At 47.8% G+C, this 266100-nt stretch overlaps 74 protein-coding genes across 74 annotated transcripts in view; 41 read left to right on the top strand and 33 right to left on the bottom strand.

Annotated features, from left to right (window-relative positions):
* F5Y00DRAFT_79517 (uncharacterized protein) overlaps window positions 1-154 on the top strand; it is a 922-nt gene extending 768 nt beyond the window's left edge. Inside the window, exon 2 of the mRNA XM_048014155.1 lies at window positions 1-154. This exon is cut by the window's left edge and continues 416 nt beyond it. The gene's annotated coding sequence lies outside the window, so the exon portion shown is untranslated.
* Window positions 155-4679: 4525 nt separating this feature from the next.
* On the bottom strand, window positions 4680-7175 carry F5Y00DRAFT_79540 (Cullin repeat-like-containing domain protein). The gene is made up of 2 exons (XM_048014156.1): window positions 6568-7175; window positions 4680-6490 (listed from the first exon to the last, which is right to left on the bottom strand). The coding sequence occupies exons 1-2, from the start codon at window positions 6776-6778 to the stop codon at window positions 4815-4817; spliced, it is 1887 nt and encodes a 628-aa protein (XP_047864913.1). The 5' UTR covers window positions 6779-7175; the 3' UTR covers window positions 4680-4814.
* Window positions 7176-7467: 292 nt separating this feature from the next.
* F5Y00DRAFT_237304 (MCM-domain-containing protein) lies at window positions 7468-10797 on the top strand. The gene is made up of 3 exons (XM_048007791.1): window positions 7468-7734; window positions 7797-10377; window positions 10434-10797. Exons 1-3 carry the CDS (start codon window positions 7662-7664, stop codon window positions 10465-10467), a joined length of 2688 nt encoding a protein of 895 aa, XP_047864912.1. The 5' UTR covers window positions 7468-7661; the 3' UTR covers window positions 10468-10797.
* Window positions 10798-11601: 804 nt separating this feature from the next.
* On the bottom strand, window positions 11602-13418 carry F5Y00DRAFT_79471 (Bromodomain-containing protein). The gene is made up of 3 exons (XM_048014154.1): window positions 13031-13418; window positions 12109-12971; window positions 11602-12039 (listed from the first exon to the last, which is right to left on the bottom strand). Exons 1-3 carry the CDS (start codon window positions 13144-13146, stop codon window positions 11726-11728), a joined length of 1293 nt encoding a protein of 430 aa, XP_047864911.1. The 5' UTR covers window positions 13147-13418; the 3' UTR covers window positions 11602-11725.
* Window positions 13419-17217: 3799 nt separating this feature from the next.
* Window positions 17218-18762, bottom strand: F5Y00DRAFT_262139 (P-loop containing nucleoside triphosphate hydrolase protein; the record flags this gene model as incomplete). The annotated part of the gene is made up of 6 exons (XM_048011334.1): window positions 17218-17544; window positions 17594-17916; window positions 17977-18228; window positions 18328-18380; window positions 18442-18652; window positions 18705-18762. 6 exons carry the CDS (start codon window positions 18760-18762, stop codon window positions 17218-17220), a joined length of 1224 nt encoding a protein of 407 aa, XP_047864910.1.
* Window positions 18763-25796: 7034 nt separating this feature from the next.
* On the top strand, window positions 25797-27282 carry F5Y00DRAFT_79286 (uncharacterized protein). Its single transcript, XM_048014153.1, has one exon. It carries the CDS (start codon window positions 25904-25906, stop codon window positions 27164-27166), a length of 1263 nt encoding a protein of 420 aa, XP_047864909.1. The 5' UTR covers window positions 25797-25903; the 3' UTR covers window positions 27167-27282.
* A 10097-nt stretch (window positions 27283-37379) lies between these two features.
* Window positions 37380-41298, bottom strand: F5Y00DRAFT_237253 (DUF676-domain-containing protein). Its single transcript, XM_048007790.1, has one exon. The coding sequence runs from the start codon at window positions 40952-40954 to the stop codon at window positions 37634-37636; it is 3321 nt and encodes a 1106-aa protein (XP_047864908.1). The 5' UTR covers window positions 40955-41298; the 3' UTR covers window positions 37380-37633.
* Window positions 41299-44108: 2810 nt separating this feature from the next.
* F5Y00DRAFT_79140 (uncharacterized protein) lies at window positions 44109-47213 on the top strand. Its single transcript, XM_048014152.1, has 4 exons — window positions 44109-45246; window positions 45301-45492; window positions 45569-46081; window positions 46139-47213. The coding sequence occupies exons 1-4, from the start codon at window positions 44366-44368 to the stop codon at window positions 47115-47117; spliced, it is 2565 nt and encodes an 854-aa protein (XP_047864907.1). The 5' UTR covers window positions 44109-44365; the 3' UTR covers window positions 47118-47213.
* On the top strand, window positions 47214-47688 carry F5Y00DRAFT_79073 (uncharacterized protein). The gene has a single exon (XM_048014150.1). It carries the CDS (start codon window positions 47309-47311, stop codon window positions 47576-47578), a length of 270 nt encoding a protein of 89 aa, XP_047864906.1. The 5' UTR covers window positions 47214-47308; the 3' UTR covers window positions 47579-47688.
* Window positions 47486-48953, bottom strand: F5Y00DRAFT_79108 (uncharacterized protein). Its single transcript, XM_048014151.1, has one exon. The coding sequence runs from the start codon at window positions 48710-48712 to the stop codon at window positions 47798-47800; it is 915 nt and encodes a 304-aa protein (XP_047864905.1). The 5' UTR covers window positions 48713-48953; the 3' UTR covers window positions 47486-47797.
* Window positions 48954-51796: 2843 nt separating this feature from the next.
* Window positions 51797-53127, bottom strand: F5Y00DRAFT_237243 (uncharacterized protein). Its single transcript, XM_048007789.1, has 4 exons — window positions 52725-53127; window positions 52614-52662; window positions 52033-52542; window positions 51797-51976 (listed from the first exon to the last, which is right to left on the bottom strand). The coding sequence occupies exons 3-4, from the start codon at window positions 52484-52486 to the stop codon at window positions 51951-51953; spliced, it is 480 nt and encodes a 159-aa protein (XP_047864904.1). The 5' UTR covers window positions 52487-52542; window positions 52614-52662; window positions 52725-53127; the 3' UTR covers window positions 51797-51950.
* Window positions 53128-54692: 1565 nt separating this feature from the next.
* On the bottom strand, window positions 54693-55427 carry F5Y00DRAFT_262132 (uncharacterized protein; the record flags this gene model as incomplete). The annotated part of the gene is made up of 2 exons (XM_048011333.1): window positions 54693-54799; window positions 54857-55427. 2 exons carry the CDS (start codon window positions 55425-55427, stop codon window positions 54693-54695), a joined length of 678 nt encoding a protein of 225 aa, XP_047864903.1.
* A 992-nt stretch (window positions 55428-56419) lies between these two features.
* F5Y00DRAFT_269901 (uncharacterized protein) lies at window positions 56420-58947 on the bottom strand (the record flags this gene model as incomplete). Its single annotated transcript, XM_048012518.1, has 4 exons — window positions 56420-56592; window positions 56718-56980; window positions 57027-57392; window positions 57446-58947. 4 exons carry the CDS (start codon window positions 58945-58947, stop codon window positions 56420-56422), a joined length of 2304 nt encoding a protein of 767 aa, XP_047864902.1.
* Window positions 58948-59409: 462 nt separating this feature from the next.
* F5Y00DRAFT_262130 (uncharacterized protein) lies at window positions 59410-60308 on the top strand (the record flags this gene model as incomplete). The annotated part of the gene is made up of 3 exons (XM_048011332.1): window positions 59410-59712; window positions 59775-60025; window positions 60083-60308. 3 exons carry the CDS (start codon window positions 59410-59412, stop codon window positions 60306-60308), a joined length of 780 nt encoding a protein of 259 aa, XP_047864901.1.
* Window positions 60309-61250: 942 nt separating this feature from the next.
* F5Y00DRAFT_262129 (Cullin-domain-containing protein) lies at window positions 61251-63834 on the bottom strand (the record flags this gene model as incomplete). Its single annotated transcript, XM_048011331.1, has 5 exons — window positions 61251-61439; window positions 61555-63443; window positions 63495-63574; window positions 63635-63651; window positions 63703-63834. The coding sequence occupies 5 exons, from the start codon at window positions 63832-63834 to the stop codon at window positions 61251-61253; spliced, it is 2307 nt and encodes a 768-aa protein (XP_047864900.1).
* Window positions 63835-64911: 1077 nt separating this feature from the next.
* On the bottom strand, window positions 64912-65952 carry F5Y00DRAFT_262128 (uncharacterized protein; the record flags this gene model as incomplete). The annotated part of the gene is made up of 1 exon (XM_048011330.1): window positions 64912-65952. One exon carries the CDS (start codon window positions 65950-65952, stop codon window positions 64912-64914), a length of 1041 nt encoding a protein of 346 aa, XP_047864899.1.
* A 953-nt stretch (window positions 65953-66905) lies between these two features.
* Window positions 66906-68439, top strand: F5Y00DRAFT_78989 (mitochondrial K+-H+ exchange-related-domain-containing protein). Its single transcript, XM_048014149.1, has 2 exons — window positions 66906-67860; window positions 67928-68439. Exons 1-2 carry the CDS (start codon window positions 67424-67426, stop codon window positions 68331-68333), a joined length of 843 nt encoding a protein of 280 aa, XP_047864898.1. The 5' UTR covers window positions 66906-67423; the 3' UTR covers window positions 68334-68439.
* A 105-nt stretch (window positions 68440-68544) lies between these two features.
* F5Y00DRAFT_262126 (uncharacterized protein) lies at window positions 68545-69084 on the bottom strand (the record flags this gene model as incomplete). The annotated part of the gene is made up of 1 exon (XM_048011329.1): window positions 68545-69084. One exon carries the CDS (start codon window positions 69082-69084, stop codon window positions 68545-68547), a length of 540 nt encoding a protein of 179 aa, XP_047864897.1.
* Window positions 69085-70310: 1226 nt separating this feature from the next.
* Window positions 70311-70625, bottom strand: F5Y00DRAFT_262125 (uncharacterized protein; the record flags this gene model as incomplete). Its single annotated transcript, XM_048011328.1, has 1 exon — window positions 70311-70625. The coding sequence occupies one exon, from the start codon at window positions 70623-70625 to the stop codon at window positions 70311-70313; it is 315 nt and encodes a 104-aa protein (XP_047864896.1).
* A 1003-nt stretch (window positions 70626-71628) lies between these two features.
* F5Y00DRAFT_253168 (uncharacterized protein) lies at window positions 71629-73107 on the bottom strand (the record flags this gene model as incomplete). Its single annotated transcript, XM_048010022.1, has 2 exons — window positions 71629-72873; window positions 72940-73107. The coding sequence occupies 2 exons, from the start codon at window positions 73105-73107 to the stop codon at window positions 71629-71631; spliced, it is 1413 nt and encodes a 470-aa protein (XP_047864895.1).
* Window positions 73108-74013: 906 nt separating this feature from the next.
* On the top strand, window positions 74014-75674 carry F5Y00DRAFT_253167 (aldehyde dehydrogenase; the record flags this gene model as incomplete). Its single annotated transcript, XM_048010021.1, has 3 exons — window positions 74014-74141; window positions 74204-74570; window positions 74670-75674. The coding sequence occupies 3 exons, from the start codon at window positions 74014-74016 to the stop codon at window positions 75672-75674; spliced, it is 1500 nt and encodes a 499-aa protein (XP_047864894.1).
* A 2147-nt stretch (window positions 75675-77821) lies between these two features.
* On the top strand, window positions 77822-82730 carry F5Y00DRAFT_253166 (glycoside hydrolase family 20 protein; the record flags this gene model as incomplete). Its single annotated transcript, XM_048010020.1, has 7 exons — window positions 77822-77965; window positions 78126-79214; window positions 79272-79681; window positions 79993-79996; window positions 80978-81182; window positions 81242-81752; window positions 81818-82730. 7 exons carry the CDS (start codon window positions 77822-77824, stop codon window positions 82728-82730), a joined length of 3276 nt encoding a protein of 1091 aa, XP_047864893.1.
* A 1063-nt stretch (window positions 82731-83793) lies between these two features.
* Window positions 83794-84977, bottom strand: F5Y00DRAFT_78907 (uncharacterized protein). The gene is made up of 2 exons (XM_048014148.1): window positions 84528-84977; window positions 83794-84461 (listed from the first exon to the last, which is right to left on the bottom strand). The coding sequence occupies exons 1-2, from the start codon at window positions 84720-84722 to the stop codon at window positions 84087-84089; spliced, it is 570 nt and encodes a 189-aa protein (XP_047864892.1). The 5' UTR covers window positions 84723-84977; the 3' UTR covers window positions 83794-84086.
* Window positions 84978-85641: 664 nt separating this feature from the next.
* Window positions 85642-86444, top strand: F5Y00DRAFT_262119 (uncharacterized protein; the record flags this gene model as incomplete). The annotated part of the gene is made up of 3 exons (XM_048011327.1): window positions 85642-85775; window positions 85823-86029; window positions 86099-86444. 3 exons carry the CDS (start codon window positions 85642-85644, stop codon window positions 86442-86444), a joined length of 687 nt encoding a protein of 228 aa, XP_047864891.1.
* A 1332-nt stretch (window positions 86445-87776) lies between these two features.
* F5Y00DRAFT_78881 (glycoside hydrolase family 16 protein) lies at window positions 87777-89548 on the top strand. Its single transcript, XM_048014147.1, has 3 exons — window positions 87777-88062; window positions 88119-89024; window positions 89083-89548. Exons 1-3 carry the CDS (start codon window positions 87945-87947, stop codon window positions 89154-89156), a joined length of 1098 nt encoding a protein of 365 aa, XP_047864890.1. The 5' UTR covers window positions 87777-87944; the 3' UTR covers window positions 89157-89548.
* A 720-nt stretch (window positions 89549-90268) lies between these two features.
* F5Y00DRAFT_78815 (PLP-dependent transferase) lies at window positions 90269-92812 on the top strand. The gene is made up of 4 exons (XM_048014146.1): window positions 90269-90713; window positions 90787-90823; window positions 90889-92051; window positions 92184-92812. The coding sequence occupies exons 1-4, from the start codon at window positions 90393-90395 to the stop codon at window positions 92454-92456; spliced, it is 1794 nt and encodes a 597-aa protein (XP_047864889.1). The 5' UTR covers window positions 90269-90392; the 3' UTR covers window positions 92457-92812.
* A 16-nt stretch (window positions 92813-92828) lies between these two features.
* Window positions 92829-97196, bottom strand: F5Y00DRAFT_237214 (uncharacterized protein). Its single transcript, XM_048007788.1, has 4 exons — window positions 96408-97196; window positions 96021-96223; window positions 93623-95950; window positions 92829-93567 (listed from the first exon to the last, which is right to left on the bottom strand). The coding sequence occupies exons 1-4, from the start codon at window positions 96454-96456 to the stop codon at window positions 93427-93429; spliced, it is 2721 nt and encodes a 906-aa protein (XP_047864888.1). The 5' UTR covers window positions 96457-97196; the 3' UTR covers window positions 92829-93426.
* F5Y00DRAFT_237212 (ATP synthase F1 gamma) lies at window positions 97197-99192 on the top strand. The gene is made up of 3 exons (XM_048007787.1): window positions 97197-97587; window positions 97736-98453; window positions 98522-99192. The coding sequence occupies exons 1-3, from the start codon at window positions 97529-97531 to the stop codon at window positions 98648-98650; spliced, it is 906 nt and encodes a 301-aa protein (XP_047864887.1). The 5' UTR covers window positions 97197-97528; the 3' UTR covers window positions 98651-99192.
* A 1061-nt stretch (window positions 99193-100253) lies between these two features.
* Window positions 100254-107108, bottom strand: F5Y00DRAFT_253161 (vacuolar protein sorting 33A-like protein; the record flags this gene model as incomplete). Its single annotated transcript, XM_048010019.1, has 9 exons — window positions 100254-102022; window positions 102113-103230; window positions 103323-103500; window positions 103863-103866; window positions 104531-104534; window positions 104762-104888; window positions 104948-106549; window positions 106769-106964; window positions 107031-107108. 9 exons carry the CDS (start codon window positions 107106-107108, stop codon window positions 100254-100256), a joined length of 5076 nt encoding a protein of 1691 aa, XP_047864886.1.
* Window positions 107109-107454: 346 nt separating this feature from the next.
* Window positions 107455-109233, bottom strand: F5Y00DRAFT_237204 (ubiquitin conjugating enzyme). The gene is made up of 4 exons (XM_048007786.1): window positions 108893-109233; window positions 108589-108829; window positions 108364-108514; window positions 107455-108306 (listed from the first exon to the last, which is right to left on the bottom strand). The coding sequence occupies exons 2-4, from the start codon at window positions 108631-108633 to the stop codon at window positions 108038-108040; spliced, it is 465 nt and encodes a 154-aa protein (XP_047864885.1). The 5' UTR covers window positions 108634-108829; window positions 108893-109233; the 3' UTR covers window positions 107455-108037.
* A 2033-nt stretch (window positions 109234-111266) lies between these two features.
* Window positions 111267-112639, top strand: F5Y00DRAFT_253159 (calcium/calmodulin-dependent protein kinase 1; the record flags this gene model as incomplete). The annotated part of the gene is made up of 4 exons (XM_048010018.1): window positions 111267-111518; window positions 111584-111740; window positions 111803-112188; window positions 112247-112639. 4 exons carry the CDS (start codon window positions 111267-111269, stop codon window positions 112637-112639), a joined length of 1188 nt encoding a protein of 395 aa, XP_047864884.1.
* A 1178-nt stretch (window positions 112640-113817) lies between these two features.
* Window positions 113818-115770, bottom strand: F5Y00DRAFT_78759 (uncharacterized protein). The gene has a single exon (XM_048014144.1). It carries the CDS (start codon window positions 115391-115393, stop codon window positions 113918-113920), a length of 1476 nt encoding a protein of 491 aa, XP_047864883.1. The 5' UTR covers window positions 115394-115770; the 3' UTR covers window positions 113818-113917.
* Window positions 115771-116353: 583 nt separating this feature from the next.
* On the bottom strand, window positions 116354-116873 carry F5Y00DRAFT_78765 (uncharacterized protein). Its single transcript, XM_048014145.1, has 2 exons — window positions 116526-116873; window positions 116354-116458 (listed from the first exon to the last, which is right to left on the bottom strand). Exons 1-2 carry the CDS (start codon window positions 116743-116745, stop codon window positions 116394-116396), a joined length of 285 nt encoding a protein of 94 aa, XP_047864882.1. The 5' UTR covers window positions 116746-116873; the 3' UTR covers window positions 116354-116393.
* Window positions 116874-121498: 4625 nt separating this feature from the next.
* On the bottom strand, window positions 121499-122944 carry F5Y00DRAFT_78643 (uncharacterized protein). The gene is made up of 2 exons (XM_048014143.1): window positions 122814-122944; window positions 121499-122515 (listed from the first exon to the last, which is right to left on the bottom strand). Exons 1-2 carry the CDS (start codon window positions 122818-122820, stop codon window positions 121896-121898), a joined length of 627 nt encoding a protein of 208 aa, XP_047864881.1. The 5' UTR covers window positions 122821-122944; the 3' UTR covers window positions 121499-121895.
* A 398-nt stretch (window positions 122945-123342) lies between these two features.
* On the bottom strand, window positions 123343-127653 carry F5Y00DRAFT_237186 (MED14-domain-containing protein). Its single transcript, XM_048007785.1, has 2 exons — window positions 125133-127653; window positions 123343-125077 (listed from the first exon to the last, which is right to left on the bottom strand). Exons 1-2 carry the CDS (start codon window positions 127061-127063, stop codon window positions 123646-123648), a joined length of 3363 nt encoding a protein of 1120 aa, XP_047864880.1. The 5' UTR covers window positions 127064-127653; the 3' UTR covers window positions 123343-123645.
* A 1329-nt stretch (window positions 127654-128982) lies between these two features.
* F5Y00DRAFT_237183 (aldo-keto reductase family 1 member E1) lies at window positions 128983-130478 on the top strand. Its single transcript, XM_048007784.1, has 5 exons — window positions 128983-129163; window positions 129241-129681; window positions 129767-129987; window positions 130051-130197; window positions 130255-130478. The coding sequence occupies exons 1-5, from the start codon at window positions 129125-129127 to the stop codon at window positions 130274-130276; spliced, it is 870 nt and encodes a 289-aa protein (XP_047864879.1). The 5' UTR covers window positions 128983-129124; the 3' UTR covers window positions 130277-130478.
* Window positions 130479-131337: 859 nt separating this feature from the next.
* On the bottom strand, window positions 131338-135506 carry F5Y00DRAFT_237181 (calcium-transporting ATPase type 2C member 1). The gene is made up of 3 exons (XM_048007783.1): window positions 135004-135506; window positions 132375-134898; window positions 131338-132321 (listed from the first exon to the last, which is right to left on the bottom strand). The coding sequence occupies exons 1-3, from the start codon at window positions 135178-135180 to the stop codon at window positions 131789-131791; spliced, it is 3234 nt and encodes a 1077-aa protein (XP_047864878.1). The 5' UTR covers window positions 135181-135506; the 3' UTR covers window positions 131338-131788.
* Window positions 135507-136404: 898 nt separating this feature from the next.
* Window positions 136405-139367, top strand: F5Y00DRAFT_237180 (Rec8 like protein-domain-containing protein). Its single transcript, XM_048007782.1, has 2 exons — window positions 136405-137270; window positions 137324-139367. The coding sequence occupies exons 1-2, from the start codon at window positions 137007-137009 to the stop codon at window positions 138992-138994; spliced, it is 1935 nt and encodes a 644-aa protein (XP_047864877.1). The 5' UTR covers window positions 136405-137006; the 3' UTR covers window positions 138995-139367.
* An 896-nt stretch (window positions 139368-140263) lies between these two features.
* F5Y00DRAFT_237178 (RNA polymerase II transcription factor SIII subunit A-domain-containing protein) lies at window positions 140264-142984 on the top strand. Its single transcript, XM_048007781.1, has 2 exons — window positions 140264-140947; window positions 141148-142984. The coding sequence occupies exons 1-2, from the start codon at window positions 140893-140895 to the stop codon at window positions 142431-142433; spliced, it is 1341 nt and encodes a 446-aa protein (XP_047864876.1). The 5' UTR covers window positions 140264-140892; the 3' UTR covers window positions 142434-142984.
* Window positions 142974-144584, bottom strand: F5Y00DRAFT_237177 (uncharacterized protein). Its single transcript, XM_048007780.1, has 4 exons — window positions 144129-144584; window positions 144000-144054; window positions 143749-143831; window positions 142974-143668 (listed from the first exon to the last, which is right to left on the bottom strand). Exons 1-4 carry the CDS (start codon window positions 144137-144139, stop codon window positions 143569-143571), a joined length of 249 nt encoding a protein of 82 aa, XP_047864875.1. The 5' UTR covers window positions 144140-144584; the 3' UTR covers window positions 142974-143568.
* Window positions 144585-144645: 61 nt separating this feature from the next.
* On the bottom strand, window positions 144646-146062 carry F5Y00DRAFT_237174 (band 7 family-domain-containing protein). Its single transcript, XM_048007779.1, has 3 exons — window positions 145690-146062; window positions 145251-145606; window positions 144646-145191 (listed from the first exon to the last, which is right to left on the bottom strand). Exons 1-3 carry the CDS (start codon window positions 145925-145927, stop codon window positions 144865-144867), a joined length of 921 nt encoding a protein of 306 aa, XP_047864874.1. The 5' UTR covers window positions 145928-146062; the 3' UTR covers window positions 144646-144864.
* Window positions 146063-146219: 157 nt separating this feature from the next.
* F5Y00DRAFT_237173 (hinge domain of cleavage stimulation factor subunit 2-domain-containing protein) lies at window positions 146220-147815 on the top strand. Its single transcript, XM_048007778.1, has 2 exons — window positions 146220-146582; window positions 146645-147815. The coding sequence occupies exons 1-2, from the start codon at window positions 146405-146407 to the stop codon at window positions 147376-147378; spliced, it is 912 nt and encodes a 303-aa protein (XP_047864873.1). The 5' UTR covers window positions 146220-146404; the 3' UTR covers window positions 147379-147815.
* A 448-nt stretch (window positions 147816-148263) lies between these two features.
* Window positions 148264-151393, top strand: F5Y00DRAFT_78533 (cora-domain-containing protein). Its single transcript, XM_048014142.1, has 3 exons — window positions 148264-148717; window positions 148775-150646; window positions 150699-151393. The coding sequence occupies exons 1-3, from the start codon at window positions 148431-148433 to the stop codon at window positions 150973-150975; spliced, it is 2436 nt and encodes an 811-aa protein (XP_047864872.1). The 5' UTR covers window positions 148264-148430; the 3' UTR covers window positions 150976-151393.
* A 1302-nt stretch (window positions 151394-152695) lies between these two features.
* On the top strand, window positions 152696-153979 carry F5Y00DRAFT_237169 (uncharacterized protein). Its single transcript, XM_048007777.1, has 2 exons — window positions 152696-153169; window positions 153242-153979. The coding sequence occupies exon 2, from the start codon at window positions 153311-153313 to the stop codon at window positions 153710-153712; it is 402 nt and encodes a 133-aa protein (XP_047864871.1). The 5' UTR covers window positions 152696-153169; window positions 153242-153310; the 3' UTR covers window positions 153713-153979.
* Window positions 153980-154659: 680 nt separating this feature from the next.
* F5Y00DRAFT_78507 (MFS general substrate transporter) lies at window positions 154660-156681 on the top strand. Its single transcript, XM_048014141.1, has 2 exons — window positions 154660-154899; window positions 154957-156681. The coding sequence occupies exons 1-2, from the start codon at window positions 154741-154743 to the stop codon at window positions 156475-156477; spliced, it is 1680 nt and encodes a 559-aa protein (XP_047864870.1). The 5' UTR covers window positions 154660-154740; the 3' UTR covers window positions 156478-156681.
* A 3522-nt stretch (window positions 156682-160203) lies between these two features.
* F5Y00DRAFT_237162 (tricalbin) lies at window positions 160204-164945 on the top strand. The gene is made up of 2 exons (XM_048007776.1): window positions 160204-163324; window positions 163375-164945. Exons 1-2 carry the CDS (start codon window positions 160739-160741, stop codon window positions 164713-164715), a joined length of 3927 nt encoding a protein of 1308 aa, XP_047864869.1. The 5' UTR covers window positions 160204-160738; the 3' UTR covers window positions 164716-164945.
* A 59-nt stretch (window positions 164946-165004) lies between these two features.
* Window positions 165005-166629, top strand: F5Y00DRAFT_78472 (uncharacterized protein). The gene has a single exon (XM_048014140.1). The coding sequence runs from the start codon at window positions 165414-165416 to the stop codon at window positions 166563-166565; it is 1152 nt and encodes a 383-aa protein (XP_047864868.1). The 5' UTR covers window positions 165005-165413; the 3' UTR covers window positions 166566-166629.
* A 503-nt stretch (window positions 166630-167132) lies between these two features.
* F5Y00DRAFT_78467 (uncharacterized protein) lies at window positions 167133-168202 on the top strand. Its single transcript, XM_048014139.1, has 2 exons — window positions 167133-167488; window positions 167625-168202. The coding sequence occupies exons 1-2, from the start codon at window positions 167371-167373 to the stop codon at window positions 168170-168172; spliced, it is 666 nt and encodes a 221-aa protein (XP_047864867.1). The 5' UTR covers window positions 167133-167370; the 3' UTR covers window positions 168173-168202.
* Window positions 168203-168935: 733 nt separating this feature from the next.
* F5Y00DRAFT_262094 (uncharacterized protein) lies at window positions 168936-171315 on the bottom strand (the record flags this gene model as incomplete). Its single annotated transcript, XM_048011326.1, has 6 exons — window positions 168936-169760; window positions 169816-169902; window positions 169954-170279; window positions 170334-170712; window positions 170781-171148; window positions 171198-171315. 6 exons carry the CDS (start codon window positions 171313-171315, stop codon window positions 168936-168938), a joined length of 2103 nt encoding a protein of 700 aa, XP_047864866.1.
* A 4205-nt stretch (window positions 171316-175520) lies between these two features.
* F5Y00DRAFT_262093 (uncharacterized protein) lies at window positions 175521-176035 on the top strand (the record flags this gene model as incomplete). The annotated part of the gene is made up of 2 exons (XM_048011325.1): window positions 175521-175614; window positions 175743-176035. The coding sequence occupies 2 exons, from the start codon at window positions 175521-175523 to the stop codon at window positions 176033-176035; spliced, it is 387 nt and encodes a 128-aa protein (XP_047864865.1).
* A 434-nt stretch (window positions 176036-176469) lies between these two features.
* F5Y00DRAFT_78323 (family 10 xylanase) lies at window positions 176470-178060 on the bottom strand. The gene is made up of 4 exons (XM_048014137.1): window positions 177380-178060; window positions 177153-177316; window positions 176717-176993; window positions 176470-176656 (listed from the first exon to the last, which is right to left on the bottom strand). The coding sequence occupies exons 1-4, from the start codon at window positions 177827-177829 to the stop codon at window positions 176564-176566; spliced, it is 984 nt and encodes a 327-aa protein (XP_047864864.1). The 5' UTR covers window positions 177830-178060; the 3' UTR covers window positions 176470-176563.
* Window positions 178061-180538: 2478 nt separating this feature from the next.
* On the top strand, window positions 180539-182524 carry F5Y00DRAFT_253147 (MFS general substrate transporter; the record flags this gene model as incomplete). Its single annotated transcript, XM_048010017.1, has 2 exons — window positions 180539-180674; window positions 180852-182524. The coding sequence occupies 2 exons, from the start codon at window positions 180539-180541 to the stop codon at window positions 182522-182524; spliced, it is 1809 nt and encodes a 602-aa protein (XP_047864863.1).
* Window positions 182525-183375: 851 nt separating this feature from the next.
* Window positions 183376-185516, top strand: F5Y00DRAFT_78374 (uncharacterized protein). The gene is made up of 4 exons (XM_048014138.1): window positions 183376-184182; window positions 184235-184522; window positions 184575-184705; window positions 184757-185516. The coding sequence occupies exons 1-4, from the start codon at window positions 183906-183908 to the stop codon at window positions 185327-185329; spliced, it is 1269 nt and encodes a 422-aa protein (XP_047864862.1). The 5' UTR covers window positions 183376-183905; the 3' UTR covers window positions 185330-185516.
* Window positions 185517-186103: 587 nt separating this feature from the next.
* Window positions 186104-187462, top strand: F5Y00DRAFT_253146 (F-actin capping protein, beta subunit; the record flags this gene model as incomplete). Its single annotated transcript, XM_048010016.1, has 3 exons — window positions 186104-186129; window positions 186304-186698; window positions 187071-187462. The coding sequence occupies 3 exons, from the start codon at window positions 186104-186106 to the stop codon at window positions 187460-187462; spliced, it is 813 nt and encodes a 270-aa protein (XP_047864861.1).
* A 6208-nt stretch (window positions 187463-193670) lies between these two features.
* On the top strand, window positions 193671-195399 carry F5Y00DRAFT_77915 (uncharacterized protein). The gene is made up of 3 exons (XM_048014136.1): window positions 193671-194294; window positions 194367-194667; window positions 194737-195399. Exons 1-3 carry the CDS (start codon window positions 194090-194092, stop codon window positions 195359-195361), a joined length of 1131 nt encoding a protein of 376 aa, XP_047864860.1. The 5' UTR covers window positions 193671-194089; the 3' UTR covers window positions 195362-195399.
* A 1428-nt stretch (window positions 195400-196827) lies between these two features.
* Window positions 196828-198190, top strand: F5Y00DRAFT_77696 (uncharacterized protein). Its single transcript, XM_048014133.1, has 2 exons — window positions 196828-197014; window positions 197110-198190. The coding sequence occupies exons 1-2, from the start codon at window positions 196961-196963 to the stop codon at window positions 197695-197697; spliced, it is 642 nt and encodes a 213-aa protein (XP_047864859.1). The 5' UTR covers window positions 196828-196960; the 3' UTR covers window positions 197698-198190.
* Window positions 197724-199413, bottom strand: F5Y00DRAFT_77710 (uncharacterized protein). Its single transcript, XM_048014135.1, has 2 exons — window positions 198693-199413; window positions 197724-198593 (listed from the first exon to the last, which is right to left on the bottom strand). The coding sequence occupies exons 1-2, from the start codon at window positions 198783-198785 to the stop codon at window positions 198168-198170; spliced, it is 519 nt and encodes a 172-aa protein (XP_047864858.1). The 5' UTR covers window positions 198786-199413; the 3' UTR covers window positions 197724-198167.
* A 482-nt stretch (window positions 199414-199895) lies between these two features.
* F5Y00DRAFT_77699 (mitochondrial phosphate carrier protein) lies at window positions 199896-201823 on the top strand. Its single transcript, XM_048014134.1, has 4 exons — window positions 199896-200321; window positions 200381-201169; window positions 201248-201366; window positions 201490-201823. The coding sequence occupies exons 1-3, from the start codon at window positions 200028-200030 to the stop codon at window positions 201311-201313; spliced, it is 1149 nt and encodes a 382-aa protein (XP_047864857.1). The 5' UTR covers window positions 199896-200027; the 3' UTR covers window positions 201314-201366; window positions 201490-201823.
* Window positions 201824-204974: 3151 nt separating this feature from the next.
* Window positions 204975-207448, top strand: F5Y00DRAFT_262084 (cysteine proteinase; the record flags this gene model as incomplete). Its single annotated transcript, XM_048011324.1, has 4 exons — window positions 204975-205013; window positions 205130-205270; window positions 205341-205354; window positions 205411-207448. The coding sequence occupies 4 exons, from the start codon at window positions 204975-204977 to the stop codon at window positions 207446-207448; spliced, it is 2232 nt and encodes a 743-aa protein (XP_047864856.1).
* Window positions 207449-207721: 273 nt separating this feature from the next.
* Window positions 207722-208726, bottom strand: F5Y00DRAFT_77618 (Yos1-like protein). Its single transcript, XM_048014132.1, has 4 exons — window positions 208439-208726; window positions 208318-208377; window positions 208128-208238; window positions 207722-208050 (listed from the first exon to the last, which is right to left on the bottom strand). The coding sequence occupies exons 1-4, from the start codon at window positions 208464-208466 to the stop codon at window positions 207995-207997; spliced, it is 255 nt and encodes an 84-aa protein (XP_047864855.1). The 5' UTR covers window positions 208467-208726; the 3' UTR covers window positions 207722-207994.
* Window positions 208727-208986: 260 nt separating this feature from the next.
* F5Y00DRAFT_262082 (glycosyltransferase family 22 protein) lies at window positions 208987-210713 on the top strand (the record flags this gene model as incomplete). Its single annotated transcript, XM_048011323.1, has 2 exons — window positions 208987-209446; window positions 209497-210713. 2 exons carry the CDS (start codon window positions 208987-208989, stop codon window positions 210711-210713), a joined length of 1677 nt encoding a protein of 558 aa, XP_047864854.1.
* Window positions 210714-212757: 2044 nt separating this feature from the next.
* On the top strand, window positions 212758-216672 carry F5Y00DRAFT_77590 (uncharacterized protein). The gene is made up of 2 exons (XM_048014131.1): window positions 212758-216497; window positions 216557-216672. Exons 1-2 carry the CDS (start codon window positions 212903-212905, stop codon window positions 216622-216624), a joined length of 3663 nt encoding a protein of 1220 aa, XP_047864853.1. The 5' UTR covers window positions 212758-212902; the 3' UTR covers window positions 216625-216672.
* A 1235-nt stretch (window positions 216673-217907) lies between these two features.
* On the top strand, window positions 217908-219837 carry F5Y00DRAFT_262080 (uncharacterized protein; the record flags this gene model as incomplete). Its single annotated transcript, XM_048011322.1, has 7 exons — window positions 217908-217995; window positions 218059-218164; window positions 218249-218359; window positions 218419-218697; window positions 218752-219001; window positions 219051-219364; window positions 219426-219837. 7 exons carry the CDS (start codon window positions 217908-217910, stop codon window positions 219835-219837), a joined length of 1560 nt encoding a protein of 519 aa, XP_047864852.1.
* Window positions 219838-220239: 402 nt separating this feature from the next.
* Window positions 220240-221635, bottom strand: F5Y00DRAFT_77545 (putative splicing factor U2AF 23 kDa subunit). Its single transcript, XM_048014130.1, has 2 exons — window positions 220452-221635; window positions 220240-220380 (listed from the first exon to the last, which is right to left on the bottom strand). The coding sequence occupies exon 1, from the start codon at window positions 221341-221343 to the stop codon at window positions 220714-220716; it is 630 nt and encodes a 209-aa protein (XP_047864851.1). The 5' UTR covers window positions 221344-221635; the 3' UTR covers window positions 220240-220380; window positions 220452-220713.
* Window positions 221636-223081: 1446 nt separating this feature from the next.
* F5Y00DRAFT_269881 (heterokaryon incompatibility protein-domain-containing protein) lies at window positions 223082-226186 on the top strand (the record flags this gene model as incomplete). Its single annotated transcript, XM_048012517.1, has 3 exons — window positions 223082-223513; window positions 223810-224734; window positions 224831-226186. 3 exons carry the CDS (start codon window positions 223082-223084, stop codon window positions 226072-226074), a joined length of 2601 nt encoding a protein of 866 aa, XP_047864850.1. The 3' UTR covers window positions 226075-226186.
* A 952-nt stretch (window positions 226187-227138) lies between these two features.
* F5Y00DRAFT_269880 (uncharacterized protein) lies at window positions 227139-228145 on the top strand (the record flags this gene model as incomplete). Its single annotated transcript, XM_048012516.1, has 2 exons — window positions 227139-227625; window positions 227685-228145. 2 exons carry the CDS (start codon window positions 227139-227141, stop codon window positions 228143-228145), a joined length of 948 nt encoding a protein of 315 aa, XP_047864849.1.
* A 2895-nt stretch (window positions 228146-231040) lies between these two features.
* Window positions 231041-231385, top strand: F5Y00DRAFT_269879 (uncharacterized protein; the record flags this gene model as incomplete). Its single annotated transcript, XM_048012515.1, has 1 exon — window positions 231041-231385. One exon carries the CDS (start codon window positions 231041-231043, stop codon window positions 231383-231385), a length of 345 nt encoding a protein of 114 aa, XP_047864848.1.
* A 1562-nt stretch (window positions 231386-232947) lies between these two features.
* F5Y00DRAFT_262074 (uncharacterized protein) lies at window positions 232948-233328 on the top strand (the record flags this gene model as incomplete). The annotated part of the gene is made up of 1 exon (XM_048011321.1): window positions 232948-233328. The coding sequence occupies one exon, from the start codon at window positions 232948-232950 to the stop codon at window positions 233326-233328; it is 381 nt and encodes a 126-aa protein (XP_047864847.1).
* Window positions 233329-233889: 561 nt separating this feature from the next.
* F5Y00DRAFT_77348 (catalase-like domain-containing protein) lies at window positions 233890-235297 on the bottom strand. Its single transcript, XM_048014129.1, has 3 exons — window positions 234407-235297; window positions 234192-234249; window positions 233890-234132 (listed from the first exon to the last, which is right to left on the bottom strand). The coding sequence occupies exons 1-3, from the start codon at window positions 235001-235003 to the stop codon at window positions 234047-234049; spliced, it is 741 nt and encodes a 246-aa protein (XP_047864846.1). The 5' UTR covers window positions 235004-235297; the 3' UTR covers window positions 233890-234046.
* A 6489-nt stretch (window positions 235298-241786) lies between these two features.
* Window positions 241787-242286, top strand: F5Y00DRAFT_262072 (uncharacterized protein; the record flags this gene model as incomplete). The annotated part of the gene is made up of 2 exons (XM_048011320.1): window positions 241787-242067; window positions 242121-242286. 2 exons carry the CDS (start codon window positions 241787-241789, stop codon window positions 242284-242286), a joined length of 447 nt encoding a protein of 148 aa, XP_047864845.1.
* Window positions 242287-247326: 5040 nt separating this feature from the next.
* Window positions 247327-249817, bottom strand: F5Y00DRAFT_77028 (FYVE-domain-containing protein). The gene is made up of 3 exons (XM_048014128.1): window positions 248891-249817; window positions 248440-248821; window positions 247327-248389 (listed from the first exon to the last, which is right to left on the bottom strand). Exons 1-3 carry the CDS (start codon window positions 249694-249696, stop codon window positions 247778-247780), a joined length of 1800 nt encoding a protein of 599 aa, XP_047864844.1. The 5' UTR covers window positions 249697-249817; the 3' UTR covers window positions 247327-247777.
* Window positions 249818-250806: 989 nt separating this feature from the next.
* F5Y00DRAFT_237047 (uncharacterized protein) lies at window positions 250807-252919 on the bottom strand. The gene is made up of 2 exons (XM_048007775.1): window positions 251730-252919; window positions 250807-251680 (listed from the first exon to the last, which is right to left on the bottom strand). Exons 1-2 carry the CDS (start codon window positions 252681-252683, stop codon window positions 250883-250885), a joined length of 1752 nt encoding a protein of 583 aa, XP_047864843.1. The 5' UTR covers window positions 252684-252919; the 3' UTR covers window positions 250807-250882.
* A 2322-nt stretch (window positions 252920-255241) lies between these two features.
* F5Y00DRAFT_269872 (uncharacterized protein) lies at window positions 255242-256367 on the top strand (the record flags this gene model as incomplete). The annotated part of the gene is made up of 3 exons (XM_048012514.1): window positions 255242-255409; window positions 255492-255702; window positions 255811-256367. The coding sequence occupies 3 exons, from the start codon at window positions 255242-255244 to the stop codon at window positions 256365-256367; spliced, it is 936 nt and encodes a 311-aa protein (XP_047864842.1).
* Window positions 256368-258955: 2588 nt separating this feature from the next.
* On the bottom strand, window positions 258956-259958 carry F5Y00DRAFT_262068 (uncharacterized protein; the record flags this gene model as incomplete). Its single annotated transcript, XM_048011319.1, has 2 exons — window positions 258956-259710; window positions 259802-259958. 2 exons carry the CDS (start codon window positions 259956-259958, stop codon window positions 258956-258958), a joined length of 912 nt encoding a protein of 303 aa, XP_047864841.1.
* Window positions 259959-266100: the final 6142 nt, after the last annotated feature.

Here is a 266100-nt window from a genome sequence, read left to right as displayed (position 1 = left end):
CACGTTTTTGCTTCAGCGTTTTTATTTTTTTTCTCTCTCACTCTTTTCGGCCAAGCCTTTGGGTTATCAACCGTATAGGATGCGGATAGGGAAGAACCGCTTATGAAGGGAAAAAAAAACCCCTGATAAAACATTCAAAGCAACAACCTACTACTACCACTACTACTACGCCAGCATCGCACGCAAACTGGGTCAACTCACTTACACTAGTGACTCAAACTTGCTCTACTATCTTTACATATCTGCATACATATCCACATATCATATACAGAGTACCGACAACTCCTTCACCTGGGCGCCCCCCGCATGCAAGGCTGACGATGAGACGGCGCCTAGTCTGGATGTGTGCGACACCCTGTCTCGACGGTACCTCTCTTCTACGGTTGTCGTCCTGTGCTGGGATATGAGAGAAGAGGGCCTGCTTTGGTTGTATTACGTATGCTGCATACTGCAAAATGCACTGTAACTCCTCGTTACCATGCGTTCGACCATCCCCCCTCCTACTCCTCCCACGCACCTTGTCCATCATGGCTCACCTCGACTCCATGCACCCTGACCACCCCCCTCATGTACTACTCTCGTTGTTGCATGGCTATGCGTTCTTGTGTTGGTTGTCCTTTTTACCATTGCTTTTTTCTTCTTTTTCTTACACGCATCCTGATTTAGCATTCCTTTCTTTGTTGTTGGCTTGGGATGGGGTCCGGATGCGAACTGGAGTTCGTATGGAGCAACACGCAGGGATTCCAGGTATTGCTTTTTGTCTGGGGTGACATTTGGGCGCTGCAAAGAGTTTTAGGAACAGAATATCATGTGTTAGGGCGTAGGGTCTATGGGCATTTTTTCTCCATTATTCTAGGTATACAGTACTGATGGAGCTGTGGTGTTTCTTTTTTTTCTTTTTTATTCCCCCCGCCGTTTCTTTCCTCCCTTCCACCATTCCCTGAAAGCTGGCGGGTAGATCCCGGATGGACCCGCAAAGCGTAGCGGGATTTCTCCTGCTGGCCTCTGGTCTCTTAGTCAGGACGATGATATACCCCCTGGTTATACCCACATTGGATATGAGATCTAAAAGCAGACGGCCGCAGGCTGGGGAATGAGTGGTGTTTTCCAGCCTTATTCGAGATGAGAATTGTCTATTGGTTGGTACAATTTTTTGCGGAAGAATTGGACAACGGCCAAGGGGAAAACGACTACTACCGCCCACCGGAGTGTCTCAACTTGCATTGGAGGTAAATGTCTAGGAAGGGAAATTGTTTTTTCTTCTGCGGAGAAATTACATCGAAAACATGTGGTTCCTCTCTATATTTTCTTGTATCGATACCTCGTCACGCGGGCAATTTGGGATGATTATGCTTACTCTCGATGATACCAAGGCATGCTATGAGAATCAGATCAATCAATAAAATGCATTTAGTTATGATACAATCTATCATACCCCAGAATCCCATCTTTTCTCCCTGTTCTTCCGTAATCTATCCTTGCGATTCAAGCCTTAGGATCCCCGTCCGTCTGCATGCCTAAGGCCTCGCCTCCCAAATATAGTCCTGACGGCCCCCATCGACCATCGGTGCCGTAGCGCTTCGGTCCCTTCGGCGACCGTCGTACCGGGAGTGGTATGAAAATCCTTAGGCGGAGTCCATGCTACCGTAGCAAGGATGAATCACGTTGTCGACGCTGATTACTTCTAACATTGACATTGGGGTCTATCTGACACGCGTCTCGGGTTTCGTCTACGACTATCACCGCTCCCGAGATCATGTTCTTGCTTACGGGGCTTCTATGCCATGTACGTGTGTGTAACGCGCTTTAAGCTACGCCGCACCGAAGCTTGCTATTCAACGGGCCACCGTAGCTAATGAGGGACTCTAGCCCGTGCTAGACGGCGGCAAGGGGCTGACAAAGGACAGTCCCATGCTTCATTTTATTTTCCCGTTTGGGTTATATTTTCATGGTATTAAACATTACGAGACATAAGATGACATCTATATCATACGTCTCGCGATAGACAAAACCATTATACTTGGGTAAACATGGGCCACGTATGTAGCTTCCTTTACTTCAGGATTCTACATACATGAGCATACGTGCGCGCATCGTCATATACATGAGCTATTAACCCACGAACCGGGATGGGTCATGGGAGCAACGAGCCACAGTAACAACCTATCGCCATTCCTCCTATATATCTCGGCATAACGAACCAGGAGGAAGTCAAAAGTTACGTGAGGGACAAGGGTATATAAGCAATGTTTAGGTAGGCGAACAAATGCGGACGGCTCGGGACTGATCAACAGAAAGGCCATGTAGGCCCGTCCATCCCGGAGAATAACTACATGAGTAGCATCGATAGGGTGCCCTGCTGTCCTGCTGCCCACCCTCCTGATGCTGCTGCTGCCGCCACTCACTCACGAAGGACGAACCCGTCATCCCATCATCGACCGAGATCCAATCATCCAGGCCACGGAGGTGAACCCGAATAGATCACTGTTCGGGTCAGCGGGGACCATATCAAATCATCGATGTGCATTCTGATATCTGATATATTCTTACTTGATGGTAATGAAACCCCAGTGGCGAGAAACATCATCGTCGTCATCGCCATCTCGCAAAAGCTTGGGTGGGCAAGCCTAACCTATCTAGCTAGCCTCCTACGGCAAGGGTCGGAAGAAGAGGCACATTGCTTTTGAGCTCCTGTTATCGTGGAAGTGTCGGGGTTTGCTTGTCATCATTGATTATTATAGTCTCTTTCGTTTTCTGATGATAAGATTGGTTGGTCAAACAGCGGGTACTCAGGGTTCATACATAAACATGTAGGTACATACATGCTTGTGCCGCAAACAGATTCCAACCAAATCATGTCCGCATCACCCAAGAGGTGAATAGAACAACGGGAGAAGCAGAGCCTGCCGCAAACTAGATAGTCCCAGCCCTGTAGGAAGGATGCTGACGGCCTCTCTGCAGCATGCATATCAGCTAAGGAGCAGACTTGGCGATGCCGTGTTGGAAGAGGAGTTTGGGTGGTGGGCGAGGGTCCAGGTCGGTTCAGTGGGGCACAAACGAGCAGGGTGTGCAGTCAGTGCAGCGTGAATCGTTCCTGTCCTGTCCGGTCCTGCATGGCGGGTTGCAGGAGGGCATAACGCAGCACCGTCTCTCATTCGCCGCAAGTGCGGTTTGTTCCTAGCTATCAGCGAACTGGCTGCAATACCTACATACTAGGCTACGGTCTTCCCCCATGGGGGGATAGGATTAGCAGTCCGTGCTCCTAAACACCCTTCATACGCCTCCTGTCGGCGCAACGGGCAAAGCGAGAGCGGCGACAGGTACGAGACGTATGTATGTGAATAAGTGCGCGTACGCGTGTGCCTGTAAGGATGTAGCCAACCAGGCAGGGCCATCCTGGGTAGATAGCTAACCGGCTCCCAGCAATCTCGTCAGTGTCTCCTAAGTTAGAGGAATCGACGGATCTTGTGGAGCCCAAAAGAGTCGAATTGGGCATCGCTGTGCTGCGCTGTCGCTGTTGTGTAACGGGGAAATCGCCCGGGATGTGAGCGACTGGGACTGACTGACTAGCCCACGGGCTGATTAGCCAGATATTCTTGTGTGGGTTGTGTGGCATGGGGCATACCTAGGTCAAAGTTCGCGGAGGACCGTAGACGACGATTTGAAAGCAATTCCTAAAGCAATATACCTAAATCGGCATGCCTTATTTGAAAGAGGGGTACATTTTGTCCAGCAGACGTGGAGGAACTAGGGGGAGAAAGCCACATTGCTACTTGGTGGTCCACTTTGACTAGGGATGAGTTACGAACATCGAACATGGTAATGGGCGGATTAATCAACTACACCAAGGCCCCGGATCCCATATTGCGGGAATGGACCGGACTGAGTACGCGAATGACGACGGCTTCTGGCGGTTGCCGCTGTTTCCTGACTCTGGAGAAGACCCAGAAATTCACCGACCTCACCTTGAGGGGCCAGGGCCCTGCTATGTAGGAAGCGTCGATTCCCTGCATGCAGGTCGACCGAGAAGGGAAGACATTACTTAAGCAATAAACGCCAAGGGATAGCAATGCAGATAGCCTGGCCCACAAGAATTCCTAGTCTTTGGATTATCTGGGTGTAAGAAGCTTCTGCTGCTGAAGGGCGTTACTCTGGGATGGGGTTCTCCATGACCTTGATGTTCCTTTGATCGTCGCTGCAGGCACGTATTTCTTGGTCCAACCCAGCATCCATTAGTCACATATCACATTTTGATATCTCATCTTCCCTCTGGGGATTCAGCCTAGTGGAGCTGGTCCCCACGGCCCCGACGACAGCAACATCGTCTTACATCGGATACAACTCATCAGGCCATTCTCGATAAAAGGGTACTTGAACATGACCAGGTCCGGCAGATGATCCCCCTGCAACAATCCCTCCTCTGAAACTCCAAGGTAGGCCAAAAGGGTATCATTTTCTAAACAACAAACAGGATGCCCTTCGCAGCGCGCATTTTGCGTATTTCCAAATTCTTGGTACCGCGACGGAAATTCCTGGTGAATCATTCCTGGTTCGGTCACCTTGGCCCGGTGACCCCCACTCCCATCCAAGCTTCACACTCAAAATTTAGCTACCGCTTATATTGAAAGCCTGCCCGGGAATAATTAGATATTAACTTACAGCTGCGACCCTGCCTGCCATGCTGTAGCATCGCGAACAAATCATATGACGATCGCCACATACCAACCTGGTGTAAGGCCTGTTTGGCATATTTCGCGACGCTCAAACGGCTCGGCTGGCTTTAAGCTGGTCGGCAGATGGCTCGGCATTCTTTATCAATAGAGGCTCAGGAAGACAGCGGCGATCGACGATTTATCATACTTGACGTACTTGCCCTTGCCCTTGTCTATCTCGTGGTACCGGTCCCAGAAGCGATTGTAGAGAGGCTCAAGCATCTGCTGCATGTCCTTGGCCAACATTTGTCTTACTTCCCGTTCCATACTGTAGGTCTTGTGCCGAGCTACTAGTTCATCAAAAGATGCGTTGAAAATCTGAAACTTTGCCTTGATACTGTCCTTGTCTTTGCTGCTAAGCCCCTTAAGAATCGATGCTGATTCAGACGAGCCAGAAGGCGGCCGTTGGGTCCGATTCGTGTGGATTACGTCAAATAGGTGCATCGATACGTCTTTGCACGCCTCGGCGTAGTAGGCCTTCCCTTTCTTGCGCCAGCCCTCTAAGGCGCCGAGCTTGCCTTCTAAGAGTGGTTTGAGGTCAGAGTCCCGAATCATGCGTTCAATGATAGTGACACTGTTCGCTAAAAGCACACCCCAAATGGACTTTCCTTTTAGCAATACCCTCGCTTTCTGCTCGAGCGCCGACATTAGCGCATCTATCGTATCAGTACAATAGTGCGCAAAAATCTCCTTCCCGTCGGCGCCAACATCGAACGATGCCAGGCTAGGAATTACGTCCATACTAGTGTTCGCGGCGGCAGCCGATCTCCAACCACCGTCTCCTAGCGAGATCATAATGCTAGATATTGGCCGAAGGAAGTCAACCATGGTTTGCAAGCGTTGCATCGTCTCTGATACGACAGGCACCGGCGAACCATCCGAGGGGAGGGTTTGCATTGCCCCCACTCTCCGCTTCGTCTCCTCAAGCAGCTCGGCAAGTGAAGACTTGCCCGTCTCGCGTACTGGTTTCAATGCGGCGGCCAGTGTAGATCTAAGTTCGCCTGTGCGCTCTTCGATATTGTTGGACAGATTTGACATTATCTCAATGACTTCATATGCAAGATAACAGTCGGTGTTGAGATGGGCCTTGATGTGATTGTTGAGTTCTCGAATCGTTCGAGCCAACTCAGCCAGCGGGGCTTGACATGTCATTTGAAAAGCTGGTCCCCAGTCTTGTCGCATAAATATGTTGCAGATATTGTCGTATTCGGCAACGAATAAACCTTCCATTGCCTGCGCGTACATACCAATTCCATTAGTACCAGCTCGGTAAATGGCGTCTGGACTCTTTTTCTTTGCCGTATTCACGCTTGCATATGCCAGGTTCACTAAGGTCTGTTGTAGATATTGTCCTCTTACTTCCGCATAGATTTTGATTAGCGGGTTCTCCGACGATGAGTTGCCAGATACATAAGAGTTCATTAAGCTCAGGCGCGAGATCTTATCCTGAGCTAATAGGGGGAACGGTGTATTTTTGGTCGTATATTGCAGTGGTTCAATGGAGCGGGGTGTCTCTGCCCGCAACATCTTGTCAAACGAGTTCTCGAGTTGGGTATTTCCAGATTTGATTAAACGTTGGAGATCAGTCATGGTTTGCTGGTTTGCGCGCAGATTTGAGGTCTTCATGTCTGACAATGCCTTGTTCAACCGTTTAATGGAGTTCAGGTAGTTGGATAGGCCAGCCTTCTCGGGTCCCTGGCGGATAATCGCTTCTTCATCATTCTTTGAATCGGCGGGCTGGCGAAGTCTCTCTATAGCTGCGATGACGGCATCGATGTCTATGGGGATTTACGAATTTAGTACAAGGCATACGATACAAAGTCGTGGAGTGGTATATAAAAAGGGACGAGCTCACTATTCCCCAAGACCTGAAGCTTTTTTGTTTCGCCAGTGAGGGGACCTGACACATCTCGCACACTCTTGCCGGTAGCCTCCAATCTCCCTAGACATGCCTGGATCTTTTTGGTTAATTGGGTTGTCTTCTCTAGTCGCGAGTTAAGCACATCGACTTCGGCACGAGCTTCTTCATCAGCGGCATGGCGACTGTTAGACAATCCTACGGCCATGGTCCGCTTCTATTTTGCGACAAACAACACAAAACGCGATATTCGAAAGCGACGCCGGTAATTCGAAGGTCAATGAGCGTATCGTATTGGTGGATGCGAACGTTGATGTTTAGTTTAGGTTTATGGTGTCGGAAACTGGTGCGGCAGGAAATAGGGAAGTACCTAAGTAATAGTAGGGATGACGGCAATCTCACTACCTAATAGATGGTACCTAGGAGGTAGGTCTTGTGGCTGAATCTAGGGGCTGTTTAGACCGTTAAGACATGCTATCGGCTGATTCCGCTAGGCTTATTCCTTGACCGGTGTCTCGTCACGCCAATCATTTATTCTCCAAGATGTGCTAAATGCGCTTAGGTTTCCTGACCGAATGCATGAAACCTTCTATATTAAATTAACTTGTTCTTTTTATTTAAAAATTCGTGAACTTGCAAAACAGGTAAATTCCTTTTTATATATGAATATCTGCCTACTAAGGTAACCTTAAGTTAGTACTTATGTAAATACACGGGTAGTTGCTTATACATAAACGTTACTTGCAAGCACTGAAACCGGAGGTAATCGGAGAACTTATATTACTAGATTAGGACTTTAATTGATGTGGGGCGTCTGCAACCACTTTACCTAAAGACGCGCTCTACGCGAAAAGCGCGTTTACAGACGCGACATGGATTTTTTTACTTCCCCTCTACCCCTTATCCTAAACAACCTGAACTACATAGCAACTCAACCTAGATCTTCAACCTTTCCCCCCCACCTATGCCACATCGCTCCATACTCAACCACTAAAAACCAAGAACCATCGTGGCATCAGGCTATATTTATAATTGCTGTAATTTACTATACTTTCCCGCTAAGTCAGAAGATACGAAAAAGTTAAGGCATCATGGATAGTTTCATGCTTCGAGATGAAGCGGCCAAGGAGCGTATTCGCTTGGCCGAGGAGTTTCTCGATCCTCGTAAGTTAGCTGCCAAATAACGCCAGCATTAGCATAGTACTAACGAATATTTTCGTCGACAGATGACCAGCATGCGAGGAGTTACAGATCCGATATCATTTTAATGCTTCAGAAGAACCAGAGGCGGTTAGTCGTCAATTTAGACCACGTTCGTGACCACAACACAGAACTAGCAGACGGCTTATTATTCGATCCTTTTGACTACACCCTGGCCTTTAATCATGCGCTTAAGGAGATCGTAAAAACTATCCCTCAAGCACGACCCGATCAGACCGACCCAGATGTCTTATACTACTGCGCTTGGGCAGGCAGCTTTGGTCTAAATGCTTGCAATCCGAGAACGCTATCATCAAACCACCTAAACCATATGGTATCGATCGAAGGCATCGTCACAAGATGCTCGCTCATCAGACCAAAGGTTGTGAAGAGTGTGCATTACAATGAGAAGAAGAATATTTTCCACTTCCGTGAATATCGTGACCAGACTATGACCAATGGTGTGACTACATCAAGTGTCTATCCCCAGGAAGATGAGGAGGGTAACCCACTCCTAACAGAGTACGGATTCTGCACATATAGGGATCATCAGACAATTTCCATACAGGAAATGCCCGAGAGAGCTCCCGCCGGCCAACTCCCCCGTGGCGTGGACGTCATTTTAGATGATGACCTGGTTGACAAGGCGAAACCCGGTGACAGGGTCCAACTTGTCGGTATTTTCCGGACACTGGGAAACCGAAACACAAATCACAATAGTGCACTCTTCAAGACAATAATCCTAGCAAATAACATTGTCCTCCTCTCGTCCAAAGCAAGCGGCGGTGTCGCGACAGCAACAATTACCGACACCGACATCCGTAATATCAACAAGGTTGCCAAGAAAAAGAATCTTTTTGAGCTTCTATCGCAGTCACTAGCGCCCAGTATCTTCGGTCATGACTATATCAAGAAAGCGATATTGCTCATGTTACTAGGTGGTATGGAGAAGAATTTGGAGAATGGTACGCATCTGAGAGGTGACATCAACATTCTCATGGTCGGTGACCCTTCAACGGCCAAGTCTCAACTTTTGCGCTTCGTGCTCAATACTGCGCCGTTGGCCATCGCAACAACCGGTCGTGGTTCGTCGGGCGTCGGTCTAACGGCGGCTGTCACATCTGACAAGGAAACCGGTGAAAGGAGACTGGAAGCCGGTGCTATGGTTATGGCAGACAGAGGTGTTGTTTGTATTGATGAGTTTGACAAGATGTCAGATATCGATCGAGTTGCTATCCACGAAGTTATGGAACAGCAAACGGTCACCATTGCCAAAGCCGGTATTCATACATCGCTCAATGCCCGCTGTAGTGTCATTGCAGCCGCGAATCCTATATTCGGTCAATACGATACTCACAAAGATCCCCACAAGAACATCGCTCTCCCGGATTCCCTGCTATCGCGTTTCGATCTCCTGTTCGTCGTTACGGATGATATCGAAGACACCCGAGATCGCCAAGTTTCCGAGCACGTCTTACGTATGCATCGCTATCGGCAGCCTGGTACTGATGAGGGTGCTCCTGTTCGCGAAAATGCCCAACAAGCCCTTAGTGTTGCACTACAAAGTCAAGACGCCACTCAAAAGCCTACAGAAGTATATGAGAAATACGACGCGATGCTGCACGCGGGTGTTACTCTTACTACCGGTCGTGGCGCCAATAAGAAGCGAGAAGTTCTCAGCATTCCGTTCATGAAGAAGTATATCCAGTACGCAAAAACGAGAGTCAAGCCTGTACTAACGCAGGACGCTTCGGAGCGTATCGCGGAAATATATGTCGGACTACGCAACGACGAGATGGAGGGCAACCAAAGGAGGACATCTCCTCTGACCGTCCGTACATTAGAGACGCTGATCCGTTTGGCAACCGCGCACGCCAAGTCACGACTCTCGAACCGAGTAGAAGAACGAGATGCGTTGGCAGCCGAGGCTATCCTTCGTTTTGCCCTATTCAAGGAGGTGGTTGAGGATGAGTCGAAACGAAAGCGCAGACGTACTCAACGGCTTGAGTCAGACTCGTCAGACGAGGACAGCGACGATGATGACGGTGATCGTGATACCAGCTATAAGGGATCGACGGCTCGCAGTAGGACTACCCCGTCAACCCGCACGACTGGCCGTAGTCAACCGTCTACCAACGGCAGCCGCCGCCCTAACGGCACGAATGCCAGTAAGACTCCAGGTACTCCTGCACGAGTAAACGATGACGACGACGAAGACGAAGATCTTTATAACGCCACGCCACGACGTTCTAACAGAACCGGTCCCGCATCCTCCTCAAACGCACCCGCAACATCCCAAGTCTCATTCGCCTCCTCCGTACCGGCGTCGCAACTCGAGACGCAGGAAGAAGACACGCAAGAAGATGCAGAGCTAGCCGCCGGTGCAGCCGAGCTCAATATCGAAGTGCCGATCACCCCCGAGAGGCTAGCGACGTTCCGGACGGCGCTTGGACAGCTTCTCAACACGGACCTATTCGAAGACGACTCGGCCAACGTAGCTCAGGTCATCGAAGCTGTCAACAAACGCATCGGAGGGAAAGAAGCCGCTTTCTCAAGAGAGGAGGCTGTTAAGGCGCTTAAGAAGATGGATGATGCGAATCAAATCATGTAAGTGACTTCTCCTTTCGGAGTCGGGGTGTATCAATACTAACGTAAGGGCATAGGTACACGGACGGTGATTTGGTATACAAGATCTAAGGTACGACGAATACGGCGCGAGAGACATGGTTACGACCTTGAAATGGTTGATTTATGGGGTTTGATGAGTTATGAAGGCCGACGAGTTTGGTGGTCACCATGATGTATCACGATCTTAGCATCCCCCATTGTTACATCCTTGCTGGCGGATGAAGCCTGCCATGGTATTCCAATACGAGCACAGGCTAGGTAATCCACTTATTAAATGGATAGTTATAGAGTATTACGAAGAGACTTAAAAGAGGGTTATGTAATTTGATGAGCCACGCTGTTAATGGATATTAATTCGGACTGTTCGAATATGTTATACCAATAAATACCTAGGCTCGATATTAGGTTCTAAATGAAAGGGCATTTTATGGTGATTCTTTATACTAGTTATGGTATCCGAATCGTCGGGAAATCGACCCATTAAATGCTTTGAAGGCAGCAGTTTTGAGGTTTCAGTCCGTATCTTGGCTAAGAGCCGTATTACGGACAAAGTTTATAGCTACCTACCTAACCTAAGGTACCCAATACACTAACTAACAGGCAGCTTACAATCAGGAACCTTTACACATTTAGGGATGACTTCTGGTTTAACCAATACTACCTTAGGTACCAAAGCACCTAGGTCCTTAAATTCAACCTCTCCCAACACCCCTTATAAAGAGTCATAACTTGGAGATATACCTTATACAGTGTTGGTAACAGCTTAACCTAAACGATTAACAATCACACGTTATACGGTCTAGCATCCATAAGACAAACACAATCACAGGTGAAAACGACCTACATCTCAAAGAAATCAAATCAAATCCATTTCGCAAGGAACCAGTCCGATATCAAGAATCCCCGAGATTACTGCCGTGCTATCTATCCCTGAAACAAAGGGGGGCAAGTATGGTTCTCTCCCTCTTCCCCGTAGAGACGCCAGGCAAACGAAAAAATGACAACAAATGTACTAGTGCTAAGACCGCATCTAGCCCGCAAATGCATATGCGTCGCAATGCCTCTATAACAGGCCATTAAGAGATCGACTAAACGATCCAGGACTCAGGGTGCTTCATCTCACGCCTGGTTGCACGAATATGTGCCGATTATGCTATAACAATGTAACCTTTCTGCATAGACTCCAAACCCGTCCATCCAAGTAAACTGGTCCATCCGTGCGTAAAGGTCAAGTCGTACGAGTGTATCTGGGCAATAGCCAAACTACCACGTAACGGAAAAAAAAGAAACTCCCCACCAGACGGCGGACGCACTAAGAGGCTTCGCACTAAGAGGCTTTATCGCCCAGCATCTTCGCAATCTCCTTGGGCATATCCGCAAACTTCTCCTCGAACGTCTTCTCAAACTTCTCACAGTTAGCCCACATTGGAGAGCCTCGTTCGTGGTAGGCGTAGCAATTGATGAAGATCTGACGGATGTCTGCTGCGAACTGCTGCTCGTCCTGGTACTCTTTGCGGTCCATCTTGCTTTTGATCGTGGTAAGATCCATAGGCACCTTGATCTTTGTCAGATAATCCGGTACGCCATCTTCGACAGGGCGGACGGGTTCACGGAAAGGACCGACCAGGCGAGTCCAGAAGCCTATTGAGTCTATGTTAATATGAAATGACCAATGTCGGATGTGAGTGATTTATGAGGTAGATAACTTACCAGGTCCAGATAACATCTTACCCAAGAGTCGCTCGCAGAACCATAGCTTATCTTCCGTTGAGTATTGCGAAAGGTCAGCACTCAGGCTAGATCGCTTAAACTTAACAGGCTTGGGCGTAGGGAGTGATGCTCTCGAGGCGGGTTTCTTAGACCCGACCTTTCTTTCACCAGATGTCAGTCTGTTCGAGGCCACATCCGAGTGACGATGTTTCTGTGGTTTGGTGTATATATCGTCTTCACTATCTTCTGGGTCTAGATAGTGGACATTCTTCTTCTGGGCCTGGCTGGCAGGGGGCAGGACGGGATTAACCTGTATGACTGGCGAAGAATTTAGATGGCTCATTGCGATTACGAGCTCACTGAGTACCTCTTGAGGCAAAGACTTAGTAAATTCTTGCCTAGATTCTGAGGATCTTATGTACTCTGCAGCCCAGTTAAGAAGGAGCGTACGAATAGAGGAGCCCTCTGGAGCGTCTTTCCACGCCTTGACAAGGAGAGGTGTAGCGGGAATGTGCTGCGTGACACGTCTGCATTCGGCCATAGCTTCGAGGGCTTCGTCGCAGAGACCTTCAATACCTAGTTCGTTTCCCAGCCCCCAAGAAGCAATCAGAATTTCATATCCAGGGAGAGAATCGGGGTCGGGGAAGAGACTTCCGGTGTATAAGAAGTTCTGGACGAAGCCAAAGACTTCAGGGGTAGCTTGGGGAAGTTTGACGATATGCTCAAGCCCAGCGTCTTCCCCTCGTTTGTTGGCAAAGTGGATGCGAAAGTAGGAGGACTTAGCGCAAAGGAAGTCCTTCTGGATTCCAAAGGGGACCTCATCTTCACCAACGAGGATGACCACGAAGATGACATGGGGTTGCCTTGATGATACAGAGGTGAGTAATGACAGTAAATATATTGGATAAGAGTATTGACTTACAACCAAGAGAATTTGGTAGGGAGGACAACATTTACTGCAGTATCGACTACAGCGTCCGCTCCTCCACTTACAACCTCGCTTACAACCTCTGCCATTGGTTCAGGTTCCGACGCCATGATTTCACCCCTATGTCAACTAGAGGTTAGATGGGAAATGGTTTTAATGATCGAATAAGTTCCTCAGAAGTGATGGTTTCTGTTGATGCCGATGAAGGAAAGACACCGGAAAGGTGTAATAGGTTAGACGTAAAATGCGAGACAATTAAAAGTTCTGATGAAGAATGAAGCTTCAAGACCGATGCAATAGTTGCATTAGGAATAAATTAATTCGTCAAGTTCAAGTTCAAGTTCGGGTTGAAGGTGCGACGCGGGGTTCTTTAATAAGATGCAAAACGACAATTGCAGAAGGAACGTACCTATAATAAGTGAGTCAGTTGTCAGTTGAAACCCGGATATCCATAATTAATCATTGATCATCTATTTCCTTGGGCAGGTACTCACTCGGACTTCTAATATTCACTTCATGAGATTCATCAGATTCATCAGATCCGGAGCAGACAAGTGCCAAGCCACAGCTTCACTCAAGCGCTAAAACTTTACGCCACAGCTAATCGCGCTTTGGTCGCGACTTCTTCTTCGCTGTATGTAGACTTTTACAGTACAGCAATGCTGTTTTTAAGAAACTTTACGGGGAGTAAATTGATTTAAAGATTGTACACATTCAATTTCAATTCCCCATAGCATTGTTAAAATGGAAGGCGGAAACGGATTGACCGAGTCTTGTTGATGATGAGTTCCGGCGTGATGTTAAGCTTCGCAGCTGCCGTCAAGAAAAATGCAGATGGGAAACTCCAAGTCAGTGTGTCAGGGGTGACACCAGGTGCGGGTACGTATTGTACCTAACAATACAAATGAGCCTCCACCTAGCCACAGAAACCTTAAGCTCTAATACATGCTTATGTAACCAACCATACGCTGCACAGTTATCAGTTACTGCTACTACGCGTACAGCGGTTATCTACCAATTCACACACATATTACTACAACATACACTTCAATCATAGTTACACCAGATGATCTCAACTTTATTGTCGTACTAAGCGTTGAATTATCATTGACGCGTCTTCAGATATTGAAACATACATATATTATACCTACCTTCTTATATGTACGTAACAGTCGACTTAAACTTATATAATTCATTACGTTCAATTGTCTCTTTTCCTATAGCCTACTGTTGTGAATGTAATCAATATGTTATATGAAGTTGACAATGCTATAACTCATGTTTTATATATATATATATAACGGTTGACTCCTTGATATTCATTTAGCTTAATCAACTCAAAAGACTACCTTATTTATTTGAATCTAAACATGTAACTACCTAACAACTATGTCAGCAACTTATGCTGTCGGACCTTCCAACGTTTAGCTAAGACCAACTTCTTTCAACCACTTAGATACCTACCTACGTATGTTGCACAAAGCATTCACTAATATTAGTAAGAATTTAGGACTCAAGCTTGGGCCATATAACATCAACTCCGCAAATATATGCTTCCTACATAGTGAATTAATCATAGTAGCCAATATCTAGCTTACGTTTAGTCTCCAGAGCTTTTCATACACTCATACATAGTGATATCATCCTCTCTTTTCAACCCTTCCCAAAAGCATCAGGGAATCGTGAATCATATCGGGTGTTCGCGAGGCTTGACAGGAAAACACAGCTGGAGGGTGCATCCGTTCACCCATGGGTTCCCACTCCAATCTCTATGAAGTTCGCGGACTATCGGTTATCCATTGACCAACGAGCGTCCGCGTTTTGATCCGTGACAACATGCTGTCCAGTCGCTCTTCATAAGGTTCCCATGTGAAGACCTGCCTAATCTCATTCGCCTCGATAGGTAAACAAACCCAAGAGGTTCTGTCCCTTGCGTATCCCCTTGTTATTCACTCTCCGGGATTGGCTCAGATCATGCGATTGCATTTATCGGGTTGCTGTGGAACAAGAGCTACCGAACTGGATCAGATGTTGGTGTGGCCATACGAGTGAGCTATCATTTTGTTCTTTATATGTTTGCGAAGCATGTCAAGTTAAAAGAAGCAGGACGCTGTGGGTCGGTTGCATCCCGTCCGTTGGAGCGAATGTAACCACCGTAGCGGTAGTTGCACAGTATACAGTCGTTCTCATTCAGGCGCTTACAGGTCGCATATTTGCCGGACCTTACATATTATGTATGTACCTGGAAGATAACTCTCTTAAATGAGCTTTGATGAAGCTGCCTACACCTACTCATCTCGGAAGCTTACTACACCGCGTAAATAAAGAGGACGCGATGATGCCCCGAATCGTATCACAATCGAATCAAACCATCAAGATATGTACATCGAGACTCCTTGCTCATCTCCTGCAAGGAGGGTTCGCTCCAACGTAATCTTCATATGCTGGCTTATACTCAGCAATGATTAATTTCTTACCTATGAACTTCTCGTAAATGAGGCTATATCATACCGGTCATCATATTTACGGCATCTCAGGCAGACAAAGTTTCTAACCAGAGTTGAGTTTTGCGTGCTGATTATGGGCGGGTATGGATACGGTAACAGGTTAGACCCCTACAACTCTCATCGTGATGATTGCCTCTTACTATAGCGCAGCAGACAGACTAGAGTCCTAGGAGTAACGGCACAACATTCCGAGATATTGTGGAAGGTCCTCCCGAACTCTCACACCGGTGAGTCTAAAGTCAGGCCGGCTGCAGGCGGTGCATACCCGGTTGCATTCCCGCTGCAAGTTATTCTCATGGAACCAGGTTCGCTGATGAAGAGCACCGCGGCATGCATATCCAGTGGTCCTTTCTCCGCACTCGACCCCAACATCTGAAATCTGATAATCTCGCCAAGGCCCCTCGAACAGTCTATAAGCCTTGCCGAAAGTAAGAATACTAGGTCGCAAGCGTTCGGTAGAGTCGATCCGTATAGCAGGGAATATAGTTATACCTTACTACTCTAATATAATCGCTTGTTAAGTATATTTCGCGAAATTCAATGGTGTGAAATGAACCGCTTCGGTTAGCTTATGCCCTGCAGGAACTTGCTCATCTATCAAGACACAGCTTTGTCGTACTCGCTAGCTGCCTTCGCGGATGCATGTCAGCAATAGACATTTGCGGCTGAATACTTATTCGCACGACTATCTCTTAGGTCAATGGAACCATCGATCGGGCGGGTTACAGTTACATGCTTACCTTCTCACGGGTATAAAGCCAGGAATCTGGGAGTGATATTGAGACAGATTGTATGCGGTAGCGTTTAATATAACAACTGGAAAAGCAAGCTTGGGGGCCAGAAACACGTCCCAAATTATCAACACTTCTGTTCATAGCGGATCACGGCGGTCATTCTATGGGACCCCCGTTGGTAGGACCACTGGATCGTGTTGCGATAGTGCAATGTAACGGTCTTTGGCCTTCTCTACTGCAACCTAGTGCCGCGACCGGCTAAAAAATCAGCTACAGCAGGACCCTGATGAATTGGAACGCCGCCCACACTTCGTTGTAATGGACATGGCTCCATGATCGTTTCATCTCTGACGCCATTCATGCCAGAATAATGAATCGAATAAATATGGTAAATATGGTTAGCTGGATATTATATGGTGTTGAAGTAGTTCGACACGATACTGACACTGACAGGCGTGTTCCTATCAATAAAAATTTCTCCATTGGTGTCGGATATCATGTAACTCGTAAGTATGTACCATTTGGCCAGTTCCACGTCCCACCACGAGAAGGTAACGTTAGCATGTGAAAAGATTTAGGTACCATGGCGTCAGTTTGTACAATTTTTCTACTTCTTTCCGATAAGGGTAGTCCGGCAGCTCCGAAATCAATGAGAATGGCCGACAGGATGGAATTGGGCCGTGAAAGACCGAGGTGTGGAGTGGCGGTGGCCGACTGTCGAGGCTAGAGCATTAAGGAGCCGACATTTGGCCGACGTTTCATGGTGAGTTCTTTACTGATGTTGAGCCGCAGTGGAGTTCGCAAAGGGGGTACGCTGATGTTACCCATGGTGTTTTTAGAGGGATTTATCGACTGTATCGTGAACGTGACTGGCTCACACTTATACTTCACATTCATAACAGACCAGACCCAGGCCATTAAGGGCCCATAAATATGGATATTAGCTGGAGCCGTTCCCCTCATCCCCGGCAAGATCCGAACCCAAATGGAGCGTAGTCTCTTCTAAATCTCCGGGTTGGTGTTCTGATCCGTCTTCAGTCTGGCCATCATCGTCTTCTGCCTGTCCAAGAAGAATGTCCTCACTTCCCTGCCATTGAGGGGGCATGCTTGGCATTTCTAATTCATCGTCGTCTTCCCAGCCATAATCTTCGCCTTCACTATCTGCAACCTCGAAATCGGTTTGACCTAATTTTCGCTTATGTCGCGAAGTTGGGGACAGAGGCAAGGATGCCTGGCTCTCATCCAGGCCGATACCAACAAGCCCGTCCTAGGCGGGTCAATATTTCAAGCTAGTTGTGGGGCATGAGTTGACTTACGCTCTGGACACGAAAGCCAAAAACCTGACTGAGGCCCCCCGGGGTCGTCTTGCCATTCAATTTCTGAATACCAACAAAGTGGACGTCATGGACCGCGTTATTCTCCATTATCCAATCCCTAAATAGAACTAGCCGAGTAGCAATTCCCTGCTCCCAAGTACCAGCATTAATAGCGGGGATGAGAGTAGCGCCGCGCTCAAATTGCATTCGAGTAGCGCACTGGGACAAAATTACGATGCAAATATCCCTCGTGGCGGAAAGTTTCTGAAGTGTCGAAATCAAGAACTGAAGGAGCTGCAACCTTCTGGCCGAAGGTCCTGGTCCTGTGCATTATGTGAGCAAGCAACCCGAGATAAGGTTATGATATTTCTGCGTAGCATTACCTTTTTGAGCCTGTCGGATCTCGGAGTTTTTAGGGAACGCGTAGTTCACCAGGCTTGACAGGGTATCGATTACGACGAGGGACGTGTTGTTAGGAATCGCATTTGCTGTAGGTTTGCATAGTAGGCCGATAAGATGTGCCAGAGTCGGTACTTGGAAATGAACAAAATTATCCAATTGATCTGCTGTTAATGATGTCGAAACAGAAGTGATCATATCATGAAGTCTACGGGAGGATACCGGATGAAATCCATCTGTGAGATGAATTAACGACTCCGGAAAACATAACCCATATTAAACGACAATTAATGTATAATAGAGGGCTGAACGAATATGGATAAAGCAACACGAACCTACCCAAACAACCTTCTCGCCCTGTCGTAAGACATTTGCAGCGAGCTGGGTTCTATATCTGACGTTTAGAGAAGATGCGACAACAGTTATATCATTTTGAGAGGCGCTCATACCCGAGGGAAGTCTTTCCAGATCCTGGAGGGCCCCATATCTCTATGACTTGGCCTTTCTGCAGGCCGCCAGGACGAGGAACGACGCTGCTACTCTCACTGATGACATCATTGAGGGCTTGGTCAAGAGGCTCAATATTTGTCGGTAAGAATCGTTGAGGATCAGTCCCCAGATCCTCTAGTGCCTGGGCCGCAGAAACAGTTGGCAACCGATCTAGGTCCGGTTAGCACAAGTATAAAGACATATGATGGCATACTATTCTTACGAGTCGAAGTTAGATCGAAACTAGATATATCTTGGCCGTGGATGGACGGATAGTCCATTTTAGACTCTGGGGGTAAGCGAAAGAAGGGGTAAATTAATGGGTCGCTGCATAGAATAATTTAAATTAGGCAAGTCAATATATTTCTTTGACCTTTTTCAAGAATCAGGCGGTAAGAAGTTTGTTACTGGGGTTGGAGATTGGAGATTGGAGATTGGGGTTGAGTTTCCAAATCTTAGCAGGGTTTGAGCCTCACTGTGACGAGCAGCCGCGACCTGCAGATCAACCGCTGATCATCTTAACGTCCCTGAAGGAACTGTCGGCATTGGTGCACGTGACGTGGGGTCCATTAATTACTGATTGTACTTACGTACCTACGTACCTACTTCATTAAATGTGCGTATAAATTCCGATATTCTAGGCACCAATTTATACCTAATTCTTGAGAGATGCATTGTCCAGTTGTGTATTGCTTAGTTGGATTCGTCATGCATTGTTTTGATCAAGGAAACCCGAGTCCACCAGCAGTGTCGATCAGCCACATGACGGTAGCGGTGTTGATTAGTTCGAAGCTAACAAGCTTGAAGAGGGAGTTCTATTCACAAATGGATATAAGCTATAAATGCGCGGAAATTATCTCAACCCTAATAGCATACCTGGCTGACTTGGATCGGTCCTACATATCGAACCACATAGGTAGTTGGTGCTTGGTGCTTGAGGCTACTTTCTTAACAATATCAGCAATGAGGCATTCCTAGCGCATCTTATACCATAGCTTAGGTACCCAGGTAGTTCTAGCCCAATCCTGAACGAGTCCTAGGCTACCTACAATTATTAATTACCTAAATTACCCCCCACGAAAAGCCATCTACTATTAACAACTTAAGAGATTTAGCTACCGTGACTACTTCAAATAATACTTTTGTACAATTCACTATAATCGTGGAACAATCCGAGTCGCAACAATAACTACCCCTTAGGTAGCTGACGGGTAAGGAGGGCATAAGCCTATGTATCACTACCTATCTACGGATTAAAGGAAGTTGAGACGATATATGTGGCTCGTCTCGACCTTGTTTGCTTCGCGCAACCGAATAGAGAAGTCAAGTAAACCTAGACACTGAAAACGAAAGAGATAACCTAAACCGGTCTCGAGTAGGAGGTGACTTTCTTTCTTTTCTTTTCGCATTGATGAAGCTAGTCGATCCTCAATGCGGAGAGCGCACAACGGATCTCTATTGGTTCGCGTACCTAACCTTCATGGTTACGCTATCAAGGCTATCTCCAGATCGCAGGCAGGGGATTGATGCAGGTACGTGTCGTGTCGGGGAAAAGTTTCAACTCGGACCGGTTCCTGGAGTCTGGGCCTATTGAACGCCACAGTCCGGGGTCCCAGGAAGTCAGCTTCCTTCGGAAACATGGAACGGCACTCCTATCTCTCCTGAGCCGGTAGTGTATGATAAGGCGAATAAAATGCCTCTCGAAGCAAGACAATAGTCACCCCGTAATGATCGTACCTTTTTCTCTCAGAAAGCCACATAAAGCTACAGGTAGTATCCGAATAATCTATGCTGTATGCTGTATGCTGTCGTAACCGAATTTAGGGGATATACTGGACTTTATGATGTACCCGAATACACGAGTCAAAGGGGCTCATCTCGGCTTAATGGCTAGCGGAGCATGCCATAGCGTATATCGGACTAGTTCGGAGCGACCGAGAGCAGAAGAAAAAACCGGGGAACGATTTACCCGCGGGTAATCCCAGTCCACGATCAAGAAAAAGATGGATCTAAGGAGGTGAAACCCCCACCGAAAACCCGCACAAGCCTCATGATACCACTGCCGCCCCACGCGAGTTGTAAGAATTCCGCAAATCTGGTTTGGCACAAGTGGCCTTTTGAAATGCCTCCGCTAGCATCTAATTATGTATTATCTAATCGATGAACTGAGGTATTGTGGTGGGGTACATATCCATCGTCAAGCAAGGTCGTATTATTGCTTGCTTTAAGGATTGGGAATCCTGGCTAGCTCGTTGATAAGACATTCAAGACGAGACGATTCTGTGTCGGTATTCTCGGTTACTACATACGTAAGCATCACGCACCATCAGGTTCGCATTGAGGCACAGTGTACTGGATGCTACCGGCCTGACTCGTAGGTTACTTGGTGTTCTCGTATGTATGCATATATGTTGGCTGGTGATACATATTCAACGAGTCGAGGACGAGTCTTTCTCCGCCCCACGATATAGCTAAGGGCCGACTCAAACATCAGAGGGTGGCCCGATTGACAGGAAACTCGTTCGGCGGTTGATTAATCTTGCCTTGCCAAGACATCGCGGGACCCTATGTGCGTTTGCTACCATTCACTTTATATTCTATTCTAGAATGTACTCCGGAATATGCAACGGGAATTAAGCTGCGGAGAGAGTTGTTGCGGAGAAGCGCCGCTCTCCGCCTTTCTATATTACGTATGCGTAGATGAGTCTTCTGTGGGAAAGGCAGGGAGCTCTGTTATCACTTATGAAGCAAGCTCTACGTAGGAAGAGAATCTCTAAGAATCCCCTCTTACGCCTAAATGAGCTGTTTGTACATAGGTAGTAGGTTAGGTAGTTGACCATGGCATCCATTGTTATGCATTGGTATGGTTACATACCTAGTATTACTGTATTTATCATTTGAGCTGCTATACCTGTGGGAATGTTGGCCTATGATGCGATCATGCTATTTGATTGCTAGAATTCCTTTGGACGGGTCCCTGCGTTAAACATTTAAGGACCTGATCTTCACTTTAAAATGCTGTTTACTCCTTGCAGCATAGATGATATGATGTCTGTGTGTAGGAGGTATATAACTGTTTGCTAACCCTTAGTTAATTAATTATCTCCTAGTTATGTATAGGTATAATAAACATGTTAATTATTATCGTGATGTCTGTTCCAGATTTCAAATTAACTTGGCAACAGCAAGGCTCGTTTGCGCAATTAAGATGGACAAAGAGGTGCTTTTCGGTATGCTTTTCTGGGAAATGAGAACATTGTCTAGACCTTAAAGCCTTAAGCCTAATAAAGTATCTACTTAGTTTATCTGTGGATCTACAACCCCGGATCAGTGGAAAGTTTAAGTATTAAGTATCTTTGTGGGGAAACACGCCTGTGTAACGAATTAAGTATTTATACTGTGCGTATCTTGCGTATCTTGATGGTTTACGTGCATGTGAGTTGCTCATTTTAGTACATGAGATGGTTTGTCTCATACGTAACTCCTCATGTTTACAATGTCAATATCAGGCCCCTTGGAATTTACGAGCAAAGCCATAGTCATTAAATTAATTATTGGAAGTTGAAGCTACTGTATATTCCCCAGGATAAAGTGGGTTTGACCTCGACGCTACTCTCGCCTTTCCCCGGACTTACTCCTATGTCTACGCATTATTACGTATAGCTGCATACAAACTTAATGGGTTGTTGGGACCACATGAGAATAATAAAAAGCTTCACTAACATTTGCCAGTCTTGGTGTAATACACTAATCTTGGGTGGGCTGAAAGAAGACGTAGCAATCGGTCTGTCGTTAGAGATAAATGACATGTCGAGTGACAATTAGACGCGAACCCGCCCATGAGCAAAGGACGGTAATGAATCTTTCGATATTAATATACGCGTAAGGCGACCAACTGATGAGCTATGTTCTATTTTATACCTCTTTCAGACGTATTCTACGACGCATAGCACACATCCAATTTTATGCCTTGTTTAAGGTGGAATCGACTCATCACATGATACACAGTAAAAGGTGTAGAAAGCCTTGCTGCCTTCTTCTTTATTCATACGGACCCCCACGTTTCGAGAAAAGCTTGGCATAGGCTGGGCTTTCGGTAAACTGGCACGAGGATTCAAACTTCAATTACATCAATATTCTGCTCCTTACCGAGAGATGCCGTAGGAGAAAACCTGCTTCCTTCATCGACATCTTTCTTCCATGCCAGTAGTATTACCGAGACTTGGGGATTATTAACTGTGCGATCACGTTCATATTACCTAGTTGTCGTCAGCACGTGTAAGACCTTATCATAAGCCACTCTCAAGGGAGCATGTGCAAACCGTGGATCTGGTGATAACAGGTCCCGGCCTACGTATTCGATAATACAAGCTATACTACTTATTGAATTTTAGTGGAATGTTGACCTTGTGAAATGGCAGCGTACCTGATAAGAAGCAAGGCCAACCCCAGGAAAAAAGTAGTATCTGGAACAAGGCAAAACTTGAATTACGCGCTATCTATGTATCATACAAGTTACACTTGGCATGAATGTCTTACAATAGAATAAGTATATACAGATCTTACTAGGGTAGATAGATAGCCTGTGGGGAGAAGCTCTGGGGTACGGTAGGTCCAGTTGTCCAATGCAATGTAAATGTATGGTGACTTTCCTAACCCCTAACCCCAGATTTAGGACGAGTCAGGAACCCAGAAGAGAGAAAGATTGCGAAGATCAAACCCCGAGTCGCCTATCTGCTATCTTGAGAGCCTCTGTTTCGCATGAATATATTAAGAAAGCTACGCAGTGCTCTCGTAATCGAGCCTGTACATTCCGAGTTGGTTGGCTGACTTGCGTTCAGGGCTCAGGGGCTAGCTGGGCTTGTTTCGTTGTTTTGTTTTTTTTTTTTGTGGTCATCTACAAGTTGTCCAGGTGTCGTGTCTGCACGTCTTCTTATGTCAGCCAGCATCTTGCGTTCCGTTAAGAATTCTAGTGCGCTTCTTGATCCACTTGTCGGAGTCCATCTGTACTAAACTTCTCAATTGTACTGCCGAGTCGACCATGGTAAGATAGCTCTTATCTATCACGCACTAAGAAGCATAACCCGTCGAATGCGGCCGAGCTCGGCCCCACGTTCTCCATATCTTTTTATCGCGGGCCTTTGCGATAATTTTTTCCCCTTCTTTTCTCGTAGCCTCCGGAGAAGGTGTCATTGTAGTCAGCTCCCACTTACACTAGATAATAGGGAGAAAGACAACATAAGTTAATGGTTTGCTTATTTTGAATGACGAAGATCCTTTGTTAATCTAATCACTTATTAGTTTTTTATTTTATTTTTTGCCCCCTTTCCCTCGCCTTGACGAAAAAAAGAAACCAAGGCAGTTTTCGGGGCGCGAGAGAATTATCAAAAGCAGCTAGTCGTTGCCGCACAGCCAGCCGCCTTGCCTTTTATTCCCCACACATCTCGGTCGTACTATGCCACTACCCAGGCCATCCAGGTGGATGACTTACATTGAGGCTAGTAAGATGAGAATGAATAGTACGAGCTTGGTACGATGGGCTCCTGATCCATTCAGGTGGGAATCGCGTGCGGCATATGCGGTTATTAAGTAATCCAAATAATGCATGCCGGTTACCTTCCATCTCAACAAGCCTCAAGTCTTCTTATTAGTAGCAGTTAATGATAAGACGAACAGGACGAAAAGGTCGACACTAGACATAATACTAAAATGAGATGGAAAAGACGAATCTGGACAATTCAATGTGTAGATCTAGATATGGATATGGAAGATGCCGCTGGAGGTGGACTGCGGATTATTATGCCATAGTAGTTAGGATGAAGATAGGAAGATAGAAGTGAGGGAAGACCATGTGTTGTGTTCATTAAGGGCTATTCGTGGCTTGATTGTCCTTTTGTTACGTTTGCTAGACATACCCCCTGTTACTTACATACCTGTCTATGCAGTAATCTGTGGGCTTTTCTGGGTTGTCTGGGCTCCTTTTTATTTTTATTTTTTATTTTTTTTATTACATAGGAACTGCTTTTCCGTGCCCTTAAGAGCCGGGGGACTCTAAGTGACAGAACTCCTAACCACATGTCCACACGTCCACACGTTCACACATGAAATCCTCTGACCTTGACACGCGGAATAATCTCACACACCATCTCTATCTTTGCATACACCCCGTCCTATGAAAGATGCATACACTGCATATATGACAGAGACGACAGGTGGGAGGACGCTCGCGAAAGAAGATAGGCTAAGATTAGAGTATTCGAGGCTTGGTCCAGACCACCCAGCTACTAGGTAGAGTAGGTAGAAATAACAACAACAATTTCAATACCGATAATACCGATGCATAACATGCAAAGTACCTAAGCCAGCCAGGAGGTAGCACATTGATAATGATTTGACTTATTCTCTTTTTACCCCCTTGTGCAAATCTTTCCAGTAGGTTCAGCGGCCTCCACGTTTCTCCTCCCCCTTCCCCAATTACCTCAAAATCCAAATACGTACTTCCAAATACGTACTATGCTATGTAGGGTACGTATATATTATCGTATCGTGCGCAACTATGGCGAAGTAACGTGCGATGTACAATACTCCAGGGGGGGCCCCTCTTCAGGACTTGCCCACTGCCCACTGCCCAACCGACTAACCAACAGGTAGCCTGAAAACTGACCAATCATATAATACATGTGCGCCTCCTTCAGAATGGAGCTTTCAGGGTTCCAACTCCCCCAGGCCATATTCGTTCGTCTACTGGCTCCCCCCACACTAAGGGAGATTCTGTAAGGCAGGGCCCCGGAGGGGTGAAATGGGTGAGATGGATTAAAATTGTTACAAGTCTATAGGTACCTACAGTTCCAACAATTACACTGTACAGTATTGTACAGTACCCTAGGTACTCGCATTTTTATTTTACTCGACTCGCCCACTCACCCACTCACCCACCGCCCCAGTGTAGCACGTTTTGGCACCTTGCAACTTTTCCGACCCGCCCGCTCTCGTAGTTCATTTAAAATCATACCAGTGCCCCCATCCCCCCAAAACGGCCTTCCCTTCGAAATTCTACCGCACCAGTACCACACCCGCAACCTACACCCGGCTTACTTCGACTTAAAAAAAAGGTTGTTATGAACTTTGCTGTTGTACGTCCTCGAAATACCACAACACAACAAACTACAACAAAAACAACAGCCTGAACCTTAACCTTAACCTGCATCACTGCCACTAACAAAGACAAAGACTGACGACTTAATAATTTTCAAAGGAGGCATCAAGGAAAGAATAGGAAAAAAAGAAAAAAAAAAAGAAGAGAAGACTTGAATTTGTGTCAAGCTGGCTATTACGACATCCAGCTTGCCAGAGTATACGCTGCACTTCCTTGAAAAACAATTATAGCAAGGAAGAGGCAGTGCCCACTTGGCTGGCGATCACATGCAACGCTCACAGTCAGCGGTGGATTTTTCCAACCTGCTGAATCCTGAGTCTACCACCACAACCAACGACAGTAACTCGACTGGACATAAAGTGAATCCGGACGGAGACGTTGATATGGCTACCGTTACTGTTATACGACCGAACGGCCCTCTGCCCGGTGGTCAACCCGCCGAAAACACAAACGAATTGCCACGACCGTATAAGTGTCCTTTATGTGATAAGGCTTTCCACCGACTGGAACACCAAACCAGACATATCAGGACACATACTGGTGAGAAGCCGCATGCATGCCAATACCCTGGATGCAGCAAGAAGTTCTCCCGCTCGGACGAACTCACCCGTCACTCGAGGATACATAACAATCCTAACTCGAGAAGAGGAAACAAGTCGGGACAAGCTGCGCATCATGGATTAGGTCACGCATTAACGCCAGACTCCATGATGCCTCCCCCCTCCAACCCAAGATCTATCAAATCGGCTCCTAACTCTACGCTTGTTTCCCCAAACGTCTCGCCGCCTCACTCTTACTCCACATACACCATTCCGCATCCGGGGCCTCTTCATCACTACAACCGACATATGAGTGGCAACGGCCTGCATCATGGCCATAGCATGGACATCGGCATATTAGCTAATGCCACAAACCAGATCGAGCGCGAACATATGAGTGTTCATCACCACTCGGCAAGATCTCACCCCTATTACTCTAATAGTCTCCACAGTTCGCGTGGCCATCTGCCTTCGCTCTCTGCCTACCATATGTCGAGGTCTCAGTCGCACGATGACCACGACGACCATTACCACGCTCTTCGGCATGCTAAGCGGTCGAGACCAAACTCGCCGAACTCTACCGCACCATCATCGCCAACTTTCTCCCATGATTCTCTCTCCCCTACCCCGGACCACACGCCACTAGCAACCCCGGCTCATTCGCCGCGCCTTCGGCCGTACGCTGGTATTGAGCTACCAACGCTACGTAATTTGACCTTGGGGCATACGCCGGCGCTAGCACCGATGGAACCTCACCTCGAAGGATCCACTTACCCACCTACCTCGCAACCGACTAGCATAGGTCCTCGGCCCAGCGGCTTGTCCCTAACGGATATCATCAGCCGGCCCGATAGCAGTAGAAAGCTTCCTGTTCCTCAGGTACCAAAAGTCGCAGTTCACGATCTCCTATCCAACGATGGATATAATACTAGCGGCCGAAGTTCAGCAAGCGGTAGTTTGGCAGGTGGCGACCTGATAGATCGGATGTAGGCCTGTCAATTCAAAACACTGTTACTATCATTGCGGCATGAATCACGACTTAATTATAGAGGTTAACATAGACAAGAGGTGGCGTTCCAGTGGCGACATGTTTTTTATTTGGAGAATAGCGGTTACTATTCGGCTTGTTTAATTACACTACCTTCACGGTAGTAATTCAAGCAGTTTCACAATGGACGGACGGCGGATTTACATTTGGGCTTCCCGTGTTTTCAGGCGGATTCACGAACTTATAGAATTGAGACCCTCATCGGCGGTTAGATCTCGTGTCATCAGTTGGTTTTGGAATGAAGCTTCCCCACTCCTAGGTTTCCGTTCATCGATCAGAATCGTCGGAAGAGGAACTACAAAGATTAACCACGTCTCTTTTTGTTTTCTCATATTTCCTCTCAGTTTCACAGCGTTGGCATATCGGGGTTGATTTTCGTTCCTCATAGACGATGGGTTAGGCGAACACAGCGAGTTGCGTGTTTGGAGCATTGCGGCGCTTAGCTGGATCGGCAATCAAAAACCTCGGGCGATCTACTTCCTCTCTTCTCAACTACGCGCGTTCAAGGGGTTCAAAAGAGCTATTTGCTGGTGTGCGCGTTTCAACTCAATTTCGGGCCAATATCTTGGTACAGGCTTGGCGGTTACTTGGTCACAAAAAGACAGGCAGCATGTTACAATATTGGTAGTTGATAATGGTAAATGACATAAAGCACAGACAATAAGATTTGGTCAAGACCTTTGAACACCCAAGAAACATTGTTCTCACACCACTTTGTTGACTTCGTAAACCTGCGATATGCTTGATGATTGTGACAAATCCCCAAGTTTTCGGGTTCAAAAATTACCCCGTAGTAGCAAATCCCGTGTGTCCCAAGCCCAGGTCCAGGAGATATATGAGAGCGGGTATCGACATGCATTGCCCGTTATGTACAAGCTCTAAAAGATTCTGAAAAAGAGTGACCAGGATTTCAAAGTCTCACCTCCACTGATACAACCCAAGCAAGTTATTTTCTATGTTTTTGTTACACAAGTAGGAGTCACCTATAATTATCGAGGGATACCTACCTACACAAGTGACTAATAAGCCTACCGTCGCCCGTATCTCAGATTACTACGCGCAGCAGAGCCCCCCTGTAGTCACTCATTGGAACACCCCGCATACCGGAAGCAAATAAGGGGACCAGGCTTAAAGACATGGGGAAATTAAGGGAGAGAGTGATAACCTAGGGGGAGTCTCGGCTCGGGGCGGGCTACTAGAATTTTTGCCAAGGCTCTTTCTCCAGATCGCCTCTAAAGGTACGGCTTATTACAGCGAGACGGCAAGGCGGACAAGCATTATATGTACAAATTCCTCAGATGTACACGTAGTAGTAATATTTTCGATATGAAAAGGGCGCCCGCATATAATGACTGACACACTAGATAGAGGGTGAAAAGAAATTTAAAGAAAATTTTCATCTCTTGTTTAAGTTACTTACGTTATTATTAATATATCCATGCTCACCGCCGAATAAATATACGCAAAAAGGAAGCTATTACAATAGTTAATGTGTTTAGCGTATAAGGATGGGATGGGGGAGAAGAGGCGTCCCCCCCACAAAAATAATCTTGGTAGACCTTTTACATTTTTTCTCTCTCGTAACAACCAGATATAGTATGCATAGTTGCAGAGGCTAGAGAAGATTTTAGCTGCCAAGTGGGACGCCGGGAATGACAAGCAGGAGGCACAGCGGCAGTGCGTCACCGTCAGCCCTGCGAGCAAGTTGGTACATTATGTACAATACATAGAAGGGGAAAGAAAAAAAAATTATTACCGGACGTCCCCGAAAAGCTGTGGTCCAATCCTGGGGTTGCGCTGAAGAAGCGGTGGGAGGAGGCATCATCTCTCTCCTATGCAACCTGCCAACGGTAGATGCGCAAGCTCCAATGACAACGACGGCCGCGGGCCGCTATTATTCTTCGTAGGGTAAGCAGAAGAGTTTAGCGTAGCGTAGCCTCTTCCTACCTTTGTATACCTTCCTATTTACCGGTTTCTTACTACTAGTATGTACTGTATATCGTGAGAGTGGGAAATAGGGGGGGCAGTCAGCCTATTGGGGGGCGTCTACGTGTAATTGCTCAGCCTCGAATCCTAAACAAGGCGACCTGAATTCGAAAATACGCTTCTACTTGATTCCGCTGACGTGATACTTTCCATTGTAGGCTAAGTTAAGAGTAGGTCGTCTCGTCTTACATACTGCGCGCATAACCTCAGGCGCTGAACTAATAGACAGCTGGTACATACATACGGCTGAATGTATGTAAGTTTAGGGTTCCTGATAGGGTAAAATTATGACGTGAGGAACATTCATTGTATTGTACATGTTCTTATTATGCATAAAATATAGGTTAAGTATTTTGTTGGGCCATGTCTCCGGTTCCTGGAATTCCCGAGTATTATTATCCGCATGTGAAAAAAAGGTGTAAGGTGAGGGATAAGTGAGCTCAGAGATATGTCATAAATGGATTAACCATAACTTCACAACCCCAGACTTTTCTTTTTCATTACGCGTACGATAACCTTAAGTCTTGCGGGGTCCCGGTTTATCATTAGAGACTGAAACTTTAAGACTTAACCTAGGTACAATACCTAAATTTGGATAAACTTACAACTGTTCATCCCTTCTGATAATGCACAACTACGTGTATCTACCTTGTACGTAACTACGTACGTATTTTCGACCATAGTTCGCCTACGAGAGGTTTCCGAAGCCCAATAGAACGTAGGTTCTATCCCGGATGTTTAAAGGGGTAATACAGCTGGTGTAAATGACTGGCCCCCGCGCGCCCCGGGTTACGTTATCGCTAGCCTTAGGTGACCAACCTCGTTACAAGGGCCATTTTTCTATTTCGTCTCGTGTTTGCCTTCCTAATGTATACCTACCTACCTATCTACCTACCTAACTTACCTTAGGTAGGTATATTAAGGATATTAAGTGAGATCTTACCTTGGCCCTAACGAGGACATCTCATGCAGGGACGGGCGATTACAGGAGTCGGATTTCGATACGTGCGAAGGGATGCAACCCGGCTGCAGGCCTGATATTACACAAGACTGGCGCCTATCCTCGAGCAGTCTGTGAGCAGGTTTCTACAGTACACTAGGCGGAAGCCGATCAGCTGATTTACATACAATTGTGTTGCCTGATGATGGTAAGAGTGAATTCGCCTGCCGACTGAGGCCGTGAACGCCGGTCGGCGCCGAGAAGGGTGAAGAGGAACAAAAAAAACCCCCCCATCTCTAGGGAGAATCGGAAAATCAACGGGGTAATGCAGCAACATGTGAAAAGCGCGAAGCGCGAATCGGATCGAATATGATCGACCGGGCGCATTGTCCGTCAACGGCTTCGAGGGGTCCAAGAAAGAGAAAGGGAAAAAGAGGGACAGAAAGTCGACGAATAGTCATTCATTCCAAGGGTTACAATTGCAACGGTATCGCGAGCCTTGTGCTCGATGCCTCTCCTACACCGCAACTTCTACGAATATGACGATATGACGATGTGGTATGGTTAAGAGGGCGATAGGGAAAAGGCTGAACGAATAAAATGGTGTAAGTCGTGCTCTTGCGCAACCCGGTCTGGTGATTGAATAATAAACCACCGAGAGATTACTGAGATACTGAGATGGATGATGTGCACTGCCTAATTCGGCCTTTGGGGGCTAAGACCAAGGACCCTAAGCGTCACTTTCGAGTGTGACAACTCTCCACGATACTGTCCTGTCTATTTCGTCCTGTGTGGAGGGGGACTGTGTGGGGTGCGGACAGGAGAACCCTTGCTCATACACTATCTCCGCCTTAGCAGTACGTACGTACATATCGAGTTATTATTACTTTGAAACCCAAGCTGGCCTTTATTCGCGCCTTATGGGCTGTCCTTATGGGCTGTTTGCTTAGAAGTTGACCATTAGCATCCTGATATGGCGATATATTTATTGGACAAGGTAACCCCAGCGGCGCGACCCTTTCAAGTTCAGTTTCGGCGTGTGATGGACGTGAGAAACCTCTAGTGTAGAGTTGTTCATACGTTCCATTGGATGTTAGGCAAACCAGTCTAGCCATGTGTTACGGTGCCCTCGATAATGAAACTGTAAGCCCAATAGCATAACTATACGTGCTTGATATGAATGAGACGCGTGGGGTGGAGTAGATCCTTGCATTAGCTGATCCAACCAAAATAGCAACTAATACGTAGGGTCGGAATCGCGATTTGAGAAACGCCCTTTATTTAACACCTATCGTTAATAAAGGGGGGGCCAAAGTGGATGACTGGATGAGAAGAGTCATTTGCCACACGTTGCTAATCGCCTACCCAAACACTACCATGCTCAAGAGCCCGCAGACGTGGTAAGCTGCCAGATCTTTTTTTATGCCTGTGATACGAACCTACGTGTTGAAAATTGTAACTTCGGCTGATTCTCAACCAACAGAGAGGGCTACCATGTCGGAAATAAAAGGAGATATGTATGTATATTACATACATACATACATGCCTCATAGGTACCTAACGTATGTAATGCTACAGGGTCGTCGAGATTCAAGAGGGAAATACCTAGGTCCCAGAGTTACAAGATCATGTGTTGTGTTCCACGCAAGAGTCTTAGACTTGTGTCTCTCACCTGTCGGTATTAATGACTCTAAGTTCTTAAACAGCAGGTCCTAGACTCCGTATGTATTATATATCGTACGTCCAGACGTGGGGGTTGCTCAGCCGGTCCACTCCACGGGGTTGAATCCCTGCTTTCATGTACCCCAAATCCCCACAGAAACCTTTTCTCAAGTTCGTCTGTATGTATGTAGGTAGTATGTACATTACGGGGAGAGATGCCGATGATTATCCAGGGGCTACTGGGCAGCTGGGCTGACACCATCGCGCTAAGGGGAAGGGAAGTGTAAGGGGGTGGAGTGTCTCGGTGTGCAAAGAGCCGACTTCTCGAAGATCGATACCACCTACTGTAACTGTGGTTGGACGGGGATTTACATATACTAAGCGCGCATATGAGGGACGTAGACGCCTTCGTCTAGGGCGTGTAACGTTTAGTTCAAGATTCCTCTTTATGAAGCTCGCTCCTTAGTTCAAGGTACGCTTCTGAAGCGGTACAGAGATCCGTGTTCGAGAGACACGAGTTTCATAATAGCTACGGCAAATGAGCAGCTCGACTTTGCTGCCATCCAACAAGTTCGAACGAGATATCATATCTCATTATGGCCCCTAAACCGGCATTTTCGGGTGAACGCCCCGGATCGCCAGGACTTTCAAAGTTTGATAGTCAACCTTTACAGATTAGACAGCCCACGCTCCGTTATTGCTGGTAGCAACAGGATCCCATCCTATTGGTTCTCCGCATTGTGGCGTATGCAGGAGTAGCGAAGATACTGGGACTCCGCCTATGTACTAGACTCCCAGCCCGGTCGGAACTTCATTCACAATGAAGCAACGGTAGACGGCGCGCCGTCGTGGCTTTTATGTGTGAGATAGATTGGCGAGGTGACGAGATCGCAAGGATCTGGACTAGCCAGTTACCCTCGCAGATCCTCCTCGATTAAGGAAGACCTGGCGATTTCCCCGGGATATCGCTACTATTTCGAGCTCGGGGATCGCCTACCCACCATGAACGTGTACCTAACAGCGTCGTCTTATGTGACAATTTATTAGCGATCCGTGCCCCAGGGATGCCGTCGTAGTGGTGTAAATCCACCCTATCTCGAATCTCGATGCTACGCAAGTATATGGGGGTCGAATTGGGGGTCGAAGATCTCGACTAGTCCATCGAAAAGCTGTGGGGGAATTATGCAACCTATCAGTGGTTCGGCACCGTCGAGATATTAATTATTTAATTGACTACGTATCTGAGAGGAGATCTTGCTGCCAACCGCTTTATGCGGTTGGTATGCATAAACGATATACCTTCGGGAGCAGAATCAAGTAATGTTTAGAAAGAAGAGAGCAGTAACAAGTCCAAGCGATGCCGAGAGAAATGGCCGCGCAAGCAGGAGGTTTCTACCATGAACAACATGGCCGTGTTCTCAGGTACGGTGTATAGCCTATGAAGGATCTTGCTCGGAACGAAAGAAGCGAGATTGCTCCAGTCGAGGCGGTACATACCATTCCTCCGGGGCCATAAAGAGCCTATCGGAATAGAGAAACTTGCGCGGACCTCCTTTGGCCCAAACCACATAGTATTCTGGTACTTGTCATCATAGTCATCGTGAATGTTGCCGTCATCCTTACGAAAGGTTAGACAAGACAAAGTATTCTGGTGGCTACTTGTTATATTGGATTACCTCCTACACTAAGTAAGGGAGCCCCCCTTACATTACCGTCCACAGTAGCCGGAGCTAAATGTAATTCTCCGGAGCTGGACGCCGTTGATGAACATGTCGCCATTTTCTTTCTTATCCGCCAATCCCAGGAGGAAATAAAACTCCTGCCATTCTGAGGTATACTTGGACTAGGTAGTCTCAGTAGGTACTTATGCTGTCGCCAAGATATCTATCCATAGATCGATCCACTTCACTACCATGCTACCTAGATTCAGCCCTTATCAACGCCAAGTCTATTCTAATAACGTCCCCAGCCGGCGGGCGAAGGGCTAGAGCAAGATCCAATTCTAGATCAAGGAATCTTTTAAGACTTTATGGCATCAAGATTCGTAATGCGTAGCCTCGTCATCAAGCCAGACCTTTGATGCTAAGAGATAATATCCCCCGGTAATCAAGAGACGATGCAGGTAAAATTGGTTCGGAACAGGTACATGATATCATATCTCAGGTTCCTTTAGCTTAGCCTGGCCTTGGCTGCATTGCTTGGGAATCTGGATCGGCGTGAACCATTTAATCATGGCTCCCCAGTTCAGCTGCCATTCCTGTCCTCCGGATAGACGTACCGGTGCCGGGACTTGGAGATCAAAGGGGTGGAGGCTCTTCGTTCTCCGCTTTGTATAGATGAGGGTGAACTTGTTCTAAATTGGAGTGTTGAATGAAGCAACTCCATTCGACTTCGCAACGTCAGAAGCCAGCTGAAAACGACCTAATCCGTCGGCATGCATTCGGTCAATGCAAAGGCCGTATGGGTATTATCTGATCTTATCCCCCTACTTCGCCTCCTTACTTCTCCCATCCCACCCCATCTCTGCAGCATCGTCGGCGCCGGACGACACGGTTTTGCCGATTTGTGCGGTCGTAAACTAGTGTGCGGCTACGGGCGTTACGGGGTGCATGTAATCATGCAGTTAATCCCCAGATAAATAAATATCTTGCTCAAGACGAGCCGCAATCTATTCCACATGTCGGCCCCGAGACGGGAGCCTACCACAGATCTATCTCCGCAACGGCTGATTCGGACTTTCCAGTTTGCCTGAGGGGAAGCCTGTCGATGTGGTGGTATTTGTACCCCTTCTCCTCACCCTGTATTCCGGGCGCACTTATCACTGTTGCCACCGGATGTTCGTCTACATATATAACTTTTGGTCACCCTCTGCCGTGTAACCTCCACGATACTATACTGCCTGCCGTACATCCATGTATTACTACTACTCGTCAATCAGGGGCCAGCACGTCTCGCTTGGGGATTACAGAGCAGCCGTCCCGGATCTAAGGAGAAACATACGCTCCAGTGGGCTGCCTTGACGACACTATGTGTCGCTACAGTGGGATGTTGAAACCGGCGAAGGGACTCGATTCTGAAGACAGATGTTGTGGCAACTTCAAAGGGGGCCTATTTCATCTCGGCAGCCGGTATTCTAAGTTGCACGGCGTGTGCAGCCTATGCAAACCATATAGCATTTCGGTTCGTACCGAAGTGTGGCGCTAGCAGAACGCCAATCCCGTGTTAGGATCGAGACCCTTTACATCTTGGCCGAGTCTGGCCGCCGCAGCCAGAAAAGCTTTTCTTCGGTACAGTAAGTCGAGTTGCTTTGATTCCTTGGCTTTAATTACACGGATGCCGTGCTACAGCTGGAACACCGGTCCGGTAAAAAGCTTCGATGACGCTGTCGCGGTTTTCTCCATAACCTTGAAGCTTCAACCCGACTTAACTTAGCAACCATACCTACTCCTATTTCATAAGCGCCTGCCTGCGGGTGGCTACGGCTACAGATACCCTATCGGTCCTGACGGTTCGACGTACGGCATCCGGTCCTCTAGGAACGGCGCCAAGGTGTCATCTCTATAAACCGCTACACGAGGTTGCTCACATAGTCTCGCCGCGGAATAGGGGTTCATAGTGCAGGAACGAACAGTCGCTAATGAGTGTTAGGATATCTAAGCGAGAAAGACATGCAGATATAGACTTCGGTGGGCGTTCGAATACGCAAGCCGAGGCGGGAAATCAGGCCCGGAGATGTACGACTTCGTTCGAAGTTCATGATGCTAAGAAGACGTTCGTATGACGACTCTACTGTGCGAACAGTGATCTCGACTAAGTAGTCGATACAAGTCCAAGATGCTAGCGACATCAACATCTTAGCATAAGGCATTACGGATGTTTTTGTTGAGATGTATGGTTAGGGGGCATCCATTGCTGGGTGAGGGTGAGGGTGAGGACGAGGGTGTGGTTAGAATAACAGAACTTAACGTACTATTGTAAGCAATATGAGGGTACCGGACAATCAGTCGAAGATAGTCTGAGCCGGATAGGCTTTAAGGAGATAGGTCTTCCTTTTTCCTTGAGTCCGCGGAAGACTTATCCTGCTTAATGTGTAGGCTATAGCGGAGAGCATGAACTACTTTAGGTACCTAATGCAATGATATGCAGCTACGAAGGCCGATTGTGAATTATTTGCATAAAATCGGACGTCTACAATTCTCATTACAGCATATATGAGAAACGCAAAAGGACCAAAACGATGGAAGGAGACCTAGTTAGGCTTAAGAATAGGGAGTTTTACTGGTTCGATATTTAACCATCGTTATAGGTTAGGTGCCTAGTATAAAGCCTCGACATTAAATGTATTCATATCCATGGTTTCTTAAGATACTAACCTAAAGATAACCAACTGAACTCCATGTATCCATGATTTATAGAAATAATTCAAGGCCATAAATATGAGTCTATGATCCCGGTGAATAAAAGCTATATGAGAGACAAGCCCTAAGAATTTGGCAATAGTTCGCAACATATTATGCGAACCGTGATCATCTTACCTCTACTTGACACTAACCTGAAGCTTAGTGATAGGAAAATGAAGGGACACGAGTTTGTTTCCCGAGGTACATTTTAAGATGAAGCCTAGTTCATAGTCGGTGGTTATCTATATGCCTGTGATGTATCATACGAATCGGTCCTATATGAGTTTGTCCAGATATCTGGCCAGCTTGGCCTAAGGGAGCCGGGACACTCATGTATTAATGCATGCACGGCGGTGTAGATTGATCAACTGCTTTGTATATTATGTGCTGTCGAACAAACCGCTATACCACTAAAAGGTTATTTGGTAATAGATTTTATTCTATTATGTTTTATATCGGACAGATAGAATATCTGAAATGTGCCAATGAAGAATATTGCAAACTAAATCGTCGCTATAGATAAACAATAGCGTATGTATGATCCATATTGAAACTGTGAATGATATATGGGAGATATCTTGTAGCCGAGCTTAGGACTATGTCTTGCTGATTCACAATTAATTTTAAATATCCTCTCCAAAGTGCTATACGGCTCATAAGCAATAGTAGCAGTAAAACTACTGACACATTGAAACCCTGAGCTTAGAAAAGGACAACGGGGTAACAAATGGCCCTCATTCTTAGATGGCTATGGTGTAAACAGGTCGAAAGACAATGAGATGCTCATGGGTAGGATCGTGGCAGCTGTAGCCGCGTTTGTTTGTACGGTTAAAAGCGAACATTTTATTGTGGAAGACATCTTAGACTTTGTTGATATTTCTCATCTTTAGTTGGACCTGGGTTTCCGTTGGAAGGTACTAATATATCTACGGTTCGGTTGCAACGTATCTATTCTTAATTCATATCAACTAATGGTGTCTTTGGAATGAATATAATATTATTGTTAACTTGGGATTTCGAACATGATCCTGGTGTTGATACATGTAGGCTAGGCTGGCCAACGACGGTTCAGGTCGCGGGTGTCATACCTATAATACCTACTGATGTGAGACCCATTTTGGGCTCGAAATATTGAAAATAAAGGCTAGTCACGTATATATCGATATGTCGTAGTTAATAGAATAATATTTAGTATGTATTATAAATAATATATATATATAAAGTCGTTCGGTTCATATAGCTCACCAATGTCAAAACAATATAGTATGGTATCTCAAAATAGGCCTAGTCCTGTCATTCCAAACTGATGAATCAAAGATCTAACATGCTATGCTCAATTGTCCATGCTCCTCTATCGAGACTCCCACGCTAAGTTGGTAACCCTATTCCCAAGTTTCAAAAAAACACTTCCTAAAGATGATCTATTGCTTTATGTCTGAATCGTTAGGCGCATTTCCGCTTCCGCTGCCCGGCTTTGGGCTTGTGGGGCTCTGGGGGCTCTTAGGACTCTTTACTCTCTTTCCGGCGCCTTTACCCACAATCTTTTCTGTCCAATTCCAGCTCGGGCTGGTAGCTCTTTGCTTGTCGTTGTCTTCGTGCCCCTGAGATGTCTGGATCTTAGGCCTACCATAAGCCATATCCATATCAATTTCGCTATCATCCCCACTGTCCGCAAACTCGCGATCGCTCCATGTTGCGGAGTCGACCCTTTCATACGATGGACGAGGCGGCGGATCTCTTGAACTGTAACGAGTCGACCTCCTTTCCTGTGCCAGGGATGGTAGATCTGGAACAGCATCCGTGGCCTCGATAGCTTCACTTCTAGTATGCTTGTGGGTCATCGCACCGTCTTTGCCTTTCCGAGGTTGGGCGTCTTCTTGTGTGTAGGTCTCAGCGCCAGTCTCGTCAGGTCGTTGGTCCATAGGTTTTGCACGGTCACCAGTCTGCTCAGATTCGTCTTGCATGCGAGCGGCTGCACTGTCGCTAAAGTGAGCATCAACCAAGTGTTTAACAACAGGCCAACCAAAAGCGTTGGCGAACTTGCGACGCACAATGATATTATTGTGCGCATCCGGCTCTAGTTTGACCAGGACTTTCCGCCAACTCAAACCGCGGTGGTATGCCCGAGCGATCTTTTCCTCAACCTTCATGTTGGAGCTGTCAACAACATCATCAGCATCTCTGCTGGGGTCAGTATGCGCAAGATCATCATAGTCGTGAGTTGAAAGTTCAGAGTCTGCATGCTCAACCCCGGTTTTCGGCGAAGGGATATTCACATTCTCATCTTTAGAAGATGAAGAGGCGCCGTTACTGTTTGACTTGTGTCGGAAGCTAAGTGTCTTGACCGTACGTTTCTTAAGCGGTGGTGGTGGAATATCAGACGGATGATAGACTCGATCATGAAATATGGTCCGTGGACGCTTTGAAGGGTCAATCAAGTAGTCCACCGTTGGTAACTTGGGATTAAGAATATCGCCCGCGGACTCAAAGAATGTCGTTCTCGGAGGAGCAGATACGTCATTCGCCGGGTCTTCACTAAGCTCATGGCCGGAAGATACCTTCGACTTACTTGACGACGCCGAGTCCGTGGCTGCGTCTATCTTCAATGTTTGACTGCGCTGATAAATTTTGTTCTCCCGTGGAGACGGTGGAGGCGTTTTACGAGTTGCTGCTTTCTGAGACTCGCTGGATTTGAAAAAGTTGAAAAAGCCCGAGAACGCAAAGTCGTTGTTTGTCTGTGAATTTTGATTTGCCGCACCCGTCTCCGACAGGGGAGTGGTTATGTTAAGACTGCGCCTATCATCTTCTACAATTGCGTTAGTTGATGGCTGAGGTACTTCGTGAGAGTCGCCATGAGAAGACTCAGACTCGACGCCGGATTGTGACAACGACGGTGTCTCTTCAGTTGTCGGTGACCAGGGACCTCTTCGTGACGACACATTAGCACCTGTCAATTCCGCCCATCCGAACCCGACGACGGTTTCAACCAAGCCGGCTTCACGTCGAGCCTTTTCCACCCGACCAAGTCCTTGCCAGTCTAGAAATAACAGGCAGCTTGTGCGCAGCGGTACAATTCCATCGTTTACCACATTTGAATATACGGTCCGGTTGCGAAACTTCTTCAACGCAGTATGTGCTGGGCCGGTTGGCAGAATACGCAGCAGCGGTTTTGACTCTGGCTGTACCTCTCCTATTACCTTCTTGTGGGCACTCTCCCCGAGGGTACCTACTAATGCGCCCCAGCCGCTTCTGGCGATAGTTGGTGCCCGCCAAGTAAGACCTAGATCTTGCCCAGTTCTCCCGACGAGGCCAAAGTCCAGAGCGAATTTGACATATAAGGGGTTCTCGTTACTAAGGCCTAATAACGGAGATGCAAGGGCAATGAAGTTGATCGGTCGTATCAAGTCAAAAAACTGGGGTGAGTGCTTCTGGATATACGCTATAGCATACACCTGGATAACGCCCCCTAGCGAGTGCCCAATAAAGCTGATGCTGGTAAACTGGAACTTGCGGCTTTCCTCGTGATGCTGGCCCTTATGTACGGTGCTATTTTTATGTGCAGGTTTTCCCGACGCATCATCACTCCCACCGTCACTTTTGAAGGCATGACTAATACTCTCAGTCGCCGCCTTTTTCCTCGATGGTAGGAAAGGTTGGTCTGGGTAGGTCATGGAGAGGACCCAACGTGCCAAACGTTTGCCAAGAAACTTAATGCCCCTTTCTGTTCGAGTAGCATTTCCAGAAAAGCCTCTTACTACGACTTCTTCTTCGTCGTATTCGTCGTCATCAGCGTCAGGAACGCCACCTTTTTCGGCCCTTTCCCGTGCTTTCCTGGCTCTCGCATCGGCCTTCGCTTGTTTCGCAGCTATATCGATACTCTCCTTCATATATAGCATATCAGCTCCAAGGTTACTATGCAACCCATGCGTTACAACAACTAGATGGATTTTCTTTGGAGGTTGCCTTTTTGTGTTATCATCTTCCGTCTCCGTCGGCTCCACAACACTACCGGTTGCCTTGCTCACACCCGATGCTTTGTGGTTTCCATGGTCCCCATCGTCCCAACCAGGAAGCGGTGGTGTATTCCAAAGACTTGCCGTATCCTCAACCTTTAAGGCAATAGCCTTCGAAAAGACACCCTTCGGCTGGGCGGGGTGATGGCCATCTTTTGCGCCTATACTTTGTTGAAAATCGGTAACCTTGCCTGGTTGTGGGACCTGAGCTTGACCGCCTATGACTGGCACGCCACCGAGACTTAAACTCTTTTCGTCGCGGGCGAGTAATACCTCGTAGCCCACGGCCGCACTGTTAGAGAAGATAACCTGGCTCGTAACCTCAATGATCCAGCTCGCAGTTTTGGGAGCCTCTTCCTTCGTAGTATCATAGCCAAAATCACCCCTCGCAGCTCCTGTTCCGGCGCTCTCGCGGATGTTGTCTGGTACGATCAACTGGCATGACCACGTACCTCCAGCCTTGAGCATAGGCTCAAATTCAGGGACTCCATAACGTTGGGGGTTCTCGAACTTGCTATTCGGATCGTAATGGGCGGGACAGGCGGAAACGTCCAGAGTATATGGACCGTGGATAAAAGCGGCTCGTAGGGGAATAGGGGAAGTATTGCGGATTCGTAGGTATAGAACGTCGGGCGAGGGTAGTATTCGGTCGTGCGACGGCGCATAAGTTACGGTGTAGCGGATGACTTCACCAATTTTGACGCTGCCAACCTGGTGCAGGAGAAGCATGTTTCAGAAGGGTTCCCCACGAGAACCAATCATCGACCTGGAGACACTAGGTACGGTCAACGGTATATGACGAAATGTAAACGAATGGTTAACATGAGAATGAGAGCTCTAGATGGTAGAACTAAGAGGATCGGCAGGGCATATTGGAGAATGAGGTATCGACATATTACAGGTTCGTTTTTACTAGTACGTAGGGAGATGAGCGGAAATGAAAACTTAAAAGATAATCGGAGTGATCATTGCGTTGTTTTAGTGGGAGTGAGCGTCGATCGTATGAGATCGTGAATGTATGTATGTACTAATGTTAAAAAAAAAATAGAGGTAGGGTCTAAGAAAGAAGCACGCGGACAAAGTTGAACAAAGATCCATGGATCCGCAGAGTCGGGCATGGGCAGCTGTTGCTACCGATAATGTCGCTACCGATAACAATGTGCAGCGCCAGCTAGTGTAATGCAGTACCGACGTCACAGATACTAAAATAGCGCCGCCACGCTTAAGTCACCGCTTCTATGTACCCAAAGCTACCCCCCATACCACTTCTACACTTCCCCTTTTAGCAACATTTAAGACCTACAGCATGGCGTTCACTACACATCCTCACTCTTATCATCCGAATTAACTCTTAAGCTGAAGGATCATCCTTGCATCTTAGCGAATATAATATTTTCATCGTGTACCTCACGTCTTATTTCTTCCTCTGTTACGATAAGTTGTTTGTTTAAGTGCCCGGTTAATTTGTTTCAATTACACAATTAGGAACTTATGAGTTAAACAATAAATAACTCAAACGCTACCTACCTATATGGTATGATACAGACCAAGGGGAAATAGCGCGTTCTAAGAATTGCTACTGGAAGTTCTCTAATAAAATATAACTCTGGTATAATATATGCCAAAGCCTTGTCAACCAGGTTTAATAGCTCTTGTATTTTCGTTCGTGGGTATTAAACCTCACTTTAAACTTCTCTCTTTGACTATTATTCATTTCTTATCAAGTAGGGTTAGTAATCGCGTATTGGTAGTTATGTTATGTTCTCTATAATAGCTGTCTATACGTTGCCTAACAGTTTATTGACACTCTTCACCTATAGAGCCACTCACTCCCTTGAGCAACCCCCTTTACTAGTTTAAAGCGAAGTTAAGCTTGGCTTATCTTAATGCTTTGATGTATCCTAAGTTTAATGGCTATATTAAGTGTTTACTAAGAGCGCTGTAGTAGAACTTGAACTTAATATCCGTCTGGTAAACTAGAAGCAGAGACAAGTTGAGGAATCAACCCTTGAGATAACCCGCGTATAAGGCATACCCGAGAGTGAATCCCTTATTGTTTTATTGTCTCGGGGGACACGCTTATTGGAAATGATCCTAAAGGCGACGGCCCGAATATTAATATATGGTTGTAGGGCTATGAAATATCTTATATCGAGAAGAGCACCCAAGCCGTCCTAAGCGGAATTCTAATGTTACGTAATTTTCCTGAAAAGCTTATATATCAAATAAGACATACGAAGCAAATGGAAAGATCAAAATTTCAAGCTTGCTGTTTTCCGAGGAAGTTTAAGGTTGTGTAGAACACTTGTTGAGTAACCCATACTTGTATCTTAACGTTAAGGCATAGTCTCTTAAATTTCCAAAGATAAGAGATTTGGGGACAACTACCCTCGAATAACTTATGAGATGTCTAATTGTAATTATTCTTCATTGTGCATAGAAATATTGACGGAGCGGCAATGATGTCGCCGTGTCTTATTTGGGCTTAGTATCGATTGATCAGTCTCATCGTACGGCCGACGCCGAAGGGCGATGGAGCTTGTTTATATATCTGATTTGCATCCAGTTACTTGGGAAGGATAGAACTTCCTAATTGATCAATCTACTGCCAATATTCTAAAATTAACCAAAAAAATATTAACTTGAACCAGGGAACGACAACTTGGGGTTACCAGTACCAGGTTGGTATGGTGTTGACAAGCTACCAAAGCTGAAGTACAATACATAGGTTAGGTAGGCTAGGGAGTAATACTACTATCAACACAGCGAAGCGGGCTTTGAGGAATGCATTCTCTCCAGCATAACTTTCGGTAAAGATTCACGGGATGGGCCGTTGGGCCTGAGGCTGCACAGGGCTGGTTGGTCCGGCCAGCTTTACATATGTAGTTGGGACTTTCGAAACTTACTGTTGTTGTACAGCAGCATTCTTCTGCTGCCTGATGTAGTAGTACTGGCCTGCCGAATAGGCAATGTTGTGTCAGATACGTGGGTAGGTATCCAACTTAGTAACACTAGCACAGTAATCGAGGCAGGCTACACGGCTAAACGCCCTACCACCTGGATCATACTTCAGGAACCATGGTAATCATTAATATATAGGAGCGAGTAGCCGAACTGTGAACAGTGATCTATCGTAGGATACGGTTCTCTTGTGTAACTTACTACCTGCCTGCGTGCCTGATGACTGATCATCCAACCACCCCTTTTTAATGCATTGGAAGGATGAAATCTTGGAATATTGGAATAGATGACGACGATCAGGAGGAGCTAACGCACTCGTGACGAAGGATTCTCTGTTTTCAATGGCATTTACTCCGAGTCACTTGATAGGAATTGTTCACCACAGGAAGTTGTCCCTTCTTCTAAACCTGTGTGCGACTGGAAAGGTTAGAGCTCTAATATTTTTTTTTTCTCAACGTGACGAACGGGCTGGAACTGACATGTGTGAGGGGCATCTGGCATGGAGGGGACCAGTCAGGAGCCAGGTTTTTAGTCGCGCTTGTGCCGCCAGAATCACTGTCCAACCAACGAATGGTCGTTTTCCAGGGGGTTCCCGGCCACTTAGGTCCACTCAAACAACCATTCGGGCCATTCCCCAAGGACCCCCAGGTGAAGATCGTAGGTGAGGGTCAGAACAGAGGGGCAGGGGGATAGCCAGCGAAGGCGGAGACAGTGGGAGACACCTAGTAATAGTTATTCCTTACATACCGTACTGTATCAGTATCATTCATGTACGGGTTAGAACCGATATTTGCCCTGACCATCTGTTCTCCCTTGTCTCACCTCCACAGCTTTTCCATACCTCACCTCTCGTATCTCTCCCCACGACAGCGCGATCCAGTTATCGTGTATGATCCCGTAGACGATTAAATCGTAATTAGGTGCCATCACACATCATTGTCCTACGACTTTGACGTCTATTGGGGATGTTTTCGCCCGATACTGCACATCCCACTCCTAATGCAGACTGCAACCATACAGCCCAATCAGCACTGAATTAAGTGCATGCAACTAGCCATTCAGGAGTAACCAGCTGTTCATTTCCCACGATACCGGCAGGATTCCTCAACCAACCGAAGGAGTAGAGCAAAGACGGTCTCCTCTACGAATCCGTAGGTACGGGGCTGATACAACGGACGAATGGCACAATCACAGCATGTCGCAGCCAAGCAGCGGGCCAGACGTCGACACCAGACACGCAGTCCCTCCCCATCTCGCCACCATGATTGGGACTCACGACATGATCCCAACCCCCATTCGCTGCCTTACCGACCCCGAGGACCTGAAATACACAGGTTTGCCGGTAGAAATTTAAAAATTTATTCTCAACAAGGTGCACCGCTGTCCGAAGACGACGACTCAGATGCTACCGACCCAATGCCTCATCCACAGCAGCAACTGACCCGTCCCCGGTCGGCCACCGTCGGATCTCGGAACGGGAAAGGTCGGGCAGTGTATCTCGAAGTAGAGGATGGCGATGACGATGACGAACAGGCCAAGATGATTTCGAGGCTTAGGTCTAGATCCAGACCCAGGACGCAATCGAGACACAGGACTAGGAGCATGACCAGGAGCGTGACCAGTAGCAGCGGAGACGATGAGACCTATGAACTTTCGACACCCCCGAGATCTACCCCCTTGTATCGATCTAGGCCTACCTCGAGGATTCCATCGCCGTCTTCATCGAGAAGTTCGAGTGTTGACACTGAGTCATCGGATTCTACAGAGGATGAAAGGCTTAAGCGCCGAGCCCGCAAAAGACCAGTCCAAGTCCCAGTAACCCCGCCTCCACCCCCGGTCGACCGGGTCTCCCGCCGACGACAACGATCAAAACATCGAGAAAGACCTGCCTATGAAGAAGACAGCGACGAAGAACCCGAATACGAAACTACGCTCCGTCGTTTGCGAGAAAGGTCCAAATCCGTGCCGCGATCAGGACACATCGAGTCACGAAGCACGTCCCGGATTCGTCCTCGTCATCGAGATCATTACGATGAACCAGAGGCTAGTTCATCAAGACGGTAAGCAATACAAATCATTTAATGGTTGGGAGATAATTCTAACGACCCCATTAGACCTCATCGGAGGAGGTATTACGAGTCTGATGCGGGATACCCTGCGAAGCCCTCTCTTCCACGGGCGCATACTGCTCCCAGTTCACATGTAGCGTCCCAGAGTATGAGTTCCTCCTCAATATCTTCTCCTGCTTTTCTGAATAGGTTTGTGGATTCAGGACTCCAGTCGCCGCCCGAGAAGCACTCCAAGATGTAAGTTTCAAAGCAAATCTAGCAATAACTCGCCGGTAAACGAACGATGCAAGCCTAACTAATCGTCTTGAAACAGAGTGGAGTGTGTTGTGTGCCTCGACGACCTACCGTCTTCGAAGACGGCCAAGCTCAAGTGCGGGCATCGGATGTGCAAGTCATGCCTAAAGCGCAGCTTCAAGCTCTCCGTCAAAGATCCGGCTCAGATGCCTCCAAAATGTTGCACGTCGGATTGCATCCCGCTAAAACATGTCGATAACCTGTTCGACATCGAATTCAAGAAGACCTGGAACCGGAAGTTCCACGAATTTTCTACTCGCAACCGTGTATACTGTCCGGGTAAGAGATGCGGCCGGTGGATTAGACCTGACCAGATCCAGCAACACCGTAATGGCCGCAAGGTAGGTAGATGCGGTAGCTGTCATACTCGCGTATGCTGCGACTGCAACAACAAATGGCACGGCTCCGGCCCGTGCCCTGCTGACGAAGAGACGAACCAGATTCTACAGCAGGCTAAGGAAGAGGGATGGCAGCGTTGCTTCAACTGCAGAAATATGGTAGAGTTAAAAGAAGGCTGTAATCACATGACATGGTAAGACATCTTTCTTTATGACTAGGACTTTGTCGGGGGGTCTAACGAGGAACTTAGTCGTTGCGGTGCCGAATTTTGCATGATCTGTGGGCTGAAATGGAAGACGTGCGAATGCCCGTGGTTCAACTATGATGGAGCCGACGCCGACGGGCTCGACCACATGCAAATTCCGGAACCGATGATAGACCGCGAGAGGTTAGGCCTCAGAAACGCTCCACCTGCTCAGGGCTTTGCTCAGCCTTTTGATGCTAGACGCTCTCCTGGCAATGGACTGCGAACTCGACCAAGTCCCTACGATGACGAGCTTATGCGCAGGCGTCTTCAAGAACAGCGAGATGAAGAATTGGCGCGGCGACTTCAGTTTGAGGACAGTGAAGATGAATATATGGATCCTGCCGATGACATTATGGGCCTCGGCAACAACACCGCCACCAACACGGCGCACTTCAACATGAATAACCCCTATAGACGTCGAGCACAGACCGTAGTCGCGCCGCCAGCACCTGCGCCGCCACCAGTAGGACCGTTCGAAAGGACAGCGGGTTCGGTTGCAGACTATGTCACCGGAGTGAACAGGGCACGCGGCCTTCGTGCCAGCTCGATGGAACGCCGTCTCGCCGACCGGTTCGAACAGCGTCAAAACCCCAGCCCGGCTCCCCAAGGCTTCGGACAGGCCATACCGCCTCCCCCGGCCCCTCCCCGAGCTATGGGCCCACCGCCACTACCGCCCCAAGCCCCCTTAACGACACCTCCAATGATGCGTAGACACACCGTGGATGACGAAGACTTATACGAGATTCCACGGGCCAGTCGGGTTCCCGAACGGATGCTCCCCAGACGAGCCGCGACGCGCGGCTACATGGACGACTCGGCTCTATACGAGCCCGGACCTCGGGTGCGGCACCGCCAGCGAGCCGCGTCGACATCGCCCAAGGACTCCGTTCTCGCCGGCCTCACCGGGCCGGGACGCGGCATGCACCGCGTATACGAATGGGTCGAGCACGTCGAGCAGGACCCGCACGCACTCGCTACGTAGAGATTCGATCATGATAACGATGTTAGGGCGATGGATGATTTATTGAGAGGAACGTTTTCCCGTACTAGGGCACATGTGTGTTTTGACGATTTGTTCATGAAGATGCATGGAATGATAATATGGTTTGCTAGGATTTTCTACGGATCTCCTTTTTTGTGGCAAGTTGTATCACCATCTACATCAATACGTTCATGCAGCAGCAGCAGCATTATTTACACGAGTTAATTCGAGTGGGCTCTGCATTAATATTACTGGGTATGGTATTGAAAGTCTCAGGACGCTTTTGTAACTGCACTCGGGTCAGGTCTAGGATCAATCAATCAGGAGTTGCGGAACGACATTATCCATCGCTATTATTATTATGTTTTTTTCTTCAGGGGATTTATTTATTTATTTTACAGGCATTTTTTATAAGGAGAATCAGAACTATCGCTTTTTCTCTCTCCTTTCTACAGATATAGAAAAACCCAAAAAATAAGTATCGATTCTTCTGTGCCACTCGCTCCTGAGCAATGCCCATATCCTTTCCTAATACGAGTACATAGTAGTAAAGACAGTGGAACTTCTGAATATTAGGGGATATCCACAGTGAAATTTCAGAACTAGAACACCTTGCCTGCGGAAATGACAGATAACCTCGCCTCGACGCTTCACATTCTCCCATCATACAATTATTCTTCTCAGTATCGGGGAAGAGGTTCCCCTTTTATATCCATAATAGCGGGCCTCGGTGCTTCAGTTAGATGGTACATGGGCGGTTCTAACGGCATGGGAGTTTGGCCCATCTGGTATGCGCTCGCTTCGGGTTGCGGCTCGGAAGACTGGAGGGCTGCTACCGCTGCGTATGCGGGAGGCTTATCGCTTAATCCGTGTGCCGGTACTGGGGACAATGGAGATACGGCGCTGGATGTGACCGATGGAGAATATGTAAGTGCCGGAGTTGGCAAAGCCAAACCAGACATAGACGAATTTGTCATTGACGGAGATGGGGCATTTCCCGGATATGGTGTACGTTGGAACCTGACATTATGCTCAGACGGATCCTGGCTTCCGGGCATGGATCGGGTTGGCGGAGTTGGCAAATGTGCGCCCGGGGGAGAGAATTGATAGTTGCTCTCGAGCTCATCCTGCTTCCTGCGCTGCTCTAGTATACGCTGTCTCCTCCTAGGTCGGATACGGAGGAAGTACCACACGGCCAGAAGAAATAAGAGTGCAATGAAAGCGCCTATTACAGCTCCTGCTATCATCCCACTGCTGTGACGGTTCTCGTCATTGTCATCGTCATCGTCACCGGGCCCCTTCCCTTTTTCCTCATTCTCCTCTTTCTCCTGTTGCTCCTTTATATGTTCGAGAAGCTTGTCACAGAAGGGAAGATCGGGGTCGTCGCTATCAGGATCACATCCTGGATCCCTAGAGACAACTACTCCTTTATGATTTATGTCGACTGAAGCTAGCCTTGCCGCAAGTGCCTGGGTAATTTCAAGGGGTCTTCTTGATTTAAGTGCCAGCTCCCTTTCATCAGACCATTTTGTTTGCGCTGTATTGTCCGCGGTGACGCTGGCTACGAGCGCCAGTAACATGTAAGGGAAACGCATAGCGAGTGACGGGACGGTGCACGTCAAAATCGATGTCTGCAACCTAAAACTGACCACAAGGTAGATGAAGACTATAACACGACTAGATTCATAAAGCTAAAGACTAGCCTATTACAAACGAAAGAGAATGTGAAGAGGGTAGTTGGCTAGCTAAGTGGGAAGAAAGGATAGCGGTCTATCTTGGACATCCGAGCGCCGAAGGACTTTGCCAAGGGGTGTTTGTTCCAGCCACTAAAAGCCCCAAGAACCGCAGCTCGTTGCAGCACCTTCACGAGGTTTACTTCATACTAGCTTAACATTTGTATTGAAAGGATTCATTGATAGGGCGTACATATAGCCAATTACGAGGGAACAGAAGCTGCACTGCCCCGATGGTGGAGGATGCTCGAATCAGCTCGTTCTAGTGACACGTCTTACACGGGGCTCCACATGAGAAATCGAAAGAATATGTATAGCCCATAGCCCATAGTCGCCCCGAAGGATGGGGGAACTGCTGGCACGAGCATTGCTTACGGCATGCTGGGTATGGCAAGTCAGCAAGTCTGGTAAAACAATTCTCCTATTGTTTCTCCCGGACGTGGGGCGGCGAAGGCCGGGATTGATGCCGAGACTCGCACTGGATCGTGCGTATCGAGGACCGAGAACTTACGTCAATATATAAATTGGTCTTCAAGTCCAAGTCTACACTTTTTGAGTATGGCCCTAGTAAACCACACATGACTCTTTTAACCTAATGGGCAGGCCTGGGAGGTTAGATTTTGCGCTCTTTATGCAAGCGGACGGCATTCCCTAGCCGACTTAGAGAGCTAAACGCGTGCACACCGTGGCTGAGACCTCGCACCGCAGCATCCGTAAGAAAAGGAGTTATTATCTAATCCGTCGATAATCAATAACCGTCTACGGTTTAGATGTTGCGATGGTCTCTTCCCTCGCGTTCAGGGAGGGTAGGATCCTTTTAGGGCGGTTAGGATGCAGCAATAACAAGATACTCTTATGACATTTCAGATTGGTTTCTTCTTTAGCACTGTAGATCGTTTCCTCTTGACGTCGACCATCTGGCTTCCTTTAGGGCCAATAGCCCCCACATCCAAATAAAAGCCAAGAATGGCTAACAGTTTCCACCTTTTAGATGCCATGCTATGCCATGCTATGTACCTAATGTATGCACAAACATGCAGAACGATGTTCGTGAAAGGCAGTTTTTTTTTTCTTGTTTTCATGACGTTCGCCCGCTTTGATTACTCCGGATGAGAGTTTCTACTGGGCGCCGAGCACCGAATCAGGGCTTCGGTCTAAGTGCTGACGGCGCAGCTAAATCGATAGCGTGCGTTGGGCATCTAGAGAAATGGCAGGCCCATTAGGCATAGTGATAAACAATGCAGCCATGGTAAGAAATCGGCCCCGACGAGACCGCCTCTTTTTTCATCAATAGCTTGAGTGCTACGGGAACGTTATAAGGGCTTTATTTTAATTAATTAAACCACGAGGCTGGCCCGACACTAGACCTAACGTCGTACCAAGCCACTCCATGACGAGCGAGGGAATATATAGCGATACCTACATCAAGCAGGCTTTAAGTGAGACCGGACATACGAACTCGCTACATTTTGAAACATCGTTCGGCCTCCCACATTTTTAATATGCAATATACTATCCCGATTATTGACCTTCTGGTGGGTTAGAAGTTCAGCCTTAGACCGCACGGCCGGCGGCCTCATCAACGCCGCCCGAAGTCCTTAACAACCTCCAAGCGAAATATATTCAAGCATAACGACTCAACTGGATAGATAAACATATATGAAAATCTCGAGAATAGTCGATAAGGCTGTATGCAACAAGGTATAGGTACCTATAGATAAGATGCCGGTACTTCAACAGACGTGCATATGAGCGAAGATCGCTGCGACATCCGGCATCGAGACAATGTAAACACGTGATTGGTTCTCGCACGGCAGTGGCTTGATAGCCGTGTTTACCAATTTATACTTATTTTTCCTGTTCGCCGTCTTCATTTTAACATGGATATACGTATATGCACCAAGAATATCACACTTATGGAACGCCGCCATAGTGACACGATATCGGGGTTGACATCTGCCGTACCCCTGAGATGAGACAATTACTGTCATGAGAACTACCCTTATTTACCGAGCGGTATCTTCATTCAGGAAGGCATCTATCGACTAACCTCGTGTCCTTGAACCCCTTACTATTTTTTTTTTTGTTAGTAGCAAACGGCCAAACGTATGAAGGATGAGCCGCTGGATATACAGCCAGCTTAGCTACCTGGCGTCACCGCGTTTCTGGCAATCATTTTCACTCACGCTTAGCCAATTAATATAAAAGAATCAACCCAGCGATGAAAATATTGTAAGTAGAGTAGAAACATTCATCGTAGATACCTTAACTTTGATGGTTGTTGACGTGAGCGAAGTTGCTCGCTTGTCAGCTATAAAGACTCTTTCCAGTCTTTTAAGGGATAGAAATAAAATGAGAGGTGGAACTGAACTGTATTTCCATCTATTCTCAGGCACTCAATACTATATATCCAGCTAAGCTAAGACCACTACTGGTTGCAGATGAACGGACTAAGTAATATGCCCCTATCCTAAATGACTGTTAAGAATTTAAGCTTCCTTTTGTTTCCGTGACTGAACTGGCCACCAAGTCCACTATCGATTCCATCTAGAGCTTGAAGACTACCTAGGTGGATATTCTTATTAATAAAATTCTCTGAGACTGTGTGGTTTATAGACAGGTCAACCAGGTTGATGATGTAAAATTGTTTATTTATGTCCGATAAAACATTATTTAATATTAGAACCGTGAGAATTATCTTAAACTCTTATAGTGCCGAGAAAGACCTCATTAACATCACTGAAAAAGTTCACACTGGTTCATTGCAGATGAACTATCATTGAGGTGAACTTGATGAGAATCATCTTTCAAAATCCTAATAAATCCCATTCTCATTCTCCAACCATCTTTTCGTGCAGCATACCTACCCTAAAGCTGCAGGTACCTAAACAATGAAGGCCAAACCCCAGTGATCCATGATATTATCGAGTTGGTGAGAAGCAACGGTAATTGACATAAAATGAAGCCATCCCAAGGTATTACCCCCTCGTCTCCTTTCTTACTTATCCCGCCCTATATATCCTAAGCTTCATAATACAGATCCTCTATTAATTATAGCAACGCCATGGGGTATATTCACCAGGGTCTGGCGGCGTATCTATTAATTGATGACAACAGCGGTTATTTCTTCATAATAGTAGTTAGCACCACATGAATCATCAAATTATTTTCAAGTTACTCACCTGTCTGCTGGATGATAGCCTGGATTTGAGGAACAAGGGACTGGTCGACGAGGGAAGAGATATCAAAGCCGCCAATACCGCCGATGAGACCAAGGTTGAAAACATTGAGTTGGAGAGAGCTAAGATCGAAGTTGCCGAAGAGACCGAGGCCGCCAAGCTGAGACAGGAGAGCAATCTGTTGCAGCTGGAGAAGCGAGTTGATATCAAAGTTGTTGTTGACGAATAGCCCCTGGAAGTCACCAATGTTCAGTTTGTTGAAGGCAGCCAACTGAGCAAACGACTGCAAGTCGAATTTGTTAAGGGCGAGCAGGTATTGGAGATCCTGGTTGGCAAAGTTGAAGTTATTGAAGGCACCAAGGTCGACAACAGCTCGCTTCTCAGGGGTAGTAATAGCAGTAGGAGCGGCGGTAGCAACAGCGGCGAGAGCGCTGGCAAGGATAGTGGTGGCCTTCATATTGGATAGGTATAGTGAGTGTAGAGAGATTAAAATATTAGTTAATATGAGCACAGCTGTGTGTATTAGTTAGCCTTATTACTAGTAGAAGGGTCCAGTTAAGATCACTGAATATTATCTGGCTTACCTCGAAAGTTCTAATGAGTGTATGTAAAGAATGAAGCGAACGAGCACAGCTATCGAATGTTAGTTAAAGTTGTCGAACCGGTTAATACCTAGAGGAATACTCAAGACTTACCTCTGAAAGAATGAATGAGAGAATGGATCAAGAGGTATGAAGATTGGTGAGTGGATGGCTGGAAAAAAGAAATAGATCTGAATGAGATGAACATCATCTTATATATCAAGTGGCATGTCATTGTTGATCGGATGGCATGAGGGCTAGAAACAACGCCAAGCTTTTGAGGGGACAATAATAATTCGGAATGCCGTCGAAGGAGGGTTCCGGTGCGTGTCAAGATGTAGAAAGCGTTAGGCGGATGTGCGAGTAGTAAAACAAGCCGAGCCGAGGGAACATATCCGGAACGGAGACATTCAACAGCTCGTGGGAATGTCTTGGCAGAAATAGCCATGATACCTCAGTGACTGTATCCTCGCATGGACGCAAACTTCGATAGCCGGCAGTCCCTGTCGCTCATTACGTGATAGCCTCTACGAAAAAGGAGGCTGTCTAACGGGGGAGCTGTAGGTGTCATTGATCATTCACGGAAGGCTTTTGGCCGGAAGCCAAAGCGTAGATCAGAGGTATATCTCAAGGGTAATAGTAGTCTAATTGATCTTAGCTGGAACAAGATCTGACTATGCTAATCGTCTTTCATGTACTATACCATGAGGTGTACTTTTCTTACTACAGGATTTCCCCGCATGAACTGGTGTCTCTTTGACGCCGTTACATTAAGCTAGTTTAACAACTCGCTTGATCGTCGTCAGGGGTTGGAGATATTGCTTCCCGCAATTCTTGCTATCAAAAAAGCATATCACGGTTAGTATAGTATTTTAATAATACGGTAGAGAAAGAAGTTTGCTTAGAGTTATCACTCCCAGTTTATTTTCGTGTGTGCAAAAATTCGACGTGGTTTGTATAACTAGCGGATGAGTTGAAGTTGAAAGACTGCCATCGCCCAAGCGCTGTCAAGTTCTTGGCAAAGTCTTAACTAGGACAGGGGTTAAATGCAGGGTCTGCTTTCACTTTGGAAGTGCCGACTAGCCGGCAACGCAGACCTGGGTTCGGGTTCTCAAGAAGGTATGTACTTCTCGGACCTGCTATTCACTCTTCCGGATGGTGTATTGATAGGTGAAAATCTCATCATGATCAGGGTCATCCTATGTAGTGACAGGGTTATCAGCCAACCATAGAGTCATGTCACCCATTTTGACGTCTTGAAGTGTCCACTGGACCCCAGATCCACAGGGGTCTCTGTCACTTCCAAGGGATCTCCCAGCACGGCACTAAGGGAGCCTAGACCAAGTCTGTCCATCTATCATTCTAGGGTCTCGACGCTACCCCGAGATCCCGTTCCTGGATATCGGATGTGTTACAGATACGACACACAGACCTAAGGCATGAATGTATACTTACATATGTCATGTAACTATACACCTGGGTCACAGCTACACTGGGACTTGACATATCCGAACTTGGTACGGAACACATGGTAGTGTTTCGGGCACAACATGTGTGTTCATCTGATGATATTGAGCCTAAACAAACTTGTTTCTTTGACTTGCCTTACCCTTGGGTTTTCGTGCTATTATATCAAGTCCCATTGAGGCGGATAGCTCCATATTCGATTTCGAGGATACTCAAAAACATATTAAATGGAGTACGTATATGGAATGGAACGTTTCCTCCGAGGGTAGCTGGACTTATGTATAGGTAGAAAATCCCTAGTTGTGTTTCCTTAGGTAGTTTATTCAGGGTTAACCACGGGTAGTCCGCCCAAAAGCCCATTCTAGACCATCTGATAGATAACTGACGAACAGAAAAAGGCCACTGCGACTATATGTCTTAACTAATTAATATTTTCCTCTCAAGCCACTCATCATACATAGTTGCAAAACGCCTTTAGGTAGGGGTACGGATAAAATTGATCGTTCAGTAGATTCCAATTTACAATTCTATATAGTCTCATGACTCTGACCATAGCCGGACATAGTTTGGCCTCGGACTTAGAACGATTGAGCCTTTTCTTCCAGTCATATGCTCTTAGTTATCATTGTTCTTGTTCTGACACTGCTTTCTAGCCACAATAGCACGCTTGTTCTCACGGCTAGCCTGTTTGACGGATGCACTAACAGTACGTTTGATAATTTCTAGACGTCATTAGTAAATCGTTTTCAAACAAGTCAACTTTATGAGGAAGAGCTTACTAAGGTTAAAGTTGTTAAGGAGAATTTCCTGTCGAATGAGCTGCTCAATGGAGAATGAATTGACGAGTCCAAGTTGTTGAAGCTGTGCAAGTTGCTGGAGTTGCAGAAGAAGCTGGATCTGGCTCCCGACACCGATGCCGCTAATGCTACCGATGTCAAAGTTGCAGACTCCCAGCGAGAGCATGAGATTTCCGATATTCTGCTGAAGGTTGCCCTTGATATCATTCTCCTCAAGGTCCTGATCATTATTCTGGTTGTCTTTTTCGTTATCCTGATTTTTGTTCTCTTCGTCGTCATTTTGCTGATCATTAGTGTCCTCTTCCTCGTTCTCATTATTGTTCTCGTCGTCATTATCTTCGGCATCATTCCCGGCGTCATCCTTGTTGTCTTCGCCTTGGTTAGGATTAACCACTTCGGCGCCGTTTCCAACGGCGGTACCATTATTTGCCAGCCCATAACTCAGCACGGCAACTGAACCCTGATTTGCGGTGGGTCTTGCTACGGCAAGGATGCCGGGCAAGTAGGCAATAAATGCCAACGTGGTGAAAAGGGGGCCGGTCGTAAACTTCATCTTATCGTTAGGCACGTACAAGTATTACAATAAATATACCGCTATAATTTTTTATGTCAGCAGATGTTCTGGTACTATAGGTAGAGCTATAGAACGTACTTTCAAACGGAGTTAAAGATAGAAGAGAATCGAAAGAGAGCGCAGCTACTATTCGTCAGTTACGGGCCAAAGGGTTCATGATCCGTAAATACTATACCTCTAAAATATATGGTATCAAGAAGTGTAATGTTTATTATTTTTCTTGGGCGATGAGATAGTAAATTTCCTCTGGGTTGGGGGGTGCGTGGATTATATCTTCACTCTCAAATACCAATCGCTCCTACGTATACCTACTCTTAAGACTCCCCTGCGTCTTCTTATGAGAAGGCTTATAGAAACTTAGCTTTGATGCCATGAACGAAACTTCATTTAGCTTGGCAGCAAATATTCTATCATCCCAAGTCAGTTAACATCAGTTGCTACTTAATCAATGAAGGGTGAGAGCACCACCGTGATCTCAAGATAAGGACGCCAAGCCTCCTGATCTACTCGGAAGACAGATATTGCCAGTATTTTCAGACCATGCTATATGCACACATAGAAACGCAGACTTCGGATGATGCTATCCGGGGAAGGTTCTTAGAATGAGCTAATCTTGCAGGATCTCTTGATAATTGTTTCATATTATACCAATTCAATGGTAGAAAGCATGATTCGGATGACTGACAGGCCATCCCCACGCCAAGAACTATTCCTAGCCGGGCGCTATGATTTCCGAGCTGTTGCCTCCTGTCTTAGGGTACCGCATGATCGGCATTCCGAAGTATGACCCAATAGTAGGCCAAGGCGACTAGACCTTTCACTTCGAAATCTAACTATTAATCATATACAGGTACCTAGTTCACACCTACTAAATCAGCTCGATACTCTCGTTTGTCTATTTGCACCTTGCATTATATACCTTATATAGATATGCCGTGTCTTGATGCATTCAGGCCCGAATGGTAGATAAATTACACATACCATTCCCCTTCTTCAGGACATCTAACCTTAGACGATTCACCCCCGAAGCCAAGGTGCATTACCATATTTCCACTCTCCTCGCTCATAGCTTCGGCAACGTCGCTTGGTAGAGATGTGGCACCCCATTTCAATTTCGATTGAGACAATTCCCGCAACATCTCTTCTTCTCGGCCATCGAAATCATCTGTTGCTAACCTCGTAGTATCATCTTCAGGGTCTTGGGCGTTCACGACCACTAAACTCATTAGTCATAGCTACCATCACTATATTAACATACGTTTAACTTGCCTTCGTCGTTTGAGGGTGAACATGCTTGACTTTGTACTTCAGTCGGGGATGATATGAAACAGTGACAAGCCGCTGACATAACCAACGAGTTCGAGCCCCCTGCCACCATCTTCCCTTTGGGTCTCCGCAGGCTGAAAAGCAGTGGTAAGGGTACTATGGCACAGCCAATGACAAGTAATGCCAGTATAGCAGGGGTTGAGTAGCCCAAGGAGACCAAAGAGGTTTCGGAGAGATGAAAATACGCTTGGGTACTAGGATTAGGGCTTCTGCTCGAAAAGTCTACAGCTTCCTTAGTATTTTCTAATTCACTTTACACCATATGTTAGAAGGTACGTACCGCCTTCGATACCAAAGAAAAAGAACGCATCTGACAGAAGCCAGTGACATACTACACTTATGATTATGAGTGGTATGCTATACTTGTACGGCAGCTGTAGTCTATAGCTTGAGATCTGCCCGCCCTTGGGATAAGAAACTCGAAGGGGCTGATATCGTAGGCTATACGAGTTCCATTCCTGTTCGACCAGGAGTCGGGTAAAGAACGCGTTGTAAGAGAAATAACACGCTGATAGTAGGAGCTGAGGCGTGTTAGCAACAATAAGTGTGCTCATAAACCCGGAATCTCTCATAATATTAGTCACTCGAACTTCGTCTGAATGACCAAAGGGACCTCCACTACATATAGTTAACGCCGAGTCGGGGATGTTTTTGGCCGCAGGGTAACTCACAATGTATGATCGTTACTTTGGTAAGAGAACCCTAAACCCACGCAAAGTATTATTATTGAAAATATTAAGAGCACATATGTGCGAAATCGCACGGTCCGAGGTATGATGGATAAATAACGCCGCTTTACAGCCACCCACTGTCGAGGCTTTGTCGTTGGCACTAGCATATGTTCGTCATATGGAGACCAGAACTGACGTTGCTTAGACTCGAGTCTAGAGCTGTCAAGGATATCTAGGGTCCCAAGCCCGATGGTATAGGGGTCAGGGTTAGTGATAAAGGATGCTATAGCATCTCCTGGAGTAACGAGCGAGTAGTGTGGCAATTTCCAGACGATGATGCCGCACTGAACACTTTTGATGAATGTGCAAATAATGACAAGTAGTAGCAATGCGTTAGATATACCAACCTTACAGACCCTTGAATAGGGTTCAGCAAGACAATATTTAATAGTCATGAAAATAAGCTTGTCGTTAACGCGGTACGCGGGGTCTCGTTCCTGATAGGAGGGAAAAACTGTCCAATGTGACGGTGAGGTTTTATTGACATTGTATAGATTGAATTGTGTTAAAGGGGGGATTATGGAATAATCACACCTAGTATGGCAACTTCGATCTTCCGGTTCTGCCTGTTCTATCAATGCGCACTGGGAAGTGTGCCACAGAGAATTGGTTTCATTCCGAGGGACGTATTTGTCCCACCAAAGAGATGTATTCAGAGGAAACTTGAAGGCCTCTCCTCGAGTCCAACCCTTTGTGTTGTTGGTACCGCTGTCGACAACCATCACCACATCGCGGTATTGATTCCTTGGTTTGCAAGTCGTATACTCGGCGTAACAAGTGGGAGGATCCATGGGTTTCCAGCTGCTACCGTCTGTTGCTGCCTTTTTGATTTCTTGTAGAGCTTCTGGTGACACAATTTCGTCAGGTTTAATATCAGGTTGGCGATTGTATCTAGGGGGCATGATGAATTCCAGGCTTGCTCCAGGAGGAAAGTAATGTTCGCCTCGAGTAAAGGCCTCGGTTGCAACAGTTGAATACCAATCTGAGCCTTGATATCTCGTTTCAAAGATAGTACCATTGAAAAAGAGGTGTATTGGGAGGGATGACAACAGTAAAACAACCCAGCAGGTTTTTTTGAAACGAGATATGAATTGAATATTCTTATTAGATGGTATTCCGATATCCAGGGAAAAGAGAAACATGTGCGCTTTGTCGATTTCGTCCCGTGATGGAGAACTGACGATTTGCATAAAGTAGTTCGACGATGCTAAAATACCAGTTGAGAGTAGATTAAGAACCAGGTGCAACGCAATATTGATGTTGGAAGAGTCGTTACACGATCCCTCGAATATAATGGTAGACGTATTCAACGAGGACCCTGGCCGCTTGAGGCTTATGATAAGACATACTAGGAGCGAAATTCCACAAGTTGATGCCAAAGCGATATTGACAAAACCGGTTCGTCGCCAAGCATCCTGACTGGATTTTTTAGGTAGTGCCATGCTTATTGCAGTGTTTCGAAGTTGTAAGTAATAAAAAGGTTAATTGAAACATAGAACTGGTGTTAAGGAGGCCGAAGGCGAAGGCAGAGCAACAAGATATATTTCCCCTAGGATAGTGAGTGTATCACCTCGGCATGATATTGTAATCAATCTGCCTTGCCGCGTATCCTTGGCCACTAAATTAAGATATCGACGTTTCCGATAAACTGGTGGCTTGTCTAGCCACCTAGATACAGCATATAAGTTACCTAGGACAAGGGGCGACTTGTACTACAACAATCCTGTTTGAGGGCGACATATATAAAAGGTCTTTAGCTGATAGATAACCCCCAGCCAAGGCCATTACCTAATTAAAACAGGCGTAAAGGTGCGCAACTTCATTACGAAACATTCATTTTTTCCCAATCTTTTTCATACGATAGCACGATCTATCAAATTTACCTATCGCTCTCTCGTGGGAACATGAGGCTAGGCTTTAGTAATGCAGATATACTCTGCTCGCCAGGGCAACAAGACTATAATGGATGCGAAACTTGGACACCCGAAGGCCAGCATGCCGGGTTTGGAGTTTTTGAAAGAGTAAGAGAGAGTACGGAAGCCCAGGATTTTGGCGACGTACAATCCTTCCCGGCGCCTAAATGGAGCTCTATTCGGACTATTCGTCTTTTGTTCGATGGAACCCGACTCCTCTTCGACTTTGCTCAATTAATCCTTAACCTATTATATGATAATATTACCGATGATTTCATAGCCGATATTTCCGTCGTAGGTTCCTTATCCACCATTGTTTCTTACATTAAAGGAAAATCCATGTTAACGAAGATTAGGCTGGCATTCTCATACTATGGGACTTGTCGGAAAAGTTTTATCTAAAGAGCGACAGCCCTTGCATCATAGTGTCCAAAACATCCATCTTTATAGAGGTGGCTATACCGGTTGGAATAGTTGTTTTGATGTACTTTTCTATTTTGGATATAAAAGTAGAATATGATCGGTCACTCGAATGGTTTTATGATGGTTCCTCGGATCCTAGTATCCTTTTTCAAATCCCAGTCGTTCTTCTATGGGCCCCTATCTTGTAAGGCATCTCTTGTAGAGATTTACCTATATGTACTAATACATTATCATTTTCTAGAATTATGAGCGGAGTGTTGCTTTATCACCTGGTGATAAGTTACATACAGGCACGACGGCGTCATAAGCTTCGGCCTATTATAGTCTTCACTAGCACGGGGGATCCAGTTGCTGTTATACCTCGACCTCGACCTCGGCCATCTAACGATTCAGCATCGAGGATTTCCATCGACTCTTTGATACAAACCTCTGAAGAGTCCGGTCTACAGGAAGTCCGGGTCCTCTAACGTCTTTTGGGGGGATGCTGTGGGGGAAACACCAAAGAATGTATGGTTACTAGTTAGATTGATACTACGAGAGCGTTTACTTTTGTTCAATATATTTCAATACAGTATTACGAATGTAACCAATTAATGGCCATGGAAAAGTATATGTAGGTACCTATTCAGGTAGACTTGAAACTTGAAGAATATCCGACCGCAATTTTATTATACGTAGACTTATTTGACCTTGAATACTACCTGGGCGCCGGAAGGCTATTTGTAGGGAGTAAAGCAAACAAGTATACCGAAGTAAAGTAGACATCATTTTCACAACACAAACACTAACGCACGTAGATGTAGAGTATTTATTCGTATCTATGGGGTTTGCGGTTCCACCTAGACACATACCCAGATGGTATAGCAGGGGCTGCTCGGGGCACCCGAGGTATCATCACCAACTCTCGTCACGACGACCCGGGTTCGGCCTAGCTACATAAGCCTAGGTATATGTAGGAAAACAGGAGGAGGATGGGGCAAGCAAGGAGTAGCTAGCCAACCGCGGTGCTATAAGCGGGGCGTTCCCGTTCTGTACACGACACAACTCTCGTTTCCTCGTGCCAAATCTGGTCTCTCCGTCAAACGTATTGTGGGGAGCGCCCAGCTCGTCGTCGCATTCTGTAGTAACTCGGGGCCTCGTTAAACGCGTAATAAAAGTCTAGTTGATTGTTCCGAAAACCGTCTCGCGTTAGATAGTCCGCCAACCAAGAACCAGGACGAAAAATAAAAAGCGCCTTCCGAGTGTCCGTTTGGAGAGCCAACCTCCGGGCTTTCATTATTACACCACCGTCGCAATGTGTCATGAGGAATGTGACCGCCGCCGCCGTCGGCGGATGCTAAGAGAAAGAATATGGGGAATATGCCTGAGTATAATGCAATTCTGCTACAGACCAAGGGTTCATGTCTGTCTTAAGCGAGATAACCGAGATCATCATCTTCCAGACGCTCCAGGTATTCCTTGTCAAGAAGGATCTCGATGCACTTCTTGATGTCACCAACTTTAGGCACGAAGCGCGACCGGATCTGAGTAATACACTCGGTAATTAGTAGGTTGTGCTTCATCTTCTTTCGTGCCTTCATTATTCGGACAATAGCAGACTATAATATTGATTAGCACCTTCATTATAAATCGACAACCCAGATAGTAGTATTATCGCTGGAGAACTCGGAGGATTTAAAAGGGGTACGGGGGAAAAGTTATGTAAATACTTACCTGTAGAACCATTTGACGGTCATCCTCAATCGTCTTATTGGTGTCGGCCTCCTCCTGCTTCTGCTCCGTCTTGGTGCCAACATTAAGGTTAACACGGATCTTCTTGCTCTTGAAATCGTAGTTAAGGTGGAACATCTTTCCGGGGCCAGGCTTCTCGCCGTCAGGCTTCATAAGAAGAACTTTGGCCTTGAGAAGGATACCGAGGGCAGGATCCAAAACCTCGTTAGTCAGCTGAGTAACCGATGCGATATCATCGTATGAATGGACATCCTTTGAATTGAATTGTAGAAGGATAGCCATCTGATAAACGCTCACTTGAAAAGTATAGGGCGTCTTTGATTGCCTGCAGTAGCCAGTCTTGAGCTCTCCTTTGCAGAGTTGCCATAACCAGCTTAGCTTACGGCCTTCGTGTTTGTTCTTGTAGAAGAGTGTGAACCGATCAATGTCGGTTTGAATCTCAGCTGGCGGATTGAACGTTGTATTAGGGGGCGTCAGAGGCCAAAAGCTGGTTCCTAGGATCGAGTATGAGGAGTCAAGTGGCTGCTTCTCTGATTGCAGGCCCTTGGTATGCTCTCGGAATCCGGTGTTGAGATCCTTGGAGATTTGCATGTCCTGGAACATGCGCTGCAATTTGTTTGTATATTCGAAACCGCACGCTTCCTTGAGCTTACTTATCATGCTCGTTTCAGCGTCATCCGATGACGAATTGCTGTGCACCAGACGTCTGGCTAACATTCTCGAGTAGAACTTCTGGAATACATCCTTGTCCTCAATGTACTTGAAAACGGTCATGATTTGCGTTAGAGTAGCATCGAGTTCAGCCTCTTCCACGCCAGCCCCACTCTTTCTTAGCAACACATCGGTATACTTGGCGAGAAGTTCGGGAGACTTGCTGCTTCCTGCTTTGCAAATCTCATTGCGGTTCACGAACTCTCTGCAGGCATTATCCAAAGACCTTGTGAATTCCGGCTCATCGGCAAATGCACGCTTAACCAAACCTTGATATCGGGTATGCGTCTCAAGTAAAGCTTCCACGTAGACCTTGGGCTCAAGTTTCTCGGCATCCGAAGCAACCTTTGCAACCGCGTTAAGACCAGCGTTGCGGACGTGAGCCTCGAACTTCTGCCGTAGTGGCTCTAGCCCATCCGGAATCCTGGAGAGAAGATTGTACATACGGGCCATATCTTCCTCTCGGTCATTGTCGAGGAGAACTTGGAATTCATCCCTCAGCATTGCGGAGTGGTCAGCGATCAAGGCCTTGTTGCATGTCTTCTTCAACGGCAGCGCTATGTCGTTGTGAAGGTACATGCGGACACGCTCTTCCTCTTCAGCTAGTCTAGTCTCAGCCTTCTTCATGTATTCCACGACGCTGTTCTCAGCGACAAATTGCTTAGATTCAGCCTTGTAAAACTCCTCCGTTGCTGCAAGGAACGGCTTCTCGAAATGATATCTGTAGGTATCGAGAGTCGACTTGGTCGCATCGTGCTCATCAAGACCGAGGGATACGAAGGAATCGACAACTTGCTTGATCTGCCTATGCTCAATGGTCTCGCCATTTCTCTGCTTCTCTACCAGCATGAGTACCGCATCCATAACCTTCTTATTAACAAGTGTAAAGAATTCAGTACGCCATTGGTATAGATGTAGGGTGTAAACGTCGTACGTATTCTTCTTTCCTTCGTCCATCTCTCGCTTGACCCAGTGTCGGTTGAGATATCGAAAGAGGTGGTGGATGTACTTGGCGGCGACCGTATATCTGTTCCATTCTCTGATATAGAATGCCAGTAAGGCCTCGTCAGCATGTCCCTTTGATTGTTCGTAGAGTCCATTGAGGTGGTTGTTAAGGTATTCCTTTAATTTCTTGTAGAGGTCCTCGCCAAGGAGATGCGCTTTGTGTAAATTAGTAAGATATTGTTGATTTTGAGATAGGTTGTCGTTACCTCCTCTGTGAGCCTGTCCTACTGCGTTGGAGCTGCCTAACCCGACAGCTTTTTGTGATGTACAGAAGTTATGAACCGCCCTGTTTCGCGTTAGTACACTTGCAATTAGATAACTTAGATAACAAGGCTGAAAGACTCACGTATAAATGCCCATGTACTAATGAATATGTTAGCAAAGAAAACCATGCGAACAGTATCTAAGACTTACAGTGGTCATATCCATTCCTTCCTGCAGATTAATCATGATCTTGGAAATACCACTCTGAAGGTACTCCCATGTCTGGCTGATGTCCTCTCGGTTCGGCGCCGAGGGCATAGGTCGTGACGCAGCTAGGGACATTGTGGTAAGATGTCGGAAGAGATATCCCCCAAGGAGGGTGCCAGACGGGGACTATGGACAGACAGGGAGATGGCTTTCGGGTACGAAGATCGGAGTCGGATCTCTAGAAGGGCGAATGTCAAAACTCAGTCAGCAATAGACAAGACAATTAAAGTGATGTGGGTAATCAGTTGTGTAAAAGGCAGGCAGATCTTCTATAGAGAATGGCGATGCGAGTTCAGTGTAAGAGTCTGAAGTCTTATATGTTGTAGATGCTAGGGAAACAGAGGAACACCAAGACAAACAATGCACATACATTGTCTTTGAGATGGTGAATCTTCCAGACTCGTGACCTTAGTCTAGGAAGGGTCACTGTTCGGTGGACAATTAGCGACGCAATGATTTTGAAAAATAAAACAATGTGTTAAAAGAGACTGACGGTTAAAAAAAGGTGAATCGAAACGTAAATCAAAAGAAGTTGAAAATCGATGTCACAGCTGCTACGGGTAAGAATTAACAGATGGAGTTGATTTCAGGTTGCCGCATCACTAATTGTAAAGGTAAGGCAGATACCGCAAATGACCCGGTCCCCCAAGGCTGCCAACCGACCCGCATCGACCAGAAACCGTTTAGCGCCGACTGGTTTGCCAGTCTCCGCCCCCACCTCGATTTTACCTAGGGTAGGTATTGTACGTAGATAGGTCCTACCCCTCCACGTTACCTTAGCCTTCCTCAAGTCCTTTTAAGTACAGAAGGTAAATAATGGCGCACATAAATACCTTAGAGGTACATAACATATTACTGTTTTGCAGGATATTACTTTCATTGTGTTCTACGTGCCTGCCATCTGTAGCATCAATATAAGGAACGACGCCTGAACATTTGGTCGAGGACAATTTACATTTAAAGGTCTATACCTTGAAGTGTACCTAGGTACCTACCTCCTTACCTAAGGTCAAGCATTGCGAAGCATTGCGAATAAAGCTGATCACATTCCGCTAATGTTCTGTAGGGCTCCTAGGTAAATACTATTAACGTTATCTTTGGGTATATTCATCTTCTTACATATACGCTATCTTTATAAGCTATTTACCTAACTCATTTTTCATGTACGTTATCTATCCCGCCCAGTTTCTCTGCCAGTCTGAAAACATTAATAGTGAAATTCAGAATCCAGGCGATCAACCCTACCAGCGTCAACGCCGCAAGACCCCTAGCCAGATGCAAAGACATTCTCTCCATTGCTGCCCATTCAGGAACTGTCGATAGACCATCCCCACTATGATACACCAACGCTTCGAAAGCCAGTGCCGTGCTAGCAGATTTCAACACGATAAAAACGAGGTCCAAGAGAGTTAGCGATATCTTCTGTGCTGGTGCTCTAAGTCCTAAAGGTTTCCCTGTATATTCGTCCCAAATCATGTATAAAATGTAAGGAATAGCTATCGCGTCAATGACTATAGCTACAATCGCTTGCGAAGTCTCTGGGAGATTGTCGTTGGGGGTTTCTGGGCTCTTCTCTTTTTGGAAGATATTTGTTGCTACAGCAAGAGCTGCGATGGTAGTGATTAAAACGATTAGACGGAATATAAGAGGCGCTATTGGATGCCGCAGTACAAAGTCCGAGATCTTCATCCCCCATGTATCCTTTCTAGATATTCTCTTGGTCTTGGGATCCAATGGATGAAGCGGGCTTCGTACGGGCTTATCGAGGCCTGGCATCTGTTGTGCGAGGACATCATAGGGTACCACTTCGTACTCATCATTGGGATTTCTTCCGTAGGAAGACGAACGGATAAAATCCCGCCATCTCTGGTAAGGATCTTCATTAGGTGCTCGATAGCCGAGTCCCATAATAACTGGCTCTGCCGTGCGCAAATGATCCCATCGTCGCCCTGGCCTGTCGGCTCGTTTCCTCAAAAATACGGGGAGTTTGGATACATGATCGTGTTTTTCTTCGACCCAGTCAACGTAGCCATCCTTCGATACCCTTCGAATTAATTGATTTCCTTTATTCTGTTCCGGGCGGACACTCGGCGGAGGATGTTTAATGTGTTCGTCCTTTCTCGGCCCATGAACGTGCTCGTCATACAATTCCACCCAAGCGGGCACGGTGGTCCGCAAAGGATTTCGGGTCATCGCAATGCTCGGTGTGGTAGAGGCATAGGGATGTAAGAATCTAATGATAAAGGCGAAGTAGGGCGGCGATAGTCGGATGGGCAGACGAAATGGCTAGTCATCCTCTCATATACATAGGCAGCTTATGTCGTCAAGGCGCGAAAGAGGTGGGGTGCCTAATTAGCGTGTTGAGTAGAAAAAGAATCGCTCCAAAGATATAGATATAGCGCCGGGCGTGTGTATGTATAGGTATATGTATGAGTTTCTGTAGGCGCTAGCTTTTACCAAACTTTCAACACAAGGTATGTATGGGCGCCAATGACGGGAGTGGAGCAAAGCGCAAAGCGCATACCTAACACCATAAGACGAGCGAGGACAAAGCAAAGGAAGCTTCGGTTTAACGCGAGTAGGTTAGAAGGTAGATAAAGTACCTAAGTAAGGAGGTTGGTATGCAAGATGTATAACTTAAAACAGATAGTTCCAAAAACCATTCCATAAACAACAGACAATTGTCAATTCGTCGTTACATACATCGAACACGGGAAGAAGGGGAAAAAAAAAGGAAAAATGAGATAGTTACACGGCAAACGCGGTCTTTTGCGTGCGGATGAGATAAGGAGCAGCGGAGAGGCCAAATGACAAAAAGTTGCGATAGCTTTTTAATAAATTAAGTCAGCTCCGGGTACAACAGCAAGGGACCGCGTTGTCCGGGGAGACTTTCCAGGGATGTACAAGAGAATAGGTATCATATGAGGTAGGTATGGACCATGGGGCCATAGCTTTTGAACTCTAAGTGTTAGGTATGTATGTAATCGCAAGGATGGATCGGTTTCGTCTCACTGTGGAGTACATACGATTTACAATATTAGATACCGTGGGGCTATATTGTCCTAGCCACAGGTACATATATTTTACCTAGATCATGAAGTTTACATACAACAGGGAGTATTCTATTATTCTTTTCTCCCTTTTCATCTAAATTTTACATCACTGTATATTCAATATTGAATCTCACGCAACTCTTATAAGATACACCATCGCACTATTATAAATTACATACATCTTATTATATCTTATTATATCTAGCTTTATAAAATGTCTATAGTGTACCTATATGTGTGTAGGTATTGTACTATAAGTACCTAATCGGCTACCTCCTACGTACATCATGCAAGCCACAAAGCCTATCCCTGCCCACATGCGTCACCAGAGAATCTTCATTTGCTACATGCTATGTAGTAGCTACCCTAAAAACACTAGAAACTTGCTCCGAATTCGACCAGGGTCTATTAAAATCTATACCTTCAGCGTCAATGCCAGCCTGCTTGCAAACCTCATTGACGTGACCACGATGATTTTCACAAAGGCTACAGAGAGATGAAGTAAACGAGGCTTCATTGCGACCCCTTTATTATAGTTTATTTCGCCACCATCCTCATCCGTTTCTGTCGCAAGCCCGTCGCAATACAACCTTCTCCCCTCGCCCGCTATAATGAGATTTTTTCTTCTCCCTATCTCAACCCGGCGAACTCTGCTCTATTGCCAGAAGGTTCAAGTCTTACCGACGAATAAGCAAACCTTAGTAGATAAGGCTGCGGTTCGTGCTGCACAGCTTTGGTCTGGCTGGGAGCAAAAAGAGAGCGGTTGGCAGAAGAAAGTTGTGCTCTATGGCAACTCCCTTTTGAAAAGAATCCCCTTCGAGGAATGGGGCCTTAAATCGGTACCTCCTCTATCTACCAGACGTAGGGCAGAAGAAGTGCTAGGAAAAGACAAGAACTATCTTATTTACCCAGAAACACTAATACCTACAACAAAAGCGGTAAACGTCCTTCAAACCCTTGGGACAGAACGGGAAGCGTTACATAGGACTAGGTTAATGTGGTGCTGCGTTGGAATGCCCATAAGTGCGCCGTTTGCTCTTGTGCCAGTGTAAGTGTATTATCCTGTCTCAATGGCACATCGTACCTTTGCAGTCTTCTAACCAACATACCATTAGGATCCCTAACCTGCCTTTCTTTTACCTATTGTATCGAGCTTGGTCGCATTGGCGAGCCCTCGCAGGCGGCAAACACATCCAGTTCCTCTGCGACAAGAATCTGTTATCTTTAACTCCATCGCCAGTACTCGGTTCGATCTACACTCCACTACACCCTGGCCCTCTTACTTCGAAAGAACAAATAGCAGACACAGATAAAGCGAGCAAATCAACCGCCGGTAATTCCAAAGAGTCCGTGGAGGAGCGAATGCTACTTTCGCAAGAGAATGGGCGTCAGCTCGTAAAGGCGCTGGAAATACCGGAGCTCGAAGTTGAACTTGAGCGGGCGATTTGGCAAGTCGAGACAGCGATGCAAAGAAAACAGGAAGAGAAGTCTAAACCGCCCGATACGGAAAAGCCAAAATGACGTGGTACCGGAATTAAAGCAAATAGATCTTGTGGAAGCTGGTGACGAGAGGGTATTTCATGATAATAAGATCAAGAACTCATAGGTAATGATACCCGGATTTGGTTGGGGGAGATAAATAAACCGGCCTCGTTCCTCATTACGATAGTATCCGAGCAGCAAACAAACAGGAGTCCTCAAAACGAGTACTTATGAGCAATAGATATGACTGTCACGTTCGCCAAGCCTGGGTTATACCGACCACGCGGATTGCCAAGAGAACTCCAGCAATGCACAAGACCCCCATCGTCGCTATTGACCGCCACGTCGTTAACATGTGCAAAAGCTGATACGCTTCTGGTAGCGAGCCGCCTTGGTAGTCGCCGGTAGCAAATGCTTGCTTCTCCATATCCATCCTCCGCATGCCCACATTCAGGCCAAAGTCGTGGCATTCCAAATCGGTTCGTAAATAGTACTCTGCAACAGTTCCGATGGGATAATAGTTGTCCTGTGGCTTGGTCGCCGTGAAATTCGTGCCATTGGGTATCGTTTGGGGGCGATTCGTGATGCTATAGTCCCTCGGAGACATTAACCTCCACGCTACTTTCGCCTTTCGGCGCAGTAATATCTGTGTCGGACTCTGCTCGCGTCTAGCGACTTGGGTGTAGTATATCCGCCTGCGTCGCTTCGATGTCTCAGGCCTTGACGGATTCAAGGGCGAGGAGATTATCGGTGCATATTGTTCTCTCAAGGGTACGCTCCAGGAAGCCATTTCCATATTCTGAGATTGAGTGAGCGTGGAGAGGCCAGGTTGGAAGACGGATGAAGTCGAAACCACCAATCCACCGGACAAAGAAGGTAAAGGCCGAGCACCCCGATAGCGATATTGTCGTTTGTGGTACCGGCGGGCTAGACTGCTCTGTTCTCAGAGAATCATGTATTACCTCCTTTGCTTGCACATTTGAGTTTAGGCAAAATCATAATTAGGTATCTTCTATCTACGCGTGGAGTCGCCCTCGAAGAAGATATCGAGGGTTTGTATTGCTGCACGGGTCTCTTTTAAGGACAATATTCGATAACTAACCGGTTCTAATCATAACAAGGGAGGTCTCTTTGAATTACGTGGGGTTAGAGTGGCTCGAGTGGACTATGTAAGAGTAATTGGGATTGGCTTTAACCCTTTGATGTCCCACACTCACAGTACAGTACCATGGTTACGTTCAATCAACGGCAAAGATAAGCCAAGGCCAGTTAACCTACTATGCCGAGAACTTACTAAACCACTATTTTCGATGTAAAGCTTTGAGATTTAAAGGCTTGAAAGACTCGGGACTTACTATGCATGACCCAGCTGACAGCTAGACCGGAGGAGACCTTCCCATGTGATGTTCTTATAAACGGGATCTTAAATGCACACAATACGGTACCAAATTGTTATCGACCTTAAGCCGATGTCCAAGTTCCTACCCTGTAAGGGCCAGATAGATAAAGGACATCCCGACTCCGCCAACATTAAATAACACTAATACCCGATAGCGACGCAACTCCGTATAAGGGGTACATTCTACCACCGGCGCATGCATATGCCGCCACCTTGTACGCCGCCCTTGGTTTAGTAGTCTAAGGGATATGCTATTCCGGAGGCCGTTCATTATCAATACGTAGCGATACGAAACCTATTAGAGCTCACCCCGACGGAACATGATGCTATTGGTAATTACTCCAGGATATTGCCCATTGACGACTACTTCGAGATGATTCATGGTATAGGTACCTCAGGATATGTTTCTTATCATAGGGTAGGTCCTTTCGCACGCAAGGTGTCATCATATCCTCCAGCTAGCCACGGCCGGGTTCCATGTTAACCTCTGCACGGCCCTCGGCCGGCCGCGGCGACGGAGACTAAGCCCTTAACACTTACTCTAGCTTAGTCGTTCCCCAGGGTGAAGACATCCCAGATAAACCCAGATAATAATCAAAAAGATGCCATTAGTATCACTATTTCTGGCGAGTATTAGCTACAGCTATGGTTGCGTTCTCAGTTTTGCCCTTGTTAGTTAATTCCAACGGAGGTTCTACGTTTTCCCCATCCAAGATAGCTGCAACATCTTCCAAATTCGTCTTTCCCGTTGTTTCTACAAAGAGGAAGAAGACACCAATCAACTCAATAAAGATCCAGACATTGTAGATAATGTAGAACTTCCAACCCAAAACTTGGGCGCCGACCAGGTTCGCGTATTGGTTGAAGATTAGTGCTAATACACAGAAGATATTATATAGGACTAAGCCGCGTGCTCGGAGGTTGAAAGGCATTATTTCAAGAGGACACGTTATTTGAAGTGTTCCTCAGCCAATACTATAAAAGAAGTTAAAAATTAGTACCAGGGCTAAAACACATCGTGCAGCATTTTGATTCCCTCCATTGCCGTCTGCGTCTACAGACTCCTCGTATGTCGCCTCTAGACCCGTCCAGATCGCATAACATATCCAAAACATCCCGCAGTAGAGACGAGGAAGAGCGTACGACGTCAAAAAGCGATTTATCACCAAGGCAAATCCGACGCCTAGAATTAAGCTCCAAAGTGTCGCCATCGCATTGACTAAGGCTTGGATGTCCTGAGTCTTGTAGCCGATACTATGTAGAGTCGAGGATTAACGTGAGGTAGTATGGGATGATACCGTTTCCGCTCCGCTGGCTAAAAAAGCTGACTGCTAAGACGATGAAAAAGCACCGCCGATTTCCACGAGTTCGGAAAAAAAAAACTCCCCCTATTATGGCCCATGTTACTGGCACTTAACTAAGAGATGTGAGTTATTACGTACCTTACAATCATTCGCCCCTTTTCTCTCCGTACAGAGCATGTCGTATGCATACCTAAGTTGTCTTAGTTGACGGAATATCCTGTACTTACCTAGGAGGTAGGTATACTACCTGCGTCTGCCTTGTTTTCTCGGGTGAATATCCGAAATTTATACTAAGTCAAGTTCGCCAAATATATGTAAAAGTTGCCCAGACTTATCATTATAATCACTCTATAAGCAATGATAAGATTTCAACGTCGAAGCATTACTCATCTGATTGCTGAGTTGGTTACCGCTCTATCACTTTTATTGCTTCCATCATGTTAGCGATATGCACCCTCCTGCTTTTGATGAGTGACTTTGCTGTTTCGGCTAGGAAATCTGCCCGTGCCATAATACCGATTTCAGATTGGGGGGAAAATCTAACTGACCTAGAATTATATGCTTATTGGTGTCTCTCTAGATAGGAGGCTAAGGGCTCAGGGCTATAGTTACAGGACATAGGCCACGCACTCTACGTATTTCTCTGCAATAAAATTTGTAATAATTCGTCTTCCTCCCATCTAACCAATGCTTTGGCCCTCCACTCCTCCCATTCTTCCTCTCCGGAGTTGAAGGCTCGTTTAAGACCCATGAAAAGATCAATCATTGTTGTTCGATCATTATGAGACCCACTACCAGCGCCGAGAGCAAAGAAGAATCGCTGCACTTTCCTTCCCTCGAGAATGTATTTGGCTATATCTTCACGGCCTCTTTCACGGAAGATCATAGCCAGCCGCAATTCTTCCTCAGCAAGCTCGTTGGAACCAGCGTAAAACTTCGCAACAGGCCACATCATACATGGCGAGGAAAATGCATTATCCTTCGAAACTATCTGGCACCACTCCCAGTCTATCATCCCAACGATGTCGAAATCTTCGTTTACAAGGATGTGGTCGCCCTTATCGTCGGGGTGCTTCAGGAAAAAGGGCCCCCCTGATGGAGCATGTTTTCCGATATCGTTTAGAAGATCCAAGCGAAAGCGATGCATGAGGAAAACATCTATCGGGTAAGTAGCCTCGATCTCGCCGCTTGCTATCATAGCGAGGTACAATCCAATAAGGGCATCGGCTCCCTCTAGCGAAGAGTGGAAAGGGCCTAGGGGGCCTGTAGTTCCTACACAATACACTTCGTGGTGAGCGATGCCCTGTATCTCATACCTTGTTAGATCGTTATTCAGGACTATTGACCCCATCGTATCGAATGGGTGCTTCTCGATCTCAAGAAATATATCAACTAATTGCTGCATGACTTTTTCTTTCTGCGACGGGTTTGCCCCTTGCCAATCCAAGGGGTTTCCTTCCATCTTTTCCATCAAAATGTAACTCACCCGTCCCAATGGGTTACTTGGATCTGATTCGCATGCCCAATCGAAAATTTTCGGGGAGGGGATGTGTGTGCGTTTCTGTAAAAAGTCCATTGTGGCTGCTTCACTCCGAAGGATGTAATCGCGGCATTCCAGCGGAGGCGATGAGATGTTTGACAGACGGAATCGAGCGAGCCACTTCACGTTGTCGCCAAAGGTAATCTCGGCGTGACAGTTTTGGCCACCCATCATAGACGACAAGTTGTTTGCTGACAAGTTGACGGTACAAGGAATCCCTCCTCTACACAGCGACGCGCGTGCGCACAGTTTAGCACCGTCTATCCTACGGCATAGCTCATCCATTTGGTGAGTTTCCGCAGCTACATATTGAGAAGCGTACATGCTCCAATTTTCCTAGAAATGTTAGCGATGGTGCGACTGACTGACTAGGTACATATCCCGCAGCAATAATATACGTGCCTCTGGCTTGGGACATTCGTGCCATTTATCCCGCAGATGAGTTCGACATAGATGCTTATTGCAGAGGGAACAGTTTCCAGCTCTTTGAACAGCTGGTCGTTTGCAGTCATCCCAGTCACAAGACCATAGAGATAGTTTCAGAGGCCGGTTGATAGAAGGCCCCTCCATATTAAATAAGGGGCGAGAAAGAAATTACGAATGAGCGTACCGATGTTTTGGATTACGATGAGTTGTTACGCCCGCCTCTAGAAAAGTGGTTGGTGTCAAATTATTCTCTAATCATATCCATCTCTATATATCCATCTCTATACGTGTTTGCTAGGGATATACTTAAGGCGTATGCAAGGAGGTATCATGATAGCTTTCTAATAGTGCACATGTGGTTACTAGAAGTCACATCCTAACGTACCAAGTTTCCTTACCCTCCCATAGTCTCGCTATTATGAGTATGGTAATATATGGTGTCTTGTTCACTAGTAACTAGCCTCACTCTCTATACCTACAAATTAGAAATCAGAATCAGAATCATAACGGACAATAGATTACAAGTTGACTTCTATTTTATATTTGAATTAGAATATCATTGGTACCTAAGGTTAGGTAATCTTTTACATTTAGCGGGGCTATGCGTCATACATGTTTTTCAACGTAATAGAGTTTTCCCATATCGCAGTCTACACTAGGAGATAAGCGCAACCGGGACAAGTACCTAGACTTACTAGCAGCACACTTACTACAACCCCCGCCGACGAAGGCGCCTACCTGCGGCATCATATCTATAGGCTTAGAGACCTGACGTATCTATATTTGTAGCATGATTGCTGTGAAACCCGTAGTTGCTGATAACTGTTGATGCGGGGAAGCTCTTGCCACAAAAAATACCAAGGTGCCATTTGTCCGCCCGTCTGATAGGGAGATAGATAGCGATATATGTAGGTAGGTATAAAACGTGTGTAGCTGGAAACCGCCACCCCTCCGGTCATGCTTCAATCTATTGCCAGAGCTACTATTCGCTCTAGTTGGACATCTCGCCGTCTAAATAAAAGCAACAACTTATCTAAGCTATTATCCACCATGGCAGACTTAAAGGTTGATCTTACTGCCCCAAACGGCAAGAAGTTCACTCTCCCTACCGGTCTCTTTATTAATAACGAGTTCGTCAAATCGAGCTCGGGGGCTAAGATTACCAGCATCAACCCGACGTCAGTAGAACCCCTTCTTAGAATGCAGCCCATTAACTTGAGATTAATCGATTCAACTTTAGAAACGAGCAAGAAATATGCTCAGTTGAAGCAGCTAGCGTCGAAGACATCGACAAAGCCGTAGCTGCTGCGAGAGCTGCATTAAACCACGAGTCGTGGCGAGATATCTCTCCGACTGATCGCGGTAGGCTGATGTATAAATTGGCGGATATAGTCGAACAAGAAGAGGATATCCTAGCTACTATCGAGACTTGGGATAATGGCAAACCACTCGGCGACTCCCACGGGGACGTAGCAGAGGTCATCAATACCATTCGATACTACGCTGGCTATGCTGACAAGATCCACGGCGAAACTATTCCCACCACAAGCCAGAAGTTTGCATATACACTGAAGCAGCCTATCGGAGTCTGCGCTCAGATTATTCCCGTAAGTGTGTCGCCTCATGACATCCTTCACTCACCCCCTAGTAGGATCTGACATGTGATCTAACATGTGCGATTAAGTGCTAATATCTGGAAAATATAGTGGAACTACCCAATGGCGATGGCGGCATGGAAGTTAGGACCTGCGCTTGCCTGTGGAAACACAGTTGTACTGAAGCCTGCCGAACAAACTCCTCTATCCATCCTATACCTAGCGAGTCTCATATCCAAAGCTGGCTTCCCTCCCGGAGTTGTCAATATTACCAACGGCTATGGTAAAGAGGCTGGTCATGCACTCGCAAGCCACCTGGACATCGACAAGGTTGCATTCACCGGCTCGACTGCGACGGGAAAGCAGATTATGAAGACAGCCAGCGTCAACATGAAGAACATCACTCTCGAAACTGGTGGCAAATCTCCTCTGCTAGTCTTCCAAGACGCTGATATCGAGCAAGCAGCAAAATGGGCTCATGCCGGAATCATGAGCAACATGGGCCAGATCTGCACAGCGACCTCGCGTATCCTCGTCCAGGAGACCATCTACGATAAATTCGTAGACAAGTTCCGGGAGGAGGTCAAGAATACGAGCAAGGTCGGCGACCCCTTCGAGGAGGGCACATTCCAAGGCCCTCAAGTTACCAAAGCGCAGTACGAGAGGATCCTAAGCTTTGTGGAAGCAGGTAAGTCTGAAGGGGCCACGCTGACGGACGGAGGTATCCCCTGTCCGCTCAATGGAAAGGGTTACTTCGTCGCGCCTACCGTCTTCACCAACGTAAAGAATAGCATGAAGATTTACCGAGAGGAGGTGTTCGGGCCTTTCGTTGTCATCGTGCCGTTCAAGACTGAAGATGAAGCAATCACGATGGCGAACGACACCACCTATGGGCTGGGCTCGGCTATTTTTACCCAAAACCTCGAGCTTGCTCATCGCGTCGCTGCGCGCATCGAGGCGGGTATGGTCTGGATTAACTCTTCCAACGATTCGGATTTCAGAGTCCCGTTCGGAGGCGTGAAGCAGAGCGGTATCGGCCGAGAGCTAGGAGAAGCTGGTCTCGCCGGGTATATGCAAACCAAAGCCATTCATGTGAATCTAGGTCAGAAATTGTAAGAACACCAACGTCCGTCGGCCTCGGAGAACAAAAGTACGGCAGATCAATGTATTGCATTCCAATTTGCGTTATACCGATCTTACATATTTCCTCTCATGGGATGAGGTGAGAGCCCTATTGCTAGGTGGGGATTTAAGCTGAAGGATTGCGGCATTGGGAGCTTAAAGTTGCATTGTTTGGTTCGGCTCCACACGACGACGGAAGCAGGATGGAAGGAATATATATGCGAATATGAGCTGCCTGTGCCTCAAAAGTATGCCGTTCCTGACATGACAGCATGATAAACATGTCATCGTCTGAATTTCTTGAACTGGGATTGTTTGGCTCCATTATTGAATCCTGGTCTCGGATGTCGCTCGTGATTCGTCAATATTACCGTCGTCTCCTTTTCGTAGGGCTCAGCTAATATATGTATGTACTGCAAGTCAGCAATTATATATGATCGCCTTGTTACGGTCGTTATTAGAAGTTCAAAGTATCGATATGTGTGCTCGGCCTTAGAGCTAACTCTGTAGGTTAGTGGGTTTCCCGGCACGATCCCACGGGCTAGAAAGCTGTCAGGTATCGCCACGGCCCACGCGGCTGCACGCGTAAAACTAACCACGAAGGGGGCTAGGCTAGACAGGTAGTGTACACTATTTAGCAAGGTACGGTACGTTTGTTGATGGTCTTCCCGTCTGACAGGGCGCTTTTCCCTATTTTCCTAAACTCTCTTCGGCACTTACTTAGACTATGGCTGCGACGTCAACGCTAAAGTGCCTAACTACCGGCGAACGGACGTCGACGATGCCGTTCGTGGAATACCCGGCGCCCCGTCTATGGGCTAATTCGCCTGGTCGAGTCTTGGGCCGTTACACTAAGATATATATAGATAGGTATATATATCGATATTTTCCCCAGATGATGATGCTACCTCATACCGGTACTGGGCATGGCGTAACAGTGACAGGCTGACAGGTTCAACTTTGGTGGGCGTTGGTAGGTATTGTACCTATGTATGTATGTGCCTGATGCTACCCTTTCGGCCCTTGGACCCAATCGGTTTAGTCCACATAGGGTAAATCTTGGGGTGAAGATCCCTTCCGCATTCTCTTAGACACAATCCAACACGAGAAGAAGAAGAATGGGTAACTAACCTACCTGGTACGCTTAGAATAACATGGCAGCACCTTCACTCAACTGCCAGGGTTGCTCTGCGTACATAGGATCTTTTTTTAATTTTTATGAGCTGTCCTGAAAAAAAGAGCATTGCCCCTGGCACCTTTTTTTATGTGCCATCGCGACCCGTAGGAAGCAAAGATTAGCCGAATAAGCAATCAATCAATTATTCTCGATCCTTTAGATGAGAGAAGAGGACCTGCATTGATTGATTAACGAGCCAATCAATCATGCCAATCTCGTTAGGCACGTACCGCATTGGAGATCTACTTGCCCATTCCCGTGTATGTAGATGAGCAGTACATAAAAGTATAAAATAAAATGTAATGTCTACCTCATAGAAATAAAAAAAGAAAATAATAAAACCTTCTTCCCCGCCACCTACCTACCTAGGTAGCTTCTCTCCAGGCCCAACAACGTTCGTTCAACTCGTATCTCAAACCAGGTACCCGCCCAAGCGGCTGTCAGTGCATACCTACCTATCCGATAGCCTTATCACGCATTCGCCGCCGCAAAACCGACACGACGGCACCGTCTAACAAAGTAACGTTGCGACGCGTGCTAGCGGGAGAGATAGCGAAGAACGAATCCCGGGACCTTGGGGGGGAGTGTCCAGCTTTCCCGACCTATTCGACCTGGACCTCCATCCATCGCCTCTCGGCCGGATTGCCTATAATTGCAGGAGTAGCTGCGCCCTAGTCTGGATAGGAAGCCGGCTCCAAAAACCCGGCTCGCGACGCTGAGAGGTTACTTCGTACAGCTGTCGTAGGGACACCTCGTAGTTGGAGTTGTTTGTTGGAACAACAAACGGACCCCGGCTTCGAAATCAGCTTATCGTCGTAACCGTTGGACGCGCCTAGCTGGGGGGAGAAGCATTGGATAAAGATCTGAATTAAAGATCGATATCCACTCCTAAACATTCATTAATTCCATCAACCCTCTGTCTTTTCTTGGTTTTCGTGTTCTACAACCTTCTACCACCGGCGCCATGTGCTCGAAAGCCGTCCTCTCGTTATTATTGCTTACCGTCACGTCGGTCCAGGCTATCTGGCCGATTCCGGAGTCCATCAGCACGGGCAACTCCACGCTTTGGATAGGAGACGTTCTGTTAGTTACTTACAATGGAGATAAAGTATGCTAGTTTTTCTTTTAGACATCTAAGCCACGCCGCAAATGTTGACATAAACTGACCAATTTGGTAGATTCCTTGGATCAGGAATTATGTCCCGTTCGGCGGCCCCAAGTTCTCCAGCAAGGAGATCGTCAAGGGAGGAGTCTCACGTACGGTGAAGAATATCCTGGATAACAGTTTTGTCCCGTGGAAGCTATACCCGCGAATGGCGCTCGAGCAGACGGAACCAAGTATCTGGCAGCACAAGACTTACATAACTTGGCTCGAGATTGTTCAGACTGGAAAAGACACGGCAAAGACGTTTAAGCCTCTCGCAGGTGAGGTTGACGAGTCGTACAACCTGACTCTCAACGCCAACGGCAAGGCTAGAATCACAGCCGTCTCCTCTACGGGTGTTCTTCGAGCTCTAGAGACTTTCTCGCAGCTATTTTTCAAGCATTCCAATGGCCCTATTTACACCAAGCTAGCCCCGGTCAAGATTAGCGACGCGCCTCAATATGACCACCGAGGTGTCCTTCTAGATGTTTCCAGAAGCTACCTTCCCCTCGAGACCATCTACCGAACTATCGATGCCTTATCGTGGAACAAGTTGAACCGAATCCATATCCACGCCACGGACTCGCAGTCCTGGCCGCTTGAGATCCCCTCACTCCCGGAACTCCACCAGAAAGGCGCATATGCTCGCGGAAAGACATACTCGCCTATCGACGTGACAGCTATCCAGACATACGCGATCCAGCGCGGTGTACAAGCTATTATCGAAGTCGACACTCCCGGACACTTCGGTATAGCGGCACTGTCATATCCGGAATTGATTACGGGCTGGGGCGCGTCTCCGTGGTCGGCTTATTGTGCTGAGCCTCCTTGTGGTCAACTTAAATTGAACGAGTCCAAGGTGGACCCCTTCCTCGACACTCTAATGGATGATCTCCTACCGAGACTCGCGCCGTACTCGGCTTACTTCCATACGGGTGGCGACGAGGTCAACTTCAACGAGTACAGCCTCGACCCTACGGTCGGTACGAACGACTCGTCGGTGATCGTGCCGCTCCTGCAAAAGTTCATCGACAAGCACCACGCGCGAGTACGCAAGGCCGGCTTGGTACCTATGGTTTGGGAAGAGATCCCCGCGAGCTACAACGTTACTATCGGGGACGACGTTGTGGTGCAGTCTTGGCTCGGAGACGAAGCTATTAAGAGCCTCACGGCTAAGGGCCACAAGGTCATTTCTAGCAACTACAACTACTGGGTAAGTAGATTTAGCACTCCCAATCCGTTTCTAGACCTTTGCTAACAACTATCCCAGTATCTCGACTGCGGCCGCGGCGCATGGCTCAACTTTGCCGAGGGCGAGTCGTTCGAGGAGAACTGGCCATTCAACGACTGGTGCGGGCCGGCCAAGGGTTGGCGCCTGGCCTACTCGTACGACCCGCGCGCGGGCCTAACCGACGAGGAGGCCAAACTAGTTATCGGCGGCGAAGTCGCCAGCTGGGCAGAATCTATCGACGAGGTTAATATCGACAGCATCCTATGGCCGCGCGCTAGTGCCGCAGGCGAAGTGCTCTGGTCGGGCCGCCTTGACGCCGCGGGCAATAACCGAACGCAGCTCGACGCGGCGCCGCGTCTAGCTGAGTTCCGCGAGCGCATATTGGCGCGTGGGGTTAGGGCCGATCCGGTCCATATGGTGTTCTGCACGCAGGGTATGGATGCCAATACGTGTCTCTTCCAATGAGAGACTATATATACCATCGCGCCTCAGGAAATATAGGGGTCGCTCTCGTCGCGTCAACGGCGATTTTCTTGTATATACTTAGAATACTTTTGCGTATCTAATCTAACCTACCCAAGCTAAAAAGGGGCTAAATAGGGAGGACATATATGGATTGGTGTACATCCGGACTAATAATATGACAATTTGATCCTCGAATTGGTGTTTGGTACTGATTGTGTTTAAGTCTGTCTTGCTAAGATAAAGGTATTAATTATAAATTATGAATTTGGCGCAAGTCTACCTAGGTCCTATATAGGTACGTAAGGTTGTCATTGAGAAGTAACGTCCAGGAGGCGCAACCCCCATATTCGTAGGATTTATACTTTAGCCTCGGCTGTAGCGCCAGACAGGTAGGTACTATATCATGAGGTAAGAACCTTGTGCCTATCCTTTCCTGTACCTTCCGCATATTCAGATCCATATTACATATACAGATACCTTGGACTCTAAAGTTTAATATCCTTATGTCAGCAGCTCATTATCCACCTCAGTACATAATTCGTGCTTTACTTCAACGGACATACTTCACAAATCCACAACAAATCTTCCTCGGGTTTAAGAAGAAGATGAGACAATACATTGATAACCACTCAAGCGGCCAAACATGTTTTTGAATCGGTGCAATGAATTCATCCGAACACTAGCTACACCCAGGTCCCATGTCGTATTCAACTCAGAGTCTCAGTAATTATGGGGTCATCGCTTCGCCAAGCTGCGATGACCGGCTCGGCAACTTTCCTCTAGCGAGCTATCTGGCTATGTAGACTGACGAAATACAGAAGATATCTTCTTGCGCGTTATACGACGATAGGTATTTACGGTACCTTGGATCACCCCGCACCCGGTTTCTGAGACGCCTCGGTATTACTATATTCGCACACCTACCACGTCGATCTTCAACGTCCAAGTCTCCAAGTGGATATACCCCATGAACGCTACGAACTGGCGAACGCGATACCGAATGTATCTGTACCACATTACTCATGTCGACCGCTGTTTGTCGCCCAGAAGCTTGTCATCGTAATGAGTTGATTTCTACCCCTGGGGTTTCCTCGCCCACGGACCCCGCGGGACCGTATCGCTTCGAAGTTTTCCGTCTAACAAAACAAAATACTCACTCTCGACGAACCCAACGTGACACAATGTAAAGTAACCGTAGATGACTGATCTCGTACTCTTCTTATGTTCGCTTAAATATAAAGATCAACATAAGAAGTCAAAGGCTAGGCTAGATTCAACAGCTAGCCCAAGCCTTCGTTCATTTCGTTTTACTTGTCATTATGGGGTTGATCGAAACGGCGCTGGACCATGTGTCCTTCAAATCCGCCTTCATAGTCCTCGGCGCCGTCTATGTCTTGTGGACTATATATATTAAAATCGACGAAACGGTTCGACTACGACGGCTCGGCGTCCAGGGTCCACGGATCAAAAGTAATGCACCCTTCGGTAAGTGTCAATGAAAAATAAAGGTAATCCGGGAGTTAGTGCCCTAATAAGTAGAACAGGTATAGATATTGTCAAGAGACAGATCATCGGTTCCATCACCCACACAAGCTATGAGGTATTCCTCCAGTTTGTGGCCGATAAACCCTACTATACCGCCCAGTCCGTCCTTCTCGGAAACCGTGTAGTTACGACTGCCGATCCCGAGAACATTAAGGCGGTCCTCGCTACCCAGTTCGCGGATTTCGGTAAGGGTGAGCAGTTCCACAAGGAGTGGAGCGAGTTCCTCGGCGACAGCATCTTTGCTACCGACGGCCACCAGTGGCATGCCAGCAGACACCTCCTCCGCCCTCAGTTCTCAAGGGAACGTATCAGTGACTTAAACTGCTTCGAGTCTCATCTTGAAACCTTGTTCAAAGCCATAGCGAATGGCGGTGTTCTGGATGGCGAGGAGCAAAAAGTCGATATCGAGGCCGGTAACGGTAAACCATTCGATATTTGCGATCTCCTATACAGATATACCCTCGATGTTGCTACCGACTTTCTGCTAGGACTGGACGTACAGTCCCTCACGTAAGAATGCCCTGCGTCCCCCATCTACACTCCATCAGGGGACGGAAATGACTTACACGTAATAGCAAACCACGCGAGCCTTTCGCCGACGCCTTCAACGAGGTACAGAGAGTCCAGAATATCCGCGCGCGTGCTGGCACGCTCGATCCGTTCGTGCCTAAGAAGACCTTCCGTCAAGGCCTTAAAGTAGTCAACGAGCTCTGCAATATCTACATCGACCGCGCACTGCGCCTCAGCCCCGAAGAACTAGCGTCCAAGACCAAGTCCGATCAGGATTACACCTTCCTGCACGAACTTGCCTCTTTTACCCGCGACAGGAAAGTCCTCCGTGATCAACTCGTCGCTGTACTTCTCGCCGGCCGCGACACTACCGCCTCCACACTATCATTCACCTTCTACGAGCTCGGCCGCCACCCCGAAGTCGTACGCAAAATCCGGCAGGAGATCATCGAGCAAGTTGGCCTAGACCGCACGCCTACGTACGCCGACCTGAAGAGCATGAAGTACCTGCAGAACGTGATCAACGAGACGCTCCGCCTATACCCCGCGGTGCCGTACAACGTACGCACCGCGCTCAAAGACACGACGCTCCCGCGCGGCGGCGGTCCAGACGGCTCCCTGCCGCTGGCGGTGCTAAAGGGCACGGCGATCGGATACTCGACGCTAGTGATGCAGCGCCGACCCGACCTGTACCCGGCCGGATCGAACCCGGATGTGTTTTGTCCAGAAAGATGGTTCTCATGGCAGCCCAAGCCGTGGTGCTACATCCCGTTCAACGGGGGCCCGCGCATCTGCATCGGCCAGCAGTTCGCGCTGACGGAGATGGCGTACGTGCTCACGCGCGTGTTCCAGCGGTTTGAGCGCGTGGAGAGTTTTATGCACGAGGTTGATGGGGGCAAGCCGAAGCTTAAGTCCGAGGTTGTGATTAAACCGGGCGATGGCGTTAGGGTTGCGCTGTGGGAGGCGAAGAAGGTGTGAGATGGTAGCAGAGGAAAAGGAAAAATGAAATATTAAAACATTGAAAGAATGAAGTAGAGGCTTCGTGGGGGAAGCTGTTTAATGGAACTCTCAAGTCTCCGTGACTTCTCGTATATATCATACTGTACCTTTTGGCATCAGGTCAATTCCGCTATCGCGCGGAATACCTATGAGAAACGAATCTACGACAGGTAAATAAATTCCTGTGTGTATATAGGCACGTATAACTCAAATCGACGATGGTTTAAAACAGTTTTAGTTGGTTGCGTCCGGGCGGTCATTCCTTTATAAAGTATTCCAGCTTCGCCCGGTTTATTTCGGCCGAGCTGACCTAGTCGTGCGCCGGAAGGATTGAGGTGCTTACATACCTAATGCGGGGGGTCTACAGCGTTTTCTATCGAATGACACCTTTACCCTGGGTAGGTTAGGTATATAAAAGCATCGAGTTGAAGTGTGGGCGTTTCCAAGTTAAGGCGGAGGAAACGTTTACGAGGCCATGTGTTGTTGCGTCTTTATTTCTACCCGACGTTGTCTTTACCCTTTGGGTCTCCGTACGATGTAGGCCCTAGGGGAGAGGCTGCTATATAAGTGTGTAGTAAATACATGGATGCTCGTTATTCTGTCTCGGCATGCGATTTTATCTTAGGCGCAATATCACACGTTTATTTTACCTCGCTGGTATTTATACTGTTATATAGATACGAGCACAGGCACTGGCTAAGCAGTAAGTACACTATCACTATTCTAAAGAGCCATTTCAATAGTATTATAGCCCAAGTGTATGTATGTTGACAATCTGCCTCCGACTCTCTATACCATTGTATTGTTAGATTTAATTTAATTTGTGAAAACAAGATAGCATAATAAATTAGTTAGTAGCAGTCCACTTCCGCTTTGCTGAAGAACTTGACTTCGCCTGCATTGGTCCTATTTAACTGGTATATTATTATAAAGCGAGTGTTAATGGCACAACGCCGTCGGATGGTATATTCTATAATATGGCTGAATTCACATGTCTTCCTTCCCTTAAAACCCTCCCCCATCCCCATCCCCATCCCCCGTGAAATCAAATTACCTCCTTCTATTAATTTCTCGTAGGTATCTCTAGTCATTAGCAGCTATAGGCGAACCTGCCGCTAAATGTGTGAAGAAAGTCGGAACCTCGAGTGCCGAAAAAAGAAAAAGGAGAAAAAAGGGGATAACACACAGATATCGAAAAAGATATGCGCCAGCCGCACTAACAGTACGGTAACTGCTGTCAAAGCGTCTTTTAATGTCTCCGCGTAGAAGCGATCAAGAGCCAGCCACCGAATAGCGGCTCTTAACCTCGTGGTAGATAGAAACAACAGCCGGAAATCACGTATCGAAGAATATTGCCTTCTCGTTCATTACGCTCATAGTATAGACGCCTTGACACCTCTCTCTGTTTGAGACCCATCGCGCTCCTACGTGTCCGATGAAGCTGCTAAGCATCGCGGCGCACGAGGCCCACGGCACGATGCCTAGCGTGACCACGTTGGCGCTGATGCCCGTTCCCCAGCCGATACACACGGCCCAGACGATCCAGACCGCGAACACGACGGGTTGGTACGGATCCCGATCTCGCCGGCGGTGGGTATACGACGACAGACAACACCCCAACACCAGGCAGGAGCCGAGCGCCAGTCCCGGTGGCACGTTTTTAAGCAGCAGATCGAGCCTAACTGCGCGGAGGAGACTTTGACTGTGGGACTAGAGTCGGAATGGTTGCTTTCAGCGGGAGGGTATCAAAAAAGGGGGGATAGGCTAATAACGCACGTCGATATTTACAAGGAAATCCTCTCGCGCCGATTCTGCGCGAACGATATAACACGTCGTAAAGAAACTACAAGTCAGGGCGGGAACAAGCTCAGCGAGTTCTGACAGCGAAGGTTTTCGCCGTGACGGTAATATGTATTGTTGGTGATAGACCTGGTTTCCAGGGAGCCCGAAAGAACGACATGTTGCGTACATCTGAAGAATGTGCGAAAGAAAGATCGGTATATTCAATTCAGACACATTGGAGGATACGATGTGGGCGCGCTGGTTGAAGTTGTCGATGATGAAAATACTATTCTACCCGGCGACCCTTATACTTTGTCCCGAGATACCTGAGGTCGACTTTCGTGCTTACGCGCTGGCCAATGACCTTGTCGAGCTTCGCCGGCTCGCATGGTTACAGAAATTGGAGTCTAGTTGATGTAGGCTGGGTTAGCTGACACTCTGACGATCTTGGTCTCACATCATGGCGCATTTCACAGGGCGTTATGTTACTCTGCATAGGACTAATTAGGCACCAAGGGGCGCAGCAAGTTACATATCCGTGAGCTGCAGCCTTTGATACTAGGCTGACTGTGAGGCTATATGACGGCGTCTTCCAATAAGATGTCTGCGATGATATATTGGATTTTCGGTGAGTATTCCTTCGGTGTATATCTGTTGGTTTAACTGTAGTTAGGCAAACTGCTAACGAGAAAACTCCTGCTTATACGCCATTCCAGAATGACTCAGGCAACCCCCCGCGTCGCACGGCGGCGGAAATAGGTGTATAGACATTGGGCTGCGACGTGAGAGCCTCTATTCGACTCGGATAGGACGGGTTACCTCTTTCAGTTGATTGTATTAGTATGCGAACGAGTGTCATCCCAAACCCGCCTGCTCGTTAAATAGAGAGGCCTCTGGCTAGACAAATAGACAGCCGTCGTTTCCTCCAGCCACACTCAGTACCTAAGGTAATAATCCCCTTCCTCCGCACTTGTAGAGATCCCTTATTGCGTCCACTCATTCAGCTGTTTATCAAAATTTATATAATATATGCTATACGGGCGGCTTTTGATTCGCACCATCCATCTCCTTGATTTTTAATATGACTAGCCGCCCCGGTCGGTTGGTAATGTCTGTTTATTCTGAGGCACGTATGGCCAACGCCAGGTTCGACCGTGTCAGGATGCTGTCTGGAGGCATCATGGTTGGTGCTGCCATGCTCCTACCAGCTTTCCAGCACGAAGAGGCCTTTTACCGATACCTGTGAGGTACCTAGCTCATCGTTGATCGAGTCGTGCTGACACTGTAAGCATTTTATGGCTCTTCGGGATCTCTACATTCGTCCATAATGCTCTTATTTGGGAGGCCGTCGTCAATTACTTTTTCCTGGCCCTGGTTATGATCGTTGCGGTTATCTTCATCATGATACCACATTCCGACGTCTCGGCATCTTTCCTGCTCGGCCGTGTTCCCCTTCTGATATCTTTAATGAGCTTATTTGTTGAGGATTGTTCAAGGTCAGTAGATCCTATCGAGCAATTTTTCAACGCACTGGGATGGACCATATACTAAACCACGTAACCTAGGCGCTTCAACCAAAATAATCGCCACAGGAAAAAAGCACAGGACCCCAAACTGGTACCTCCTGGCGCTGATAGTGATATGGATGGACGCTCATTCTTCATGCTTGGCCACCGTGACGAGCTATTTTCTCACATGAATGGCGGTGAGATACGACAGTATAATGCGTCGAGCCAACACTCATCAGACATATCTCTCTCAAATCTTGGACCCGGACGACTACCGTCATCGTGCGATACTATGATACGTGATTTCTGGCGGGATGAATCTGGGAGCCTCAATGAGTGTGAAAAGGGGGAAGGGCAAGGTGAAGAAAGCCCAGATCTTAACAAGGTTGTTTCGTTTTGGTGACATGTAGTCCGCCTCAAAAGCAGACTAGAACAGCCTGAGAGTTCGTCCCGTTTCGTTTCATTTCCTTGTGTTCTCATTCGGATAGTCGATTACAGATTCTAGTAGTCATAGGTACTACCTATTAGAGAATACTGACCAACACTGTGGAGCTCGGAGTTCTGCGGTGATTTTGCTGATACCAAGAACAGTGTTTTGAAGCCAGTATCAAGGGAAGACATCTATACGTTAGTTGACATTCTCATATTACAGAGCGACATTCAGTTTTATTTCCTCGTGCTTATCCGAGAGGCGAATGCAGAGTATCAATATTATTTTCGTTCCTGGACGGGCGAGAATTGTTAAATAGCTGCGGGATTGCTTAACGCCTGCATACCTATCATAGTCCACTTAACAGTATTGAATTGCTTTTCCACTTGGACTGTGACTACGGATGATTGGTTGGAACATGGAAGTAATTGTAGAAAAGAAAAATTGACTATTGGTAGGTTTGACGTCAGTTGATTGATGGAGAATAAAGTGACTATGTAATCCGTAATGTTCCTTCCCGACGGAAAGATACTGATTCCATTACATAAATCGTCCTAAGCGCCTTGGTTTCCAGCCACCTTTAAAAAAGTCATCTATGATCTCCAGCCTCATGGATTTATCCCGGCACAGCTGTTCCGGGTAACGCCGGGTCCACCTGCTAAGGCCAAACCAGCTTAAACCAGCTTTTACGAGCAGACGAGCCACTTGGCTTGGCGCTATTCGGGTCAACTAAACTCAATTCAACTTTAGCGTGGGACACCGTTGGTCGCATCTTAACGTCGCAACGCCAGCGGTCAAGTAATCAACCTACCATATTCCATATCGTAGTGTAGGTATGCCCATGCTGCCATGAAAGAATCATCTCACCTTGGTCCTTGGCCAACTCACATGCACATACATACATACCTACATAATGTACAATTCATATTCGTATTCAGGGTCTGGACCCTGCTGTTTCCACTGTCTTCCATTTCCTGGCAGGTGTTGTTCACATCTGTCTGTCGTATGTATCTCTTTTAAGTCGGGGATGACGATGATGTATCGGCATAGTGCTACCCATGCCGCCATGCCGCCATCTGCCATGATCTTTCGTGGACCATGAATATATTGGGTGGTTGGACCTTTCTTCTTCTTCATCGCTCTCCAAACTTCCCTTGCTTCCCATTCCTATTCTTACCCATACGCCCATACGAATTGAGTTACTTGCATATTTTCTGCAATCTGTAGAAACCCTTCTTTTTACCCTTTCGGCAAAAGATAGTCTTCCTTTTGCGCATAACGTCGTACAATACCTACTGTACTGGACGTACGCTGTTGCCATTGAGGGATCATTCCGAGGATCACTGTACAGCACCACCCATGATCTGCTTTCTATACCAGTGTAACCAATAACTCGAGAGTGTTGAGAGTGTTGACTCGGAGTTCTGACATTCTGTTTCTACTCCCGAATACACCATCCCCGTATCCTTGTAGATGCATGCCCCAGCTATCATGACTTCTTCTATCTGGAGATGCGCCATACTGGCCTCTGCGCTGTTCTCATGCCCGAGTATAGCCCAGACATATACATCATGCAACCCTCTGACCTCAAGTAAGTTAATCCTCCTAGTCTCCCAGGTTGGCACCCCAATGGCTTACACCCCTTAGCCTGCCCCGCGGATACCGCCCTCGGCATGGCCATAGACGTCGACTTTACGCAAGGAGAGGTGAACTCGTTCACCGCTTCAGGCGGCACACCCTCATACGGCTCCGACGGCGTAACGTTTACGGTTAGGCAGACCGGCGATGCGCCGCAGCTTTCTTCTGTCTTCTACATCATGTTCGGTCGAGTCGAGCTTAGCTTGAAGGCTGCTCCCGGCGCCGGCATCGTGTCTTCCCTCGTATTACAATCCGACTGTCTCGACGAAATCGACTGGGAATGGCTGGGCGCTGACTCGACCGAAGTACAATCCAACTATTTTGGAAAGGGGATAACTACTTCCTACAACCGCGGGCAGTTTCATGAAATGGGAAACAACCAAGATGGTTTTGTTACCTACGTGATAGATTGGACAAGCGATCGAATCGTCTGGACCGTGGATGGAACCGCGGTGCGGACACTCCAAGCTTCAGAAGCCGAAGAGGGCCAGTACCCTCAAACGCCAATGCAGGTTAAATTCGGCGCATGGTCTGGAGGCGACTCTAGCAACGCCCAAGGCACGATCGACTGGGCGCGTGGCCCTACCGACTACTCCCAGGGGCCGTTTAGCATGAGCGTAAAGAGTATCAAGGTGACAGATTACAGCACAGGTTCTTCTTATACTTACAGCGACACTTCCGGCTCGTGGCAGTCCATTCAGGCGGATGGCGGCCAGGTCAATGGCAACTTGGGTGGTGCTGGCACTCTTACTACCACAGCGGTTGCGAGCGGCTCCACCGCGACTGGGTCGGCTAACGTTCCCGCCGGGGGCATAGGCGGTTCAGACCAGGGTTCGACCTCATCTAATAACTTACCCGAGGGCTGGGTTATGACTCCGGAGGGGAAGATAGTACCATCAAGTTCGACTATCTTACGTATGTTCATAAGTTCTCCCTTTTGCTTAGATATGAGACTAACATATATACTCCTTAGGCCCTGCTTACCACTTCATCTTCGTCTTCACCCTCTGCGCTATCTTTGCGAGCAGCCGAAGATTTTGGCCTTGAAGCACCGCAGTATGATAAATATGCTGAGGTAGAGAGCGGAGTAAGAAACGAAAATGACTTCTTATGAGTAGATGATTTTACGTTTTACGACTGAGCGTGTTACAAATTGACCTCGATCGGAGGCTGCAAATGAGTAGGCACGCTCTAGTCATCGGACTAGGGGACGTGTCCGCGCAGGTCTACGGTTCCGTCTATCAGCAAATCAACTGGAAGTCGACACGAGCACATTAACCCCGGTCCGACGCACCTAGGGCTCCTAATTCCGACGGTCATCGCAGGAAGTACGTACAAAACGGGATTCCACTCGAAGACTATCGCGGCGACCAGGGTGGAAGGGCCGTGCATATGCAAAGACAACTACCTCTCTGGGATTTGCTCTTTAAAGAGCGTAATCGTAGTGTCGGCCGAAGCAATCGAAGATTCACCGCCTCATCACCGGGCCTTTCGATACCTTACCGCCGGGATATGGACCGTCGTCGTAAAGACTAAACCAATCTCTGTTAACTTATCTAAGAGGGGTTCTTCTCAACGTACCATTTATTCCGGATTTTCGACATTTAAGAGGATGTTTTTCTTGCTCGTCTACAGTTTACTACGAGTAATTTGTAATATTATAGATATAACCCCCTATGGAGACAAAATAGACATGGACTCGGGTCACGGGATAGGGAAACACTGGCGTTGGCATCTGCAAGCAAAGGGCGTATGATGGAGCAAACAACAAGCAAGAGTCTAGACTTGATACGGAGGATTATTGTAGATAAGATATGACAAGGCATCATAGCTAGGGCGCCAAAAGGATTACGAGCTTCATAGATAACGTAATGGATGATGGATGATTATATATTTTGCAGTCCCGAGATGAATTAGCGTAGTACGTGGTGTATTGGCATTGGCATTTGGAGATAGTTACGAGATAAAAATACTATAGTAGTTACGTATGACCTGGTACCTATGACCTAAAGCGTCAATGGATGGTATAAACCGGGGAATGGTATTGGCTACCTTCGGCCGGTTGAGGCCGGCTACAATCGGCCGGGGTCCCACTATCGTCCCCCGTTATCGCTACCGAGGCCCGTGTGATTCGGTGAACAAAGGGAAAGCCGCGACATGACAACAACTCTTGGACCACAAGTCTACGTCTTTCGGGTCTCTTATGTAATCATAATCATTAATTTGGAAGCCCGTAAATTGTAATATATCTTGTACTTCTTATAACGCTTGACCCGGGACGTGATGGCGAGGCTTCCGCTTAGTCGCAATCCGTATCGCACCACCCTCTCGTCGTTGGTACTTGTTCGTTCGGCTCGACGCTTTGTACCGGCTTCTTCTGGAAAGCACTTGTTGTTGTTCTCGACTACTAGTTCCCGGCACCGTCAGTCTTCACGTATTGCAAGCAGCGAGATGCCGGTGGAGAAGGACCCTGTTGTTGCTGCTGGACAGCAGGCCCACGAGCGGCTGCTGACGATCGATGGCATCAAGGAGCGGAGGGCAAGGGCAGGCAAGCTATTTGCTCCTACGGCGTCTTATTCCGATAGTGACATGTTCAAGTCTCCTGTGAGAAGTTCGCTCTCTAGCTTTAGTAGAACAACGACCTCACTAACATGTGTTTATGTATGCTATAATATAGCAAGCACGCGATAAGCCCAAAGCAAAACGATGGGATCGTGAGTATTAGCAGCAGTAACAACAATAACAATGTCTTAGACTCTTAGTACTAACCCCCCACCAGACCGTCTCAGCCAAGAGTCCATCGCCCGGGAAGCCTGCGTGCTCAAGCTAGCAGCCAAGCACCTCAAGAAGCCCGGGCTCATCTCCCTCGGCGGCGGCCTGCCGTCGGCGGAGAACTTCCCCATCGACTCCCTGAGCATGCGCGTGCCCACGCCGCCTCGCTTCACCGAAGCGGAGACGGCGTCGTCGGGCCAGGAAGTCAGGATAGGCAAGTACGACGTTGCGAAGGACGAAAACGGCGGCGTGCACGACTTGTCCATCGCCATGAACTACGGCCAGTCCATCGGCTCCGCCCAGCTGCTGCGCTGGGTCACCGAGCACACGGAGCTCGTCCACCGCGGCCTGCCGTACGCGGACTGGCGCTGCGCCCTGACCATCGGCAGCACGGGCGCCCTCGAGCAGGCGCTGCGCATGTTCTGCGACCGCGCGAGGCGCGACTCCCTGCTCACCGAAGAATACAGCTTCTCCACCGCCCTCGAGACCACGGCCCCCTTGGGCATCAAGGTATTCGGCGTGCGTCTGGACGCGCAGGGCCTGCTGCCCGAGAGCATGGACGAGATGCTGTCGTCCTGGGACGAGGCGTCCCGAGGCGCTAGGAAGCCCGCCTTGTTATACACGGTGCCCTCGGGGCAGAACCCCACCGGCGCGACGCAGAGCGAGCAGCGGCGCCGGGATATCTACGCCGTGTGCCAGAAGCACGACGTGTACATCCTCGAGGACGAGCCGTACTACTTCCTGCAGATGCAGCCGTACACCGCCGGGCCCGACGCGCCCGCGGTCCCGCCCCCGGCTACCGTGGAGGAGTTCCTCGACAGCCTGGTGCCTAGCCTGCTCAGCATGGACGTGGACGGGCGAGTGATGCGCCTGGACTCGTTCAGCAAGGTTGTCGTGCCGGGGTCGCGGGTCGGCTGGATTACGGCCAGCGAGCAGATCGTCGAGCGGTACATCCGGCACGCCGAGTGCTGCAGCCAGGGCCCCAGCGGGCTCGCCCAGATCCTCATGTACAAGCTCGTGGACGAGACGTGGGGGCACGAGGGGTATCTGAGGTGGCTGATGCACCTGCGGCTCGAGTACACGCGGCGAAGAGACACGATCCTCGCCGCGTGCGAGAAGCATCTACCTCGCGACATCGTGAGCTGGGTCCCGCCGGCCGCGGGAATGTTCGTAAGTTACATCCCCTCTTCCCTTTCCCCCTTTCCTCTTTTATCCTTCTTCCCCCTTTACACCGCTCGAACATCATTCCACCACCACTACCACCACCACCACCCTTTCTAACCAGCACACACCCCCCCACAGCTCTGGCTCAAAGTCGACCACACGCAACACCCGCAAGCCTCGACGAAATCCGTCCTCGAGATCGAAGAAGACATCTTCAACTCGTGCATCGACAAGGGCGTCCTCGCCATCCGCGGGTCCTGGTTCCGCGCCGAGCGCGACCAGCCTCCCAGCGGCCTCTTCTTCCGCACCACGTTCGCCGCCGCCTCCGAGGCCGCTATGGACGCTGCCATCGAGCGTTTCGGCGCCGCTGTGCGCGAGAGCTTTTCTACTACTACCGCCAACGGTTATTAAGTTGAAAGAAAGAAAGAAGGAAGGAAGGAAAGAAAATTCGCATATGTGCTTAGGACGATTACTACCTACTTACCTATACTTACTTACTAGCTGCCGTTGGAGTTGGAGTTGGAGTTGGAGCCGTGATACTTACTTTACCCCCCTTGGTCGTGTAATTAAATATACATACATACAACTCGCATACATAGGACATAGATGGATGGACGGGAACGGAAGACCTCTACATACATAGCTGGCTCTAGCTCATGCACCATCTACCGGCGAATCAGACACAGGTGGCTTGTATGACGTGTGGGCTGCTGCAGTGTGAAATATCCAATATATCGAATTAATCTGTATGGTCAGACGCTTGGCCGATGCCTAGCTGATGTGTAACGAGTAAGCGCATATATTGATTCTTGTCATGTTCTATGTTCTACCTAGTCGTGAAGAAGGCTACCTAGGTAGATAGGCTATTACCTGCGTAGATGCTACTACCCAGTCATATTGGCCTACCATTATTTCACAACGCATCCCTTCCGAATAGCCTCTAAGCACCTATGTAACAACTAGGCAGGTAGATTTGTATAACCACTACTTCGCAAAATCAGTCCAAGATGAGAAAATTAATAATGCATCGAATTCTTGTCCGTCTAGAATGACTCTCTAGAAGCGAAACAAATCGAATTATCCATGAACCGACCCCGACACTCGCACCCCCCGGAATGCACCGCGCCATGCTAAAGTACCTGGCTCGTCCGATCATGCTCGTCGATCGTAGCTGGTCATGCTGTAGAAGTGTTTTTATGCCTCCTCTCAAGCCCTTACGCCTTCTTCCTTTCCCCGGTCCACTTCTGAGACCTCCATCCCCCGCCTCTCATCTCTTTTCTAGGTCTCTCTAACCATAGAACGCCATTAGCGGGATGTGTACTATACAATAAATATACTGATGATGCGCTAGTAATAATAATAGAATAGGTAGCTCATGGCTTTAAAATTCCCAGTGATCGTCGTCCTCTATCGACTTGATAGCCCAGTTGAACTTCTCACGCAGAGTCTTAGAGAAGAACTTCTCAATAGGAACGTCAAACTTCTTGGCAAAGACAACGGTGAGACGGGGATCGATGTAGTTCTAGACACCAAGTTAGCATCCGCTTTAATGAAAGCACGTTTCCAATATAACTTACGATCTTGGAAGTGCCGAGAGCAACCTCTTTGTTTCCGTCGCGGTCGGCAGCTTGAAGCTCCAGGGTTCTAATGCGTTCTTCTATCTTCTGGATGTTGCCTTCAATCTTCTCGACGGTCGGGCCTCTTCCTTCGGCTTCGACCTTCTTAGTCTTGTTTTCTTTCTTGAATTTCTTCGCTAGTTCATCTGCAGCCTGGAGACGCTCCTTGAGCTCCTTATCAGGGAACGGCTTCTCGCCATCCTCCTGGCGCTTCTGGTTGTCTTTCTCAAACTTCTTTTGAATCTTGGTTCGCTGCTCTTCGACCAGAAAGTTTTGATGCTCTAGGATCCAAGCTTCGTTCAGATCTGGGTCCATTTCGAAGAAATCGGCCCCTTTCTTCTTCTTTTGCTTGGGGTCCACATCTAGGAGCATCTGCTTGTTTCGCCACTTCTGATACTTAAGGCCCTTGATGCGATCACTAAGCTTTTCCATCTGTGCTTCATGGCTTGCACCGACGGTCCGCTTATGGTTACAAAGAATAGCGACCTCCCGGTTGCAATCGTTGTATAGTTTGATCTTCTCCGCCATGGTAGCATCTGAGACCTTTAAGTCCCTGAGTAGGTTAGACATGGTGTAAGAAGCATTATATGTACGGAAGACCTTCGCGGTCAGACCTGCCATATAAGAGGAAAGGTGTTTGTTCAGCTGCGTAGTTGTTAGGCGATCAAAGATATCATCGCCCTCCTTCTTCGGCGGCTTCTTGAATACTCGAAGATTCTTAAACACCTGTCGATCAACAGTAACCTCATCGTAGAATCTGATACTGTCTTTACCTAAGAAATCGAAGATAACGGTATTGGGCTCTTGAAGGGTGACATGTTCGTATTTGAGCGAACAGCAACCCACGGTCTCGGCCTCGTTCTCGGTATCCTTTTCGTTACCAGCTCTCAGAGCAAACTTGTCAATTAGGTAGACAGCCGTGGCTCGTTGACGGTCAGCCATGGCTTCTGCCTTCAGATCCTTCGTATAGTCCTTGCGGATCCTTGCGATGTGTTTCTTCAACTCTCGAGCTTTCTCGAATTTCTTGAAGTCGCTCTGGCCCTTGACAGCACTGGTCGCACCAAGCATAACGTACTTGTATGAACCATTGATGTTCTCTTGCCACATTGCCAACCATGTGGCTTTGTTGTCGTGCTGAACAGCTTTCCATTTGTGGCCCTCAGGAGGGACCGGGACCTTGGCGTCCTTGCCAATGTTGATGGTAATCTGTTCAGGCATGACTCGTTTCTTGACTTTACCAGTCTTAGGGTGCTCGCCACGACCACGGAATAGCCCGGGAGGTTCGACTCGGAAGTTGCCGACCTTTTCTTTGCGACCATCCCATTTGCAGTACATATACGGGGCTTCAGCCTTATCCCTCTCCGCCTTCTCCGCCTTCTTTTCGGCAGCCGGGCGGGCCTTCTTCGCTTCGTTCTTGGCATGATAATATTCGAAGATGGGTTTGAAGTCTAGCTTGGAAAACTCTTTGATGTTGACCTTGTTGCCTTTTCGATCCGTCGCTCCACCTGTCTTGTCAAGTATCTCCTTGAAATCGCTAAAGAAATTCTTTTGGAAAGTAGGATTCTCAACGTTGTGAGTTGAGTTGAGCATCGATCCGAAAAAACCAGCAACTTCCTCAGCTTCGACATGGAGATTTACCGGAGTACCGTCGTAGATGAGCTTCACGTCTTTCGGAAGGGGTTCGTAGGCCGGAGGGAAGAGAACACCATTGTGCTCAAGAGTAGTCCACTTGACACTATCGTCCTCTTTCTTGGGGGCGTCCCACCAACGGTACTCTTCTTCCTCATCTTCACCTTCACCTTCGCCTGGCTCTTCGCTCACCTCCTTCTTGGCTTTCTTGGCGGGGGCTTTCTTAGCTGGGGTAGACTTCTCAGCCTTCACGCTAGCCTTGCTAGGAGCGGTCTTTGCCTTCTTGCGAATAGGCAAGTCGGAGTCAGACTCTTCCTTCTTGACGCCGTTGGCCTTCCCTTTTCCATTGACGCCGTTGGATGGTCGCTTTCTCCCCTTGGCACCTGCCAAGGGTACGTCGTCATCAGACTCATCCTTGGCAGCCTTCTTTGGAGTAGGTTTCTTCGATTTGGAAGCGCTCGCATTGATGGCCTTTGCTTCCTTCTCGGCATTCTTCTCGATAGCCTTCCTCTTAGAAGCAAGTTTGGCATTCAACGGCTTGTCGTCGTCCGAATCTTCTATCATAGAAGTCTCATCAGCAGCAGGTGGTAGCTTAGTCTTTCTCTTGCTGAGAATCTCATCATCGGAGTCGTCGGAAACAACTTTTCTTTGACGCTTCGCCTGATTTATGGGTTAGTATAGATGTTTTTACATTGCGGCACGGTTCCGGTGTAAACAAATCCGAACATACCAATCGCCCATCTTCGGACTCCGACGCGTCCTTGTAGCTCACGTTGTTGGTAGAAGCCCTCGACTTGCGCTTTCCATTCCCGTTTGTCTGCGGTGAAGCATCGTTGACTGGCCCGTTGCGAATGGACACAGGAGCAGGCTTCGGTTTGGTAGCGCTGTGGTTCATGGCTTTACCTTCGGTCTTGGATCTACTCGAGGTCGAGACTAAAACATTGGAAGGCGCGTTAGTAAAAGAGAGGCCGAGGAAAACTAAAGAGGTAGATATATAGGTCTAAGCTTGACGAGTGAATGAAGGAGTATGAATTTGGTAGGATGGGATGGCGCAAGGCAAGTGACACCAGTATGATAGACTATCTAGATAAGTCACAAGTAAAGAGAGTCAACTTACGATGACCGTTGGTGCGAGCCAGAGGCATGTCGTCGTCAGAGTCGGACATGTTGGGCGCGTAACGTCGGGAAGAACGTCGGGAAGTCGCGAGTGCGAAGTGTTGACTTAGCAGGGGATTCGGGTAAGAATTTAGGATTCGAGAGGTAAAGGTGCGAATAAAGAGAGCGCGAAAGACGGGTTTAAAGTGAATTTTGGGTATGGTGAATAGTAGGAGGGTGGACCACACCGTAGTGCACCACCCTGTTCTATAAGATAAAGAGGACAGACAAGTAACGAGAGTGAAGAAGGGGGAGAAAAAGTGAGATTGGGAAGGGGAGAAAAGTCAGAGACGACGAGTGTGAGGACTTGGAAAAGAAGGCTTCATTGGAAAGTCTAGCCCGTTAGCCACAGGTAGAGTCCGCTACGGATCCTATTGGCCAGGTGTTGTCCTTATGAGTGGAGAAGAGATGAGTAGGGACTGGGTAGGAAGAATCCAAGAATGCCCTGCTGCTGCGGCCGGGCTGGTCTGTTGCTACGTGCTGGACTGCTGGCTGCTGGCTGCTGGCTGCTGGGCTGGTAGAAAGTAAAGGAAAAAAAAAATGTTAGTGAACCAGGTCAAGACCAGGTAAAGAAGAACCCAAAATGGCTTAGAGTGGGTATAAGAATGATTAGATAATATACGACTGTATCTGTATGAGATGACGGGAGTCGCTTCCATCCGAATTAGTATGTACATAGGTACAACTTGTACAATACTGTGCGCAAGGATCACCAGCTAGCCTACCTGCCTGCTTAAGTGAAAGTTGAGAGAAACGAAAAAGGTACAGAGTACGGATGGATGTACGTGTAACTTAATTTGCTTTGCTTGGCTTAGTAGAAAGCGGTTCGTCTGGGCCGAGAAATTTCCGGGCGTGGGTGGGTTAGGAGGGAGAGAAAGCCGCAAGTGTGGAAAGTAAAGTGTGGCTCGGTCGGGAACTGAAGGAAAGAAGCTTTTGGTGGAAAAGTGATCAAATCGAACCTCCATCAAAATAATTGATTGATCCCCAGAGTCACCAATTGATTGCGCCTCCCCACCCCATCGCATCGCAATCAATCCTTTATCCAAGGGCTCAGGATACGACTCACCCTCCAGTTCTTCAAAGATGCTTTCAAGGGTAGCACGACCGGCTCTGAGAGCTGGAGCTGCGGCTATTCCTGCTCGGTACGTCGGATCCTCTTCGAAGTGGGATGGGATGGATTATGAGGCAATTCGCGGTGCACCCTCAAAATACACCCCGATCACGTCTAAGAATACCAATTACCAATTTTTAGAAAAGAGGGACCGCTACTAATAGTTGAATTGGCAATAGTGTCGCCAACAATGGAGCAGCTGGCTACGCTACTCTGCGAGAAATCGAAGGTCGTCTAAAGTCTATCAAGAATATCGAGAAGATCACCAACACCATGAAGATCGTGGCCTCCACCAAGTTGACCCGTGCCCAACGTGCCATGAACGACTCGAGAAAGTACGGCCAGACCTCCAACCAAGTCTTCGAATCCGCCGAGACTAAGCCCCTCGAGGGTGAGGGCAAGAAGACCTTGTACATCGTATGCAGCTCCGACAAGGGTCTTTGCGGTGGTGTTCACTCCGGCCTCTCGCGTTATATGCGCCGAGAACTGGCTACCAAGGACCAGCCCGCCGACCTGGTCCTCATTGGAGAGAAGTCCAGGGCCCAACTCAGCCGTACGAACGCAAAGAGCATCGTCCTCAGCTTCGCCGGTGTTGGAAAGGATATCCCGTCCTTCGCCGACGCCCAGGCCATCGCCGACCAGGTTACGCAGCTCCCTACCGACTACAGCGACATCAAGATCGTGCACAACAAGTTCATCAACGCTACTAGCTACGAGCCCACAGTCATCGAAGCTTTCTCGGAGGAGGCCATTGCCAACTCCCCCAACTTCTCCGCCTTCGAGGTCGACGAGGAGCTTCTGTCTAACCTCCGGGAATACGCCTTAGCTAACTCTCTCTACTGGGCTCTTGCCGAGGGACACGCCTGCGAGATCTCTGCCCGACAACAGGCTATGGACGTAAGTTTAACCCGTCAACCATAACATTATCAAACTGTCAAGCCCCCCGCCTCTAACCTTCTTCATAGAACGCCTCCAAGAACGCCGGTGAGATGATCAGCAAGTACCAGATTCTTTTCAACCGAACTCGTCAAGCCGTCATTACAGGCGAACTGGTCGAAATCATCACTGGTGCCACCGCCTCGGAGGACATGTAGAGCGGGTGATAGAAAAATAGATGGGGTGGTGAATAATCCAATCGCATCTTCCCTTTGTATCAAAGTACCCTAAGCAAAACCTCGGCGCTGTCGCCTTGGATGTATCAATTCAATGAACTAGTTCCTCAGCCCTACTTGCCCTCTTTGTCCTCTTTGTTTTATGTGACGCAGTTCTGCATCCGACTTAAAACATCAACCTACCCCTAAAGCAGTGCTTGCGGACTTTCTGCGTGCGTTTAAACTATATCGACCACATCCATTCATAAGCTGAGGGGGACAGACTATTTCGCTACCCGTATCATTTTCGACTACTCATGCTTTGGCGTTTGTATATCCGCTTAACTAGTTGATATAATACGAGATAGATAGACAGGTTTGTCCCTATGCCTTCAACAAACAAACATCACTATATCCTTAGAGTATATCCACCAGCTGAGATGTGTCTTGACTGACACGTCGCATAGAAGCCCCTAACCTAGGCCCTTTTGCCAGCATCAATTTAGATAGATACTCAGACAAACCATGACAGATTCAGAAGCACCCTCCCGCTACATTACGGGTATGTATAGATAAGTACCTAGTTCATAGCAAAGATGCTACCTGCCTACCTACCTAGGTAAGTAACTAGCCCTATGAAATTACTTAGGAACATGTAGCAAGGTCTATGACGTTATTCCAACATGTTTACCCTGTAGTCTACAAGAATACCAGGGCTTTTGCTAACTACCTACCTACCTAGTAGGCAGTATATTAGATAGTTACCTACATAACCTAATACCGTATGTAGGTACATAAGTTTCCTAAACCCCAACATCCATCCACCCTGTTTGTCGCCTACTAGGTCAGACAGACTGCAAGGATTTCTCAAGATGATAGCATACGGCTACACGCAGCAAAGGGCATGGGCGCATTCTCAGACCATTTGCTTCTACTACGTAGAAGGGGTTCGCGCTGTCTGTCGCTTGCCCGTCGGTATATCCGACGACCTCCTAGCCTACCTAGGGCAGCATCACGAGCCAGGTTACCAACTTCTCAGATTCCTAGTCCTTAAGGTCAATAAGTAGTCAAGTGATCTAGCGAATCACGAATTCATAGCCATATTCACTTCCGTTGAGAAATATGAGAGTAGAAAAAAAGCCCTAGGGGAAAACGCTTGGGTATAATAATCTAACTAGCTCAAGTCACCAACGTCACTACCTAGGTACTTACGTCAAAGACACAAATCACAATCACATCCAAGCAAAAAGAAACATATATGATAAAACGCATCGCAATAAACGTATTTCAGAGGCCCCGTGTTAGGCTTCAAGCAGAGAGCCCTTGGACCTCAGCAGCTATGTACTTCAGGAACCATCATCACACGCCGTCCCCAACGCCTCCTATGACTACTTCCGATGCAAAGCCTGTACGCCAACGACAACGTAAATGTGCCTAACCCCCTATACGCGCCAGCCGGTGGGCCGGCGCCTCGTAGTAAATCTTTTTGTACAACTCCTACCCCTCTAAATCGAGGTATCATCCCAGAGTTTTGGTTATGTATAGGTACTTTAACGTATGTATGTAATCGAAAAGGGAGCGGGCGTATTGCCCTAGCTCCAGAGTTTTACTCCATGTCGATATCACTTCCCTCGCTCTCAGCATAGTTGCTGACCTTAGCGCGTCTCCGTTCCCTTCCGCTCTCACTAGCAGGGCTTCCCTCGTCCTGGAGCACGAGCTTATGGTCTTTTTCATATTCGCCCCTTACTACGGGGTAACGCTGATCCCACTCCTTGACCTTCGCTTCCCAGGCCTTTAATGCTTCGTTATACTTCTGCTTTTGATCGGACGCTTGATCTTCAAACGGCTTTCGATCCTCAGGAGTCGCCTCCTTCCACATTTTACTTGTCATGACTCGTACTTCGTTTGGGCCCGGCTTGCCCTTACCAGCTCGCCGGCCCTCTGCACACCGCTTGCGTGCCGTCTCGAAGAATGCCTTACTATATAGGAGATAGGCATTTCCCGCAACTTTCTGAGGTCGCCAAGGCCGTTCCCCGATTTGCGCTATGACATGTCGCCAAGCGGCAGCTTCGTACTCATCAATACGAGCCTGTTTGTTGGATTTGGGGGAGACAACCGACGCACCATCGCCAGGCTCCTTACGCTTCAACCCCTGAGGAGAGAAGGCGGACTCTTTCCGTAGTATCAGCGGAGTGGGGACCTCAATTTGGCCGATCATAGCATCGATTACTTCCGATGCGACACGTAGTCCAGATAGGTATGCGCCATGTACTGTAGCGGGGTGAGTCTCGGTTGTGTGCTCGCCTGCGAAGAATAGGTTGCCCACTGGTTTAGCCATCGTTTGATAGTCGTCCGGACGCATCGAAGGGCCGGCAGAGGAATAAGACCCTCGCGCAAATTTGTCAGAACCCCAGCGTGTGACGATCGAATGGACTGGTTGGGGAACTTTAGCACCATATACGCTCCGTAGGACCTCGGTGGCTTCAGCCACGAGCTCATCATTATTAGTATGTTCAGTATCAAAGCCAGCGTCCCCAGCCATCAGCCCAATAAGTACTGGGATGCCGCTTGTATTTGATGTGTTAAACCACTGGAAGCAACGCCCACGCTGTGAAGTGTACTCAGACTGCTTAAGGCTGTGGCGAGAATTTGGAGTTCGTAGGCAACCGAATATGTCTCTGCTCGTATCCCAAAAAGCCTCTGCGTAGACTAGAATAATCTTGTTAAGGATGCCGTAACCCAAGCGAGTAATAGCGCCTGCTTTGGAAGGCGGCAGAGGAGGATTAAATTCAACATTGCCATGCTTGAGAACTCCGAGAGGAATTGTAGACACCACATAGTCTGCCTCAAAGGTCGAGCCATCTTCGCATTCGACGCGTGCAGCTCTTAGTCCATCGGGATCGTAGAATATTTGTTTGACGCTGGTGTTCTTCCGAACGTCTAGTCGAGAAGGCATATTTGCCAGACCCCATGCGACATCTTGGTAGCCACCGATTACCATTGTGTGTTTGCCTTCCCACTCATTACCAGCATCGATATCCCAGCCTCCGATACTCAGCTGATTGTAATTGGCCGCGTTGCTATACTCGAGATTGGCTATGTGCCAATTCATAAGTCGAAAATCTTGGGGTGTAAGATCAACGATATTCTTGTACTGCGCAATTGCCTCGTCCATGACAGAACCAAGAGTGGCATCAGGAGCTTTGGCTGCTGCCTCAAGGTCTAGATCGTAGTCCTCGGTCACATGTTCCTTGAGCGCCCAACCCATCAAACGTGCTTTGAAGGCTGCCTTGAGGGTAGCTGGGGTACCCGGCTCAACGTGAGTCCTACCGGTTGCTCGGTCCGTAGAGACGGGGACGAGACTAATTTGGGGCCCTAAACTCTGCTCCGAGACAGGTGGTGCTTGCGGGAGAGCGGCTGTTGCCTCTTCGACCTGAGCGATAGTCTTTTGGCCTTCGGCTGAACTATCTCGGCCTTCATCCATTAGGTCCTTGTTGCCTTCAATGAGTTTGGACGGCGGGTTCTTAAACTTATAGTCGCTTACTCGTTCAAGACAATCGTTGTAGAGCTTTTCGACAAGACGATCCCGTATATCGTCGACGGCCTTGCCATTGGCATCATAGAGGGTAGTGTCAGGTCGTAAAGCATAATAAGGCAAGGCCATCTGCCCTCTCACAAGAATATTTAGCGGATTGCCTCGCTCAAATCCAGTGATAATCATGCCTCCACACTCTACACTATGCCGCCGGCCCTGAAATCCTATCAGATGTTGACTCTTGCTACCATCTAGTGCACGTGAGTACACACGACCGCCTAGGCGATTTCGACCCTCGAGGACAATTACCCTCGGAGCTTCCTCTCCCAAATGCTGAAACCGTTTATCATATTGGCCAAATAAGCTCTCTAATTGCCTCGCACAACCTAGGCCAGCCATTCCGGCACCAATGACAACTACCGTCTTTCTCTTCTTGCTCGTTTTGGTATTTACCGGCCGCTTCTGAGCTGAGGAAGCTTCTGCGCAGCCGAAGTTGATATATCCTGATCGGACGAGCCAGTCGTAGCATACGCTTGCAGCGTCAAACCACCTTAGATCTTTGGCACATCCGATAGCTTCTTCACGAGAAACCCCGATTCGAGGGTTATTCAACCATAATCGTAGGATCCCGTTTCGAATGTTCAGATAGGTAGTTACCTGGGCATGACTGAGATGGTTTCTCAACATCAAGTACTCATCCTGATGTAGAGCATAAGGATTTAGTCGAGAAGACTCGGCTGCGGCTATGCATTGGTTGGCATACTCATGCGGAGAGATGTCTGTCGGGATAGATACTCGTGGTCGAACATCGAACGGGCGTCTCTTTGTCTTAATGGTGGTTTTATTGTCGATGTGGGTCCTCGGCGGCTCTTGTAATGAATCCATATCAATCGGCGTCGTCGCTTTACTTGAATGCGACGATGACGGTGGAGATGTCAATTCTGACTGATCTGACATAGCCGAAGTTGATGACCCGAATGAATTTCCAGAGTTCTCGTGAGCCTTCGAAGACTTGGAATTTATTGACGGTGATTGACTATGATGAGACCTATTATCTGTTTAGGATATGGAAACATGATACTAGAGTTTTGAGACTATGATGGAAGTTATTATTACGGATATATCACATGAGAGACTTACGAGGGATCTTGTCGTGATACAGGCGCAGAGGCCATATTGTCCGGAGACACGTCCATACCGCCAATTCGAACAACTATTTCAGATTCTGTTTTCGGGGTGTCTCTTGAGGCAGATAGCCCAGGGTTATATGATTTGAACGAGCCCGCAAGGAGAGCTGCCGGAAGAGTTCTCGTGATATCTGCCGGAGAGGCAAGTATTGATTCTAGATGATGGTCCAATTCCTCTAAATCCATCAGAGGGCCCGACCCTATAAAATTACCCTCCTCCAACAAGACCTCCTGAGTGCTGCTCATAGCTGACGGGCTCAGATTCCGTGTTGGCCGGAGACATACACATGCATCGATATATGGGTATGAGCGAGGTCGTCCGGGATTCGTGTATGGGGAGTTTGGCCAAGACTCCCATTGAATAATTAAGTATCTCGTTTTAGAATGGTTGTAGGAAATTGACACTTAAATGTCATGCTGACTACCGCAAGTTTGTCGGCAACTTGGTCTCTGGACTCTTGCGGCCTCTAGAGAGTCTTGTTAGTCGACATACAAGACTTGCCTCATCAGATTTGAGATTTGGAGGTTTATTAAAGTATCGAATGATCACGCACAGTTAAAATAAGCGGGCCTCGGTACTGTACACTTATGAAATATAGATCTCGACTCGATTATAATCGGTTGTTGGTTTTAGGTCTCGAAAAGATTGAAGAATTGGAACGTATTGCAATGATTCGAGAGGAATTATTATTTTTTCTTTTTGCATTAATGCATTAATAGAGGTTGGAAAGATTCCCTCGGATTTTAATAACCCAATCTCGAAGGGGGAGGAGAGGGTAAGATTGATATGGACATTGGCGTATTAAGACAATGTACATACACACACATTTCAGATCTGCATAAGTAATGCCCATCTGCCCATATACTGAAAGCTCCTCCTAATCTTGCGCTAGCCCGCTAAACCCACCCTTGCCCACTTCAATTTTTGGTCTTTTAGAGCGGGTGCTCCGTGCTCCCCGCCGCTAAACTGCACGTGATCCCCTAGAGTCTTCTATGTACATACATAGTATGTATCAACGCAAAATCATCGTCTAATTGTTGATCTACAGATTCACTCATCTTCAACAATTGACCTTTGATATTCGTAGTCACTTGGTATCGTTACCTAGTGTCGTGTCGCGTCTATCAGCCGGCGATGCGCATAATGATTAGAATAAGTACAATGCTAGATATGTCCTCAATTCGCATCCGCTAATATCCCTTGGGTCTAGATCTTAATAAACCTCATTCACCTTGCCAAGCATAGGTACCATTCATTATGCCCCTACTCGCTGGACCCAGCTATTATATACCTATACATAAATCAAAAAGCCGTACTTCCCACATCATCGTACGCCGGACGCGGCTACTATCATCTTGGCGAATTTGGCACACGGGAAATAGTTGCATTACTAGGTCGTAGATGAAGCAGCAGCCGGCTTGGGTGGCTCTTTCGCAAATGATTTCTTCTCTACCGCAGCATCCATCATCTTATTCCCGCTAATGATCGAAGTCGTGCAGATTACAATATTCCTCCTACCTAAAAACATTGTTAGTTGATTTGAAAGAACATATCATAGGGGTAAACACGGTACCGACCTTCTTCCTTTTTTGCGATAAATCGCAGCGCAGCGATCTCGGTAAATGTTATTCCTCCCACGAATACAACAAACACCGTCTTCTTGTCGCCTCCTCCAGATAATAGGGCTCGAGCTTTGACTGCTTTGTCTTCGCCCTTTTGTAGCTCGTCAAACGTCTGGCCTCGCGCATGTTTCACAGCCTCCTCGAAACCTCGCCACCCTTGCGCACCGCTACTAGCGGCTGTGCTTGCGCCAGTCGTCCCGTTGCCACGTGTAATGGAAAGGAGATATTGCTTCTGCAGTATACATTGTACGAGACGGATCGAAAGGGGCGCATAGCCACTATAAACGTATGCGATATCATTGGGGTCGTGCTCATTAACTTCGTCGACGATTAAACGGAGCTGCTTTCGTAAGTAGGCGTAGTTCGTCTTCGTTTCGGTTGTCGTCCCTGAGCTGGCCATAGGGATCATGCTTGCCATAGGCGAAGCGCGAGATAAGAATAGCTGCAGCTTTTCTAAGTTAACTAAGGTTAAGAAATGTTGGTACCCGTAGCCTTCTAATATCAAGCGTCTGAAATGATCAAAGTCTTTTGCTTTGATACCACCGGATATGCATGAATATACGCATAAAAGCCTCAGTATTTCCTGCAACGGCACATGTCTTGCGATTAATTCTTCGATAGCCTCGAATTGAGAACTAGGATCGGCACCCGCAGCGAGGTTCTGTTGGACCTCTAGCATGCGACTGAATTCGTCAGTTCGTGTATGTTTCATAATCTCCTCAGCAAGCCCAGTATGTATTTTCAAGCTCTGGTGCTCTGTTTGATAGCCGGGTAACTTTTTCACAAAATCTTTAAGCTCCGCGGTCGTCCTAGATGAATGGCGACTATCATAGTCGCTTTGCAACCTTCGCGCAACCTTGTTGAGTTGTGTACCAACAATTGCGAAATTTGCATCGCGGAGTCCGTCGTAAAGTTTATCTGAAGAGTCTAATTGTATTTTACGCTTCCTCGAAGGGGCATTAGCTGTCGGAGTAGGCGCGCTCTGAGATGCGGGCTGTGGCGGAGCTCCCACGATAGTAGAATCAATATCAGCTTGATTATTCTGAATCCCCCAGATCTCATCAATCAGTCCTTCGTACGTCAGTTGTGTGAGCAAGGGCGTGACGAAATCGACTTCGCGGTCAATCAATATAACACTTTCTATCGTGTTGCTTGGTGTAAGCCCGGACCGGGTATTTTCACTCGCATCCTCCCCAGCCAGTATCTCCTGCCGCATTCTAGTGAGTAGTTCCGCCACGCGCTTCGCATTGTTGCCCTTGCCAATGACGCGCGGAAAGAATCCGTGTTTAGATTGAATTCCCATTAAGGCTCTCGCCATCAGAAACGTTGGTGTTGTATCTTTGAACAGAAAAAGGTCCCGAAAAGAGTCGTCGAGCCCTAGGGTTAGGACGTCTCGCTCAAGCGGGAAGAAATATAACGGGAGCTCTGCAATGTTGACATCGCCCAACACGCCGGCTTCCTCTAAGAGTTTATCGGATACCAGAGTACGGCGGGGTACCCAGAAGATGTGGAATTCGTGACCGGTCTGGCTTTCGCGTTGTAGCCGCTTGATATGTTCTGTACTAAATATCAGTATTTCATGAAGGTGCCTTGCTCGTCGACTCTAGCGAAGACACTACAGGTCGTGCTCATAAGATCTTCGTCTTAGGGCAATATTGACTCGTATCGTGAATTGGAAAATAATTCCATGATGCCTACTAAGAGCCCGTGGTTCTTCGGCATTGAGGGGGGTGCCGGAGGATGAGAGCGAGAGTGAGTGTGAGGGAGACGACTAACCTGCTATGGATTGAGCGTGGCGGGCAGACTCCCCTCGCGCCATAAACACGACATTGCGTTGGCTCGTGTCGGCATTCTTATTTTCGAGAATGAAGAACTTGTCTACGCCATAATCTTGAAGGGTTGATACCTTGACTACGACACCGATTGGGCCAGCCAAGCTACGCTCGATGACGAGATTCTTCTTCCCGCGAACCTAAGTAGTGGTGTTATTCCCGACTGTCCAAACAAGAAGACAGAGGTTTAAGGCAGCCTTACTTACGCCTTCGAGAAGATAAAGAAGGTCCTTTCGAGCCTTGTCTCTGATCTGTTCGGAGTCGAACCCCACATGAGGAGCCATTATGAGCTCTTCATGGGGGTGGTGCTTGTGAGCGAAAGAGACGATGTATAGAATTGGCAAGTTGTGAACTGAAAGTTGGAATTGCAACTGGAGCTTTCTGGAGGAATTACAAATTGAACTGGGGGGTAGCTTGTCAGCTTGTCAAGCTTGGGGAACTTTGGGTTAACTTGGGTAAGGTTAGGTGGGTTTGACGAGCTTATCGCTTAGTCCAATTTTAGTTAGCCCCACGGCTATGTAGATAGAGATCCGATTGTACAAGCAGGAGGGACACGACGTCACAGCTCCGCTCTATATAAAGTATGTACATGCATACTATATGTAGGTCCCTACTGTAAGTTAAATAAATGCCATACTTGAGCCATCACTGCTAGGATCTGTCTTATTGTCGTATGCATCTATCATTGTCTTGTGAATAGCTGCGTGGTCGTAAGATATTAATTTGGCTGAAAAAGGCAATATTGTTTGAATTCTACAAAGAAGCGACATCTAGCTACACCCTTATGCTAGGAAGACTATCGAAATGTTATGCATGGACCTCGGCGTCACGATTTGCTCAAGTAATAATCGGAATCGCAAAGCCAAGGTATAATCACTCAGAACGAATGACCATTATTGTAGTCGTAAAATGCCAATTGTAAAGGAATCTTTGCTCCTATGTATAATGTAGATGTCTCATATGGACGATCGCATGCTACCTATCCACGCAATACCTATCAGCTTCATGCTGCTAATATCATCAGAGGATTCGGCCTGACTGGATGAATCTCCTATACCTTTAGGTGTCCAATAAAGAGGTACCTAACGCTTCGCGAATCTAGTCCAGGCAACAGTTATGCAAGTGAAACGATGTATTTCGAGTGTCAGAGAACCGCCAAGCCGTGAAACCGCCACTGGTATCCTACCAGGAAATATAGATAGACACAATGCTTTTATACGGTGTTATCGTGATAATAGAAATCGATGTCTCGAGGTCGCAAGCGGTTTCCGCGTACAAATTCTTCGTCGCCGGGTGGACGCTCGTTCTTGGTGTTTCCTGTCAACATGCTCTGGATGCTCATGCATACGCTCTCCACGTTCTGGACAGGGCTCCATCCTTGCGACCCAAGTAAGTCGAGACATATGATTCCATTGGAGTAGATGTGAGGGTGCATGGGTATCGGGCGGGTTTCTAGCTTCACAAAGGTCACCTCGGGGGGTTCTATTACGTTCGCATTAGTTCTCCGTCTCTAGTAGAATAGATAGCGGGAGCGCCTACCAATGGGATACGAGGTGCTGAACTTGAACTTGAGACGGTATGTCTGGCCTGCATAGATAGGATTCTGGTCCAGAACTTGGATGTCGAGAAACCACTCTTCAAGGTTATCTGCAGAGACTAACGCAATACCGGGAGGCAAGCTATTCGAGATCTGAAGGCCAGAATCTTGTTAGCAATCAATGTCATATGCTGAGAACAACTATTCCTTATAAGAACCAATAATACCTTAGCTAGCTCCTTTGTCAGCCTCCTAGGACCCAAGTTGGCCATTTTGGCACGGGGAACAGGCACGCGAAGAGGCGCAAGTAGGTTGATGTTCAACGTTGAGTGGCGTTGTTCGACTTTACCGCTTATTAGGTTAACCCCCGCGATTTGAGTTGTTCACCAAACTTAAGCGGACTTCGAAGCAACCCGAAAGGGCATTAAGCGATCGGGGGCAGTTAGGGAGACAGCAGTAAAGGAAATTCTTTTCGGATATGTTAGACGGTGCACAAGGCGGTTTGGAGAGTTTAAGCTTAGGTCAAGGTACCTTGTGGATTGGAGTAGCTAACGTCAAATTGAAGTGCACATTGTCTGTCTAACCTAAGCTCCTCCGAGACCAAAGACGGCAGGTCCAAGGGAAGAAATTGACCGATCTGTTTGATATTGTATGATTTTATTGCAGGAAACAGCAAGTGAAGGTCCCCTAAAGCTCGAAATTAAAGTTGCCCCGCAAAGTCAAGTTTCAACAAAGCTACCTGAAGTAGGCGCGTAGTATTCGGCCTGACTGCCAGGTGACGTTGGTATTTATACCGACCTACCTACATGAGCATCCTATGGATCCTGGTTATCGATAAATAAGCGCCTCGCAGATGACTCCTTCCGTTAGCGTTAGCGTATAAGGCAGGAGGGAAACATCTGTATGTAAATCATAAAAATATTACTCGGGTAAGTCGAATACCTTTAACATGATGAATCTCACAACGTTATATACCTACCTTATGATCGCCTAAAGCCCAATGCATTGGAACACCTCAGTCATATACACACCTGCAACTGTTTTTCAAGTTAATATAACTAGGTATCTATGTTCTATAGGTTCCTTGCATGTGATTACACTACACCAGTTACTCATAAGCCCATTATTCTCAAAGGTGCTTACAACTTACATACATGGATATCCAAATCCAAACAAATACACACGCAGGCAAAGGATTATTTATATCCTCTTTCCTTCGAACTTCGGAAGGATCACCACGCTCAGCCACAACCATTTGTATCTTCTACATACACTAGGGAGGCAACCCAGGGATGACTTGCTGCTCGAGTATGCTGGCGAAAGCTGGTCGTGGCCGGCATTCCGGATTCCGAAGACGCGCGTGAACCAGGTTATCTAATTACACACTCAAGCCATCCATTGAATTCAATTCTTGGATGATGAGTTATTGGAGTTATCGGGTTGGGACTGCCCCAGTATTGCGGCTGAGCCGTCCTAACACATGCGCTATTGAGGGTTACTTAATAATTAATGGAATACATACACAAGCTGCCTCTCGATAGGCGCAATGCAATACGCAGTATTCACAACCCCACCTGGTTGGGCAAGGTATCCGGCAAGGCTTTTTCCGAATCTATCATATCACATCATAGGTATCGCATAGGACATATGTCAGGTATTGTACAACTAACTGTAAGGTAAGGAAGCCAAGGTAGACAGAGAGACGACTAACACAAAAACACAAAAAGGTTACCTCCAAACTCAGCCTACCTTAGGTAGCTAGGGCGTTACCTGCAAAACACATGGGATCGTAGGGTCATACCTTTGTGGACCTAACATCTAGTGTAAGGTATTGTACAGCTGGTACAGATGGACAGATATATTTCTCTCCCGTCTCTCAACTCATCATTCCATGTCCACAAATTACACAAACTACCTCATCTTCCACGTCAAGTGATTATTTATTAGTACAAGTAATTATTAAATTAAGACGGCAAACATCGGCAACTACCTTATATAAAGCAGAAAGCCCCTCGATCCAGTTTTATAAGAGTCGATCGAAATTCAGCTGTTCCTACCCTAATAATTGCAAGGACTACTAATAATTAAGAGGAGGGGTCCATCAAACGGAACCATCAGGAGGGGGGAGCCACTTCTACATACCACTTACAGATTTACCCCATAGTACAACATTTATTATCACAACAAGTACGAGTACAAGTTTCACATACGCGTATTATATGGTATTTTACTTCAAATCCTCGTACCCGTACCCAAATCAGCACCATATCCTGCTACCTAAGGTACCTAACCTACCTACATACCTATCTGACAACCCACCTGCGGCTTGCGATTCATTCATTTATTCATTCAATTTTCAAGCCCAATACATACATACATACATACATACGTCTTTACCGTATGGTACCTAACATACCATACATATCTCTGACCTGCATACATTACAGAAGGTTATCCAGAGCAGCTGAAGCCTTGTTGTCTTTTTTTAACGGCCTGTGCTTTCGTTCTCTGTAACTTGGCTCCTTTCTACTTAACTTCCTATTCTCCTTTCCCTTCTTTAAGAGGGGATCGTTCCTTTCGACTCCACGAACCTATCGGCCAAAAAAAAAGGCATACAACCAACCTAGGAAGCCCCTCACTATTCATCGATTCTCCTTATTCGCTTTACCCCACGTCGCAATGAGTTGTGAGTTCTCTCTACCATCCTCACTTGTCATCTTAGCCCCCAATGCCTAATCCAGTGTGCCTCCCCTCTCTATTTCAGGGAAAACCAACAAAGTGGTCTCGGCTATGTCCTCGTCGATTCGCTCGTTGCTGGTCTCAATCCCTTCGTCGAAGCGTTGAGTGTATAATGCCAATATAACAACCACTATTTACTAATCACGACACTCCTATAGTTAACGCGATGTTCAGCAGCCTTCGAGGCCAGCCGGAAAGTTACGAACGAAAAGCGAAGTACAGATTTGGTCGAACTCTTGGTGCGGGCACATATGGTATCGTGCGCGAAGCAGATGGCCCCAATGGCAAGGTCGCTATCAAGATCATCCTCAAGAAAAATGTCAAGGGGAACGAGCAAATGGTCTGGGACGAGCTAGATATGCTCCAGCGTCTCAAACACCCTCACATTGTTCGTTTCGTGGATTGGTTTGAGTCAAGGGTACGTCCTACCAATCCAAGTATAAGTGCTCTCGAGCGGACTTCAATTGACCCGGTTACGTATAGGATAAATGGTACATCGTCACTGAGCTCGCAACCGGCGGCGAGCTTTTCGATCGCATCTGCGAACAGGGCAAGTTCACGGAGAAGGACGCTTCACAGACCATCAGGCAGGTCCTCGACGCCGTCAGCTACCTCCACGACAGGAACGTAGTACACCGAGGTACGTAGCAAAAACAGCACCGCTAGTAGCTATATAATGGTTATCTAACTGTATGCAACTAGATCTTAAGCCCGAGAATCTCCTCTACCTCAGCAAGCACCCCGACTCCGACTTAGTCTTGGCGGATTTCGGAATTGCAAAGATGCTCGATACCATGGACGAGGTCCTCACTACAATGGCGGGGTCTTTCGGTTACGCAGCACCGGAAGTCATGCTGAAGAAAGGCCACGGCAAGCCTGTGGATATGTGGTCGTTGGGCGTCATTACTTACACTCTTCTCTGTGGTTACTCTCCCTTCCGCTCCGAAAACCTGCAGGATTTGATCGACGAATGCAGTAATGGGAAAGTGGTCTTCCACGAGCGCTACTGGAGAGATGTAAGTGACGATGCGAAGGATTTTATTATGCGCCTCTTGCAACCGAATCCGGAAGACAGGTGGTCTAGCAAGGTACGTCACGCTTATCTTCCACACCAGTTTCTACGCCCTCGTATTAATATCTCTATAGCAAGCACTTAAGCACCCCTGGCTCAGCGGCGAAAACGCCTCTGACCACAACTTGCTTCCTGAGATCAAGGCCTACATGGCCAAGGCAAGACTCCGTCGTGGTATCGAACTTGTCAAACTGGCAAACCGTATCGAGGCGCTCAAGCTTCAAGAGGACGACCCAGAGCACCCCGACTTTGCCGATGATTCAGTAGCTCCAGCCGGCCAAGGATCAGACAAGCCCCCGTCACCGAAGCAGGAGACCGGCAAGGGCAAGCTCACACGCGCGATGAAGGGTGCCATCTTCCGCGAGGTGGTCCTAGCTAAAGTCCGCGAGATGAAGGAGCAGGAGCAGACCCTAAAGGTCACGGAAGAAGCAGAAAAGGAGGCGAAGCGGAAGAGTTTCCAGGGTTGAGCAAATAACCCGAGTTTGTGCTAGACGCATCTTAGCGATATAATAGATACCCCCTTTCGTACTTGGAAGGGCAATGGGAATGGAAAGATATCAAGGACGGCATGATGAAAATCGTTTGTCACAACTGAGACATTACAGTGCAGTGCATAACAGGGCTGGCGAGATGGAAGGAAGTAGTTGGCTATTCGTTCGGGGAAGCAGTGATTCCTCGTTGTTCTTTTCTATTCCTGTTTACTCCTGATATCCGTTTCGCGTTCGGTTAGGGCTTGTCGAGCTTGGCTTTTATCCAATACTACGTTCCTCTTCGTTTCGTATAGTTCCTCCTGCGGTTGCTGATGGTTTATTATTAATGCGCCACATACGTGTGTTAATTATTTCATTCTATATCCGAGGAGGGATACTACATAAGTAGTGAGTACCTGAATAGATTGTGTAGTTGAAAGAGACCAGACCAGTTCTGTCCCATCCCAGTCCTTAGGTTTGGCCATGGTATGGTATAATTCGCATCTACGCTTCAGTTGGTTGATTCTTCACGGGTATAAGAACGGTAGGTAGGTTTGGCAGGATTATTTTACAATTAACTTAGGTCTGTATGTACGTATACGTGTGTGTAATAACGTAAATCATCAAATGTAATGTTCTCCTCCCCTCTCCCTTCTCGTTCGGTCCAGCTCCTAGGAACAGAGAGGAAGGAATATCACGGGAATCGTAATCCCGTAACGACGACAACAGACAGACATACACGTACAAATACATTTCCTCGTGCCAACTTCATCATGTCTCCGCAAGGACAGCTTCTCCTTACAGGCAGGCAGGCGGGTATATTCTACTTCCGCCTCTCGTCCTCCTTGATTTTGGCTGATTGTGCCCGTCCCGTTGGTTGGTTTGCTTTGGGCGGCCTCATAGCCGGGTATAATGATTACCGGGTGAATGATAGAAAAACAACAACAGCAACAACAACAACATGCTTCCCCCGTCGACTTTCGTGGCATGCAGCTTTGACTCCTGACTCCTATTCCCGTGCCACTTCTTTGCCCTCCCTCCCTTCCGCCCCCCCTTGCTTGAAACAAATGATATAAATGTACTAACGGCGGTGCAATATACAAAGCAAGAATCGAATCAAGTATAATCCTTCCCCTTTCCTATACATGACTGGGTAAAGAGTTCGGCGTCTGAGCTAACTAGGCATAGTCAAGGTCATATGAAACTAACAATGCCTATTCAGTGTCTAAGCCCGGATTTGCGCTGTCGGATAAGGTACTTAGTGCGAAGAGCATCCTATGCAAGTTCACCAAGGACCTGTTCTCGCAGGGCTTCGTACCGTCTGCTATCGAATCGCTTTCTTTGCCAGCCGTTGGCGCGCAGGCGCTCTATACGTTGCTTTAGAGCTTCGTCGGTGCAGCGTATGGCTGAGGCCGCGGACGCCGGTCGACTGATCACTCTAGGACTATCTGGACCTGGCGAGTCGGTGAAACGGTCTCGCTGACCAGGGGCTGTCCACGGTGGCGAGTCCGATCCGACCTCAACGGGCAGGGTATTCGCACGAGTTAATCGCATCGCACCAAGGGGCGACGAAGGTATAGGGGAAACGTCTCCTGATGATGCTGACGCAGGTATCTCCGGTGTATCGTTAGGTTCAGCAAGTAAAGCCTGAACTCCGTCGCGATGCCATGAGATTTGCGAACGTAAGGCCGAAAGCTGTGCGCACATCCTATTCATTGAACGTGTCTGCAAGAATGCGTCGAGATCGAATTTGTCGTCCACGATGCTCAACTCCTCCGCGGATTGGGAATCACGAGGTATGGGGCGCTCTGGTATTGTAGGTTGTGGTTCGAAAGATGGTTCTGGTTCTTGTTCTTTGGACTCGGATTTCGATAAAGGTGCCGACTTCAACTTATTTGCTGAGAATAGGGGAAGAGAGCTATCCGAGTGGTGAGGAAAGATGTCATCCTCCCATCCCAAGGTAGGGCTGTCTGGGCGAATATATGGTTCGGGTTGGAACTCGATTAGATCGGTTAGTCCGGAAAAAGAGACCTTCTTCTTAGCCTTGACCACTGGTTTCGGGCTTGGCTTTATCACGGCCTCGTCTCCCGTTGAACATACCGAGGTCCTAGGTGATGAGAATGTCGTGCTTGAGCCTGATGATCGTACACTAGGCGACAATCCCGGGGAGTGTAGACTGGAAGTAGTAGAGCATGACGAGGCAGACCTTGTCTTTCGAGTTATGTTTTCCTCCGTGTTCTGGATCAACGTCTCGGCCTTACTATAGTGAATCTCGGCATCGCTAAGTAACCTGGTGCGGTAAGTGGATGAGCACGATAGTGGCCTGGCGCAAAGCTCGAAAGAGGACGCGGCATAGAAGTGTAAATAAATTAGGTATAGAGGCTCCACGTTAGATGTGTCTTTGAGGTTATCTATAATCTCGCAGCATCTTGTTGAGCATGCCCGGTACTTGTGGTTAAGATACTTTCGCTTGACCTCATCTATAGTATTCTTCCATTCTGATGAGGTGGATGGAATAATGGGCAAGGCAGGTGGTGGGATAAGAGAACCTCGCCTTGCTGTCCTAATAGCTGGTAGAGACTGCTGCCGGCGATGAATTAGGGATGATGGTGGGGATGAAAACGAAGATGAAGATGAAGATGGAGCCGGTGACGTTCTTCGGTTTATCTCTGTAGTAGAACCAATAGTTGAACCAATTGTTGATTTACACCCCGCAGAAGTTGGTAGTAGCAGCGGTATTAGCCCACTCATGATTCCTATTGCTTATTGCTGAAGCAAGCGTGATTGCAACGGTGCTGTGATAATGATGGAGTCTTGGATTCGGCGAATGTCCACGTGAATATACTCGTTCAGTTATCCGAATCCGATGTTGAACCAAGAGTGAGACAGCAGCTGAGAAGTGAAGTCGATCGACAATGCAGGCTGCCGAGAATTGAGGCAGCACGACTAGATTTTCATCGGAGAATCACACAACAGTGGCGAAGTGCGTGAGTCTGTATATCGGGCAAACTGGAAATCTGTGAGACCAATGCTTGATGGTGGATATTCGAGTATGACAGGCGATGATCGAGTCTTCGGACTAAAAATGACAGCTGTAATTCGAAAATACCGGAGTAGTCTTTAAGTTATTTTCCATACAACTCCCGAGGTCACTGACGCGTCAACCGTCCCTGTGGCAACTCCGAGCAAACCCGTATCGACGACAACACTCAAACTGATCGAGTCACAAGAGATGTATCCCGAGAAACTGGTATTGAGTCAGGATATTTCCGCTTTTTTAATCAACCCCTAATCCAACAATGGAATCCAGAATCCTTCAATGCTGATTAAAAAAAAAAGTTAACCCGTTTTACTGAAATGCCTTTTTGGATTTTTGAACCCCTTCGTGCCGTTCCGAGGCGGCTGGAAAATACAAAAGTCGATAATCGCAGGCTGGCAGGCTGGGGATCTGACAGCAAAGTCCGAGAGTTTAAGATGACACAAACGAAAGCCAACGAGGCCAGGTTTACGTACTGTACGAAAGTATATCTAACAATAAACTCGAAGAAAAGAAGCAAAGTTGCTGCAGACGCGGAACAGGGGGGGTTGTCCCTATTGACGCAGATACCTGTCAGAAACTTTCAGAAGCAAAAGAATGTAGTTATTTTTTTATTTGAACAATGTTTCAAGTAAGAAAAAAAAGGACGGACGGCATCAACCAAACCAAAGAGTAGAGATAGAGATATTCAAAGGAGATATCCGGGTGGGATCTCTATATTAATCTGACAATTTCCGAGTACCCACGAATTGGATATTGGTGCCCTATCCCATTTAAGTCTGGGGTACAATGTGTAAATTTACTTTGATGAGGTCCAAGCATCCGCCCGCAGGACTGGAGACTGACCTTGGATTGGTTGTAGGTTCGTGTGAGGAAAGTGATCGACACCGGCATGGAATAAGAGAACCCTCAAAAGGTCAGGGATTATGAGATGCCAGATGCCAGAGTCTAGTGTGTCTGTGTGTGTGTAGAGGGCTACATAGAGGCTGGAGCACGATGCCACTACAACGTAATACCCAGTAAGACCTGCAAGACCTAGCAAGCAAGCAAAATGTATGACAACCATGGAAGTTCAGGATGAAGTCAAACATTGAATCCATTCCGTTTCCGTCGACTCGATTTCTTCTTCGACTGCTTTTGCTCTTAGGTAGGTACTCGTACTCTCACCTACTGTTTGCTGCAATGTGTCGTACATAACGGACTAAGCTATAAGCCTCTTCTCTTTGCAGACTAGACTGATACGAACGGAGCTGATAACGGACCGGAAAGGGTCAAGATCCGAGCGCTAGAAGAAAATGAAATGGCGTAGAAAAGGGATAGAATTCATACATAGAATTCGTGGCGGGTGAAAAGTGTCAAAAACCTAAGTGTGAAACAGTCAGGCAGTAAAAAAGGGCAGGGCAAGTTGAAGCAACAGAGCAAGAAGTTGGCGGGCCGCGCGGTGGCAGGTGGCAGCCACTACACTAGGCAGACTACTATGTACCTCCTAAGGTTAGCAGCAATCGCGCCAGCCATAACCATGGCGCCCATGGGCAGGGTACCTACCTAATGACAACCGGGTGGCATTAGCGTTACTTTAGAGTCCGTTCCATCCTTGTTTAACTGGCCGAGATGCGTGGCTATCGGTACGGTTCAAGGTTCATGATATCCATTTTCCCCTTGCAGAAAATCCCAGGAAACGAAGCTAGAGAAGTGCCCCCTTCTTCACATCCCTGTCGCGTACTCCTTATGTACACCATAAACGGCAACGCTACAGCAAATTTTAAGATGATACTCTCGGATACTTTACTATGCCTTATACCACGCAAATATTCCACATCTACAAACATTTCTCCTGTTTTCTTATCCCCAACCTTGAGTTAATACTACCATCCTTCTACTTTACAACGTATGCACATTTACTTTCGCTTTTACACTCGCCTTATACATAGCAGCAGTGCACGGACACACAGACAAGCAAAGCCAATAAGAGCGTAACATCGTGGCATATCGGGCTGCACACTGACCGCTATATGATCCAAGGTTCGCCGATAAGAAAATCCGTATGTAAAATCTCCCCCCTGACCAGACGTTAGGAACGGGAAGAGGACAATGTCCAAACTCGTGCTACAGTGAGTGAGTGAGTGATACGCTGCTGCAGGAACATTTCGTCGATAAACAGCGCTTGTTGCTGCGATGCAACTTGAAGTGCATATATTATTAATTACGTCGTAATGACTACATTAACTAGCTAGGTAGACTATGTATCTGCCGCTGCGCGCTTGTACATACATAAGTCCGGCATCCACGAGCGGGCAGGGGAATTTCTCGCGTGGTCTGTTCGCTACGCCAACGGAACAATCCCCTAATGGTCCAATAATGGTCCAAATCTTCAACACCTGCCTCGTCTCCTGCACCGTCGACACGGCTTGGTCTTCATGAGACTCAAAGTACGTAACGGCGATGAGGGGCCCTTCGCGAATCTTTCTCAAAACGATATGCGGGGTGGAATCTCTCGTTCTTGGCGACATCGTGATGGCCTCATCTAGAGTACAGATCGCGCACGTCCTATGATTCCCACTCCTATCACGACAATATCCTAGTTAGAGTCTTGTTTACCTTGCTCGTCGTAATCAACACCACGGCGGACATTGCTGCGCGTTTACTCTTGTTGTGGTTGCATTCTGAACGCTACATAGTACTCTAGAGCACCTTGATGAGAGATGCCAAGAATCTAACTTCACGTCAGAGCCCTTTGCAGAAAGATCGACAAGCAGAATACTCGCCTTTTTTTACCGGTTATCTCGCATGTAAACGCTGCCGTCCCGTTGCTGCATTGCAGGACGAAAACGAGTTAGTCAAAAGCAGACGGCGATCTATTCCCATTGCACATACGGCCCATACATACGGCACAGCTAGCAAACGATATTATTCTCGTAGAATATGGATCTCGCTTCATGTAAGATTACCTACACTATCTACTACCGCCCGATGAGTTCGGTCGCAGTTCTGGCGTCCAGTCCGTCTCTAGATTTTCATAATACCGGTGCAAGACCGCTTTAAGCCAGAGCTATTCCCCGTTTTGCCATGGCGAGTGGAGCGTCGGAATATTTATATGCAATATTTCCACGCGAACCGCTCGGAAGCGGATATTAGACCGCTAGTACCTGACCGCTTTGACAGAGTGAGGCTTCGAAACATAGTCGCGAGTGGATTTCTACCGGGCCGGTAGAACCTATTTACATGCTTTATTTTCCGTAGTTCTAGACTTGAAATATCTCTTACGAAATCGACCGAGCCGGAAGTTGATACCTGAAATTGATACCCGAAGTTGGTGCCTGAAGCATCGTCTGGCCTAGGTATCTCGGAAAAGAACAACACCGGCACTACCGTTTCAACCGCTGCCGCAGTCTCGCCAAGTCATGTGTCGTAGCCTTATGCCGGTTTAGACATCTAGTTGGTGCTAGGTATTTGAACCCTACGAAGAAAAGCACGAAGATCAACCCTTGCTCTTTCTTTTTCGAGGGGGTAATCCCGATAGCGAACCTCGTCAATCCTCACGTAGTATCTATCTTCCTCGCTCGGAATAACGGCGAGCGAGATATCATAAGTCTCATGGTTCTTTGCGGCAATCTAGTAGCCTTACATAGTTTGACTTCATAGCTGTTCTCAAACCTACCTACTATGTATCGCCATACTGCTGCTAATGGCCAGTGCCTCGCATATGCCAGCCCGCTTTGATCTCTCCCTACATGCAGAACCCCTGATACCGGCTTCCTTCCGTCGCCGTACAATACCTGCACAACCCTACATGGATCTTCCTGATCTAAGCAATTGAGATGGGTGATGTTGAAACTTGACGTGCATATACCTACTAGATCCGCGGGATAGACATGCTGCGAGTTTTCGTCCGATTGCTCCTTTGCCCTCTGCAAAAACCGGTTACGACCCCTGGATCTTACTAAGAAATATACCTACGAACTCGTCGTAACCGTCCCGACAGCGACAGGTCGTTCGATATCGACGAACTCGGCCGGAGCTCGCGGCCGCTTCTGCTTCCGTGGCTGTAGGTGCGGATTTCAGCGGTCGAGGGGGTCCACGCCAGGACATGACTTTCATTAGCAGTTGAGGTCGGGATACTGCGTTACGATTGGTTCCGCTCCGGGCCCTTTGCCTAGGAACTCTTAACTGCCCTCGATATATACATACAATGGAGCTCGAAGGACTCCCTAACCATGCTCCCAAAAAGGACGACTCCTATTCAGTACTCGCCAAATACCCTGCTAAAGCTTGGTGGTCTGGTAGCGCTGTACCTATATGTCTCGTTATATTTTAGATGGAGCAACGTGAGTAGAAAGCTGCGAGCTATCCCCGAGTGCATAAATTCATTTACTTAGACGAGCGCTCGCTTTTAGGAACGCTGTCTGACCTCACGGCCATATCGCCGTACGAAATGTTCTCCCCGAGATTTTCAACGTTTTACACTTCTCCTAGCAACTTCCCAAATAGTTATGTACGATTAAAGTAAGGGACATAAGTCACGATTTACGATATGTATTTCTGGCGACTTATTACCGGAGCAAGAGGCTAGAGTTACTAACGGCAGCTAACTTTGCTACCTAAATAACCGAATACACAAGTAACGCGTAAATACACCGAGTTCGTGTGACGACCCTAGAAATTACAAGCCGGCAACGTCTTATCAAATCGTATCTGACGAAGAGACGATATTTTAGTTGCCCGAAGCTGCCTAGGCGAGACGTGGGAATATAGTGAATACATGTCATAGATTCTAACCGTGTTACCTAGATTGGATTACTTGTGTTCGCATAGGCCTTGTCGAAGTACCGCGATCTCTCCCCAGAGCTTCTGATGGAAACTTGAGAGGCAAATAGCTCATGCTAGGGCTCCGAGGACATTCAAAACGACTTGGAGTAGATACCCGGCGTAGAGTGTCGAACTGGACTATTGATAGGGATCAACCGTGGCTACGAACTTGCGTCGAGCGGTAAAGATTCTAAATCATATTCAAATATCCTAAAGTACGGATTGATACCTACACATCAACTTGCTTCGGTAGAATATTCAGTCATATTAATCCTACCCTCTCAGCATTTCCTCCCGTCACTCCCAATAGTCCTCGAAATATAGGTACTATCGTAATCAGACTTAACTATATGCAATTACTATCAAGAAATATCGGCCCGAGTAAGCACAGACTACAGTAGTGTCTTTACGTCCCTGGATGTTCTATGAATGCCAAACTTAACCTCTCGAGTACCTACCTCCTCGGCCACCCTTATTTTGGACTTGGTTACATACCTTACATACCTTATTTAGCATTCGAGACCCCCGATATCCATGGCTATGTTATTTGGGTTCTTATATAATGTATCGGTTACTTTTGGTCGGGCAGCGAAAACGTACGATACGATACGATACGATACATAAATTCGGCATGATATCCTGCGTCCTATTCTTACGCACGAGCGACGAATTATAAATTAACAGATACACTAAAGCGAATAAACCTAGGCAAGATACATATATAGGTTAGGTACCTAGCTATCATCAACCGGTGCTGGTGTGTATGTACATAGTCAAATAACTCACTCAACACCTCATCGAAAAGGGGGATACATAAATCTCGTGCGGATGTACCCAAGTACCTACCTGATAAAAGGGGAGTGTTTGTTGATTGGTCGGTCGCAAATGCCTACCTACACTTAAGGCGTAATAAGAACGTAAAGCAATTACTGCAATCAAGCCAGTTTGGCCGAGGTAAGTTTTTACCAGAACTTCTACAAAAAAAGAAATCACGCACTAACAAATCCCGTAATAGTGGTCTAAGGCGGTGGTTTTAAGTCTTCAGGATCTTGAACACCATTATCGAGAGATGCGCAGGTTCGAACCCTGCAGCTGGCAACTTTACTTTTTTCACTTTTTACCTTTTTCCTTTCCTTCCATTCTTTTACCTCCCGCTGTTTGCTTTTGTTTTAGTAATGCACAGTCTATTTTTTTCACCTTCACTTTTATATACGGCCAAGTCTAACACTCTGATTACCTACCTAGTAACTCTAGGTCAAGTAAAATATTTATATAAACCCAACCCATTCTAGCTGTAACATAGCCGTCGTAACTATGAAGTAATCAAGACATATATATATGAAATATGTACGCCCTTAAACCAATCTACATCCTCTCCTCATCGCCTATCCACCACCACCCTCATCTTCCTCACTCCTTCACCTCCCCCTTCTTCGCATCCTCAACCAACCTCGCAGCGATCTTCCTATGTATCTCCCTCCAATTACTCTCCACCTGGCCCTTCACAAGACCCATCAGTAATTTCGAGCAACTAATCATAACATCCTCCACCAACTCCAGCCCCCCTTCTTCTTCTTCCCCCTTTCCCTCTCCCTCTTCCTGCCCCGTAGTACCCTTCCCCTTCCTCTCCCTCACCGTCCACCTAGTCTCCATAACCACCGCCAACGGGCTGCGGATCCTAACCCACAAGCCGTCCCTAAAATCCACAAACTCCTCGCTGCTCACGACGCTCGAGCTCCACACCGGGTTCGGCACGTGGTCCACCACCTCGTACAGCTTGACCGCGGGCTCGCCCAGCGGCTCCAGGTCCCGCGGCAGCTGGTACGCGGCTTTGGCCTTGGCGGCGTCGGCGCTGGAGGGCGTGGGGGGGAGGGCGCGGTGCGAGACGTAGTGCGGCTCGCACTTGAGGTAGAAGACGTGGTCGTGCAGGAGCGAGACGGCCGCGGCTTTGGTGATGCGGGGGGCGTGGTGGTGGCCCGGGGAGGAGGGGATCGGCGAGGTGTTGACGAGCTTGGTTGTTCCTGTGAAGACTACATGAGTCCGGAGGGTTAGTTGTTTGAGTACCTAGTTATTCTACATAGCCGGGCACCTAGATAACTAATATATATATGTGTGTGTGTGTGTGTGTGTGTGTGTGTGTGTCCGCAGTGATCTACGAGTGTGATGTAGAAAGGCAATGAGGATATATAGGGTATAGCACCAATGCAGCCAGCTGAAGATGCGATAGCAATATCTCGCGGGTGGCCGCGCTGCGGGGGAATAGGAACAGAAATAGGAATGAGAAGGGCAAATCGGAGGTTAGGCTCGTATATACGGCATAAAACTTACACGACATTATTTCTTAGATCTACTCTGTACTGCCCTATCTCGTAGGGTATATTCAAACTGCGTCTAGGAGAGAATTTAGATATCTTCGAGTCGATCCGTCAATTATTATTTAGAACGTAAATATCAGCAGCAGTCGTACCAACCAGTCGACGATATTTACATACCTACATGTACCATACCTAACCTACCTAAGCCTTAGCTAACAGGAGCTCGTATAGGTACCCTGACATCATGAATCATAAACGGCTAAAGGGCCCCTATCGTATGGCTGTCGTGTTCCCAAGGTTGCATCTGTAGCGCCTGGATTAGGTATAACTTATACTGGTAACTGATCCTGAGCTACAGGGCCCTAACAGCACGGTCCGTCGCCGCGAAACCGCTATTCAAAACTCGGTTCCGGTTTCAACCCGAAAGGAGAATAAATGCCGTCAACTTTGCATGTTCCTATCATGTATAACTATCATGTTTTTATTAGTAGTTTCGGTTATCCTCCCCATCTTCGTAAACCGAAGGGGATAGACAAATTGAATACATTAACTCAGGTACTTATTGCCATACTACCTATCTGTTATAGGAACATACATTCGTCAAAGTCATCGCATTGCTACTCAGAAACAAAAGCGTCCCGAGAATGTAAATCATTACTAATAATTTCATTTGTGACTTTCGGACGATGGAGGCAATTCTCCTGTCGCCTCGTGCCTCTGTTTCCTAAGGGTATCTCAAGTATGGCCGGCATCCCCGATTCACATCGCAGTCTCTCTCTAACACTTTTTGGTCGTATACCTGCTTGCTCCCTACGCCATCACTGATTTATTTCCTCTTCCGCTGCCTAGTCATCCAATACCACCACTTGGTCCGTCTGCATTCGAACCCTACCGGCTGCCATCGCCTTATGATACATAGCCTGGGTCTGGTTCTTAGCCGGCACCTGGGCTTTGGGATGGTTTTGTTTTAAAAGCGTTGGTGAGCGCGTCAAGAGCCGCCTAACGCTTTCGTCTACGGCTCTGATCAAATCTCCCACGCTGTGGTCCGTCTTGCACGCGGCCGCGTCAACCAAAGAACGCCACACCTTATTATCTGCATTCCAGACCTTTTCAAGTGCCTGCTTAAACTCATCATCGGGTTTCTTTACCGTGATGGATTCCTCGCGAGACATTACCCATTCGACACCATCGCGACGTTTTTTGAGTCGAATCTGTAGCGTTAAACGGCGCGGGACGTGTGAATTCCTGCTAGGTGGAAGGTAGTAGCGTATATCGAACCAATCCAGATGCGCTACAAACACTTCAACGCGACCTTGGTTATTTATCTCGAGAGGAGCCCAAGCATCCTCGACTGAATCCAAAGCGCGGTGGATTGGCAACGTGCTCGATAAGAAAAATGGTAACTTTTCGCAGCGAAGGTCCGAATTAACAAGTTGTCGGAACAGATCCAGGGCGCGTAGCTGAGGGTTGCCCTTGTCGAACAGTAGCCTAGTTCCGTTCGGACCCAACTCTAATGTCGCCTTCCAACGGTGACCATGTAGCTGCGCTGCCGTACCGGCCTCCGATTTTAGTCGGTCTGTATAATTAACCACGATCTTTGTAAGCGTAATCTCCTCGCACTGGATGTCCCTGTCGCTTTGGCGTATCGCATCGATGCAGTCGGCTAGCTTGTCAATAGCCTGTAGACGTTGAGCAAGTGTATCCAACATCGTGCCTCCAATTTTCTCCTCTAAACGAAGCGCAAATACCCCTAACCGTCTGCTAAATGCCACATCCCGTTCAACGTGCCCCTTAAGGAGGCCAAACCTGGACGGTTTGGAAACCTGAATCCGAGCTTCTAGGAATATATGCAACGACTCTTTTTGTACCGACGCATTTTCCCCGGTACCCTCGACGGTCATCAAATGACGGTCTGAAATCTGCGGTTTAGTAGACGGGCCACTTGCGCCCCTGAACGTAATTTGCACGTAGTCGTGCGCCCAAGATGCAACTTGCCGACCGGGTTCGTTCGGTTGGGATGGCCTCAATATATCCGTAAGCCTTACAAATATGGCTGGAACCCTCAAGCTAGGGGGGAGGGTGTAGTTGATTCCGGCGTAAGTGGAGTGTTTGATTCGTCGATGATGGAGGGTCCTCATGTCCGTTATATGAGAGATTATAGCGGCAGTGAATATGGTCAAGTTGGAGAAGAACTTGTCTTTGAGGTTTAGCATGTAAGAGCTGAACGGCAACTTGGTAAATGATGAGATTCGCGGGTCTCCAGTAGGAGGATTATAGCTGCGCAATATTTCATTAGCTGTGGGCTCAGAGAGGGATGGTCTTCAAAACTTACACTTCCGTCAAGCACCATACATCCCCGCTTAAGCTCATATTTACCATCAAATACCACCGATCTGTCCAACCACGTCGTCTGAGCCACACAAGCTGGCCGACTTCCCGCGACTTTAATGCCTCCTTAACAGCCTCCGTTTTCACGGGCGCTTTACAGACGAACCAGCCCGTACTCTTCCCGCGTCGGATAATTTCGTCGACGACGTAGTGACATCTTACACCTTCTACACAGACAGCCCCGTCTTGAATAGGATCTTTCGATAGCCAGTTTAACCTGTGCTCCCCTTTCCAAGACATGCTCGACTGCGGCTTCATCGTGAACAATCCGGTGATGGGGCTGATTCTAACGGTCAGATAGTGGTCGTAACCTATTTGCACCCTGAGCGACGATTGTGACGGGTCGTCCTCTCGTACGTCTAGAGCAAGACCGGCTTCTCGCTTGGTGAAACGTCCGCTCGGTTTTAACTTGGAGTATATTGAGCCAAGGATATATCCGATATGCCTTCCGATGACACGGTTTAAGAGATCCTCCGTCGAGATAACCGCATCGTCAAGTGGAACCTCTACGTCCTTCACCTCCTTATTATCCCTAAACCAACGTAAGGTAAGATGACTCGTCGATTTAGGGTCCTCGGGTGCATCTGCTTTCTTGCCGGTGCTAACGCCTAAGATGATCCAACTCTTCGGGCCTTCCGGCGGGTAGCGGCCGACCCAATATTGAATAGCCAAAGCCCGGTTAAGCCGCTCGACCTTGAGGGTATCCACCCAACGATCCCTGTTCAGCTCGGCAGCCTGGCGCAGGTATTCCGTAATCTTGTGAGTTAGTACTAGCTCGTGTAGGAATTTATAACATCCCTTAAGGCCTTCTTTTTCTAGCACTTCGTTGACTTTGCCTTCCAAATGCATTCTCATCGAGTCGGATAATTCAGAGGGTGCTGGGGTAAAATCGAACCGGAAGTCGATGAACCAGAACTGCTTCTCGAAGTCCTCGTCGGCTATCGTGAGGTCTACCTCGAACTCACCAGGGACTTTGAAGGTGACGCGTCCAGAATCGATGGTGTAGTCTCGAAAATGGTAAGGGATATTATCATAGTCCTCTAAATTAAGTCGAATCGAAAGTAGCGTGTTCAGGTTTTCGATCCATTGCAGCTGCTCTTTTTGAGTCAGAGGAGGAGGGTCGATGTAATTAAGATCCGGCATCCAGGGGGCGGTTCCGGTGGAAAGTACGTGGAGAGCAGTTCGCAGGTCGGGGTTTGGAAGTCGTGCGAAGGCCAGGGACCATCGATGATCTGCCATAATAGCTATAATATCAAAGTACCTCTTCTGCTCCATTCTGATAAGAGAATGCAAGTCGATCAGACTGCTGACAGATGAGGCGTTCCTGCTCCATCTCGCAATTACCGTCGCTTTTACCCATTCGGCGTGTTTATCCTGGATGAAGTTTAGAATTCTAGTCTTTTTGCTGAGATTTTCGGGTGAAGTATCGTCTGTTACGGCGGGACCATGTGAGGAATTGCCGTTAAGAACAGAGGTCGGCGCCGGCATCTTGGCCAAAGCAACGATCTCATCAGCTAGCTGGTTGTGGGTTTTCTGCGCGAGTCGCGATAGCAACACACTCAAGGGAATAAATCCATCTGTAATATGCTTTATCTCATCTGGGAGGTCGTTCATACGCGACGGGTTAGAGCTCGTCCGCTGTACCTGCGCTGCATTCGCGGCATCGCCGTGTTCCTTCTTGTTCGCCATGGAGCTTGCTCCGTTGTTGCTACCAGCCCCGGCCCCGGTAGGAATGCCATTGTGTCGGTCAGGAGCGGATTGAGGTGCGTGGTTCCCGTTGCCGTTGCCGTTAACAAATTGGCCGTGGTCTCTGTCATGATTTGTGGGTAGCGACGCCCGAACGCCGTTCTCCATCATGACGACACCAGGCATCATATGCCTCGAACCCCCTTCCGCCGGCGCGGCGCGAGACTGAAGTTGGGCTCACCAGGGCTTTAGCAGTATCGATCGGAAAACAAGCGGGAGATATCGATGCGGCGATGCTCTGAGGCATGTGTATATATCGTCGGCGAGAGGGGTGCGAGGTCTCCTTTCGATGCAGTCTGGTTTTTCTAGTGTTTTTGTCCTGTTCGCATGGGACCTCTTCTCGTAAAAATTAAAAAAAAGTCGAAGGATACGAGGTACAGAATTAATAATGCCTCTTTAGTCTCTCTAGGAAATGAATGGTAGGTACTCGGTAGTGGGTGTGTTTGGGTGTATATGCGCAAAGCGACGGTGAGGATTGTATGTAGCGTAAAGGGAATGGCGGAGACGCGATGCTTAGCAAAATGTTCGTTGGTACAAAGAATGGCGAGAGGTGGAATGAGTTCATGCGTAAAGGAAATCGTCGAGGCGAGGCGAGGCAAGGCAAAGGCGGGTACGGATGACGGACAGAACAACAGCGACCAGCGACCAGTGCGTTCTTGCCTGAATGAGTCTTGGCGTGATTTGAACCTTCCTGCTACCTGCTACCTGCTACCTGTACAACGTACAACGTACAACGTACAACGCCTACGAATACAAGGTCATTAGGTTGCTGTGGTACACACTATACTAGGTAGAGGTAAGATCCCAATTTTAGTATTGTACTAGCCACGTTTAGTAGAACCTATCACAGCGCGACAGCCACACATACTTTTTACCGATAGCGATAAAGAGACCTAAAGAAACCTAAGGTCCATCCCACCTAAAGTCTATCCCCATCAATCATGCCCAAAGAGTCATCCTTTTTCTATGGGGAGCTCATGTGTGTTACTATTTTGGTTCTTGATCTCCGCAAGGTTGAATAGAAACATACATATATACAGGCTGACAGGACGGTGGTGAATTATTTAAAACATTCACCGGAGCTAGGTCCAGGAACCAAGACTTTTCTCCTCATCTATTCTATGTCATATCATGTCATGACATGTCGTGTCTTGCATTTGACAGTATTACATGTACCTACTTACCTATTTAATTCCCTGCGTACCTTTGTCAGGTTTGCCTTTTATACTCCCATACATTAGCTCCCTACTGTTGTGCTACGCAGAATCATGGCCGAAATAGTTAAGCCGAGAGTAGCGGAGATGGCTTTTAGGTGGCCTATAGGAATCATCCCGCGACCGGGTGTCGCTATTGAAGCATTCTCACATTCTCACACCATTACCTACTACTACTGTACATGTATTAGACAACGGACCGACGAAACTGTCAACTGATCCTTAGTATCCTTTGAAAATAATAACTACCTAGTTAATAATAATCAAAGTTACTACTCAAGTAGTTTTATCCTTACATATATAAATAATTCAATATAATATTATATTAGGATTCAATAGCCGTTTGGAGACTACGACATGCGACCCTTGACGTGTCCGCCTACCAACTATAATTGTAGCGTAATCCGAGTACGAGAATGGAAGAAGCATTAAGAGGTAGGTAGTATCACACCATCATCGTAAATATGCTTACTCATAAAGGGAGGTATTTAGCAGAGAAGGTTGCATACCTCTCTTACGCCTTGATTAAGAAAAAGATATGACAGGCGGGACGTTTAAAGGTTGAAATACTACAGAACCTTGTGATGTTATTGAATTTTGATTGGTAGCAATGAGACCGAAACAAATAGTATCGTGGAAACATACATACTAACTAGGTAGGCTTTAACTATGCCATCAATCTTAACAAAGAAATATCTAGATACTATAAGTGAGCTAAGCATAAAATGAGCGGGAGGATCTACCACTCGGCGTCCTCCGGGCGGGGCCGCTCTCGGCATAGGTTAGGTGTAGGTACCGTAGGTGTGATGTCGACGTTGACGAAGTATGAGGTAAGGGAAATAGAACTACGTATATATAACACCCGGCACCTTAGATATCTATCTAGATTGACTTCAATAATTCCGAACCATACAATAAACCTCCACATTATATAGAAATCCTCCAAATCTCGTATCTAATAACCCAGAGGCTCATTATGTCGGCAAGCAACTTCTCGGTAGCCAGTAAAATCAAGGTAAGTGATATATATCATCTCTATAAAATACGTACATCGCAAGCCCCATCTCACTCAGCTGACGTTGACTTGGTCAGCTGCCGAACGGCAAGCTCATGCCCCAGATCCAGCTGGGCTTATACAAGATGAGTCCTCAGGAAGCCAAGGCATCCGTGCAGTCGGCGTTGGCTGTGGGCTACCGGGGCTTCGACTGTGCTCAGATGTACAACAACGAAAGGGAAGCTGGAGAAGCTATCCGTGATTACCTTCCCGGCTATCACGGCAGGGAAGGAGACCCCACGCGCCTCGACGTATTTTACACCTCGAAATTAGCTAGCAATAGTAAATCTTACGATACCGTGCGCCGGTCTATACGGCAGTCTGTTGACGCCTGCGGGCTCGGCTATATCGATCTATTTCTCCTTCACAGCCCGTATGGCGGTCGCGAGGCTCGACTGGCGAGTTGGAGGGCCGTTGAGGATGCGATCGATGAGGGGGAGGTCAAGTCGGGTGGAATTAGCAACTACGGAACCCGCCACGTTAGTCGTCATCTTTTTAAGTACCTAACCTAGAAGACGCTGTCTAGGAAGAGCTTTGTTTAACTAACCACTCAGCTGAGTTTAGCTAGAAGAGCTCATTCTGGCAAAGCCAAGGCACCCCCCGCAAGTCAACCAAATCGAAGTCCATCCTTTCAACACGCAGACTGAGATTAGGGCTACATGCGCCAGGTTTACTATCGTCGTGGAGGCCTACGCTCCGCTAGCTCATGGGATGCGTATGAAACATCCGACCATCGTAGAATTATCGAAGAAGTACTCGTGTACGCCTGCGCAGCTAATGATTCGGTGAGTCGAGTCTATAATGACGAGGGAATTTCTACGCCGCGCATCGATATTGACGCTCGATAGGTGGTCGCTTCAGCACGGACTCGTTCCTTTGCCAAAGAGCACAAAACGCGAGCGTCAGATTGAAAACGGCCAGGTAGGCGGCTTTGAGATCTCCGCGGAAGATATGGAGAGAATGGACGGACTCGATGAGAAACTGGTTACGGATTGGTAAGTCACGCGTAATAGATGCCACGAACTATGATCTATATTGACAACGAGCCATAGGGATCCTACCGATGCGCCTTGAAGCGATGATGGAACTCTGAGCCATCGGTGTTGAACTATATTCTTCTATAGGGCGGGTCTATTGAGTTGCACGTTTCTTACAACTAAAAGTAAAGGGGGATTCACTGTCACTTTATTGCCTATGTATACTAAAATCTTCTCTAATAGTCACGGGCAAATCTGTATATAAGGACTAGGTAGGAACTCAATCGGCGCATAATTATACATGTAATCTCTGAGTAGCTCGACTTTGAGAGAAAAGACTTACCCCTTCTAGTGGCAGAAAAGTGTCTACGTAATACATTTGCTAGAACTCAGTAGCCATTATGAGAAACAGACAGCACATATCCTATGGTTACCAGCAAGACAAAATTATAATGAAAGACATTCGAACAGAAGCTCAACCGAAGCCAACGAACACGACACAAAGACCGTGCTACGTATATCATAAGAACTCCCATTGTCTCCTGAACAGCTCCTAGGTTAACTGTTTCCACCCACTTATACCAACACAGTTCCTTAACCTAGTTGTCACAGCCTATTAAGAGAACGTTTACACAGAACGATTATCCAATGACATGGCATACCGCATTTAGTGGTACGGCCGTCGACACAAGTTCTTGAGCCTAGAATCTACTCGTCAAAGAAATATGGAGATACTTTTCTATATGAACTACTTGTTCCCTTGCCTCGTACTCTAAAGTACCTATACATAGTTTCCTGGAGAGATTTTGGGAAAAGAAGGTTACGAATAGCTACCCATCTAACCGACTCAATGCATCACGCTGCTAGCGGCGTGGGAAAACCTCTAGAGGAACAGTCCTTAAAATATTCACATTATCATATTATTATCACGTTACAAGTGTCGTATCTACTAGGCTCTGAACTGGCACCTTCGTCGTTGAGCAAAACATATTAGTTTACAGCTAGCTACCTCTACCTAATTACCAAGACCAACAACCGTGTCCGGCACGGTAGCTTAAGCAATAGAAATTTCCTCGTGCTACTACATATAATTCATAACCGGAGGTAGTTGCAGCGCAACATAGCTCCTTGACTCTGCTGCGAATGGCTGAGACAACCGCACCCACGAAGTCTGGAAGCGAAGCGGAACGTATTGCAAAGCCGAGGGCAGACATCACTAAAGAGCAAACCGCAACTAAGACCAATAAGAGTACCGATAGCACTAAGAGCACCAAGAGAACCAAGAGCACCAAGAGCACTGAGAGCCAGACCATCCTCGACAGGAGAAAAGGCGAGGTAATCTACGAGGCTCGAGGCATCAACGGGTCCGGATGCAACGGCACTCTGAACGATGGGCTGCAGAAGCCCGATTATCAGAAGAGGCGGAACATGCGAAGGTGGCTTTTGGCACAGATGAGAGGACCGCAGGACGAGGCGCAATATCGACGACTTACGTCTTCCACGAGGCGTACTACACGTAGGTAGATATACTCATAAATAGATTTACATGTTTTGTATAATCCAACATAGGCCCCCCGTATAATGTATGTAACGTCGTCGCCTAGAATTACTAAACCGCCTGGCTGTATCCGCCCAACCGCCTCCGTCCGTATTTGTACCATTTCCTAGCCTCGTCTGCCCAGAACACCGAGCTCGCCAGCACGACCAACCTGATGAGATCAAATAGCCCCAAGGCTTCCGTCTGGAACACCTCCTGGAGCCACGGGAAGTAAATAACAAGTAGCTGACCCGCTATGCTCAATGACACTGCCCAATTGAATAATTTGTTGGAAAATAAGCCCACTTCACCCCTGAAAACAGATTTGCTCTCTGACCGGCACGTTAACGCGTTGAACATATCGAACAGCACAAAGCACGTGAATGTCATTGTCGTATCCCGTCGTGAGACTTCGCCATCTAGCATTTCGTGAGTATATACGACCATGGTACCCACCATAATAATGGCAGCTGAGGTCAAAACACGTTGAAGTAGGGCCTTCGTAAGCACCGGCTCACTTCGGGATCGTGGTGGTCGGGACATGACATCGGGATCTACTCGTTCCACACCTAGAGACTGGGCTGGCGGGCCATCCATAATGATATCTTTGAATTTAATGTTAGTTGTAGGATAAATATAAGGGGGCATGGTTACTTACTGATCCAGAGAATCTGCATAGCATTCAAGGGGGTCTTGAACCCCATGCAGGTGCAGATGAAGACCAAAGCTAAACTAGCTACGCTGGTACTAAGCTGGAATGTGATAAAATTTTGGATGTTGTTGAATATGCCCTTGCCTTCTTCAATGGCGCGAAGGATCGTAGAGAAATCATCGTCCGTTAGAATCATATCGGAAGCCTCCTTTGCCACGTCTGTCCCATGCAAACCCATAGAAATACCAATGTCAGCCTTCTTTAATGCTGGCGCATCATTAACTCCGTCCCCAGTCATGGCAACGATATCGCCGCGTGATTGGAGGGCTCGAATGATTTTTAATTTGTGATCCGGGTTTGTACGTGCAAATATAGTCGTGTTCTGGATCGCGGCCGCAAGGTCGTCATCACTCATTGCGTCAAGTTCGTCACCCGTGAGTACGGGCTTCACCGCGATTTGGTTTGACGAGTGTTCACGAGGCATAGCAATTTGCATGCCGAGCTCCTTTCCGATGGCCAACGCCGTAGTCGCAGAATCGCCGGTGATCATCATGACCTTGACTCCGCCTCGCATTAATTTTCGAATGGAACGAGAGACTCCAGGCCGCGGCGGATCGCTCATCCCTACCAATCCAGCGAAAGTCAAACCCCTGTACAATTCTTCGTGAGACGGTAGCCCTGGGCTTTGACTCTCATCTCGACTAAGTGGCGTGGTACTTCGTGTGGAAACACCATGTCCGGATTTGCTTCGGAAGGATTTGGTGACCGGGCCGCTCGCGAACGCCAAGATTCTGAGTCCCTTTTCCGCCATTTTTTCGGCTGCTTGTAATGCCTCTTCGCGCCGGACGGAGTCCATGACAATCTCGCGGCCGTCGGCAGTAAGAAACGTGTCGCAAGCGTCGAGGACTTTATCTATGGCGCCCTTCATGTAGGCATATTCCTTGTCGCTGTTCCCAGGTTGCGCGCCGATTACCACACCCATCCACTTCCTTTCGGAGCTAAAAGGAGTCTCAGCCGTTCGGGGACCAATCGAGTCCCTCACATCATGCTCCTTGAATCGGTCGAGCAAATCGAGCATGGCAACATCAGTTGGCTGCCCAACCCATCGCGTGTAAGGGGCAAATTCTCTACCTTGAGAATCTGGTAATACAGTCTTAGCGGATTGAGTAAGGCGCGCATTGTTTGCGATGTTGCCGATTCGTAGGATCCCCCGCACCGCGGTATTAGGCGTCCTTTCTGCTGCTTCGTCATCCGAATCAACATCAATCGGATCCCTCGTGCCAAAATACCACATCTTTGCTGTTGTCATATGGTTCATGGTTAGTGTCCCCGTCTTGTCAGAGCAGACAACGTTAACGGAGCCTAGCGTTTCGACACTAGGCATTTTTCGAACGATAGAGTTGTGCCTCGCCATGCGATGGACACCCAGAGCTAGGGTGACTGTCACAATAATAGGCAACCCTTCGGGAATCGCAGCAACAGCAAGCGAGATGGATATAGTAAAAATCTCAAGTATGTTCTTGCCTTGTAGGAGCCCAACTAACGAAATTAAAGCGATTATGCCGAATGATATTTGGCTGAGCTGTTTTCCTAGATGGTCCATACTTAGTTGAAGGGGAGAACGGGGGCTTTCGGTGCCCGATACGCTCGTGGCAATCGTTCCGAAATGGGTGTTGCCGCCGGTAGCAAAGACGATACCCTGTCCATGACCAGACTTGACCAAAGTTCCCATATACGCAATATTATTAATTCCATGGTTGCGTGCGTCTTCTTTAGCATCCCCGTTATACGAAAGGGGGGATAGGGCAGATGGGGTAGGGAGCCGTAATGCACTCTGGTCAAATGCTGATGGGCTATGGCTACGGAATCGCGCATCAGCAGTCATTCTTAGCGGCTCGTTCTCCCCTGTGAGATTTGATGCATCAATGGTCAGATCGGCAGCTCTCGTAATCCGAATGTCAGCCGGGATACGGTCGCCCGTAGTGAAAAATACCAGATCTCCTGGGACCAACTGGGCTGCCATAACCTTTGACGACGTAGCTTCCAATAATTCCTCTCCTGGGGTCCCTGATTCATATCCGATATGCTTTTCTTCAGGGTCGCTAATAGCGGGAGGCCACGTTGAACTCTTAGTTCCTGGCGAGGGCCGTGCCGGCTGCGCCCTGACTAGATGAGCATGGTTGGGAACCAGATGATTGAGAGCTTCAATAGATTTTTCGGATCGATATTCTTGCACGAAGCCAACGGCGACGACTATGGTCACAGCGATGGTTATACTGACAGCATCATCCATATTACCAACGAAAATCGAGAGGAAGGCAGAGGCAAGGAGTAGGATAATTAGAGGCTCTCGGAATTGCATTATGAATCGAAGCCATAGTGGATCTGGCGGATCGTGAGGGATCTCGTTCGGGCCAAAGTCTCCTAGTCGCGAGAGGGCCTCGGCAGGCGAGAGGCCGTAAGTCAAGGAGGTTTGAAGTCGCGCTGCTGTTTCGGCAGGTGTTAGAAAAGAAAAGCTATCTGCTATAGACTACAACAATGAAATATATTAGCAGCTATTCTAGCTCGATAAATCACCAACAAACGAAAACATCTTGGGCTATCGTTCGAGGTGCTCCTAGGAGGAAAAACCTACCCGTGATTGAGCAGATGTGGTACGGGCATGGCCCGATCTTCTAGTGATCGACCGTGATCGTTCATCAAAATCGTCTCCATCTTGATTACAGTTCCGATCTATTCCATTAATGTTGGGTATCGCTATAGGAAGTAGTGACTCGTTATCGGTCTCGCGATCGCGCCATGGCCATGGCATCTTGGGAACGAGGACGACAGGCGAAGCGCAGAAACGCAGTGCCACATCGGGGGGAGATCCAGTTTACATTAACAAACAAACACACTAGCAACTTAGGATTGCTTGAGAATATAGCAAAAAATGTACTCGTAGAATTATAAAGTAGTAGAAAAATGCATATTAACGCGAGCTAGGTTGAATAAAGTGACGTTTGTTAGTGATGTCTAAAGAAGATCGCACCTGGCGAACTTTTTGGCTAGATGCGCATCTGGCATCTGGAAGACGTGGACCTTTTTCCAAAATTGGGGCCACAACGTGGAATACTTTGGGAGTGTAATGCCCTGTAAGGCAAGCTCGGATCTTGGAAAGTTGCTTGCCGATTTCGTACCAACCAGCCTGTCGAGCCTACCCAACGTAGCATTTAGCGCCATCGTAGCACGCTAAGGCAAGATTAACCCCTTGTTGCAGCGGTGCAGCGTGTTTCGTGGCTGCAGACCTTCAGCCTCATACCATGAACAACCTCAGTAGAGATACAAGTTCAAATTGTCACAAGTTACCCAAAAGTTCATGTTGCGCATTAATTATACATATGCATAGGACAACTCGAGTTTTGTGGGATTCCTTCAGTAAACCTAATATATTATGACGATAGCTTAGTGCTATAGACTTTCTCGTTGAAGAGGGCATACCTTGTAATGGCAGGTTTCGTTTCCGGCTTAAAGTTAGAGTTCTACAAGGGTGTCCAGTTTATAGGTTATACATACGACAGAAAGCTATATATATGTTTCTAAAAGCCGTTAGCGGCGCATGTCTTGGAAGTTATATAAAACGAGCGAGTAATGGTCTCTAGCTCTATAGATATCGAACTCTTCAAGATTCGGTACGTAAATGCAGTCCTCTACTTCATACCGAGGTGTTAACTTAGGACTTTATACCCAGATAGCAATTTTATGATCTCAATAGATGAAGTTAAATAAGCTCAAAGACGTACGGGCTGCACCTCTAAAGAGAGTTATATAATCTTGAATAAAGGCACTGTAAGGTAGGTACTCAATGTAAAGTATTACCAGCCACAGCATTTCGACCCGGAAAGGGTTTAGTCTTAGTTCTAAACATTTTTTCCAACATTAGTTCTGGGGAGGTACAATTCAGCACCGTCTGCAGGTAGCAGCCTAGAAATACCCAATTAAAAGCCATAGTTTAAGTCACAGGAAACCCAATTAGAAGGGCTATTCACCTTGTATGCCCCACTATGTATCCCAGTAGATCCCAGTAGACCTCCAGCCACTTGGATTTTAAGCAGGGAAACGGATGATTTTTTTTTAGTCGCTCTGTTCAGCAATCTTTCGCTTGCGGTCAGTGGGCGACCCAATCTCGAATCACTTTTTCCTACGCTGTTCCCCCCCAAAGATCCCCCTCCACTTCTAATTTCAGTCTTTCATTCAACTCATTTGCCCTCTCTCCGACCTTGCAAACACCCACCACCCTTACTCAATATATACTTGCTATCGATCGTAGCTTCAATCCCATTTACGCGCGCAATACTACCATTGCGCATCAGTCGCGCTGATTAAACTCTGGGTTTTAAACTAGCAAAAGTCGGTGCGAGCGCTGGCTTCCAACGCGGTCTGCGCCCAAAACAACGCGCTCCTATTCCCTTGTTTACACCACCCGATACCTCCCGCCTTTCGTCATTATCTCAGACAAGGGGACCCGACTATAACGCGTTGTCGCACCCGCGAAACCCTTATCATTTCTTTAATGTCATAATTATTACTCGGTTGCCTTGTATTTCCCTATCATCCTAACCCTCTGCTACTCCAAGCCACTCCGTCATCGCTGTCGCGATGTTTTATTCTGAGACTTTGCTTCAGAAGACAGGGCCTCTGGCCCGAGTCTGGTTGTCGGCAAACTTGGAGCGCAAGCTCTCCAAAACTCACATTCTGCAGTCCAATTTGCCAGACAGTGTCGATGCCATCATCACTCCTAACCAAGCGCCGATGGCGCTCCGCTTAAGTGGTCAGCTCTTGCTTGGTGTTGTCCGAATCTACAGTCGAAAAGCCCGCTATCTCTTAGATGATTGCAACGAAGCTCTGCTTAAGATTAAAATGGTCAGTCGCATTTCTATACGGTTTACTCCTTGCCTTACTAACTAAGCTGGTAGGCTTTTCGTTCCACTGGAAACAATGATATACCGGAGAATTTAACTATGCCAAATCGGGAGGCGTTGATGCTTCCTGATCGTATTACTCCTGCCGACAACTTGAATATTTTACCACCACCAGATGCAAACTGGCTGCTCGGTCAGATGGAAGACGTTAACGCCCCCCAGAGTAGCGCGGCCTCTCGAGGTCGTGGCCGACCGAGCAATCGCGATATCAACTTGCAAGAGGATTTTAACGCTAGTCAGTTCTTACACGAAGACCGTATGGACGAGGACGAGGTAGCACTTGCTCCTATGGACGACTTGGAGTTAGACCTGGATTTTGGAATGGATATCGACGAGCGACCTCGAGGGGACAAGAGTATCGAGATGGGTCGAGAGGCACCTGCACCTCGAGCGGTCGAAGAGGATATCTTTAGCGAGCTAGATATTGCACCACTGGCAAAGGGCGCGGGCCGTGAGCCATCGCTGACTCTGGACTTTGGAGAGGATAATGTTAGGATCGCGGATGGGGATGGTGATATTCCAATGGACGACGACTTCCAGTTCAATATTGGAGATCAGTCAGTAGCGCCTGAGATGGGTGGTGCTCTTGGCGGCCTCGAGCGAGCTCGCATTTCGGAGTCTCCTCTTTCGGATATCGATGAGAACGTAGCCCGGGACGTAGAGGAGTGGACGCGCCTGCACAACATCAGTATCTATGAACCGGGACAAGAACCCGAGGAGCCCGAACCCCTTCCTCAGAAGAGGTCAAAGAAGCGCAAGATCTTTGGGCTGGACCCATCTACTCAACTTACTAGCGCACACATTAAAGAACAACAACAGAGTCACGAAAATATCTTAAAGGCACCCACCTTTATCTCGCGAGATACTTATTTCTTAGCCCTAATTGAGCTAAAGAACAGCGGCAATTTTGTGTCCAGCATCATGGGCGATGCCCGTAGCAAAGCCTGGGCTCCGGAGCTGAGGGGTCTCTTATCACTTGATTCTATCAGACCAATCAACGGCCTAAAGCGAAAGAGAGATCGCGGTGTTGCTGAAATTGGCGGAGAAGAGGACCAAGGCGCATCTAAATCGCCTCGCTTGGACATAGGCGAAGAGCATGAGGGACTAGTTGTCGCCGATACAGGCCTGGGCGATCTCAGTGTTGCTCCTGAGGGCACTATCCTTGAGATTCCCGCAGACATAACTGTCGTACAACATGAGGATGACGATCATCAGCCCCGCGAAGGAAGCCCAATGCCTGCGTTTGACGAGACTACAGCCCCTATAGTACACCCTGCTGATAGTGGCCCAGTCTCCATGGGTACGAAACATGCGGTCCACGTACTCCGAGATCTGTTCGGCGAAGAGGCAGCTACCGACGAAGAGAAGCGGAAGAAGTCAGTAGTGTTCCAGGACCTTCTACCAGAAGGGAGAACCTCCAAGGCGGACGCTACGAAGATGTTCTTTGAATGCTTGGTGTTAGCAACCAAGGATGCTATCAAAGTTGAGCAGAAAGAAGACACGCTCGGCGGTCCTATTCGGGTCAGAGGAAAGCGTGGTCTATGGGGAGCCTGGGCCGAGACAGAAGCCGGCGGAGAAATTGCGAGCCAAGAACAAGCACCGCAAGCCGATCAACCCGAGCCTGCTATCGCCACACCTTCTCGAGCTGTAGCGGCTGCAGCATGATTGCTTACTGCTTATTACCGGGTAATTGGTGATCGTGGTGATAAAGATGAAGTAATGGTTCATGTATATACTTCGCTGCACTTGTTGGGATATTCCCGAGCGGTTCTAACAAGCATAGTCTAACGGTGTCACGGCGCATGGGAAATACGGGGCTAGGAAGATACCAACAGCCGCGGGCGTATTGGTCGTCAAAATCATGATGGGAGTTTCATTCGGTTCGGGCTGGGTTGGTTGCATTCTGATTATGGTTTAGCCTTAGATAGCTCTCGGGCGACAGAGTCTGATATTACTGAGTTAATACATCGCAAACGCGTTTTCGAATGAGTTCAAGTTTGTATGTAGTATAGGTACCTAAGCTATGTGGATATTAGTAGCTGCTTGTTGAATATCATATGGTGAATGATTGGTGATGTAAATTATTCGTAGTTTATACACGTAATGAGTGACGTCCCAGTAATAAGCTAGCCATATTTTACAGAGAATAGCATTAGTCCTTGAGTCTATTCGACTATGTCTGCTCTAACCTAGAACAATGCAATGGAGTTTTGACTCCCTTGACTCATTGGGTTAGCTGGTTAGCAAGAATGAGTAAGGGGATAAGGTTATCAATCTTCAGTATATCTGTGGCGCATATCCTGGTCATTAATGTACAATACGTATCACGCAAAGGTTAGGTAAGACGTAACTTACATAATATCCAGGCACATACGTACATATAAGTAACGTAATACGGAAGTCCCCATCAAAAGTTTTGTCCATACGTGCCACCTGACACCATGCGGCAAGATTGGAAATGTATACAAAATTTTAGCTTTTATAACATATCTAATTTTAGCTTTAAAATGCCAATGAAAACATTAAAATTGGATCTATTATAAGTAAAAAAGCTTCTCTATACGCCTATATAATTTTTATTATTTAAGGAGAAGGTTTTAAGTCATTATGTATAAGCGAAAATAGTGTACTATAGATAGTACATGCGCTCGATGACCTACAGCTGTTGCCAAGCCCTGTCAAAGCTAGTCAAAAGCTAATAAGGGCTGGCTTACGGACAAAACTTTTGATGGGGACTTCCGTACATAAAGGTTAGTTAGGTAAAACGTAACTTACATAATAGCTAGGCACATACGTACATATAAGCAACGTAATATACTAGCGTGAACCGTAATATAGCGTGAACCGTAATATAGCGTGCTCTCGGACCGGTAGGGCCACCAAACAAAAGTTAGTATCGCAGATCAGCGACCCACGTGTCAGCCTCAACTCCAACTTCGTAACTACATCTTCTTCCCTTTGAGTCTTTGTACGAGTATAGAAACAATGTGCTGGAGCCCCCCAAAAGCCACCTCCTTAGCTTCCAACTATAATACCAACGAACTGTATAGTACATGTTTATTCTTACCGATATACTACCTTAATTCTAATAGATCGTCGTTACTGCTTGGAATCCTTGATTCGCCTGGATGATCCAAGCATGTGGATAGCCCATCAAGAACGGCAAGGACGATAATAACATACTCGACAAGAACGAATCAGGGACTTCCTAGATGAGAGCCAAGCTGCCTATAAGAACTCTGACGCTATTTCTCCGTGTATACTTCCTCTACTGCCTTTGGACAACCGCCGACCTAGACCAATTATGTGAACATCTTCACAGCCTATATCCCAATTGACGACTTCCGTATTTACTTGCGGAGATATCATATATTCAGCTCGGAACCCCTTCCCCTTTGATCGGACTTATTACTTCATCATTGGGGTAAACAAACGTAAACAGGAAACAAGGGAATAATAAACAATACGAGTTTGTGAACTCAATTTCACCGGCTTGGCCAGGCTGTGTTTACAACATTTCATTGTTTTTGCCTCTAGAAGAACTAGAAGAAGTCAAAACTACAATGGTCAAAACGTTAGTTGATCTGTGCACTACTGTGTGTATCAAAAATGTCAAAGGTACGGCACTAATCCCGTCGCTGTTGTTTTATCTCACACCTCACTATCATCCCACATCATCATTGTTTTATATAATTGTCCAAGCTTCTTATCCCACCATTTTTTTCCCTACCACAAAAACTACTCTCCTCCCAATTACCCACACCACACAATTCTTTTTACTCCTACAAATTTCGCAAACGACACTGACATAATGGTAGACATCACCGATGTAGGCAGCGCGCCTTACTCGATTCTTCGTCCGATCCTTCTGAAGATCGACAATGCCGCGCAACTACGAGAAGTGGAGGAGAGATCTCCTCATATCCAGGGCGATGATGCCGAATGTTGGCAGCGTCTCATCAACCGCCATTTCCCTCGCCAAGTAAAGAAGCACAACTTCGAACCACGCAACCCTACCCTGTGGCACAAAGTCTACGACAAATACAAGAAGATCGAAGTTGAGGAGAAGCGCATTGCATTGGAGAAACTGACTTCTAGCCTGAAGACCATTGAGAAGGAGAAAGAGGAGAAGGCCAGTAAGCTTATCAATTATGACGCAAAGCTCCTTGGTCCCGCCCCGGGCCGTCGCAGAGGCGTGGGTGGACGAGAGGTTGCTGGTGCAGGCGGCCTCCGATGGGGCGGCGGATCGCGAACTAAGACAACATCGGCTCAGAGTATCATGCAGAAGGCTAGACGAGAAGCGGCCGAAATCTGTCGCCGAAACAAGCTCATGACTCCCACCGGCCAACTGCCGGTTCGACGGGGGCAGATCGTCCAAGCTCCGCTTGGTATGCGAGAGGAACATCGGATCAAGACACTTCCTACTATGCCTACTCCGAGAAAAATTCAAGCGCCCCAGTCGCGTACCGGAGAGCGCTGGGAGCGAGAACAGAAGGAACGCGAGGCTCGATTGCTCAAATTGAAGAATGGAACTACTACAAAGAAAGCTACTATTATATCGGACGACGAGTTTGATGAAGACGATCAGTTCGACGACGACGGTGAGACCCAGGAAGGAGGTGGTTTGAACGTTGAAGAGTTGGAGGACCTCTTTGACGATGACACACCTTCTACATCTAATGCCCCTAAGGCTACCAAGAGTGCTGCGGTGCCTTCTCAAAACAAGCCCTCACCGCTCCCTAGCTCTAGTTCTACTCGTGCATCTGGTTCATCCGGTCTCGCTGGGATGAAGATGGGTCACTCCTGGAAGAACAACCCTGTGAGAACTGTTCCCGTCGAGTCGCCTGCGCAAAAGACAGCTTCCAGGTCATCAGCATCTTCTCCGCCGGCGGCCAAACATACGGCAGCTTCTCCCCCTCCACGACCTTCGATGCCATCGAAGGCATCCTCCTCACACCCTCCAGCGGGGGGCTCTACCTATACGGGCACCAGTATCTCAAGCACCGACCCTAAGCCCAAGCCCAAGCCTATACTTGGACAGAAGCGAAAGGATCCTCCTAGCATCTTCATGAAACCAAAGCCGAAGGCCCGACGAATGTCCTAAAGGTCATGGCGTCTAGCGCAGGTCCTAGACTACTCGTTAGGCACATGCAAGATTCTATCTATTAATACGCGAAATTGCTAAGCAACCAACTCAGGCAAACTTATTCTACGACGCCTTCAAGACTTTCTCTTCTTTTCAACTACTTCTAAAATCGGTTTAATCTCGAGGGATTCTTTACTATAGGGTGGGCATACCGACAATACCGGATCTTTCTCTCTGCACAGCGTTTTTTTCTATTTCCCTTGCGAGGGCCCGTTGATTCACATATGGCGTTAGGGGATATGTCATTTGCAAGGAGCAGGGTTGTGTTGCGGATTTGCTCCTCTTATTTCAAGGAGGGGAACGGAGAAGGCCAGTTATTAGATATGACATTGATGTCTATCATCTCTTGATATTACGGCGTCCTGCCAGTATGCATATGGCTCGGTAGTAGGAGGATGGATACCTTATACTGCAGAAAGTGGTGGATGAGACATGCTGCGTTTGCATTTAGTCTGCGCCACAGACTATAGATAGGCACTGATTTCAATGAAATGCATTGGGTTATAAAAGCCAGGCCTATCTTTGTGTCTACGTAACGTAAACCATACTATGTGTAAACTTATCGTAAATTACAGCCGAGTTAGTAGATACTCCCCCTTAGAACTCCTCCAGTGCTGTCACGGCTAGAAATAACCAAATTACTAACAAAGTACTAGGACGTATGCCCCGACCGGCAAAGCAAAACACGAAGGTTCACAGCTAGATCAGTACCTAGTCAAGATTCATATAGTTCATCTTAATTGGGAACGCTACTTCTAGGTGCGTTGGTACGGTCTATTAGCGGTAATTCCGCGATGCCGAGTCTACCTAGAGGAATAGGAGTCTTCCGTAATAGCAGAGAGCACCTGTATAAGTTCCAATATGCGCAGGCCTGTTCCCCGATGACGGCATTATTATTATTTTTCCACATAAACGCCGTTCGTAGACCTTGTCATCCCCGCCGGCACTACTATAGAAGCTAGGTATCTTAAGAAGTAGGAGGTGTAATGGCTCTGTCTATTGAGGGCGCAATATGACAGATATGCGGCTGGGAGTTGGGGAGTTTGGAATCTAGAGTTTCGGGTCGGAAGGGTGGGTGGGTGTGGGAGGGGGTCTAGCAGCAGCTGCTGCTGCTGCCGCCACGCAGGGTCAGGACTAAGTGCAGAGTTGCGTCGGGGACGATAGCGGCCTCCGTCATGGTTAACTGGTCGTGTCTATAGGTGCATCGCACGGGATTAGTTATAACTGTTTGCGTAGAGGGGGTAGTTATATATAAATAACAGGAGAGACGTACAGTTGCTTTCCGCCGTAGATAAGTCGCTGCTGATCGGGTGTGATTCCCTCCTTCTCCTCGACCTTCTTCTTGACATCCTCGATCTGGGGAGTTAAAAATATACGGTTAGCACTTTAACATCCTGATCCGTTCATCTGTCTGTCTGTCTGTCTGCCTGATTGCGTGTTCCTCGGGAATAAAGGTGAGATGGCGCAATGCGGTGACAGCTCTCCAAACAAAGAAGAAGAGACGAGATAGTTAAGCCGACGTACCTTGGAGGTAGGCTCGACATCGAGCGAGATCAGCTTGCCCGTCAGGGTTCTCACTCTGCGCCGCGTGTTAGCTCGGTCCGTCCGATCTCACGAGCGCGGTGCCCGGAGAAAAGAAGGGCGGCGACGTACTTGATCATCATCTTGGCGGTGTTGGAGGGTGGCGACCTTTGGGGGTTTTAGAAGTAAGTGGTTTTGAGGATGTTGTATCCGGCGAGTAAGTTGTAGCGTAGCGTATGTGTATGACGGAAGAAAGGAGGAATAAGATGTCGACAGTTGCGTCCAGTACCTATGGTTGGTTTATGATAGCCAGCCTGGAAGTGACGGGTGAGAGGTACGGATAGGTGATAGGTCCACTACCCGTAGGCGGTAGGCGGGCATAGTGGGGTGTCTACACTCACTATTTGTCTACCTGAGTAGGTGGGGCTTATTATACCCCACCTGACGCAGCAGTTTCTACTGTACTTGCTCACATTAATGAACTTCCTTATATCTTATACGTCGATAACTACATGTAATATCATATATGCAAACGTCTCACTTGAGCAGATCAAATTCCTAATTTCGAATATTAACATATTTGCCAGCATGAACGGATAACTACCTACCTATACCTACCTAAGGTAAACGAGTAATCATATTCATACTCCTATAAAATGCTCCCCGTCTATGTGTAAGCCGAGCGGGGACCAATTCAGGCTATCTTATGTAGTTTGAACATAGCAAGGCGTTGCATGTGTAAGCACTAAGCTGTTTTACTCGTCGAAGCCTGAGGCTATAAAGCAGGACGCAGTTGTAAATTCCCGTATTTTACAAGTATTATTTTAAACATACAGTGGAGATTTTAGTTACTCCTAGCCGTTCATCCCTATGACTTGCTGTTGCGGTCATCGCTAAACACATTTAGGCCAAGACCTTCTGAGTCGAGTAGCAGTCTGTTTCTGCCACCTGCTTCTTGCAATTGGGCGGCGATGACTCTTGCGTTTTCGATCTTCTTCAACTCGACGTACGCCTTGCTCTTCTTGATAGCGTCTCCAATAAGCTCTGCTGATCGTGCTTCACCCTGCGCCTTAACGACCATGGCCTGCTTCTCCTGTCTCGCCTTGTCGACGACGAAGGCTGCCCTCTGAGCCTCCTGCTGCGCTACCTGCTTCGCTTCAACCGCGGCAGTGAACTCCGGGGAGAAAGCAAGGTGCTAATAATCAAAATTAGTAAATTAATGCCATGCTCTCCACGAGGGCACTTCTAACATACCGTAAGGGAAACATCATCTAATAAGATGTTGAATCGCGCAGCTCGCCTCGACAGGTTGTCTCGAACTAGTCTAGCAACGTTCTCTCGCTGAGTGATCAGTTGGCTGGCATTGAACTGCGCTACCACGCTCTTTAGAACCTCGTTCACGATAGAAGGTAGCACTCGCTCATCGTAGTCCTGTCCAAGCGTCCTGTAAATCTGCGGGAGCGCCTCGATATTAGGTCGGGAGAGCACACGGCAAGTAATGTTAACCATCTGTAAATCCTTGGTGCCGGTAAGAGACGAGACATTTCTCGGTTTCGCTCGCACATCATAAGTAATCGGAGTCTCGAACCAAGGGATCATAATATGGGTTCCTATCAGTAGTCGTATGAGTATGGATGGCATTTAATATAGTCGCGTACGACGGAAGCTAGGAACTCGGACAGGCCGGACTAACCTTCAGTATAGATTTCCTTGCTTACACCACTTATTCTCCGGTACTTGATAGCTCGGTGACCACCGTCGACGTTGAATAGGGAATTTTGTAGTAGAAAAATCCCACCACCGATTAAACCGACGGCGGCAGCTGCCATACCCGCACCGGGAGGAGGGCGACCACCAGGAAATCCACCTCGGTTCTGGCGCACCATGGTCCGCATCCTCTCCACATAGTCGTCCATTGGAGAACGCGACATCTTGGACAGAGTTATGCGATGTCAAATGGTAGTGGTGGCGGCTTGGTTGGTGATGTAGTGACAAATTAGGATGTGGTGCTACTAGAACGTTGAAAAGATCAGGAAGCTCTTAACTCCAACCAATGGCGTTTCGGCTTTTTTTCCCCTCCGAAGTTGCAGTTTTAACCATGACCTAAGAACGTAAGGCTCAAATGGAGCTGAGATACATGTACTCAAGTACCTAATCTATCCACTTGTAAGCGGCCCGTGCTCGCGTTAGCAATAGCGAACGCGACTTCTTCATAGGCTTTATCGATAACCAAAAACGTCGATCCTCAAAGCTACGAGGCAGACCTTACATACTTATCCAAGCCAATTCACTTTTGTAACCAAGCCAATTACCTACCTAAGGTAGTCTATCAGCAGCTTCTTCACCCCTTTCTCCCCAATATCACAGTTCTTCTTCGACTCTTAGTTCGTGAGTCGCTTTCGACAACAATGTCGACAAAACAGCCGTCGCGTGTCGTCTTCGTTGGCAATATTCCCTATGGATTATCGGAAGAGCAGATCAGCGATATCTTCAGCACTGCTGGCAAAGTCCTAAATTTCCGTCTCGTTTATGATCGCGATACCGGTCGGCCTAAGGGCTTCGGATTTGCAGAGTACCCCGACGCAGGTAGGGTCTTGGCCTCTACTACGATTGTATATTGTACTTATACTTACCACTTCTCCTTCTAGACTCGGCAGCCTCAGCAGTTCGCAACCTAAACGACTACGAAATCATGGGACGGAAGCTCCGTGTCGACTACAGTACGGAAGGTCGGGTCGATGGCGATGACTCTAACAGCGCATCCACCACTACTGGCCAGCCCGCGAATGGCGCTTCGTATATCGTTCCTCAGCCTGTTCCTGCAGGCTCGCTACCCCCTCTCCCACCCGGAAAAGAGTTGCCTGCTGGGGTGAGCGCTACAGACGCTATTTCCAGGACGCTCAACACTCTACCTCCGAGCCAGCTTCTCGATATTCTCTCTCAGATGAAATCTCTAGCAACAACCGACCCAGGCCGCGCGACGGAACTACTACAGCAGGCACCACAGCTATCTTACGCCATCTTCCAAGCTCTATTGTTGATGGGTCTTGTCTCTCCCGAAGCTATACATTCCGTTGTTGATTCTTCGGCTGCGCCGCCCCCAGTCCAACAACCCGTACCCGGTTATCCCCCCGCGTACACTGGCGCCACGACGGTCACGCCCCCAGTCGCTGCACCGTACGCGCCGCCAGCTGCAGCAACTGCCCAGCCTGGCTATGCGCCTCCCACAGCTAGCGCGCCGGCCGTGGCGCCACCGCAGGATACAGAGGCCCTGATGCAGGCAGTCATGAACTTGTCACAGGAGATGATCGATCAGCTTCCCGAGGCGGAGCGCCAACAGATTTTGACTCTAAGAGCGGGTATGATGGCCCAAAGACGCTGAGTGCCTTGGTGGCCATGAGGTATAATAGTCATTTCTTGTCAATTTTCTCATACCCCCACGGACAGTTGGAAGTTGGCGTTCAGGTTACGGTTCAGGTACAAAGGCATTCGGAACACAAGGCATCGCACCCTAGCTCGAGGGAGTAGGGCTGATACTACGCACTGTATGTAGTAAGATTCGGCATTGATAGTAACGCAATGTCGAATACTAAATCTAAAATATGAGCACGTCTAATAGCACCGACACAATAGGGCAACACTAGGGTCAATTAGCGGTATATTAACCTTGATATAAATCAAGTGCAAAAGTCTCGGGCCTAATATGAACTTTACTATAAGACGAAACGAAACAAACACCCCAACACCGTTTAAATTCATGCAGGTATCAAACAGTGGCTTGAGCATAATGCAAACCCTTTATGTAAAGTCACCTTACCCACTTAATGTTCTCGGCCAAAATTGGAAACTACATACATACTAAGGCAGCAAGGTTTATCTTGCATTTTGCACATGTTCTATCCCGTCTTATACCTTATTCTAGTACCTGATTCTACATAAACCGATTCAAGGCCATTCGATCTTTAAAAATAGCAATTTTCCGACATGCATTAATTCATGATTTTATATAAACTGAATAAATACATCCATGATACGTCTAGATATCCCAATGCCCCCAAAAGTAACGCTGAAGCTTAGATTCCATCGGCACCTACAGTCACCGGTCTTGCATCACCTGGGCAGTCTCCACAAAAGTACACCTAGGTACCCGCCTAATCCGTACTTCCGTTGACATCACCACCGAGGGATGTGCTAGCCTAGGATGTGCTAAGGATATGCTAAAAGAGGTAACCGCATAGGTTAGTGTATTACCGCTACGGAACTTAGAGCAACTTAGAGCAGCTAAGCTCAAGCTTCAATTCCTCCTACATTATCTCTGTGTTTATGAAAGAGACTCCTTATGAAAACTTAACCTCGCTTTCATGTCCGCACATCTGTTCCCAAATAACTAGTTTCCTCTTACACTTCTCCCAATGAGAATGCCTATCCGCCGTTATGTCTAGCAATCAGTTTTCTATTCTCGGTTCCTCTCGCGCACCGGCTGACCCCTCGATCTCTTCCAATGCGACGGCATCAACCACCAACCAATCACCCAAGAGAAAGCACCGTTCGGGACGAAAGAACAAGAAAGCGAGGCGGAAGTCCTTCGCTGCTCCTCCAGAAAACATTCCAGACCAAGTTATACCTCCATCCAGCCACAGCGGCAATAGGCCCGGGTTCTACATGCGTGGGAGAAATCTGAGTAATACAAGCATCGAAAGCGAAGCGCTTCTCGATCACAGGTTTGTTACGGCCCTCAATTTATATCCATCACAACATTATAACTAATCTGAATCCAGGGAGCATCAATATCCTCGTCCGCGACGATCTTCCACCCTCACGGCCTCCCTTCACATGCCGCAATCAAACCGGTCGCGTATAATGCAGAGCGGTCAGAGCCACGACCACGAGGAAGTGGACGAGGACACTAACGAGACCGCACCTTTATTACCCACCTCTTCGCGGCAGGATCTTACCTCTTCGCGAGGCTACGGGTCAGGAGACGTACGACGAAAGACCGATACATCCGTCAGTCGTCCCGGTTCTGGCGGATCGGGTAAGAAATCAAAAACGGTTCCTCTGACCCCATCTGATAAATATGATGTCAACTATCCGCCATCCATTCCTGGGACTCCTACGCTCGGGCCTTCGGATCCCCTGGATATGAGCTTTGGGGATGTCTTGATGAGAGGTGATCTCGCAGAGGATCCACCTCGCCCCGATAGCGTACTGGAATCGAGCAACGACCCGCTTCAGGCACAGGAGGATGTTTGTTTTCCTCAAGAGGGACTGTCAGAATTGGCCGACGAGGATGCCCAGCAAGCTCGCGACAGCCGCGGTATTCGGGCTCGACGTAGAAGACGAAACAAGTGGCCGGATTTGTCCATCCTTGAAGAGTGGTCCCGGATCGAGAGGGAGGATCGGAGCGAAGAAAGACGGATGAAGAAAATCACGGAGCCACAATTGGTGAACGGAAGGTTGCGGCCGGTCCATAAGGGGTGGTATCGAACAGAGGAAGACGCTCCGTATCGATTCACTTACTTCAACGAGGAGTTCCCGAGCACGATCCACAGTCAGACCATATCGGAGCTTGTTCAACCAGACGCAGGCTTCAAGGAACTTTTCCTCCCAGATCCTCCAATTTTATCCGACTCATCTGACGATGATGAGGAGGAGGATGAGCCTCATATTCAGGCTCCAAGTTCAACCAGAAATGGCGGCGCAACTACTGGAGGACCCTCTCGCCAGCCATCTTCCACACCAAATTTCCCAACATCTGACCTTAATCCAGGTGCAGCTTCTAGACAACAAGTCTCAGCGTCTGCAAGTTCCTCTAGAAATAATTCGGGTGACCACAGCCCATCGCGGTCCAAGTCCCCATTCTCCGGCATCAAATCGCCTCCTTCAAATGGAGAGAAGAAGAAGCCTCGATACGGCGAACGTCCCGTATGGTGGTTGGATGTCTTGAGCCCCACCGAAGCGGAGATGAAGGTGCTCGCCAAAGCGTTCGGAATTCATCCTCTAACCTCGGAGGATATCATGCTTCAGGAACAACGTGAGAAGGTGGAACTATTCCGACACTACTACTTTGTCAATTACAGATCTTTCGATCAGAACACTGAATCAGAGAACCACCTAGAGCCGGTCAACATGTATGTCGTGGTTTTCCGCGAGGGTGTCATCTCGTTTCATTTCAGGCAGACCCCGCACCCGGCGAATGTTCGACGCCGGGTTCGCCAACTTAAAGATTTTATGATCCTCAGCTCAGACTGGATCAGCTATGCAATTATTGACGACATCACGGACATCTACCTTCCTCTCATCCAGTCCATCGAGGAGGAGGTGGACGATATTGACGACAGAATCTTACAGTTCCATTCTCCCTCTGATCCTTCTTCGTCGTCCGACGAGAAAAGGTCGAGAGACGGCGAGAAAGGCAGCGAAGCGAATGCGGATAATGGTGGAGATATGCTCCGCCGCGTCGGCGACTGCAGGAAGAAGGTTATGACTCTATACCGACTTCTTGGAAACAAGGCGGACGTCATCAAAGGTTTCGCAAAGCGCTGTAACGAGCACTGGGAAGTTGCTCCGCGATCCGAAATCGGGCTATACCTTGGCGATATCCAAGATCATATCGTGACTATGACGGCCAATCTCAGTCACTATGAAATGTGAGTGTCAATCCTTTGGTTCCCCTCCCAGAATGATAATTAACCCGAGCAGGATTCTCGCCCGTTGCCATGCCAATTACATCGCACAAATCAACATCCGTATGAACGAACGACAGGAGCAGACCGCTGATGTTTTAGGCAAGCTAACCGTCCTCGGTACTATCGTCCTGCCTATGAATATCATCACCGGTCTTTGGGGTATGAACGTCTGGGTTCCAGGCCAGGAATACGAGGGCGACCTGAAGTGGTTCTTCGCCATTACCGCGGGACTACTACTATTCGGCCTTGCCTGCTTTATCATTGCGAAGAGGGTATATAAAATCGTATAGATAACAACTACCGATATTCGGTATCGCGGATATGTCACGCTCGTCCCACGGTGGGGGGGCAATGTTCGGAACAAGTGCAGCGTCTTGATCCGCACTGATCGGCGTGGGCGCCCATTCATATCCAACAGCATGCCGGGTGCTTGCGTGATAGCCCGTGTCACCCGGCCACCAAGGTTCTCATTTTCTTGGCAGCTTCACCGGCCGAATAGATTTCAACAGCATTACTATTCGTACATGGTCGTACTGAAAACAAGCTTATTAATATTATTTTCATTCAGCACTATAGAATACATTGGCTGCGACGCGCACACACTTCAATGGGTATACGGGGAATAGACACCGGCGTCCTGGGATAGGGGATAGCGGGCAGGGAGTTGGAGGTAGCGTTTTTGAATAATTAGCTAGTATACACAGCGGCGCCATTTTATATTCGTATGGAGTATGGGGGTTGAATAGAAACGTTCGACACATGACGATATCTACTGGGTATTTTGTAAGAAGATGTGTTTAGTTTAATTATTGTAATGGCGCTTTGCTGATGTTGCACTTTGATTTATAAAGCCCGGATTGACTGACAGCTGCATTCCTCTTACAAAAGCTAGTTGGGAAAACTTGGGCTCGGGTCTTTAAGTCTCCCTTTTTTTTCTTTTCTCCTCTCGATATATTAGGGCTTAGAAGCTCCCGACTGTTGTGTGATGATCTAGCTGGGTTATACCTATATGTTTATTCGCCTTGTTCGCCTCAATGACTTTAGGCTCTTGGCTCGGTGGGATTATAACATCCTATTACGACGTTGGTTTGATGCTGAATACGCCTCTGGGTTCTTACATAGATACCTATTGACGGTGTAAGAGTTGCCGGAAGTGCCGCTGTGGTAGTCTCGGAGTGCGAAGAGGGAAGAGAGTAGCAGTCGCAATCCTGGATATACCCATCATACTGACCACGATGCTGATGGGCCCGTATGAGAGTTCTATCCGCTGTATTCCGTGTGTAGTCACGACCTCTCTAGATATTTAAATGGCTTTATGTTAGGGTATAAGCGGTGCTAGTCAGGGGCTGGTATAGATTTACATAGTAAGGGTATATAAGGCGTACGCAGCGCCCTCGACAGAGGATAGAAGATTAGGTAGCCGACGCCATCTCGGCGTAAGAGGAGGTTGAGGCATGGGCTGATAAGTCAGCTGGATTTTCCGTATCGGAAAGGATAGTCAGTATTAACCACGACGGCACAGGCTGGCTACCCGAGCTAATTTCCTATGGGTTGGTGCTTCTTCTGTTTATATATTGGCCAACACGTAGTAGCTTATGATACTTTCAGTATGGATAGCCATAGGCTCCCACAGTTAGCTTAGAGTTCAACAAAGTTGTTTATGCCTTCTTGCTTCACCTCATGACGGGGAGCTCGGTAATCAGACTGTCCTCTTTGCGCTAACCCCCATCGAGGTATAATATATTGAATACCTAACCTGTCCATGAGTCGAGTAATACCACGGGCTTTTGGCCGTGTGGTGAGCTGGTGCCACCTCTCAGTCACGCTATTATACTGCAGGTTGGCGAGTTGGTAACGCTGTAGTCGGCCCATCCTGCTAAGATGGAATGAGATATACGCTTATAGGTAGTTGTTGCACAATGGCACGGATCACGCGAACGAATATTATACGAGTTGACGTAGTCTCTGTTTTGTTATTCGACAATAGGTAGCTTATAACCTTTGCGGTCTTGGGTATATGCTTTAGCTATCCATGCCCTGACTACGTGGTTTTCCCGCTAGAATAACCTCTGGGCTCTTATGAATTAACTACCTATTTCTACGATTGGTAGAGCCAAGTCATGGCAACAGATGTAACGTGCCAGCGCTCACTTATACATACCAATCCTTCTACCGTTATAGTCTTAGATCAGGATCTATGACTAAAAATATGACAAGCTATACGACCAGTACGAGGCGGCTGCTGATGGCTGCTGATCTGCGGCTGAGGTGGACTCGACGCCTCGTCGTATTACCTCCCTGGCGACGTACATTCGACCAATGAGATTGCGATGGAGTTCTCTAAAAGGTAACTTGGCGGCGACGATCCCAACTGCGCCTCGACGAGATCTCTTGCCAGCACGTATAGGTACTGCGGAGCTCTAAATCACGTTCCCGGTCGAAGAATTGCGAAGCTATGATAGAACTCGATGAAGATAAATAGATGTTCGTTTGCTGTTTAAATGTCATAATCATCATCAACATCTTCAGCATTCTTAACTTTGTCAATATCCATAGCTTCATCAATATCCTTAGCGTCACCAACCTCCTTAACTTCACCAACTTTACCATACTACATCCATCAAAATGAAGTCCTTCACCGTCGCCACTATCGCCGCCGCCCTCGTCTCCTCCGCCGCGGCTCTCCCTAAGGAGCCCCCCTTCGCCAAGGTCAACCTAGTCGCAATCAACCGCCCCGTCAGCGGCGAGAGGTCCGAGAAGCGAGTCACCGTCGACCTCGCGACTCTCAGCCACCAGGCGAACCTGCCGATCACCGGCCTGGCCATCGAGAGCGTCTCCATCACCGCGCCCCAGGCCCCGGACCACCCCGCCATCGGCGTAGCGGACATCACCTGCCAGCGCTACAACGACCAGTTCGGAGTCCAGCGGGGCAGCGCCGCCTTCACTAGCTCGGTGAACGCGTCCATCAGCACTAACTCTGTCGACTTCGGCTGGGTTCTCTGCTACGCCAACCCTACTCCTGTTTAATTAATTTGGAGGTTGGTGGGTTTGATGGAGGAAGACGCGCAGGCGTGAGGTCCGACTGAGGAGGCAGTCTTGGGATAAACGGAAAGGGGTATATATAATGTTAATGGGGGTTATGTATTGCATTTGATTTTAGCGAAGCACATTCCTTACGATTTGCATATACATAGACGAGATTCTGCTTTTCGGGGCTCGGGCCTCTTGCATAGGTACCTATGTAATATATAAATATTCGAATCCTCCATGAAATAAATTTCCCGGCAGGGGGCGTCGGGTTCGTGGGTGAAATTGCACACGATACCTTCATTTCTTGCCCGACAGTACCTAATGTAAATCTATCACCGTATCCCCCATAACTACTTCGTAAAAGCAACCCGTTTCCAATTAGAAGTCCCGACTCTGTAAAATGTATTTATTTACTGCTAGGTATCGGGTGAAACCCGGCGCCAGTTCCTTACAGGTGATAGATAAATGTCTTTTTCACGTACCTTCCTCACGTCCTGGTAGCCCAGTTGGTAGAGCGTTGGTCTCATAAACTATGACTCGAACACAGTTCGGGATATCCAAAGGTCGTGAGTTCGAGGTTAGTATTTCCACAATTCAGCATCGATGATATTTTCAACTAACATATGAGTAGCCTCACTCAGGACAACCAAGTTTTTTTTTTCTTTTTTTTCTTAACTCCCTACTGGACTTTTTAATTTTTAGTTCACATGTCATTTAACTATAGTATCATAAATTTACACCTCGTACTCTTTAACCTTGGGCAGGTTTCGATCGCTGTATTATGGTGTTTTGAGATAATATCAATGTTGATATCGTAAAGGGCGTGATGACAAGTTTTGAAAAGGCGTGAGTTGCATGGCTTTTGAGCGGCGCAGGCGTTCTAATTGAGCGGTGATTGGTCAACGGGACGGCATTTGCTTACATTATAAAGCATTATAAGTTGCGCCTCTCTTCGTTTTCTTTTTTTATTTATTTATATACAAAACTTCAATTTGTATCGAGAATATCTGGGTAGATTGGGTACGATGGACGATATCACGCCTGTCAAGCCCGTCAGTATAAATACTGGTAGTCCAGTAGAGCCAGCTCCTGTCAAAGAACAGAATATAGAGTCACTGAATATACTCGAACCTCCAAAAGTCCGCACAAAGCTGCGTATATACACCCTCTTAGTCGCGCTCTACGTATATAAACCAATTCCAAAGATTGGGCGCGCAACTGTTAACTAACGATATCTCCAGCTCACCCTTTTCGTCGCGGCATTAGACCAGACCATCGTAGCAACATCCATCCCCTCGATTTCTGCCGCCCTGCACTCCGCTTCTGGGTACGTCTGGATCGGCGGCGCGTACGTGCTAGCCAACGTGGCCGCGGGGCCGATCTGGGCGAAATGCAGCGACATCTGGGGCCGCAAGCCCGCTCTCTTAGGAGCCGTCGGCGTCTTCACCGCCGCTAGCATCGTCGCGGCGTTAAGCACAAACATGCAGATGCTAATTGCCGCTCGAGCGCTGCAGGGCGCCGCCGGTGGAGGACTGCTCCAATTGGTGACTATTACCATCTCGGACCTCTTCGACATGCGGAGCCGAGCCCTGTATCTGGGCTTCCTCGGCGTGATGTGGGCGCTGGCCGGATGCGCCGGGCCGCTGATCGGGGGAGCGTTTACCCAGCTCGCGAGTTGGCGCTGGTGCTTCTGGATTAATCTGCCGGTCTGTGGCGCTTCGTTCTTGCTCTTGCTGCTCTTCTTGGATGTCCACGATCCTCATACTAAGCTGCGCGACGGCCTGGTGGCTATTGACTGGTTCGGCACCTTCTCCATATTGGGAGTTACTCTCCTACTTCTCCTCGGACTGGACTTCGGTGGCGCGATCTTCCCGTGGGATAGTCCAAAAGTCGTCTGCTTGATCGTATTTGGAATCGTGATGATCGGCTGCTTCATCTTTAGCGAGCAGCGCTTGGCCAAGTATCCCCTGATTCCGCTAGGAATGTTCAAGGATTGGTCTAATATCGCGACCTTCCTTCTTGCCTTTGCACATAGCATGGTCTCTATCGGCGCCGAGTATTATTTACCGTTATATTTCCAAAGCGCAAAGCAGGCATCGCCCGTCCATAGTGGCCTTCTGATATTGCCGATGATGATTACGGAATCGGCCGTTGACGTACTGGTCGGTATCGTAATCCATCGCACGGGCCGCTATAGGGAAATCATATGGGCCGGAGCAACATTCATGACGTTAGGGACAGGGCTGTATATAAATTTCCGGCCGGATACGTCTCTCGGGGAAATTATTGGGTACCAAATCGTCAATGGCATCGGCACTGCACTCCTATTCCAAGCACCCATGATCGCTATCCAAAACACTGTCAGCCAAGCTGATACTGCGTCGGCTACATCGGCACTAGGCTTCATCCGCAACTTGGCGACATCGCTATCCATCGTTGTCGGCGGCGTGGTATTCCAGAACAGTATGGCTAATCGCCAATCGTCCCTCGCAGCGGCTGGCCTCAGCGGACCTATTCTAGAGGCTCTATCTGGCGATCAGGCAGCAGCAAACGTTGAAATCGTCCAGTCCATCCAAGATGCGGTTCAGCGACAGGCTGTACTAGATGCCTTTTCGTGGAGTATAAGGAACATGTTCATACTATACACTAGCGTGTCCGCCCTTACGGTCGTGGCGAGCGTTTTCGTCAAACATCGACAACTAAGGACGGAGCACACAGAGACGAAGACGGGGATCCAGGAGTTGACAGAGCGGAAGGCTTGAGTGCTGAAGTGGTTCATAACGGGAACTTTTACCTTATGGGTGCTCTGGAATTTGCACTGTTCCTCCCAGGATCCATCAACATTGGGCTTCAGCCAGAAGTCTAGATCAAGTTGGATCTTCCAAGGGAATTCGTGAACTGTCATATGTCTCATATCGCCTAGTAACGCTAGGTGTGTGTACAGATTGATGTCTCCCACCGTTACCAACGATATCTCCACGGAATCTTTTCGGAAATCTTAGACAGACCGTAGCATGTACCCGAAGTTTCCGTCCGATCCCTTATAACCTTAGAAGTAGCGGTATACTTTGAGTACGTTCTGTTGACTGTACGGGTATGGATGGGTAGGGAATTCGAGGTTATAATGTTTCACTAACAACCTGTCGAGGTAAAGTTGGTACGTAGTACCTCATAGACGTGTATACTTGAGCGCGAGCTGGATGTGATGATGGTCGACGAAGAAGTAACGGTTGTTAAGCCGAAATTGCTGGCCGTACATCTCATCGCACCGTCGACCCCAACGCAAGGGGCATGTTATTTTCCACGGGGTTAGATGCGTATCCTCTCGAGAGACGGGGCGTAGCTTGAAACAAGCTTCGCATACCCACCGGCCTGGAAGATCGCGAGCGACCCTTACGAGGTATCTTAAGTACTGCACGACAGAAGGGTTGTAGACATATGATTCTCCTAAGATGAAACTTAGCGAGCGACATACCAAAGGAAATACGACTCGATCGATAGGCAGCTTGAATTCCGGTATGTTGAGGATTAATTCGACTGGTAACTTGTTAAGAAGGAGGCTATGGGTATTCGGCTGTTCCATCTTCCTCTACTTCACCAATCGCCTCGATGATACTGTCTAAATGTTGCACACGGATCTAAGGAAAGCTATGATGATGATGATAAAATGTATTTCTTCAAGTATAAATGGGGGAAATGGGCGAATATAGTTGGGGCTGAGTTGTAGCTATATTGTTATAAGATTCTAAGTTGAAGGTCCCGCTACTGTGGTTGAAGAGACCTCTCATAATATTCTTCGTGCCTACCTTCGTCACAGCTTCTATCACTCTCTCTCTCTCTCATCAACACTTGCGGGTAGTGATATAGTAGCACTTGTTGAGTGCGCTTTGTCGCGCACTTTGGCCGTTGCGCCTTACATAACACCTCGTTTAGGTGAAAGTAAGTATAGCAATCTTGAGGCTATTCTCAGTCTATTGGCCTGGACATGAATAGTCTTTGACGTTCTCTTAGCTATTTTGCTATGGGGCATGTACGTATCCTCTCTGCTACTTTACTTTTCCTAGGGAGACAAGGCTTTCTGTTTATAATATTTACTTGACGTTGGTTCCACACTGACTTGGCTTCTTTGGATTAGCTCTGGTGAATCAAGTTATACGATAAGGACTATGGATTCCTAGATGCTAATTCTATAATTGGGTTCCTTGGCCAAGCGACATTGACGCCAATGCGTGCGATCGTCATTCCCTGATATTACGATGTACTAATTGAACCGAGGCATGCGGGACACTGATAAGAGGACAGTCCGTGAGACGCCCGGCCAATTTGTTGCGAATTATTAACTTATATGGTAATATAGTAATATAGGTCGACATGCAGACACGTTAATAAAACTAGAAATATCAATTTGATGTGACCTTAATCTTGATTGACTTCAGAATCCTGACAGGTTTTCGGCATCGTGCTTATTTTAGTGCAGCGGGCCGCTTCGTATTGAGAAGTTGAGAGAAGAACTCGAACTCGGCAAAACTTGATAAAGTCAACTAAGCTTAACGGGATTGCCTTGTAATGATTAGATGATGTTATGACTATACCCCACTTCGGGTAGCATTGCCATCTTATATACTATACTATATACTTCAAATACACACATGTTCCACGTCTAACACTTGGCTGCTAAAGAGCGGCCGGTTATTCGGCGCCTTAAGAAACAATGAACCGGCAGGGGTTTGCCGTGGGAGCGTCGCATACAGGTCACCGGGCGAGTAATACTACTCCAGAACATCGCGCGCGTGTGTAGGACCTAGGTACTACTACGCTATCTCGTTTGTATGACGATTCTGTAATAAAATGAACTGGCGAACAAGGAACTATGCAATGCATGCAAAAGTGCATGTAGAAACGAGTTGACTCTTCGGCGCCGAAAACAAACTTTAGAGCAAATTGAAACGCCGTTTGAGCGGCCCGTGGCGCGGATAACGACACGTCTATAGTAAGAGAAGAGCTTTCTGCATCTATAGCTGCAGTACATCGATGTAGGTCGGCGTTGGCCGGTCGTGGTGGTGGCAGTGCCGCTTAGCCCGATTTGCTAGCTACCTATTCCAAGGATTAGTGTAGAAAGCGCTCGGGAACAGCGATACTATTATTGTTGCTATCCGTAGCCGTAGCGTCGTGTTTGTATGCGGGATAGTCAAACTGGAAGAGATCAGCTGAAACTTTTAAGTCTCCGGGGACAGATCGATGTGACGATCATCCAACTCGAAGCGATAAAATGGCAGGATGGTATTTTGTTTTGGTCTATGTAGGTGGTTGATACGAGGTCGATATATGATGTTGGTATTTCGCAATTCTTTGAGCACGGTCGAGTATCGTTGGACAGCATTGAATTCAATTCAATTGAATTGAATGATTCACAAATCAAGATTTGACAGTCTGGCAGTCAACCTAATATTGGATATTGGGAAAGCTGCATTTTACATATTAAAGATATGTAAAATAGCCTCCCCTGTATCTCAGGAGCTCAGGTGTTGTAGGGAGGAAACTATTCTACATTTGTATTGCGCTGCGTGAAATTACCTAGGTACCAATCCCATTGGCTTGGTTCGGCGAGCTAGCGATACACTAGGCGAAAAGACCCCTGTCGAAATTACGTCGTTTGGAGCCACATGGGGCCACGAATCTGGGAACATCTGGGAAAACAGCTATGAGGTAGCCAAGCCCGTAACTTCCAATCAGTGTAATCACTTCCAATCCTGGTACCCATTTAAACTTTGAGGAAACGAGGCGCTGCGTGGCTTTTCTTTAATTGCTAAGCTTATTTTCGTGACTATCGTCAACTTCGATTATTTCTAGACCCCGATTACCTTTACTTTTCCCCCCTTCTCTTCTTATTTGTCATTTATTCTCCTCCTTTCCGTCAACTCTTAAGGTACGGTAGCCCTCAATTGGAAGTAGCAGAGTAGCAGACTCGTGAACTATCGCTAGCTTACCCGTTGCCCTTGCATCTCCTTACACTACTTACTTACTTACATAGTACATACATGCATCGCTAATACACTACCTACTTAGAATCACTAGTCATCCTTTAGCTACATCATCGTTACCCACCCCCTGTGGACGACTTAATACCAGATCTACGTACCTTTGTGTTACCAGCTCTACGCTCATTTAGCTCTGTCCGATTTCCTTGTCAGAATCTGCCGCCCCTCCTTAACATCGCTTTACGACTCCCTATGCTCTGTTACACACCGGTCGGCTACTTATCCTTCCCCCGCGTTTGAGCCGCCCCAACAGCTGCCATAGCAGCATTCGACCGTCAGTATGGCTACCGAACGGGAAGTTGGCGAGCTAAAGCAGCAAGGGGCTCTTGAGGCTTCTCGCGATCCCGAATCCAATGTTACTGCCGATGATGCTCAGAGGAAACTAGTCGAAGAGAGCAAAAATGCGGGCGTGGCTGCTTTCACATTCGATCCGGATGCGAGCCCAGCGGATAAGGCTGCTCAAGCTAGGGCTGTGTGTTCTCTAAGCCTCTCTCCGTCCAAGGCACCAGCTAATCGAGTCAACTTAGGCTGTACCCAACGATCCCCGCCGTTCACGAAAACCGAAAGGCGTGGCTATTGCTACTGATGTCGACGACGGCACGAAGGCTAGTTACGATCTCCCGACCCCCTCGAAGGCTGGGGCTATCGAAATTCCCAAAGACAAGGACGGCAGGCCGATTGTGGATGGAAATACCCCTGAAGAAGAGGAAGACTTGGCTGCCAAAGTTGGTTGGACTCAACGGTTCGGTTGGCCTGTCGATAGTGTTACGGAAGGCGAGAGCCTATTGGATCACTCTACTTGGCTGGAAGAGAGGCTTCCCGACCAGTATTTTGGAGGTTGGTTTACCCAATTCCGTTTTCTTCTGGACACGAATCGCTAACGTTAGTTGGCTCAACAGAATGGTACCACAATGCCGGAGTGATTATCTTCGCCTGTCTCGCTTCGTGGCTGGTTGCCGTGCTTGGGGGTGGGCTAGCTTGGGTCATGATCGTTATGGCCTGTTGCTCGACATACTACCGAACATCGATCAGACGAGTGCGAAGAAATTTCCGCGACGACATTACCAGGGAGATGGCGCTGAAGAAATTAGAGACGGATCACGAATCTCTTGAGTGGATAAACTCGTTTCTGGTCAAATTCTGGCCCATCTATCAACCTGTTCTCGCTCAGATCGTCATTAACTCCGTCGACCAAGTGCTAAGCTCTGCGACTCCTTCCTTTCTCGATAGTCTCCGCTTGAAAACCTTCACTCTCGGATCTAAACCTCCCAGAATGGAGCACGTGAAGACTTACCCCAAGGCAGAAGATGACATTGTCCTTATGGACTGGAAGTTTAGCTTCACGCCGAACGACGACGAGGATATGACGGCTCGGCAGGTCCGCAACAAGATTAACCCCAAGGTAGTCCTTGAAATCCGTATTGGCAAGGCCATGATCAGCAAAGGTCTCGACGTCATCGTTGAAAATATGTCTTTCTCCGGTATCATGCGCCTGAAGATTAAACTCCAGTTCGCTTTCCCTCACATCGAGAAGATTGAGATGTGTTTCCTCGAGCGCCCGGAGCTCGGTTATGCGTGTAAGCCCCTCGGTGGTGAAACCTTCGGTTTCGATATCAATTTTATTCCGGGTCTAGAAAGCTTTATCCAGGAACAGATTCACGGAAACTTGGCCCCGATGATGTATGCCCCTAATGTCTTCCCGATTGAGGTAGCCAAAATGCTTGCAGGTTCTCCCGTCGACCAAGCTATCGGCGTGGTCGCGGTAACGCTTCACGGAGCCCAAGGTCTCAAGAATCCCGATAACTTTGCTGGCAATCCCGACCCGTACGCTGTGTTTACCTTGAACAAGAGGGCGCCCCTAGCTCAGACCAAAGTTGTCAAGGACACTCCGAACCCCAGGTGGAACGAAACGCACTATGTTATTGTTACGTCCTTTAACGATTCGCTCGATCTCCTCATTTACGACTATAACGATTTCCGCAAGGACAAGGAACTCGGTGTCGCTTCTTTCCCACTCGAGCGATTGGAAGATATTGGCGTGTACGAAAACGAACGTCTAGAAGTCGTCGCCCATGGCAAGGCCCGAGGTGTGGTCAGCGCCGATTTCCGCTTCTTCCCTGTCTTGGAGGCCATGGAACATGATGGCGTAGAAGAACCGCCGCCGGAGTCTAACACAGGTATTCTACGATACACTGTGGAGCAAGCGAAGGACCTCGACAACACAAAGAGCTTAGTTGGCTTGCTCAATCCATATGCCGCTCTACTACTCAACGGAAAAGAAGTTCACCAGACTAAAACACTCAAGCGCACCAACAATCCTATTTGGGATAACGGTTCCAAAGAGATTCTTATCACGGACCGAAAGAATGCCAAATTGGGTCTTGCTATCAAGGACGACCGCGATATTGCTGGCGACCAGTTGATCGGCACATACCAAATCAAGCTGGACGATATGTTGGAGATGATGGAAAAGGGGCACGACTGGTACAATCTGGCAGGGGTCAAGAGCGGACGAGCGAAGCTGACTGCGCAATGGAAACCTGTTGCCCTATCTGGCGTGCTAGCAGGTACTGGGGGCTACCAAACCCCCATCGGCGTAATGCGTCTCCATTTCAAGAGCGCCCGCGACCTACGGAATTTCGAGACTATGGGTAAATCGGATCCTTACGTCCGCGTGCTGCTCTCCGGTATCGAGAAAGGTCGAACAGTAACCCACCGCAACACCCTGAAGCCCGAATGGGACGAAGTCATTTATGTGCCAATGCATTCACCCAGGGATCGTCTAACGCTCGAGGTCATGGACGCCGAGAAGATGGGCAAGGATCGTAGCTTGGGTCTGGTTGAGGTCTTTGCAGGCGACTATATTTCGGAGGATGATAATGGCGAGTATCTCGTCCACAGCGCGAAGAAGGTACAAGAGACCGGACTCCGACTACACGGAAAGGGCATTGCAAAGGGAACACTTACCTATACCGTCTCGTTTTATCCGTGCATAAATGTTGCGGACCCCGAGGAAGAAGAGGAGAAGGAGAAGGAGAGCGAAAACGAAAAGGAAACAGGCTCCGAGGCTCCAAAGCCATCTCTTGACGTGCCCCGATCCTTAGATGCCGGAAAAATATCCGCCCTTGAGAGGAAAGAAAGCGCCCCGACTACGCCAACCACACCAACTATTCCCAAATCCCCGGTTTCTCCTAGGTCAACTACGTCGGAACGAAAGTCTCGCGAAGCGCCACGGGAGCGTCCCAAGGTCCACCTTACTCCGGAAGAGCTACTCAAATACGAATCTGGGTTCCTTATCTTCAAACTGCTCGAAGGAGAAATGCCGAAGAGCGGAACGCATCTTGAAATATATGTCGACGATATGCTATACCCTAGCTATATCTCGGGCACGGCCAAGAGCAAAGTTTTCAAATTCGATGAGATTGGCGACTGCTTTATCCGTGAGCTAGACTTCTCACGGCTAACTCTCAAGGTGAGAGAAAAACGCGAGAAGCCAGGCGAGGAACGCGATGAGGATCACACAGTAGCTCGCCTAACGGGCAATACTCTGGATACCCTCAAACAATGCCTAGTAAGTCGCCACGATCTGCAAAAACTGCAATGTATCGCTAACAGTGTCAGAATAATCCCACGGTGCTAAGACTCAAGGACGAAGAGAATAGAGCGGCTACGATCAAGGTCAGCTTAAAATACATCCCCGTCAAGATGCACCTAGACCCTAGCGAGAGCATCAACAACATGGGTAATCTCCGCGTCGATGTATTAGACGCGGCAGACCTACCCGCAGCCGACTCGAATGGCAAGAGTGACCCCTACTGCAAGTTCGAATTGAACGGACAGGATGTGTTCAAGACCAAAACGCAGAAGAAGACTCTCAACCCCGTGTGGAATGAGTTCTTCGAGGTTGCCATACCGTCGCGGACTGCTGCCAAGTTCACTTGCAAAGTCTATGATTACGACTTCGCAGACAAGCCCGATTTCTTAGGCGGGGCCGATATCAATCTTGAGCAGCTCGATCCATTTAAGGCGCAGGAGCTCAAGCTACTACTAGATGGAAAGTCGGGTTCGATTAGACTGCGGCTGCTATTCAAGCCTGACTACGTCACGCGTACTCGACTAGGCACTAGCACGTTCGCGGGTACGTTCGGTGGTCCTGGCAGGATTGTGACCGGTGTTGTCGGTGCTCCGGTTAAAGGTGGCGCCGCAGTAGTCGGCGTTGTGGGCCACGGCGTTGGTAAGGGTGCGAGTTTTATCAAGCGCGGCTTTCGGGGCAAGAAAGATGAGGAAGGTAACGGCTTGGCCTTGACGCCAAGCAACTCCGAGATTCCCACGATCGTAACGAACGGACCGGATGCTCCCGCAGCTGGCTCCGGCCTCAGACGGGCTACAGGCTTGAGTGTCGACGGCGACGCCGCCCGTCCTGTGACGCCCAACGGTGGTTCGAAGGCACACGGGCGTAATTCTAGCATGGGCGGCGTCTCTATTTACAGTCTGGCCCCGGGTACTGCTGGCGCCGGAACTGCTACTTTCACCGTAGTCTCCGCGTCGGGGTTCCCAGAGTCGGCAGACATTTACGTCTTGATCAAGCAGCTCACTCCCAAGGAGAGGACTATCGGCAAAACAAAACACCACGAAGCTCATCTGACGGTACGGTTCGACGAGACATTCAAGCACACATGCACCGCCGATACCCAGTTCCGTATAGAAGTCAAGAACCACCACACCTTTGGGAGCGATGACGACTTAGGTGAGGCATTATATTTCGTGGACGAAAGTGGCAGCGGCGAAAAGGAGATCAAGGTCGGTACCGGCACGGTGGTCTTGAAGAGCACATTTGCGGAGCCTAGCATAGAAAGCAATAGCCCGAGTCCAAATTCGAGAAGCGGGAATGGTGGTTTGCGAAGGAGTTTCTTGAGCAAGAAAGAGGTCAGACCGAAGAGCCGAGAAGGGCCGCCTATCTAATCACAAAACATGTGCTCGGTAGTTAGGCGTTCAGGAGGCTAAAGGTATATTGCGAGAATTGGTTAAGGGGTGATGCCATCAGCGGGGGTTTCATACTAAAAAATAGAAGTTTGTTACTAATGATGAGGGTTTTTTGCCTTTCCATAGCGGCCATAGCGGCATAGCGTTAGAGGTTACAACGATGATCGCAACCCTTTTGGCGTCTACTAATATATGAGTCATTGAGTATATATTTGCGTCATTGAGTATATTCCCGGGTGCTCGGTCGCCTCCTTATTACCCCTTTTCCAACAGAAGGAGTGGTCATCAAGGTTCTAGCCACCATACGCATACACTCACATTAGGTTCCTATGCATTTTTGTTCGTCCCTAAAGAAGTTAGCCTCGCCCACCAGAAACAACTTCTTTGAACCCAGTTCGCATCAGTAACCGTGATACATAACAGCTAAGTTGTGCCGAGATTTACTAGTTGCTCAAAGGAACTGTACACAATAAACTGACAAGTACAATATAGCATAGTGATTGTTATACGACAAAATAACTGTCCAGTGCTGATGGAGAAGCTATTTATGTGCCTAATGCTCTTGATCAGTAGCTGTAGACTCCAACCAACTATCAGGTTGTAGATAATCTTGCTCGTAATCCATCAGGAATCCCTATCAAGTGATTATTCCATCTCCCTTCAACGACACATACACCATGGCTACTATCACCCGAGGCGGAATCCCCATCGAGCCCTTCAGGGACGAAGACGGTAGGAACGTGTACCACTTTAATTATCCCATGTACGCCCCCTTCGACCCTTACTACCGCATCAAGCTCCACAGACGGGCGTACAGACCCCGCGAAATGCTAAACTCTACCATAAAAGCCTTCTATAACCGACAGGACTTTGCATTAAGCCCGCGCCAGACCGCGGCGCGCGAGCACTTCTGCGCCAAGTACGTGCTGCAGGGTCCGTCGTATGGGAAGCGGCTCGAGCCCGGTGAGTCATACGAGTACGTAGATACCGACGTCAGGTTCTGGGCGCAGCAGCTGGACGATTTCTTCTTCTTCGGGCTGCTGGGACGTTACGTCATGATCGAGACTGGTATCGATGTCGTCGGTGAGGACCCGTTTCGACTCGAGGCTAGGATCGATGGGGAAACCACCTGGGTTACGGAAGAGGGAGAAGGGGGTCGTACATACGTACGTATCTTGCTTAATACTGGCATTCGCACAGCTCGTGGTGACTCGATCTACGGGCTTAATGATATTATAGCCCAGCTCATGCACGAGATGGTGCACGCTTACTTCCTAATCTACTCCTGCGACTGTCGGAGGTGCGAAAGGGCTCTCTTGAACACCACCGGTCTTCCAGGGGATGGCCACGGGCCTGTCTTCCTGATGCTCCACCGCCTCATCTTGAGCGAGATCAGGCGATGGGGTAATGCCGGGGGTAACGACCTATCAGAGCTGGCGTGGGAAGACTGCCCCGAGCTGTGTATAAGTTTGAATTTAAACTGGCGAGCTAAGATGGTCATCGAAGATCTCACGCGGCAGGAGAGGAGACAGTTCACCAGAGTCCGGAGTTACGAGTCCAGCGCATTCCACCTCGTGCGCATTACGCACACCGGTGCCGTTGCCGTTCGTCCCAATATCAAGCACAGGCAGATCCGGCTTGAGAACCTGCTTAAGGACAAGCGCATCCGGGCGGACGAGTATAGAGTGGATCTGCTCGACGAGTGGCTTGCGTACGAGGAGGAGGAGGAGGAGGAAGAGGGGGAAAAGGAGAGTTTGCCAGATGACGACGGTGAACAAGATGAGGAGGAAGCTCGACTGGAAAGTGAGACTCCGGAAGGTGACGACTAGATTTAGTTTATGAGGTGCTTTGTTCGTGAGGCCAAAGCACCCATAGGATGGCCAAGTGGCGGACAAAATAATTTGAACGCTTTGAACTTGGGTAACAAATAACTACATTCGAATAAAACGTACACCACGTTACGTTCATTAAATTTAAAAATTAAAGACGTTACAAGATTCCTTAGCTTTGAAATAATAATTGTACTTTTTGGTAGTTTTTTTTATTAAATACAGTGCCGTTACGAGTAATAGATGTTATTTCACATGTTAGCCAAGTTCGATGAAGTATGCAAATGATTTTGATCGCCGCCTGCCTACCTGTGAAGGGAGTTGACATTGACTTCTATAGTCGACTTTGACTTTTAATAGTCGACTTTGACTTTTAATAGTCGACTTTGACTTTTATAGTGATACCGGATCTGCTATTACCGAGCTCTTTGTAGTTTAACTCCGTATAAGCTATAAAGCTTATGAAGCAATAGTACCTAGCCATCCACGTAGCCGAGCTATTTCGATTTTCTCCTGTTGAGTCATTTCGATTTTCCCCCCGTTGAGCCGTCCAGATAGTGAGCTATTCCGATTTTCGATCTTGCTGAGCCAGCTGTCCGGAGAATATCGCCAGAGATGGGGTGCCTATATCGTAGACAAATTTAGTATATATCACATCCTTCCCTCTCGTCCTGGATTCATTTCTTCCTCGCCGGTCGAACAATTCTTTCTTCTCATACATACTTCAATCTTCCGACAAGAAAAAAAAAAAAAAAGCAACAAACCTCCTGTTTGACTCTCGTCAACAACAACAACATCATCAATCATGAGGTTCACTCAAGTCCTCGTGTGTGCTGCCGGTGCCCTTGGCGCCGCCGCCGCCCCTGCCTCCCCTAATGCCCCTAATGCCACTGCCAGCTCATACCTTGACCTGACCGATGGAAGTAAGTCGACTCCTCCTCCTCCTCCTCCTCCTCCTCCTCCTCCTCCTTCTCCTTCTCCTCCTTCTCCTCCTGTCTCCTATTCGGAGCCAAGAATACCCCAGACACTAACCTAACCCCCTCCCCCCCTTCCCAACAGTGTACACCATCCCCATCGTCGACGACGACACCCTCGACTTCTCCCAGGCTGTGCGCGACTGGGACGGCCTCACCGCCCTCAGCGGCGCCGCCAGCAACAACACGGAGGAATCCGTCGCCGCCGCCCTCGCCGAGCGCCGCCCCCCGGGCCAATGCGACCCGCAGTTCCCCTCGCGCAAGACGCTCTGCCGCTCGCGCACGGTCGCGCGCTCCGAGTACCTGCGCGCCTACGCCAAGTTCCTCGACTGGATCGACTACGGCCCCGACCAGGGCTGGATCCCCAAGAAGAGCTGCAAGTCCCTGCTCTGGGGCAGCGTCGTCGTCAACGCCTGCTCCGCCGGCGGCATCAACCCCACCTGCCGCGGCGAGGTCGTCGAGGCCATGCGCGAGCTCGACGCCTACTGCGCCCTCGACAAGGGCGGCGACATCTCCATCAAGGCCTGGAAGAAGGTCTACGGCCGCCACCACGTGCGCGACGGCGACGCCATGGACGGCCACAAGTACAAGCTTCCTACTGGCAAGCCCCCCGTCAAGGACAGCGACCCTTAAGTGCTCGGCCGAGCCGGTATTTGTGGGATGCGAGCCTGCTGATATTCAAGATTCCCCCCTCAGCTGATCGCGTGGCTGGGGCGGTGGCTCGACCTATGAATACCTACCGATACTATGGGAGACGATACTGTGGGAGAGAGATTAGGTACATGTAAAGTATTGATTTTTGGAAAAGGGTTGGAACCTTTTGGAGTTATGTACCTAATCTGGTCAAATTGTTTTTTAATCCGCTGTTGGGGACTGGCACGATAAGTCGTCAAGCCTCAGCGGCCCCTTACCCCCTTACCCCCTACCCCTAATCCCCTACCCCTAATCCCTATTTCCCCTCGTGCGAAAAAAATAAAAAAAAATTTGTTTAGTAATTCGTGCATGTTTTGTGATATTCATTAATCTCTCCGTGATATTGCATTTAATATAGTAATCGAGTAAGCAAGTGTTGGAATGACAAGGTATGTTGTGCATGCAAGGTTACGTAAGGAAATACAATGAATGAAATAACTGTTCTGTGGTCATGCTGGGGTTGGGATCGCGTTGTGTGTGGGCCCAACCAGAGTCACATGACCAATATCATGTGACTGTGGTGAGTGTGGTCTCAACAGCAAGGCCCTCTCCCGTGCCGTCAGGCCATATAATGTAAGGACAATTGCACAATTAAATCCGCGGTCCGTGTTTATACCATTGTATACAAGTCTTTACTACATAGTCTAAGCTCTTATGTTCTACCGTTATCGCCTAAACTACATCTATCCATCTAAAATGTCTATCAACTCGACAAGTCTACCTTGGCTAGTTCGACAACGGGGAGATGCGCCATATGTATCTTGGCGCTTCCAAACGGCACGAAACGTGCGCTGAAAGGCTTTCCTGTAATCTTGGGCTCGAGAGGAGGATCTGCAGCGGTGTCGAATTCGAGAGGCCAGTCTATCTCAACAGCAGCCACGCGAAGTTCGACCGGGGGCGCACCAAGGTCCCAGATCGGATCCGCCAACGTTGACACATCCGCCTGCACCACCTTTATCTGCGACGGATCGATAGCAATATTCCATAAACTCGTAGGCTCGATAACGTGATCGTGCGTATGGGATGTAGTGCTTGCACTTGGTATCGCGTCACCGCTGAACGCGACTACCGGTACATCCGATACGTTGGCATCGATGTGGAGACTGTAGAGCAGCGATCCGTAGTATATTGCCGCGGTATTGTTGGGCCTCGTAACTACCCGTGGCTCCGTCTCGAGATTGACATTAATAAAACTAAAACCTTTGCTAACTTGAATCTTCTGTAGCCCCTTATCCGATGGGGAAATCTGACTCGATTTGCCCGAAGGTCCTACGATGGTACTCGATTTGTCTGCCCAGCCTGGAATTCGAACGTAGAACGTAAAATCAGATGCTGCCGTGATCGAGTACTTGATACCCATGCCGAAGGGATAGTTGGTGTCAGCCTGGATGGTTACTCGATTATGACCTAACGAGGTACTGATGCTTCCGGGGATAAGTAGAACATGAGCAATTCCGCCATCGGTAAGCGTAAAGGAATTGGCAAGGAATTTAGGGTACGCCTGAGGGTGATTAACCGTGCAGCAGGGCTATCAAAGGGTAAGCAGATATCGCTTCAAACAATGGGAAATGGGTAGAACCGACGTAGTTAGGTTCCAAGCCAAACACGTTACCGTGAACTCCAACATTCACCCACATGTCGGGGTTCACCGACAGAGTACGCGACCACGGCTACAGAGCCATAATTAGCCTACATCTAAGACTTCGGACTTATCAACTCACCTGATTTTCCTGCTGTACATATTGGTGTGACCACCAATCTGGGAAGATGGATCCCGGCACAGCATTGAATGCAACTTGCTCTGCCCAGTCTGCCAAGTCGTTATCGCCGAGATACTGGTAAATATACGCCATGGAGAATGTCATCTCTGCAGCAGTACAGAGTTCCGCCCCTCTTATCGGGTTGAGATCTGTAATGAATTCATCGCCGATAATCGTCCCGGCTAAAGATTTGTGATATTGCGCCAACAAATCTACCGCAGTCCTAGTCTGCGTCTTCAACGCTTCGTCGTGCGTCATTCGGTATATCGATAATGGGTAACGAAGGCCTAATTATATCAGTCAACCTCTACTCAGACGTTAAGATTGCGCTTCAGTTATACCTTCTGCCATATTAACACCATGGTTGAATAGATCTTTAAACGGTTCGTTTCTAGGAGTATATGTGACTTCTGGGTATACTCCCTTAACCCAGAAAGTTCTCCAATCGCTACTAGCGTTGGCGCTTCCTTCGATCATGAGCTCCATGGTTTCCCATATTATCTGCGAATTATTTCTAGGGTGTTGCTCATAAAGCCATTGCAGCGGGATGTGCATCTCGTGAGCTCGCATGGGACCAAACCCGTCCCCGTCGAAATTTTGGCCATCCTTCTGTATCAGCCCGCTAAAGCCGTCTTTTAGCATACTGTGAGCAAGTTGGATGTATCGATGCATAGCATTCACGATTCTGTCTTCTTGCGAAGGGTCTGCTTGGGCGTATTGCTACAACAATTAGCCGGGCTGCTCCCGAGAGGCACTTAGAACAGTAGGCTGTCCCGGCCAGGACATACCATCAACCCTAGCAGAAAGTAGCAACGTGCCCATAGGCCTCGAGATTCAGGAGTAGTCTCGGGCCCGAGCCAGCCATCCTCCTGCTGGTGGTCAAGGACATAATCCATATAAGAATAAACTTGTCCCTTAAGTCTCGGGTCATCCAATCCGAAGGCAAGAGGTACAAGGCCATTGAACCAATATGGGGACGCCTCGTTAAGTACAGAATACTCTGTTGAGCCGCCTATCCACATAGAGTCGTGGACGAAGCGGTAGAAATCGAACAAGTTACCGGCAAGTCCGTGAGCCTCTAATTGCAATTGGTCTTTGAACCATCCTCGCGGCTTAATAGTACCGAGGGGGAAAGACTGGTGTATCGGCTGCACAACTGGTCATAGATCAGCTTCAAGTTAACGGCAGAGAAGAAACCATCTTACGGCTTAACTTGTCTCTGCTCTCCAAGTAATTATCTACGAGTGAATCGTGAGGTAGCCCAAAGCTAGGTGTGATTAGAAGAAAAGCGGTGACCGCCTTTCCTATATGTGAGGTAGCCATCTGTATAGAAGTGCTCGAGATGACATGAGCAGGCTATAGGAGATCTAAAGGGGATCTAAAGGAGGCACAAGACAAAGCAACGAATCTTTACGCGGCCAAAAAGATGCCTCTATATAATAAAATGCCCACAAGAATAAAACGCGATATTAACGGAAATGCAAAGTTGCCTGCATAATAAAAAGAAAAGAATGCGGCGCATAGATCCACAGAAAGGCAGGTATATTATAGGGAGGGAAGGACTAATAAGTCCATCGGGGACAAAGGGAATCGCGCAGATTCCCCCCTTTCCCCCTTTCCCCCCCATAGTGGATTATATGCAGGAACCTTCCTTCCATTTCATCTGTGCAATGTAGGTATGTATACCTGCATTATGTTTCCTGCGTGTCTCTTGCTCTTTCCTCGAAGTCGGGCGCGTGCAGGGTTTGTAAGTTGATAAGGCTATGTTGGTCGCATCACGGGGTCGCACCGGCATACAAGGCGCCTTCTCCAAAAAACAAATTTGGCTTATCCTACCTGCATTCCTTGCTGCAGCTTTTGTTAGCTTTTCCTTTTCCCCTCAGCGGCCGTTCGTACCCGTGACGGAGTCACGAAGTAGGCATGAATTATTTAGGGGAAACTTGCTCGGTGCTCTTGATTGGATCCAAGTTTGCACTTTAGGAAATTAGCAGGCAGCCCGAGTCGCCGTCACCTACCTAATTATGCCTTGGTATATGTAAGTAATTTCCCCTGAAGATCTTCCTGCGGTATGTGAGAAGTTTGCCTACTACATGTAATTCTGCAACTCTTTTGTATACCCAATACTTCTGCCTTGATTTCCTATTCCCGCACTCACGTCACAATATGTGATCGTGCTACGTATCGTATAAGTACTAAGCTATATCCGTACGCCGTGTATACCAACCTTCTCGGATACATGCTTGCACGATCCGATATATTGGACATCATCGATGTTGGTCATTGTTCAAAGAAACAAAGAGAGTAACGCTGACACCCCACACACACATAGAAGTATGTATTCCTCTTCCCCACACGACTCCACGAGGCGGTCAGGGGGCGGGTCCGGGGTTCGGTCATAAGCTAAAGGAGTAAGTCGTCTAGCCCCGGCACTGGGATTGGCTGAGATCGCGGGGGATTGTCAATGGGGAAAAAGTTGGGGGATGCCCAATACGATACTGCCTAACTGGGACTCTGATAATATCTTGCCTAAAACATGTTTAGATCCCCGAGATCTAAGTAAAGTGAGCTCGTGAGGTCGGTATCTAACCAGACCAACCTACGAGCCTCTATATTGAACCTGATATAAGTGGTATTATTCCGTATTAGTCCCGAGCTTGGCCTACAACTTAGGCGCCATGACGTAGGCTCATTTGATATCTCCCGTCTACCGACGTGAATAAAAAGACCGCTAAACTCGACAAATAAATATACAGCATCACATGTCCACTTCTCATCTTCTACCTTCCGTCTTAGGGAAAACCTGATCGAGAATAGGCAATCAGTTTGATAGCTTCTCTTGCTCGCTACTACGCTGTATGCGCGCTTATCTTGGTCCTCTCCCACCGTTGGGGTTTGGCGTCAGATTCCTTGACTTACACGTGCTGCAGCACACCATTCCAGTCTCGACCTCAACCCCGAGTAGTTGTCTGTCCAGCTCGGGTTATATATTAGCTAATATCTCTACTAGAAATAGTTGACATCGAAGCAGCTACAATTATCGCAGGCCAAGCCTCATATCCCGGGGAGGGGATGAGCAGAGGGACCTGGCACCAAGCCGCTGCATACTACACGATCATGCCGATACGATATAAAACTACTGCGAATCGTATTCTTAGCTAGTTATAGGCAATCCTAAATATCGAAGTCTTTCTGAGCCTCCTGCACTCTGCAGGTGCGCGTTATGCTTCTCGACCAGCCACATGGCCAAACTAAGCGCCATCAATCTCGCATGTGAGACAACATGTTGGGACTCATGCAGTGCAACTGAGAAATCGTACCGGCGAAGCTGAGATATTTCAAGAGCTAGCAATTACTCCAGATTGACGGCCGTATCCATAGTTCGCAACTACCGATGTCAAATAATAGGCATGTGGCATAATCAGTAGCAAGCCCACATAGCCTGGAATGCCAATGGCACGCCCTGTTAGATAGAATACCCCTTTTAATTGGCATAATATGACTCTTTCTTTAAACAGCGACAGCTTATACGTGAAATAGGATGAGATGGTATATGCATATAGGGCTTGGTCACTCAACGGTATTCAATCTTGCGATGTCGCGCTGATTATGAACTTCCATTGCAAACTGAAACTGCGACATCAATAAGCAATATCAACCAAAACCATAATGTTTCTTGCCGGCGGGCCAAGGGCATATTTGATACCAAGTAAGCGTATTGAACATCAGGTCAATATAGTCTAAGACCCCAATCTAAATCTATCATCACTCCCCTGGTAGTATCTGGTGACAATGATTAGACTTACCTATATTAGACCGATTGTAACGTAGCGAAGCGTCAGTTGCTCGTTCCAATTTGCGTGGGATACTAAGACACCCTCATATATCATAACAGGTGGTATAACATGGCTTCGTTCGTCCTGCTGATAGCTACCTTCGGAGACTAAGTAGTATCTGATAATACAGGTCTCTCGTAGGCTAAAAAAACTGTTATAAGCTATTTAAAGGGGGTTAGAGGGTAAGAATGGCGGCGTCACGCTTGTAGATGTAGATAATGATCAAGTATCCCAGAACAGACTACACGATATCGATTCCCATGTGATCTTTTTACATTAGTTTGACACTTCGACCTGTATATTATATCAGACACGAGTAGTCAAGAGAGGTGCGACAGCGGAGATATTAGCCACTACGTAGGGTGCAATTCCGTCATTCGAACGGCCCCTATTATATATCTATCAACTAACACAGTTCAGTACATCATTATCGTAACCTGAGAGTTTAGTTCACGGTAATTGCATCACAATAAACCGTCCATATCACAAGTTATCACCCACTCGTCGATATTGACGTAGTCTCTCGTAGTGATATCTGGGTATATTCGTCGTATCAGTATATCGGGAACGAGTTACGTTATATTGGTCGGAGAAGCGGCTCGTAACGTCTCCGTAAAGTTTCAACATTGTATTAAAACGGGCAAGATGTATTTCTTCCGTGTATTCGCGGAAATATATGGTTCGCGATACAGCTAAGGATCAGCGTCTCATAATATAGCGAAAGGGAATGAGTATACCTTTGAATACCTAGGTACGTTGGAAAAGAAGGAGCTCCACACGATTTAACTATGTATCTTCTAACGCTTATCATCCCATCTATGTATACGCCAATGTCGCTCTAAGCTCGTGGAGCTGGGGACAGGGCCACTATTTATCTTGGCACTCATTAGCTACCCCTGCGGGGGTTAGCGATCAGCCAGTGATAGCTTGCCATCTTATCGTTGGATGAGAAGCTGGAATTACGTCAGGTAACTGATAGATAGGAATTCTACTCAGTAAAGGAGCATCAGGTACGGCTGAATTACTCAGGGACGGGGGAAACAGGAACAATTGGTTCAATAGCTGTGCCTATTATGTTGCAAAATGACCTTCTAGAATCCCGCAAGAAGCATTCGACGAGATGTCATTGGCTAACCACCCCCAGCTTGAAGGCTTCCAGCGTAATGGTGGCTGGATTCCATGACGCTGATACGATATCTCACGAAGCCACCGGCCGCCTGGGATCCTGACGAGTTTTGGCATTGATAGGACATGGTATGGGCCAGGGATATAAATGAAAAGGTCAGATAGGTATCGGAATGAGACGGGGAGGGTGAACCGGAGGGTTTTGCTAGGAAAAAAGTTGCGGCTATCAATGAGCGAGCGAGCCTCGTTCGCATACCCAATGTGTATTGTACAACATCCGACATCCCTCCTAATTCTTTCCCCCAACTTCACACGTAAATAGTACATAATAAAGGTATGTAATATTTCTCGACGCAGCGAACATAGGAGCGAGTCACCATACCAATCCGTATATCCATCATCTATCTCGTAATGGAGATATCTATGATTTACGACAGGGTTGTTTGTTATTCTTCGATAAACAAGGATATCCTATCCTATTCACAATCCCTACTTACATACATAGCAAACCCCTCCAGCTCCTAGAAACCGCATAACTAAGACCGACCTCCGTTCGCAGATCCATCCACAATGACTACGCCCGAAGTATCTCACGGCCGCGGCGGCGCCGGTAACATCAACCCGGACGACACCAAGTACGTCGACGGCGAAATCGTGCGCCAGGGTCCCCAAGGCAGCCACGGCGACGGCGCATTTAGCACCGGCCGAGGAGGCAAGTCTTCTCTACCTATCTACCTATCTATCTACCCACCACCCATCCACCCTCTCACTAACAAACAACCCCCCCAACAGGCGCAGCCAACATCGCCGACGCCGACAAACCGCCCTCCGCAACGCGCGCAGACCGGGACATCGTCCCCGAGGAAGCCACGCGCCCGTCCACCGACGGCGAGAGCTTCCACGTAGGTCGCGGCGGCGCCGCGAACGTGCACCTGTCCGAGCAGGACAAGCTGAAAAAGCAAGAGAAGCACCACGGCAGCGGCGCCAACAAAGTCGTCGACACCCCATCCACGCCCGGCACCGCGCCGCACGTGAGCCTGGCTGATAAGCTGAAGCATAAGATCTTCGGGGTGTTTAAGAAATAAATAAAGAGAAATTTGCGATCGTACGGGATGGGATGGACGGTTAGGAAAGGGGAGGGGAGGGGGTGTGGGGAAAGCCGGCGGAAGGGATGAATGGATGAATGCGTCTATTACGTTGGGGATGGTTTGAAGAAAGGGAAATAAGGCTTCCCGGCTTACTTACTTACTTACTTACTTATTCTTCGCTTATTATTCTTACTGGCGGCTTAGCGCTGCCGGTCGCGATTTCGACTTGATTTTCAATGATATCCCGTTCTCTCTACATAGGTACACTCCGTCTACAAGGCTGCTCCGCGCGATCACGATATTTACTCCGGACCTAGGTACTAAGGTAAAGTGACACTTTGAAAACAGAGGTTTAAGCGCAGTCCTGTATCTTCAGAGCGTCTGAGGGATATGCAATCTTATATATCAGATTTGGTACTATATACAGTTAAATCATGAGGTAGTTTCGCTGATCCCCGAACCTTTCCTATATGTATAACTATTCTTTTTTTACCAAGCTTGGCCAGTCTAAAAACAGTTATCAGCTTATTTCAGGGCGCTGACGACGGCGTTATACGCGGGCTTGGGGTTGAAGCTGCCGTCGAACAGCAGGGGGTTGGTGCTGGCTCTCCAAGAGTCCTGTTGCGTCTATGGTCAGTATATCTCTGAAAGATTCGGAAAGGGGTGGCTTGTTCTTACCGGGTCTCGGACACCCCAGACGGTAATACCGACACACTTGGGCTCGTCCAGGCAGGCCTTGGTTACGGCGGCGTAGTCGTTAGCGGGAGCGGTCTGGATGTCGACTTCGGTGAATGCAACCTCCTTAACACCGCTGGCGGCGAGAGCCTTGATGGAGGCGGCGGCTTGGCTGGCGAGACCGGCGGTCAAGTGGGCTTGAGATCCAATGCCGTCGATGGGAACACCGGCAGCGATCCACTTCTTGACGTGGGCGACCATACCCGTGGTGAGCTTGGCACTATATCGTAAGTCAGCGGATGCTCGGTAGAGGAGTCTTTGGAGAAAATCCATGGCCGATTAGTCCATGTTGAGAGCCTGAACAGCCCGACGCATAGGTATAATGCCCTTGTTTAAGACACGTGGAAACAATGGGATATAATATATAGGATATACGTACTAGTTCGGCTGGTCGAGGTTGTAGTCGTTGATGTATAACTTCGCATCGGGATCAGCTTTGCGGGCAGCTTCGAAAGCAATGCGAACGAAGTCCTCGCCCAGGACATTAGAGAAGACCGACTGGCGCAGGGAACCGTCCTCGTTGAAGATTTCGTTCACGACGTCCTAAATACGAATTAGCTCCGCTTGTATCAACGATTTTTTTGTTGCCACCGCGGCGAGACGAACCCAGGCGTAGATCTTGCCCTTGTACCGCGTCACCAGAGTCGTAACGTGGTTCTCGAGGACCTGGGTGAGCTTCGTCTTGTCCCTGATGTTTTGAACCCAGCCGGGCAGCTGCGAGTGCCAGCAGAGGGTGTGGCCGCGGATGGTCTTGTTGTTGGTAGTAGCCCAGTCGACGAGGTAGTCGGCTCCGGCGAAGTTGAACCGGCCCTCGGAGGACTCGGTAGCATCCCACTTCATGCTGTTCTCAGGGGTCACCTGGCCGAAGTCCGCCTTGATGATATCAGCGGACTTGCCGGTCGATAGACGGTTCTGGTCGGCGCAGGTTCCGTAGTATAGCTTTCCCTTGGCTTTGATCAGCGCGTCGATGCTGTCGGTTGCCTGTCGCTCGGCAAGCTCGGTGGGAGCAGCTAAGGCTGCTAGAGGAGCCAGCAGGTATAGGAGAGTGGACTTCATGTTGTCGGTCTTTTCGGTACGATTGGGTACTGGGTTATTCCGCAAGGACTACAGTGAAGCTCTTAGATGGCGCAATGGTGGCATTACCCAGGCTTTATAGATGTCGATCCAAGTGCAACGGAGGATAGCACCCGTGGTAGGTGAGGCTAGATCTGGCTCCATAGCCACCCCCCATCAAAATAATTCTTGGAGATTTCACAGCGGTAAAATAGAATAGCATAGTGGTTAATTCCCAAGAAGGAAATATTGCTTGTCTAGAGCCCCATTTCTCGTCTTCCCATGTGCCAGCAAGGCGAGATTGGGGGGCGATCGGTGACAACGGCCCGCCAGCATAATAAGCGCTATACATGAACGTTGGCAAACCGGAGTAAAGAAGCGCTGCCCGCTGTCTCCACGAAAGAACTACACGGCTCCGCGAAAAGGAACGCCGTGGGGTGCATCACGCAATAATAGCCTAAAGTCAATGCTGGTATCGAGTATATATGCGATCATTATAGTGCAAGGGGGGTTTACGAACGTATTTATAGAAGACGCTCGGTATCAACCCCCCGAAATAAGGCTTGAAAACATCTCAAAGTTACGAGCTTATGCGGACCTATCAAGAAACTACTCTAGCCTAGGGACGTTGAAAGTGCGCACGAAGAGGGCGAGGTCGAAGACGAAATACGGAATTAGCTTAGAAAGACATCTAGACACTTTCACTGGGGGAAGGCCGGTTTCCCAAAAAAGTATTTTACTTGCTCTTAGATTGCTATGTAGTAACTGATGAATAGGTAGTAAGTTGATCTTGAGGCACACAATAGCTACCTAGATCGTGTCGTCAAAGCTACAGTATAAGATCCGGGGATATGCAAGGGAACCTACGTAAATGCCAGCTAACACGTGGTATAGAGAGTGGCATGTTGAGCAAAATGGTAAAATGAATGTCACACGCTCGATACAGGCTAAAAAAGGCTGACCTATATCCTGAATATAGGTGAACATTGGTGGAAAATCCAAAGGCCGCGAGCGTAGCATCCGCCAATCTATATAATTGTCGCTTACATTATACAATAACTATTTAAATTAGTTGAGAGATGACAATATGATGGTAATATGCTACTCACGTCTAGACACAATACTGACAAGTAGCAATCCATAAAGCAAGAATCCTAGATATGTCTGTGTGGTGAAAGGATACTACTATGTACATAGGTATCGCAAAAACGACGCCGTAATTGCTAACTAGCAATTACGCCTTATACGTGACAGTAGGTTATGTACACTAGTTGTTAGTTTCGGAGAAGTGGACTTGATCGTCGTGGATCTTGGTGTAGATCGAACCAGCAGGACACTACATATATGTAAGTAACTGCTAAAAGGCTTGGTGTTGTTTGGCTTTGCCAAAACTGGGATCCGCTAGGGGATGTTTGCGTAATCGAGGAATAGGGTCCCATTCAGGAATACCGCGGCGAGTTAGTTACTACGTAGTCCGTAGTCCGAGAATGTTGTCTGGAAGGAATAACGAGATTCTCGAAGCTGCTATGGTTTGCTGTCGTATAGCTTGAACATAGTCCTGTAGTAATACTCTAATTATTAAAGGGGGGATGAGATGGGAGTCTCTTCTCCTCATAGAAAGGAAACCTTCATCACTTATTCTTAAATTTCATGCGAGTGGTGACTCGTGAGTGTCGGGTCGTGAACAACCCCGACGTCCCATGGGGTTACCTAAGTGGCGATCCCTGCCCTCAGCTTTACTTCATATTTCCCCTGCGACGTCATGCCTTGCTGCTCGTGAACCATCATCAGACCACGAACGAGGGGTAGCTTGTTAGAAAGCAGCTTAGCTTTTGGGTAAGGTATGCACCTAGAGTACATAGTTTGTACCAACGATCCGTCATTTCTTTATGAGAGAGATGGCCGTTTTGTTTCTTCAACTATTCATTCATAGTTCATCCATCCAGTCCAGATTGAATTGCTTCCTCTCACGATTGCTGCCACAAATATTGCGTTATATCGCGTGCTGAAAATCAAAATCAAAAAGACATTCGTTTCCTGAACCCCAGGCGGAGGCTCGAAACCAACTATGATAACTAGGTCAAAGTGCCGGTAGATCCTCCGCATTTAATAGGCTAACAGGCGAGGAGAAGAGGTTCACTAGATGGTAACTTTGGTTGGAGGCTGGAGAGGAGCGGACCCGGACCAAGAACACGACGAAGCAGGTTCAACCCATTGACATTTTTATGCTACAGTTAGTTGATGGTTTAGGCCTGCATATTCAATTAATTGATGCAAGCTCTTGCAATAAGGTTAGGTAGGCACGGCCTTTTTGATTATTATGGAACATTAGACTCCGCCGATTGGGGCTCACAGTTCCCCAAACTGGACCCAGGCACTGCTGACAGCGGGAGCTTTTTAAGGTTTAGGTCGGAAGTTTAAGGTCAGGGGCCCCCTAATGAGAGCTGATGAGGCACCCCCAGGCCCTCAGGCTCCAGCTGACTGCCCCAACCTAGTTCAGTGTAACGCGACGCTATTTCGTCACGTTCCTTAAACTTAACCTACCGCCTCCATCCAATAATGGTCCCTAGGAATGATGACCAGCTTCGGCGCCCAGCTCCAAATTCTCGCTTACTTTCAGTCCAGTCCATCGTCTCTAAATACTCCCTTCGTTCTCACTCTTCCTCCTTCGAAGCTGACGATGAGCGATCAACATCCACCGAGTCAGGCAGAATGACACCCACGCCCAGCATCGAGAACGGCTCCCCCTTCGGTCGCTATCATGGCGAAGATACTCGCCCAACTAGTAAGAAGGAGCTTGCTGGTTGGTACATGTATGCCTTCGCCGCCGAGACCTACGTAATATGCGGTTAGTAAATATAAGCTCTTGCTCTTTTTATTCGCTGGAAGCACTGGAAATAATGCTGACAATCACTAGCCATCTGTGAGTAGCTACATCCTCTATCATATTCGAGAATCCTCACGCACTATCATCACAACTACCCAGTATATAACTAGTAAACGTGAGCTTACCAAACGCGAATAGCTTCATTTATTCCGATTCTATTAGAGAGCTTGGCCAGGGAAAATGGCGTCCTCTTGAGGGATCGGGAAAGCCCCTGCACGAGAACTTCGGACGGTCCGTGTATCGTCACTGTCGTCGGTATCGAGATCAATACGGCTAGCTTCGCTATGTACACCTTTAGTATAAGTGTACTACTCCAGGCATTACTAGTAGTCAGCATCAGCTGCGCGGCCGATCATGGCAACTATCGAAAGCGATTATTATTGACATTTGCGTGGATTGGAAGCTTTTGTGTCATGTGCTATATATTCATCTCTAAAGAGATATATATATTCGGCGCGCTGCTGGCTATCGTCTCTAACACGTCTTTCGGGGCGTCCTTCGTTCTGTTAAACTCCTTCCTTCCTCTCCTCGTCCGCCACCATCCGAAAGTATTGGAATCCGTAACCGGCATATCCGAAGATGACGACCTGGAATCGGATACTGCAATCGATACTCATTCTCGGTCGACATCCCCCACCCTGGCTGAGCATCCCCCAAATGATCCGACAACCCCCTTGCTCCCGCAAAATGACGGCAGCTCCGACGTCCACGACTTGCGACGAATCCCTACTCACGAGGAGCTTACCTCTATCGAGCTTCAACTGTCCAGCGAGATATCCGCGAAGGGGATTGGGATCGGTTACGGTGCTGCATTGTTCGTGCAATGCGCCTCCATATTAATATTAGTGAGCATGCATAGTTCTGTTTGGTCGCAACGGGTCGTGCTATTTTGTATCGGGGCTTGGTGGGCCGTTTTTACGATACCAGCAGCTATATGGCTGAGAGCTAGACCTGGGCCTCCCCTCGCAGAGAGCCAACACCGAGGCGCTCGTGCTTGGATATCTTATATCGCCTACTCGTGGAAGAATTTATTCCGGACGGTTAAGCTAGCACGACGTTTGATCGATGTTGTCTTGTTTTTGGTTAGCTGGTTTCTGATTTCCGACGCTATCGCGACGACATCTTCAACTGCCATATTATTTGCAAAGACGACCCTGCACATGGAACCGTGGGCGCTAGGGATGATTAACGTTATATCTACGACTACGGGTGTCTTAGGTGCCTTCGGTTGGTCGTTCGTCGCCAAGTATTTCAAGTTGCGACCCCATCAGACTGTGTTGAGCTGCATCGCCCTCTTTGAGATCATACCTATTTATGGTCTTCTAGGCTACTTGCCTTTAGTCCAACGATGGGGAGTTTTCGGGCTTCAACAGCCGTGGGAAATGTACCCCCTAGCTGCCGTTTACGGTCTCGTCCTCGGCGGACTTAGTTCATATTGCCGATCACTTTACGGAGAACTGATACCTCCCGGCTCCGAAGCTGCTTTTTATGCATTGTACGCTATTACCGACAAAGGCTCAAGCATATTCGGACCTGTTATAGTGGGAGCTATTATAGACGCATCTGGTGAAATTAGACCGGCATTTTGGTTCTTGGCGGCGTTGGTCAGCCTTCCTGCACCATTTATATATTTCGTCAATGTCGAACGCGGCAAGTTCGAAGGAGAAAAACTGGCCGAGGTAATCGAGGGCTTTAAGAGCAGAGACGATATTTATGAGGGCAGATTTGGCAACGGTGTCGAAGGTCAAGGAGTTCTTTCCGGTTACGATGGGCAGAATGATGAGGAGGTTGACGGTCATGCAAGGTCATAATACCCCGGATTTATTCAAGAATACTTTTATGTGAGGGTCTATCTTGCATAGCGACGGCGTTGACTTTTCTTCATTTACATAGGGAAAGATTGGATAACTAGGTCTAATTATAATTATTAGATACCTCGCTCAGTTTTCATTTGGGGAACTAATTTAATCGAACACTAACAACGCCCGGCAAGTTATGTAGAGGCCCTTGTTTGGCATACTATGTACTGATCGCTATGTCACACAGAAACTGGCCAATGCTATTACGTATTGTAGCCTATTACGGAATACAGCCGATGCCAATAGCATACTCATTAGCCCCTATATCTCAACAACATGTACATAAATTCAGCAGGCAATACTGAAGTTGTTTGACTTGATTTTTCTACCTCATTATTGCAAGTTCAGAAACTTTCCGTTGATGGAAATAAAAACGAGCTCGGAACAGATGATCGACATTACCGAATATCTATAACCAATGCTTTAGGTTTATCGGTTCCTGGATACGGTAAACACATGTACATACGATACGGTAGATTATACCAAACTAGGCTTAGGGTATTCCGATAGTTAACTGTAGCTTCCTACAATAGGTAGACTGCTAGCGTAGCAGCGTAGGTCCGGTATTTTGAACTTGGACCTCCTCCACCTTGCTTCCCATTTCTCCTCTTCGTCTTCTCCAGAATCAAAACACAATTCGAGCTGGTGGTGCTGCCTAGGTGGTGGTGGTTCAATCGGAACGCGAATCGCGCTATTACGATACCTAAGTACATATAAGGAACTAACTCGTTACTAATAATCACCTATGACTAAGTAGGTATTATTATTCTCCTTGTCCTTTGGTAGGTAGCTAACAGCTACCTGTCCATTCTAGGTCCGAGTCGGCATCTGTTCCCGAGATATCTAGACTCTACCGCGTACTCCTTTGTCATAGTATCCACGTCCCGGAGCTCTCATAATTCGATTGGAACAGCTATGTTATGATTCGGCCCCCGGCGCATTGTAACACGGTGTAGAGTAGGATCTCGACAGTTAATTGAGAGACGCGCCAAGCTACCAAATATTTCCCCCCTTCCCCGCCACATCCGTTTCCGGCTTACGATTTCTCAATCGCATCGCTGCCGAATCTCATCCAACGTCGCGAGCTTCGTCCTCGGCACACATAGGCATAGGACCAGCTTCGATATTGTTAGATACGCGCCCATATTTGTTTGATAGCTTCTCACCAATTTCTTGGTCAAATATTTATATTGATTACACGAACGATAAGACTTTTTTTTCTATTCGAGCGCAATCGACCCCTTTACCAGCCATCGACTTCGTACTATATAGCCTACGTTTGCGCATCCACCCACCTTATATATAGACAAATTACTATTCAAGATTCGCGATAATGGCGACTGCTCGTAAACGCCCGCGCCCGGAGCCAGAGGAGAGCCAGGCAGAATGCCCTTTTAGCGTTATCCATCCCGACCCAAACGAAAAAGAGAAGAAGGCGAAGCGTAGACGGCAAGAGTCTGAAGACCATCCTCAGCCCAAGATATTGCTTCAAGCGTCCCCTTTCGCGCCTATGGGCAAGTTTAAAGATCCCAATAATACCATGGACCGGCATTATCAAGTTCAACCATATCAGAAATGGATGGACATGACGCGGTATAATAGTTTCGTCCGTAAGTGTCTGAAATTGTTCGCATGTCGCGCAGTATACTCAAGAACGTTTAGTGAATGGTGTTAAATACTGGAGCGAGGGTTTCATATTCGTTGCCAATAGTTCGACGATCGAGCGCCAGAAAAATCCGGGCGAAGCCCTACAGCCTAGGAAGAAGTCAGACGACGATTGGGTAGCAAGAATCTTGGAGATTCGAGCGGCCGACGAGCATCACGTATACGCACGCGTGTATTGGATGTACTGGCCGGATGAGTTGCCGGTAGGTACGCAAGACGGGAAGAAACTCATACAGGGACGACAGTGGTATCATGGCGCAAACGAGTTGATCGCGTCCAATCATAGTAAGGGTTAACACATTTCCAAGTTTTATAGCTCGCTCCTAACAAAGCATAGTGGATGTGATCAACGTAGTCAGTGTTACCGCCGCAGCAACCGTCAATCAATGGGACGAGACCAACGAGGACGAAGTCCAGCCTGCGCTCTATTGGCGTCAGGCTTTTGACGTCCGTAGTATGGAGCTCTCTGTAAGTTCAGTTCATTTGCTCCTCTTAGTTTCACCAACTAACAAGAAATAGTCTGCGGAGCTGCGCTGCAAATGCAATCGTCCCGAAAATCCGGATAAGAGGCTATTTGGCTGTTCAAACGAAGAATGTAAAAAGTGGCTCCATGATGAGTGTCTGATCCACGAAGCACTTCTGAAGACATACAAGCGCCTGGGAACCGATAAGCCGCACAAACCTACACCGGTGAAGGAGGAGGAAGCTGGCGAGGCGGCTAAGCGGCCACTAAGTCCTAGCGAGACGGGTGCAGCACAAACGGCCGAGCAATCGATCGACGTAAAGCCTGAAGAGCAGCAACAAACCATAGAACTTGCCGACGTCGAAAACGCCCTTCCGGCCATCAAAGCCGAAAGTACGAGCGTCTCCGTCGCGACCTCTAAGCCCAAACCAAGAGGGCGACCCCGCAAGTCAGGAGTGGATGGCCCGACGGCCGCGAAGCCATACGAAGGGTTGTTCGAGGGCGTAATACAAAGTGACCTAAGTCCACCGGTCCTTGAGATCACGGATCTCCGAGAGAGCGTCACAGGTGGAGACAAGTCGTGGACAGAACCCCTTCACTGCTTAATCTGCGATCACGAGATCCAGTAGGTGATGATATCGATACGCTATACTTATTCTACGAGACGTTGCGAGTTATCTTAAGGTTCGACGAGTATATATTCCTGTCCTTTGTCCTTTGCCAGAGAGCCTTGTCCTTTCTGCTCGGCGTTTTAGGGAGTAATTTATTATACCCTGCATTTTCTTGCGGGGGTGGCCGTTTCGTATGTTCAGAGTATGAGTTGTAAGTTGTGCTAGCCGGAGTAGATTGAAGCTCCAGGAGAAGTCAGAACAGCGGGATAAAAGTTGAGATTCGTGGACACCTGGGAGTCTGAAGGGGTAAGTCAGTCAAGTAGATTAAATAAAATAAACAGGTATTACTAGATTGGCCTGCTCGAAGGATGGAGTAGATATGCCCATAGTAGTCAGTCAGTCGGTACGGTATAATCGAAGCAGTAGTTGACTTCTAGAGTCGGATCTGTATATAGTGTTAATAGAAGCCATCCTGCTGAAGCTATTGAGGTCCCTTCCCACGTGTAGCTAACGTTAGGTACCTGGGTACGTACCTACAGCTCTCCTTACTTGAGGTACTTACCGTGTAAGGAAATGACCCACTTTTCGAACGAACCCCACCATCGATTGAAACGCCAACTGCGGTCGACTTTCAAATGTTCCCCCTCTAACATCTTAGAAGAATATCTATCACAACCACTACTCCCAACACTCTCTTATTAGGTTGTCTACCTAGATTACCTCTGGAATTATTACGTTATAGAACCCTTCGGAGAAACTGCAAATAGCATCACGAGTCTTTTAAGAGTCACCATGGCCGACCCATTTGACTCGGCTCTGTACGTATTCTCCTGCTTTCACCTCCTGCCTTTGCTCTCGCTCTCCCCTGGCTGCCTTATTCTCTCTACCTAAATCAAGAGACATATATATATATATATATATATATATATATATACTACATATATGCATACACATAGCCATGATTAATGCTAACGTTCATTACTATACGCCAGCGACCTCCTTCGACGTCTCAACCCTAAGCACACGACCGCACACCTAAACTCCCTAATCCGCCTGGCACCCGACCTAACTGAGGACCTCCTCTCCTCCGTCGATCAGCCCCTTTCGATCCGGCGGTGTAAGCAGACCGGCCGTGACTACCTTCTCTGCGATTACAATCGTGACGGTGACAGCTACCGCTCGCCATGGAGTAACGAGTTCGACCCGCCGCTCGAAGGCGGTGCTGCTTCCGCCGCTAGCTTGCCGTCCGAGAAGGTCCGTAAAATGGAGGTCCGCGCCAACGAAGCCTTCGATCTCTACCGAGACCTCTACTACGAGGGCGGCGTCAGTAGCGTCTACTTTTGGAACCTCGATGACGGCTTCGCAGGCGTTGTGCTTTTAAAGAAGGGTAAGTTTGGCTTGTGAATTTTCATTATTCTATACGTGGAGCATGTGCCTAGGGTTCAGTATACAACAGGCCTGAGAAGTACTTGTCGTTCCGTTGCTGCTCGTCAATATATTCGAAAGTAGTTACAAGAGAGCACTATGTTATTCCTCGATTTTTAGAGAACTTGGTGCTTTGAGTTACCCCGACTTCCAAGACATGGAGTCTAGCTCAGATCGGAGGTTACAGATCTTGTATCTCACATCTGAGACCTCGAAGCTAGCACGAGCCCAACTACGAGAAGACAACCGACGTAATTGGTGTCGGTGATATATATACTTCCTCACCTACCTCGAATATGAGAACTCCGCGGCTAATATATTGTACCCGTATCAGAGGCCAGACCAGGCAGCGCTAGTGAGGGTGCCTGGGACTCGATTCATGTCTTCGAGGCGATCGATCGAGCCCGTTTCACCCAATATAACTTAACGTCCACCGTCATCCTATCGTTGTCTACCAACTCGAACAGCCTCGGAGACATGGATCTCTCAGGCAACATGACCCGCCAGATCGAGATCGAACTGCCGGCCGAGAGCGAGGAGCAGCAGATTGCCAATATCGGGAAGCTCGTAGAGGATATGGAGCTCAAGATGCGAAACTTGCTACAGGAGGTCTACTTCGGAAAGGCCAAGGACGTGGTTGGCGACTTAAGGAGCGTAGGAAGCTTGAGCCAGGGTGCAAAGGACAGAGAAGCTCATAAGGAGCTCGTCGGAAGCATGATGCGATGACGGGTGACATCGAACCATTAATATGACACTTCTAAGATATGATGATGCGGAAAGGTTTTACGTCCGGGCGTGGTTTTTGGCTACGGGAGTCTCGGACGATGAGTAGGTATGACAGCGATGACGAATAGTTGCACGGCAGCAACAGATCGGAATGATGACCAGTCACAAGGTTTCGGAAAATATGTCTGACAGTCTGAGACTTGGTAAGTTCGTGTACGGTCCAGGGGAAACATCTTAGATTAGACGTGAGGCCTTGTCTGGGCATAATCTCCCCCCAACAGTTTTGAGTTTGTGAGATCCAAGGTCCCCCGCAAGATCCTTTTTTTTGATCGTACGATCCTTTCCGGCTTCAGCGCGGAGTAGATAATAATAGCTCGTTCGGCATAAGATTTTTATTATTATATTATGAGATGGGGCGACACGTAATTAGATATATGTATCTGTCGACAACTCAAATCTTGTTTCCCGAGTCCAGATGCGAGTCTCTCTAGATGCTCGATGCTCGATGTTTAATGATTGGCGATGCACGAACTTATGGGCCTTCCTGTTTGGAGTGAGACAGCGAGTTCGAGAAAAACGAGGGGACCCCTTGCGTGCCCCGGATGCAATTCCGGCTGCGGGAGACGTACATGCAGTAGCATCGCAATTGAATCAGACAAACACAAACACGAGTATGTATGTAAGTTAGATGAGTATATGCGTGTCTGAGTGAAAGAAGGCTTTTCCGTCTTGGACTCATTGTTTCAAGGACGATGCAAGTCGATGCAAGTCGACGCCGCGGGACTACGTTACTATTATTTATTATTGCTGAATTAAACTAAACAAATGAGCAAGCAAATCAATGACTTGAAATAGAGGTACTTAACCCGGCCAACCCGCGTCGCGACCGTTGCAGATACAACATTACAGCATTTGGTTTGGCGGCTTTATATGGAATCATTACTACGACTTTGGATGTATGTAGGTGGGTTGGAAAAGGGGGGGCTGAGAAGAATTTTATTATTTTGTTTTAATTTGTTTTATTTTATTTTATTTCAAAGTATTTCGTTTCTTATGTACGTCTCTCTGCATTCCTTACCCCTTGTTATGGAAGGATTGATTGATGGATTGATTGATTGATTGGGAAGGGAACGACGGGATGCAATGGAACATGACCACGTTTCTGTATACATACATGTGCGTTGCTGTTCGCGTTACCTACCCCCTTAGACAATTCAGAAAAAAAAAGGGGGGGGTGAGGGAGAAACAGGTTGGCGCGTTTCTTGTAGCCGATGATCTCTGTCTGTCTCTGCTTCCAGAAGGAATCCAGATCGCGGATGGAATGATTCGGGTTTTCTTCTATGTACGTGTATGTATTATCGTATGTAAGGTACAGACAGTGCCTACTACTACATACTACATACTGGGACGGATGGAGCCGTCGTGTCGCGTGGTTGACACATCAGAGGTGAGGTTCAGGTCTTGGATTAACTACAGGTACCTAACCTAACATACATAGTGTAACTAACTAGAACATTTCTTTCTTTCTTCTTTTCTTTCTAGACCGCTATACTACCTCCACTATATATACATACCTACGTCTATCCATACATAATACGTAAAATACATAGGTGCCTACCTAGGCTGCTAGGTTAGTCCCGAGACGACGATCTATCTGAAATAGCGTATAGCGTCATTGGAAAGGAGAGGTCGATCTGCGCGGTTAAGGAACCCCGTAAAAAAAAAAAAAAAAAATTAATAATAGGTAATCATAATAATAAAAATTAGCAGGCATATGCTGGCATTGGTTGTTCGAGGTAATTAGAAAATATGTAATTTTGTAGCGTATGATTTATATTTAGGTAGATCTAGACTCGGGAACATGCAGGTAAAAGTCTGCGATAGAATACCGGTGCAACTAAACTAACTAAACTAAACTAAACTAATATCTAAGGTAAGGTAATTCTCGCTCCGTCCCGCCGAATTAGATACCTAAGTTGGACTCTAGTAGTGATTACCTTAGTATACCGTACCAAGTTCCGCTGGTTCTAGTAAACCGTTAATTCACCGTGTTTTCACCGTTTAAACTTTTTTTCATTAATGAAATTCCAACTTCTTGAACGTTGAATAACTTTAGCAAGCGTTTGGAAATATTTAAACCATTTGAAAGCACTTCGGGTATTTATATTTTTAAATTATTGAAATTTAATAAGGTATTTAATCTTTTAAACGTTTAAAAGGAGACGGGAGAGCCACGGGAGCCACGGGAGCTAACGGGAAGGTACGTATACGTACAAACGAGCGTATAAACGAGCGTACAAACGCAATTAGAAGCAGTAGGATTACCTAGGCTATTGAAGATTTTACAATTCTACGATGCTACGATGCTACGATGCTACGTGATAAGGCTACGTGATGAGGCTACGAGGCTACGGGGCTACGATGACTCCTGGGTCCTGGGTCCTGGGTCCTAGGTCCTGGCTATAATGGCTTGGCTTGGCCTGGCTGGCTGGCTGGCTGAGGTTTGAAGACTTAGAAGGAAAGAAAGAAGAATCGCTTTCGAAGGGGGGAGAGGCCTTTATATAGACGATTCCGAAGACTTAATTAGCCAGGCCTCTTGCTACTTGGGTACGCTTCTTGCTGCTTGGGTATGCTTCTAAAGACTTAATCAGCCAGACAGGCCTCTTGCCAGGCTTCTTGCTGCTCGGGTAGATCGACAGGGGCAGCGGGAAAGAGATAGACTCGAACGCTTGAATGATTTAAATGATTTAAAATTTTAAAGTATTAATATATTCGAATATTTCAAGCCTTTTCAAACGTTTAGATTCGAATTGTTATTAAAAGCGTGTCAAACGTTAATATTTACTAACATTTATCATCTTAAATATTTAAGAAAGTGTAACTGTAAAAAGACGGTTTATAATTATAAAACGGTTAAGAGCAACCAGCGGATCTTGGTATGGTATACCTGTTATACTTACACTAGTTAGAGGAGATACGGAAGACGTGAGAATTATTATCCTGCCTGCCTGCTTGCCTGCCTACTTGCCTGTCATGATCGTCCTACGTAGGTATGTCCACGCGGCCGGCCGGGGAGGGTATCCGGTGCAGTATGTAGTTGTGTTGTCGACTCTGCTCTGCCTCTTCTCTGCGCGCGTCGGAAATTGTACGTATGTAGGTATGTATGTAGTCTACGTGGTGTACGAGCGAAGTCCTAGGCCAACCCGACCTACCTAACCTAATCTTACCTTGCGCGTTGATGCTGTTATTGTTGTTGTTGTCATTCTCCCCTCCTCCTGCTACTGCACGTCGACACATCGGTAGGCAACTTTCGAAAATAGGTAGTTATCTGAAAAGGTGGCCTGAGATTCGATATATAAGTATGAGATAGGTACCTACGTACAATACACCGCGTCGCAAGTTTCGGCACGCTTTCGCCAAGACTCACGATAGCGGAAAGGAAAGGGAAAGGGACAAGAGCACAGAGCGCAGAGCAAACAGGCGAGTTGTCGTTGGTCGACGTTTACGGCCCCGTGGGAAGATGATGTGCACTGCATGGAATGTTTCTAGAAGGACGCTCCGCTTTCGTGTCTCTGCCCAGCTCAGGTAGGATTCGCTCGGTTGGCTGGCTGGGCGATTTAGGGTCCCGGATATGTCTGATAGGGGGTTCGCTGAGGAAAAAAAGCACAGATGTCAGAGGCTGGATTCCCCTTGCAAACGTCGGCAAGTCGGTATGGGTATGGATAGGGTACCCTGACATAGACCATAGACAAATACCGTGGTATGTATTCAGTATTGTACATATAGCGCACAGGGTTTTCATGTCAATTGTCATTTCAGGGAATAATTCGCTGCATCAGCCAGCCAGCCAGCCGAGGAGAATTTACGATTGGCCGGGAAGGGATATATTATCTGTGAGCTTACACGGCAGGACGGTTTCGGTACTCTGCTAGTTAGTTAGAATAAACCTGGGAATCTTTTCGGATCCCAGTATTCAGTATTGTATTGATTTCTCAGTAGCGCTTATGAGCCCTGCTCGGGTGGTGTCATTATGAGCTATCCAAGTACATACGTAGCGGATATCTGATACAGACGATCCTAAAAGTCCGGGGACGTTTGATGCTCAGGTGATGATATGGAGACTTGTTGGACTTCTTGGCCGTACATCAGACGAAGCTTTCTCCGTAAGAGCCTCTTTTACATACCACCTAGCGTAGGCGCCTAGTATGAATAGGTAGGTATGTAATATACGCCATGTAACCGCGCCGATAAAAAAGGCGCGATGCCGAGGACTGTCCCTGTCGTTGGAAGTGGGCAGGTGACCTGAGGTGTCTGAATACCTATCGGCCGAGGCCCGTTTGACGCTATATGGAACTAGGTCTATTAAGGTCTGGACTACGGAACGAACTGGCGCCAGTGGGTGGTTGATCTGTATTTTAGTCTTGATATTTTCTCGGAAATACGTGCGGAATAAGATGTGCAATAATATGTGTGAGTTATTATTATAGAAGATTCCGCAGCGCTCATGCGTATCGGGGACTATGTCCGTGAAGAATGGAACCCAACTATCGGCCGTGGCGTCATTGGGACCTAGCTAGGCTAGCTAGGACCCAGGTATGACCTAGGTATGAAGTTAAATCAAGACTGAATCGAGACTGGAGAATAGGTAGTCAGGGTAGTGATAACAGCCGAAGTTCCAGTCGCCGGTGTTATATATGTACCGATCGTGAATGCATTAATAGTATGAATGCGTTGATACCTATATAGGTCCACGTACTGTACCTACCTACCTACTCGATATCAGATATTGTATGTGTTTCAAGTTTAGTAACCTGATATTAGTGGTACTGTGGTAGGTAGTGTTTTGCCTCAGCTGGCTGCGTGCTATCTAACCAAGAAGGGGGGTGTACATAGTCTACCTAACTTACCTGGGTTAACCTAAGATGTATATCCAATGTAATTGATAAAGTTTGCTTCCCATGTCTCTACACTACGCTACCTAACGCTACACAGTAGTGTATCTCATTAGCGTGCCTTCTCTTCCCTATCCTTATTTCCACAGGCAACTACTGTATTGTATTTCTCAATGTCGTAGTTGATGAAATACCTAAGTTAAACATTCACCTAAACATCCCCCCGCTCATTATTTTATTCCTTATTGTTATTGCCTTCTCGCCTCTCCTCCTATAAGGTAAAAGGTAAGATAACCCAAGACACATGGTCTCATCCGTTAATAATATCATATCAATACCGAACATCTTTGACACCCTTTGAGTTGCATCGCATAGTTGCTATAATTGTCCACTACGTGCGTTACGAGGCGGTGGCCATGACTATCTCATCCCATCTGATCCCATCTGCAACGTTAGGTATGTACATAGGTAGTGATTGATACATACAACCTTATACGCCACCCTATACGTCGACTATGTATTGTAAACATTTAAATCACATTGTTGTTTTTTGCATTTTCTAATCTCTAACGAGAAGGAGGAGGTTAGGTATGCTCTCAAGCCGGTTCGTTCCGTTTTCTTGTCTCTGTTCGCCGTGTTGGACTGCTCACTGACATACGCTACGTACCTAAAACCAAGCCTTCCATCCCAAGCCCAACCCCAAGCCCGGGCCCCCAAGCGATCCATCTTTAAACAGACAAGGGGGGTCGCAGCCAAGCAGCTTGCCAAGGTGCTCTTTTAGCGGTTACCGCAATCACTGGGTGCATAAATGAACCACAAGGAGCAACCTGCTGGGACTCCACAGCTTCTCCCTGATGCTCCATCGACCATACCCATAACCATATCCATACCAGCCCAAACCTGGGCTGGCGGCGGTGGCGGCCTCCCCATGCGTACCGATCTACAGTACGTTACATATTAGTTTTCTCTTGCTTTTTTTTTTTTTTTTTTTTTTTTTTTTTTTTTTTTTTTTTTTTTTTTTCTTGTTGCTGCTGCTGCTGCTCATGCTCACATTATGTAGGTAGGTTATGTACATTAGACCTAAACATCCTACAATTGTTCTCTGCAGATATCTCATACGTACATAATAATCCAAGCCTCCCCTGCGTCACATTGCACATACGACACAATTTAAAATTTATTTTTGTTCTTCTCATCTCTCTCTATCTGTTCTCTACAAGTTGGGGTTGCACTAGACATCAAAGTATCGAAGCAGTAAAAGTAATCTTGATTCCTTCTGCGGCCTATTAGCTCTGTTCCGTCTATATAGGGCTGGTCTGCTCGCTTGGACTGGATCCGCCCTCACCCCCCCTAAACCGCGAAATGAACCAATATTACTAGCTTCGGGCAGCTGACACAACCTTCGACGGAGTTGGACGGATAGCCCCTTGCTCCACCTTGACAATACAGACAGGCATTCCCTTGGGTCTTTAGTACATAACCGCAGTGTCGGTGCTCTGTAGCTTGTTCGAGTTCAGCTCTTGAAATCTCCAAGACCGGGAACATTTTTCCAACAATAGCCTTGTCCGTCATTTTACTTCTTCACGATCACGGCCCCTCGGAAGGAAAAAAAAATAAAAATAAAAAACCCAGTCGTCTGTAGCCCCGCGCCCGTGTTGCGCCTCGAACCCGTCCTCCCCCGTTTCCTTCTTCCCTCTAATACACCGCAACCTATCGGGTTGCAATAGCGCACACAATGGCCGCAGAGAAGCCGTCGGTACTCATCATCGGCGGGCTTGGTTATATCGGACGGTTCTTAGCCCGGTATATACACGAGAACGATCTCGCATCCGAAATTCGCTTAGTAGATAAGGTATTACCGCAGCTCGCCTGGCTTGCGCCTGAGTTCGAGACTGCATGCTCCTCAGACAAATTCATACAAGCAGACGCAAGTAAAGAACGTAGGTCTTAGCAAGCTTCGTTAGACTTTTTCTTTCCTTCGAGCCGTTACTAATTATGAATTTCTCGTGTAGAGGCTTTGGCACGGATATTTGACCGGCCCGATGGCAAACAGTGGGATTATGTTTTCAACTGCGGCGGCGAGACGAGATATTCCCAGGAAGATGAAGTATACAAAGTACGGTCTCTAGGTCTGTCGTTAGCAGTTGGTAAAGAGGCGGCGAAGAGAGGGGTGAAGTGCTTCATAGAGTTGAGCACGGGTATGGTATACAAGTCGAATTCGGCGCCGAGCAAAGAGACGGACAAGCTCAAGCCTTGGAGCAAGATTGCCGTGTTCAAACTTCAGGCGGAGGAGGAACTCGCCAAGATTGAAGGGTAAGTTGACATTCTCAAGTTCTCGAAGAGGGTGGTCGAATCTAACTATAGGCTCTTTTCCCCGTACAGCTTAAATCTCGTCATCGTACGCTTACCCCATGTTTACGGCCCGTATGCATCTCAATGGGTGGCGACGGCATTGTGCATGGCGCGCGTCTACCAAGCGATGGGTGAGGACATGAAATTCCTATGGACCAAGGACCTGTACACAAACACAGCACATATTGACGATGTTACACGGGCTCTATGGTCGGTTGCCGCCTGGTACGACGCTGGCAAGGCCAATTGGGATGAGAAGAGCATGGGCCGGACGCCGACATTCAATGTGGTAGATAAAGGAACGACAAATCAGGGTACGATCGCCGAAATTATTGGCCAAGTATTCGGTATCGAGACTGGATTCCAAGGCCAGCTTCTCAGCAACCTCGCCCGTCTCAACATGGATAGCGTTGTGGATGATGTCAACGACGATGTTCTAGGACCCTGGGCAGACCTTCTCGCCGATGCTGGGATAACGAGACCGGGCCCGCTGACTCCCTTTATGGAAAAGGAGCTGCTGAAGGATACGGACCTCAGCATGGACGGCAGCCGGCTGGAGGCGGTAGTTGGATTCCAGTACCAAAAACCGGTTATCACGAAGGAACTAGTGGAGGAAGTGATCGAGAGCTACAAGAGGATGAAGTGGTGGCCGTGATTTGAGCAACCCTAACAGGAGAAGCTCGAGAAATATAACCTTACATACCCCCCCAAAGACATTATTCACTCGCCTTTCAAAAGCGAGCATGTATAAGCAAAGCAGCCAAACGGCTATGGCGATCCCAAATCCTTCCAAGCCTAGGAAGGGAAAAATCTGGTTGCCAGTGATGACTCCATGATAACGGGTCGACGACGGATTTGGAATTGCAGGCGATGGTAAGCTGTCGTCTCAAAAAATAACTTTTTTTATTCGGTGTACAGGAGCAGAAGACAGGCGACGCAATTGTATTGTACGAGTAGGATATCCCTTTTTTTTTTTTATCCCGCGTTCCCTTCATCAAGAAATCATCATGTCCGTGTATAAAAAAATCCTAGGCGTATGGGGGGTTTTCACCGTACTTAGAGCCGGGACCTAATTCATTCTAATAAGAACACATATTAGAGGCTTAGTTCTGAGCAAATGCTATTGCTATCGACTGCCATGGAGATCTCGTACGCGAGCAAGTAACGTTCCAAGCCGCGCAACCAGAGTTGTCTAGGTATTCTTCCCCGTTGGTTACAGATGTGAGATGTCCTTGTTACATCACATGAAAGTACAAAGACTATTGTAGTTTAAAACCTCGCTACCTGCGCTTTGCATTTCTTTTCCCTTTTCATCCTATCTATGTTTATTGTAGTGTATCCGTTTTAGAGTAAACCTCAGATTAGTATCTCTTGACTACCTAAAGTATATATTCCAGTCTAGGAACAAAAGTCTTTGATCATCAACTCAATACGGTCTAAATAGGTGATATCGTACGTGTAAGCACCAAGCATCCGTTAACCTAGGTATGTTACGCGTCACCTACCTCTCTCGCATCTAGAGATCGGCTGGTAAATGCAGGATAGTTATTAGAAGTGGAACTGCACTTTGGGACGGCAGATAGGTACTGGATGTAAGCACATGTAAGCCACATCCATGCGTACAAGATTGGATGTATGTACTTGCGGTATAGACATATAGTACTATGTAAAGTAGGAGGTAATCCAAGACGCCGCTGTCGATATGTAGCAGTGTAGTAGGTAGCTTCCTTCCCAAGCCCGTTTACATACCTTATTAGCGTATATGTAGTACCCCGCATACACAAGTACATACTATTGAAGTAGGTACCTAGCAATTGACCCCTCCACAGTTGAGCGGCCGCTTATCCCTCAAAACGCAAGCTTGTACCTGGGAGTTGCGTCATGCCTCGGGTCGTCCCACGATTGAGTTGGTGCTGCAGAAGCATATGATCGCTACCAGCTACCTATACATAGAAATACATAACCTATCTAGGTACATATATAAATAGGTAATAACCGATCGATCGAGTTTGGGGACTAATTTAATTAGTCAGGTCGTAGAAACGTGAGCTATTTCCATGTTTCTGGGGGTTTTTTTTTCTTGTTCCTGATTGTGATACCTTCAATCCGATTTTTTTGACCTTCGACGTCGTACGAGCATATACCGCCTAGCCAGCAAATTTTATATACCTACCCAAGCTCCTCTTGATTTGATTTTTTCTTCCTTTTTATATACCTTTAGTCCTAGACACAGCCCTCTAAGACATCAAACGCCATGGCCGCTCCGGCATCCAAGACAATTGGCGATCTAAACGGGAAGTGGGTTTTGGTAAGCCACCACCACCACCACCACCACCATTCCAAGCCTTTTCCCCCCGGAACGTCCTCCATCTTAATACACTACTGACCCAACCCCCCCTACAGAACAAAACCCTCTCCGACCCCGTCGACCCAGCCCTCTCCCTCCAAGGCGTATCCTGGCTCGTGCGCAAAGCCATCGGCGCCGCGACCGTCACCCTCGACACGAAGCAGTACCAAGGCCCGGCCACGCCCCCCAACACCAGCACCACCGAGCTCGTCACGCGCATCGACATCCAGCAGATCGCGACCGCGGGCGTCAAGGGCACCGCCGAGAACCGGTGTCTGGACTACTTGTTCCGCGAGCACAGCGACTGGCTGTTCGGGCGCGTGCGCGGGCGCAGCCGGTGGATCGGCGCGGAGGAGCTCGCCGCGCACGTGGGGCCGGAGGGGGAGGCGCGTAGGACCGGGGTCGTCGAGGACGATTTCGCGGCGAGGGATTGGCTCGAGGAGGGGGAGGGGGAGAAGGGCGGGCCGAAGGGCGAGACGCACGTCTTGAATCACGTCGAGAGTCTGGATGCGGGGTGGACGGCGCTGCAGGTCTGGGGGTTCCAGAACGTGGGTGGGGAGAGGAGGTATGTGCGGAATGTGGTCGTGGCTAAGGACGGCACGTTTGTCAACTTTAAGATGGTGTATGACTGGGTCCCTGAGTAAATAAGTGCCTTGTCATCCAATCCTTGAGAGCGAGTTTTCTCTGGTGTTGAAGCAACTCCCCATCTAGCTAGCTAGCCGTGAGCTGGGGGAGTTGCTCGAACGAGCGATATTTAAGGGGATAAATACGAATTGTCTATATTACGGCGTAATCATCCAATGCTGGTTCGCAATCTGAAGCACATTACATACATACAATTTGCGACTTCGTCTCTGCTCGAGCGTAGCCTCCATGTCTTGTTGAACGGGGGGCCCTTATAGCATAAACCAGCCCGAGGTGTTGAATCCCTCCATGCAAGGAATGCTCCGTAACAATCTCGAGCCCGGTGTGATAAAGCACCTTCTTCCTGTAGCGCCTTTCCCTTAATTGCCCGATCTTGACCCGTTATTTACCATGCCCTCCTGATATCAAACCCCGTCTGGATCATACCGATTAACTCCTAGGCGCTACATCCACTCGCTCATCTCATCCATCACGCCGGTCTCCGCTTAACGAACTCCTCCAGATCGCTCCGCGTGGCAACGCCGAGGACGAATCGCCTACCCTCGTCGGTCACGACAGCAAACTCCTGCTTCTGGCCGGTGCCGGAAGCGCCGCCCTCGAAGAACGCCTCGAGCTCCTCTAGCGGCGTGGCCATGGTGATGACCTTGTACTTCTTGCCTTTGCGCTCGAAGTGCGCCATGGCTTTGGAGATGGGGTCCTCGGGCTTGACCTTGCCCGTGTCGAGCTGTGCCTGCAACACCGGTATGGCGACGTAGCCTAGCAGCGCGCGCGTCTCCGAGTCTACGATCGTCAGGTGCGTGTAGTCGCGCTCGAAGGCGGATATTAAAGCGAGCGAGACGGGGTCCGAGGGGTTTAGCGAGAGAGCTTCGGGGGGCTCGAGATCTTGTACTGTAGCCTAACGTGGTATGTTAGTTAATATTCGGTTTGAGCACGTCTAGTGTTGTAGTATATATAATAATATTAGACTCATTTTTTAAGGGGTAATATGACATACACCTCTATATCGGGAAGACCATTTCGATACGAACGGCTTGGTTCCAACAGGCGACGGACCGACGTGCGCGGAACTGTTGATCGTTTGCGCCATGTCTGTATAAAACCTATGATGCTGCAGGGGGGCTATACCGGAGAATCCTGTCCTTGGCAAAGAGCTTATTTAAGGCGGTCTATCCTTTTCGAATCAAAGATTTGCCTATCCTCGGTAATAGCCTCTTCGCCTAAAGGAAGCCTCGTAGTTCCAAGGTTCGTCTCAGAAATATCAAAAAGGTCAGGTAGTTCAACGTATGAGTAAGAATTTTGGATTTGCTCGAGACTTTGTGGAGTCTGAGATGACGGAAGATATCACGAGCTAGCCGCCTTCCTGACAATTTCGAGGTGGGGGCCTTTTGATGCCCCACGGTGACACAGCTCTAGTGTAAACCACACTTACATACCTACTATAGTTGGAAGCTGCTATACACCAGGTACCGAGGTACTCATGTATATTGACCTTCGTTGAATTGGAATTGACTTTAAAGGTGTATTGTATTTTATGCTTTGATAACAATATGCGTTGAAATTATTTCGTAGACTAAAGGATGGTCGTCCTTGGAGTGCTGGAGAAATATAGTAGCACTTCTAATTGCACCTTTAAGTATATACTGCTGGATATCTCTCGCAAGAAGTCAAAGCCACAACAGATAACTCTATAAATCCCAATTGACCCGGTACGATAAAGAAGGAAAAAGACTCATCATCATCATCTTTATGTTATAAGTCTGTAGATTCGCTGCTTGACCCCCACTAAATCGGAAAGTCTAATCAATTATTGGACCCGGGCAAGGTGAGAATTTAGAATATGTTCTTGTAACAGGGTACATAAGCTCCTGCCCTGCTGCTCTGCCGACCCCTCCGACGTCACTAACAGGAGATGTCTCGACAAGGGAAGGAATCGTATTGGACGTTAAGACTACCTTGGTAGTAACCATACCTTATCTCCGGAGCATCCTTCCCTCATTCCTTTTTCCACCGTTAAACCTTTGAGCCTCCAGAAACCTTCTCCCGAACAACACTTCAAGTCGTCCCATTGTAGTAGCGTGCTTGACAACGGGATATTGAGGTTTGCGACCGACTTCGAGTTGATTGGAATAGGATAACATACCCAAGTGAAACGGTACGTTACCCGTTAAATCCGCTGACACATCGCGGTATCTTAATCCATTGAGTTATTATCCAAGTTTAGACATGTTGTGCCGTGAAGCAATCGAGTTCAAGGCAACGATTGATATTGTTGATAATGAAATGTCTCATACTAACTGGGAGACAGTAGATCGAATCGGACCTAGTCACCATGTCATATTTATTTCCTAATCAGCATGTCCTCCACCAGTCCTTCGGCCCGCCGTTGAACACCAAGGCGCGGACTACTCCGGCTACCAAGGCCACTCCGTACCAGGCCCGTCCGGAGCTCTACGCAGCGTACTCCGTCGTTGACGACGCGAAGAATAAGACGAAGCAGCTCAGCGCCGAGGCTCAAAAGGAGCTTGACAAAGCTAGCAGTGCTGTCAAGAGCGACAGCAAAAAGCTAGAGCTCTACAGCCCTACTTTCTACGCCGCAGCCACATTTGGTGGTCTTCTCGCCTGTGTAAGTGGAACCTATCATGCAATCGCTTTCGAGGGCTGTGTCTCATGTTAGAATTATAGGGTCTGACTCATACCGCCGTCACTCCCTTGGATCTCGTCAAGTGCCGTCGGCAAGTCGATTCGAAGCTGTACAAGGGGAACTTCCAAGCATGGGGCATAATTCTGCGGCAAGAGGGTATTCCGGGTATCTTCACTGGTTGGAGCCCGACGCTGTTCGGATATTCGGCGCAGGGAGCGTTCAAGTACGGCTGGTACGAGTACTTCAAAAAGACGTACTCTGATCTCGCGGGCCCCGAGAATGCGCACAAATACAAGACGCTACTATATCTATCTGCTTCTGCCTCCGCCGAGTTCCTTGCCGACCTCGCGCTATGCCCATTCGAAGCCGTCAAAGTCCGCATGCAGACGACGATACCGCCACCGTACAAGGGTACGTTCGACGGTATCAGCAAGATCACGGCGGCTGAAGGTATTGGTGGACTGTACAAGGGTCTATACCCGCTCTGGGGTCGTCAAATCCCCTACACCATGATGAAGTTTGCTTCCTTCGAGACCATCGTCGAGAAGATCTATGACCGCCTCCCGGGTAAGAAGAGCGACTATGGCACGGGTGCCCAAACAGCCGTCTCCTTCACTGGTGGATACTTGGCTGGTATCCTTTGCGCCATCGTCTCTCACCCTGCCGATGTGCTAGTCAGCAAGCTCAATGCGAACCGCAAACCCGGCGAGGCTTTCGGTGCCGCCGTGGCCCGAAACTACAAGGAGATAGGTTTTATGGGACTGTGGAACGGCCTGCCTGTCCGAATTGTCATGATCGGTACTCTCACTGGTCTCCAGTGGATGATTTATGTAAGTGTTAAACATTACCTTTCCCACGGGAACAAAATCGGTATTAGTTAACCGGGCAATATACTAACGACGGAATAGGACTACTTCAAGATGTTTATGGGTTTCCCTACAACAGGTGGTGCCGCGCCGCCGGAGGAGAAGTAAGGTAGAAGTGTAGAAAGCGAGGCGGTATGAGGATTATTCAGGTGGATGTGTTGGTATGTATCTTGCTCGACCTGCCGTCTTCGTCGCGTAAACCTTGGCGGTCGAGTTTGCCTAGGCTCTAGTCAGGGATTTAGGCGTTTGTGTCGGCTGTTGCCCTCCCTTACTTACGTATATAGTTTATTTTGTGTCCTAGCAAAGTTTCCTGTTACTACTGAATATCCCCATGTCTTAATGTTGCCTTTTACTTTTAGGTAGTGCGAACTACTTCCCTCTCTACTCTAGTTAAACGAAAAGATATTTAAATCTTGTACGCCTATTGGGTTGTCGTGATTACCTATCCACGAGCAAAAGTGCTAACACGACTAAAAGGTATGTCTTCGTATAATCTCTCAGGAAGACCCCTAATAAATCACCCCTTGCAGGACTACACAATCCAGTGAGTGGGCGCCAAGTAGAATGAAAACTAATAGTAAGTAATAACGTTGATAGCCCGTTCTAGACCTATTTGCAACGATGAGCTTGACCGCCTGACGAGTCTTCTCATGTGCATGGTACGGAATAGAGCTATAAGGTAATTCGTCAGGACAAGCCACGGCTCTTACTTACAATATATATAAATTTATAACATATTCATATAGGATTCGTGCATCAGGATCGAATTAATAGCACCGAGTGGCCAGCTATAATATATATCAGTATGCAGATAGGCGAATACCTGACAATATATATGAAATGCGACGCTGATAGGCGATGGTGACAATAATCATATCATGGTGGAGCGGGGTATTCAGCTGCCATGATTTAGGTTGCTTGGATTTCCTGGAAAAGGCCTCAAGCGCACATCAGCTCAAGGTCGTACGGAACGCACGCGGGTATTAGCCCGGGACTCTGTATCAATGCCTTCTAGAAGGCGCCCTACGAAGCAGCAGCAGCAGCAGACATTTCGCAGCTTGGCTGGTCAGCCCTTGCAGGCCTGCCACATGGGCTTTGAGGGGAATTTTAGACCGTGCGGAGCGGGATTGGGCTTATGGGACGCCCGCGCCGCTGCATTCCGTCATTGCGCGTTTACCACACCTTACGGCTGCAGCTCGCTCGTGATAGGTTTGCTCGTTGGCTCGCTCCCGATGCAAGGCGGCGCTTTCTCGGTTCTGTCCTGCGTGCTGATCGTCCTGGGATCGCGTGAGTGATACAAAAGGCCAATTGTTCGTTAGTGAGAACAGCTGCGAGAGCTCGAGCAAGCCGCGGCGTCTCACGCTTTTTTTCACGTCAGTTGCCCTCTAGGCTGACGTTCGTATTAGTAGTTGGCCAACATCACTTGACAACAACTACGGGAGGATAGGTAAGCGCACGGAGGAATATTATGATGTTGTTGTAGTCTGGTCTTCGTTTTCCCGCGATCGAGATGGGATATTCGGCCGAATGCATTCGTCAGCTTTGGGGGCTGATTTACCATTCGTGGGCGCTTGCAGGACCGTATTCAGGGTCATGGAGCGATGGTCGCTGGCTGGCGAGGCTGGCAAGTCTGGCAAGTTTTGTGCCAGGTTTGGATTTAGCATGGCGAACTATCTCCGTTCTTGTCTGGGAGTTTGCCCGCTTGCATACCGTATGTCCGTCACGACCGTTGTTGGCGGCTAATAACCCCACAAAAGTCGATATTCAGACAGACCAGAGATACATAGTATGCATGGTCCTAAGCCAGGTAGGTAATTGGTATCACGCTAAGTGAACAGGGGAACCGATGCCTGCGGAGAAGAAGCCTGATATGATTTGCGGCAGCAAGATGCAAGTTACCGTCTTACATACGTACTGCTGATAAGTGATGGTGATGGTGGGAGTCCACCGCATTGCTGTAACAGTTATAGTAGCAGTCGTTACACTTCTGCATCGATAGCGAGATCGATGTATGTAGTGTACTTGCTCGCCTCGTCTTAATGTTGCCGCCCCTGAGTTAGGAAGAAGGCTGGCTGGCTGGAAGAACTAATAGAAGTTGTCTGTATCCAAAGCATTGGGACCAGTCATCCCTAGTAGGGTCATGTTGATCACCTGCCCCTTCAAGTCTAGAACTTTTAGAATGGTCGAACCACAAACGACGAGGACGCTTGGCTCTGCTTAGAAGCGTGGTAAGTGGAGTTGTTGAGACATAAATTGCAAAAAGGTTCCCAAGAAACTCCCTGTTCGTGGATGGATGTACGTACTGGATTCCCCGGTTCCCCCCACTTTGACAAAGTCGCCGCTTGCTAATTGCGGTAACGTGGGCTTGATAAGTCTTGATTTTCAAGGTTGTAGTACCAAGTTGAAAGCTCCTACGACGCGGCAGAGAGAGTCGTTAAAGGGGAAAAAATGGGAAGTTCCCGAGTCGAAGATGAGTAAGTGAGTAAATTAGCAATAGTAAACAGACGCGATATATGTAGTAGACAGGTACCTAATATGGCTGCCTCGCGTAGTGAGCATGTAGCCATGGTGAATCTCATTATAGGAAAACTGCCGTTTTTGGAACCAGGTCAAAAGCCCGACTGGCTGTCACATCGAAACCAGGGCACCAACCTTAGGTCTGTTACCCATACCAGCCAGAGAGGCCGGGAAATGTAGGAATATGTATATGCAGAGGCTATCTTTGTTGGGTTGTTTAGGTTTAGATAGGGAATCTTTGTACCGAGATACTATTCTCATCCCACGTTGTGTAGTTTGGTAGTAAGTAGCAATAATGAGAAATGTGCCTTGTGCTTCGTGCTTCGCGACTTGATATTTGGAGTTAAGACAAAGTTACGACAGCAGTTACACGACGCGCTTAACAGAAATGTTAATAACTACATGTTCCTACCTAAATAGTATAGAAATACGGAAATACAGAAATACAGAAAACTTGAATAAAGGAAACCACGGTCTCGAGTGGAGAAATAGCTTGGTATTAGCCCAAAGAGCGCTAGTTTCTGGGGGTTACCCCTAGATATATGTGTGTCTGCTTAGGTCAAGGTATTACCCCATCTTTTTAATCTCCAGGCTCTCCAGGCTTTTTTCCCAAGTACTCTAGCGCTCTCCAGTGCTAAAGTTGTGGCGCTGGTTCAGCATGCTTCGGTTGTACCGTCAGCGGCACAACAACCCGGTCATACTTCCGGCTCCTTCAAATCTATCCCCCGATCGAATCCTCTTCCCCTTCCCATCCAACCAGCAATAGTCACTCGCTTTCTCTTTCGTTTCTTAGCTGGCAATTCCTTTTTAACAACTTCAACCTCGTATTCCCTCTCACTTGGCAAATTATCACTTGTCATCTTATAAGTTTTGCTCGCGCAATTCGCCTACTTGTCGCACAAACTACAAAGAAAGCTGTTGGCTCGTTTAAGACGTTCGAACACTTGCGTATGTACTTGTTACCGACGCTCCCCTTAGTTGGCGACCTCGAATAATATAGACTTCGGAACGACGAACAATTCCAACGTCCTTCTCTCTCACGGGACATACGGCTTAAGAAGCGCGAACTTATATCGTCTAGTGTGTTATCTGATATCCGAGAGTTCTCACAGTTTACTGCCGAGGCAGAGTCCTTCGGATGACTATCCCCATCGACTTCGTCCGTCCTCGCTAACCCCCTGCCGCGCTCGGACGCTGGCTTGTCTCGATCGAACTCGCGCAATACCGCAATCCGGTCGCCTCTACGCTCGCAATGGCGAGTTTTCTCAATAAATGGAAGACCAGCGGCGCTGTATGTTACCGAACTTAAGCTTAACGCCGACTCGGATGTGCCCACTTAACAAAGTGCACCTCTGGGGTCTCGAGCTACGTATAAGGCGATTGTTAAACATGCTGATGTGTTTCTAGGCGGCCTCGAGTTCGGCAGGCAAAGATGGGCCGAAGAAGAAAGAGGAGCCTCCGCTAGAGGTCACCCCGTTAGAACGGATGCTTCAGAATGCTGGCGCGCCCAGGCAAGACGGAAGCGACAAGTTCTTCGGCATGGAGAACGTAAGTTTATCTACTATATACGCACATATATACCATGGTTTTTGGAGCTACACTAACTTCAATTGTATAGTTCGGCAATACTTGGTAAAGACGAGACGTTTATTTTGTATATTAGAGACCATGATCTGACCGACGCATAGCTATTGCAACTCGATTGTACAAGCCCTCTACTATACCGTACCATTTCGAGAGCAGGTGCTTAAGTTCCCGCCATTATCACCCTCAGATACCCCTAACGGAAGCCGACCTAGGGTTAACGTCCAAATCCGAGCTCCGGTTGCGAACGGAAGCGCACACGGAGGCGCAAACGCGAAGAGAGGTTCCGTAGCTGATGCGATGGAGAAGAGGAAACAGATTAACTCTGGCCAAATCCAACCGGTTCGACCAGAGGATAAACCCGACACCCCCGAATATAAGAAGAAGCAAGCGATGCTGAAGGGTCCTATATTAGAGTTGGCACAAGAAAGCCACGAAACCTACGGGATGGATGAGTGCACGTTCACGGGCCTACGAGATATTTTTATGACACTCGTAGATAGTACTGTTCGTACCGGGGTTCTTAGTCCGCAGCGCTTCCTAGAGATCTTCAAGCGCGATAACGAGATGTTTCGCAATTCGATGCACCAGGACGCGCACGAATTCTACGGGCTCGTTTTAAACGATATAATATCGAACGTCGAGAGCACGGCTAAGCGGTTACTTAACCAGCAGGTCCCTTATAGTAACGGTAGTGTTGAAGAATCGCTCAGAGCAGCCTTAGGGGCAATTGCCAAAACCTCGTCGAACGGTATAAATTCTCCGGGGACAGGCTGGGTGCATGATATATTCGAAGGCGTGTTAACATCGGAGACGAAATGCCTCACCTGCGAGACTGCTTCTCAGCGAGATGAGACGTTCTTGGACTTGTCGATTGACTTAGAGGAGCACACCTCAGTGACTGCATGCTTACAGAAATTTTCGGCGGAGGAGATGCTCTGCGAGAGGAACAAATTTCATTGCGATCATTGCGGAGGCTTACAAGAAGCCGAGAAGCGAATGAAGATCAAACGCCTGCCCAAAGTGCTAGCATTGCACTTGAAAAGGTTTAAGTATACGGAGGACTATAGTCGGTTGCAGAAGCTGTTCCATCGCGTAGTATACCCGTATCATTTAAGGATGTTTAATACGACGGAGGACGCTGAGGACCCAGATCGGCTGTACGAACTATACGCCGTTGTCATCCACATCGGCGGCAACGCGTACCATGGACATTACGTCTCGGTCATCAAAACGGAAGATCGAGGCTGGCTGTTATTTGACGACGAGATGGTCGAACCCGTCGATAAGCACTACGTCCGAAACTTTTTTGGGGACAAACCCGGTATGGCTTGTGCATACGTGTTGTTTTATCAAGAAACGACCTACGAGAAGATGCGGGCCGAGCAAGAGGCGGAGGGTCTCGAGGAAGTCCGGATCGCCAGCGAAAAGGCCGGCGTTGCTCAAGAAGATGGTCAGCCGAACGGTTCAGCTTCCGGATTGTCAAGGCAGCTAACACAGCCGGTTCGACCACCCGAAGATCGCGAAGGGTTAACCACTCTAGATCATGCCGCTACGGCACCCGATATGTTCATCGATCCAGCTGCTCCTTCGCCGGCGTTATTACCCCAGTTAGACGGTGCGGTACCGCCCAGCCCCCTGATTTCGGAAAGAACGGATACGACCAAGGGCGAAGCAAAGTCAAAAGAAGAAAGGAATCGAGAAAAGAAAGAAGCCAAAGCTCAAGAAAAGGCGCGGAGGGTGGCAGAAAAGGAAGAGCTCAAAACCAAGGGGAAGCAGCGCAAAGAGGCCGACGCGCGGTTGCGCGAAGCTCGCAAAGCCGAACAGGAGGAATTGAAGAAAGCTGTCGAGGCAAGTAAAAAGACGGATGAAGAGGAAGACGAAGCCAGTCGCAGAGAACAAGATGACAGCGTTCCGTCGCTGCAGAAGCCGGATAGGAGTAGCAGATCCATGTCAAGAAAGAGCTTCGGGTTTTTAAATAGAGACAAAGCAAAACGGGATAGCCTGGAGGTTTTGCCCGAAAACAAACAGAACGGCGAGAGCGCGGGACCCAGCCACGACAGGCCAGAGCAACAGTTCAAGCGTAAGAAGAGCTTCAGCTTTAGTCTTGGGCGAAGAAAAAGCCATAGTACCCTCTCGTAAAAACGCATAGGAGTTAGGGGAGCATCATTGACGGTATCGTTACTCTTCGTACCCTAGCTAATTAGCGCAAGGGATATGGCATATATGGAGTTCTGGGGGTATCAAAAGAAATGCAAATGTTCTTGAGCATTTACGGAGGATGCGCGCCAAAGCTGAAATTCGTTTTGGATACTCTGTAGAACGAGGTTGCTTCTGTTTCTCAGTAGCACTGTGAGCGTAAGATGTGCTCACATTGTGATGGATATTCTGTATAATAAAGCCAGACGCCGGAGCTCGTAACCCTTGTAGTAGCAGAGGTACGAAAAAGAAAAAAAAGACGAGCTTCAATCGCCATCATCTTGGACCGAATCTTGATTGTATAGTGTTGACTTGACGTGTCGCTGTCACTCGAAACCTCCCTTCGCACGACAGCGCGTCTCACATTGCCGATCTCATTTTAGCCATATTACACCAAACCAAAGTGTATGTACACCCGAACGCCTGGTTGAAACCGAATGCAAGCCCCTATACGTCCGCCATCGCTCGTCATACTTGCATATCCCCTCTCTAACCCAAGACCAGCTCGTAGAGTATTATTAAAGTGTTGATCGCTATTAGAGGAACTGCTCTGCTGGTTAGCCTATAGTATCGATACCTCATAAAGCGGCTTCTCTCCCGCAAAACGGGGCCAAGCACGTACTTCTCATAACCATCCGGACGCTAGCGATTAGGTTGACGACTTTTGCCTTTACGCTTTGGGAGTCGGGGCCGGCGCCGAATGCTGGGTCGAAGGAGGTGGACGAGAGGTTTACTATGTAGTTACGAAGGCGTGTTAATTGGTATTGCACAAAGCGACGAGTTTCGTACGGTGGGTGGGAATGAATGCATACTGCGTGCTAGGAAGCGGTCTTCGGACAGGATGGCGATTGCGTTTATGAGGAGGATAGAGACTATGATGGCGTTAGCTGCTGCTGCTGCTTTCCGGTAGGGCGTCTAAGAGAGATTCTATACCGTAGAGTAGGTTCCCGAGGAGAATCATTTTGACGGGCCAGAGTCTTGGGCGACGTGTTAGAATTTGGGGAAGCGTGAGACTGCCTCTGTCAAAGGGCGATGAATCAAAGGTTGTAGGTAAATCGCCTACCTCTTACAAGACAGGTGTCGACGGTGCGGCGCCAGGTTGTGGAAACTGTCCATTTGCCTTACGTAAACACGATTGAAGCATTGGGGCGGTGCTTCAACACACCAGCCACGCAGCCACGTGTAACTTGGTTCGAACAGATACTCCTTAGACAGAACTTACACAGAACTTCTCGAAACGAGATGAACTGAAGTAGTACAACAGCAGGTCTGTCAACAAAATGGGGGTTTGAAATTACAATCTAAACCTATGCGCTCATTCCAAATTGATATCAATTGAGTTTCACATTGGGTGTAGCCGTCTCTTCTGAAAACCCACGTCGCACCCTCACATCCTCTACGTATAAGCTACCAATGGCGGCTCTCGGTATGCTATAGCCTATTGGTATCGCAGTATTTAATAGCGAAATACCCAACTTACCATGGCAATAGACTTACTTCTGTCGCTGGCTATACCTGCCTTAATAATCGTACACCTCTTGGTGGCTCCATATACCAAAGTTGAGGAGTCTTTCAACATCCAGGCCGCTCACGACATTTTAGTGTACGGGACGCCCACCAAGGACGTGCATCAGCGGCTCTCATCTCAGTATGACCACTTCGACTTCCCTGGCGCAGTTCCCCGCACCTTTATTGGCCCAGTCCTACTAGCGGGGATCAGCCAGCCTATCATCGCGCTGGTAGGCTTCCAGTACGCACAGCTGATCGTGAGAGGTATTCTGGGGCTCTTCAATGCCGGAGCGCTGTTGGTGTTTAAGTCCAAGGTGGAAAAGGCGTATGGAAAGTCGACTGCTAGGTGGTATGCGTTATTGCAACTTAGCCAATTTCATATCTTGTTCTACGCTTCTAGGACACTGCCTAATATGTTCGCTTTCGGCTTGAGTAAGTGGTCATTGAGTTTGAAGAGAGTCCTTTATATTGACGATTCATAGCGACGTTGGCCTTTTCTCAACTAATAGGAGACCCGTCTCAAAATTTGCAGGCTTGGAGATATAAATTGGCTATTGCGTATCTCACCATAGCTACCGCCGTATTCAGGTCTGAGTTGGCGATTCTCATGGTGGCCGTCACCCTCTATGGTCTAGCTCTCTCGCATATCTCTTTAGGCTCTTTAGGAAAAATCATTCCCGTCTTCATCGTCTTCTTTGCTATGTCGTTGTTACTCACGATACCAATCGACTCTTACTTCTGGCAGAAGCCGCTGTGGCCGGAACTATGGGGATTTTACTATAACGTCGTTCTTGGCTCTTCCTCTGAATGGGGCGTCTCTCCCTGGCACTACTATTTCACGTCGGCCTTGCCTAAGATCCTCACGAACCCGTTGAGCTCGACCGTCCTCATTCCTTATGCGCTTTGGAACGCTGGGACGAGGAAACAGGCTCAATCGCTAGTGATCCCTAGCCTTCTGTTCGTGGCGATATACTCTCTTCAGCCACACAAGGAAGCCCGTTTCATATTCTATGTTGCACCACCGTTGACAGCCGCAGCGGCTTTGGGGGCAAATTACATCTTCGCAAGACGTAATAAGTCTATCGTCTTCTTACTTAGTTCCGTTGCGATAGTTGGCTCGGTACTTGTTTCGTTTGGCCTTAGTACCGCCATGCTTATTATATCTTCTCTCAATTATCCCGGTGGCGAAGCGCTCTCGGAACTTCGTGGTCTCGTTACCTCGTCTTCCTCGTCCGATCTTCAGACCATCATGGTTCATACGGACGTACTGTCATGTATGACAGGAGTAACACTCTTCGGGCAACATCCTTACCCCCCTAATGATCGGCACCCGGCAAATAGATTGACGTTCAATTACGATAAGACAGAAGATGAAAACATTTTGCGGAGCCCGTCATTCTGGGAGAAGTTCGACTACGTGCTTACCGAAGATCCGGCTTCGACTATCGGCCCTTGGGAGACGGTCGGTGTAGTGGAGGGTTTTGCCGGAGTTGAACTAATCAAACCGAGTGCGCCCTCCGGCGGCGACATTGAAAATGGCCAAGATAGAATATTCGGCAGAGGGGCCCTCGTGAGAAGAGTGAGGAATTCAGTTAGAGCGCTAACTGGTGGTTGGTGGATTGGTCCGAGGATGGAGCCGAAAATACACATACTCAGAAAGATGCGCAAGGGTGAGGCTAGACGAGCTGTAACGGAGTAGAGATTTCTAATAGATAGGCTGAAAGTCGAAATCGATTGCCGAGCTCGGCATTCCATCCCCGATATGGCTTTACGGCGCCCGCGGACCACATCGGATGCGAGAAGAAGTGGAAATGTCCGGTGACATCGAACGCCGCCCCGCTGGTGTGCGTTTAGAAAGGGGCTGACGGGACGTTACGAAAGTATGTAGCACATCGCGGTAGGCACATCTAGATTTACCATAACGTTTGCAGGTCCGCCTCGTAACCAATCTAGCGAGTCAGCCCAACACCATCAGATCGGCCGTCTCACAGCCCCCAATTTAGAATGTAACCCAACGTAGCCTTACGCACATATAATTTGAAGCGCTCAACCAGCCTCGCCAGAGACCGGCATTTACACATTTCAATACCACCTATGAATTCCGGCATGGCTAAGCATATCTTTTTATATCAATGTACAGGCGATGTACAAAGTACCTAGACTGGTAATTCACGATGTTCACCTCAGAGCAAATTAATATAGCTTAATGATACGAGCAAGATGTGTCAAACGGGAGATATATTAGTAAGGACAAGCATATGGTAAAAATCAGGGGTCTTGATTTAAGAGAATAGGCTATTACTAAATATTAGGGACCTCCTAGGATATTTTAGAATCCACAATATAAATGTCAGTGGCAGCCGAGGAAGCATAGCAATCTAGACCCGCGGCTATGCGCCTGTAGAGCTGCTGAGGTGCGCTTAAGACGTGCTATTTACAAAGAGATTCGTATCATATAATATACCAATTTTAGAAAGGGGAGAATATCGTGATGAGCCTCACGGGCTAAGAGTTGCGTACGAGCACATGAAGATGCGTACGATACGTATTATACCCAGCATCTCCTTTTAGTGGCCTCGTAACGGCGACGCCAAGAATAGCCCAGGAGGGTGGTCCCCTGGTATGCATGTAGGCGGGCGCCACACTAGCTAAGGGTCCACCCGAAAGTCAGGGTCTCTTTTAATTCGTCCTAATTCAAGTTGCTCCGCCTGGTGCAACCAAGATGCATACACTACAACTTAGGTAATTCATACATGTACCTAATGTATAAATCTTATTGCGCAACTGCGATAAGCTTGTTATATCATGTACGCACCGTATCATTGATAAAGCAAGGAGTACCTAATTTAAACATCTTATCCGGTTGTGAGTTACAGGTATTGGACTAAAGTACGGTTATAGTACTTAATATTATATTATCACAATCTCATTTTAGATAATCGAAAACAGCTCCAACTTTTTAAGATATATGCACGTGTCGAGGACTGGGACGTCGGACCTTTGAAAGATGCGGGTTTCGCCTTAGTCCCGGACCCAGTGAGTTGTATGTGTACCTGAAACTTGGCCGATCTGCACGACCAATTCAGCACATGCGCACCAAGTAGCGGCAGGAGCAGGCAATTACAGGCAATTACCTGGTATAGTTCGAGGTACCAACCAACTACCTCAGTACATGTACATTATGTATGTACATTATGTACGTAGAGGTACGAATACTCGAACTTGAACTTTCACCCCCAGAAATAAAACGAAAGGGTAGAAAGCGACGGGTGACACACGACATACTATTACCTATTCATACAATCCCGACCAAACAAAATATATTGAATCCAACTTCCTTTTCTTCCCTTACTTTCTTGTCTATTCTTGTCTATTGTCCAATTCACCTCGGCATCACTTTGACAGTCTTGTCGCATTCCACCGCCACCTTCTTTGGCTTCAATGTTCTTTGGTAGATTTATAGTGGGTAATAAGGACGAACTAACCGTCTGGCTGGCCGCCTGCTTGTGCGCGCCTCTGTACTACTGTACTACTACGCTGTATCATTATTCACCCCCTTGGTCCTTGGTGGACGACGATCACAGCCAAACTAAATAACATCACAATCTCGCTTTCGAGAGCCCGTTGGGTGGAAACTGGGCACACAAGTAAACAAACACAACCCTCCATTTGCAGCCATTACAGCCACTACAGCCATTACAGCCATTGCAGCCATTACTATTATATTCGATACATTCGACGAACACGCGACACCACCAAGCCATTCGTCTTATCAATTAGCTTATTTTTATCCTTCCTAGTAAATATTACTTGGCTTCACGATAGTCTCGACGATTACTTAGCGATTACACGCCAGGACCACGGCAAATTGATGGTTTATCTAGGCACATGTTGGTATACCCCGCGAAATCACGGCCGACGATGGAGAACGATGCACATAACGAAGGCTCCCGACGACGGGATCGTATAATGGGGAAGCTATTTGGCAGCAGCAGTACGGGTAAGGACAAGAAATTGTCCAACGAAGAGAGTGCAAACGAAATATCCGACTTTCTTGGTCACTCAGACCGGCTGACCGTTTCTCACCCTGTTCCTCAGCCACCGTCAACCTTTCCCAGGGGCCCACCATCTCTGGCTCTTGATACGTCTAAAGTTAGCCGATTCCCACAAACTCTAGGGGTTGAGAATGAATCTAAGCAGCGGGCACGATCACGCAGCCCTTCCCGACCCAAGAAAAATAAAGGACTCGTCGTGCGGTTCGCCGATAATTATCCCGAGATCATTGGCGAAGGAGGTGACGAGTGCGAGACCATCGTTGCCGAGATCGGCAGGAGGAAGAGATCTAAATCTGCACCAATTTCGGCGCCGATACCGCCTACAAAAGAAGGTCACGAATATGCTAGGCAAGCCGGGGCGTTTCAAGAAGTACAGAAGAAGGAAGATGAATTTATACCCGGCCCTATACGTCGGACCCAGACGGGCTTTTCTACCATCTCAGATTTCCGGTTGGAGGAGCCGGGGCCTGCCCCTATTTCCAGTCCGCCGCCGCCTAAGCCTCGTGCCGTCCCGGCGGGCGAAGGAAAGTCCCGCTTCTTAGGTGCTAGCAGCCAGAAGGATGAAAACCGCCGCTCGTTTATCGAGATCCACCAGCAGGAGCAACGGCAGGCTGAAGGAATGGCGTTTGCAGAAGCAATGCGATCTGCTAGCGCCAACTCTCACCACCAATGGGACGATCTGACTTCCTCCCCCGAGCCGGTCCGAAATTCGCCGCCGCGCCTCAAGCAAATTCAGGTACCGACCATGCAGGAGCCGACGCCACCTCCGGAAAGATCCATGTCTCACCGGGACCAGTCTTCGGTATCGCCTTCGCTGCAGGATTCCATCTCTTCGGTATTAAGAACTCAATCCACGAGATCTCCCTTGCGGCCTTCACCCATACCGCAAGCAGCAGCGAAAAACCCTTCCACCGTATCACCAGCACCCCCTTACCATGACCTACCTCTACCACAAATCCCGTCTTCCTCTAATAGGTCGCCTTTACCCCCTTTACCTACTCATGATGCACTACCGGACTTCGACATGAACATAGTACCCACTATGTCACAACGACCAGTGTCACCCGACGAAGTACGCGTCAAAACAACCCACACCGCTGACAGTCCTACGTCTCTGTATTCAAATTCCGTTCATTCGACTCCCGATGTCTCTCACAAGGCAACACCGATTACGCGGAATCCTTCGCGCGGATTCCCACCTTCTCCCGAAAAAACTGCCCGCAGGCTTCAGGAAGCGGTAGTTTCGCCACCTGACGTCGACGCGCTAGAACTATTTATTGTTCGTACGAAGCACTTGTACGAGTTGTTCCGTCTGCACGCGGAGCAATATAGGCCCCTAGGCACCTCCCGGCCCGATGATATGTGCCGAGCAGCCCTGTGGTGGTTCCTGAAGGGGAGAACAGCTCTGGAGACGATTATTAGAAGTCGTCCAGCAGACCCCGACGAGCCTCGCCTTCTCATGGCCAGGTACCAAGCCTATACGGACTTGGCAAAGGGGTACTGGCTATTAGAGCAAGCCCTTCCCGAGATTGCGGAAGGCAAGTATAGCCCCGTAGATGGCGAGTTGGGCGAGGTTAGGCAGGTTTTGATATCTAACTTGAGGAAACTATCTGGGTCTATGAAGCGAAATGGTTTCCTACCGCCCGAGGAGCCTTTCCTCCCGCAAACGATGGACAAATCTATCTGGGTAGAATATCCGGCTGTGAGCCAAGATATAGTTGCCCTTCTCAATGGAGTTTGGGGGTCGGCTGTTGCCGTCGTAAATCAGCCAACTCGTTCTATGGAGGCGCTAGAAGCCCTCCCGATTGGCGATACTACTAAATACTTTGTTTTTGGCCGCGTGATGACCAACGTATACTTCATGGAACAGGGTACGGACTCGAGACAGGCTTGTTTCCCTTGTATGTTGTCTGTCGTTCGGTCGCAGAACGACCCAAACCTCAACTTCGTCATCGCTAGTCAAAACTGCTCCGTTTCGTTGCGCATACAGACAGACAAGAACGCAGGCCTAACGTGGCAAGATGTTAAATGGAGACCAGATTCTCACCAGCTAGACGTCAAGTTGCCCCGAGGCTTTATGCTCGCCATCGAATGCTCGCAGCAAGACTACCGGATGCTATGGAGCATGTACGACTTCAGCTCCAAAGTCCAATCTTATTTATACCAACGAAAAGACGAAGTCGTGAAGCATACTACTGTCCTTCGCGGCTTTCACTATTTCGATGCTAACCCTCAAGGAAGGACATTCCCTAAGGAGCCTATAGGACAATGCTCTATAGGGTTGTTCGAGAAGCTCCTCAAGGAGAATAGTCCGACCGGACCCAGGACCTTCCACCGGGGTTTCCGACTCGCCGTTGTCACCGGGCCGAGAATAAGGACGCTGAGCGGAGTAACTCATTTGTTCTCGCCACAACTTCCTGTCAAATTCGCCTTGTTACGGGGTGAGCAGCGCGCGCCGGTCCTCCAACTGGATTTCAACGACGGGAAGGACAAAGGGCGGATGGTTTTGACGTTCGACGATGATCGAGAGCGCGAGATGGTATTGAAAATGATTACAGGGACGTATGTCAACGAGGATGAGGAGGTTATTACGGAAGTCCCATTAGAGGGCATGAACATATCGGACGGCGTCGGTGATACGAAAGGAGGCCTTCCGGCTATCCAGCGCCTGCCTTGGCAGCGTGCTCGTATCATCAACGACAAATATTCAGAAGTCCCGCCTACGGTATTGGCGGAGAAGCTCCGGGTTGAAATCGAATCGTTAGATAAAGGCGGAGTTGGCGTGGTCAGCACCATTACGGACCGAGTCAATGTTGCGCCTGGCGAGCTGAAGCTCAGGCTCGGCACTAAAGATATTCTGACACTACAGGTTCTACGGCACGCGCAGGTCGATCTAACGGTTTCCATACTAGAGAGCCTTGTACCTCGAGAATCGCATCGCGAATTTCAGGGCTTGCAGAATACCATCCAGCGTGGGCCAACAGTACGTACCTACAGGTTTCCGAGCTTCCGGGACTTGCATGCATTCCAAGCGGGGCTCACGGGATACTCGGTACTCTTCGACGGTATCGCTGCGAGCCTGAACATCTCGCGGCGAAGGATGGTGGTACCCATTCACAAGAAATGGGAGGCTGGCACTACGCGAGTTCAGGTGGTGCAGCAAGAAAAGACGGTTCAACTACTAGCATTTTTCGAAGATTGGTCCCACGGACAATGCATGGGGTTCATACTCAAGGGAACCGACGTGTTCGAGTCGTTCAACCGAAATGGGAAAGCGGGCTTAAAACTAGCTGACGCCAAGTTCCCGCTGCCGAAGACTCCGCATGAAGGCGGTGACAAGACGGATGAGATGGCATTCCTGTGTCTGGACATGCCCGATTTTGCTGGCGAACATGATGACATAACGATATTATTCGAGGATAGTTTTGGTAAGCTTTATTTATCACGTCTTGAACTTGTTTTATTTTAGGAACTAACGATTATACAGAAAGAGATAGACTTTGTTCGGTTCTTCCCGCGCCGGTCAAGGGGTCGCGCCTTAGTAGGGGAAAATGATGGAGTTGGGCACGATGATTGAACGAGAACATGATTCATGCAGATGGTCTGCATAAATTTGCACCGGAAGGGCGTTGAGCCCTGTAGAGGTAATGCTATGTCAAGATACCCCCTCTGCCCCTGCGGTTATTCGAGCACAAGAGGTGCTTCCCGAGAGGCGCAAGGAAACACGATGGCAAATCGGCCTTTGCATCTAGACTTTGGTTGTTGAAGAAGACAATGGAACCTCGATAGAAAGAAAACCTTGAATTTTTATCAAAGTCCGACCCTCTTAGCTTTATACTCGAGTCTGCTTGTAAAAGAAATATCATAGGGACTTGCTTACATATTCACAGTAGATGCCTAGTCTCAGCCGAAGTCCGAAGTAGATAAATGATAACTCACCCAATTGACGTACGTCATCGTTTCCCCCCTGATCCTCGTGGCCTCCAACTTAGTGGATACTTTTCGCGAAGCCCACTACGTAATCACACAATGTGCAAACGCTGCAGTCAGTTCACTAGTCACTAATGCGAGCTGAATGCATACATTAGGTACCTAGATGCATTCTATCCATGACAGAATTGCTCACCCATCCCTTGTTCGTTCACAAATCAGGCATTGTTATTTGTGCAATGTTCAAACTAGGCTGCTACATATTACTATGTAGCTTATTAGCTTGATAATATCTGTTCTCTCTTCTGCATTGCCATGTAAAAACTCTCCCTCGTAATTTATTTTTCCTACATAGTATTCTACTTCGTACCTTGCTCGTGTTAGTGAGGTCATCGGTCAACCCCCTGTGCTTTAGGGGTAGGTTTAAGTACCTATACGTTCAAGGATCCTTAATCGATAACAAACCCGACAGCCCTCTCCAGCGTGGGAGGGGTACATACCATTCACTATAGAAGTACACAGCCCGCCTAGGACCTAGGACCTTAGACCTTAGGGCAGACAAGTTGCGACCCTTCCAGCCCTTTTGTCGATATTGTTCGACAACCTTTTACCTGCAACATTTATTGCGGGCAAAAAGCTTCTTGAAGGTTATTCCCCCTCCCCTCCCTTATTATTAGGCGCACCCGATATAAAGGGAAATGCACGCGGGAAAGATCGCGTCGGGTCTGGCCCTTCGTCGCCGGACGCAGTCGAATGCTAGTATGTAACCGGTTTTTTTTTCTGCTTCTTCTAAACTACCTTACGTATTGCGACTTCGGACTGCATTCGCTTATTGGCGCATTGCACCCCTATTCTTTGCCGGATATTATATTCTGCTGTCTGTTAGGCATACTGGATCGCTGACACATATGCCGCCGCACACAGGTAGTAGGTCGTCCGGGGATGGCGTCGTCGATGACGATGATACCTCCATTATAGAGCCCGAGCAGGGCAACGGTAGGTCCCGACTATTCTATATGTTGTTGGTATTTATCACGGCTAACGGAACGGCTTGGGCAGTCTTAACACATATTATCTCGCAACTACGACCCGGCGCTGATCTAAGCCGAGTTGTTCTGCCTACGTTCATTCTCGAGCCCCGAAGTATGTTAGAGCGGATCACCAAGTGCGTACTCTAAAAATATTATTTTATAAATATTATATTATAGTCATAGTCTACCGTACGGAGGCTAACGTTAGAAAACTATAGCTTCATGTGCCATCCGGAAATGCTCCTCCCTATCCCCCACATCGAAGATCCGGTCCAACGTTTCGTCTCCGTCGTCAAATTTTACCTCAGCGGATGGCATATTAGACCACCGTACAGCTCCCCCAGCTTCTACCCCTAGGTCTACCCCATTTACTAACATACGAAAATAGGGGAGTCAAAAAGCCTCTCAACCCGATCCTCGGCGAAATCTTCTCGTGCTATTGGGACCTGCCTGACAATACCCGCGCCTACTATATCTCTGAGCAGACATCGCATCACCCCCCCAAGTCGAGCTATTTTTACATGGCCCCCGAGCACCATATCCGTATCGACGGTACTCTAAAGCCTAGGAGCAAGTTCCTGGGCAATTCGGCCGCGAGTCTTATGGAAGGAATCGCCGTGCTTACCCTGATGAATAGGGGCAAAAATCCAAAGCAAGGGGAAAGATAGTACGTGGGCTCTGCGAGCTTTTCGCACGAAATATGAACTAAAAATATCTCTAGCTGGTTAACACAACCCAATATGTACGCGAGAGGAATCCTGTTCGGCAACATGAAATACGAATTAGGTGACCACAGCGTGGTGCGGTGTCCCGAGCTAGGCCTCATAGCCGATGTCGACTTTAAAACGAAGGGATGGGTCAGCGGTACGTACAATGCGATTGGCGGCACGATAAAAGACGAGAAGACCGGACAAGTGCTCTTCGAACTATCTGGTTTATGGAGCGAAGAGATGTTCGTCAAAGATCTTAGGGTGGGTAACCCGTAAAAGTGATGCCTTGTCGCTATCTAACGGTGCATAGAATGGACATAAGGATATGTTCTTCGACGCCCGAAAAGTAAAACCTTCGAAGCCACGCGTTCGACCGCTCGATGAACAGGACGAGCGAGAGTCGCAAAAATTATGGTACAAAACAGCGCAGGCGGTAAAGGACAGGAATCACGAGTTGGCGACGGACGAAAAGACCAAAGTCGAGGACCGGCAGAGAGAAGAAGCGGCGAAGAGGGCCGCCGCAGGTGTAGAATGGCATCCGCGATTATTCCGGCGGGTAGACAAAGACTACGGCGGCACGGGCGAGGACATGGATCATTTAGAATGGATTATCAACGCTCATATGTGCGTGGCGTCCCCATAGCTGACGGCCCTTTCGAGGTATCTCTACTAACCCCAGATCTAGCGACGCCACAACACCCGAGAAGCAAGCCGAGCAGATCATGTCGATATACCCAGTTATACCCGGACAAAGGTCTAAGGACTGGAACATAATCCCACCGGGCGGACACCCGCACCCTCAAGCGGCCGAGAAACAGGCACCCCAAGACCAGACGCAGGACCTGATCGACTTTGGCCAGAACGATACTAATACGCAAGCCCAGACAACGAATAATGCTCCCACCTCACCGCCGCTCGCTAAGACGGATAGTAAGGAAATCGCTACGATGCTGCAGTCGACCGGTCGTAAAGCGGAGGACGGCCCGCTACTCGATTTCACAAGCGACTTGAAAAACGACTTACCCCCGGCCAAGAGTAACCTGAGGAAGGAGGATACGTCAGACAGCAATAATACGTTCTTCGATGCCGAAGGGTGATTGGTCGACTGTGTTGGTACAGCGCGTATAGTTCAGGGGGAAGCCGAGGAAACACCAATGCTGTGCCCTCGCGATTATCCACCCGTTGCTTCGGAGCTCCCTACTTCGCTTCGCCTGGATCGAGCTATTTTTGGCTGCGGGATAGAGGGTTCACGAGCCGAGTTATATGATTATTCAATGATTGGCTGTTTTGGTTATTGGGTGGTTGTTGGGTTGGAGCATGCTGCATATGTAGGTATCTTGCTTCCTGGCAATAGGGCGGGGCGGGACAAGACAAACCACTGGGTTTAGAGCTAGTAGACAGGCAGATATAGCATGGAGGAAAAGGAGACGCTGTTTAATGAAGTTGATAAGTTACGTGGATTTGATTTGTGATAGACATATTGTCTGATTTAACCCTTCTCGGCCTGCTAACGAGTCGAGTATTTTACATATTTAATCTGAGCCCTTCTCCCCATTTCCCCTTAAGTACCATACTCGTCCGAGGATCGGGAAACCGTAGCTAGGCAAATGATGCCGTTTCACGTGTAATTGAGAACAAGCCTATTTACTCACTCAGCATATATTTTCCTAATAAAGTGAAGTAGCGTCAACGCGAAGATTGAGAGACGAACCGGTCCAAGGGTATCTATCCCGAATCCTACGTATTTCTCGCACGAGCGTGCTTCGTAAATGCTTGCTTGCTTGCTTTGCCTCCGTCTTGTATCACCTCTCCTAGTATTAATAAATAGACCGCGCTCGCGCTCGTGCTGCCTTGTCCCTTTCCTCATCTTCATCGGGTACCAACTTCGCTCTCTCTCTCTCATAAGAATCCCAGTCTCGAGACGCCCCCTAACCTAGTAAGTAATAATACAATATCATCATCCCGCCCTTAACTTAATACCGCTTCCGCGTGGGCTCGGGGCTCGGGCTACGACTGACGCTCTTCTCGTCGCGGCCCCTCATCTTGAGCCACTTCTTGGTGGAGAGGGTGAGGTCGCGCTCGAGCTCGGGGGAGGGGTTCTTGCGGTGGATGAAGTTGCAGAAGCCGCCGCGGACGCAGCCCTCGCCCGAGTTGAGGCGGCAGCAGGCCTCGCGGAAGTCGGTGACGGGGCTGAGCTCGCAGTAGACGGGGCGGCCGGCGTACCAGCGGGAGTTGAGCTCGTCGCAGGCGCGCTGGGCCGAGTCCTCGTACTTGAAGCGGGCGTAGACGTTGCCGACGAGGTGGTCGTTGGTGTTGTCGCAGACGACGAGCTCCTCGAGCTCGCCGTACCGGCACAGCTCGCACCACAGGTCCTCGTAGAAGGCGTCGAAGTGGTTCGCGCACTGCTCGGGCGTCAGGCGGGCGCGGGCGTCGTGCGCGGGGTTCTGGTACAGCGAGGGCAGCAGGATGGTCTGCGAGTACGAGGGCTTGACGTGTTTTCTGCTGCAGCGGTCGCCGTGGCGGCAGGCGCCGATCTTGTAGTAGAAGGAGCAGTTGACTTTGTCTTGTTCGGTGCCGAAGATGGAGGCGAGGAAGTTGGCCATTTTTGATGTGTTGACTTGATTTGTTTTTTTGTTTTGTTCGAATTGATTGATGGGATTGATGGGGAGAATCGGTATTTGATTATCGGAGATGGCTAGGATTATTTGAATTGTCGCGTTTCTTCGACGATGATGGGCGACGATTGATCGATCGGCTGGTTGTTGTTGTGTTTGGGAGGCGAAATTTCCAACGGTCTGGGCACGGGAAGGGAAGATAAAGTTTGGAGCTTGAAGTTAAGTGGAGCCCCGGGATGCAGGGTATACCACTAACGCAACCAGAAAGCTTGGCAGAAGCGAGGCTGGCCAATCACAGTACCTATGATAGGTAAGGCGTAAGCTATGTACCTATGTACCTAGGTATGTATACCTAGGGCACTCGCCACATCTGGATACTTCCACAGCCACATCTTAAGTCGGGATGACAAGATTGAAGATTACATAATCAGCTTTACCTATGAGATGTCGACGTTGTAGCTTGCATGGAAAGCATGCAACGACTTCGATGGATGAAAATGTGTCCGGAATTGTGTCGTTATCAAGCATCAAGCATTGGGCATTGGTATTGGTGAGGTAACGAAATCGTTTCTATGCCTTTTGTTCATTTGGAAAGAGGATCACGTTAACATAGGTAGTTACGTAGTACAACTACTATTTCGATAACATAGATATGGTGTATGGGACCAGGCACGGCGTCTGGATAAACCATAGGGGCCCAACATCGGACTGAAATGATTATTATGGGCTAAGCTTCCCTATACGCGGACTCAAACACATCACAAATATATTATACGAGTACTGGACTATCGGTGGACTACGACAATATTGACGATCATAGCCCCGAGGGCGCGTATAAAGTACCTATAAGGAGTGGTATTATTTTATGTATATCTAATGCCTCACTAAAAGGCTGTTTGCCAAATATCACAATGACCCTAATATTAACTACCTAGGTAGGTAGTTAGTGCCGCGGGTTCAGTAGTCAATACCTATGATCAGTAATGCAACAGTCCTGAGTCGCCAGACCAGCATGCATCCTGACGAGTACCATGACAAGAAATTATTGACACGAGACCCCCTTTGAAGCCTTAATCCAAATCTATCTGCCCGACACAATAAATGTCGTAAGGCTCGGGGATGTGAGCCATATCCCGCTTTGCTAAGCACTTTATATGCAGGCTGTGCTGCAGCGGCTGACTTTGGTCCATGGCTTATCTGCGCTCTCCAGCTGAACTTGCATATGCATGCAATTACTAGCCGAGTAATTATAAACCAGTTATTAGTCGACTATGGCTACTTCGGAAACTCGTCTTGAGGCGATAATCCGTTGGCATGGCTATTTGAGCGTCTATTGGATATACTATGCATGGAATTAGGCATCACTTAGGCTGATTTTTAAGGGAGGTAGGGTATGGCTTTCGCTTAGGATACCTAAGGCAAGATAGCATTCGCATCTCAACACATGCGGCCTGAGAGGCTCAACGGGATATGCAAACCGGAATTAGGTGCCTAAAATTCTCGTGATCCATATTGGATCCCGAGGTGTGATGTTGCTTCAGGGCTTACCTATATCCTTAGTTTAGTTCTTGGGCACATTTATATAAAAAAAGTAGGTTATTCAGAGACTCCGAATCACTCAATATCGGAAACCCGGACGACAACGCCAACGGAGACTTAAGAAATCGTGGCCGAGATTCCAGCAGTAACATCAATAGAGACCTAAGAAACGATAGACACTCTAGAAATGGAACCAGAGACGTCGATTCATACAGAATTCTACTGGGAGATGAGGCTGCACAAAGAGTTGGTTGAGTCATTACAGGAGGCCGAAAGCATCATAATCGATCTTTGCAAACAGGATAGCCGGTTTCGTTTCCTCGAAGAATCTATCAGCATGTTTAAGTTCGATGAGCTCGACCTATTATATACGTTCGGCAAGTACCTAAGAGCCCGTGCCGCACAGAACAACCCTCCCGAGAGATTATCGAAGGATCTAGAGGAAATACGGTCAGGCCACCGACATTCAGCACATGCTCTCTTCCAAATCGTCCGTTCAGCCATTTACGAAATTTTGAACGTGCTTCACATTAATATCTCGAGGGACCAGGTTCCAGCTTCATACGACATACCTACCCACATCAGACTTTTACGTTCTCTAGAGGAAAAGTGTAACAAGGTCTGTATTCAAGGCTTGGAACGAATTCAATTTACTAATAATTTTCTAAGGTCTCAAGGTCCTTAATAATCTCTCTATCTCAGTCTGAAGAGATCAGGACACTTTTTGTAGACAATTCTAGAAGATATAACTCCGTACCTAACCGCCCCCTCAGTTGTGTATTGGTTATCTTGCATTCTACCTTGCATTGCCTCGCATCGTCTTGTGATGCATGTCATCCAATAATTCTGAAAATAGCTATCCTAACCGCCTTACTGACTCTTGGCTGCATCCGTATTCTAACCAACAGGTCTCAGCCATGTTATCCGTGTGACAAGAAGTCGAAAAAAATAGAGCGACAACCATTTATACCTCAGGACCATGGGATAGTGAGGAAGCCAGAAGACTGTGTTTTACAGTATTTTCACTCTTCTCTGCGCACAACTGATGGGAACATATTACCTGACCGGGTTCGTATTCTCCATATTCTTCCTGGACCGGAAGGAAGCCCAATTGAATGCTCCTTGGAGGTGCGTGATCTGAGTACTGAGGGGATTGCTGAGGCCTTGTCATATGTTTGGGGCCGAAGCCAAGTTCCGAAATTTATCAACGTGGATGGGTGCTCCTTCAAGGTGACCGAGAATCTCTTCAATATCCTTTCTAGCCTACGGGACCGGCACAATAAACGAGAGATTTGGATCGATGCGATATGTATAAACCAGTCGGATTCAGACGAGAAAGTGCACCAAGTCCGCCTCATGCGTGATATCTACTCTAAAGCGAAAAAAACTACTATCTGGTTGTCCGGTCGAACATTAGAGGAACAGTTAGCCCAAAACTCCCAACTAGGTATTTCCAACAGCCCAGATGATGTCCTCGCTCCCCTCCCACGAAACTTCATGGGAAACACTATAGACCAATATGACCTTGTTGGAATCCTTGAAGAATTCCATAGATCGATATTAGTTTTGAGATCAGCTAATGAGGCTGGCAAGAAGGGCTGGGCGCTAATAACCATGTTTATTCATTGTATAAATGTAATCATGTCACAAGAATGGTGGGAAAGGGTGTGGACTATACAAGAGGCTGCTCTTCCTCCAGAGCATCCATGTATTCTATTCCAAGGTCATACCTTTTCATTCGGAGACTTAACAGCCGCATTAACAACCCTCCACGCTTTGCCTGGCTTCGCGTTTGATGGACCCTCAGAATTCATAGACAAAGCAGACGATCTACCATCTGGTAAGTTCACTTACATTATAACCCCCCTAATTATTCTTTGATGAATCATAGAATTGGGTCTATACGGAATAAGTGCTAAGATTTCCTATATCATAGATACTAGGTTTCTCCTGTTAGCCTACCGACAGCAAATGGCCTATTGGATAGGTCGCCGCCGAGAGCCAGTATTACAGCATCTCCGACCGGGCCAAGAAAAGACTTACGACTGGGAAATTCCCACTGATAGGTCACTTGATGCCCTCCTTTGTGAAACAGACAGATATCGAGCAACAAATCCTCGGGATAAGATTTTTGCGTTGGAATCCTTGTTACCCAATAGCCTAGGCCGGCTGATCTATGTGGACTACAACGAGTCTGTTGAAGACGTATTTCGACGCGTGACGGCACGCTGCTACAACTCATCTGTTGTAACACAGGTTATGTCAACAAGATTCAAACTCCTAATTGAATCAAAGCCGAGCTCCTCTGATGTTCCGTCTTGGGTTCACGACTTTGAGTATTCTGATGCAACACTTCGACAAGACAGAGACGTACAGAAAGTGACACTTGGTGGATATCTTTCAGACAGAAGAAATTGGCAGCCTGCATGTAAAGATTTAAACAAAGACAGCAAAGCTCCCACAACAACCAGTTGCTTTGCCACTCCGACGATTCTATTTTGTTCCGGAGTGGAGATAGATGTCATTTGCAGGACGGGTATAATACCAGACTTCAGTGGCCCTGATTGGACGGATAAACTCATTGAATTCACGTTCGATATTTTGGAAGGACATCCGAATAAAATACTCGGTATGATGGAGCACATGATATATTTACAAAAAGAACGCCCTGAACTATTTGAGGAAGGTCATATGATCCAAGAAGGAGGCCTTAGTCCCGACTTGAACCCTTCCGATGATTATAAAGATGTTTCTACACAGACTCAGCAGGACTATAAGAACTACTATAGTAACATATTGCCTGTACAAGTCTTTGACTTATTCACCTTAAAACATAGCGATAGACCAGGGAGACTCCTTCGCAAGGCGCGACCATTTCTGGATGAGGAATCTGCGGATCGGGAATTCGAATTTCGAGAACTTGCCGGAAAGGAGTTCTTTATCACAGATGGATGGCTCATAGGGATTGCTACGGCGCCTAATATCAAAGAAGGCGATAAATTGTGCCTGTTCCACATGTCGCCGGTGTACTATATCCTCAGGGAGGCAGAACACCAAGTTGGCAAGGCGCAAGCCGTACAACAGCACCGGATTGTTTCACGAGCAGCCGTGAACGAAAGTCAGGACCAGATGGAGGAACGGATTGAAAAGCTTCCAAGCCGCGACTTTCAGATAGTTTGAACGGCAGGGTATCCACATATATTTATCGTTGTTCTCCTATCCTCATCAGTTTCTATATCGGTACTTTGTCATAGAGTTCTTAGTCAGGGGTAAGGGGAAGGGGAAGGGGAGGAAAAGAAAATTGATAGCTACAACTAAACAGTCATGGCTATGGATAGAGTAGTTCATATTTACGTGGAGTTATTAGTGCATCACTCTATATATCGATTCCTTTGATATCGATCCTACCTTTCTCAACCAAGTGCATACGGTCTTTAAGCATCCTAAGGGTGATCAAACTTCATTTCTCCCCATTTAGGTTGATTAGCAGTAGACTCTAAATGGACCCCAGAGGATGGAGATGGAATTAAATCTTATTCTAGGCGAAGCCGTCGGAGCTAGTGATAGTTAGCACGGCGTTCAAGGGTTGGGAGGACTGAATTCGGCCAGTATCCGTGTACCAACGTTACTCGTCAATAGGGTGTACGGTGAGGCGCGGAGTGCTTCCACCAGTTAACTACATGTAGGCTATGCTTACAAACTCGTTACACGTTACACGGGGAGGAACAACATTAGTTCATCGGGTTCTTTTGTTTTTCTTATTTTTCTTCCTATGGCTTCCGAGTAAAGGCTACAATTTTCAGTTACACATTGCGCCGACGTGTCTACCTAATCTTAGGTACTTGACGTAAGTTAGGTAACCATTGCTTTTCCGCAAGATGACACCTCTTCGTATATAAATAAGATAGCCCTAGAATGCGGGGTTACCCATTTAACAAAAAAAACCAACGCGATATCCGGTGTCTTACTTTGTTACCTATTAAGGCGTTGGCTTGTAGATCTCATTGGCTTATCTTCGTATATGGATTGTTTGAATATTGGGACTAACATCTAGGACTAATTATGTTATGTTATTACTATTTTAGACAGTTATTTTTATATTAGATGGCCAGAACACATCCTACCAAGTACTTACAAACATCACATCGCAGCGGGTCACTCTCATCTCGTTCGTAATCGTTCAAGCCAAACGATCTAGGCCCTTATTACTATTGCCCAAGGAAATGTATCTCGCACTACCAGCCATGGCTACCGAACAAAGCGAGCCACTGCCACTTATCTTAGACTTGTACGACGATAAAGATGTCGAAGATCGATTCTGCTGGGGTTTGTTGAGAGCTCTGGTTGATGGCTCCCAAACCCCATCCTGGGTCGCTACCGAGCTTGACACCTGGGTTGTACAGGAATCATCACGCAAGCTGCAGATACTCCGGGAGCGACCGAGCTTCATAAAGACAGACGATGCTGGTCGTGTACTTCGCCATAGCGGACCAAACGCCAGCGGATATGTTGATCGCTTTTTCCAATTTTTCCCCAATCTGTGTTCTGTTTTCCCGCCTTACCACGCGGGGCAGACCAGGATTGTTCAGTTTCTTGAAGCCTTGATGGCCATGCCTGAGCACCAGGCCCCTGATTACTATTTAGACGATGATGCACTCAAGGATGTCCAAATGATGTCGCTGTGGTCAGACAAGAGTTATTCAACAGAGGAACTTCGTATCGGAGCAGATGGTTCGTGCTTACTCGGCTATTCTACCGAACTTTACTGTTAACACATGGCATACCTACAGCTATTAGATACCCGGGCTCGGGAATTGACACTCCAGGTAGCGAGGCAGAGGCCCGCTGGCGTAATTACCAGTCTGCTCTGGCGCGCATCGCCATGACGGGCTTTAGCGATTGCGGATTCAACAGCGCGCTGCGGGATATTATGCCCTACGGCAAAAAATGTCCCAGCTTCAACGTCCGCATAGCCTCCAAGCCTGAACAAATTGGAGGTCACATTCAAGGCGCGGCACAATGGATCATACGGCCTGACGAGTTACGCTACGTTTATGAACAGTGCAAGAAGAAAGAGGAGGTGGATAAGGAGAACCCTCGAGACACGTGGAGCATGCAGAATTGGAATATATGGAAAGCGCAATTCGAACTTGCTGCTGGCGATGAGAGAGTTGATTCACGGGCTCGCGCGATGGCTACCACAGCCGTTGAAAAGATGAATGCAATTGAAGGGCAAGGTACATCCCAATAATCCTTAGAATAGCACCTGATGGCGTTGTTTCCGAGGGTCAATACCTTGAAGCTCGCACGGCTACACGTGTTACATGCAAACCCAAAGAAAAGAGCCCAAGCCAAAGCTGCCGGCTTCCCTCCCCATGATCACCATACCGGAAGCGGAGACCCGCACCGCTACGGCAACGGAGATAAGATTAAGTGGGGCGTCAAAGGATGCAATAAGAAGAACGCCGAGTTATGGGAGTGTACGTAATTTATAGGTTCCTCTGCGAATGATCCCCTTCCCATACAACACCCTTGAGTCTACCTTAAGAAGCCTTTGCTAAAAATCCCGTCGAACAGATCCCATCTATTGGGAGGGCATGGAAGTGGTCATCTACATAGGTACCAAAAGCTTTAAAACCAAAGTCACGTGACGTGAATTACATACATGACTTCAAGTGCCTTAGCACGAATCCTCCAGAGCAGGATAGAAGATATCTGGGAACTACGTCGAGCCTAATTCAGGCGCATCTGGATTTTCCTATGCACTTACTGTATAAGAATACGACTAAATAAACCTTGGTGGAGCGGTTTCGGGGAGTACCTACCCATGTTAAAAGGGACGTTATAGTTCGGGAGTCAAGTATCGTGAAGATATCAAGATGGTGTTGCATTTACCTTACTCTAAAGGTGCGGTAAACCTTAGGTACCTACCTATCTTGGGTGAAGACGTAAAGTGGCGAAATAAGCTTTAGATAGATAGCAGGTGCAACTCGTAGAGTTGCAGCTGCTATCAAAGAATAAAACCTTATACGTCAAGTGTAACTTTATAGGTTGCAGTTGCCGTCCAGGCTGGTTGCCTTGGGTACCTATTCTTGCACGTACTTAAGCCTCGCACTTTCCCTTACAATTTTTAATTCTGCCAAAAGCAGCTATTACACCTTTACACCGCCAATTTTTTTAATATATTTTAAACCGTACCACCCCAATAACTTACCTTCGCTTTTCTTCTTTTCCCATACTTTCTTACCAACTCAACTAAACATATAATATACTTTCCTACCCTACTCTAAATCCTATCCTATCCTATCCTCGCAAGCTCTTCTTAACAGCATATCCCGATGCGCTGTCGGCATCAAAGGCACGCGGCCCTTTTGGCTTTGTCTCGGATGCTTTTGCCAGAAAACCGACATATCGCGGCGTGGCATTTCTATTCTAGAACGAACCTATTCCGCAAGATCGTTTTAAAACAGAAATTTAACATGGTCAACTTTTGGTCCCGGTACGAGTGGCAAGGTCGAGGTAGTTCCCATAATCACAGGCTCTACTGGATCCTTGCGCTGGTATGGAGACTGAGGAGTCCAGGGAATATCCTATCCTCAAGACCGCATCCTTCGATGGATAGCGGCTGGCGACAACCTGGGACGAAATATGCCAGGAATCGTTGCACGCCCTCTTCTTTAATCTTAAATCTTTCGAACATCTACACATAAAAGCAATAACAAATTCCCACGTTCAACAGCCCTTCGCACCATCGCACCCCCCGGCTATTCTTACAAACTACAGAGACAAAATAGACAATAGCCTAAATAACGATCTTCTCGGCTACGCCGTGAAACATATTCACCTAAAGGTATATTAATTGCGCCCTATCATCACTCGTTTTACATGCTAACTTAGTCATCCTAGGGAAATGTCATTTTTACTACTCCTCATCCATCCATTATATCTACTTTTACTGGATCCAACGCGGCTACTTGTATTTCAACAAATCTAATCCACCCACCATCATCATTATTATCCCCATCATCATATCTCCTCTAAATCCTACATATCATTTACTCACGCCACGATGGAGTCTGTTTCGGAAGCAGTTATTACTAAACTGCGAAAAAGTTGAAGAAAATGCCGACGAAATAATTCCCCGAAGTCCCTTTTTTTGATGCGTTACCTGCCATTAACAAAGCAGAACTCGAAGGCAAAATCCTTACATTTAGGGATATAGCATATGGTATAAGGCCCGAAGTTGAGGAAAAGATGACGTCTTTTATAAGCACTACATCAATGTCTATCGGTGGACGTCAGACAATAGCAATGGTGGAGCCTGATTCTGGTAGCCCGTTGCTGCGAAACCAGATCGTGTTGAGATTCGCTGGATTGTCGCTGGAGGAATCGGATAGATTTCTCGAACGTCAAATCTCCCAGAAGCTGGAACCGGAACCGGTCAAGAACACCCACCCTATAGGTAACGCCGCCGCCGCTGAGAACCCGGGAACCTGTATCCTAGATCCGGAACCTGATCATAACCTAATCATAACCTACAAGACTACCTATAAGACTAGAACTTGCAACCTCAACCTACTCCTAAACTACAGTCCTGGGCATAACCTACGGATAGCCAATGCTCGGCACAGATGCTTAGTAATTAGCTTAGTAGTTAGCTTACACAAGTCCTTCTGTACGTCTGCCAGAAGAACTTCTAGTAATCAACAAGTTTCACGATGATCAAAATGAGTCCTACCATCTCGAGGCATACAAAAGCCTCCAGACCCGACTCAGAACGTCAAAGAATTTGAAAAAGAACCACGAGAACCGAATCGATAACATGGAGAAGGAACTATATAAGTTAAAAACATCTCGGGACGAAAACCGAGCAGCCAAAAAAGATCTGTCAGAACTTATAAATAGCTCAATAAAGTTAACCGAGACCTTAACTAATCTGTGCGAAGCATAGAAGAATGATCTGGCAAGCAAGCAGAAACCTATACTAGTCCCGAAAATACCAGCAAGGCCTTCGCAAGTTCGCCGAAGCCCTCCAAACCTTCCCCGAAACTATATATACCAAAGGACGTGATAAGAACCCTCTAAAGGGATGAAGAGGAGGAAGAGCGTTTTATTAAACATGGACGTACGAAATGAGGAGTAGAAAATGAAAACGAGGACGTTCTATCGTCGTGCAATCCTGCGGTCGAGATTCGAGCTCTTGACTAAAGATGACGAGGATAATTTGAAAGGCAAGTCAATATTAGAACTTCGCGAGGAGTTCCGTCGTTGGGCTGCTACTATACCGTCAGAAGAGAAGAAAGGTACGAGTAGACGAAAATACAATTACTTTCTCTATGTGGACAAAGAGATCTTGGATTGGTTTCAGAAAGTGGAGACTGCGCGCGGTAACTGCGAGCCAGACTATCTACACGAAGATGTGGTAGCAGTTATGGTCAAGAGGAGGAATAGCGATTTATTAAACATAGACGTACGAAATGAGGACGTTTGAAAAAAAAAAAAAAGAATTTGGAAAGGGGTATTAACAAGCATTTATTTGTACGATATTAAGTTTAGATTAGTAATAGTATAAAGATATCTTTAGTAGATTGAAGGTTTGCTAAAGAATTATTTTAATCTAATTTCGTTTTAAATCTCAAATATGGCCTACCATTTCTATTTATCTACGACGAGCACTGAGATAGGCCTTAGAGGCTATTGCGAAGAAGGTCCGTTGGGAGTACAGGCACAAGGGGTTAGGCAAGGCAAGCGCCATCTCATTCAACAGGCGTGTCATTGGGGGATTGGTTTTCCTTGCCGGACCTAATAAATGCGAGCCGCCGGTCTATACGGGGCTGGCACAGAAGGATCCCCCTTGCCGCTTAGACTTCGAAGCGTCGGAAGCCCATAATCGAACCCTCCCCCCTCCGAAAGGCAAGGGCCAATCATGGACGACGAGTTCGACGAGATAAGTCGGCTCGGAGGCAGGGGCAGAAGCCACTCGAATAAGTCTACTGTAAGTTACTATTCCCGCTCTCTCAGAATCCAATCTAACATTTACCAGCCAGCGAAGAGAACTATGGACCAACTCGATAACGAGTCGGCGACACCAAGTAAAAAGCCGAAAACCGGTTAATATGAAGGCGGAAGAGAGGCTTGACATTATTATTGAGAACAGACATTAATACCTAACAAAGATTAATAAGAGACACATTCTGTCACGGAGCCAGCCTCAGTAACTTAGTTCATTGTATTACGTTTTCAGATTAAACTATTATTAACTACCTAACCTAGGTAAGCAATCTCTAAACTATAGGTCGTAGAGCTCGTTTCTAGTTCCTTAATTAACACTGTTATACACTTAGATCTCGTGCACCTTATATGACTACTGGTTGTATTTTTACGTGTATGAAGTTGTTTCTATACTATTTAGTTCCACCTCATAACAGAAATTAAAAGTTAGCTACAGGTCTATATCACTACGGATCCCCCAACTAGAGATGTACCTAGCTCCCGAAGACGGCATAGAATATCGGGCCATCGGGGCAAGGGGTCTCCGTCTTGGATTAGGCGTTAGGGATAGCCATGGGGCTGATAGACGGGCCTCGTCTAAGCTTACTTAACGAGTTAAAGGGGAGACTCCATCGATATGTATAGGTGATTACCTACATACCTAGATAACTCCCCCCGATACGTTATCCCGAAACAGCATCTTTAAGGCCTGGATACCAAATGAGGTCATCACCCTCGAGAGCCAGACCTGGAGACGTTCTCCGGGGAGGATATTGGTCGGTTCTCCCATCGAAGAGCCTCCGGTGGGAAACCCACTGGCAGCCCCTCGCTGCTCCTCGAGACGGACGAAGTATCTCGCTTAAGATTCGGGAAGAGGGATGGATCTAGCTAGCCGCTGGTAGTCTGTAGTAAACGGGGCTTGTGTATATGCTGCTTCGGGGGTTAGATACCTCATAGAACTCGACTTGATTGATCAATCAATCGCCACTACAAGACGCCAATACGGCAGCGTGTCGTGACTATCCCATCAGCTACCTGCAGGACAGCGAGCGTACCACGGCCATGAGTCCCCGGTACAAACCGCAACGGATGGCTGGCTGGCTGGCTGGTTTAGTCACCGGTTGTTTCACCAAGGCTTTCCTCATACCTACGAAGTCTGCTCCGCCGGCTTGGCTTGTAGCGCTGAACCCCGGACGTCCGAGCCAGGACGGAGGATTCCTACGAGCTGCCCAAGACGGCAATTTACCAGAATCTTCTTTTCTTTTCTTTCTTCCTCGCGCAGCTCGGCGATCGATGCAGCGAGCTTTGGTCGGTTGGACAGATAGACAGACAGAAGAAAGGCTGAGACGCACCAGCGATCCCGCATATCCAAACTCCAAAGGGGGCATACATAGAACAAGCGCTGAGCTGGAGCGAAGGTTCCCGGTTGCCGGCGACTGCTAGCCAATCTGCCGATCGAACAGGAAGGACGCAGTCGGCAAAGTTCGTCTTTTCGGCCCATGCATGCATGCCATGCCATGCTACGCTGTCGGGTAACGAATTTCGCGCAGGCGTTTGTTTAAATCAGGCCCCGATGTAACCGCGATGGCGATATCCTCACGGCAGTGGTACCCGTACGTACCTAGCATTTTGCAAACCTACCATTCTTCTCCCATTCTCAACAACTCTGCTCCTGTTGTTGTTGGCCCGAAGCATAGGTACTACTCAAATATGTGGCGACTATTTATTTATATTCAGTCCTACCTCGGGGGATCGGGAGATACAAATTGCGATTGGATGGCTCTCCCTCTGCTAATGTGCTCGGCTTATAATTTATTTTTGCTTTTTGTTACGAATTCGAATTGGTAAAAATATTCTCTTGATACCCTTTTTGCTACGGAGTCCCACGTCTTTTATCTGTAGGCCAAGACCTTGTTCGCATACGGCATCCTACCTCCGCAGCGCAGTGTTTACTACCTATCTAGCGGAAAAGCTCATGGGTATACTACTCGCCTATGTTCCGGCGTTGTGTATATACCGGCCGGTAGCGGATAGTTCGTGATCATCCCAAGCGACCTGCACGTCTGGCTTGTCTGTTATGTAAACCTCGCGAGCGCTGAATGCAACCCTTAACGCCATAGTTCCATCCCGTTCCTTGGTGCAGTTAATCGAGTGGTACGAATCAACCTGGAATCTCGTCGATGCTTCTGACATTGATTTCCTGCCTCGCATTCATTTTTCGCCTCAAGGCGCTGCTGGCTGGATATACTGCCCAAACTTTTGTGTGAGAACCACGTCGTGCTTTGATCTCGTGCACATTCACTTACCAACTCTTCTTAAGCGATTTGAACTGCCCAAGGGCTGAAGTGTTACGAGGCCATGCCACTGCGTTTGTGATTAGCAATTCCTTGCTTGTACGATCCGCGGGGTCGGGCTTAAGGGCTGAATTATATTGCACATGATCCCGGATTTGAAAAAGGGTGAGTGAGAAGGGAGATGTTTCACTTTGACAGCAGAGACGAGGAAATTGCGTGATACCCACCGGATCGAGCCTCATGTGATCCTCCCAGAACGAGTTTCTCTCGTAGTTGAAACTTTCCTGTTTGGGAATGCTGAGTTCAGCAACTGGTTGCCAGGGGTATTTCTTCTCATCCCATGCGATGCCGGCATACTCGACAGGCTGTTCGTCCAAGTTTTCGACGAGTTGCACCTGGAACAAGAACTCGGCATCGTAATCATGATGGAAGTCTTGCAACCATCGGTGTAAGACATCGTCGGCGTCTTCCGGCTTCACTGATTTCTTAGCTAGCTTTCTTTGCGTTTCGGTGGATGGAACGAGCCGATATTTCATAATATAGTCACCAAAACGATAGGCGGTTTGCGAATACCATCTCATCGACGCGAGATGCTTGTTTGGAACCTTGTCCCGCGAGACCTGAAGCTCATAGTCGGGCCGCTCTTTTAAGTGCTTATACATCTCCGCCTTGTCGTTATCGTACATCAGACGAATACCTAAAACCTCTCTGGTCGTTTCAGCGTCAGCAAGCTCGATGGCTGGCATGCTGTTGAACTCGATATCTTGGGTCGAATAGTCTCGACCGGCGTCGAACATCTCTCCTTTCACATTGAAAATCTTCATAGCAAAACCTCGCGGTTGGGCAATACGATCCTGTTCGCAATGTCAGAATCCGCTGGTAGCTCGGTACGTTTAGAAACACCTGCGTCGAGACCTGGATCGCCCGGTTCTGAGCTGTAGCGACATGCCACGGGGTATTCTCCGGCTTCTTTGAAGAGCTCCGACTGCTTTAGATGTCTGGGCAGATCTCCCGGTACGACAAACTTTCCCTTGACAATGCCTTGCGTTCTAGCGTGGGTACCACCGTAACAATGTCGTGTCTTGTTGTACTGGCGCCGTTGCATCTCGCCGATCTGCGCGATCACGGCTCTCATATCCTCCTCTTCCCCAGGTGGAATCACCTCCACACCCGCAGCCTCCCAAGAGACGTAGTTCCTACTTGCCAAATTTGCCCATTGGCTTGAAACCATCGTGTCGATGCAAAAGTAATGCAGCTATCCGCTTTTAATTGTAACTAATTTATTTTTACGATTCTACCGGTCTAGGACTTGGTCATGTAGAGGTGCAGATCTGAGGCGAAGTCCAACGACCGCCTAGGCACCTAAGTTTGAACATGACAGACAACAGTCGTGACGTACAAAAGACGATGGTATGTATGCCGTCATAGATCATGAGCATGGTATACCAGCTAGCCCGCGGCTTCAAACTCTAATGAGAGTTCAGGAATTGCTCCTGATGGCTCAGTACCGAAGCAACCTAAGCAGAGACCCGAGCGTGTCGGCGACAGCGACGGTGAAGACGTATTGTATGAAGTTCAAGTTAGCGTCTCCAATTTACGGGGAAATGCGTGGCGCCAATAGCGTTCAAGGATAGAACTTCGTATATTTAGATGCTGCTATATTCTTGTCATCGTTTAATTCATTGGCTGCGTCTGGGTTTCGGAACTTCAGCGAAGCTCCCGCTGGATCCGCCATCCATTTTCACGGAGACGAGATTCGAAATGAGCTTTACTGATTAGTAGAAATGCATGTATGCTACCGTACAAATCTAGTCAAATTTCATAACCGATTCGGGTTCATGTACACACCCTTCTGCTTCTAGAAATCTACGTGTGTATATTGAAAAAGACGGCTTCGTGCACTAGCACGTGAAGGAGGGTACCCAGAGACCCGGTGGAGTCCTGCTTCAAGCCCAACTTACTCGGTTGGGTATTCCGCAACCACTATATGCACGATCTGTTAGGCAGGCTAGCGTAGTAAAACGCAGCGAGTCCCGCGCTTTTCCCATACTCCAGTTCCGCGAGCTCACTTTGCTGATCAGGGCGAATGCCACCTTGTTGATCACGACGCGCTGGTTTCCCAAGGGGAAGAGATCCATGATAGATCACCGCCCGGCCACTTGTCAACCTTTCTTGATCGTATGTAGGGAGGATTCTTACCGCGTTATGTATGATAAGCTCGTGGCAGGTTGGCTAGTTAAAATAAGAACCACAACGAGGACGAGGCTCTGACGAAATCCTGCTTCTCGAAGCTGAGCTAGAAGGACCCAAGGCTACGTACGTGTGGTAAATACCAGTGATCCCAAGCACGAGGGTTCTCACCTCCCGCAACCGAGTGGATCGGGATTGTGTTGGTGTTCGACGCCAGCCGGCTGCAAATTATGTTGATCCAAGCTCTAGCTTCTGGTGTAGCTGGAGATCGTCTCTACCATCTCGTAATGCCTAATAACCTCGTGACGATAGCCCACGACCCGTTGACGATCCCGAGGGAGAGGCACAATCTAGCTGCCGGCACACATAGCTATAGCACGATGCCTCGATAACACCGAGGGTATTATCTGGACTAGGCAGCTAGGCAGCTAGGTAGCTAGGCCGCCATCTGATAAGCAGGCAAACTGGCAGGCCGGCAAGGTATGTAGATAGGTTTGTACGTAGAAGAGTGTGCCAATGCGCCTTACCACACAACAAGCCCCGCTCGCCATGGCGGTACACTATGGACGGACTATGGGAGCGGATGAGAGGCGACGGCTGATGCTGCACGTGGCAGGCCGCGGACCTAACGAGGCCCCTCGTGATATACCTTTTTTGGGGGGTGCGATAAACTAGGAGGCGAGAATGCTCCGGCAGCAAAAGACTTGGCCCCAACGACCGACGATCTCTGGTACTAGGCTTGGAGGAGATGATGTTAAGTGTCTATGATGTGTGATTGGCTAGACACGTCGGACAAGCATCGCGGGAGCAGAGAGGATCGGCACTTCGAGGACGCTTCTTGTCGGTGAAGTGCATCTTCTCTCCCCCCCTGTTGCGATGAAGATATTCCAGCGTCCGTGATGCAGTGTGGGATACACACTCTGACACTTCTGACAAAAGTTAGAAGTGGAGGCGCTTGCGTTGTTGTGGGTAGGCATATGGAGCAAGTGTTCTACCCTATTAACAATAGTGTAGATAGTTCGTTAGTTAGAAGCCGGGTGAGACTTGGGCAGCCGTGTTACGTGTTGATGGATAACACAGGGCCACAATATATAATTGCTGGGTGGGACTGGCATATGTGGAAGAAATTGATAGCCGTTGTTGAAGTACGTGAGACGTGCAGGATTCGGCCCTTCGAATTTTTGGATACCGGAAGAAAAGCGGGCGTTACCTTTTAGTCACAGTTCACAGTTCACAGTTCACAGTATGCATAACGAGCATAGAATGCTTAATCAGGTATAACGATATTACACAGCATTCAATATGTACATACCTAGCATACGGGCATGCGAGGGAAAATGCGCATGCAAGTATACGTATATACGTATATTTGTATATACGTATTGTTATTATTATACTTGCCTCATAAGGGATCTCACATATTGAAATCACATTATGTAGTTTCGACGAAGGCTTGACTGGATGACATTGAAACGTTTAATGAGGGGAAATGGTAACTACAGTCCTCTTAGTTGGTAAGTGAAATGTGAGGGTGATGTCATTACTGTTCCACGACATACGCACAAGCAGCGGCAAGCAGCAGGAGATCGCAAGAGGATTTAGAAATATGACGAAGCGTTAAGAACCTACATAGTAAAAGTTTGGTGGGAATATGTATTTGGGAGGAAGGAGGAAGGCTTGTCGAGGAAGCTTGATATTAAGGGGTCTCAGAAAGTGCTCGGCCTGGCGCGGGTGGCTGATACACATGAGAGAAGCCATGAGCGTTTGATCGCGGGGGGGAATCAATAGGATTCCTAGGTACCCAGGTACGTATGCAGGCCCCGGTGAGGATCAGTGAGCCTCTTACGGAGATTGGTACTCATGTCGTCACCGCGATAGGTAGATACTATGTATGGCAAGCATGGCAAGCAGCCACATGAAAAGTGTCGATATAGTGTCGATATACTAACTGCTAAACGCGACAGGGGCAGGTCCCGAGGGAAAACATGGCCCTTAATTAAATCGACTTTAAATCGACTTGGATCGAACAAAGAGGATAACGGACAATAGGAACTGGTAACAAACTTGCCGTGAATAGCCTGGCTCAAAATGAGGATTTGCTAGTATACCTTCCTATGAAGGCAATGATTCGACGGTGGGTAAGGCATGCAGAAAACGTCTCGTTAATCTGTTTGAATACCTAATCAGATGAGGGCTTGGTGCATGGGGGATATTTTGGGTAGATCTTAACATTTGGATCGTCATTCTGCTATGAGAATCCTAGCGAGCTGTGTTTTTGAAGTCGTAGCAAGATGGCGTCGCCTTGTCAGCTTCGTCGCCTTGACAGCTTGACAGCTTGAGCAGACAGGCAGAACAACTCAGGGCACTAGATGCCTGTTCGGTACGTATTGGCTAGTTGAGCTGAAGCGGCAACGAGTTAACCATGATAAACCATAATAGAGGTACGTAGTACCACATATTGCTTATAAATGACATCACTACGTACCGCGTTAGGTACCTCTCACCACACGCCAGGGCGTGGAAAGGCCCCGCATCCGATTTGGAAATGCTGCACCGTCGCTGTACTTATATCATGTACCTAGGGTACTAACTGATAGATGGTGTACTTGTTGCTGAATTGGCCGTACTGTGTCTTCGACTGTACAATACAAAGGCAAGTCCAGCTCTGCGCCTCTGCTGTCTCTCAGCTCTGATGCCCCCCCCAGATATATCTGCCTTGTCTGCTCCCGCCTACAAAAATCGTCATCTTCCGGGGGGCTGCCCTAGCCCGAAAGGCCATTGAACCGTCCAGAAAAGACCCGAGAACGTTCCGATTACGCCATTTCTGCGTCGTCTCGAATATTCTTGTTTCGCCCAGCCTGATCGTCTTCCTCTCAAGTCAATCATATGAGGAGTGCGAAATGGAAAATTGAGAGCGAGGCAGAAATGTTCTTGTTCAATTGAACTGAATTGGGTGGTTTAGCGACGACGCAGTTCTTAGTGGCATTCCCGCCGTTTCATGGGGTTTTGGCGGATGGCATTTGGTATTTTGCCTAACCTGCATCCTGTAAAATCCGAAGGAGGTCGCTTTTTTAGGGGTCCTTCTCACATCTTCTGAAATTGGCGCCCTGCAGAGCGGAAGAACAACTTTAATCTGCGCCAAGGGATATGATAGGCTAGTTATAATCCCTGCCGGCCCTCCGACTCGGGTTGCTATCTTCATCTAAAATGCCTCTTTCTTAGACGTGTATGAGGACGCTCTTGAACAGTTCACTCTCTCGTCTCAGTGCAATGATATGTATGAGAGACGTGTTCGTCGTGTTCGTCGGGTTTGTCGTGAGGTTATGATCAACCCATGGCGAAGTTTATCAAATTAGCATAACTAATCAGTATGAAGCATTTCGGGTCCTGTTCCGACCGCCAGATTGTGAAAATCTCGTAAGCATCATAATGGGCCGTTAAACGGAGCCTTTTTGCTTATCACTTACTCAAAACGTATTCGTGAAGCAGGCTTTTAAGATCAGTTGCTCATCACAGGAACCCCTTAGAAACGGTCTAAGATTGCCGTGCTCCATCAACTTCTCTTGCTGGCCCACGAATTTGAGCACGGCTATTGGCTGAATTGCTTCTAGCCAAGCCCGAAAGGAACCCAGTAGCAATCCCATTCCTCGTTACCACGCCTGTTCGTTCCCCATTCCAAGGGCCACTTCTTATCGAATACTCCCAATCATGAGCGGTCTGTTGGAGTCACACAAGCCGACGACGATCCGCGCGCGACTAGGATATTCTTTATGTGGATGCCCTTCAGTGGTTCTCCCTACATACAGGAACCCTTTATTTTGGATAGCTGTATGTAACTCGGCACTATTAGTGCATAACGAGGAATATAATGAATGTTTCTCTGGTCCTTCTGTTACCGCTGTCATGTTTCAGGTTTGGCCTCTTAAGGATAAAGAGGGCATGAATAGAATCTGTCAGAATTTTCGAGTTGGAGAAACCTCGTCCGATTTACACTAGGGTAGTCAGTCCGGTCAGTCAAGCTACCTTGCTGTCGAAGCTTATATGTACACGGACCTTAGTAATAATACCGGATAATGCTGGAAGGAGACTAATAATAAATAACGAGTACTTTACATTACGAAGCACGGAATGCATCCGCTAGACGGATACGATAGAATAGCAAAGAACCTTAAGGCTTAGGCAGTCCCATCCTACCTGTCTGCCTATAATTTTAATTCAATGGTCCTTCCCGCCGAGATTGGGTTGCTTACGATGACATAGATGTCTTCAATATTGACAGCCTCTTTCCCTCATTATACATTATAGTCTTGTCGAAAGAGGCTGTAGATGCCCTATGTGGATGCATTAAGAACGCATTATGTAGATACATCCACGTAGGTACACTACATGTACGTAGGTAGGTACGAGACATGGAACACAAGCATGGAAGGCATGGATGTACCTATGGACGTAGGTACTAATACGTATGGAGATGTCGGAGAGAGCAAGCAGAACAGGTACAAAAAGGTGTACGTACCTCTTACGTTACCCTAACACCTTGGTAAGGCAGGTACATGGCAAACAAGTAAAGTGGATAGGTACCCACTCGGTTAATACAGTGCTAGCTTTACTGTGACTATGTCACTCGCCCGCGTCCCTGTGCCGTGCCGTAAATTCTCTTGTCTCTCTGTCACATCAGAGACCCTAAACAAAAACGTCGTTCTGCCGTCCTTTGAACAATTTTGTACCGATCGACAAAATGACCCACGAGCTGACTGACCACACAAACTCTCTCATACTCGGCCAGCGCAAAACCCAACCACGCTCACCCTGTCACCCCCCAAAACACCTGCGGCACCCCCGTCCAAGTCCTGAGCTTTAGTCTGGCGATCACTTCAACCCTATGTCGAATTGGTCCCCCCCGCTCATCCCCGATTCGCAAGACCAGGTCCATTCGAACTCTTCTTGCTTCTCCTCCCTTATTACCCAAAGCCCACCCTTTCTCTTTTCCACTACCGTAGCCTGACCGACTTATACAACCCACACCCTCGCACGAAGAAATTATAGAAAAAGAGCCGATGTATCCTTCTTGCAGGAATTAGCCAAGACAGCCTCTTGCGCACCTTTCTCTCGTTACTTGCGCCTCAGGCCCGTCGCACACGAACAATATACCTATATACGCATTTATTCTACCCGTCCCGACATCACAGTACCTAATATCCGTGCTGAATGGTGGCGATCTCTCGGAAGCTTGGGTGACGGGAGGATACGGGCGTAAACCTTTACAGCATCCTGTCAACCTTTGATCCATTCTAATACCGCGGGCATCACGTCGTTCGCTTTCGCCAACTTAATACTTCATTTCCGCAAACCCTCCGACGGTCTGGACCAGTAGTAGGATTATACACACACTTAGACACACACACAACGCCTTCACGATGAGTAGTGAGCCCGCAAATACGAAACCTAATCCCCCCGAGCGATCGGATTCATCGTCTTCATCCACCGCAGAAACACAGGGGATCCATAGTCCCGTACCTATTCGACCACGCTTGCCTAACCGCAAGAGCAGCGGCACTCTTATAGTTCCTCGAGATTCCTCTCAGGTTGGCCCGCTAGAGCCAGAGCTCGAGCCGGATGATGTGAGAGCGATGAGCCCGCGAAGAACGAGCGAGGATATCGAGGTTATGGGGCGCGAGGCTCGGGAAGAGCTTCATAAGTAAGTAATTTGATCTGACAAGATTGACGAGGTTTAAGGCTGACGGATTATAGGCATGCGAGGGCGCTGCAGGATTCTCTCTTAATGATTTTCAACCGAATAGAGGCAGTCAAGGAAGAACACGACAAGCTTGACAGCCACAACAAGTTTTTACAGAAATATATTGGTGATCTAATGAGCACAAGCAAAATCACATCTACCAACCGAGGCAGGAAGTAGGCCATTGTCGCGAGGTTGCAATGGAGAGGAGGGAGGTTGGACAAATAACGGCCGCCGCATCGCGACAGCGGCGTCTATGATACCCATACCGATTTCGCGACTTTAGATCGCTACTGGCACCGAGATTCGAACTCGCCGGACTTGGACGAATTATACTATACATTTACTAACGAGATCCGAGCTCGGTAGCCGCTCGTTGCCTCTGGATTTTAGTAGTTCTTCTCAGTGGGATGATCCGCCCGGCTAATACGGGAGACATCTTTCGATTCTGAGTGTGTTTTAACAGTGCTACGTATTGGGGGGTGACGAGTTGTACTGTGATTTTTATACCAAGACGGGGAATCCGGTGTTGAAAAAGAGTTTATATATACCACTGCCGTTTCATGACTTACATCAGCATCAGGACTACCATTGGATTAAGGGGGTGGGTTGAACGGAATTTGGCATCACAAACGGCGTTTGCAATAACGATTTGATTTCGGCAGTCAACCGGAGGCGATTGACCTCGTTGGCAACATGTACGTAGGCGTTGCTCGTCATTGGGACATAGCTTGGTTTCGAGCACAATGATTCGCGAATAGAGCCTACCCGTTCATTCGACTGCTGTTCTGGATCTCTCTGGTGACGAATAGTATGTTATGGCATGGCGGTCAGTAGACCCCCCATGTCTTCGCTCGCTCCGGATCTGAGCATGTCTGCTCATTTGTCCGGTACCTGGTTCACGGTGCTGAGAAAGCTGACATGGCTAGGATGTTTCGCAGTCCTTTCGTCTGCGCTGTATCTACTACCGTCGAAGACAGCTACAAGTCAAGTCATCGGAATGCGCCGTTAAGTGAGACGTCAATTCCGGTCAGGAGACAGGAATCAAATCTTCCAGCTTCCAGCTTGGGTTGCTGGCACTCACTCACCTCCTTCAGCAATACGATATGTCTTTTTATTATCAATCATGAAGATTGACAGCGCGCTACGTTGGGCACGACATGATTGGCAGAGGGGTCGACGTTGCTACGGGTGCGACCGAGAGGGGAAGTCCTACGACATTGGTTGGTAGTCACATTGGGCGGTTCAATAATGCAGATGTTGTGATTCCCATGGGGCGACGCGGGACGGGCTGGATTGGTATGGGAAGATAAGGTTGGCCGTATGGATATTTTTTTTTTCACATGCGGTGTAAACAGAACCGGGGGGAGTTAGTGGTGGCCGTCGGCCGGTCGAAATAGGGGTACAGGACGGAGATCTACCTGCTTCGGGCGAACTTGCTTATCCAGTCCCGGGGGCTTTTATACCGGCCGAGAAGTTTCGAGAACACCTACCTTACCTAACCTTTGAAAGAACGGGCGGCAAGGTCGGCGTTGCAACCGTTCGTCGCACCGAATTTTAATTCATTCGCTACTACTGTTCTTATTATTATTATTTTTTTATTCTGGCGCGTTATATATGCATGGATAATTTACACGGGCCCAGGTTATTGGAGAAAAGGGGACGCAGCAGCAGCAACAGCAGCAGGAGTAGTAGCAGCGAAAGAAATCGGAAAGCTCTGGACCATGGATTTAATCTCATGGGAAAATTCAGATTCCCATCATCACACCCCCCCAGCAGCGCCCGAGCGAGCAAGCGAGTCGAAGTCCGAGGAACCAAACCATCCTTATCTGTGTAACCACACTTGAACGAAGCACGCCCAAGCGAAAGATAGATGATCGTCACAAACCCACGACCCCTCGGCCGCTACCCCGTCGCGCCCGCCTAGCCTAGCCTAGCCCCCTTCTCTCTCCTCCTTCTTCTCGCCCTCGTACGCTGGGACTTATAGAAAGATACCTATCTCACCCCCACGGAGGGCTTTTTTTTATTTTTATTTTTTCTGGGACGGGAAACAGACAGACAGACGTGGCCTTTTTTGTTTCTTCGGGGAAGGATTGGATTGGATTGGGGGTTAGCATTTTCCGCATGATGTCCAGTCCAGTTGACCTTCCAGACCAGGGTCTTTGGGCCGTCGTATATCGCTTTTTCAGAAATCCCATATGAGCTTTTCGCAATCTAAACTTATATCCGTCATCTGAGTCTTTTCGTGAATTTGCCATGTGTGTAGTGGTAGTGTAGGGCGTGGGGTGTTAGTCAGTAGGTCATTGTTCTTTGTTGTTGGGTATTGACGCAATTGGCGCTCTTTTTACCCTTATTTGACAGGCATTTACCTCGTAGGGGCAAATGAGAGGCAAGGGGTTGGCATGTATGTATGTATAGTATGTATGTAGGTATGTATGTATATATGTTTGCTTATGTAGGTACACGGTCCCCCTTTCATGTCCTCTACCTAATGTACGCACAGTACGCATGAACTATAAAGAAGTATATTACATCAGGCGACGGTATCTACTTTGCCGACTCGACGCTTTGTTCTTCTATCGTATCGACCTACGCCGTAGTGGTATGTTGGACAGGAGATTCTATGTTCTTGGGACGAAGGTCTCACCGGTTTCTCAGTGGGGGGTTGGTTGCCCGTCATCTCATCCTAACTGATCCTTGCAAGTTCTTTTCCCTTTTTTTTTTCGCCCGCGGCATGTCGTAGCGGCACGTGGGATGGCTGCACGTATGGCTGGAAAGACGGAGAAAAAGAAACAAATGGTATTTTTCACCGCTTCCGCTTCGCTCAGTTATCTCTCGAAGTGCTGTAGTAAAGCGAAGGGGCGCCGAGTTCCGCCATTCGTTGCTGGATCGTTGTTGGACGATAACATGTAACGGTCCATCTAGTCATTGGCTGATGCAACAATATAAGCTATTTCCTCTCGCTCATTTGTCGCCCTTCGCGATCCTTTGGCTTGGCTATTCCTTTGACATATATAAACCGCTAGTTATTCAACATCGACCTTTCTAATCAGGTACCCGCCTAATAAGTAAACCAGCTTAGTTACCTCACCTGAAACTGTTCCTTACGTACTGCATTTCGACTCGCAGAAGCTGAACAGCAGGTAGCCATCGGTTAGATACGGTTGGGCTCCGAGGTTGTGGTACTGGTCGACGAGTATCCATAAAGAGACGATAAGCAAGACATACATGCCTAGGTATGGTCTGCGTTCACGCGTGTCCGGGTAACCTCCAAGGCCCGATATGGTGTTCATATCGGGGCGAATCACAAGAGCCTCATGCATGGAAATTCGGGAAGTATTCGGGAAGTATTCCTCTTTGAGGTATCTTAAAGGGGGGATGTATATAAGCATGATAAGCACAATCATTGGAAAGCGTACGTAGTCCTGGCGAGGGGCTACGCTTATTTTCCTGTATGTAGAATACGTTTATATTTATAGATGACGTTTTATCATAATCTTACGATGATCAAGCCACAAGCTGCATTTAAATCTTTATCTGCTAGATTGTCGGTTTACACAGCGAACTTCATCAACATGTACCACGCTGAAACATGCCGCAACTTTACTATCCCGTTGGCTGATCATGTTCAAGATCTCTCGATGATTGGAAGCCAAGAGCTCATCACATTGTTCTACGGTCGTAGGTCGCGGTACTCTCACTAGTTTGTTAAAATTTTGAGACATTATGAATCTAATGCTGTTGAAGCGTCACCACGCCTGCTTAATAAGACATGCAGCATGTAATCTATATGGTATACCGACTTGATAAGCTGATGATGGTGTGGTTGTAGGGTTGTCTAATAAATTACCTAGCATTAATCAGCAACATAAACTACCTATGTACCTATGCACCAGACAAAAATTAGATTAATAGTTAAAATAATAAATAACCTGTGCATCCCATTATCGAATTCCTGCTGGCCTTTGCCACTTGAAGGTAAAGTCACAGTCGATATCAAGAAAAGGAACGTTATGTATGGATGTATGACTAAGTTAATATCGAGGATTCGACATCTCGGCTTCGAGTTCGCGTGAACGCTCTAGAGTGGTATTTTATATTCCTGTTATCTGTTACAGATGTTTTGCCACCTTATGTCAAGCTGCCAGGCTATATAGAGAGGCATTAAAAAAGATGGCGCACCTATGTACCAGCATCAACGCCTCTCTACAGCCGAGCATGTGTTATTATCCAAGAGACTCAGGAAAGAGGACCCGAATACCTGATACCAATCTACGTATGCCGAGCCCGGGACCCGTGACTCTATACCGGAGACCGACAACTCGGGTCCGGAACGACCGGCCGGTACATCCCCGACCTGCATCATCTGTACACATCAACGGCCAAGCAATCCGATTAGTCGCCGCTTTATCCTCCTATTGGACTACTCCCCTCCCCTTTCGAATCCGTCCACGAGCATACATACAGTACGCACGCACGCACGCACGCACGCACGCCCGCATGTACACACACATATGTATGCAGAACCCAACAACGGCATTTATCCGCGTCCTCGGTGACAAGGGGGTAGCACAATATTACACCACCCCCCTGCCCCCCAGCCGTAAGACGACGTCAGGTACGCTACGCCTCGATTTACATAAGTCGCAGACACGCATTACATATGCAGCTAACCTTGCCGCCCCAGCCAATTCCCCGTCGCCACCCCAGGAACCGATAGATGATAGCTCACCTCGGCAACAGGAAAGGAAAGAAAGGGGGGGACGATAGAAGTAGGTAGGGGGTTCCCCTGTGGCCCTAGTGCGTGCGACATACGTCATTCTGGGGGGAATCGTTTCGACGATTTAAGCAGCGAAGGATGAGGCGTGCGTATGTATGTAGCGTAGCGTGTATTTTATGACAGGTCCCCAAGAACCCCAAGACCCCAGGGGCGCTAATAAGCAGCGTGCGTGCGTGTGTGGGGGAGAAGATGACATTTCCAAGCAGCAGGATGGGATGGGGAAATCTCGATCGTCGGCGCCAACACTAAACCAAACAGGCCAATGTGGGGGCCCAAACTACCACAAGCAGACAAGTATATTTCCTACCACCAAAGTCGGTGAGAAGCCAAGGTCAACGAGGCTAACACCACCCCTGCAGGCGCAGCTGATGGCCCGGTCCCTGTCGACATAAACTAGATGGCGACGGGCAGCAGTATAGTTTAATTATAATGGTACGACATATAGATGCTAGTTTCCTTACATATGATTGGCAATAGGCTACGAGGAATTCTGTTACTCACCCTATCATATCGCCATAATATGTAACCCGAAGACGAATGCCCCATATGTAGTCATATTAGAAAGGTAAGGCAAAATGGTATAGGTCTATCCAAGCGCTAAGACGATGAGACCCCTGCGCCCAACTCCGTACTTGTGTGATGGCGTAGGAGCCACATGTATCTAGGGAAAAAGAAAAACCCTTCCGCTAGCCATTAGAGAAATGCAGATTATAAAGAGTGTAGAGCAGTGCCACAAACGCCCGTCCCCTTGCCAAACTTATACCTAGCATAAGCCTTCCTGCGGAATTTGGAACCGATACAAGTACAACAACGCATGACTATATAAACACTATGCTGGGAAGTGAGTAGTAGAGACGTGCAAGTAGTTGAGCATATCGACAAAGTATTTGATCAGTAACCGAGGCTGTCGTGCTGATGAACAGGACATCGCCCAGGATGATCAACAAACCACGCGCTGATACAAGCTCGGTGGAAGCGGCAGAGACACTCCAAACGCGCCATGGCAACGCCGACCTCGAACTCTTCGAGGCAGATGGTACATTCCGCAGAGTCCACACAGTCCTTCTCTGTGGCTAGGTACGGAAACATGCCGGTTCTGCGAGTAACCTGGCTCGACTTGCCGGATGCGCCAGAACTTGGGCTATACGAACTATGTACCATGATGCATGATTCGATGTGCAGCTCCCGGAGAGACTCAAAGTTAGGAAGCTCTCTCGAGGGCAGCTCTCGGTGGCATATGGGGCACTCGTCCTCTTCCGGGATCTGTGGCGCGGGTGGCAATGGACGATTAGTCATCGCTGTCGAGGACGAGGACGAGGAACCGCTGGCCATATCGACGAAAGAACTATTAGATAAGTGGGGGCCCAGGAGTGAAGTGCGGCGATATCTCGAGCGTGCCGGTTGTGGGCGTGGGTAGTACGTCGGCGGGGTTCCGGTCATAATTCTGTTTTGAGGCGGGAAGTAAGGTCCGCTCGCAGGCCTCGAGGGGCCCGGACCAGAATTCTATGGTGGTATTAGCAGGTTGCTCGTAAGTGGCAATGGGGAAAACAAACCATCGTGACACTTCGGCTCCTAGGGTAAGCATCATGAGATGAATTTGGTAAGACTAAGTACTGTTGGGGACGGTTGAGATTGCCATCCCCATTGTAGTTGCCGCTAGAACTACTCTGGGATCGGTGATGCGTAGACCTCGGCGAGGATTGGCTCGTCGAGTGCTGGGTTTGCGGTGGTGTAGTATTCGGGTCCGGGACGCAGGGGTTGCAGAGCCGGACCTGTTCACCACCTCCGAGCGCGGTAAAATCGGCGAGACCGCCTTCATCCCCGAGGAAGGGATATCGTTGAAACGTCTTTTCACCTGGTGGTCGTACGATATATTGATGTGGTATAGTAATCCTATGTGGGGAGCACGCATTACATACTACTCTTCCACATTTTCTTCCCTTTTTATTAGTTTCCTCGGCCGGCTTTGTTATATATATATAGTTACCCAGAATAAAAACTTACCGGCAATGATGTTTCCTAACAAAAAAGCTGAACTGCGTGCGACATATTGGACACAAGGTCACTTCACTATCTGGCTGCCATCTCGGAAGGGTAATATCCTGCGGAGACCTGCCTGGCTGTGGAGTAAATTCTGGTGCTATCGGATTTAAGCGCGAGGGTGGCCTCTGGGTCTCACTTGAAACTACCAATGGTGATGCAGTTGAATTCTGATTCGTACGTCCAGTTACCGGGGATCTTGCGTCGGTCCTAGATTGAGGTGGTGCCGAGTTCCCAATAGATAGTTCACCAGACGACGGAATCGTTTGGCCTAAGACTTCGCTAATATTGAGCCTCCCCTCTTGCGTATCGGCAACTTGAACTGCACGTGAGCCCCATTCATCGAAAGCGGTTGTATTAACGCTGACGTCGGTTTCCGACGTTTGTGAATTGGAACCTATGTCCTGCTTAGGCATTGGAGCATTTACTGTATTCGATTCCGTGCTCGAGCCGTTTGCATCCGTACCATGCCCTACCCTGCCACCGACCTGTTGTGTTGTGGCATTAGCCTGACTGGATTCGCGGCCACGCATCCCAATTGTCGTACTCCCATCATCGTCTTCCGCAGGACTCCTCTCGATCGTGTGTGTTGGACAGTCGTAATAGCGAGAACATTCTTGATCGAAAAATCCGGAAGTGCTGTACGGACAGACAGCGTTAGCTAGGGTCTCGTTCCGAGCATGCGAGCTCCCTAGCCCAGCGTCGCTTATTTGGAGAGCATCCCTTTCGGACAGGCGGGGCGCATCGGGCGGATCATTATTAGCAGACATCCTGTGACCCAGACTCGCTCAGGCCGCATAGAGGGAGATCAATGGGGAAATCATAGGAGCGCGAAAATATGCTTGGTGCCTCTGGGAGATGTTGATTAATCGAGCTTGGTTATCGTTAGCCACTGGTTATAGTGACGGAACTCTTCGGGATAAATAAGGATTGCTGAAGAACTGCGAAGAGGGGAAATTAGCAATAGTCTTGATTACAATACCATAGGGGAATGTTATATTGAGGAGTGAGTTGAGGGGCCGAGGTCCTAGCCTTGACGTCCTAATAGTCACGGACTTTCCTCCTAATAAACTTACAGGGTTACAGGCGCTTGAGCCTTCAGAGTACCTAACGCGTATAGAAGATGAAGGTTGAAATGGCGAGGTAAAGTGAATGGAATATGCAAACCTCCCCTCAGTAAGGCGGAACCACGCGATTCCCTAGTTTCGGTAGGAAGAGAGGCAGGAAGGATGTTGCCGCTAGAGTCTAGAGATGAGTGAGAGCAGCAGCGTAGTTGCCAAGCCATTTCGATATGCTGCAGCTGATATGCTGATACATCTTCTTATCTTATCGGCTAACTCGGGGTTCTATCGCGTGCTTGGGGAGTTGCCGCAGCGGGGCAATCCGGTGTCAGTACATACTTAGGTACTTGGGTACTTGCAAGTCCCAAACATACTATGGTATCAGGCATAAGTAAAACTACCCTGTCAGGTACCGCAAAATACGCTAGACAGGCCACCATACTAAATCAGTACTAGATTGTCCAGGGTCTTCAAAAGATACATTTTATTAAAATAAAATAGAAATAATCGATGCATCAACATCCCACACATTTTAAAAAATAAAATTTATATTGAAATAATCGTTAAAAAAGCTGAAATTTAATGGTTTAATTTTTAAATGTTAAAAGTGGTAAAATCTTTTAAATTTGCTATTGTACGTATATAAGTCTATAATAAGTAAAGTAGCAACATAGGCCACATTTTAGCGCACGACTTGTGACAGGGGTTTTACTTACCCATCATACCATAGTAGGTAAACCATGGCAAACTTAAAAGCCAACTACTGCATTAGGGTCTGTTTTGTATTCGACATTTAAAACTTCAATTGTTGTATTCATTGGGTATAATAATATGCAGGTATCTTCTTAACTCTTCCTATCGTATACATATAGGTAGGTAGGTAGGTAGGTATACTTTACGTAATTGGCACGATTCCCACCGAAACCCAGTTGGTGCCGTTAAACCATACCTCTTTAACCTTCCCACCACCTATCCGGAAAAAGCACCGATTCATATCCTGTTCTCTAGATATGCCTATATTTGCAGGTTCGTAGGCTCCAGGAGTCAGGCAAGCAATATCTGCTCCTTTCTCCGCTCCATCTAACGCATCATACGTTTGAGGTCCTTTCCAACCTGTATCGTCGTCTTGCCATACAACTTGGATTATACCATCGTCGTCCTGGTATAGTATATACGTATTAACTTGATTGTTATTGTCGTAAGGTCGCCCAACTGAAAAGGCACCGATAGGGGTGTCGGCTGGGATCTTTTTCGACAGAGCCCCTTTCCTCCAAGCCACCCCGTCATTAGAAGACTCTAATCCATCACGGATTTTGAGTGATAGCATACCCTCGTTGCTTCGATAGATTATGCCTCCAGCGTTTTCATATGTCTGTGCGATTGGAAGCACAACCATGCCACCTCCTTCGGATGCTTTAATGTTCCAATTCGTATCATTAACCCACCACGGGGCCGAGAGATCACTAGCATTCTGTCCTCGCAATGTAGTCCATCGTATGGCGTTGCTGGCGTCTTGAGAAGCAATGTAAGGGAAGTAACATGATATTCGAGTTTTTCCAGCCGTCTGTAGAGGATACGTATTGATACTTCCGGGTTCACCTTTCGGAGGAAACTTTCCCTTCTCAAACTCGAAATTGAAGTTCTGACCCCGGATTATACCATCTTTATCCTCGTAGAAGAATTCAAGATTCGGCTACTCAATCAGCAATGCGTACACGGCCATGCTTGGGTATGAGACTTACCACCGGGTCGGCAAATAAATAAGACCCCGCGGCTATCGATCCATTTTCCATCGGTTGATATAATAGTGTGTCCAAAACCGTTGTCTTGGTCCAATTGGCACTGACGTGCTCCTTATCCGTAAATCGTATTTGATTATCTTGGTCCTGAAAGAAAAGGCGAACTCCGTAATCCGCATCGGTCCTATACCCGGTCACAGCTAACCTGGAACCGACTTTGATAGATTGTGTTGGTGTCGACTTCGGAGGACTGGTTGATGTGCCGTTGGAAGTTATATTCGACTCTGTTCCGTCGTAACTGACACTCCAATGTGCTCGGCTTCCCATAATACCGCCTAAAGTCGCGCCGATCCCGAGTAGTAGCACTACGGCACCACCTATAGCCCATAATACCCAACGTTTCACCTTTACCTCTTTATCGTTACCCAAAATGTGGCGCTCATCCTTTACCCACGACGAACCCGCGCCGGCTGCGGTAGAAGGATTGAGATATTGGCGTTCAGCACTCGACGAGGCTAGTTGAGGAACATGCGCCAGGTTTTCGCTGGAAAAGCCTGAAACTTGTGATGATGGCAAGGTCTGGAACGATTGTCCATAGTGGTGACTCGCATTCGGGTTGGGCCATGGGAATTGCGGTTGCGGTTGCGATTGCGATTGCGCCAAGTATCGTTCTGTTGCGATCGTGGGGACAGCTTGTAACCCTTGCGAGGTAATTTCGTCGGCGTGAGCTGTTCCTTGTGTTCTATACGGCGCCGTCCCATCTCGCATTCCTCCTAGAGTAGCAACGTCGGCGTACTTGTGTCCATCGTGTGATATAGGTTGCAATCCCGGCGTGCCTTGCTCGTCTCGTACTGGGGCTACCTCAAGCCATGGTTGAGACTGCTTGGATGTCAGCGTATTGGGAGGGAAATAGTATTTATTGTCGTCAAAAGGCGCATCCTGATGATGGTTCTGCATTGCTGCTGCAGAACAAAAGCGCAAGTCGCTACATGAGACAAGACTACGCGTACGTTATACCGATGGCATCCCACTACCTAACCGTACGTTAAGGGAAATCGTTTAACACGCATTAGGAGAGTGAGAATATAAGAGGTCAACCTCTTGCAATGTTCTTAACCCCTGGACCACTAAAGACTCCTGGTAGCCCAATGGTTAAGCATGTTAGATCTCTTGGGGCTGAGCTCTCGGCGACGTTTAAATCTGAATTTAACGAATCAGATTTTGCAATTGGACCGTTGATGATTTAAGGCTACAGAATTAAACAGATATAACACGAGGTAGGATTCTAAACCCTGCTAGTTTTAACCCCCCTTGCTCTCCCCCGGTTTCCCATCAGAAAAGGAAATCCAAAACGAGGTCAGTACTAACCTGACAGCCCAATAAGCAAGAACGGACGTATCAAGCCTTGTAGTTATTGTCCTGCTAAAAAAAAACCAAGCTATGCAGCCTTATCCGCCTCTAAAACGTTCTAGTTAGGTAGTTTCGACCTGCACGTCACCGAGTAGTGCCCGGAGGCTTATATCCTCATCAGCAACGGCTCGGATATCTGTACGTCTGTGCTCTTTCTTTCATCCGGTAAATCGCTAATATTGCCCAACTTGTAGTAACTCAACCCTCTTCAAACCCTTAAATGGATTACGTGGTCTTATAATACGTGTCGGGGTGATAATTTACGACCTGATTCATTACATTAGCGTAAGGGCCAATCATAGCGTTGAATACGTCCCCCTATTCTACAGATCGGACAGTTTGTTTTGTGATGTTTCGACATTGGTAACTTCCTTACTTACATTACTTACACGCCATGCATACACGTACACGCTAAAGTCAATTCAATAGGTTTCGATACGCAGCTTCTAGAAACTGACGGCCCGGTAGAAGATATTGATTTGGTTCCGTAAATATGGCGAATGACAGGGACATCTCGCAACTTACAGCTCTGGACATGAGTCTGCTTCATTTTATGATAACTTCCCATCGAAGTTCAATATCCTCTTATTCATCACTCATGAAGTGACACAGTCAGTATCGAAAGATTTAGATTATATTTCTTAGTACATAGCCCGACTTGCAATGGTTGGAATGTTCTCTCTCGACTCGCTAGCCATATTCACAACTCGGCAGCTAGTTTTAATAGGTATCCCAAGTCATAGTCGTGTTTGTCCAGAATTAGTACAAGCGCCTAGGTAGGTACTTAATACGGATAAAATTGCAATTGGAACTGTATGTACTTGTAAGATACAAAATTTCCTTAGTGTTCACCCCTATCTTCATAGTTCCGCTATGTTCCTTGCTGCACATTCCTCCACTCACATCAGCAAACGAGTCCCTGTTACACCTTTTTAACTTTGCTATTCTCGAGATGATGGCGAGTGGGTAGTTTGCTCTCTACTATTTAAGCGAGCGTGCATAGTGCAGTTCGGCTGACCCTTTGTTTGAATGTAGCATGGGATGTATATATATCGATAGCCCCTTAGCCTTATAGCCATCCTTTATCCAACCCCTTTTCATCGTAATACACACCGAACAGCAAACCACTATGCAAATGGTGCGGCGACTAGCATAGAGCGCCGAAGACGGCTTACCTACGACTCGACGCTTATTAACGCCGTGTGGATATTTAAACCAGTAATAAGCAGTTTTGTTTCTAGCACACTTGGCTAATTCCTATCCCTGCTAGGCAAACCTATGACCAAACTGAAGTACTGCCACGCCGAGGGCTTACCCTCTGTACTGTAGCGATTATCGATATTCCAAGCACCAATGCGCTAATGAGTGCGTATTATACTAACAGGTACATCAAGGGATGAAAGGACGCTTATAAAGGCTACAATCTATCCTTGATTCACCAAGATGGCCCCTCAGCAAATCTGGAGTTGAGATGACCATCTCCCTCTTTAACCAGGCACAAATAGATTTCTTTTAGAAATCAAGTGCATTTATTGGACACATTATCACGATGCCCCTTCCTAGTTGATCAGCTTGAGAATTTCAACCTGGTTTACGTATGATACGTATCTCACCTAGTCACAATCTGTGACTAGGCTGCGAGTCATGGCTTCAAACAAGTATACCTGTTTTCGACTGGCATACACTTGCAAATAGATATAAGTCTTGTTTAGTACAGTAAACTGCTCAGGTTATGCCTTCCTAAGCAACTGAACTTGCCAGTCGCTTGTCTAATCTGGCCAGTCGCCTGTCTAATCTAGCCACTCATAAGTCAACAGATCACTGATTATTACTATGGCGAAGCGAATTTTTCAAGCCTAAGTTCCAATAGTTTCCAAATACCTCAGGTTCCTGAGTGGGAATAAATAAGGCACCTCCCCTTGTCACTGCTATTAATTTGTCCCTCTCCTCAACTCAGGCATCAGGTTCACAGTTTCGAGATCTCAACCTAATCGCATCCTCCCCTCGAGTCTTGTGTCCTTTAACAAGATCTCAGTTCTTTACTTCTTTTTATTTCACCGCTAGGTTTGTTACCCATCACTGGCAACCTTCACAAGACCATACTCATGTCCTCAACGCCGGAGATGAAGGTCGACGTTTCCATGGAGTTCGACGATGCCATGAGCCTTGACGTCGAGATGGACGTCGATGAGGAGCTCGAGACTACTGCCAGACCTTCGAACTTCCCCGAGTTCAACTCCTTGCCCCCGATACTCCGTCACATGATCTGGAAGGTAAGCGAACTTTGTTGTCTCTAGAGCCCCTTTGCCTTTCCATTTACATCAAACCGCTAATACATCCCGGTACTTCCTTTAGAATGCGATGGATGAAGAACGCGTAGCCCGCCACGTCGTCCTGACCGACAGCATTCGTGTCACCCGACCTGTTCCGGCACTGGCCCACGTCTGCGCTGAGTCGAGAAGCCTTGTATTTCAGGAAGGTGGCGTATTCGAGCTCGGAGATGGTGGCATGACCTTTTTTCGCCCCGCTATCGACTTTGTCTACTTGGACTCGGCCGAGTTTAACTGTAAGTGTACCGTCTCCTTAGATCCCGTTTGATTCCATGATATTTCGCCGAGTGTCGTAATCAGATTCATTCCCAAGTGCTGGTGGCCGCTAACAACCATTGTCGTAGTGGGAGAACTGACCTCCGAGGTTCAGAACCTCATCGTACCCTACAGCAGTTTCCATCAAATCTCCGAGACGTTTGAGAACTTCTTTGTTGCTGATGAGCCGAAACAACTGAAGACCATCTTCATCGCCATGGAGGTGGCTGCAGTGAACGATAATTGGAGCGAGATGGCCATCTCTCAACTCTTTGGATCGCGCACAATCGTCGCGCCTGCTCTCGGCCAGTTCGACCCTCTCATAGAGCACATCGAAAGCACTTTGCCGGTGCTCCCCGGAACGGTCGTTCAGAGGTGGAAGCAGAAGACGGCGATCCCCCCCGAGGAGTCGGCTAAGTGGGATTCCTGTGTTGGGGATGTCCTGAGTGCCTGGATTAATACCGCCGCCGTGTTTTCCAACCAGATTAGCGAAGACCAGTTTGAGGACTTCGAGGCGGGACGCTTGATGCACCCCGACGGAGGCACCTGGTGGGATTGGTTTGCAGACCAAGCCCCTGACATCTACCCCACTGTCGTGTTCGTGAAGCATGTCGGTGATGAGATTATCGAGACTTTCGAGACTTGACTTAAGGGGGTGTGAGTCGTTATCTAGGACTATCAAGTGGCGCTTAGAGAACCACATGTATTAGCATTGACTTACTGTCGACCGTTACGAATAACTGACAGCGGATGTCGTTATATCTATCCTAGATGCGAATAAAATACCCATGTTCCCTAATCAAGCTTCTTAATGTGATACCATAATTGTGATTGGATGCCTAATACAGCCTTGACGGACAAGGTTACGGGTAGCCTTAACCCTGTAGCTTCTCAGGGCCAATGCTGCCTACGATATTACTTGCCCCCTTAGGTTATCTTCATATGAATTATTTTAGATTTTGAATTAAACTAGGAGCAACCCCGGATTCTGGTAAAACTCAGTTAACGTCTGGGGGTTGGCTACGAAGCTAAGACCTGCTGTGCAAATTGAAATGCCCCGTATATCTGGAACCCTCAACGTGCTATACATTCTTCCCAGTGGATAGTAGAAGATTGAATCCGAAATCACCTAATTGGCTCGTAGTATCTCGAATAGCCTATATAGCACTCTCGTGCCATACCTCATCAATGAGCCATCTCCTCGGCCCCATACAATGTAGTCTTCAATAACCACCTGGTAGGGACCAGAACCGCATACCTGGTTACACAACCACCACGCCACTATACGTGGTCATATTTAGATATGGCGCCGTTTCCCTATTGATTCTAGATGCTATCTAACCCCGAAAGTGTTCCTATCACACAATGATCGATGCTTACGTAGTAGCACCTGCAGAGTAATAAAATGACTCGTCTTTTTCTGTGCAATACAAGTCCTCGGGATTCGATTAGGTATTTGGTCGATCATTGAGCAGGGATATCGCGCCAAAGCCACACGGGATACCCTGGTCACCTTCTTGGGCTATTGGTCCTCGTTGAATTGTTCGGGAGAACGTTCCGCAGGCTTGTGGAGATAATCGAAGCTTCAGAGGCGGGTATATAGGTCGTACAGACCCCTCTAAACACCTATTCCTCGGCTGGACCGGAGCATTCCTAACCTTTAAGCCCCTTTCAACTAACAGTTCCCATGATCCGACCTCTAGAATCTTCCGGTCTTGTCCGGGCCCATGCCCCATAGTCAACGCATCCGAATACTAATTTCATATTGAAAATAGCCAGCTCTGCCGTGTTGAATATCCTGGTCCTAATTCTAAATTATCCCCCATCGCTCATAGGCTTAGGGCTGGGACAGCATTTAAAAGGGGGAAAGTTCAATGGGGTGACGGTGGTACAGCTATCGAGATGTGGCGACTTTACTTGGAAGCGGTGAACGTGCGTTGATCCCCAAGAATTGTGAGGGAGCCTGTGGCAATACATGGTGGTCGGCATGGCAACCCTGACGGGTTGTGTGGGGGCTGCTCCGGAATGGTATACTATATTAAGGTCCGTGATTGAAGCGTGCTCATCCATACGGCCGGGTCATTAGTTTTGTAGCCCCGATGTGAGACGGGTAGGCTATTAGGATAGAGGATACTAAGAATTATATTCGGAACACGCGAGTCACCCTCTCTATCACGTAAATACAGTATTGTATATAGCTGATCGCTTCTAATTCCCTCCTTTTCCTCCCCATTAGACCGGCGAAATACGTGTGTAGCTGAAAGCTGGATGTCATGCACTAGCCTCGCATACGCAGTGGACCTCGAAGAACGTTGTCATCTCCGTAGCACGCGGTAAGGCTCGTAGGTCGTATGCACACCACTAAGCCAAGCGCTAGAACGGCTTCCAAATGCTACGGTGACTTTAAGGTGGGCTGAGAGATCAGCCATCGCGGCGCGATCCTGTGGAGGAGCAGTAAAAATAGATTGCAGGGTGGGAATCTATAATGAGGTAACCAAGTATATCTAACGGTTCTTTGGCATATACCTCTCGGGGTTAGCTAATAACTTGAAGGTAAGCCAGCCCACGTAGGAAATTTAAATCAAAGTGCTCACGTTCATGCTGTGTCACGTACCATGGCATGCTACCATGCGTCCTGTTAATCCTTGCGATAAGCCAACTTGTATTAGACAGATATGAATGCTGCAATCATGAACCTGGGCCGGTCTAGGCAACGGGCAACGACTACATACGGGCTTTCAGCTCTCAAATTCAAAGAGGCTTAGTGATACTGTGACTAGCGAATAGGATTGGCTCGTAGATGCCTTCGAAAGTCTTTGATAGACATTGTGACCTTCCATGGACCATTATCTCGGGCTTACCAAACCGGTCCTATTAGAGAAGAATTTTACCCCTTTATTAGTTATATCTAGGTACTAGCACTTGGCCACCGGCACCACAACCGAATTTCACGTGGTTTTCGATGACCCCCAACTTGTAATACCTACTGCTTCGAGAAGGGGAAGCTGTTTATGATCGTCTTGGCTGAAACATCCTTACCATTGCAGCCGCGAAACTAGAGATGTACAGGAGGAACCGTTGATAGTTTCTGCTTTGTAATAATAATAGAATTGCCTTCGCTTTGATTATTTGTGTACCAACCAACCAGAAGACTACCTAGACTGCCAAATTTTAAAACCAAACGCCACGTATACAGTACCAGACTGAGAAATAGTAGAACTACAGAAGATACCGTCAACTATAGTTACTGCTTATACTTTCTAAGCTCTGCGATAATATTTCCTGAAGTTTGTTCACTTCCATCTTCGCGTTCTCTAATATTGACAGCGGCCCAGGGATAGCGTCGATATTAAGTCTAGAGCGATGCAATAAATCATATAAATCCCGAACATGTAATGCAACCATGTCTCGCAGCATCCGGGTCTGCATCCCGGTGCCGTTGATAGAATATCGCCCGAACTGGAAGACTACCGGGGCGGTTTCTCCGGTCTGGCACTGTATGAATCGAGTGACGAGCTCGCGCGCAATAGCAACTAATTGGTTCCCAAGCGTAGCGAGAAGTATGGGATTTCTGACTCTCGTATCACATTTTCGACAGGACAACATGGCCTGACATTCTTGCACGCCTCGTTGCAGGCACTGGAAGAGGGTGTCGGTTGCCACGTCTCGGCTGGAAGTAATTTGGACGCCTGTATCTTCAAACACGTATAGGAGGGCCCATAAGCACCCACACTTCTGACCCGGACTCAAGCTGCTAGAGGTCGTGGGCGTGCTCAAATGTTCCGTGCTGTGGCTGTTGTCCGACAGACCCTGCGCAGAATGCGTTCGCGTGGGCGACGGTGGCAGAAGAATAGGAGCTGAATCCACGGGCCCAGAAGATTGCAGACCGAGTAGGGACGAGTAATTCTCCGATATTGATACCTGATCCATACCCTGTAATCCACTCGGCGACTGATCATCAGGTGACAACGATGCAGGCGCGGAGAACCCTTTTGAAGTCGGTATTAGTTACGGAAACTTGGCTCGTGACCTCCATCTAGGTGTAGGTACGCTGCAATGATAGAGTTAATGAGGACCTACCAGGGGTAAATTCAAATTCATTTCCGGTGAAGGACTCCATATCAGCCGGTAAGTTCAGTAAATGGTGAATATCCGAATCGGGTGCCGACCATCCTGTCGTCGGGGCGGAATCCGACGGACTGGAAAAAGGAGTCTCAATCATCGTGCTAGTGGCCATGGGCTCTCTTGAACAAGGAATAGGCTGGCTCGTTCTTGGCGTATTGCTGCCGCTCTTACGCCCACTAGCTGTTGTCTTCCGCTGGGGATGGCGAGGGGACCGACTTCGTGATATTGAACTTTGATTTGACCTGGTATTTGTGGCGACAGATGCTTTACGCAATCGTTTTCTACCAGGGCCTGTGCCAGAGCTTAAGGTGTATGTACAGATGTTAGAGGAAGCTATGCATCTGTCGCACTCGTCCTTGTCCCCATTGCATTTTACCTATATAGCGTAATTTGGTTAGCCGGTCCTAGCTTACTATAAGCTGTTATGTAAAAGTTTGTCAACTTGCTTTTTTCGCGCGGCATAAGTCGCAAGCCGTGCGCGTGTATTCCCTCTCTTGTACCGGAGACGACTGGTGATCAGGCAGATTGAAATGATCATGCTCCTTCGTCTTTTCGTTATATCTAAATGCACCGAACATAACTGGATATCTAATCTAAAGCTGGCTAATAGACCTGCGAGCCGGACCAAAGGTATATGAGGAAAAGGTTAAACCGATGTTGCCAGGAAAGGGCGGAGTTAAGGCTATAGACACGATCGATACTTCATAGAGCGCACTCTATGCTTAAATAAGAGGCAACGCGTCTCATTGATCGGGAGCACGCCTATGTATCTCGGAACTGCACATCTTCAACCGAATACTTGCATATCGAATTCACTTATAAGCACAGATACCGATCTAACCAAACCAAGTAATATAAAATAAATTAAATAGCAAGATCTCGGGTCTTATTACTATCAACTTCTAAAGGCGATAGTCGTAGGAATTATTAGATTTAATCAGATTTGCTAATTCCCCTGTAGTGAGAATTATAGATCTACGATAATGGCGACCCATACGAATGAAGATGCCAAGTGCCTCACACGCCATAGGCTTGTTACGTAGCTCTAGTGGTCACGTCAGACGCCGAATCGCTCGGGATTTGCATATTCATGTAGCACAACTTAACGGAGCTGGTAGGATAGGGTGCGAGGGCCTTGTGTTGCCCCCAAGCCGACCGATTTAATTGTTAGGCGATTACCGATACTCCCACCTCCGAGATGTTTCTTGCAAGCTCATCAAGAGGTGAGAGAGAATATAGTAAGATCAGAATGAGGGTATATTCTACGTGATATAGGATCCAATTATGCCTAAAATTAACTTTGAAAAGCTTGATTCAACCTATATAGCTTGTTGGGTTCTGAATATGTGTATGGTTATCATCAACCTTGCCGGTTCCCTCTGGGTACCCTTGTCACGACTTGTGTACCTGGGGTAGGGATAAAATGCAGCAATCGTCAGATTTGCTCCATAACCCTGGGGAAAAGCTTCAAGTTAATACATCTTGTTGTGCATTACGACGTCACATCGTTCTGCAGAGTTGACAACTCCTAGGAGGCATTCATACCCTCCCGGAGTGTTAGTTTGGATGCAACTCTATGAACACACGATAGCTTCTACAATACCTAAACGTCATATCGGCGTCGAAAATGATCATGAATTGTATATACCTTTTTATACCTAGAGCTAGAGCTTTGTTGTAAGGGCTCGTCACTAGGTATACCCGTTACAACCCCTAATCTAAGTCTAACAGCCCGATGTAACTCTATCATGATTACATACAGTCGAAGATCTGAGGACCCTTACCCAGGAACTACTTGGCGAGACTCAATCGAGACCTATCTATCGAGCCTCCATTTTTACCTCCTCTACTATTGGGTGTTAAGCTTGTAGTAGCATCTTGAAACTCATACTAGGTCTAGTGATATGATTCATTCGCGACGCCAACGTACGATTATCATAATCTATGCATTCTTGAACCGAGAGCCAATACCCTCCAGCAAGTCAGTTCCCCCAGTTGGACTCCCTCGGCATGGACTGACAATCCGGGTGCTTTACCCACCTCTGTTGCCTGCTCTGGACCCTCTATTCTTTTGCGTGGCATGATGGGGTTGGGGGTGGAAGCCCAGCCTCATTGCTACCTAAGTGGTAAGCTATAGATCTAATCGGGACGGGATTACTGACGCTACCTGCAAGCATTCTGTTCTAAATGTCTTGGTAGTGCCGGGGGAGGGCTTCTAGCGTAGCATCTACGCATAAGAAGCACTTAATGGCGTGGTCTTCGTTCTAATCGAAGCAATACATACTTGAATAGGACTCAAAAACATGCCATCTCAGGGACGGGGTAATGGAATTATTGAAATAAATCTAGATAGAATACCCAATTTGGCGTGCCTAGCTCGTACGTTAGGATACTAGATTTTCCTACGCAGATTCATTATGGGTAGAGAGGTTCTTCTGAGTAATGCGAGACTTGTTACATGTACCCAGTACGAAAACCACCCCGGCTACTCTTGCTTGTATGTAATAATCCTGGCGTCAATCCAGTCAAACATCTATGTCATTATGAGCAGGCTAGAAATAAACACGATCGTCCGGATGTCCGCACGTGCATCATCTCCACTGCAGCAACTGCAGCCGATGTTTACTTTATGATAGCTTTGGGGAAGAATGCTGAAGATCTCGACGAAGATTACACCGGAAACTTCCATGTCACTGGCGATTCGTAAAGTTTGAGTGGCTAGTACCTACAATCTGTCAGGATTCTAGATGAGACATCTAGGACAAAGAACATGTATGTATATACGAGCCGTGGGCTCGCCAGATAGGTTAGAGTTCCACGCGGAATAACGAAGTTGTTTCCATGCTGTTTGATTCCACCTCGTGACACAATCGTCGATATATGCGGATTGGTTAGGTACCTAATCTAGGTTTAGCCTTACGTTGCCTGCTAGGAACTCAGCCTAGCTTCTAGAATAATCGTAATATAACCATCTATCCTCGTGTCTGAAGTAGGCTTGTTTGTGTACACATGCCTCGAAATTAGTCTATACATAACAAAAAAGGGGTAATTTCCGCTCACGTATCAACACACATCACAAATAAGTTGGAATATAGCTCTAAGTATAAGCCGTGGATAGCAATTTCCCCTATGGTTGAAAGAGGAGGAGGTTTTCTTAACGATCGGGTGAAAGAATTTGACCTTTTCTTAAGATGGATATCTTTACTCGAGCCTACCACGAAGATTTGCTACTATTTTCGGACTCTTGTTCGAGAATTATCAGCAAGCTTTGGATTACGGGGGAACGTTAGTTCGCCAGGGCGAAGCTCAAGGCGACAAATAGTAATGCTTACGAGATGGACTCTGCAAATTGGAAATTAGCTGTCGGATTGGAGGTACGACAATTACGTCGAGCGCGCATATTAGAAACAAGGCAAGCAGGGAGACGACAACAAGAAGCCACTATCGACGCGTTAACATAATATCCAGGTTTGAATCGCAAATTAGAGCTATACTTTGAAATTAGGGATAGTTCCAGATCACCGGAATACCGAAACACTCAAGAAAAGGGGCTTAGACCTACACCATGGATTCTATCTCAACAGGGTTCATAGTTCACCACGCTTCGACTGATCTTTACCCTTACCCCTTGGTCGTATTTCAAAGGATATAGCGGGGAGATAATTTAGCTGGCACAATAAAACTATCAGAACTCCCGGCTTCAACTTTGACACCCTGCTTTTGGCTTTACTCCCCGCTATCTAGCTTCTCGGGTCGCATCAGGGCCGCATCTAGGTATGATCGATGCGTAGGTAGGAAGGGATTCGGAGCGATAGTATGTAATAGACCCTAGTTAGCCCAAGAGAGGCGCAGTTTTTACAGATATATTAGTGATTGACAAAGTGGCTGCAGCCTGTAGGTGATGAGGTATGTAGGAATGATGGTGAATATTTTGAGCCGCGTCTAATACGAAGTCAAGTGCATTGTATCACCACTTGTTTTATCCTGGGGTCCATGAGATCAGAATCTTCCGTACTAGAAAGGAGTTCAAATATAGAAAGTACATCTCAATCAGTTATTGAGGCAGCTTATATGGATTGCTGCCTGCCCGGACGGTTAAACTCGCATAGATGAATAGGGGGTCCCGTTTTACGAATCTGTCCTAATTAGGAAATTTCCCAAAAGAGAACCGGTCTCCGGGGTCTTAGGTAAGCAAAGCAAAACCCCGGTTTCGAGTCGATAATAAGCTGAAACTCCAGAGAAGGCTGTGACAAATGGTAATTACTACCTCGTGATAAAATCACGTTGCTATCGCACATGGATGGAGGCGACAAAAAAAAATAAGCCCTTGGAAAAACTTTCAGGAGGTGGCTGGCGTAACAGTAGGTATAACTATCCATTCATAAGGCTGTGCAACTTTTCGAAATTACCTGTGTGGAATGAAGTGCGAGAATTTTTCTGATTTATAATTATAATGTTGATAATTTGCACTAATTCTTGAACGTGAATTTTCGTTGCCGTTCGCACTGTCCGAGCCGTTTACGCCATCGGCGGCCTCAGGTGCTTTTGAATTTTCAGGCCAACCAGTTCTCTTGCCTGCCTTAATATAGTAGTTCAGAGGACGAGTCAAGATGAATTCTGCACCGTATTCTACCGGCTTGCTGGCATCTTTGAAATAGTATCTCCAGATCAAATTAGCGATTGTTAGATTGGTCTCGAGAAGCGGTACATCATATTAGATACATAGGCGAGGGACCGCTCCGAAGGGAGTGAAGGATAGTCGACGGCTCTTCTTATTCGCCGCCTTGTCTAGCCAACGGTCGAGATCGAACGTGGGTGGATTTTCCTAGTAGTCTTTCGTCCGATGACTCCCTTGGGAAGTCGGGATAATAAAAGATTTTGCTTGTATTAACCCCCTCCTGGTACGATCACGTCCCTTTTCGACTTATGCGCTGTCTAGGACGCGGGATTATGCATCTTGTGAGCCCCTTTTACGAAACAATTCAGGAAGCGCAGCGTTATAATTTCGTCGTATGTCCAGCTTGTCGGCGGTGGTCGCTATATGGTGAATATTTGTACTATGACGGGTTTAGCGAAGTCCTCTTCGATAGCACCACGTATTCTCCGAGTTTATGAACGATCTCATGAAGCGGCGCGTTGATAACCACCCCGAAATACACCATTCCAGGCCCAAGGCACATACGGTATATGATCTAGCTCGCCATTTTGACCATGGATTCTTAAATATAGAAAGCCCTGTCTGTTAAGCTCGTCGAACACGGCGAAGGGTGGTGGGTTCGAAGTGGTTTGGTAAGTTATTCATTCCCACTAGCAAGAGGTTGGGGGATTCGTGAATCGTTCGTTGGGAGGACGGTGGTTCCCTTGTTCGTAGTCTTGATGACGCCCCCGTATATAATGAGTTGTCTTTCGTAGTTATCTATATGACCAGGGTAGATATCCAGATAGCTGCTAATAATTAGGAGTTCTTTTGGGGGGAATGGAGACCTAACTGACTTTCCGTTAACCTTTATGCTTATCTTAGTCTTCGCTCAATATGGGCTCGATAGTGCCAACGTTGGTACCATTGGAACTGTGGATAGATAGGTATGCCTATAGATTACCATTAGCTAAGTCCTTTCATCATTGCCGCCAGCAATATCTTACTCTCAGGACTAGCGATAACGAAAGCGTTTACCACGTCAGTATAGTACAAATCTACGGGTTCGCGTTTCATTTGTAGACATAGATATGTTGGTTGTAGACTAAAGCAAGAGACAGCGCTCGTAAGCTCTGAAGAAAATTGCGTCTAGCAATAAATGTAAGCGGCATGAAGAAGTAACCCGAAAAGGGATATGTAATCAGCTTTGAACCAAAACAGTAAGTCCCTGTTGAGAATGGCTGTTATAATATCAGAACCAAACAGGCGCCTTTGTATCTAGGCGAGCTATGGTTGAAGTGAATTCCTGCAGTTTTCAATTAGCATCAGCCCTCGTCAACTACTTACTTGCGGCAAAATGCAAGCACAAATTGCCAGACACAACGCTTCCGGCGATTATTGGGACTTCGTTAACTCGTATTATTTAGGATCCACCTTCTAACCGCCGTAAGTCTATAACATCTCGGGGTACTTAGACGATCATTATGGAGGTCCGAATGCAATGCAAGAAGCAGTGAGTGCTGTTTCGACTGCTGATTTCGATTCTGCCGGCTATTTTGGTGCCGTAAAGGGGATGCTGAGCGAACTTGATGTAGGAACATTGGCTGGCTACGTATGT

Source organism: Daldinia vernicosa, assembly GCF_022497035.1.
Source record: "Daldinia vernicosa strain CBS 139.73 unplaced genomic scaffold F5Y00scaffold_23, whole genome shotgun sequence".
Classification (NCBI taxonomy): Eukaryota; Fungi; Ascomycota; class Sordariomycetes; order Xylariales; family Hypoxylaceae; genus Daldinia; species Daldinia vernicosa.
This window is presented reverse-complemented; position numbering and strand designations above follow the sequence as displayed.

Bases quoted from the DNA above. Each gene is read 5' to 3' on its own strand.
- F5Y00DRAFT_77699 (XM_048014134.1), top strand. From the start codon at position 200,028: ATGTCATATTTATTTCCTAATCAGCATGTCCTCCACCAGTCCTTCGGC. The intron at 200,322-200,380 runs GTAAGTGGAACC...TTAGAATTATAG, and splicing joins TTGGTGGTCTTCTCGCCTGT to GGTCTGACTCATACCGCCGT. The intron at 201,170-201,247 runs GTAAGTGTTAAA...ACGACGGAATAG, and splicing joins GTCTCCAGTGGATGATTTAT to GACTACTTCAAGATGTTTAT.
- F5Y00DRAFT_79471 (XM_048014154.1), bottom strand. From the start codon at position 13,146: ATGGCGTCGGAACCTGAACCAATGGCAGAGGTTGTAAGCGAGGTTGTA. The intron at 12,972-13,030 runs GTAAGTCAATAC...TGTATCATCAAG, and splicing joins CCTACCAAATTCTCTTGGTT to GCAACCCCATGTCATCTTCG. The intron at 12,040-12,108 runs GTAAGTTATCTA...TAGACTCAATAG, and splicing joins TAAGATGTTATCTGGACCTG to GCTTCTGGACTCGCCTGGTC.
- F5Y00DRAFT_79140 (XM_048014152.1), top strand. From the start codon at position 44,366: ATGGCACAATCACAGCATGTCGCAGCCAAGCAGCGGGCCAGACGTCGA. The intron at 45,247-45,300 runs GTAAGCAATACA...CGACCCCATTAG, and splicing joins GAGGCTAGTTCATCAAGACG to ACCTCATCGGAGGAGGTATT. The intron at 45,493-45,568 runs GTAAGTTTCAAA...GTCTTGAAACAG, and splicing joins CCCGAGAAGCACTCCAAGAT to AGTGGAGTGTGTTGTGTGCC.
- F5Y00DRAFT_77696 (XM_048014133.1), top strand. From the start codon at position 196,961: ATGGCCGCTCCGGCATCCAAGACAATTGGCGATCTAAACGGGAAGTGG. The intron at 197,015-197,109 runs GTAAGCCACCAC...CCCCCCCTACAG, and splicing joins TAAACGGGAAGTGGGTTTTG to AACAAAACCCTCTCCGACCC.
- F5Y00DRAFT_237177 (XM_048007780.1), bottom strand. The intron at 143,832-143,999 runs GTACGTCGGCTT...TTAACTCCCCAG, and splicing joins ATGTCGAGCCTACCTCCAAG to ATCGAGGATGTCAAGAAGAA. The intron at 143,669-143,748 runs GTACGTCTCTCC...ATGCACCTATAG, and splicing joins ATCTACGGCGGAAAGCAACT to ACACGACCAGTTAACCATGA.
- F5Y00DRAFT_78472 (XM_048014140.1), top strand. From the start codon at position 165,414: ATGGCTACTATCACCCGAGGCGGAATCCCCATCGAGCCCTTCAGGGAC.
- F5Y00DRAFT_237169 (XM_048007777.1), top strand. From the start codon at position 153,311: ATGAAGTCCTTCACCGTCGCCACTATCGCCGCCGCCCTCGTCTCCTCC.
- F5Y00DRAFT_78989 (XM_048014149.1), top strand. From the start codon at position 67,424: ATGAGATTTTTTCTTCTCCCTATCTCAACCCGGCGAACTCTGCTCTAT. The intron at 67,861-67,927 runs GTAAGTGTATTA...ACATACCATTAG, and splicing joins CCGTTTGCTCTTGTGCCAGT to GATCCCTAACCTGCCTTTCT.
- F5Y00DRAFT_78374 (XM_048014138.1), top strand. From the start codon at position 183,906: ATGGCGACTGCTCGTAAACGCCCGCGCCCGGAGCCAGAGGAGAGCCAG. The intron at 184,183-184,234 runs GTAAGTGTCTGA...AAGAACGTTTAG, and splicing joins GCGGTATAATAGTTTCGTCC to TGAATGGTGTTAAATACTGG. The intron at 184,523-184,574 runs GTAAGGGTTAAC...AACAAAGCATAG, and splicing joins GTTGATCGCGTCCAATCATA to TGGATGTGATCAACGTAGTC.
- F5Y00DRAFT_237174 (XM_048007779.1), bottom strand. From the start codon at position 145,927: ATGTCGCGTTCTCCAATGGACGACTATGTGGAGAGGATGCGGACCATG. The intron at 145,607-145,689 runs GTTAGTCCGGCC...GACTACTGATAG, and splicing joins CAAGGAAATCTATACTGAAG to GAACCCATATTATGATCCCT. The intron at 145,192-145,250 runs GTATGTTAGAAG...TTTGATTATTAG, and splicing joins TAGATGATGTTTCCCTTACG to CACCTTGCTTTCTCCCCGGA.
- F5Y00DRAFT_78507 (XM_048014141.1), top strand. From the start codon at position 154,741: ATGGACGATATCACGCCTGTCAAGCCCGTCAGTATAAATACTGGTAGT. The intron at 154,900-154,956 runs GTATATAAACCA...CGATATCTCCAG, and splicing joins CCCTCTTAGTCGCGCTCTAC to CTCACCCTTTTCGTCGCGGC.
- F5Y00DRAFT_77915 (XM_048014136.1), top strand. From the start codon at position 194,090: ATGGCCGCAGAGAAGCCGTCGGTACTCATCATCGGCGGGCTTGGTTAT. The intron at 194,295-194,366 runs GTAGGTCTTAGC...TTTCTCGTGTAG, and splicing joins AGCAGACGCAAGTAAAGAAC to AGGCTTTGGCACGGATATTT. The intron at 194,668-194,736 runs GTAAGTTGACAT...TTCCCCGTACAG, and splicing joins GAACTCGCCAAGATTGAAGG to CTTAAATCTCGTCATCGTAC.
- F5Y00DRAFT_79108 (XM_048014151.1), bottom strand. From the start codon at position 48,712: ATGCGTTTCCCTTACATGTTACTGGCGCTCGTAGCCAGCGTCACCGCG.
- F5Y00DRAFT_237180 (XM_048007782.1), top strand. From the start codon at position 137,007: ATGTTTTATTCTGAGACTTTGCTTCAGAAGACAGGGCCTCTGGCCCGA. The intron at 137,271-137,323 runs GTCAGTCGCATT...CTAAGCTGGTAG, and splicing joins CTCTGCTTAAGATTAAAATG to GCTTTTCGTTCCACTGGAAA.
- F5Y00DRAFT_237173 (XM_048007778.1), top strand. From the start codon at position 146,405: ATGTCGACAAAACAGCCGTCGCGTGTCGTCTTCGTTGGCAATATTCCC. The intron at 146,583-146,644 runs GTAGGGTCTTGG...TTCTCCTTCTAG, and splicing joins TGCAGAGTACCCCGACGCAG to ACTCGGCAGCCTCAGCAGTT.
- F5Y00DRAFT_77028 (XM_048014128.1), bottom strand. From the start codon at position 249,696: ATGTCTGCTAATAATGATCCGCCCGATGCGCCCCGCCTGTCCGAAAGG. The intron at 248,822-248,890 runs GTAAGTTTTTAT...TAAAAAGGGAAG, and splicing joins GTTAGGAAACATCATTGCCG to AAAATGTGGAAGAGTAGTAT. The intron at 248,390-248,439 runs GTTTGTTTTCCC...ATACCACCATAG, and splicing joins GGAGCCGAAGTGTCACGATG to AATTCTGGTCCGGGCCCCTC.
- F5Y00DRAFT_237253 (XM_048007790.1), bottom strand. From the start codon at position 40,954: ATGCTTCTCCTGCACCAGGTTGGCAGCGTCAAAATTGGTGAAGTCATC.
- F5Y00DRAFT_78759 (XM_048014144.1), bottom strand. From the start codon at position 115,393: ATGAGTGGGCTAATACCGCTGCTACTACCAACTTCTGCGGGGTGTAAA.
- F5Y00DRAFT_237178 (XM_048007781.1), top strand. From the start codon at position 140,893: ATGGTCAAAACGTTAGTTGATCTGTGCACTACTGTGTGTATCAAAAAT. The intron at 140,948-141,147 runs GTACGGCACTAA...ACATAATGGTAG, and splicing joins GTGTATCAAAAATGTCAAAG to ACATCACCGATGTAGGCAGC.
- F5Y00DRAFT_77545 (XM_048014130.1), bottom strand. From the start codon at position 221,343: ATGGCCAACTTCCTCGCCTCCATCTTCGGCACCGAACAAGACAAAGTC.
- F5Y00DRAFT_237304 (XM_048007791.1), top strand. From the start codon at position 7,662: ATGGATAGTTTCATGCTTCGAGATGAAGCGGCCAAGGAGCGTATTCGC. The intron at 7,735-7,796 runs GTAAGTTAGCTG...TTTCGTCGACAG, and splicing joins CGAGGAGTTTCTCGATCCTC to ATGACCAGCATGCGAGGAGT. The intron at 10,378-10,433 runs GTAAGTGACTTC...GTAAGGGCATAG, and splicing joins GATGATGCGAATCAAATCAT to GTACACGGACGGTGATTTGG.
- F5Y00DRAFT_78765 (XM_048014145.1), bottom strand. From the start codon at position 116,745: ATGGTTGTCATACATTTTGCTTGCTTGCTAGGTCTTGCAGGTCTTACT. The intron at 116,459-116,525 runs GTCAGTCTCCAG...ATTGTACCCCAG, and splicing joins GAACCTACAACCAATCCAAG to ACTTAAATGGGATAGGGCAC.
- F5Y00DRAFT_77590 (XM_048014131.1), top strand. From the start codon at position 212,903: ATGTTGGTATACCCCGCGAAATCACGGCCGACGATGGAGAACGATGCA. The intron at 216,498-216,556 runs GTAAGCTTTATT...ACGATTATACAG, and splicing joins ATTATTCGAGGATAGTTTTG to AAAGAGATAGACTTTGTTCG.
- F5Y00DRAFT_79073 (XM_048014150.1), top strand. From the start codon at position 47,309: ATGCAGCAGCAGCAGCATTATTTACACGAGTTAATTCGAGTGGGCTCT.
- F5Y00DRAFT_79286 (XM_048014153.1), top strand. From the start codon at position 25,904: ATGCAACGCTCACAGTCAGCGGTGGATTTTTCCAACCTGCTGAATCCT.
- F5Y00DRAFT_237183 (XM_048007784.1), top strand. From the start codon at position 129,125: ATGTCGGCAAGCAACTTCTCGGTAGCCAGTAAAATCAAG. The intron at 129,682-129,766 runs GTTAGTCGTCAT...AGCTGAGTTTAG, and splicing joins GCAACTACGGAACCCGCCAC to CTAGAAGAGCTCATTCTGGC. The intron at 130,198-130,254 runs GTAAGTCACGCG...AACGAGCCATAG, and splicing joins GAGAAACTGGTTACGGATTG to GGATCCTACCGATGCGCCTT.
- F5Y00DRAFT_237243 (XM_048007789.1), bottom strand. From the start codon at position 52,486: ATGAAGGCCACCACTATCCTTGCCAGCGCTCTCGCCGCTGTTGCTACC. The intron at 51,977-52,032 runs GTGAGTAACTTG...ACTATTATGAAG, and splicing joins GGCTATCATCCAGCAGACAG to AAATAACCGCTGTTGTCATC.
- F5Y00DRAFT_237186 (XM_048007785.1), bottom strand. From the start codon at position 127,063: ATGATGCCTGGTGTCGTCATGATGGAGAACGGCGTTCGGGCGTCGCTA. The intron at 125,078-125,132 runs GTAAGTTTTGAA...AATATTGCGCAG, and splicing joins GTATGGTGCTTGACGGAAGT to CTATAATCCTCCTACTGGAG.
- F5Y00DRAFT_237212 (XM_048007787.1), top strand. From the start codon at position 97,529: ATGCTTTCAAGGGTAGCACGACCGGCTCTGAGAGCTGGAGCTGCGGCT. The intron at 97,588-97,735 runs GTACGTCGGATC...AATTGGCAATAG, and splicing joins GCTGCGGCTATTCCTGCTCG to TGTCGCCAACAATGGAGCAG. The intron at 98,454-98,521 runs GTAAGTTTAACC...CCTTCTTCATAG, and splicing joins CCCGACAACAGGCTATGGAC to AACGCCTCCAAGAACGCCGG.
- F5Y00DRAFT_78815 (XM_048014146.1), top strand. From the start codon at position 90,393: ATGGCGAGGCTTCCGCTTAGTCGCAATCCGTATCGCACCACCCTCTCG. The intron at 90,714-90,786 runs GTGAGAAGTTCG...GCTATAATATAG, and splicing joins GTGACATGTTCAAGTCTCCT to CAAGCACGCGATAAGCCCAA. The intron at 92,052-92,183 runs GTAAGTTACATC...ACCCCCCCACAG, and splicing joins CGCCGGCCGCGGGAATGTTC to CTCTGGCTCAAAGTCGACCA.
- F5Y00DRAFT_237214 (XM_048007788.1), bottom strand. From the start codon at position 96,456: ATGTCCGACTCTGACGACGACATGCCTCTGGCTCGCACCAACGGTCAT. The intron at 96,224-96,407 runs GTAAGTTGACTC...CCAATGTTTTAG, and splicing joins GGCTCGCACCAACGGTCATC to TCTCGACCTCGAGTAGATCC. The intron at 93,568-93,622 runs GTAAGTTATATT...CTTGGTGTCTAG, and splicing joins CTCTCGGCACTTCCAAGATC to AACTACATCGATCCCCGTCT.
- F5Y00DRAFT_77618 (XM_048014132.1), bottom strand. From the start codon at position 208,466: ATGATTCTCCTCGGGAACCTACTCTACG. The intron at 208,378-208,438 runs GTATAGAATCTC...ACGCCATCATAG, and splicing joins CCTCGGGAACCTACTCTACG to TCTCTATCCTCCTCATAAAC. The intron at 208,051-208,127 runs GTACGTGCTTGG...CCAGCAGAGCAG, and splicing joins CGTCCGGATGGTTATGAGAA to TTCCTCTAATAGCGATCAAC.
- F5Y00DRAFT_237181 (XM_048007783.1), bottom strand. From the start codon at position 135,180: ATGCCATGGCCATGGCGCGATCGCGAGACCGATAACGAGTCACTACTT. The intron at 134,899-135,003 runs GTAGGTTTTTCC...TCATTGTTGTAG, and splicing joins CCACATCTGCTCAATCACGG to TCTATAGCAGATAGCTTTTC. The intron at 132,322-132,374 runs GTAAGTAACCAT...TTAAATTCAAAG, and splicing joins TATGCAGATTCTCTGGATCA to ATATCATTATGGATGGCCCG.
- F5Y00DRAFT_78467 (XM_048014139.1), top strand. From the start codon at position 167,371: ATGAGGTTCACTCAAGTCCTCGTGTGTGCTGCCGGTGCCCTTGGCGCC. The intron at 167,489-167,624 runs GTAAGTCGACTC...CCTTCCCAACAG, and splicing joins CCTTGACCTGACCGATGGAA to TGTACACCATCCCCATCGTC.
- F5Y00DRAFT_78881 (XM_048014147.1), top strand. From the start codon at position 87,945: ATGCATGCCCCAGCTATCATGACTTCTTCTATCTGGAGATGCGCCATA. The intron at 88,063-88,118 runs GTAAGTTAATCC...TACACCCCTTAG, and splicing joins ATGCAACCCTCTGACCTCAA to CCTGCCCCGCGGATACCGCC. The intron at 89,025-89,082 runs GTATGTTCATAA...TATACTCCTTAG, and splicing joins ATCAAGTTCGACTATCTTAC to GCCCTGCTTACCACTTCATC.
- F5Y00DRAFT_237204 (XM_048007786.1), bottom strand. From the start codon at position 108,633: ATGGCCAACTTGGGTCCTAGGAGGCTGACAAAGGAGCTAGCTAAG. The intron at 108,515-108,588 runs GTATTATTGGTT...TCTGGCCTTCAG, and splicing joins TGACAAAGGAGCTAGCTAAG to ATCTCGAATAGCTTGCCTCC. The intron at 108,307-108,363 runs GTAGGCGCTCCC...CGAACGTAATAG, and splicing joins CAGCACCTCGTATCCCATTG to AACCCCCCGAGGTGACCTTT.
- F5Y00DRAFT_77710 (XM_048014135.1), bottom strand. From the start codon at position 198,785: ATGGCGCAAACGATCAACAGTTCCGCGCACGTCGGTCCGTCGCCTGTT. The intron at 198,594-198,692 runs GTATGTCATATT...ATACCACGTTAG, and splicing joins GGTCTTCCCGATATAGAGGT to GCTACAGTACAAGATCTCGA.
- F5Y00DRAFT_78533 (XM_048014142.1), top strand. From the start codon at position 148,431: ATGTCTAGCAATCAGTTTTCTATTCTCGGTTCCTCTCGCGCACCGGCT. The intron at 148,718-148,774 runs GTTTGTTACGGC...ATCTGAATCCAG, and splicing joins GAAGCGCTTCTCGATCACAG to GGAGCATCAATATCCTCGTC. The intron at 150,647-150,698 runs GTGAGTGTCAAT...TAACCCGAGCAG, and splicing joins AATCTCAGTCACTATGAAAT to GATTCTCGCCCGTTGCCATG.
- F5Y00DRAFT_78323 (XM_048014137.1), bottom strand. From the start codon at position 177,829: ATGAAGTCCACTCTCCTATACCTGCTGGCTCCTCTAGCAGCCTTAGCT. The intron at 177,317-177,379 runs GTTCGTCTCGCC...ATTCGTATTTAG, and splicing joins AGGGCAAGATCTACGCCTGG to GACGTCGTGAACGAAATCTT. The intron at 176,657-176,716 runs GTAAGAACAAGC...TAGACGCAACAG, and splicing joins TCTGGGGTGTCCGAGACCCG to GACTCTTGGAGAGCCAGCAC.
- F5Y00DRAFT_78907 (XM_048014148.1), bottom strand. From the start codon at position 84,722: ATGTACGCAACATGTCGTTCTTTCGGGCTCCCTGGAAACCAGGTCTAT. The intron at 84,462-84,527 runs GTGCGTTATTAG...TTCCGACTCTAG, and splicing joins ATTTCCTTGTAAATATCGAC to TCCCACAGTCAAAGTCTCCT.
- F5Y00DRAFT_79540 (XM_048014156.1), bottom strand. From the start codon at position 6,778: ATGGCCGTAGGATTGTCTAACAGTCGCCATGCCGCTGATGAAGAAGCT. The intron at 6,491-6,567 runs GTGAGCTCGTCC...AAATCCCCATAG, and splicing joins GCTTCAGGTCTTGGGGAATA to ACATCGATGCCGTCATCGCA.
- F5Y00DRAFT_77348 (XM_048014129.1), bottom strand. From the start codon at position 235,003: ATGAAGATTTTCAATGTGAAAGGAGAGATGTTCGACGCCGGTCGAGAC. The intron at 234,250-234,406 runs GTGGGTATCACG...TCACAAACGCAG, and splicing joins ATCACATGAGGCTCGATCCG to TGGCATGGCCTCGTAACACT. The intron at 234,133-234,191 runs GTAAGTGAATGT...AAGTTTGGGCAG, and splicing joins AAATCGCTTAAGAAGAGTTG to TATATCCAGCCAGCAGCGCC.
- F5Y00DRAFT_237047 (XM_048007775.1), bottom strand. From the start codon at position 252,683: ATGCAGAACCATCATCAGGATGCGCCTTTTGACGACAATAAATACTAT. The intron at 251,681-251,729 runs GTAAGTCTCATA...CTGATTGAGTAG, and splicing joins ATTTATTTGCCGACCCGGTG to CCGAATCTTGAATTCTTCTA.
- F5Y00DRAFT_237162 (XM_048007776.1), top strand. From the start codon at position 160,739: ATGATCGTTATGGCCTGTTGCTCGACATACTACCGAACATCGATCAGA. The intron at 163,325-163,374 runs GTAAGTCGCCAC...TAACAGTGTCAG, and splicing joins ATACCCTCAAACAATGCCTA to AATAATCCCACGGTGCTAAG.